The following is a 288,358-nucleotide window of genomic DNA, read 5'->3' as shown; positions in this document are numbered from 1 at the left end:
TCTTACATTAATACTTTTTGCTGTCATCTTGTATTTCTATTTTTAGCATTTGTAATGTTTCCAGATATTGTAAATATATGTCATAGTTTAACCCCAGCTGGCAGCTGAGCTGCACACAGTCGCAGCAGGACATGGAGGAGATTCAGAAGGGCAAATGTGAGAAAACTCGTGGGTTGAGATAATGACAGTTTAACAAGCAAAGCAAAAACTGCACATGCAAGCAAAGCAAAACACAGCATTCATTTACCACTTCCCACGGGCAGGAAGGTATTTAGCCATCTCCGGGACAGCCAGGCTCTGCCATGCGCAACAGTGACTTGAAAAGACAAATGCCATCACCTCGAATGTCCCCTCCATCATCCTTCTTTTGTCCAGCTTTTATTGCTCAGCATGGTGTTATACGATACGGGATATCCCTCAGGTCAGTTTGAAAATAAAAGCAGGTTCTTTAGAGTTTGTCTTGGTAATGGATCAAGAGTCTATTGCATAGTAGATTGAAACTGAAAAAGCAAGCCTGAGAAGGAGGTATGCCACCAGAAATTGCTATATTCTGTGGAAACTTATTATTTCATGAACAAGATGCTATGGTGTGTGTCCACCAAAGCTGCTTCTCAGCTGGACAGGGGAGAGAAAATATAGTGAAAGACTCAGGATGAGATAAGGACCAGGAGAGATCACTCACCAGTTACCACCATGGGGAAAATGGACTAAACTTGGGGAAATTAGTTTAATTTATCACCAATCAAATCCAAGTAGTATAATGACAAACAAAACCAAATCTTAAAACATACACTCCCCACCACTCCCTTCTGTCTGGGTTTTGTTCACATTTGCTTCAGTCCCAGTTTCTTTACCCTGCAGGGTCACAAGTACTGCCAGGAGCCCCATCTAGTGTGGGCTTCCCAATGGGGTTCCAGCCTCCTTCAGGCACCTACCTGCTCTAGTGTGGGGTCTTCTACGGGCTGGAGGCATATCTCTGCTCTGCTATGGACCTTCATGGGCTGCAGGGGAACATCCTGCCTCACCATGGTTTTCACCACAGGCGGCAGTGGAATCTCAGCTCCAGTACCAGGAGCACCTTCTCCCCCTAACTCTTCACTGACCTTGGTGTCTGTAGGGCTGTTTCTCTCACATATTTTCTCTCCTTGCTTCTCTGGCTACTGTTGTACAGCAGGTTTTCTTCCCCCGCTTCTTAATTCTGTTATCCCAAAGATGCTGCCACCGTTCTTGATGGGCTCACCCTTGGTCAGCAGTGGGTCCATTCTGGAGCCAACTGGCATTGTCTCCATCGGACATGGAGGAAACTTCCAGCAGCCCCTGACTACTAAAATCTTGCCACAGAAGCCCAGTACCTATAGTTATGAGTTTCTGTGTTAGCCATGCAAACATTTTTGATCTATGATCATAAGCTATCAGTAATAGTTTTATTTCTATATGTAGTTCTGCTTTCTGATGTATCTTGATATACCTCAACATTATCTAACATTGTAGGGTTTCTATTTTTTCTCCTTAACTGGCTATTTTAACATCCAGAGACAATTTTACTTACAGTTCCATTGTGTTGCCTTGAAAGAATTTTAAAAATTATGTCCCAAATTAAGTTTACACCAAAGAGAAGAGTTACACTTCATTTAAATTTGTACTTCCTTGAAGGCTATATGTTGATTTAATCTATCATGCTACAATCAAACAAAAGATCAAAGATGTTTATTGACAGAAAAGGAATTCCTTTTTTCCAAACTACCACTTGGAAATCTGTAAGTGGAAAAGTTATTGCATCTTGTTTTAATTTCAGTTTCCTTTAATCTTTCTGAACCCCTAAGATATGTCTTCATATACTAGAAGTCTATGTATACTGCATACCATATATTTAGGAAGCATATGGGAAGCACATTATGCAGGGAAAGTCTGAGTAAAGAAAGTGTACCTGAAGGGAAAGATGAAGGAAAAGGATAAAAGCAAATCATGTTAGCACCTCGTTTGCTCTTTTCACAGCTTTTGAATGTTTCCTTTATCAAATAATACGTAGACTGATACGGAATTTTAGGGTCTTTGATTTTTACACTACCTGGTGTTCAAAATCTTGACAATTAGAAAGTCTCTCCTAAAGCTTGAAGAAATAATAAGAACAGAAATCGTTTGGTCTTTTCCAGACAAGAGACAACAAATTGGAGATTAAGTTACTTTATTCATATAGTATGTTACATTCTTTTAAGCTCACAAAGCTTTTGTTTCTTTATTTGTTTGTTTAATTTAGTCTGGTTTTTTGTTTTTGTTTTTAAAATGTACTGTACCCTGTAGGCACTAAAAAAAATTAAATGTAATCATTTAGCCAAATGTAAACTTTTTTTCCTAAAATAGCTCCTTCCTAAGTTTATATTCCACCACAATCCACACCAAGTAGCTTTCTACTTGGTGTGTATCATACAGCTGCAATCATACTATTATGCAATAATTTAGATTGGAAGAACCCTCTGAGGTCTCTAGTGTAACCTATTGCTAAAAGCAGAGCTAACTTTGAAGTCAGATCTTCTTCCAGATAAGAGATTTCTGAGAAATTCTAAGAATTTTATGGAGCTCAAATATTCTCCTAAATTTTAGATTTCTGGATAATATGCCAAATAATGTCTTTTAACCTGAAACTTCCACAACATTCAATTTATAGAGTCTGAGCTTTAGCTTACAAGGACTAGTACGTGTATAGGGCTGGATTGGGCTTGATTTGATACAGCTTTGCTGCATAGAACAAGCTCTTTGGTAGGGCACAACTGAGGGGATTCCCAGGTGTCTGGGAAATACTTCTCTAGGATTTGAATGGAGATAATTAATTCTTCAGTTTTCAGAAAGCCACAGATTAACTCATTAAATGCCATTCATGTAGCATTAATAAACTGGGTAAAACTGAAATGTTTCGGAAAGTCTTGAGAAGATTGTAAGAAAGAATTGCTAAATAAATTAATATATAATTGAAAATAACAACTCAATGTTCTGTCCAAATTCAGCATTTCCATTCTATTTACCTTTGTGGCCAAGACCACTACTAGAAAAGCTATTAAATTTTAAACATTTGTATGTTATATGAAAAATAATAATATAATAAAAATTCTAGTCTTTGTCACAATTGGCCTTATTTCACACTTTGTTCTTTCAGGTTCTGTTCCAAATTGGGTCTACCAAATTCATAAGCACATTATATAAATTCTCTGTTTTCTGTCTGTTTATAAATAAAGCAATGCAAACAAACAATCAAACTTTCACATATGCTGCTGGCAAGTGAAGTTAGGTGGGTTTCTCTTCTCATTAGTCTGAGCGCAAATCACAGAATCACAGAATGTGGTGAGATGGAAGGGACCCACAAGAATCATCAAGTCCAACTCCTGGCCCTGCACTTCCCAAGAGTCACACCGCGTGCCTGAAAGTATTGCCCAAAGTATTGTCCAAATGCTTCTTGAACTCTGCCAGGATTGGTGCTGTGACCACTTCCCTTGGGAGCCTGTTCCAGCAACCAACCACCCTCCAGGTGAAGAACCTCTTTCTAATATCCAGCTTAAACCTTCCCTGAAACAACTTCAGACCATTCCCTTGGGTTCTGTCACTGGTCACCACAGAGGAGAGATCAGTGCCTGCCCCTCCTCTTCCCCTCATGAGGAGGTTGTAGACTGCAATGTTGCAGAAAGGGTCAACTCTGTTACGGAAGGATGTCTCAGGGAACCATGGGAGATGTAGTCTCCACAGCAAGCCCCCAGAGAGAGTACTCAATGGAGCATGCCCACTGGAAAGACTCGCTAAGAACTGTGGGAAATATGTGATGTCACGGGAGGTATATAAGGGCTTGTTTGCGCGGAATAAACCATTCGCCATATTGCACACAGTCTGGTTACTCCATGCTCCCACTGCCTTAAGGTCTCCCCTCAGTCTTCTCCAGGCTGAACTCACCAATTGACCTCAGCTGCTCCTCATACAGCCTAATCTCAAGGCCCCTCACCATATTCGTTGCCCTCCTTTGTACGCTCTCTGATTGCTTGATATCTTCCTTATATTGTCCCTGTAAAATAAGAGGTTCAAGATATTGCTGCAATAGCACTACTAAGTTCTGCAAAGCAATGCACAATCACAAAAAATAAGGACTAGCATCTCCATTTTTTTACTTCTACATCATCTGGGTGCAAACAATTCACTATAAAATAAAGGGGAGTTTTTATGCCCTTTGGAAAAGTAGATAGATTTTCAGTCATTTATCTGTTTTCTGGTATATGTGTTGTTCACGTTAAATTTTTGTTTTAATTTTTGTTTTAATAAATATATTAGTGCCAAAAGAGAAAGATAAAAGTATAAATTTAATTAGTAAATACAATCTGATGCTACACCTAACTTCAAGTACATGTTTTCCACTGTGTAGCTAATTTTACTGGGCATGACATGAAAAACTTCACCTGTAGGAACAGGCAGAGAGGTTAGGCGGGCTGGCAGCATTCACAATTTAGAAGGCCAGGCAAATATCAAGAAGAGAGCTGTGCAAAGAAGAATGTATCTTTCATGAAAACAGTCGCCTAAACTGATATTCGCAACAAAAAGTCTCAGCAAAAAGCAATGGGATGCATTGTAATGTTACAAATGTCAACAGATCTACTGTGAAGGAGCAATATGATACTCAGCCAGATATTTCTTTTTAATGTGCACACTTTTTTTGTAATTTCTTTTCATGGAAGTATTTTTCAGTAGTCTGATGGAGAAAAGTTTTGCATTTTGTCATCTTCTAAAGGGGCTGGAAATAAATACTAAGGAGGAAAATAGTTTTATCTAAATATGATTATGGATCTATAACAGTTTCAGGCAAACACAAGAATCAGTCAGATGGAATGAGTTATATGACCTGAGTTTGTAAAAGTTGAATGGCACTTGTGGACGAAGTGTCACAAAGGTTTTAAGCCCTTCAGTGCTTTAAACCCTCCTGTGCTCGAGATGTTTCTCCCCAGTAGGCTCTGAAATACTGATACAGAAATATTGCATGGTGGGAGAAGTACTTCCTATAATAGTTGATGCTGGACATTCATTTTAGAAATACAGTAGCAAAGGTAAAAGAAAATTGATCTGATTTCCCAAGGAAGTAAAACATAGAAATACAACACTGCTTGTCTGTTTATTCCTTGGATCCTGAAACTAACTTGCAAACATATTCCTTACTTTACATCAAATAAAATAGAGGGATGAAGGGACATACAACTGTTGAATAAGTAGAGAAATAGATCCAAATGACCACCATCAGAGAGAGACAAGTTGCAGTCTGAGCTGTTGCTCAGCTGTCTGAGTCTCAGCAGCTGTTGCTTCCATTTGGCCTGCTGGCTAGCACATTAACAAACTTGCCAGCCCATCATACGCTTAGTTCAAAGCCAGATACAGTGTGCTGCCACTTGTCTAGCTGGTGATGAAGGACATTGGACAGGGCTCTAAATCCTCCAAAGTCTGGTGTGACAGGGCAGAGGGCCAGGGTAGCTGAAAGATGGCAGGATTCACGATTCTGGCAGGAAAACTGTCTGTAGAAACAAGTCATGGATAACCCTGCTGTTCAGAGAACACCTACAGAAAGATTTTTCTTGTGGTGTGGATGCTGTATGTGTGAGAAGTATGAGTAACACTGGAACACAACAAATAATAGTGGCAAAATTGTGTAGAATGAAATAGTAGTGAGCTTCTAAATTTCATCACTTATGCCCCAAATTCCCACATCTGCAGTTCTGAGTTCTGGAAATTGGACTTGTTTGGGATGAAATTGATAACACTTCCTCACCTGCAGTTATGGGTGAGCAAAATTCACATCACGTGGGAGGAATATAAAGATATAGGGCCTGTTTTTGTGATGTAAGAGAAGCTGCACCAATAGAAAGCAAAATATTGTTCTTGTTTTGGCTATCTGACAGAATAACATAACTCAATAACAGTAGTAATAACTTAAAAGAAACATGGAACAAGAGATGGCCTGTCATCTTCCTTTTATATCTTCCTCCGACACAATACCTACGGAAATGCTGTGAGGTTTAAAACTTACTGTCTTAAAGTAAAATCTCTTGTAATAACAATAAAAAGTGTAGCAAACAAGCAAAGGAATGAATCTTCTAACTCCACATAAATAAGAAAAGCTTGAGTTCCTTTAATGTCTAAATATAGGTAAGACATCTTTCCAGTTTTGGTTCAACACAGTTTTCCCTTTTGCTCTTCTAAAACAAAATACCTCAGACAAATAGCTTGTTTGAATGAGTTTGTTATTTTTCAAGTAATATTCCTGTAAGAAGGAAGAGATCAGACTTTGTGTGAGAGAAAGTTTCTGGCTGCTCTAGAAAATTTGGATGAACAACTGAATTTGAGGCTTCTACAGTAATTTCCAGGAGTTTTATGCTAAAATTTTGGCATTTGAATGATTAACTTATGCTTCAGTAGTGGTTATTTGGATGTTATATTCCATTATTAAGGAATAAAAGAGTTTTATGCTCCCATTTAGTAGAGGCTTTGGATTTGAGGCATGTATGTATCTATTTTGCAAGCCTTAGAACAGGACATTTTCTTTACCTAGATGTTTTTCGTTAAATAGACTGGATCAGTCAGCAATGTAATATCTTCTAAGATGATGATATGCCATGACCTTCTCTTCAAAGAACATACAATATTACTCGATGCTTTATGATGGTAGTCTGTTTCCACATCAGAGTTTCACATGAGATCTATTTCTCTTCCATGACAGCAAGACATTTTTTTTTTCACATAAGAAGCACATGTTAACAGTTTCAGTCTCTCTTTTAAGGCCAATTGTGCTCTGTATAAATTTAAATGTTGTTGATTTATGAAGGTGTAGTGATCTGGCTCTTAGTAGGACAGTATAACAAGGAAAGTCTTCTGTGGACATCACAATTTTTTGAAAGGAAAACATGATCAAAGACTGCAGCTTCCATGCCAACCTGTTTTCTAATGAGCTCAGACAAAATATGATAAAGTTCTAAAAAGACTGCATTTAATGATATCTTGCTTTTGAGGCAGTATAATTCCTGTAATTTGGAAAGACTTCATTAAAACATCATATGTCTTTTAAGAGCAAAATGAAAAATTATTTATGTCTGACAATTAGTCTTGCTCTTTAATAGTCTGCAAGACTTTTTCAATCATTTGTTTTTAAAAGGCTTGTGGCTAAATTTGGAGTACTTGCACCATATGGAAAATAAGACTGTACCTCTCTAAGGATCCAAAACTAACCATGTGTTTAGAGATTTCAATTCCTACAGAACTTGATAAGAATAAGAATAGTTAGTTATACTTCAGATGGAATCATAACACCACAAGAAATAAGTTATTAAAAACCTGTAAACTAGCCTTTACTTAGGTTTGAGAAGCAGTGTTTTGCCCAAGAAAAAGAAGAAAAGTGCCTGCTGTGTATATGTTTTTGTATAAAGCTTGATGAAGGAATTTGAGAGAGGAAGTCTCTTCTACCTAGACTGAAGCATTTTTCCAACTAACTGCATTGCTGTTTTGGATACTGTATTTTTCTTGCAGTGACTGAGTTGACATTCTCAAACCAAGACTCACATTCTGACTACCGTGTATTGGTGTTACTTCTGTGCTGACAGTAGATGTCAACTACTGACTGGAAATTCATATTGCTTAAGATTGTGTCCCTGTGTATCACTGTATATCTACCTCATTCATTCCTATGGCTTACCATCTAGCATCTCCAGTGGCATTTTGGTGTCTTCTGTTTGAGGTACATGGTTGGCCTAGCACAGCTGTTCTGTGATGATTGTTTTGCTTTCTGAAAGATCAGTGTGTTCCAAAATTTTATTGTTATAAATGATATTCTGCTATATCATGCACAATATGGCACACAGATGGTGCAGATGAAACTCATTTGAAAGCTTTATTTACCAATAGTAAGGTGATGTTTCACACCCATATAGCAAACTAGATACTGCTACCATGATGTAGATATTTTATTTAACTTGAACTTTTCTGCTTTGCTTTTTCCAAACTCTGCTTGTTAATCAGCTGAAAGATGTGCTGTATCTGGTAGTTCATTTTGTCAGGCCTTTGTACAAATGGCTGTCATCTAATATATCACTAAAGTGACAAAATTTGATAGTCTCCCACCATATGTCTCTGTTTAAACTTTACCTGGTGGAAGCATATGTATCACTTCAGTGTTTTTCCACTGTTCACAATGACTCCCTACCTCTTTACAAAGGAGGTTTCTAAAGCCAAAAATCAGTAATTGTTTGAGTCTCAAGGGCAAGGTGTTTAATATACAACAACACCTCACAATTAACTAAAAACATATTTGAGGATTTCAACACTTATTTAGTAAGCAATTTCCACATTATAAAAAATGTATGTGATACGAGCGCATTGCTTTATCTGGGAGTAGCATGACTGGAGGATAGAATGATACCAAAGCTCTAATTTTGCTTGTTTGTTTCTTTGCTAAAGGCAGTGGGTTAAGAATTGGTTAAGACACTGACCTAACTGGCCTTATCAAACATGGGAATGGAGATTCCCTATGTTGGTGTTCTGTTAGGAGAATAGTATGAGAATTCAGCAGTGATTTTTCTTTAGAAATATGTTATTGAGCTAATTTCTTTTGGGGTTTAGTTGTTGATTGTTGTTTTTGTTTGTTTGCTTGCTTTTAATATGTATAAGGGGGTAGTTTTGAAGACTTTAGAGTGTTTACCATAAATGGTAAGACACTGATTAAATTTTTATGATGTTAGTCATAGGTTTGTTATTAATATTGGCCTCCTATAGCTTCTTCAGCTGAAGACCTGAGTTTGAGTTATTTGACTAGATTTAGTGGCTCATCAGAAAAGCTTTTGTCTCCATAACAGTGGTTTGTATAGATCAAAGACAGTGCTACCTCTGTTCCATCCATGTTCATGAGTCGTTTAGCTTATGTTGTTGAAGTACTACATGTTCAAGATGTCATCAAGTGAATCTGAGATGCATCTGATGTGTTTTTGTCTTAAGTTTCAAAGAATTAATTATTTAACAAGTTGATACTTTCAGTGCTTATTTAAAAACAGGCTATTTTGAATTTTTCTCCAGCTGAAGGGTACACAGTAACACCTGACCAGTTGCTGATCTTTCTTTTACTCAGATATTGAAGTTTCCCATTAAGTTAATCTGTTTGATATTTGTGTTGATCTAATGAGTTCATCCAGGTCTCAAAAAAAAATATCCTTCTTGTCTTCTGTGTTGGTGTACAGGGGAACGCTTAGTGCAGGAGAATGGCTACCTGTAGCATAGTCCCTATTTTCTGTACATGCTATAGAAAGGTCACATACACTGCAGGATAGACTTCTGAAATCATTGACATGGAGTTTCTAATTAAGGAATCAGGAGGTGGATGACATGTCTTTCATCTGGATAATGACACAGGAGGAAAAAAGCTTTCTGTGTCAGTGTCTGTCCCATATTCAACAATGTTAATTTCTTTATTGGGTTCATGTGGTCAGGTTTCGGTAGTGGGGAAGAGGCTGACAGGGTGGTTTCTGTGAGAAGATGCCAGAAGCTTCCCCTGTGTCCAGCAGAGCCAATACCAGCCAGCTCCAGGGCGGACCCACCGATGGCCAAGCCTGAGTCAATCAGGAATGATAGTAACACCTCTGTGACAACTTATTTAAGAAGGAAAAGTTATAGGGCAGATGTAACTGAGACCACACCAGAGCAGAGTGAGAATATGTGAGTGTCATAGGTTTACTTGTTCTAAAAATCCAAGCAGAAATTTCCTTTCTCCTGTCCCACTGTAAGAGAAGGAGGTTGAACAAGGAGGGGGAAGGGGTAATTACTATACAAAAGAATTAGCTGGCAGACCTGCATTCCTGGCTAATAGCCCTTCTAAAAAACTGCAGAGTGGGGGAGGAATTTTTCTCCTCTTCTCCTTACAAACATGGGACGCTTTACTTTCAGCCTTAACGGAGGCAAGGTGTGTATGTGAGCTGGAAAAGCTTTTAGGTTGTTCTGCTCTAGACTTGGTCATCTGGCTGCTCTCCAGCCTCGGCTTGCCTACGTCCTGCCCTGTCTCCAGCCCGAATCTGCTCAGAATTCATCAGAGAGTTTGTGCTCACCAATGAACAAGGGGGGAGTCCTGTCTGCAGCCAGCCACAGACAGTGTGAGTTTAGTGGGAAAGAAACCACCTTTCTTTCCCCTTTTTTCCTCCCTTCCCCTCCTCGGTGTGTGTGGGGAAATCTCCATTTTTCCGCTTCTCCCGCAATACGGGGCCCCCAAGCGGCAACCACCAGGTCCCAACAGTGCCCCTGCTGACCAACACTGAGCACTGCAGGCTCTGCTCCTCCAATGATCCAACAGCGCTCCTGCCGACTGGGATTAGAATGGCACTAGAGGACAGGGAAGTATCAAACTGTTTCCTTTTTTTGAAGGAGACTTTTGGGTACAGGATTATCATTTAGTTGGTTTTGTGTTCTGTTGCTGGTTTTGCCAATATACATATATCCTTTAATAAAGGGTTGTTATTTCTTCTTTTTTCCATACTTCCTCAGTTGGAACCTCTTAATTTCTGATTTACAATTGCTGAGAGAGAGGAGTTTGGTCTACCTCATAACTCATCCTCCTTAGCAAAACACTCCAGTCTCCTTAAACTGAGACAGTGAGAGGAACAAAAGGACACCAAGGTCAGTGGAGAGGGAGAGGGAGAAGGTGTTCCAGGCATCAGAGCAGAGGTTCCCCTGCAGCCTGTGGTGCAGACCATGGTGAGTTAGGCTGTCTCCTTGCAGTCCATGGAGCTCATGAAGCACAATGAGGAGACCTACACTGGGGTAGGTGAATGCCTGAAAGAAGTTGTGAACCCATGGGGTACCATGGTGGAGCAGGATCCTGGCAGGACCTGCAGACCTATGGAGAGAAGAGCCCATGCTGGAGCAGGTTTTGTGACCTTGTGGGAGACCCATGCTGGAGCAGCCTGTGCCTGAAGGACTGCATTCTGTGGAAAAGTGACCCACGCTGGAGCACTTTGTGAAAAACTGTCAGCTGTGGGTTGGACTCACATTGGAGAAGTTTGTGGAAGGACCCTTGGGGGAGCAAGGAAAGGACTCCTCTCCCTGAGCAGCAACAGGAACAACATGGGATGAAGTAACCATAACCCCATTCCCCATCTGCACCACTGGAGGGGAGAATGTAGAGGTGGGATGGAGGGAAGGGTAGGAGGAAGGTGTTTTTAAGATTTGGTTTACTTCTCATTAACCTGATTAATTTATTATTTTGTTAATAATAAATTAATATCCCCAAGTCTGTGTTGTCTGTGAAGGTATTTGATGAGTGATCTCTCACAGACCTTATCTCAGTTCATGAACTTTTGTTATATGTTCTCTCCCCTGTCTGTTTGTGGAGGGGAGTGATAGAGCAGCTTTGGTGGGTACCTGGCAACCAGCCAAAATGAATCTGGTACCTAGGTCAACCCACTACAAGTGGATCCCTGGCATAAGATCACATTTTACTGTTAAAAAATAATGGGTGTTCTTACCACAGAAATCTGACTCAGTCCCAATCGTCTCGTCTCAGCAGGTTCCACTAATCTGTGCAGAGTTTAGTGCACAGTTTTATTAGCTCTCTGGAGCAACAGCACAGTACAAAAACTACTCAGAGTGATTGTCTCTCCCTTGACATCTCCCTCTGATCAACCTTCAGAGTATGCCATCATTGTCATCTAATTATAGAAAGCATGATGGCTATGACAGCCCAAAACGCCATTGCAGTTTTTTACCACCAGCAATCCCTGAACCCATCATGTTTCTTCCCACTGCAGTCTTTCCATCTAGCTCATGCAGCCCAACACTGCAAATATGAATTATATGTATCTGACTTAGTCCTGTGGACTCTATCTTCATTTCATCTTTCTTGCCCTCAGGCTCTGTGCCTTTTTCTGCTTCATCTTCTCCTCTTTCCCTTCTTCTGGGGAAACCGAACTCAGAAGTTGAATTCCTTGAGCTCTGTGTCACCTTTTGAAGACACCATTCCCAGTTGTGGCAGGCAACAGGCCCTGCACAGGCATCGATTGTAATGCTTCCTTCACCCAGGCTTTGTTTCAACTTCAGTCACTTGCATTTACAGCACTGGGAATTGCATACCGTGTAACAGCTAGTTCCTATACAACTATTAATCAGAGATAATTCTACTCTTTGGAATCACAGCAGAAAGAGTGAAGACAAACAACATACATTCTAGCCAAATTATTCTCTAGAATTTTCTAAGCAAATTAGAGAAACAACGTCATTTTCTATAACAATTCTGCAAAACACGTACTTTGTGTTTTGTATATTCGTTACTGTTTCCAAATAATACTTATGCTTATGTGCCTCCAAATACCACAGATATCATAATAAATAGCATTTAATTATAACAAAACTAATAGTATACTTTTTATTTCCCCTAAGAACTGATTTGTTTAAGGCTATTATTAAAACTGATTAACATTTTCAGTTTCCAGAAATTGTGTGAATGTTCCCTCTTCTGTGTATCATTAATATGCTCCTTTAGTTGTATATTCTGCTTACATGAACAGTTTTCATCCTCCCATTTCTGTAGAGCTCTTATTTGTAGACAATGAACAACTTATAGTAATTATTTTTAAGATATCAGATAGCTCTCAGCTAATGGTTGAAATAGCTATGAAAGGTTCCTCCTTACCCTTGAAAGTCTCAGCAGTGGAAAGAAAGTCTTCAGAACTGCATCTTACATCTAATGGTTCGGTCTTGATATATGATAACAGTTTTAGAATCTTCGTCTGTTATAGAGAATGTCTGTGCTTGAGGATATAAATTCTGGGGTCGGTCTCTTTAGCTGCCTCAGTAGAGTATAGGGAAATAAAAAAGGCAGAAAGGAACAAAAAAGCAAAGAGTAAATTCAGCACTACTTGAAGTCTTTAAATCAGGATTGTCAATTTTCTGGAGGAGATGTTCCATTTTAATCATACAATTTTGACTCCACAAGGCTTTTTGGTTGTGTTTTTTTTTGGGTTTTTGTTTTGTTTTGTTTTGTTTTGGTTTTTTTGTTTTGTTTTGTTTTTTTTTTTTTGTTTTTTTTTTTTTTTTTTTGTTTTTTATTATTATTATTTTTTTTTCTTTTCTTTTGTGTAAGTGAGGGTAATATATTTCATGAAGAAATAAACCCTGAACCAACAACTGGATACAATAACGTGTGTTCTCCCCTACTGGCCTAGGAGTAAACACATGACTTCCAGATGTTCAGGGTTGTAAAATGCTGATGATTCTGTTTTTGTGGTAGTATTGATTCACTCTTTTTCCTCAGAGCCCCTTTTTTGGAGATTGAAAACTCAAATCATTTGCTAGAAACTTAATGTTGGCATATACATTTCAAGAAAAGACTAAGTTAGGTCTTTTCATTTTCCCCACGCAAATTAGGAAAAACAACACAGAAACATTAAACACTGAAGCTTTTCACAGCAGAAGCGTTCCTTTCTCTTTTTTTCCCCCCTGAAGTACACAGATGAGGTTATATGACAGCACCACTTTCATTTTGTTCCTCACCTGCATGAATCCAACTTCCTATCATTTTTAAAGCTATAAACTATATTTATTGAAATCAATGAAATTAGTTACTGCCAAAAAGCTGCATGTAAGTATGATGAAAAAAGGTATCCTGGAAAACATATGTATGTGCCTTTCATTCAACTAGCTCATGAAAGCCCACCCCAAGCACATGAATAAGTAAGACATTAGGAACTATTTGCCTGGCTTTATTTGTTTGTATCTTCTTCTTTGTCAGTATTACAACTGTGGTTATCTAGAAAAATCATGTAAAATTTCAACACTGATGTTTCCTATTTATGTGCACAGTGCTATTAGAAGGTCATGGGATCACAGATACATACTTATCTCAAAGCAGAAACACAATCATAAACTTGGTGTTTTTTTTCCTATCCTGTAATCCAATCCATTGATTTTCAAAATTTCTTAGAAAATTTAAAAGATGAGCAAACAAGAAGTTCTCAGAAATTTTCTCAAAATACACCATCAGCATAGAATGCTGTAGCTTTGTTCTAGATAACTTGCTTTGTTAATTAATTTCTTCAAGTGAATAGTTTCCTCCTCCTGATTCTGAGAGTACAATAGCAAGATGAGGCCAAATAGAAATACTGGGTTCAAACTTCAGAACAGATTACAATCTAGACTTTATATCTTTATCTCATGTCTACTATAATTAAGCACTTCAATCCTATGACAGAACTTTGGCAAGAAAACAGTTGAGAATATGCAAAGGGGGTCTTTAGATGTGGGGTTTTTCTGCTTTTAAATTGACATCTCTTTTAGCACCATCTCTATTGCATGTTAGGTTATTTGTTGAGGTTGTTTCTAGTTTACAGGTGGCTTCTAAGTGGCCATACCAATGATGTGGAGGAGTAATGTAGAGCAGCCTTAACAAAGACAATAATTCTTGCTCATATAATCTATCCCTTAGTGGAGTTTTCTTCTAAGATAATATTTACACTGAAATATTACTTACCTTTATGTCATATTTTTCTATATTATACAAGACAATCATACGATGCTGTTTTCAGTATTTAGAATTCCTAATGTTTACTACAAAATGAAAATTGTTTACTTAATTTATAAAATCTTCAAGTGATGTTGATGAGGATGGGTGATACTTGAGTACATCTGATATTTCTCATCTTATATTTAAGAGTTCAATGTTTGTAGCTAGACTGCGTTAGCATAATGAACATTGTTCACACAAAAAAGTTTGTAAATTATGTAGAACTCCTCATTGCTGTGATGTTTGACCATGTTTCTTTAATACTGGTTCTATTCTTTCTTAATAGAAGTCAAACCACTCCTATGTTCTAGTCTTAGATCTTGACAATTTTCACCAATAAACGTATGAGTTCCAGATGCTCACTAAAACTACAGAAAAAAACTGCTAATGCTGTTTGTGCCATTGTTGTGTGAGAGTTCTTTTTCTCCTTGGAGACCTCTTCTCTTCTAAGGATTTACAGTATGGTCATAAAATGTTGTTTCAAGCTAAATTTTGCCATATAAATGTCATCTCAAGAACACAATGTGTTTTTCACAAAATATATGACTATTTTTATTATGTTGCTATTCGTTTAAAAGCTTATCTTTGGGCTAGTTCTTTACTACTTTTTCTTTCCTGAAAGAGAGAATAATTTTCTAAGACATCTAAGTTACTCCTGAGTTTCAAGCATCAACTTCATTTCACTTAAACAGTTTGGATAGTCTCAAAGTGGGTATTTCAAAATTCCATTAATATTTGTACTTGAAATCAATACAGAGTATCTAGATTGCTGTCCATACACAAATAACAGACAGTACAGTTAGCTAGTAAGCAGACACCTTTAGTTAAACTCAAAAAATGGGAATTTTTCCATTTTACTTCAGCCATGGAAAGATATAAATATTTCAAACTAGTTGTCTGTATCTTTGCAAATTTAGCAGAGCCAATGGAAGAATGGAGAGAGCAAGAGGAGAGAAAAAGAGGGAGCAAGGGAGAGAAATCATCCCATCCAAACAGAAACAGAACGAATAGTATGAATCTCCTTTTGAAGGTGTCTACCTTTACACTATCTACAGAAGCAGTCTATTTGAATTGTTCAGAACAGATGTGTACCTTTCTAAGGTCTGATGGAATAGAATTTTCCCAACAACAAAATAAGAAATTATATGTTTTTAGAATTAATCAGTTGATGTAAAATGTCTCAGCTACTTTTTCTAAGTGGTAGAAATGAGCATTATTAAAAATAAGAGGGAGTTGACTGAATTGATTTTCATAAATTGTCATTTTTTGATTTATGAAATGTGAACTTTGTATCACTTTTTATAGGCTTTTTTTTTTTATAGGCTTTTTTTTTATAGGCTTTTTTTTTCTTTTTTTTCCTTTTTTAATCACAATATAGAAAATATTTGTTCCAGAAGATCAAATGTCCATTTAGAAACAGATTTCATTTAGGAAATTTAAGCATCCACAACTCATTTAGTTCCCATTTTCACAGCATTAGCAGTCAGATGGAAGAATTTTCCTTCAAGCCCCACTGGCTCAGACTGAGAATCCTTTAATCTGAAAATAACTGTCTCTGGTCATATAGGCATTCATGGGATGCAGTCACAATGAGCTGGATATGTGGGAATTTCTCATGATAAAGAATAGAAATGGAGATCTTAAATTAATCATGTGTGTTTGGTTGATCATGCAGCATTTTAAATACTTCGTATGCATCTGGCAAGCAGCTATTCACCCTGCAGACACATTTTAAAAATATATCTGATTCTCTCCTGTTAGGTAATGAAGTCAAACCTCTGCCTGTTTCCACATCCCTAGGTTTAAGCAGCTCACAGCATGATCTTGCATTATTAAACCATTTAAAGATCAAAAGAAAATTCTATTTCTTCTTCTCTGTAATTTTAGGGAAAACAAATTTTTGTGTCCAAACACCAACTAGTTCACTTCAAAAATGCACAGCAAAAGGAGTAAATTCTCTGATATTATTAACACTTACTAAAATAGGTATCTAGTATTAATACCTGTTTATAGTTTAAGGTGTATAAAACATAATTGACCCTTGTATGCGAAAATTCACCTATTGTGGAATTTCCACTTTTAGGCTACACAGCTGAATGGTTTGTCTTTGAACTCAAATGGCTTTTTCTTGCATTTCCATTGAGGAAACTATTGCAATTCATGAACAAAAAGAGCCCTCTTTTTCAGTTTATGCCATTTTTTAAGATGACATTTTCACTTCCTCTTAGAAAATGTTGGGTTTTAGCTATTTTAGCAGATGCAATAATTTCAGAGAGCTGTTGTTACATCAGCTTTTTATCACTGTAATACTGTTGGCCCTATTTTTATCCTTAGTACACAGAAGTTGATCAAGATGAGTCATCTCATTTATAATTAGTGCCCTGGTGGTCAAACATGTGAATAACAATCTAATTCTAGATGACGCAAGAGTGTCACAACTAGAAGATAGTCACTTAGTTGTGACTTCCAAGTGAAAGAAAATAGCAATATTGGAGCTGACCTCCTTCCTGTACCTATGGACAAAGTTCGGCATAGCGTTGAGCGGCTCTGGGCTACTGCATGCTGCACAATTACAGCATATTGATGAAAGTATCTAACTCACCCTATCCAAAGGAGAAATCATTAGGGATAGAAATAATTTATACCAGGCACATTCAATCTCCTGCAATCGTTAATAAGGAGAAATAAAGGCACCTTGCTTCTAGGCTACGGTGACTAAGATAGCAGCTCTCTCTTATTTGATCTGCATAAGTGGTTGAGTGATGCGTCTTTGGTTCATGCTAGAGGCATGATGAACCAAAGAAATCATAGAAGAAGACTAGAAGAAGAAGCATGACAAAAAAAAAAATCACTCAAATGTTCAGTTTAACAGCAAATCTGCCATTTTCTGTCACTTTTAATGTTTTTGCTTAGTCTTTTAAAATACCTTTATTGCTTTTGAAACATTAAACTTCTGAGGTTTATCCACAGAGATCTCGATTTATTTTCTATTATTTTCATATAGTCTTTCATCATGCCTAAGCTTTTTTATGACCTTTGCTGGTATTTTTCTGTGTGGTTTGTTTGTTTGTTTGTTTTTTGTTTGTTTTTGTTTTTGTTTGTTTGTTTATTTGTTTTCATTTGGTGGTTTTTTGGGTGGGTGGTTTTTATTTTGGTTTGTTGCTTGGTTTGGGGGGGTTTGGTTTGGTTTTGGTTTTGGGTTGGGTTGGGTTTTTTAACCTACCCTGCTGCTTTGAATATCAATATAAGCTATGTTGGGCCAGGATATAATTCAGGTTACATTTGTATTTTAATTACACATCAAATATATAATCATTTGAAAAAAAAAAAATCTTCCAATTCATGTATATCTCCTTGTTTTCATTTATTGCTTAGTTAACACAGGGTCCTCATACTTCTTGAGATTTGTATTCAGAATAAGTGGGAAATCATTTAATGGGTTATGCTAAACTTAAACAATACACTATTATTCTATGCTTTATCAACCAATTTTTTTAACACCTTCCCACACATGAAGGGCTGAGGCTCCTGGTGACTTGCCTAAATTCTAATTACTGTGTAGTATTCTAGTAGAGAGACTTAAATTTCAGTTGTAGTTCCTCCATTAATTAAGGTTCCTAGGCTTTTTTAGTTTCATAAGCTTTAAGCAATAATACAGAGTAATCAATGTGAATAATGAAATATTACTCAGATCAAAGAAAGAGATGGCATGAGAATATCTGAAAAGCTTACACTTAGACAACAGGATGCCACTACATCCCTGTAGCAGGGGATGCACAGGTATTTTGTACAAAATGGAAGAGTTAAAATGACAGCAGTTAAAAGGTGGAAGAAGTGGATTCAATGTTCTTCAGCAGGCAAAAGGCCTGTTTTTTTGGTCTTTCTCTTTCATCTTAAGCAGGTGCCCTTACCATGATGGGATTGGAAAAATAGGGGGACAACACTCTAGGTTTTAAATGGATGATATGATCTAGAGAGTATACTGCATTAATTAACTGAAGAAAAAGGTATAGAACATTGGATACTTTATCAAGATTATCTGGTCTTGGATACTTAACTGTGGTATCATCAGTCTGCAAGTTGATATGCAGGTGCTTAGGTAGCTTTACTAGCAGAACTTAGACATTTAGGACCTGTAAGTATCTGAAAAGAAAGAAAAGTAGCAATATTGTGGATTTGTCTACAGTTTTTTTAAAACCTGTTGTTTGTGCTCCTTGGTAGAAAAGAAACAGAAAAACCAGAACAACAAACAAAGAAACCACAACAAAGTCCAGACTTCTTTTCTGTGAACAAAAAAAAATATCTTAACTAGTTTATTCTTGTACAGTCTTTCACATTAGTACACTATTGTGAAAGGATCTGTTGCCAAGAAGCATAAAACTGTGGTTTGTTACCCAGACAACCATTATAAGAGAAGACTAGGTCAGCCTTCAATTTCTCATTAAATTGTCTAAAGAGATTAAAAGTGATTTGTCAAATACATATCTCTGAAATAATTTCCAAAGGAGATTTCAAAGTACGATAACTGCCTTTAATAACTCAAATTCTGCATAGAAATGTCTCTCTTTTTATTCAGTTTTCATACCAACAACAATAACAAGACATCCTACTGCTGCTGTAACATGTTTTACTAGATACTTTCTGAATCTCTTGCTCTCCAACAGAGGACACGTTAAAATCAGAGAACATGCTTGACAAACTTATGGATTTCATATAAAAATACCATTTTTTTTAGCCAGTTCATGGGCTACATACAACTCCCAATTTTATGTTTAAGTTCATTTGGCAAATTCTCTAGATTTTAAGAGTCATGATATACAGGACTTTTTCTTATCAGAGTGATTTGGTTGAGAATCTGTCTCAATGAGTCTTTTCCTCCTTTTGTTATGAGCATGCAACTGAGAATGCTATTTGTCCAACTAACAAAAAAATAAACAACCCACCAAAAAAGCCAAAAACGACCCCCGAAAGCCCCAATCATTCTAAAGAGATTTCATGAAGAGTGTCCTCCTTTTTGCTTTTTTCTAATGTTTCTTTTAATGTTTTCACACAATAGCCCTGACAGAGATGTTCCAGAAAATCCATATGTGCAAGAATGTATCTGCAGAATAAAAGACTAGAAATAGAAGGTTTAGAAGTTAAACAGGCCCAATGGAATTCTTTCCTTCATAATTTGTGAATTCTTGATTGGAAACCTGGTAGTTCATGTAAATTGCTTGATGGTACTACAGAAGTAGTAGTAACAGCAGTCCAGCTCTTACAGCTGTTGGTTTCACCATATTTACTGCTTTTGGTTATAAGAGGAAGGTTGTGTAAAGACGACAAGAGGACTTTCAAAATGTTCCTGAGGACTTTCAAGATGTTCAATACTTAGACCTTGAAGTATTTTTTTCTTTTTTCAACCAGGTTGGAACACAGGGGAAAAAATTACATTTCGTTATGTTCTACCCCACAAACTCCTACTACCTTCGTTTTAGATATCACTGACTGAATATTCAGTAACTGTTCTATACATGCTGATCAAAACTAGTAGCTAAGTCATTATTCTTCCTTTTTTTTAATTTTTATTTTGTTTCAATTCTCCCATAGCAGAGATTACTATGCCCATGAAACTGTTTGAGACTCTCATTGCCTACCATTCAATTTAAAATGAAAATGTTACCTTCTATTTTTCTAATTGATTAGTAAGAGATAAAAACTTGGAAGAACCGTAGTTTTGTAGCTTAACTGGTTGCAATGGAGCTCTAATTTTCTAGAAATTTATGAATATTTCTGTACAGCAGAACTACTTGATAAGTCTGGAGAAACTGTATAAAAAGCACCACAGTGTAAACTGATATGTTTATTTTTTGGGCTAGCTCTTTAGATTTCAGAATCACAGAATCAATTAGGTTGGAAAAGACCTCTGAGGTCAATGAATCCAACCTATGACCAAACACCACCCTGTCAACTAGACCATGGCACTCAGCGCCACATCCAGTCTTTCCTTAAACACCTCCTTGAACCGCCAATTCCACTATCTAATCACACCTCTTGTTAAGAAATTCTTCCTAACATCCAACTTAAATCTCCCCTGTTGTAGCTTAAGACTATATCCTCTTGTCCTATTGTTGGTTGGTTGGGAGAAGAGGTTGACCCTCACCTGGCTGCAGCCTCCTTTCAGGTAGTTGTGGTTAGTGACGAAGTCACCTCTGGGGACCCCATACCCCACAGGCTGTACTTTGGCCAGGACTATACTTTCTTGTACAATGAACATTACGGGGGCTGAAGGAGAAAATGAGGCTGCCCACACAGAATTCGATTTTGGAACTTGTCCACCGACAATTTTAACGTTATCCTTTTCTTCATATGCTCTTGTAAACAGCACCCAGTGTTTTTCTTTTAATCAACTGGAATTCCCAGGATCATCTCAAACCAGTGCCCTGATCCCAGACATTCACACTTGCATAATGTGGTGGCTGTGTTCAGCCACAAGAGAAAAACACATGCCTATCATGCAGGCCGTTTAAAGTAGTTTTCCGCTTTGAGAAACAACATTCTCTCTCTCAAAGCACTTAGCCAAGGTCCATCCTCCCTTTTGATTCCGATTAACTAAATGCAGGTGCAGAATAACTCAGCTTGTTCCCACATCTCCCTTTTATTTTGTTTTGATGCTCAGAGTTCACGGCAACAGGGCCAGGACACGGGCATCTTGTCTTCAGGTTTGTCCGATATGCTTGCAGGGGACCTGAAATATTAAAAACAGATTACTAAAGAAACCTGCTACTGATGCTAACGTATTACCCAATACACTGGCCACTGTATGTATGGCCTGCACTGAATGGGCCAATGCAGTGGTAGCCATGGCTGTGGTAGCTGCCACAATTACTGCAGAGATGATAAAAGCAATTAACCATCCAATGATGATTTCTTGTTTTAACAGTTTCATTGATTTACTGGATCCTGCATCATCGTCCCGGATTCTGGTTAGGTTCATTGGGAGCAATAGTTTGGCTCTTCTGCGCATGGAAATTAATAATGATAAATTGAGAATAGATACGTTTTGATTTTGATACAACTAAAATAACAAGGATTACTCACACTGATGTTAAAGGTATTGTTAGTCACACAAATCATAACGTCAGGTGCGGCCAAGAAGGTATATGACTGGCAGGTACACACCATGACTAAGTCATTATGCCAGTTAGTAAGAGTTAGCAAATACAATGAATTATCCCTAGAATATTTTCTTCGATGTGACGTCTGGGCAGGCCTCGCGCTGCTCAGCATTCACTGGTCTCCTAACAAGATTCTTGAGGGACAGCTTCTACCTCTGCAGAATTGGAATGTGTCTTGGGTCCACTCATGATAAGGTTTCACCAAACTTGCTGAAAGCCAGCAGGGTCCTGTGGGAGACAAAACACAAGTATACCCCTTCCCCATACTAACAACTCAACAGGACCTTGTCATTAGGTGTCTTCTTGTGGGTTTTTGTTCAATACTTACTGATCTAAAAAATTAAGAATAAATAGAGTTTTATCTACTTGGGGTGTTATATTCCCCCGTTTTTTGCTTGAAAAGTATGTTTTTTAATACAGAGTACACATTTCTTGCAGCCGGGATTAAGTTAAGGTTTGTGTTTTGGTTTGTTCTCTTTTTTCTTTTTTTCTTTTTTTCTCTTTTTTCCCTCCTCTTTTCTCTTTTGGTTTTTTTTTCCTCTTTTTTTTTTCTTTGTTACATTGTTTTCTATCACTTGTATTTCCAAGGAAGATTTAAACACATATCAAAACAATTTTCATGTACGTATCTTAAGACAAAAAATAATCTGGCATTGTACTGTGTTCATGAGGATTCACAAAATCACAAACATTGAGACACAAAGGGTGTAAGCAAAGCAACTTTATCCTATTACTTGCAATAGCATTCAATACACACTGAACTCTGAATTTCTGAAAAGCCACTGAGCAGGGGAAGGAGGTGGAGCCTGGTGTTTGGCAGGAGGGGCAGGCAGGCAATACACCTTTCAGGGTGTCCCCTGGATTGAAGCAGTGAGCATCTCGTCTTGCCCCCTGTTCAACCCAGAACCACCTCTTATATCCCCCTCACATGAGTGGAATTTTCTGATTGCGAGATTGGCTCATGCATGGCCAGCATGGGAACTGAGACCACAATGGCTTATGATACCAACTCCTTGCCAACAACAGCTCTCTTGTTTCTTTTCCAAAAGTCAAGTTTCCAACAGTAAAACTATACAATATTTTCCCATGCCACATCAACAAGCACAACCACGGATCCACTATGGCAGGGCCTCAGACACAACTCAGGTCCCTGACACAGGCATAATCAATCAATCAATCAAGCTGAAGTTTTACTTTTTTTTTTTTTTTTTTTACCCATCAATTTTAACATTTTTCTTAGCCTTTTTCTTTAAATCTTGACTATGGCATGTGTGTGAGGGCATCTAATCATACACATGTACCTAGGACTAGGTGTTGGTTTAAAGCACAAAACACACTGTATAAATTACTTCTCTTTTTAAAGTTACCAGGAACAAAGTTATAGGCACTTAAATTATCAAATAGATTCAATGGTTCCAATGCTGTGTGTCCATTCTTCAGATGACTCATGCATCCAAGCTCCTCCCTCTTATTTTTTCTTATTGTTTCTCCTTCCTTTCTTTCCCTCCTTCCTCCTCTTCTTTCGGTTTCGTGGCTGAAGTTTAGTCCCGACACACTGGCAAGTTGGAGGGCTCGGAGAGGGAGGCAGGGCTTCCACGGCGGTGCACAGCAAAGGAGGCGGGGGTGGAGGAGCCGGGTGCTGATTTTCTGCGGCTGCCCCCGCTGCCGCTCGGCTCCCACTGCCCCCCGGGCATCCCGGCGGCGGCCCGGCCCCGGCGCGGAGGGCCGCAGCCAAAACCAGCCACGTTTCCTGAAAAGCGCCATAATTAAGGACAGGACGGGGGAGGAGGGGGGGAACCGGCCCCGGGAGGTAAATTAGCATGATTAAGGGCAGGAGAGAGACCCCCACCGGAGGGAGATTACCATGAGTAAAGGCAGAAGACAGACCCCTCACCAGAGGTCCTAAAACCCCCCGTCAGAGGGGAATATAAATAGGCTGATCAACAGAACAAATAGAAACAGCAGGTAATACACCTTCCTTCTCGCCGAAGAGGTCTTCCAACAAGTCTAAATGAGTGTATTTTCAAGGTGTCCAAATTTAAATATGATATTGCCATCATTATCCCTTTGTGCCTATATCAGGCTCTGTTAGTCTCAACGGTTGCATAAAAATAAATGTTCATTGCTCATCCATAACTTTATCATGCTGCATTCAAGACCTGTTGCAAAATCTTGAAATAAAGTCTATGTCCTTAAGAAAATCGCTGCTCCATTGTTACTACATGACTCCGCAGATTCCTGTCCCTCAAGCTCTGCTGTCCCATTGTAACGGGATGAATGCTAGCACTTAACACCTCTGTTGAGTAGAGGGCGCTAAAAGAGTGTCCTGCAATGTAGGTCGCATATCAGGGTCGCCAAATATGGGGGCTGAAGGAGAAAATGAGGCTGCCCACACAGAATTTGATTTTGGAACTTGTCCACTGACACTTTCCAGCGTTATCCTTTTATTCATATGCTCTTGTAAACTGCACACAGTGTTTTATTTTTAATTAACTGGAATTCCAGGGATTGTCCCAAACCAGTGCCCCGATCCTAGACATTCACACTTGCATCATGTAGTGGCTGTGTTCAGCCACAAGAGAAAAACACATGCCTATCATGCAGGCCGTTTAAAGCGGTTTTCCGCTTTGAGAAACAACATTCTCTCTCTCAAAGCACTTAGCCAAGGTCCATCCTCCCTTTTGATTCCGATTAACTAAATGCAGGTGCAGAATAACTCAGCTTGTTCCCACAAACATGATAAATGATCAAATTAGTTGTCTAGAAACAAATTAGAGAGATAGTCCTAGGTCTGAATTCTGGGGCCAGAGATATGAGTCCCTAGCCAGTGGAGGAAAAGTATGAGAAAGATAAATACATATTGATTTTTTTCTTCTTGATATGGAAACCAGTTGTGAGTATTAATTTGTTTTATATAAATCAATTTTGTCATACAGTAGCAACAGCAGCTTTTGGATAATATCAAACTAAGTACAACTACATTTGTAACTTAGTGACATGCTTCTGATTTCCTCACCCATTCAGAAATTTGCAGATGTATATACAAAAAACTTTGGTGTTGAATCACTTGTGGATCAATTTTAGTTACTATATAGCTATATAGCCATTATAATTAGATGTACCTACTATCAATATAGCTATATCTACTATCATAAGTTGTGACAAGAAAAGAGCTTTCAATAATCTAAGAATACCATAGAAAAGAGGTGTCACACTGTTTTCTGTAGAAAGGAAAAATAAACATGTTTACACACTCCTATACAGTGCTTTGCTGAGAAAAAAGATCTTATTTTTTCTACATCTAAATACAAAATCAAAATCCATAAGTAATGCAATAATACCAATGCAGAAATCTGCCTAAGGTAATAATTCCAACTCCTTAGAAGAATCCTTCTGCTGACCTGGTTTATTCTGTTTCCAGTTACAGATAACTGTTCACAAAGCCCACTGCACCATGCAGACATCTTCTTAAGTTCATGTTTTCTGTGGGTAAAAGCAAATGCTTTGGTATGTCTATAAATAGGACTCCTTGACTGTGGGCTCTGCCTTCCTCTGTCACTGTGAAATATGCACAGGTGACAGTGCAACAGCTAAGATATTTCCTTTTGTTTTTTGAACTGCCTTCAGTGGAAGAATAGAGCATACCAAAAGCGTTCACCTAGAATGACAATGTAGAAGCTGTATGGCAAAGATCATGAAACTAGTGGAGCATTGTGCAGAGAATTCTTTAAAGACGCCACCAAACAATCTGCTCTTTGTATTTGGTCTGCACTGACTGAGAAGCCAATGTCTATGAAATGCAGAGAACAGACTTATTGACTATTTGTGACTTAATTCATACCTTACAGACCACTGTGCAGGCTCTGTGTCAGAATCCATTTAGAGTTTTAAGCATCCTTTTAATTTCACAGTTTAACATTTGACTAAAACACTAATATTTCTAGTGATTTTATCAAAGGAAATTAAATAATATTTATATATTCCATCTTGGAGCTGTGAACTGTATCTGCACATATATGTTCACAGTGTTGTTTTATACACCAAACATTAGCCTTGTAGATTGAGTAAAAATTGTGTCTCAGTCATCATGTCAAGTGCAGGATAATTATTTAGCAACAACTTGGTTGATTTTTTTTTTCCTTTGGATCAATATTTTTAGAAAACATCTTAAAACAGAAACTCTAGCTTTCTGTGGATTTGCATCGAGTCCTCCTCATCTGAAGTAAATAACCTTTTAGCTTCATTAGCTTCACATCACAATCCTTTTTCTTTTTTTTTTTTTTTTAACTGTCAATATGATAGATTTGTACACAACACCTTTCTCTGCTGAAGCCAATGGGTTTTCTGCCGACAGCAAGTATGGCCCACTACACGAGCAGCACGGGAGGGCTTATGCAGCTGTTTCTGGGTAGATTCAGCATATAACAACTTGAAAAGGCAGACTGTCCAAATGTAGACCCAATGGCCACCTCTCATTTGAGAATGCTTCTTTTACAAAGAGTCTGAAAAATACCACAACTGGGAATGCCATGAATGCAGGACAAAGCATTAAAGTCTGGCTTTATCTTCCCCTTCTCCTTATGGTATCTGGCATATCCTTCTTCTTTTGCCCTGCAGTCAGAGGAAGTTAATCATAGAATGGTAGAATTGTTCAGGTTGGACTAGACCTTTAAGATCAAGTCCAGCTGTCTACTTATGCACCCCCACCCTGGCTCACTATTAAACCAAGCCCTTAAGTGCCCTATCCAGAAGTTTTTTGAACACTTCCCAGGATGATGACTCTACCACCTCCCTGGACAGGGAATTCTAGTATTTTACAATCTTTTCTGTGAAGAACTTTTCCCAAGTATCTAATCTGAACCTACTGTGGCGCAAGTTGTAGCCATTTCCTCTTGTACTGTCACTTGTTGCTTGGGAGAAGAGATCGACCCTCACCTCACTACAAGCTCCTTCCAGGTAGTTGTAGAGAGTGATAAGGTCCCCAGTAACCTTTTTCAAGGCTAAATAGCCTCAGTTCCCTCAGCCACTGCTCATAAAACTTCAGACTCTTCAATGCTTCTTTGCCCTTCTCCAGGCACACTCCAGCACCTCTATGTCCTTTTTGAAGTGAGAGACCCAAAACGGAACACAGTATTTGGGATGCAACCTCACCAGTGCCCAGTACAGGGGAATGATCAGTGCTGTAGGCCTGCTGGCCACACTGTTTTCAACACAAGCCAGGATGTCTTTGGCTCTCTCGGCCACCTGGGCACAGTGCTGGATCATGTTCAGACGCTGACAATGAGCATCCACAGGTCTTTTCCTGTCAGGCAGCTTTCCAGCCCTTCTGCCCCAAGCCTGTAGCACTTCATGGGGGACTTGTTGGGACCCTAGGGCAGGAGCTGGTACTTGACCATGTTGATCCTTAGGCAATTGATCTCAGCCCTCCTCTTTGGAGTCTGGAATATATCTAGAACAAATCTTGGAATTTGATCTGGAGATGACAAAAAGAAAAACAAAATTTTTAAAGAATGCATGGTCTAATTTGATGAAATCCAGCAGAAAAGTACAGGCAGTGGCAAATTTAATCCTATGTTTATTAAGAGTTTTGTGGTAAAACATTTTCCAAAAAGAACACAGTAAAGTGTCAAATGATCCAAACTTTTTCAATGATATGAGCTTTCTATTTTTCTGTAATTTAGATACTCGAATTAAAACACCTTTGGAAAATAACAGTGCAGGCAAATTTAATATGCCCTCACAAGTTCCTGAAAATTGTTACTTGTGATTATTACATATCGATTTGTGGAAAAGACTGTTGGTGCCATAAAACCTAGAAACAAATTTGGAACACTGAAGTAGTAGTGATTTATTATTTTATATCAGCCAAAAAAGGGATTACATCTCCTTCTTGAAGAATTGATAGTTATGTTTCTATTACAACAATACAAGGGTTGTTGTACATCCCCCAATTGGCTTGTCTTTTCTGTATTTTTATTTGTATGTAATAAATTGCATAACAACACCCTTGGACAGAATGGCAGTACCTAAGTATTCCTGTCCTTAATCTTTTCTCGTTTGTTTATTTTACTTATTATTTTATTTATTTATTTATTAATAACATTATTTATTTTATTTATTTTACTTATTTTACTTTTATTCTTGAATCCGTAAAGCTAAATAAGTATCAGTGAACCTGTCATGGTAATACAGACTACAAAACTGGAGATTCATTTGTCTGAAATCTCCCACCTTGATAACATATAGGTTTTTTTTCATGTGTCATATATATGGTGTTGATTTCTCTTGGAATGCCTTGATGTCAATGCTTATGCTACTCTACATAAGTGACTTGAACATTTTTTTACCCTAGAGGGCCTGCATTATTAGTTTGCACATGAAGACAAGAATTTTTTGCATCTCCATAGTAGCATCCTTGCACACATAGGTGTACTAAGACCAAGATTTATAGGTGTAATAACAAAATTTCTAGAGAGTGATGAAAAATATTAAAACATATTAAGTCAAGTTTTAGAGATAGATAAATGCCTTTTTTTTTAATGGATGTGGCAGATGGTGAGAAATTCTGTTAGTTCAGTTAAAGGAAGGGATTAGATAACTTCACTCATTCTTACATCATGGAGCAATAATTACAGAAATCGATCAAAAAAAACAAACTAAGCAAATGCAAGACTGCTGGATTGAAGAAAACCCCTTAATCTGCTAAACTCAAGTGTCACAAACATTTCAGACAAGTAAGCCCTGGAAGAAACCTCAGCAGTGGTAAGGAAGGAGAGAAGACTCTGATAACCCCTTCATCTTTGACAAAGTTTCTTGAGCAAAGTCTAAAAACCAAACACATTTGCAAAAAAATCCTTATAAACTTTCAAAAGTTTATAAATCCACATTTCCACTTTGTGGATTCATTTTTCATAAATCTCTTATAAGATGCAAATGCTTTATTTCCGCAGTTAATAATAAATTTCCACTGTAGGTCACATTTCATCACAAGCTGTCGAAGTTGTAGATAAGGGTCAGGTTCTGGCCCATCCTTTGCAGATGCAGATGCAGAAACATAACTTTGGGTAGGAGCAAAAGTCAACACTTACACATTCACCATAAGGGGACAAAGAAACACGATTTTCTTTACAGTATTGTTTAGAATATATTGAAATTTCAGTTTTTCCTTCTTTCTTTTCAACAGAAGTACAGAATTGCCCTCTAAGGCAGACTACAAGAGACTTAGCAAAACATTATTTAGCCATTCAGAAGTGAAAAGTAGGTAGGACCTCTTGCCAATGGTAGAAAACATGCAAGTAAAGAAAATATTTAATTTTAATTAGCAATGTCAGATTTGTAACCCTGAAGTTGTTCCAACATGATTAATTCTGGGTCAGCTTTAAGCCTTCTAGAATCATCAGTTCAGTGCACCATAAAACAAGCCACTTACAAGGCAGATTCTCAATGTATTATCAGCTTAACAGACCACCAAATTATAAGAAAAACTTCCTCTCCAAAATTATTACTTTGTAATTATTAAGATAACACTGAATATAGCTGGAAATGAATTTTACCACCATTAAGTGAATATTCCCATGGAGTCTTTTTAAATTATTTTACAGTTCTTTCTGCTGATCCCTGACTCTGCATTGCCAATTAGTACAAACATCATAAAGGCACAAACAAGTTAGGATTAAATTTGGCCAACAGAGTATGAAAAAAAAAAGGCTGTTTGCCATGCACAGCCTGACCAAAAATGTTAATGAAAATAATGCTTTTGTACGGCATTTTTACTCCTATATATTAATCAAAAGAAATCCACAATAATACAGCCTACAAAGCTACAGGAAGAATCAGAATTAATTGATCTTTTTTTGTAATCGCTGTTACAAGACTAGTCTGTGGGTACAATGTTTTTGCAAGTCTGTTTCTGTCAAGAAAGCAATTAAGAAGTGAGAGGTATTGTCTGTTCTTGGTTTTTTTGGTATTTTGATAATTTCCAAAGCATTTTATCGCAGAACCACAACAGCAATATTAACCCTGAAGCTTAGAATCCCCATGGCAATTCCTCTCCTCATTAAAAAATGCAAAACACTCTGAATCATGAGATGCCTACTTGCTAATATACAAGACAGAACTAACTCATAACAGAAGCTTCTCTTATGAAATATTGAGATGATTTAACATGGTACAATATCTCATTCTTAGCAACTACTAAGGATTATCTTTCATTTCATGCCACATGAATCATCATAAACCTGGTTTCAACAGAAAAAAATGCCAAATCCTAATTTTTCTCCATTTATATGTTATCTGGAAATAGATAATCAAATTACATACTTTGGAATGTGGGTTAGTCAGTGCATAAATGCTAGCAACTGAAGATCATGAATTTTGGCGTGTGCTAATATTTCATCATTTATTATATTAGTGTTAGTACAACATTGTAGTAATTTCCATATTCACTTTTTATTACAAAATTGAGAACCTCTAAAGAAATAGATTAAAAAATCAGGCTAAATACAGTTTATGTTCCTTTTAATTATTTTTTTATTTTCAAAGGAAATTTGCTCAGCTTCTGGACACAGTACTAGTTCTAAGCATTATTGATGGGGCCTGGCAAAACCTAGAGTCTTTGTCACAACAAATAAAAGGATGTAAAAATCCTGTTCCTTTACTCGATTTGCTTTCATGTTAGTTTATAACAATTTCCTCCTCTGCTTTCACTGGCATATCATGCCAGTCAGTTCCAATGTGGAATTAGACATTTCTGAATGAAGATATATTCCACACATATCCTTGCATAGTTCTCTTCTGATATGCCAACAAAAGTCTGATTTTTGTCAGATATAATGTATTTACCTCTCTATCTTCCTCAGCATAAAGTTGCTTGTTAGAAAGTAATCTTCAAAGAAAACAAAGTATCACCAATTTCTCCCAGCCTGAAGACTAATAGCTCATGCTGAATGATGTGGGAAGATTTTTACTGCTTAATTATAAAGTAGTAAGGAGAAGCAGGCTAAGAAAGTACTTTTCTTTAGCTTGGTATTGTAAATTCCTCTGCTCAAGTTTTTTTCAGGATAATCCATACACACCTCCACATACAATATTAATGATGTATATTTAAATTTTTCATTTTTTGTAAACATGTGCTCATAGTACATTCAACTCCTCCTTTTCTTGGCACAGAGTCACAAAGGAGAACTTAGTACCTATAAGAATATCCTACTGAGTCCATTGAGAAAATGTTTGTAGTAAAAAAGCAATGAATTTTTTGAAGGTACAGCACTGTGCCCTTAACATCAACATGATGTTCAATCATTTACCTGGCTAGCTGTAGAAGTCCCAGCTGAAAAATAACCAGTGTAATGCACATTTACAAGAAGGACTGGAAAGACACTTTGGGGAGTACAGGGCTGTCACTTTGGCCTTGGTACCAGGAAAGGTTATGCAGCAGATCATCCTGGGTGCGATCACGCACCACGTACAGGACAACCGGGTGATCAGGCACAGCCAACATGGGTTTATGAAAGGCAGATCCTACTTGACTAATCTGGTCTTCTATGACAAAGTGACCCACTTAGTGGATGGGGGAAAGGCTGTGGATGCTGTCTACCTAGACTTCAGTAAAGCATCTGGTACCATTTTCAGTAGCATTTTCCTGCAGAAATTGGCTACCTATGGCATGTAAAAATCTGACTGGATGGCTGAGCCCAAAGAGTGGTGGTGGTGAATAGAACTAACACTAATTGGATGTCAGTTGCTAGTGTGGTTCCCTAGGGCTCAGAATTGGGGCCAGTCCTGTTTAACACCTTTATTGACAACGTGGACAAGGGAATCTCAGATGACACCAAGCTGGGTGGGAGTGTTGATCTGCTAGAGGGTAGTAAAGCTCTACAAAGGGATACGGACAGGCCAAGACCATGAGGTTCATGAGCTTTAACGAGGCCAAGTGCTGAGTCTCACACTTGGGTCACAACAATCCCATGTAGCACTGTAGGCTGGGGAATGAGGGGCTTGAGATCTGCTCATCAGAAAGGAAAATGGAGATGCTGGTGTACAGTCAGCTGGATATGAGGCAACAGTGTGCCCAGGTTGTCAAGAAAGCCAATGGTATCTTGTCTGTATTAAGAATAGGGTGCCCAACAGGACAATGGAAATCATTGTCCCTCTGTACTTGGCATTGGTGAAGCCACACCTCAAATCCGGTATCCAATTTTGGGCCTACCCCTTCACTTCAAAAAGGGCATTGAGGTTCTGGGGTGAGTACAGAGAAGGGCAGCAGAACAGCTGAAGGGTCTGAAGCACAGGAACAGCTTCAGATCAGCACAGGAACAGCTCAGGGAGCTGAGGTTGTTTAGCCTAGAGAAAAAAAAGCTCAGGGAGAACCTCATTGTTGTCTACAACTACCTGAAAGGAGGTAGTAGCAAGCTGGGAGTTGCCTGATTCTTCCACACCTCAAGTGAAAGGATGAGGGTAAAGTTACACGAGAGGATGTTCAGATTAGATACTAGAAAAGAACTTTTCACTGAAAGAGTGGTTGTGTGTTGAAATAAGTTGTCCAGGAAAGTGGTGGACTCACCATCTCTGAAAGTGACACCAGGAGGTATCCGGATATGGTAGTGGAGTATGGTGTTTAGGGGTGATTATGGTGGTGCTGCATTAACAGTTGGGATAGATGATCTTGAAGGTCTCTTCAACTTTGATGATTCTGAGACTTTAAGATAGTTACTGAAAATAACTGAAAATTATATATGAAATATGTCTATACATATGCATAATGCTTTTTGATATACAGCCTTTATGTTTGTATGAAGTTTGGTTATTTTAATGTTTATTAGTAAATTTTTACATTTTAAAGAAAGAAAAAAAAACATTTACTAGCATAAGAGCTTCTTTGTCAACTCCAAAGCCTTTAATTTTCTTCCCTGACTTATTAGACAAGCCCAAGTACATCCCTGATTAATCCATCTGGCCAGTGTCACTGGCTTTTGGAATGAATCTGGCCTGCTGCTCAAAGAAAGTGCCTGAAATGGTTTTATTCTGTTTACAGGAATACAAATAAAACCACTGAACAAAACCAACTGATTAAAAAATACTTGGTGTTTAAGAAGAGGTTAATTTTGCTTAAATTGTGATTTCACATAGGAAAGGAGAACTTCAAACCTTTTAAAAGATATAATCCTGACATTCCTATAACTCCTTGCATTTTAGATGCTAAAGGCCTTGCTTTCTATTCAGGATATGGCGTCCTGCTACTCTCTGAACCTAGTTTACATTATTTGTAATGTACTCTGAACTGAGTACCTTATTTGTCAGATTAAACCAACTGATTTAATTGCCAGGTGCACTATATAACACAACAGTGTAGAGAATCAGTGTAAGTCCAAACTTGCTTTTTGGAAAGAAAAAGATTCTAGTATTTTTTACTATCTTCTATGACTATTAAGTGATATGACAAGGGCTGGTGTTCATCAGACAGATATAATAAAAGTCGAGAAATATTTTGCCCCACACTTCAACGTATTTCTCTTACACTATCATGATGTTACTGTTAAGAAAAATGTACAAATGATGTGAACAGAAGTGCATAAGCTACAGATACATAAAAAAATTGCAGCATACATGCATAATTCTGTATATAGAGAGTTTTTATTCTGTTGTATTCTGAATGCATGTTCCTATTATTACTAACACTGAACTCTCAGCCTTTTTGACATTTTTGAGGACTGTCAGATGCTACAGATTTTAAAACGATCAAGTTTTCAAAACGTGTCACCTGATCTTTCTATTCTTTCTACTTACTCTGATTTGTAGCAACTGAAGTCCCTTCAGGTTTGAATTTTCAAGGAATGAAATGACCTCACAGAAGACTGGTTTTCCCCCTCTTAGATGATGGCCAAATAAAGAAAGGCAATTAATTTTTTCTTCTCTTTGGGGATAGAATACTACCTTTGCATCCTGCAGGAAAAAGTCATGACCTGAACTAGTGGTAATATTATTAAGAAAAAGAAAAAACAAAACCAGAAAACAATTACATCATTACAATAAATAAGGAGGTAAATTCTATATTTACTGTGTATGGAGCACTCTATGGATAAACATACACAGTAAATATACTAAAACTGACAATTTTTTTGAGGCTTGCTTGTATTACTGTAGCTGACAATAAAATTTAGCTCCCAGAAACAAAGGAAAAGTTGAGAATACTATTTGTGTGTGACTGTTTACTTTTGGCTTTGAATAACTATTAATTTATTGATATACTTTACAACCAAAAGAAGCTTTTAGAAAAAAAAAGCTACATATATTGAACATATATTTTCACAGCAGTCATAATTTGTAAATATTTAAACAAATGCAGGATAAAGCTGATTATTTTTCTCTTGAATTGGCCCCAAGGTTTTGATTTTAGTTTTGTTGTGTTTTGTTTTTTTTTTCCACCAGAACCCTGATCACTTTCAAATAGCTCATACCAATTGCTTTACAAATAAAGCAAAAATATGGCTGACTTTGGTTTGTAAAGGGTGCACACAGGAAAGCATTCAGCCTTACGATTTAATTCAGCATAGAATTTGATTCCACATCAGTGACAACAAGCTGGGTACAGTGCTTCATTCAAATTGAGCAATGAAAAATAAATTATAACAGTGCCTCATATCTGTTCTGGTACCAAGAAATGGTAAATGGAACTGTGAGTAAAAGGAAAACACTAATACGTATTCTTCCATTTTGATTCATACCAAAAATCTGCCTAGCCAAGCATCCATTGGACAGGTGTCCTCTTTACTGGGTTGAAAGCTGGGCCCAGAGAGTGCTGGTAAATTGAGTTACATACTCCTGACAGACAGGCACTAGTGGTGTTCCCCAGGGCTTACTGTTGGGGTCAGTCATCTTTAATATCTTTATCAATGGGCTGGATGAGGGGATCGAGTGCCCCCTCAGCCAGTTTGCAGATGACACCAAGTTGGGCAATAGTGTTGATCTGCTGCTGGGTGGGAAGGCTCTGCAGAGGGATCTGCATAGGCTGGATTGTTGGGCGGAGGTGAAAGGTATGAGGTCCAGTTAAGGTAAAGGGTTGGGTCCGAACTTTGGTCACAACAAGCCCAGGCAGTGCTACAGGCTGGGGGAAGAGTGACTGCAAAGCTGCCCAGCAGGAAAGGGCCTGGGGTTGTTGGTTGACAAATGACTGAACATGAGCCAGCAGTGTGCCCAGGTGGCCAAGAAGACCTGCCTTGTATCAGCAATATTGTGGCAAGCAGGACCAGGAAAGTGGTTGTCCCATTGTACTTGGCACTGGTGAGACTACACGTCAAATCCTGTGTCCAGTTTTGGGCCCCTCACTACAAGAACGACATTGAGCATGTCCAGAGAAGGGCAAAAAACTGGTAAGGGGTCTAGAGAGTAAGTCTTATGAGGAGCAGCTGAAGGAGGTGGGGTTGTTTAGCCTGGAGAAAAGTGGCTCGAGGGGGACCTCAGTGCTCTCTACAACTACCTGGAAGGACTGTGTAGCCAGGTGGGTGTCAGCCTCTTCTCCCAGGCAGTCAGCAACAGGACAAGAGGGAATGGCCTCAAGCTGTGCCAGAGGAGGTTCAGGTTGGACGTCAGGAGGAATTTCTTCACTGAATGGGTGGTTAAATATTGGAGTGGGCTGTCCAGGGAAGTGGTGGAGTCACCATCCCTGGAAGTGCTCAAGAAATGACTTGATGTGGCACTTGTGCTATGGCCTGTTTGATGTGGTGGTGTTTGGTCAAAGACTGAACTTGATAATCTTGGAAGTCTTTTCCAACCTTAATGATTCTATAATTCCATGATTTTTTTCTGTGCCCATCACTTTTGCCTCAGAACAGAACATAAAACTGGGAGTATGCAGTGTGATATTTCTCCTGTCATATGCTGTTAGTAATGAACAGTTTCAGGACTTCCAGAGCTATTCATACATTCCTGTCCTTGTGCTGAGACCTTTCAGAAATTCCTCCCTGAAAATATATATGTTCCTACTTCCTCCTTCAAACCAAACTGCTCCATTTCTCTCCTATACTCTCATTTTTTAGTAGAATTTATTCTTCTGATTTTCACTTTGATGACTGTGACTATGCAGCTACTGGCAGCACTGCTTCTGGGGACATAATCTTGTCTGTGCCAATTTTTGAGTTAGAGTGATAGTAACATGCAGTCAGCAAGATGCATTCTTGGAGGTTATCACTGTGGATGGCAGATATGATTTGGTTTCTTCTACACTGTAAAGGGAAATCTTGACCAATAATATAAGATGCAATGTGAATTAATAGTTTTTAGTTGCTGGAGCAACTTATTTAGATCCAAACAAGGATCTAAAGTCTCTGTATTTCTTAGATGTCAGATTTAACTAATGAACCAAGAATGTTACAGAAGCCCATCAATTGCAAAAGTCTTGGATTGTGTTTTGTACTTTTTTTCCATACTGGGAAATCAGATAGCATAGTTTTTTTCAAACAAATTTTGTAGTGAGTAGGACATTGGTTCAAAGGAAAGCAAGGTCATCCTGCAGCCTCCTCCAATCTTAATTTACTTTGTCATTGACAAATAATAAAGTCAGTGATTCTTTCTTTGTGAAATAGGAAATTTTAGCTCCTAGAAAGAGCAAATTCCTTACACAATGCTTGTGTAAGGAAAAAAAATGAATTCCTGGAAAAAGGCCACAGTGGGAAGCTGATTTATTCTGAATCTGTGTGGCTGGAATCAAGAGAATGTTGTCCAGATGCCCTTGTCCACATGTATTGGTAGTTCATGAAAATGAAATTTTTCTGCTATGTGGGGAAGAAGATATCCTGGCTGTTCTGTTCTTCATATAATGAAATGATACTCTGCAGGAAACTCTAAAAACACTGACATGACCAATGAATTCCTTATTATGCCTGGCTGATGCTCTGTATGGGATCAATATAATCCAGTTATGATTTGAGTAGTGCAACTTGTATTTAAGTCTTCATGGCCATTTGAAAACAATGGCCTGCCAAAGAATGTTTAATTCTTTCCTTTAGTTCTTATCTGTGTTTGTTTTTTCCTCTGATCTTGCAATCTTTTCAAACCACTTATTTTCCGTGGTGTTCAAGTTCTTTTCCGTCAAATATTAACATTCCTGATTGGTATATCAGAATGTAGATGAAAAGAATGTACTTTACTAAAAACTGAAGCTCACAGAAACTACATGATCTTCTCACTTAACTACATGAGGTCACCAATTGTATTTAAAACGGTAGTGTGATCTGTAAGATATTAGCTCTATTTTCTGTAGTGTAACAGGGTCAAATTTAAAAAAGACAAACTGACAAATTGAGAGTTCTTAATCACTTGGAAGCAGACCCTATCTCACAATTCCATAAAGAGAATAGGTGAAGGTAGGTAGTGGGATTGTCCCTGGAGTAGGGGAGTGCTGAGGCCGTTAACACTGGACCAGTCTCTTGTGTGATACTATTTCATACTACTGTTTCCACTGTTGAGAAATTTAATATATAACCCTTCTTGTTTAAAATAACCCTTCTTATTTCATAAAACACACACACAAAAGTTCAAGCAGTTTGAGTGTGGTTTTCCACATGAAGATAACACAAGAAAATTGGTAAATTATTACTGCACAGATATATGCAACTACACAGTGTTTCAAACCTCATTTACTTACAAGTAAAGTAGTAGAAGAACTTCCATGCATTTAATTGAACATGAGACTACAATGTTTACTGTAGAACATTACCCATTATGTAGAAAAAGTTAAAGAATCTATTGTAGTTTCTGTATAGGTTGAGGATTACATTGCAGTTATTTGACAAATCCACCAAGTCTTGGGAAATGATTGACATTGTTGACTCTTGACTGTTGTTCAGTCAGCCCATTTGTCCTTCAAACTTGCTATTGCTGTAGACTATATAACATCTTCCTATTTCACTGTGCTCCTTCTCTTTAAGAATTGTGATTTCTTTTGAGAGAAATACAGTGTTGGATATATTTTATGTTTTATGGAACAGTATTGCAAATTTATACTCTTGATCCCTCTTGTTCATGAGTGTGACATTATTATAACAACACGCTAATCATTAAAAATGGAATTGCCCAGTAGACAATGGAACATGCTGTCCAGGGAAGTGTCAGAGTCACCATACTCTTAAAAAATATATGGATGTGGCACTTGAGGATTCAATTTAGTGTTGAACACAGGGGTGCTGGCTTGACAATTGGCTCAATGATTTTAGAGGTCTTTTCCTGCCTTAATGATCCTGTTTTTTCTTGTTCCTTCTTGTACAAGGCTATGCAGTGACTATACCAATTCCCCTTTGACCAGTGCCATAATCTTCTTGTTCAGAAACTGGATCTGCATAGGCACTGAAATCAATTCCCTTCTGTTACTTCATAAAATCCTAGATGTGCAGGAAAAGTTATACAGTGGGGTAGCAGTGTGGATATAGTTCTTTTTAACCTAAACTGTCCATGGTGAGAGGGTAAATAAATAATATCAAACAAGCAGTTTCAGTGAGAATTCAGTGAGAATGTAGAAGTACAATATAGAAATAAGTACAAGTAAAAGTACAGAATAAAAATAAGTGGTAGCTAAATTACAGGAATTGGTGATTATCACTTCAAACTTTATACATAGCATGTATAATAATAATATAATGTATTAATTTTAAAGTTAGATGTCCCACTGAAGAAAAAGACCTACTGTAATCAAGGAACAGGAATATTACATATGAAAAAACCAACAAGTTTAACAAGATATGGAAACTTTCAGTCCTTTACTGTTGCTAAGTATCCTAGAAAATTAATGAACAAAAGCTGGTTTCAACAATTTGCCTCACACTGCTCTGTGTCATGATGAGTTTAATATTTCATCTCTGAAAGACATTCTGGTTTTTGAATTCTGCAACAATGTAATTATCTTTTTCTTTATTTTGTCCTCGTTGTTTGAAATGGTCTCAAATGCTACAGCAGAATGAAGGAATAAGGTGGGTTTTTTTAGTGCAAAACTCCCTGACACATGCAGGAAGAACCGTGTAGCAGAGTCTTGTGAGAGTGAAGAATACTAATGTGCTGACCTTCTCATGCAATAGAAATTGCATGATTAGAGTCCTAGTGAAATTAAGAGTTTCAGCTAGTTATTCATGACTAAAGCCTTCATATTGCCTCCCTCTATTGCAATCATTACTGTACAGCTTAGGAAGGTGGTCACATCTTTTTCAAAGGGCACTGCCCCTAATTACCAGCAAAAGAGTCTGAGTAAAACACTCTGATTTTACACCACAACAGATGCTGTTGTACTTGGAGGAATAATTAATGCAGCTGTGGGTTAACTGTCAGGTTTCTGTTATTGTTGTTTAGAATAATTGTGCAATCATTCAGAGTTTATAATAAATCTTGTTGTAGACCCAACTCGTGAACATGGTAGATCATGACTATCCTCAGAAGAATTCCTTGTCAAATGACTTATTGAAGGATGTGTAGCTCTTTTGCTCTCTGTAATGTGGCAGAAGAGTTTCCCTCTGCTGCTACCTGCAAATCAATGTTCTTGGCAAGGAGATGGACTTCAAATCATAGAATCATAGACTTGTTAAGGTTGCAAAAACCTTTAAGATCATCAAGTCCTACCACTGAGCTAACAACACCACCATGTTCACCATTAAACCATGTCCTCAAGTGCCATATCCACATTTTTTGAACATTTCCTAGGACAGTGACTCCACCACTTCCCTGGGCAGTCTGTTCCAATGGTTTACAACAGTTTCTGTAATGAAATTTTTCTTTATATCTATTTTAAACATTCTTTGGTGCAACTTGAGGACATTTTTTCTCAATTGTTATTTGGGAAAAATGACTGACACCCACCTTATTACGATCCCCTTGCAGGTATTTGTACAGAGTGATAAGATCCCCCCAAGCCTTGTTTTTCCAGGCTAAATAACCACAGCTCCCTTAGGCACTCCTCATAAGACTTGTGCTCCAGGCCCCTCATCAGCTTCATTGTCCTTCTCTGGACATGCTCCAGCACCTCAATGTCTTTGTTGCAGTCATGGGCCCAGAACCGGACACAGGACTTGAGGTGTGGCCTCATCTGTGCCGAGTACAGGGCAATGACTACTGACCTAATGCTGCTGGCCACAGCATTGCTGATACAAGCCAGGATGCCACTGGCTTTCTTGGTCACTTGGGCACACAGCTGGTTCATATCCAGCTGGCTGTCAACCAGTACCCCCAAGCCTTTCTCTATTGAGCAGCTCCCAAGCTGCTCATCCTCCACCCTGTAGAGCTGGATAGGGTTGTTGTGACCCAAGGGCAGGACTTGACACTTCACCATATTGAATCTCATGCAGCTGTCCTCAGCCCACAGATCCAATATGTCCAGAACCCTCCGTAGACCCTTCCTAACTTCCAGCAGATCAACACTCCCACCCAAGTTGGTGTTTTTTTGTCAGCTTACTGAGGATGCACTTGATCCCCTTGTCCAGGCTGGTGCTAAAGATATTAAACAGAGTTGGACCCAATACTGAGCCGTGGGAAAGCACAATCACCACAATCACCACTCTCTGGGCCTGGCCATCCAGCCTGTATTTTATCTAGCAAAGAGTGCACCCACTCATGCCATGGGCAGCCAGTTTTTCCCGGAGAATGCTGTTGAAAACAATGTCAAAGTCTTTACACAACATCCGCAACCTTTCCCTCATCTACTGAATGTGCTACTTGTCATAGAAGAAGTTCAGGTTGATCAAGCAGGACCTACCTTTTAGGACAATCCCCTGGTTGTCCTGTATGTGCTTCGTGATGTCACTCAAGGTGTTCTGCCCCACACTGATGTCAAACTGACAGGCCTGTAGTTCCCCAGATTGTCCTTCTTGTAGATGGGTGTCAGATTTGACAGCTTCCAGTCACATGGGACCACCCTGGTTGATGAGGACTGCTGGTAAATGATAGAAAGTGGCTTGAAGAGCTCCTCCACCAGGTCTCTCAGTACTCTTGGGTGAATCCCATGTACTTGTGTGGGTCTAAGTGGCATAGCAGGTCACTGACCTTTCCCTCATGGCTTATGGGGACTGTCTCTGTCTTTCAAATCAGGGCACTCAGTACCTTGATAACTACTAGTCTTACTAAGCTTAAGGCAAAGAAGGCATTAAGTACCTCAGCCTTTTCCTCATCCCTTGTCATTGCATTTCCCCTGACTGTAAGGATTAAAGAGCACAGTTGCCTGTCTCAAACACTTTTAAGATCACAGAAGGACTTTGCCATGAAATAGGCATAGAATGGCATGACAGAATGGCACAAAGTGCAGGCCTGGCAGAGGCAAGGTCTGGTTAGCACATCCTGAGTAACACACCTGAACAAAAATTCCCACAGTAGCAAAATGTGTGAAGAAACAACTGCTTGTACACATATCACTGGTCAAACAAAGATCCCCTCAAGTTATGGGACATATGCCATCTGCAACCACCAATGACCACCAAAGCCCCACCCCCCCCCCCCCTCAAATATTCCTCTGTGGATACCTGGAAGTTGGACAGTAGATAAGATAAAGGTGGTAGTATTGTCTCTGTATTATCTTGGACCTAGGAGGAGTTCAACAAATCTGGGGGAGAAGAATGTATTACTGTTAATAGGCACAAAGAATGCAGAATTTATAGGTTACGAGGAAAGCCAATTCAGCAACTGTGCTGAAATCCAACTAGGTAAAAGGTAATTCTGGCAAGAGGAGGTCATAACCGCTGACTCACAACCCACTACGCCAAGAAACCCACTGACTCAAAAAAAGAGAAAGACTGAATATATGGACTAATTGACATTAGCAGTGAGGGAATCACTCGACCAATAAAATAAAAGGACTGTGTAGCCAATGAACATTAATTCCTTTGTTTGCTAAAATGTGTAAACAGCAAAAAGTTTTGAATGATCAGGGGAGCCTCACCACTGAGAAATCTTTAGAATTTTCTTCATAAAACATGTTAAGCCTTTCAGGACTTCTTTAGCATTCAGGACTGCTGCCCACAGTACTCTCTCAACCAGTCTCCTAAACAGGCCAAAGTTTGTCCTCTGGAAGTCAGAGATGGCAGTTTTGCTGACGTCTTTCCTTACTTCTCTGAGAATTGAAAACTTGATCAGTTTGTGATCATTGTGCCCAGGACAGCCTCCAACCACCACATCACAAACAGCAGGTCCAGTGGGGCACCTTCCCTGATCGGCTCCTTCACCATCTGCATAGGAAATTATCTTCCACACACTTCAGGAACCTTCTTGATTGTTTTGTCTCAGCTGTACTGTATTCCCAGAAAGCACTTGGTAAGTTGAAGTCCCCCATGAGAATGAGGGCAAGTGATCAAGTGACTTCTCCCAGCTGCTTATAGAATATTTCATCTAACTCTTCATCCTGCTTGAGCAGTCGGTAACAGATTCCCACCAGAATATCTGCCTTATTGGCCTTCCCTGTGACTTAGCATTAATATAATTCAACATGGACAACATGAGCATTTCTGAGTTTACCAGAGACCATTATGATGAACATGGTCAAAGTTGGGCATATGTTTGAAAAAGTGGTATAAGTAAGCTATACAGCTTTGTAATTCAAGGCAGCACATTACCAATGGCCATATTTTCCTTTTTAAGTGGTCAGTACAGACATTCTTGTTTCATCTGCTCTTTGTGTTTGCATTTCTTTGTAGATCTTTCACCGAAGAGTTGCTTTAAGGTGTTCTTGTTTTCTTGCAAATTTCAACAGATGTTGTAATTCTTACCCGAAAGTTACTGAGGTTATTAGCATACATCTCACTGCCTTTTTTTCTGAGAGACCATAAGAGTAATTTCATATTTGATAGAAATCAACATAAATCACAACTAAATCTATTCTTCTAACAAAGCAGCTTGCTATCTTGTGGTTACATCCTGACTGTATGTCTTCAAGTTATCTAGGTATTCAAGGTTCTGAATCAAAGAATTAGATTCTTTTAAAATTGAGCAGTTTCTTTTTCTCTCTTTAAAAAAGGACAGGAAATATTCCTCTTTAGGCATGTTGTTTCTGTTGTCAGCCAGCAACCATCACTGGGACCACTTTAATGAAGAAATGTCCAATTGTGTGAAAGTCACTGATGAGCCAGTATAATTTACAATTCCATCTCATGACCAATTCTTTTAGTAAATTTTAAACCCAGTAAAGATTAAATATTACAGTCTGTCCTGGAAATTACTGTTCAGCATAAACCTGACATTATAATAGGAACAAATTAGAATCTACTTTCCTTATATGTGGAGATTAATGTAAATCCAACCAATCACAGTTACATTTAGTAAGTTCTGAATGACAGCAAACTATAGGTCATGATTTTTTACCTCTTATTAGGAACAATTAACACAGCAGGAAATTCTAATGTCTGACTGAAAAATTGCTACCAGTTGCACAGGTAAGTATTTTTACGGCAATATTCTACTGAAAGGGGAGGAGAAAACAAATAAAATTCATGTAAGTGTGTCTGATAGATCATAATTATATAATATATATTATATATATATATATATAATATATTATAGAAAGAGTTATTGAGTGCTTAAAAGTGTGGTAGAAGTCTGTTGGTGAAGGTTTGAAGTTAAACTGTGATGATGGATGTAGGAAAGAATTGTCATTTTACACAACCCCTTCTTCATTATAGTAAATCTAATTTCTTATAACAATTCATTATAATAAATGTAATAAAGTCCCCTCCCCTATCTTTTTTTCTTTAGCACATATACAGTATAAAACTGTTCTTTTCCTAAGGTACTTTTACATTATTCAGAATGCAACCTTGATGTAGTATTATTCTTCATTGGAAACAGTGTAACAAGAGGTCTTCACTGTATTCTTAAGGGCAAGAAAATCCCTGAACCACCTCTTGGTATTTCCAAGTCTTTGGGAATAAACATGTAGCATTTCTACAATAAATGACAAACAAGAAACTCAAACAAACAAAACCCAAAACAACAAAAGCAACAACAATTTAAAAACAGAGCTAATTATTTACAACAACAAACTGAACACAGCTAGTTATTTACAATAACAGATTACACATTTATTCAGGAAAAAAATATGAGAAAGTCAACCATGTTTCAGAATTTCTTAAAGCTAATCCACTGGTAGGATTTTGACATATATGACAGAATAAGATTTTTATAATTGCAAAATGGTTTTGGACCATAATTTTGATGTCAGTGTTTACTTTTTCTGGAAAACAGGAAGAAACCTGTGCATATATTGTAAATCCACCCAGGAACACAGAATTTTTGAGGCTAGAAGAGGCCTATTGAGATAATTTGTCCAGCACCACTGTTTAAATAGAGTCAGCTACAGCCAACTGCTCGGGGTCATGTCTAGTCACATTTTTAATATCTCCAAGGATAGAGACTCAGAGAGCTATCTTGTTAATTTGTTCAGTTTTCAACTACCATCACAGTAAAAAAGTTTTTCTTACTTTTGAAAATAATTTCTTACATGAACCTGTTTAAACGCTGTTGGCCCCAGTATCAACCCTTGGACTTCACCTCTTGAGACTGGCCTCCAACTGGGGTTACATTGCCACTAATCACAAGCCTTTGAATCTGGCAGTTCAGTCAGTTTTCAGTCCACCTTACTGTCCACCTATGGGACCGGTACTTTATCATTGTGTTCATGAGAGTGCTAGGCAAGGTAGCATAGAAAGACTTGCTGAAATCAAGGTAAAAAACCTCCACTGTCTTCCATTATTCCCTTAGCTGTTCATCTCAACATAGAAGCCTATCACATTGGTTAAGGAGGATTTCCCTTCAGAAGTCCCTGCTGACCATTCCCAGTAACTTCCTTGTCCATTGTGTATTTCAGGAGTGGCCTATGAAAACCACTTACTGGCTCACCCATCACTTGTGGGTGCATGCCATCAAGTCCCTTAAATCTAAGTATATCCTATTTCTTTAAATGTTCTCTAACCTGCTCCTCCTGTTATTCTTGTCTTTCTTGTTCCGGACTTTCCTTCTCATCTCAGAAACCCTGAATTCCCACTGATTGATCTTACAGGGAAAGATCTTATGGGCAAAGAGGCTTCAGGGACTTCTTTCATGTCCTTTGTCACCAAGAAGATGTAAAATTGCTGTTTTGCCACAGCTAATCAGCTAATCTTTTTAATAGTGGCACCTCTGGGAAGTATGTGAGGTGAAAAAAATACATAGGAAGGAAGAAGGGTATAGTTATAAGAGTAATCAAACAACTTTGTTGCAATCAAATGGAGATTTTTCCCTCTTTAAAACAGCATAGCGAGAATTACTATTTTAAATAAAGTTGTCCTTGGATTTCCAGTCTAAACCCTTTCTTAAATATTTCCTTCTGTTATTTGCTTTTTCCCTTTCACTGAATTTTAAAAGTGTAAGTATATTTAGAGTAATTCTGAGCTTAAGTGGGGGAGAATAATAAAATCCATCCTATATAAAAAACCGACCTATTTTTGAACAGTCCTCTGAAAATTGCTGACTCTTGCAAGAAGAAATCTACCATAAGAATGGAACTTTTCCAAAAAATCTTATGGTGGAAGTAATTTGTTTTGTTTTGAATGAACCATTTAAATCACCTGCTGAATTGTGAATGTCTCCCTCCACAGTAGGAAAGTGTTGCAGATTCACCCATGAATTATACGTGGAAATTTTGCCTGTTTTAGCAGTAACAGGAGCCTGTGAAGTCAGTTTGTGGCTTTGCTTGGAAGCAGGAGGAGCAGGTGGAGCTCACTGAGGGGGCAGGGAGGAGAGGGCCTGAGCAAGGCCAGCAGACCAGATCTGGAGGTGGTGACCAGGTGATGGATGGGATGTCCGTGTGCAGGTGAAGGTCAGGCTCAGGCTCTGAGAGGGGAACCAGACACAGCCCGTGATGGTTGAGCAGTGCCATAGGGACACAGCTGATGTGTCAGAACTGGCTTAGCAGGGCCTGAGGCTGGACAGGACTGGGCTTTGGGGGGATGGAGGTCAGCCCTGCAGTGGTGGCACTGGGACTAAGGGCTGAGAGAACTGGGAGCAGATGCTCAAGAGATGTTCTCTGGGGGGGCAGGTGGTGCCCCAGTGACACTAGTGGGCTTGGTGAATCCTGTTGGTGCTTTCCAAGTGCCAGTTTTCTTTTCTGTATTCTGTAGAACTTCTTATATGAAGTATCATTAATGACTTGGATGATGGGACAAAATGCACCCTAAGCAAATTCACAGACAATAAGAAATTTGACAGTCATCCTGATGTTGTGAGGAACCTCAGCAGGCTGGAGAAGGCATTAGACAGGAGTCTGAAAAAGTCCTCCCCCCAGGGAGAAATATCCTTGAGGACCAGAAAGAGGTTTTTACTGAGCTTCAGCACTCATGCTGCTGGGCAGTTGCTAAATGAAACTTCAGTAGACAGCTCCATTTTGTGTAAAGTCCTAAAGTGCACCACTGAGGCCCCCAGAAATCTCTAAACATGAGAGATATTGCTGCTGCTGCTCCTGCTTATAATCACAAGCTGTTCCAGGGAAGGTTTAGGCTGGACATTAGGAGGAATCTCTTCACAGAAAGGGTGATTAAACACTGGAATGGACTGCCCAGGGAGGTAGTGGAGTCACTTTCCCTGGAGGTGTTTAAGAAAAGACTAGACATAGCACTTAATACCATGGTCTAGTTGACACAGTGGTGTTCAGTCATAGGTGGGACTTGATCTCAGAGGTCCCTTCCAGCCTAATTCATTCTGTGATTCTATGAAATCATTTTAATTTTCAGTAAAAAAAAAGACTTCTTCCCCACAGGAAATGGGTAATGAAATGTGTTGTCAGTCAAAGTCTGCCCAGGTGCCTTTTCAAGTAATTTAGATTTTTAATGGAATTCACTCCTGTGAAATATGTTCTCTTCCACTTCACATGAGGTACCTTTTGCTTGTTTCATGTTAGCAAATAGCAGAGATTCATTCTTGGTATAAGAACTAACCAGCAAGAGTGTTTTCATCTGAATTATCCAGATTATTTTCCTGTTAAAAGAGTATTATTTTTCTTCTTTAGGTTACCACTGCATTTTATAAATCAGGAACAATTAAAACTGTTGGTGCAATAAGCAACATCTGAATATCCCCTAATAATTTTAATTTAAAAGTTTATTTGTGTTAAATAAAATGGATATTTGTGTTAAATAAAACGGATGAATGTATGTGGCATAATAAAATTGGATATTTTATTAGGTAATTTCCTGAACCATAGGAAAAATTTAGTACGGCCAGGATTGACAAGAGAAGCACATGTGAACTGCTGGAAGCATGGCATATTGCATTGTGCCCAAAACGAACAGATTGTGATAGGAAGAGTGCAGCTACTATTTAGTGCCCAGAAAATTTTGGCTTCATGCTTTTTTGGGGAAAGTTAGGCTGTAGGCTAACTGGTAAGGACAGTCCGTATAAAAGTGATATTTTAAAGAGATGGTAGCAACACCCAAGCAGATGCGATTAATAGCTGGTGCAATCCACAAAGCACCATGCACACTGACCTCTTCTCTCTGGCCGAAATCAGAAGACAAATGGACATGTTATATGTTTAAAGCTGGGACTTTATTTCCAGTGAGAAAATGTTTGGTACCACCTTAATCAAACATACTGTAACCTATTGAAGAGAATCTCCTAAAAATATTAGAGGGCTCCTAAGGCATACAAATTAGTGATAGGTCAATTGCTTTCATCTCTATAAGAATACTCCCTCTCAGATGTTTCCCTGTGTATTGAGCTGAACTGAAGCAGTGTTGCTGGATTCACAAATTAGTCCAGATGGCATTCAGAAAGCTGTGAATCTTTCCTCCTTTTAGTCCTGAATTTCTACAGGCCTCCACAGAGAATTGTCAGTCCTTCACAGACACAACACCAGAAGCAAACACAGAGTAATGTATACGATTTAACGCTTTCTGCGATTTCAAAGATTTAAACATATAAACTTAGTTTAAACAAGAACACTTCATATCACAGCATAATAGTTCCTTTAATTTCTTATTTTTGTATCTACAGTATTTTTTTAGAAAAACATTCAAATGAAGAAAGACTGACTATTAGGTTAGGTTGAGTGCAACCACCAATACCTGCATAGGAATTTTCAGGATCAAGTTGCAGGTATCAAGAGGGAATGTTTTCTTCTCAACAAAATTTTTAAAATAAAAATTACATGAATTTATATGTGGATGACCATAAAAATGTACAATATCAGTGCAGGTTTTGGCCTGATTAATGGCCTTGACCATAACAGTTTCTAAATCACTGAAAAAGAAGATTGTAAACGCTGATCTATTGAATCCTTGACAAAAATGATCAGCTATGAGATAAGGCAAAGTAAGTAGAAGAAGACTCCTTAAAACAAGTGTTAAAACTGTGCTCTGTTGTCAAGCTGGAAAAACAAAGAAGCCAAACTAAATCAGGTAGAATTACCTCATGAAAACAGAATTACAAAAACGCAGCAGAAAACAACCCCCATCTGAATATCATTGATGAAGATTCAAAATCTTTCAGGAATGGTTGATTCAATTTTTTTTTTCTAGGGGAATTCTATAGTAAAAGAATCAGAAATGATGAGGCAGTCAGTGATGAGGCAGGCACTGATGAGATCATCAGTGCAGATGATAATCTTTTTGTGTAGGAAGAGGTATGGAATGAGTTTGTAACAGAAGGTGAGCTTAGCAAAGGCCTATTCTGCTAATGCCATTTTGCATACTCTCATCGTAAACAAAAACAACTGAAATCAAGCCAAGGGGACGACTGAGAGAGTTCAGAAAACAGGAGTTAGATTATGCTAGTCTTAATCAGAAATGTGAAAAGATAGGTCTTTTTGCTATTCACCATGTCAGAAAGAAAGGACATTGGAGTTGCACAGAGAGCACAGCTAGAACGACAAAAATCTATCAGTTTGTAGATTTAGTGATACCATCTGTGTGTGTGTGTTGTGTTCTATTCAAAAATAAAAACACTGCAGACATGACCCTCTGGGTAAATACAGTGATTCAACCAGTCAGTTGCAGTAGGAGGTGCTCTCTCAGTCCAAGCCATTTTCTATGGTCCGTAGTACTTGCCTCTGCAATGTCTATAGCTGTTGCATTGTGGATGTGGGAAGCTACATCCCTGCCTAGCTTCTTTGGAGCAATTTTCCATGAGCTCGTCTAAAGTATACTTGAATCCGGTGATACCTCATCTACAACTTTATTCACACTAGAGAACTCAGGTGCTGTGTACTTTCTAGTAACTGTTTTTAATTGATTCCTTCTGGTTTCAATAATTAAACCTTAGTTATTGTAGAAGTCAGTGACTGTCACTCACCTTAGCTGCTTTCATGATTTTGTAAACTTTGATCATATACCGTATCATGTTTTGTCCTAAATGAAGAATTCAGGTATTTTCAGTGTCAACTCACAAGGCAGTTGTTTTATCATCTGACCATTTTAGTTTTGTCTCTGCAAATTTCTAACTGCTCTATGTTGTTCTTGAGATGCAGAGATCAGAACTGCGCAGAGCACTTAAAATGTTGGTGCAGTCAGGACCGAATGATCCTTATAGGGCAAAATGGTCTTCTCTGTCTTGTTCTCCATACTCTTCCCAGTGAAGCAAAATATTTTTGGGGCTTTTTTGTCTGCTGCTAAACAGGAAGCTGTGTGTTTCAGATGTATGTCAACATATAGTGACATGACAATTTCACATTTATTTTGGGTGGGTTATTAAGAAACCATTGGGAAGGCAATACTGCACGTTTTGTAATTGTCAGGTTTCTAAATTTGGAATCACTGTCAGAGACTTTAAGCTGGAGTATTAGAAAGTATTACATTACAATTATATTCTGACTCTTTCTATTACATTGCACCAGTTTTTCATGACCCTAAACTTGCTGGGTTTTTTTCTTATTGAATATATTGCTCTAAAAATGTTCAGAGATTATAATAGTCTACAAAAAAAGTTATATAATGCACATGTATATTTAGATTTTATGTTCTTACATATTTTTACTTAATCCATTAATTTCGCCTGGATAAAGTCATACTAAATGTTTTTACATCTGAGTGCTCAACCATGGTGGTGTATTTTAGTGATGATTGTTACTTGGTATGCTATGTGATACCTATATGTTTTAACTCCTCTGAAAGGGAACCTCGTAGCTAATATTATCAGTGTTGTATAAATAGAGTTGTACAGATACTATACAACTATAGCTTAATTACCTTACTTTCTTATTTTCGTCTACCAGCTGATTTAAAAGTCTTGTAGATATATTTGTCAGGTTTCCCATCTGCACCTTGAAACTTTTTCAGTTTAGCTCCCTGTGGCTTTTTTTCAGTTACTTGACTCAATTTTTATTAAAACTGTTCCTCTGTAACAAATTTCAGAACTATTGTTAATCTTCATCCAAAATTATTTATGCTCTTCCTTTTCTTTATTTGCTTACATTACTCTGTCATCAACTGATTCAGCTGCAGTATTTATCACTGTTCCTTGTACCTGTGCAGCATCAGAAGGAAATTTAATGGTTCTTCAGGCAATTCCTGTAACTTTTTACTTTAAATTTGATCTAATCTATAAACCTGAATTTAGTGACTATCTCTATGACAACAACTTGCAGATCAGCTTCTCTTCTCTGCTCCCTTCTTTTCTAATCAAAAACCTCTTTTTTTTTTTCTTTTTCCTTTTCTCTATTACTTGACTGGCACTAATAGTACTACCATCCAGCCTATCACTCAAATCTATAATGTGGTTGCAACATTATTCTTCAATTTCTAAATTTCAAACTTTCAAATCTGGAATCTGCTCAAAAACCTGATGCTTTTGTAAGTATAATAACTTAAGTTGTGGGCATTATGGGTATTTCTTTCCGAAGTAGCCATATGGCTAAAACTCTCCTCCAGACTTTTATCATATTATGTTTTGGGTTTTGCAGCACCCTCTTCTATGGCTCTGCTTATATGAGTCAGAATTTTGCTACAAGAAGTAAATTCTTCGCTTTCTTTTTTCACCCTGTAATCTATGCTAATCTAAGCATTACGTACTTCTTTTCACTTTTCAGCACCAAAATCTGTAATTCCCATTTTCCCTTTCCATTTTTCCATGAACTATCATTTTCGTGGACTCTCACTTTCACTTGACTCATATCAGTTCCTATCATCCTCTACTTCTAGCATACCTCTGCTTTCTCCCAGGTTTAAATGCAAAAGTTAAGTGCAAAAAGCTGTTCAATTAACCCATCCTAACACTGCTTTGTTACGAAAACCATAACATTGCTAGACAGCAGCTGAAACTTCTACAGCACTACCACAATACAAACAATATTTGTAACAACAGCATCGTTTGAAAGAATTTTTTGAAGACTGGTTTTGTAAAAATGAGTATTTTCCTCCTCTATAAATACATACATTAATATTCTTTTCTAATAATTACCTGTTTTTTCTCTTTAGTTGACTGTTATTTATGTAAATGCACCACTCCTGTTTCACTTGGCACATTAAGTCCCACTTGAAATTAATATGTTACACTGACATTGCTGAGGGAAAATCAAAGAGTTCAGGAATACCTGAATATTTATTAATTCAGGATTGCAACCCCTGTAATATGGTGCCTTGTTTGGCTTCCCATCCATCACTCAATTCCAAGAGCATGACACTATTGATACTTCTGTTTTGACTTTGAAGCATTTGCAAGGGGAAGAATGTGTTTAATTACACCACTTGGGCACTATGATGTAGCACAAAGAACCTAACTGTATACATACAGCCATGCAGTTAAAAATATGTATGAAGCAAGTAAAAAAACAAGAGCTCTAAAAAGAAATCTATGCAACTTAGAGGCAAGTGTCTGGAAACGTGATGGTACAGAATAAAATAGCCTTGCTCTATGTGCTAGTTCCCAGTCATTTGTATCTCAGCCTACAAGACCCCAGAAAAAGTCATGTGGTATTTTCCATATTTCAGGAAAATTTTTAGCTCATGATTTAGAAATATAAGATGATTCTTATGTTACTGAACACTAAGATTTATACACTGTCACATATATATTTGTGTAGTACAGGGGCAGGGGTGGTTTTCATTCTCAATTTATCCTGAGAATAGTTAAGAAAGGGCCTAATTACTTCTTTCATAAGTATACAAAACTTTTAAATGAAAACCTCACTTATATCTTCTAACTTTACTCTTGAGAGTATCATTTATCTCTCATTTATTTGGGAAACAAAGAATGTTGGGTTATGTTCAGTTCTGACCCTGCAGGGCTGGGTACCTGCTTGCCACTAGAGGTTCATGTCTCTTCTGGAAAATAGGATTGCAACATTCCTATCTAGCTAGGTGTTTCTAATCTGCTAAACAATTATGTCTGAGATTTGCTCTTGTAGAGAATATGGAATCCTTGCAGTGTACTGGCAAGCTGGTCAGAAACCTTTCCTTTCCCTTGAAAATTCACTTTAAGCATCCTGTACAGGACATTCCTTTGTAATCTTCAATCAACACAGAAGTCCAGTTTGCATGCATTTTCTTGAAAATGAGCAATTTATTCAAGTGTTGGGGTTTTTTGTTTGTTTGTTTGTTTTTGTTTGGGCTTTGGGCTGGCTTTTTTGTTTGTTTTTTTAAGGGACTCATTATTCTTTGTGTTACAGCACTGCAAACATGACCCAGTTTATCCGGATCTCAAATTAAGTTTTTGGTTTTGTTTCATGATGAGCCTTTTGTCTGGCATAAAAACAATTATGTTTCAGACTTGTGACTATCCCAGAAGTTAACCAATTAGCTTAAGACTAAAATCTCATAAAACAGCTTAAAGATGTGATATTTTGAGAATATTTTCAAAGACTGGAAAAGAATTCCTGCTCCTATATACCCTTTCTGGATGGCAGAGCAGGGTAGAAATTTCTAGGGCAAGGAGCCTAGAAATCTGATGTCTGGAGTATATAAAATCTGCAAAATTGCTTTGAATTAAGATTTAAGAGTGTTGGCAGTCTAACAGGAAAAGAAACAATTTACTTGGTCTTATACAATTACCCTATCAATTGGTGAGTTTTGCTCTAATGGAAATCCAATCTGATATGGAAGCTGTGAGATGATGTATCTGGCCTTGACTTATTTGCTCACATCTGTCTGTGGTAGTTCAGCCGTTGCTGGTTGTTTTTACTAAATCTTGGAATAAAATCCATTGGATGAATCCTTAGAGGGACCTACACTAACTGGTACTTAGAACTGGGATTTATTTATTTAGCCCTGATATAACATGTGTACAGAGTTTAGAGTTACAGGTTAGAGATTATGTAAGCATTCTTATCGACCCTTTTTGAAGACCTAGGATGAAAGAGGGAAATATTCTAATGTGTTCACATTTCTTCTGATGATAGCTTGAACTCTTGAAATGCTTCCACAGTTTTCCAAGCCCCAAATTTTCCACTTCTCAAGTGTTTTAAAAATACAAATTAATTACTAGAACTAACAATTTTCTGGGTGATTACTCAAAGAGTAATGCACAGTTCCCTTACAGCTAATCAAGCCTGGTCTTTGAAGTGCATAATACTGATACCCATGGGTTTTATTTTATATCTTCTTACTCTCCCAGATCCCTAGCATGGGATAAGACTGATACCACGGCTGTAGTGAGTTGTGATAAAGATTATATGGCTTTCCTTCTGAACTGCCTAGTGAGTGCTCTGACTATCTAAAGAGCAGGGTGATCAAGCACATTGAATAGAGAACAGAGAACAGCAGACCTCATGAAAGGTTAAATCTTTTAAGGAAAAGATTTCCAGGTCACTAATTTGATTCCACATTAAGACAATGAAAAAAATATTCTGAAAAAAATATTACAGTTGATTCTTTGTCTTTAACTTGTGATACATTGTTTTCATGAGAGAAGAAGGTATATGCAGCTTTTATAAACAAGAAGTTGTTATTTTCTTTTTTGTTCTCATACGGGTATTGAACATACATACATATTATGTTCATGACAGCATGGTAATTTACTCCAGAGCAAAATCTTATAAACTTCCTTGATAATAAGAAATGGAAGTAATATTGAGGAAAAATAGGAAAGTTGAAGGCTTCTTTTTTTTTTTTTTTTGTATTTGTTTGGTTTAGTCTAAAGCCTACTGCTGATAACACACACATTGACATATTCCTCTTAGTTTTTGCCCCCAACAACAGGAGGCCTACATAGCACAGCTTCACTGTCATTGAGCCGAGAGCAGAGGACTTTCATCTAGGTTACAAACAGCAGATGTTCATCAGACCTGGAGAATTTTGTCTCTCTTCATAATGACATGTTTTATAGCTGTAATTTTGGAGGGTAGAAATCTGGCCAACTATGTGGATGAGTTGGAGAGAACTAAAACACATTTTTGCAAATTAGGGATTATGGTAATTTCTGACAGCTCACTTAACAAAAAAGTAGAGGTTATTTAGAACCAAGTGAATTGCTGAGCTATTCAATCCTGACTAGTTTAATGAGACAGAGAGATGAGTTTTGATAAAGCTACCCCTAACTAAAAGGTTTTCTTCAGCCCCTCAGCTTTTTTGCCATGGGAGAGAATCATTCTCTGAGGAATAGTGTTTTACAAGACTTTTAATAAATGACCAAGAGATATCTTTTTCAAGCAGATGACATTTTAACCCTTGAATATATGCCAAAGCTATCTGAAAGGGAGTGTTTCAGTGCTGTCCCAACTAGCTGTTGATAACTAGGTATAACAAAGTCTGTTGTTATTGCACAAGAGTAGAGTTGAGTCCCTTATCTCTACAGGACTAGAGTCCACATGTTGCAAGTATTGTAGCTTTACTGATAATGATGCTAACCTGATGCTGTGGCATGATGAATCTGTGGCTTCAGTGCCATTCTCCAAGTACATGCAGACACTATTTGTAGAGAATGTACAGAATTATGTGTATTTCTTCCAAGATAATTTTCTCTCTGAAGATTTAGGACACTATAGTTAGGTAAGGATTGTCATTCTCCAGCTCTACTTCCTTGGCTTGTTTCTTTCCATGGCAGGATGGTGTCCTGGTTTCAGCCCAGATCAGTGGTAGGGGGCATGGCCAAGACCCTAATGTTTTTCAATACCACCTTATGTCATCACCAGGGGCGGGGGGGGAAGGGAATCTCTCATTTCCAAGAAGAAGGGTGGTTCCTTCTGGGGGGAGAAAGCATGGAAGGCAAAACAGTCAGTATTGTCGCAGACTTTCTGTGTAAATCTTTTACTTGTCTTATACCTTCTGTTACTAATATTGCCGCTGTTACTGTTCATTGAATTATCTCATTGCTGTTTCCAATAAATTGTTATTATTTCTACCAGTGATCTTTGTGTTTTGTGCTTTCAGGTGGAGGGGGAGGGGAAGCAAGTGCCAGAAGAGTTTCAGTGAGAGCATAAATTAGGGAATACCATTCCTAAACCACAACAACCTTAATTAGTGCTTAATGTGAGGCTTGAAACCACAACCCTGGGATTAAGAGTCCCATGCTCTACTGACTGAGCAGGCTGTTGGGTTGAGGTAAGAACAATTTATTGGGAAGAGCAATGAGATAAGAAAACAAAAAATATTACTATATTAATAACAGAACATATAAGACAAAGAAACAATTTACATGGAAAGTCAGCAACAATACTAACCATTTCGCCCACCACACCTTCTTCCCTTCTTCTTGGAAGTGAGATTCCCTTCTCCCATCCCTGACAATGATGTGAGGTGGTATTGAACAACGTTAGGGTACTGGCCATGCTCCCTCCTGCTGATCTGGGCCAAAACCAGGACCTGCTTTCTTAAATGGTCTCTATTTGCATTCCTTTTTTTCCTTTTTAAAATCAGAGCCCAGAATATAATCAATTTAATTTTCACAGTTGGCATCTTCAATTTACTATTTTTCAGAAAGGAAGGAAGGACTGATGGCACTGAATCATAGAATCATAGAGCAACAGAATTATCTAGTTGGAAGAGACCTTAAAGACCATCTAATTCCAGCCCCTAGAGAAGCACTGAACTACTTCTGAAATCCCAATTCCTTCTCATTTTAATCTGAATAATTTCATTCAGAAATAGGGATAAAGTTTTGCTTCTGGAACTGGCTGTATCCAGATGGCTGTTCAGGACACTCACAATAAACGTCATGTTTAAGTTATCATCCAAACATGCAGAACAAGTGCTTCTTACTTATCATGGAAAATTTAATACATAATTCTTTGGTTTTTTGACACTATTGCTCCAAACCAAAGAAACCATTGAAATTATTGCAGCTGTTATTTCAAACAAAGGAAATCAAATATATGCAGTAAAATTTGTGTCACTGTGCAATTAGAACAGGAGCATCTACTCATTAAAGACTCATCTTTTTTAATACAATAACTGAGGCTTTATCATGCAAATGCATCCATGTTACACAGAACTGCAGTATATCATATATGTAAATTTGTTTTTCCATCAAAGTTGCTTCTTATTATATTATTTCAGAATGTCTCAGAATTGTCATCTGATGGGTTGATTTTTATTTCCTACTGTTAATGATGTGTTTATGCAGGGAGGGTGAACTCACAGTGTTTCTGCCAAGACTCGTATTTTATGTCCCTGGTTTTCTGTTTTTGAGCTTTGAAAAGTGGCTGTGGAAAAGTATCTACACATATTTGCTCGGCTTTCTTAGCAAATACTGTAAAATAATCCTACTTGTGTTCACTTTCCCAAAACACCAATACAGGAATTCCAGCTTTTTGTAGAAGTGGTACACTGATGTGTACCAGCCTTCTCACATGAGTGATTTGACTATCCCTAGAATCACGTACTTTAGGGCAAGTTAGGGAAATCCTCTGTCCTAAATGATCAATTACTAAACATTTGACAGTGACTTCATACAATATTAGGGAAATAGTCATAACAGGGTTTTGGATTTTTTTTTTCTCCAAGATATGATTCAGTGTTGTTCTGTCAAAAATACTATTTTCAACCAAGACAGTATTTTGCACTACTAAAAATATCACTAATGGGAGATCTTCTGATGCTTTTTGGAAGGCAGTACCAGATGCTTTCTCGAACAGAATGTTGCAGCTTACATAAAAGCTTTATCAGCCTATTGGTGGGGATAACATTTTTTACCTCTTAAGAGTTTGTTAGTTTTATCCAATCCATCAAACAAACATTTGTATTCTACATTATGCTGCTTGCAATATCTCAGTCATGTAACTGAAATATATCATCCAAGTGATGAAAACAGGTGCTGGATCTGATTCGTAACCCTGATAAACGTTTTTTCAAACATTGCAGAGCTACAGTATTTCATATTTTCATAACACTTTCCATTCTGTGGGATCCGAAGGCTTAAATTTCCCATCCAGGAAGGCAGAAAACACAAGCTAAATGAAGAATAAGAGGTGAAATTTCCTTTAAAGCAGTTTCCTTTTAGTTTGGAGAAGGCTGATTACCTCTTTACATATGCGTGGAAAAAAAAAAAGGACACTGGATGATCGCCTAATTACCATTTTTATCACTTTTAAATGTAAAGTTTCACTAGTCGTGGTGTCAATGGAGTCTGGATCATTACACATGGAAAATTTCCTGCAAAATTTGGTCAATTTGGAAAGTGTCTAGAAGGAAATTTTTTTAAATTATCTTTCATAAGAAAACAAAATCTTGATTACTTTTACAGCTTTTTTTTTTTTTTTTTTTTTTTTTTTTTTTTTTTTTCTGTCTGTTAATATGTAGAAAGATATCAATAACCTCTGGAGTTTTAGAAAAAAATTTTTTAATTTCATTCTGCACCAAAAAAATGTGTCCTGTTGCAGTGTCTCCAGAAGATTTGATTCAGGGTAGCTGTAGCTGTGTGTAAAAAACTTCATTATTCTAAATCTGCCCTCTTCATTTTTCCCCCCTCTTCTCTCTAGAAACTAAATAGTTAACTAAAAGTATATATAAACAAGGACTAGTCCACTACCACATGTCAACTCTGAGGTCTTCATTCTTCTGCAGAATATTTATTGGAACTAAGATTAATTTACCACCTTAGGTCTTACTTTACTAAGATGCTAAGTTGCTTTTTAGCTCATCACAGATGATCATAATGAATTGAGCTTGTTCTGTTCCCACGCTCAGTCAGAAGTGATTTGCAACTTATCATCCATTTCAGCAACAGGTGCCTAAGCACTCTTTTAGAAAAGCAGAATTTCATGGCTAAAAGCCAATGGTAAATTCAATTATTAAAAAAAATAAAAACAAAACAACAACAAAAAAACAAACAACAAAAAACCAAACAAACCAACCAACCAAAAAACCCCCAAAAAAACCCCAAAAAACCAAACCAAAACAAAACAAAAAAAGAGGCTTCAGAGACAATTCTGAAGAGGTATAGAAACCCAGTCCATGGCCTATCTCTGCAATTTCAACACTTCAAAACCTTTCTTTTTTCCAAAGGAACCCAACTCAAAATGTTATAAGGAAAAGTCCATCACTGACTATTTAAATTACTATTATTCTGCTTTAAGATACGTTGCCTACTATATTACAAGTTTAATAGCATGTAATAATAAAAGGAACAGGATGTCTGATTACTCGTTCAACTTGTAATTGCATAATCACATAAAAATATTCCCTTGTATTTGAGGTGGATAATATCTATCTACAATTTTAAGCATTTTCATGTGAGATCTTTGTCAAAATTAGAAAAAGTTCTGTTTATTGATATTAATTTATTATTAATCTAGACAGACCTATGGAGTGCTAGTACCACATCATGTTTCATCTCCTTTTAACAACCCTGAATCTCCAAGACAGCATATTACACAAGGAGAAAGGACTAACATACTTCATATCAGTGAAGTATCCTCTCTGTTTAATGGACCTGGCATTTATTGCATGGCTGGAGCTTATCCAGCTTATATGCAATGACAGCATGCTAATATATTGTCTCTTAAGTCAGCATCAAGTTAAAAGTATCAGACTTAGAAAGATTAAAAATTTCCCAGCCCAGCCAATACGTGCTTATAATTCTGAGGGGATAGAATAGCCAGTTTATTCTCTAACTGTTCCTTATTACTGCAATTATTCACTAATTCTACCAGACTACCTGCTGAGTAATCATTATTGTCCTAAAGATTCACAAACTTGAAATGCACATTGAGCTGTGTATAAATACCTCCTCAAAAAAAGTTCACCTATTCAACTAACTCCACTTCTTGGAACACTGGCAGCAAAATGGGAAGGTCTTTTAAGAAAAGTAACAATAGGAAACAGATTATACAATGTGCTGATACACAACCTCCCTTATTTTTCTTTTTCATCTTATAAATTCCCTATTACTCAGGCTCAAGAATAAATAACCACTGATTTTCACTCGACATCATCTCTCCCCTAACAGACTGCTGCCGTTTGCCTTTTTCATACTCAGGAATTGAACAGGAGTTGTGTGTTTGCTACTTCAAAACAGAAATGAAGAAATAAATGCTTCATTTGGAGTCAGATAGAGTCCTTAAAGATAAAAAAAAATGGATATTCTCTTAAAAGGACAGCTGCTTTTGAGAACGTAAGAATTTGAACTTTATCTTGAAAATTGCTGTTGGTTTTGGGTTGTTTGGATTTTTTATTTTATGTTGTAAATATTTTTCTCCTGAGCTTTTTTCTTTTAGATCAGATTTAATTGTGCCAGTGCTCTCTATCACCTAAATTCTAATATAATTCCTTCTTTCTCCAGAGAGTATAAAACTAAAAGTAAAGTTCAGAAGATTTCCTAATGGAATTTAGACTAAAGGGAAGAAGAAAGGAAGGAAGAGTACAACAGTCTCTCCTTAGCACAGAAGCGTTTAATCTAAAGACTGTGCTGATGGGAAAAATGCCATACTACAGACATGATAACTGTAATTTCTGTTTGAGTAAAGACATATGTAATTAAGACAGAGACAAGAGTTCTCTATTTCACTCCATCTGTGATTCAAACTCACTACTGATACTGAGGACTATGCAAAAACCTTCACTTTTCAAATTCAATATCTACGGCAGACAGCTTCAGTTTCTGATTAAAAAAGGAGATGAAAGAGACTGATGAAGATATTGGCTGTACTATTCCAAATTTTTTCTTTTCCGTTTCATTTAAAGTATGTGAATTTTACTAATAACTCCCACCTATGTCTCCAGATTGTTGATTTTTGTATATTATTTTGTATTCTTACACTCCTGGGGAAAAACAAATCAAATCAAAATATGGATCACAATAAGGATTTTTATGATACAGAAAAGCTGCAAAATCTAAAGTTAAGAGGGTAAACTTAAGCTATACAAAGTTTCAAAACATAAATTCCCACCACTGAGGCACAAGGAAAACAAATTGTATTTGAATGGGAATTTTCTGTTAATTTTTACCCAGTCCCAAGAAAGCTTCCCCCCACCCCCCACCCCCCATTTACAGGGGAAGAAGAGAAAACGTGTCTGGCAGGAAAGCATGGAGATTTTCATTCTTATGATAACCAAGTGTTTGCTTTCTCCCAATTCTTGATCTGACTACCTGACTAATTAGTGTGACACTAAAGAGGTCTGAGGACAAATGGATTGTGAACTTACTTCAAAGACACTAAAATTGGAAGGGGGAAAGGGGACAGAATCTGCTTTTGATTTCTGGTACTAAAGGAAGAGTTTAAGAAAACAACAGAGAAACTCTTGGCTTTGAATTGTCTTGAGCTGCACAGTACTTTATAATAAAACTTCCAATGGGAAGAAATTTCCATTTCTTGTTAATCTCTAGCATTCAAGTACTTACTGAGTTTTTTCAGTGAATTTGAGTATCTCATGAGACTTAATATCTAAATATCTTTTAAAACTGCCCCAGTAATACACTCTATTTTGTATTATTCCTTGATGTTTAAAATGCTTTGAGGTACATCCATTATTTGTATGCATGTTCAGCATATGATTAAACTTCTATGTTATGTATATAGCATTATATTCATGAGCAATACAAAGCTCTGTGAAAACAAACACAATAATTTTGTATGTGATGCTGCTGATGTGACAGCATGTTTGAAGGGATTAGTCTTGACAGAAGACAATAATAATGATCTGGAAAGGTGGGAATTCTGTCTGCTGAAATATTAGCTACTGAAAGGTATCCACTCGGTCCGTGTAAGAGCAAGGCAAATACGAATGTATTTTTCTTGTTCATTAGTTGAATCAAGTTCTATTCTTACTCTAGAGTTACTTCAAAAGGGGAGTGAGAGATATAATGGAAAATGTAAATCACGGAATCACAGAATCATTTAGGTTGGAAAAGATTTCCAAGATCATCAAGTCCAACCTTTGACATATCACCACCTTGTCAACTAGACTATGGTACTAAGTGCCATATCCAGTTCTTTCTTGAACACCTCCAGAGACAGTAACTCCACCATCACCAACCTGGGCATGTCCATTTCAATGTTTAGCAACCCCTTCCATGAAGAAATTTCTCCTGATGTAAAACCTGAACCTCCCCTGACACAGTTTGAGGCTGTCTTCTCCTCCTATCACCAGTTGCCTAGGAGAAGAGGCCAACCCTCACCTTCCTACAATCTCCTTTCAGGTAGTTGCCTGCAAACTTACTGATGATACATTTCATAACCTTGTCAAGATCATAAATAAAGACCTCAAACTGGACTGGGCCAAATACTGATCCCTGGGGAACAGCACTTGTGACTGGCTGCCAAGTGGATGCAACACTGTTCACCATCACTCTCTGAGCCCGGCCATCCAGGCAGTTTTTTAGCCAGTGGAGAATGCATCTGTCCAAGCCATGGGCTGCCAGCTTTTTCAGGAGAATGCCATTCACAGGCTTTGCTGAAGTCTGGGTAACTATGTTCACAGCCTTTCCCTCATCCACTTGGTGGGTCACCAGGTCATAAAAGGAGACCAGGTTGGTCAGGCAGGACCCTCCTTTCCTAAATCTATTCTGGCTGTGTCTGATCTGTTGGTTGTTGCATATGTGCTGTGTGATCACACTCAAGATTGTCTGCTCCATAACCGTTCCAGGCATTGAAGTCAGGCTGACAGGCTTGTAGTTCCCCAGATCCTGCTTCTGGGCCTTCTTGTGGATGGACATCACATAGGTCAACCTCCAGTCATGGGAGGCTAACCTAGGACCTCTCCAGTTACACAGGACTGATGATAAATGATGGAGAGTGGCTTGGTGAGCTCTTCTGCCAGCTCTGTCAGCACCCTCTTATGAATCCCCTCTGGTGCCATAGACTTGTGAATATCTAAAATGGCTCAGCATGTCACTAACTACCTCCTCCTGGATTATAGAGGGTCTATTCTGTTGCCTGTCCCTGTTTACCAGCTGAAACTGGAACATATGAGATGATGCACTTGAAAAAAAGTTAGTGAGCTTGTGGTGATATAAAATTATGTCTGGCAAACTTTTAAAATTCCTTACTAGGTGAGCTGCTGGCTAGTGATGAATGTGAGTGCAGAGAACCCTCAGGTCAAAGCCTGGATTCAAATATGTCTGAAAGGAGAAACCTGCTCTGGGGGCATCAGCAGAATTCACAGCAAATGGGTTTCATTTGAATTCAGAGACTTTTGCTAAGCATCACTACTGATGGTGGTTATGTCGTGATGTTTCCATCAACCTTTCTTCCATAACGTTTTGGAAGGACTTCTGAGGAACACTGTTGGTAGCTAAAGCTCCAGGTGAAAAATCCCATGGAGGCAAGGCCATGGTAGTGGCTATATGTTTTCCTTTTGTCCTTCATGGTGCCACTGTGAGATGTGTAGCATAACTCAACTCAGTTTAAGTAACCAGAGTTTACTGAGAATGAAATACTATGAAAAAAACAAATTTGCAGTTCTTCCCTTAAGAAATTGTATATGTGTTCACACGCAGGGATATGTGACTGGAGTTAAGAATTGATTTTTCCAGAACTGTTAAACTCTTGGAATTTTAAAACACTTACTCTCTTCCTTCTACTCCCAGTCACTTCAACTTCTCTCTGACTTTTGCAGTTGCAACACTGACATTGTGCTAGTTTCCAGCAAGTATGACAAACTGTTCTAATTAAGTAATTTAAAAAAACATTTTGATTGCAAACATATGTGAAACTAAATGTGTTCTTAAATTAATTTTCCACTGCTCTTTCACGAAAATTAGATGGCTTCCATCATTGTAAGTATGATTTAGGAGAGTTGAAGTTGTTGGAACCCACTGTTTTGTGACAAAAGGACGGATTCTTGTTTATTGAAATATAGTGCTGGTAATAGCTGTTTATAAGAAATATATACAGTTTGTTGAAGTTAAATTCAACTGCCATAAATATTCTACATAGTACTGCTTAAAATATTTTACGCTAAGGAAGTCGATATCCTGTGACTTTCAAATGTAGAAGGCCTTGTCTTATTAATTCAAGAATTAAAAAGCTTTATTTAATTGGCATTTATGACATGACATAATTATTTAAGTATTACTATGAAGACCTACTAATGTTTTCAGTATTACTTTTTTTTTAACATGTTTTAAATTTAACTACTTAGATTTGAGATAACTCTTTAAATTTTCTTAATAAAATTTCTTTTAGTTAAGTAGAGTATTTGGTGGTACAGTTGTCAGAAACCAAGATTCTAGACATAGAATTTTGTTTTACCTGAACAAAAGCTTATGTAAATATGAAATGGAAGATCACGAATAGTGAATAGGTCTGCAAAAACAATTTAAGACTCCTTACTCTGCTGTAAAAATGTGTGGTTTAGGTTCAGTCTTCAAAGTCCCTATTCTATATTTAGGGACAGGTAGGCATTTCTGAGGCTGGTCCTCAGCAGTTCACTTCCTAAACTGGAAAATATCTAATCTTAATCTCTACTTCCTGCTATAAATTCAGTCATTTGCTCCAGGCTACACTTCTCTCAAATAGGAATTCAAAATTTGAACACCTTTAGAGGAGAAGCATACATGCAAGAAGTTTATCCCACTTTAATTCAAGCAGAGATATGAGAAGCCTATGTCACTAGAACTGCCCTTTGCCTGAGGATACTTAAACCCAGTCTCCTTCTGGGGCAGATCTTGGATACCAAGACTTTCAGTTTCTTCCTGGGTTTTAAAGGAGTTTACAGCAGCTATGTTCTCAAATCCATAGCTGAAATGGGTCTAATTTTGTAGGGTATAAACAGAACAGGTAGAGTTAATTTTTTAAAACCAGTATGGTAATGGACAGAGGACATTCATGATTGGTAAAAATGAGTGATTGTATCTGCTATGTATTCATACTTTAAAACGATTCACAGTCCTATCATTTGCTCCAGAAATGTCAGTACGTTTGTTTCTAAAGCTGCTCTATCAGAGAACATAACAGAGTTTTTTCCTTCCTCTTCTCAGCATTCACAAAGCCAGTGGCATACTCTCCAGCTTCAAGGCCTGAAGTGCCGAAGTGCCCTGACAGATCCCCCTTTGAAGCCCCCAGGGCTCACTTGCAGCCTTTGAGCTGCTCTTTTCAGAAACAGAGAATGAGGACCCAATATACACCCTCAGATCATCTCCTCTGGGTTGCAAGCTCACACCTCGATGGCTGGTACTTTATCCACGTTCACCGAGGTCAGCTAAGCCAGCTTTTCAAGCAGTGTCCTTACTAACCAAATCCTATCTTCTTTCCATGAAGAATTTAAAGCCCCACAGACACCAGCTTTACCTGACAAAAATTTGTCAGAGGGCGGACAGGAAGAATACTTCTAGAAAGATAAATGCATTTTTTTAAGAACAAATATATGTTCTTGCATTTGTTGAAAATAACAGTGTCTTTAGAAAGGTTGAGAACCAGTAGTAATTCAAGTGTATCTTCACTTCTATCTTTTTACAATGCACATCATTCTACTCAATGCCCATGCAGTATATGTAACACATTGATAAAATAACCTTTAATACATGATAACTTAATTTTCTTCGTTTTTCTGTCTTTAAATTCTGTGCATGGCTTAAATATACTTGCTTAAATCATGTGTGTGTAACTTCATGGCTAGGGCAACAGATTGTGTAAAAGATGAGGCCTTTCTTCAAATCCTGGATGGTTAAGAATAAAATTTCCAAGATAAAAAATGAGTGGTGTAGGCTTCTCTGCAAATAAATGCTTTTATCATAACACATGTGTGATTCTCAGTCCTAGATTTTCTCTCTGCATAACAAATATAATTATTCTAAGTGTTCAAACAGTTTTAACAGAAGAGACTGGAAGCACAGTGTGACTTTTATGAGTTTCAAATAGCAATGGTATGCAGGGTCCACCTGCACAATGGTACATAAATTTTGTTATGCCATACCTGTGTGGATAGGCACAAACTGCAGCTGGAAAACTCCTTTAGCAGCAGTAGCTCAGCAGCAGCTGCTTTCTCTCCTGGAGACTATGGGTCAGTTCCTCCACTCAGTGATGTAGCTCGCTGCTTGTGACTGTTGTGCCTTTCTGTAACATTCTTGGGTTTGCCTAACACATCAACCAGGTTTGATAACACATCACTGTGATTTGTAAATCTCTCACCAAAGAATAGGCCTGTGATGCTTAGAGGATGGTATAAGCTCTGAAGTCCTGACAAAAAGGGAGCAAGAAAGATAGGATTATTTTATACTTGCTATTAATGCTTGCTTGTAAGAGAGCGGCAGCATGTAAACATCCCTACCAGACTGCAGGTAAAATCTAACTGGCAATATTATAATCATTAATAGCACACATCCATAATTATTATGGGAAAGCATTCGTGAAACCTGAAAAAGATGGCACATGGGAATGAGACACCAGAAGCAGAACATTTTCTCTGTTTTGCAGCTCATATCTATGAGAGGAGACCTATCTGTGGACAGCTCTGTTTTTTCTATCTGTACCGGCCCATTATAGAGGATTTTTGCCATTTGCATGGATATACAGAAGGGAAGTAAATGCTTGTACCACATTGACTAAGAAGTGTTGAAAATCTTGCATATGCAATGCATCATGGATTCCTCGTGTGTACTACATTTGACCTGTATCCTCAAGGCATAAGGTCTGGTCTGTTTTCTGTTTGGCCCACAAACTTATCCATGAGAAATTCTGTGGCTTGACATGAAAGCTTGAGGATCACTGCCATTGAAACCCTTGATTACGGAATTCTCCACTAATATACAGATTCAAGTGTCCTGAGGCATGGGTATTATGTAAAAAATTTCCAGTATATCCAACTGATATGGTTTGAAGCTGGCTCCCTGCCAAGTCTCCAAACCTTACCACCAGAGTTCCCCCCCCAACTCCCCCCTCAAACCTCAGGGAGAAGAGGGAGAAAAAAACCGAAGAAAACCCGAAACGAGAGAGAGAACCAAAGTGAGATATATAAATATATTTACACTTATATACAATTAAAATATACAATTTCACAAGGGAAAGGGAAGGGGGAAGGGAAAAGGAACAAAACCAAAATATTATATATATATATATATATATATATCCCGATTAGCAGCCCAATATCTATCCACTAAAAGAGTTAGCAAAGAAATAGCTCACTACTCTCCTGGGACAACCGAGGGTCGCTCCGGAATGATCGCCGGCAACCTCCGCCTCCCAAGGTCGACAAGGCCCAACCAGGCCTCGCTCCCCAACACGGCAGACTCAACAGCAGGGAACCTGCACCTCCGAGCCGCCAGAAGGAAAGAGAACGAAGGCCTCTCCTCCTTTCTTCTTATAATCTGGCTTATGTAAAAATCGTAGGGAATACTGGGTAAATCTGGACCCTTCCTTGGTTACAAACTAGTCACAAAGGAAGGCCTAGCCCAAACCACCACACCAACAATAGAGTGTCTAATTAACTACAGCATTGGGAAATCAGGCAAATGTGTGAAACCAGTTCTCTGAAGGCCTTTTGAAAAATCTAACAGCAGAGGTGTTAGGTTATATATTTGAATATCTTGCTGGAGTTTCACCTCTATAGACTTTAAGGTAACTTTGCTTCCTCAGAACAGATTCCAAAGACATTCTTTGTCTCTTCTTACCTGAGTACCCTTTGTAATATGAACTCCCAGGAACATGAACTGTGGAAGGGAGACCAGGAGTCACTGTGCATTGTAGGGGGGCACTTTGGTGTTTCACAGAACAGCTTGTGAGCTGTTCCGAGCTTTTGTCTCACATAGAAATGCCATAAGGAATCAGAGAGGAAGGTATGACACTGAGCAAACAAAGAAAAAAAGTTGAATATTCACAAGGAGAAGATAGTAGTATGATTTTATAGCCTCAAGAGTAGGGCAATGACCTGCTCCTCATTGTTAAAAGACTGCTCTGTATACTATTCAATATTTGATTTAATACATTCATAGATAGTCAATAATTTTCATCTAAAGTATATGCTTTTGTTCAATAAAGTTGTTAAAGATTACTCTTTGTAGCTGAATGAATTCAATTTCTAGTGCAGATTAGAATTTGTATATATAATCAATCTTAATTTTTCTTCTTGATGTCTTACCTTATCTCAACAGAAGATAATGTACAAAAAAATCTCCAAAAAAATTATTACATTATGGACACACACGACCTCAAGGTTTATTATTCTCCCTAAGTATTTAAAATTGCATTTGAATGAGAATGGAGTAAAAAGGAACAAAACCCAACAAATGAAATAATTTTGGGAGACAGCAATACTGTCATAAGAGCTCAAAAAAGAGTGACTCTGTATCTCATGCAAGAAAACTGCATACACTTACTGAGTAAACCTTTTCAGGTCTTGTCTGTGGAAGGAGCATGTTACATGCCAGCTGGAATAAAATATGAGTACTTTATCTTCCAAAGAATTACCTGCCAGAATATTGAAAAATTTCAAGGATCCCATCTTGCCACACAACTGAGCCAATGCTTTTTCCCTCAAGTCACCATTTTGATTAATGCAAGCAGAAGTGTAAGAATGGAAGTGGGTGCCTTCTCAGACAAAAGTGAATGAGTGTTGTCTATTTGTTTAAGTCCTCATATGGTTCCTATCACTTAGTATTAAAAGTGTCAACCAAATATTTGAGAATACTGGTTGGGTTGACAGACTTCTCACTTTAGAGCTATTTCTCTCAACTTTTGAACCTATCAGGGTTTTGAAATAGTATCCAAATTATCTGACAACTGACAAAAATACAGACTATGTGTTTAATTCCATACAGTTCCATTTCTTATTTTAAAGTTCTAAGAAGAAAATAATTTATAAAGGATGCTTCCTCCTTGTATTAATTTAAAAATATCCAGGTCTTTAAAAGAAAAATTCTCCAGGCACTGGACTGTTCTCCTACTGACACGGAATGTGAGCTGGGTTAGTTACTGTACATTTTATACTCATCCTTTTTTCCTCAGATTGGTGAGTGCAAAGACTTAGCATCTATGACATGCAGAAAACATTTCTGCCATAGTAAACTCCTGCACCATAACAACAGACCTACCAGCTTCAAAAGGAATCATCATATAAAAGCACAGGTTTGATAAAAATTTCAACACTTCAGAATAAATGATCATTGGAGAGGATCATGGAAATGGAAATGCATTTTTTCCTCACTTCTTCAATAAACACCCACAATAATTACATCCTTCCTGTCAGAGAAAACAGAAGTGAATGTCAAAAATCTTAAACAAGGCAAAAGTTACGAGTCTCTGTTTCTCACTCTAGTGATTGAAATTGCATAGATGAATTATTCCCTTATGCAACCTACACAACAGTAAAAGGACTTATTTCTCAACTTGGGGGTGCCCTGGGAGAATAGAGCAGTATCTAAGCACACTCCTCCAATAAATCTGGAGAAAGGATGCTTCATATAATGGATTTTGACACCTTGGGTCACCCTTTGGTTCCTGTACCAATGGGATTGTGCTTATAAATGCAATTTTTTAAAAAGAAATCTTACTTGTTTTATGCAGTAGCAAATTACTAAGAAAACACTAAATATTTACATTCTGAAATCATAAATGCAAGTTGTCAGCCCATCAATTTCTGTAAAACTTGGATTCCTGTGTGAATTTAAGAGAAGGCATAAAGGCATGGAAATTTAGGAATGGGAATATATATTCCAGTGTCTGTCAAAGTAAGAAAAAAACTCCCTTGAACTTCACAGAGAAAGAAGAAATGGTTCCTGAAGTAGGTTAAAGGAGGCCAAACTAACTGTAAACTGGCTAAATTGTTGGTTTGATCATCCATTTTATAGGACTACACAGTTTTAGGATTGTATTTGCTTCCAGTGCCTCTAGTTTAAACAATTTCTGAAGCAGAAGGTCAGTGCTATAAAATATTCATGGAAACTTAAAACAACAACTTCAAACAATTTTCAAAATTGAACCGAGTTTTAAGAAGTTTCCTTTGTTGCTCTTCCTTTTTTGTTCATTTGATTGTTTTTTAATTCAAATAATGACAGGGGTGTTGAAGTCACAAATTTACAAAGGTAAATTAAATTAAATTAAATGGGTGTTATTGGGTTTGTCAGGCACACTACCGATGCATTATTTTTCAAGTTCAGAAAAATAATAGAAATTATCAGAGGCACAAATGAGCATATTTATATTAAGCTTTCTGATCTTTACCATTTTATCTCCAGATGAAATCTAAGTTGGTGTAAAAAACTTCAAAACATTTTCTTTAAATGTTAAGTGATTGAACAGTAGCAAGGGTGAAAGAAAATTCAGGTTGTTCTTCCCTTACAAAGATCTGGATACCAGAGCAGCCTAAGCTTGCTGTTCCTTTATAAAATAATGCATAAACCCAGGATTTTCACCACCTTTCAGATTGTAAATTATATGTGGAAATTTCTTTTCATACACTGCACTACACTTTTTATAGTTCTTTTCAAAATAAGGTTACTCTATGTAAGATCTTGTAAAGCAAGAATATTCAATGCTAATTAAATTTAACATTTTTCAGTGCTAAAAAAATCAATATAGGAGATTTATATGGCAAATTACTAAATATGGTACTTGACACCTGTACCAAAATTAATTTAGGTACGGTTATTGGTTAGATAGAAGTATTCAGCAATATAATTTTAGAGTGACTGTATCAGTTGAGACCTGGGGAACAGAAATGCATGTGTTTTGGGTAAGAGATAGGGCCCTAGTAACCTATGTCTGGTATTGAATTACCATAGAATCAAATGGCAGTAGCACAAAACCAGGGCACACTCTAGGGAAATTAAGGCTGTCCTCTTGTGATCTGACTTATCTTTCTGCTAAAAGATAAGATTGGACATACATAAGAACTGTCACAAAACAATTTTACACATGTTTAGACCAAATGGATTCCCTTTTTAAAGCAGACTTGTAGACTGTAGGTCGGACCTTCAGGTAATGTCAGTTAATAATTTAGTTATAAATTTAATTACTGATAGGTTTCTTAAAGTAGAACCGAAAGGCATCTTTCAGGAGTCAGCTTCATGATTAAAAACTCTATTGTTCCTAAACTTGAAAATCTGCCAACAGGTCACTCTGATTGCATTATCTCCCTACGCCTTCCACTTCACAACAAGCAATATGTTGTCCTCTTTAGCATATATGCCCCAACTCTCCAAGCTGACCCTGCCAAAAAAGATAAATTTTATCCTGACCTGTGCTACCTTAGCCAAAAGGTTCCTGCAAATGATAAGATCATTATCCTTGATGATTTCAATGCCAGAGTAGGAAAGAACTTTGGAGCCTGGAAAGGAGTATTAGGCAAGCATGGTGTTGGAAACTGCAACGATAATGGACACCTTCTGCTAGAGTTTTGTGTGGAGCAGCAGTTCACCATCACCAACACTATCTTTCAGCAGACAAATAGACTGAAGACAACCTGGATGCATCCTAGATCCAAGCACTGGCACATCATCGATTACATCTTGGTGCGAGAGAGTGATGTTCGCGATGTTCACCATACCTGCGTGATGCCCAGTGCAGAATGACAAACAGACTATCGCCTTGTGTGTTGTAAATTTAACTTCAACCTTAAGATCAAGCCTAAAAGGGGTGGTATTCCAAGGAGGAGACTCCAAGTTAACAGTCTTCAATCAGCTAAAGTGAGAGACAGCTTTCAGGCAAACCTCAAACTAGGCTCGAGGATCATTTCATAGATCCCTCTCCTGAATCACTTTGGCAGCATATTAAAAATAGCATCCTGCAGTCCTCTGAAGAATCCTTAGGGTTCTCCTTCAAGAAGAACAAGGACTGGTTTGATGAAAACAATCAAGAGATCCAGGAATTGTTGAGGAAAAAGAGAACTGCTCACCAAGCACACCTTGCTCAGCCATCTTGCCATGTAAGGAAAGCAGCCTTTCGTCTTGAATGGAGTAAGCTCCAACAGACACTTCGTGACATCCAGAACAAGTGGTGGATCAATCTAGATAAAACCTCCATTCTGAATCGATGGTCTGAACACTTTTCAGTCTCTTTTCAGTATCAACTGTATAGTTCAAGACTCAGCAATTCAGTCCATCACACAACAACCGGTGAAGAATGAATTGGATACTGCCCCTAGTACGGAAGAAACCCTTAAGGCCATACAGCAGGTGAAAACTGGCAAGGTAGCTGGGGTTGATGGAATTCCACCTGAAGTCTGGAAGTATGAGGGCCAAGCACTCCATGCTAAATTTCACGAGTTTGTAGTGTGCTGTTGGGAACTAGGTAAACTCCCATCAGACCTTTGTGATGCAGTCATCATCACCTTGTATAAGAAGAAGGGAGATAAATCAGACTGCTCAAACTACCGTGGTATTACTCTGCTCTCCATTGCTGACAAAATCCTGGCAAGAATACTCTTGAACAGACTAATACCCGCTATAGCAGAAGAACTTCTACCTGAAAGCCAATGTGGTTTCTGAGCCAACGGGAGGACCACAAACATGGTATTTGTTCTCAGACAGTTACAAGAGAAGTGTAGGGAACAGAACACAAGTCTCTATGTAACCTTTGTTGATCTTACAAAGGTCTTCTATATTGTGAGCAGAAAAGGTCTGTGGCAGATTTTGGAACATTTAGGTTGTCCCCCCAAATTCCTTAAAATGATCATCTCACTCCATGAGGATCAGCACAGCCAAGTCAGATATGCACTTTCTGAGCCCTTTCTAATTACCAATGGTGTGAAACAAGGCTGCGTTCTCGCACTAACTCTATTCACAATCTTTTTCAGCATGATGCTTTAAAGGGCCACAGCAGACCTCGATGATCAGGATGGTATCTACAGGATGGTATCTACATTCGATATTATACTGATGGAAGCCTATTCAACCTAAGGCAACTGAAGGCCCACACTAAGACATTAAATCATCTTGTCTGGGAGCTGCTTTATGCTGATGACGCTGCCCTTGTTGCCCACACAGAAGTAGCTCTGCAGCGTTTAACATCCTGCTTTGCTGAGGCTGCTGAGCTTTTTGGGTTGGAAGTCAGCCTGAAGAAGACAGAAGTTTTCTATCAGCCTGCATCTCAGGAAGTCTTCCATCATCCCCATATCACCATTGGCGAATCAGAGCTCAAATCAGTCCAGCAGTTTAATTACCTAGGTAGCCTCATCTCCTCGGATGGTAAGATTGACAGAGAGATAGACAACAGTTTAGCAAAGGCATATAGAGCTTGTGGAAGACTCCATAAAAGAGTTTGGCAAAATAAACACCTGAAGAAAAGTACAAAGATCAATGTTTACAAAGCCATAGTGCTGTCTACTCTCTTATATGGATCTGAATCATGGGTCATCTACCGCCACCACCTGCGACTCTTAGAACGCTTCCATCAACGCTGCCTCTGTACAATCCTAAACATCCACTGGTCAGATTATGTGACTAACACATCTGTTCTAGAACAGGCAGCAGTTACAAGTATTGAGGCCATGTTGCTGAGAACACAGCTGTGCTGGGCAGGACACATCTCCAGGATGAAGGACCACCGCCTCCCTAAGATCTTGCTTTATGGTGAACTTGCCACTGGCTGCCGCAAGAGAGGAGCCCTGAAGAGGAGATACAAGGATTCCCTGAAGCAACTTCTCAGCCTTGGCCACATTGATCTTCATCGTTGATCTACCCTGGCCTCCAACTGGGAGGCCTGGAGACACACAATCCATAATTCTACTGCTTCCTTTGAGAACACATGCAGGATCACCATCGAAGAGAAAAGACAAAGCAGAAAGAATCGTATCCTGCCGATACCATCCAAGGAGTCTTTCTGCTGTGCCTTTTGCGACTGATCTTGTCTATCTCACACTGGCCTCTTTAGCCACCAGCGTGCCTGTAGCAAATGTGGGTAGAGCTCTTCCCAAATCTTTGTTTGCAAAGCCTAGCCATGAATGACGTTACCTACTGATCAAGTGGTCACCATTAACTAGGCTACCAGGCTTTAATAGGCTTGGTTTGTCAAAAAAGCAACCTATATTTGAATGGAAAAATTCAGTCTGATCTGGTTTCTCTTTCTAAATTTTTCAACATTGCATCCTGTCCAAAAAAAAAAAGTAAGTACAAGATAGAGTTGCCTTTTTCTGTGATCTGAGTGCTACTGATTTTTTCCTGAAGCTTGTTAAAAAGAACAGAAACTGTTCCATTGTTTGAAAAAAAGTAGGTATTCAAATACATGAAAAAAGTTGTTCATGTGTTGGTTTTCATGTATTTTCAATGTGTTGTTTTTTCTGTACCTTTCAAATGAGATTATAATCCAGAGCTCCTTTTCCTGAAACACTATCTAATAACAGACTGGTGGCAATTTTTAAGAAAGCAAATGGCACACACTTAATTCTGGAAATTTCAATTGGCAGTAGTTCTTACCTTGGGAGAAGGGGAGCTGTGAATTTTCCCAGCACAGCTGCAGAGAATTGCAAATTCTCCAGAACAAATTCAAAGCTGAGGTAAACAAGAATAACCACTTTGTTTGAATGACTGATGGATCAGATATTTGGATACTCAGTGAAAACATTACTTTGAAAATACCTGGCATGACTTCTCAAAGAAACATTGGATAAAATGTACGTATTGGCATCCATCATGGTGCAACTGACATTTTGAAGACAGATCATAGGTCCTGAGAGACTACAAGAAATGATATAACTGATTCCAGGTAAATTGATTGTGGGAATTTTCAAAGAGATTGTTTCATAAAAAATATTGGTTTAAAAAACCCACACAAAACCAAACAAAACCAACCAACTAAACAAAATAATAATAAAAAAAACCACCTCAAAAAAACACCTCAAAAAAACCACCTCAAAAAACCACCACAAAACAAAACAAAACAAAAAAACCCAACAAAAACCCCCCAACCAAAACAACAAAAAATCCCCAAGTGTAGAGGAAAAGCATTAATGTCCAAATTAATAACAGATGACATTAGCATATTGAAAAGATCACATATTTAAATTTATAAGTGTCTGAATTGAGGAGCGAAATATGGGACCATTTTTCTATAATTTGGAAGTTTCTCACTAGTGCCTCTGGGTACTTGGGTCTGTAGTGTTACTGGTCCAGTTCAGTGAGGCATGGACAGAACCAATGCTTTCTCACGCCTTCACTTGGACAACAGTCAGTACCTCAAGGGATTACTTGGCACCCACACAATTCAGTACTGTGTTCATCAGTGAGTAACGGATCCTTCCCATTTAAGTTTTTGGCTTCTTTCTCTTCATTTGCACCATGGCTTTTAACATAATTTGAATCTGGGGAGTAGGGGATGAAGTGGCAGAGATTCATTGTCTGTCAATAGATAATTCATCAATCTAAAATGAAAGCCTTGAATGTGTGAATGTTCACCTTTGCTTTATGGTGACAGAAAAAATAGCTTTTTAATTGCAATAGCTGGAGTGGGCTTTGAGATAAAGGCTCTGTAAATCCACTGTAGGTCTGCAAGTTAAAGAGTTGCTTTTTTTAACCTTTGTATTCTTCCTGTTGTACTCTATTCCTTTTGGTTACTCATTTAAGCTGGCATTTCTCTTACTCAGATTATTCTTATGGAGGTACTTTAGGAAAGAATCCAGGCAGTGTTTTTCTTCTGTGCTCCAGATGTTTGCAATAATACACTACTGAAGTGAATGCCAGTGGTAAAAGAATATTCCTCCACAGGAAATACTTTGCATCTGACACCAACCAACAGCTCCTTGAGGAAAAAAAAGCAACAATTTGTTAGCTGACAGTTAACCAGTAAACAAAAGAGTAATCTTGGTAAAATTAGATTAAGTATATAACTTCCAATAACTGAGTTTGAGAAACCAGCTAATATGATGAAATAAAAAATGGCTTATATAAACTATGTTTTAGGATTACTGCAGAAACATATTCAGCCAACATTCTTCTTTCCGTTTTACCACCTTGTTTACCACCATACTTGTACATTTTGAAGAGGAAAAGAACTTCCATTCTTTCCAAGTAATGCAGAATGTATTCCACAGAGAAAAAAATTATTTTTTATCTTCTATTATTCCTACAGTTTAGAAGTATTTTGATAGACATTTGCAAGAGAGATGTAATAAGCATGGTATAACTGTGTTTTTCCTTCTGTGACTCATTTACTATTTTTTCCTATAATGTTCTATTGATTTGCAATAAGATAGCCATTTCTGTTAATTCTCTCCACCAAAGCAGTGGACATTGAACTGAGTACCTGTTTTTAGAATAAATACATTTTTGCACCTTTCAAGGCTGTGTATGCATATAGTTTGGTTTTCTTATTGTCCCACATTAAATTAATAGATTTTTTGTTTCTTGACTATCCAGGGGATCTTTGTTGAGTCAAAGCATTCCACAGACAATCATTCACACAATGTTAGAAGTCATTGTATAAAATGGATGGACAAAGATCACGTAATTTTGACAAAGTTCACAATACAACATCACTTCTAGGTACTTATATTCCAAATGAATTTGATTTTATTATCCTGTACTACTAAACTCATAGGCAGTATTCCATTGACTTTTACACTGAAAACTGTATCTTTGTTGAAGTAAAAGAAGTCACAGGTATAACTAATACTCATATTTTTAGTAAGATGCTCCATTTCTTTGCCTAGGTACTGAGGGACTAGCTTGAAGTAAATAAATAGTTTAAATGCTTTCTCTTGCACACTTTTCAGAGCTTTTGACATTTTTTGAGAAATATCACTAGTTAAAATTTTACAGGAGAAAAAGCCCACTGCAATTTAATGCCTGGGAATATCCCAGATGAAGAATGGGTTCGTATGCTATGGCTGTTTACAGCTTACCAAGGAAGCCTGATAGAGCACAAGTGGTTTAAAGAGGACTTAGTTTCAACATGTTTATCTTCCAGCACTTACTTCCCCATGAAGCTGCAGTAAATCTTGTGTGTTGGCATTCCAAGTCAGAGACATGATAAGGATCATACTTTGAACTGTATTTACAAATGTAACACTCCATCCTGAGCAGATTGAAGGAATTGAACATAAGTGATGCATGGGATAGAATTTATTAATATTTAATAGAGAAATGCTTAAATATGTATTTTTAAGTTAGAACAAAATAACTGTGATTTCTTTCCACAACAAAGGATTTGCCAGATAGGAAAAGTTTTATTTAAAAAAAGTTTGATTATCATCCTCATTATACACATTACAAACAACATGGAATAAAAATAGATTTAGATTCCATAAAACTCTGCTCTACTTTTACTTCTAAAGGAGAATAAGATATTTTAAGGTATGTGTTCAGTTTCTTAAAAGCTTGGTTCTATGCTTAGGATTCTGATCTACAAATAATAAATCATGTACCATTCTTATGAGAAATATGTGTGGATTGTGCATTTAACTAAAAGCATGATATGACTAGTTTCATGCCATACATATAGTATGTATGATTTCAAATCAATATCAAGAACAAAAAGGGTGGAGAAGTAGGAAAAGAAGTTGGTGCAAAGCATGACTTTGCCTTAATCCTGACTTCCATTATGTTTTCTATCTACTGTTTGGAAATGAGCCAGCTTAATTCAGAAGTACAAAGTTTATTTTGTGGGATCTTGAGTTTTGTTAAGGGCTCATTTTAAAAAATTTGTTGTTTTTAAAGAAGTGGAATTATATAATGACATTTAATCATGCCACCCACAGAAAGTGTTGTTTGTTTGTTTTTTTTCCTTTAACTGAAAAATATTTCAGCCTCTGTCCAAACGAACTACAACTCTACAGTCTGGAATGTGAGCAGCCAGTGTGCCTTTTTCATCATAAGTGTTTAAAATTTTTTAAGAATTAAGAAAGAACATAATATTCAGTTAAGTATGGAAGTACTTTGAAGAGATTAGCCCATTGTTCTTTTATAATGGAAAGTGCAAAAGACAATAAGGTATGTACAAGAAGTACCTGGAATGCAAGTTAGTGATTTTATTGCATCTTAACCCATTGTTTTACTTTAACTTATGATAAATTTTGAAGATTTTAATGAATATTTTAATTAGCACATGTCCAACATGCAAGCCTGTGGCAATCATTCTAAGCTTGCTTTTGCAATTTCACCTGGCAAGAAAGAGGTAGGTTTATTGTTTCAGTGCTTCCTAACTTGGATGTAGAATATTTCCTTTAAGGACAAATTTTAAAGAGCCATAGAAAATAAGTTAAGGTTTTATTTTATCATTCACCAAATTAGTAGTTTGGCTAGGGTATATTTTTGCTTTGTAAATTCTTTGACTCTTTGACATTCTTTGACAATGTTTAAAATAAATCAGAACATTCAGATTTAAAATGTTTTGTTTGACTTAAAGATTTTGTGTAACTTTTGCCTTTGGTAAATAGCCCAAACTCCAAACAAAATATCTTCCACAGGCAACAGCAAATTATTTTTTAATTAATCTATTTAAAATACTAACAACTTGAGAGAAGTGGGATGTATGTCTACATATATAATTTGTAAAGTGCTCATTTGGTTTCTCTTCTCATACAAGAAAATGTATAAAGGTTTTATGGTAGTAAACAGTCCCTCCCAAGTAGGCAAGCATCTGGGGCTTTTTGGTATTATTTTGGGCTTTTTTTTTTTTTTTAAATAAGATACAAGTGACTAAATTTAAAAGCAATTACATATCTGATATTACCAGTCTGGCTGATTTTCATGAAAAATTCTTTCTGTGATTCATGTACATTTTATGATTACTCATGATTTCCTGCATAGTTCCCAACTCTCTTTGTGACTCCACACATAAAATAAATAGCATAAATAAAACAGCACGATAAAATCACTGTTCTGTGTGCACAGTTCATTCTATTTGTAACACTTGGCTGAGGTATAGGATTTTTTTCCAAAAGGAAAAGTGCCATCTACTGAATCACCAAAACAAAACTTTGCAGCATCTTGAGCGATTTTCCTGAGAGATGTCTTTCCAAAATAACTGATCAGACCAAACCTCACTCGACTTGTAAATTTTAATGAGATCATTACTGGCCCTGATATGGTTGAGTGACACAGTACTTCGCTAAGTATTCATTTAACATGTGTATTGTCTTTGTTTGGGTTCTTTTTTCTGGATTAGATGTTTCTGGATTTCGAATGTTAGTGGAAAATCAGTGAACTGCACTTTGAATGTCTTATGCTTTTATTTTCAAAGTAACTTTCTCCCTCAAGATGTCTGTGGAGACCTCCTGCGCATCCCCTGCATCTCTTTCATGGCCTACAGAGGTCAGACTTCCAGAAAGGAGTTACTCCTATTTTCCTGATTAGCCAGTTTGGGTTTGGTAGAGGTATAGACAGAAAGACTATAAAAAGAACAAACTGATAGCACACTGATAAATAACACTTTATAAAGAGACAGCAGCAAAAAGAAATAAAACAATTGGTAGATAACTTCCATATGGGAAACCACCTGTGAGCTAACTGAGAAAGGGTTTGGCAAGGTATAGAATGTTTTTCAAAAGGCATAAAATTGCTTGAAAGACCAACAGGACAATGAACTTTACTCAGGACTTAGAAGTGCTGTCAGTTTTTTCAGAGCTAAGCAGTAGATACTTGAATGAATAAAAAATATCAGCCACTATATGATTCTGCACAGTTCTCAGAAGAATGTCACTACAGAAGTGGAGGGATTGGTAAAGTGAACATGATTTATCCTCAAAACTTTGGGAAGTCTCCAAGGGTGGTCACAAGATTAATGAAATGGGATAAACACAGGATTATGGGTAAAGTCTTGTCATGACTTAAAACTAACTGATGAGATAGAACAGGAGTCAATTCTCCTTTCTTAAAGAAAAAATATTTAGCAGTGAGCAAGAGATGGCAACACTTTTTACTGAGACAGTATATAAAATGTAAGCAATTGTGTATGAGAGGTATATTTAATAATGAATTCCCAATTGGACTGGACAGGGTCTGTAGCAAATCTGGTAGCAATTTGTGACAATGTTGATTATTTCTACAGTAATATGGTAGAAACCATCACTTACCCATGTAAGCCATGTTATGTGTAGGTATGTACAGTATACTGTTGTATAGTAACTAACTTTTCTCAGAAAATAGGCTTTTTTCTCTAAAAACTGGATATGTACAGGTGTCTACACAGATGATTTCACTAATAGCTTTCTGTAAATGTTTTATTTTTTTCTGTTCATACAATGCCCTTGAGGAATAATATTCAAACATATTTAAAACTTATTCAACAACTTGTGGGTTTCTTTCTTCCTAATTTAGTGGTGACTGCAGTTTGGAAATTCTGACTGTATTACTTAGCTAGCTTCAAAAATCATATGATGTTGTTGCTCATATAGAAACAGTTAAGTAAAAATAACCAAAAGGAATGCTTTTAAAAGTCAGTGTTGGAAGAACTTTTACTTTAGTGAGATGAAAAAGAAATCTTCCATTTTACTTGAAAATCAAGAGGAAAGACATGGGCTCTCCTTGAACACAGTCTCATTGAAATTGTTTGAAAGGTCTTTAAAACACCTGGGGAAAAAAATTGCACTATATGCCCACTAACAAATTATTTCAGCCAAACACCACAGATTTTATAGTGACAAAATGTGGAGAGACAATTACAGTTAATGCTAGACAGTAACAGGTGCTGTCAGGCCCTCTCTATTCATATCCCAGTCCCACAATCTTCCCAGAGACAAACTGGGAAGATTTTTACCACGTGCAGACACAACATTCTGGGCAAGGTTGCTTTTCCCTTCCTGCTTTAGCTAGGTTAAAACATTTCAGGCTGCCAAAACTCTCAGAAACACTTACAACATCAAAGTCAGCTGCAGCCATGCAGGGCAACCCTCAAAGCAGGGCTTGGCTGCATGCCTCCTTGCTGTTCATAGCTAGTGGGAGGTAGGAATACCTAAACCAACTCCTTTTACCTCTTTTGCAGCAAGATGAAAAACCACTAGAGGTGAGTGATATCTTGCAATCTCTTCATTTTGCCCCATAGATCACTCTGTGAATAGCGCCAGGGAAAGTGAGTGTTCTAAAGCTGCACTGGCCTGTAGTTCAGAGAAAGAGCCTGATAGCACATTCATGAAAGATAATCTGGCTCACGTGCATTTTTATTTCTATTGATGAGAGACACAACCTTTACTTCCCAACTAGAATAGGGTCTACCGACCCCTGCGTTTTTGCATGGCAGTATACAGGGGTGAGCAGACGCCTTTTACCAATTCTGTGGCTTTTACAGAACACTGTCCTTCCTCATAACTTCATTCCAGCAGCAAAGTTCAAACTAAGCAATGTACACTCCAGGCGAGCCAAAGTAGTCACTCTACAGTACAGGGGTATGTGAGTGTCTCTTCCCAATTATGACTTTTATCACCAGAAACAGGCACTGTTTTTGCCTCCTTCGACAGGAATTATTCAATGAGCCAGCCACGAAAAGTGTTTCCTTTTTGAGGGGCTATTTTGGGGGCTAAGTATTTTTCTCCGGAGAGCTTGTGCGACCCGTCCCCGCTCCCAAGGACCCCCGGTGCGTGCGCGCTGGGGGGGGTTCCAGGGGCGATACAGCACCGTGCACTCTCTGGGAGACACAGCGCAACCCACTCACCCCCGCGGGCCTTGAGGCGCGGAGGAGGCGGGAGAGACTCTCTTCCGCAGAAGCCGCCTTGCCTCCCCCGCCCCTCCGGAGCGCGGGCAGTGGGCGCTCCTCCCCCGGCCCCTCTCGCCGCCCGGGGCCGGTGCCGGGGCCGGTGGTGGCGCGGGCGGCGGCGCGGGCGGGGCGAGGCGCAGGCGCGGCGCACGGCGGGGCTGCAGCCGGGCCCCCGCGCCGCTCCGGGAGCCCATGGCAGCAGCTGCACAGCGCGGCCGCCCGGCGGAGCGCGGCGCGGCGCGGCGCCCCCGGCGCGGGATGCGCGGGCGGGCAGGCGGCGGCGGCGGCAGTGGCTGCGGCAGCTCCGGGAGCCGGAGGGACGGGGCCGGGCGGCCGGCGACCGCCGCGCTCCCCTGACCTGCGTGCCCCGCTGGCCGCGCCGGGCTGCCCCAAAGGATGTCCGCCCAGTCCAAGGGGACCGCATCCTCCTCCTCTTCGCCGTCCGAGGGGCCGCCGGCAGCCTCCAAAGCCAAGGTGAAGGAGCAGATCAAGATCATCGTGGAGGATTTGGAATTAGTCCTGGGGGACCTGAAGGATGTCGCCAAGGAACTTAAGGAGGTGAGAAACGAAGGGCTGCGCGGGCTGACCTCCGGTCTGCCCCGTATGGGGCGAGAGCCCCATCGCCCGCAGGCCGGGGTCCGGCTCCCGGCGCAGCTCCGCTGCCACCCCCGGGCTCCTTTCGCCGCTTCTTCACCGCGGGTCAAGCAACTGGTGTCCAGGCTGGGTAGCTCCCAGTCTCATCCAGGGGCGGGCGGCTGAGCCTCGGTGCGGCGCCCGGCGTTCTGGGATGGGACGAGGAGCGCGGTTGGAGCCCCGTGTCCCGAATGCCAGGCGCCCCGTCGCCGGGCGTGCTCCCCTCGGCTGCGAGGCGGCTCTGCCTGGGAACTTCCCACCTCGGCGAATCCCTCGGAGTTTTATTTTTAACCAGGAGGCCGGGGGTGCCTCTCCTGCGAGGTTCCTGCTGGGCAAGGAGGGTGTTCGGGGGAGCTGCGGGACTCGCAGCCCTGCCCTATTCCGGGCTGCGCCGGGCCGGCATCCCGACGGTGGGAGAGGAGTGAAGAACGACCGCACTCCCGCTGCAGCGGGTTTAACTTTCGGGTTGCACCGTGCAGCCCCACGCTCACCCCCAGGGAGCAGCCCGGCTCTCATTTCCCCCCCGGGCCGGGCTGAGTGGCTCCGGACCCGCGCACCCGCCGCCCTTGGCGAAGGGTCCGTGCCCGGCGCCGGCAGCACCGGCTTGGGGAAGTCTGCTTCCGCCTCTGCAGCCTGCTTCACTGGGAGCTGAGCGCCCTGTTTATCTTCTTTATCTGGCAAGATTGCCTTTGCAATCTCTCTTTTGCCGGTGGCGAGTGTCATCTTTCTCAGGTTAATCTGCAGGCAGAGTGCGATTACCGCGGGCATGTTCATAAGCAGGGAAATGCAGTAGCCGAAGGATGAGAATTTGGCTGTCCTTTTGGAGATTTCTACATTCTCTTGATTTTGCTACACAACTGGTCGACAGATGGTTGGATTATGCACCGAAATTCAAGTCTAGAATCTCTGTGCATTGCTTTATAATCCTGTATTTGACATTTATAACAGGCTGTGATTTTTTGCTATCAAATATTAGTTTTCTATTTTAACAACATTGTCAACAAGTTTCATTCAACAGTCTTGTGCCATCTGAGGCAGTCTGAAATTCACCCAGTGCTTTGTATAATGTTGAAAGATGTATAAACACATGGCTCACTAATCACAGCTGTTAGGCTCCTTTCTCACTCACGATTCCAGATTTCTCCTTTTTTTTTTTTTTAATATATCTATAATTTCTATTTTCCTTAATGTATTGCTGCCTATGCTTTGTAATTTTTGAGGTATTTTGAAGTGGGAGTAAACATTGTAGAGCAGCTCTTACACCAGTTTTTAAGACTGATGGTGCAAACTGGCTTCTGTTGCTGCAGAAGAACATTTTCAGGACCTGGAGAGGATGTAATGTGCTTTGTCCCATGAATGTAAATCGTTCGCCGCACTTAATCAGCCCTAGCTTTCTTCTAGTGAGCAAACAGGATTGCTGTAAGTGGAGATCATATATCATCATTTACTGTGGCATGTTTTATCTAAGCAAACTTGTCGGTTGTGGTTGACTGCATCTGTGATAGAGAAATGGATTTACCTCTGCTTGATGGAGAAATCTGTAGAGAAGTGGAGCTGTAACTCTCCTAAGTAGCGTGTACCTGTTGAAGGGTGGCAGGATTGCCAAAACCATCTGTTTTGAGAAAATAAAAGTGTTTTTATAAAAAGAATAGTTAAATCTTGATTGTAGCTACACGAGGTTTTGAGTAATGCTTTTCACCAAATAAGTCTTACAAAGATGATAGCTGTGATAGTTCAGTAAGCAAGAATTGAATACACATGCATCTCCTTGCTTGCAATATTATCATTATCTGTTAAATACACTGCGTATGATATTTATTTTGAAAAGTCTGCAAAAGTTTGACATCTGACTACCTTCAGTTGGCTACCTTTGTAGTATGGACTCAATCTGTTCAAAACCGTTAAGACATAACTGCAGTGTATACTTTTTAGGTGAAAGTAAGTTAATTGATGATATTATAAGCTAATCATCAGTCTCTTTCATAGATTGTAGATGTTAGAAAGCACTGACAGCTCATCCATTAAAGCTTATGTGAAGTTAGCCTATAGTCAGTTTTGGTGTATTACATACAGAAATATACCTGTCCTTTATTTAGGTTCCCTACTGTAGGATCAGTCAAAGGGATAAACTAGTGGATGTAAGTTTATACTTTCCATTTTCACTACAAATTGTGTTTTTCTGTTTTTCTGGAAATGTTATTGCTACCTTTCCCCCCTGCTGCAGTCTAGCTGTTGTGCTACAACGTTTTCTGTTTGGTGGTGGTTTTTTTTTATTTTATTTTTCTATTAGGAATATGGTATTCTGAAAAGAGCATTTCATTCTTTTTATTACTATTTCAGAAGTCTTCAATTCTGGTATAGCGGTAGGACATGAAGGTTTTTTTTTTGGTGCAGTTCCAGTAATAGTTCTGAGTAGAAAATTTGGTGTAATATTTATTTGTGATATACATAATTTGTAAAACAATTTTTTTTCTATTTATGCCTACATATTTGTTAACCTTAAATATAAATTATGATTATACTTAAAATAGCACTTTAGGTATTGTGATAAACTGGATGTCTTCTGGCATCCTTCAGTCTTCTTTTGTAAGATTTTATGGTCAAAACGCTGTCAAATTGAAATACGGTTTCATTACTTCAAAGTAAACTGTTCTATAACAGTAAAGAGCATGGCTGTACAGGACTTCTATGCCTTGTTACATTTAGCTTATGATGGTTTACTTACATTTGCATCTACCCTTTGTTCTGAAGCTTTTTCTAATTGGTTCTTTAGCTTTTTTTGTTTTGTTTTTAAAAAGGGGAAAAGGAGGAGTGGATAGAAGATGGGATGTTAAATCCAGATGCACAAACCATGAAGTTTATAAATATACTGTAGAAGCATGTGACTAAATCATGTGGATTAAAACTAGTACATTTTAAGAGTTACTGTGTCTCAGAAGTGCAACATCTGTCTCTTCCTTCCCACCTCCCTCACTCCCCTCCCCCTTTATTTATTGGTCTTGTCTGCTTAGGCTGAGGTAACCACAGAAGATTAAGGTTGCAGAATTGGGGTGACAGGGAGATATGATAGGATGGAGCGATGCTGAGTCCAGAGTCTCAGCTGGTGTATGGCAGTCTTCTCTAGGGTGCAGTTAATTTAGGGGAGGCTTGGCCCCTTTTGTCTCCTTGCTAAAGAGAAACATCTTGAGGCTGTGTAGCAACAACAGGATGTGTTTTTATGTTGAAATGGATTAAGTGGCTCTTATTTGATGAATATTCCAAAGAAAAATCAAAGGAGTGCCAGAGGATTGAGTAACACTTTCTATTCCTTTAGTCCAGATTATTTCAAAATCAGGTTGGCGGAGCCTTAAACTTTGGTTCTCCTCCAGAGTGTTGAATAAAAGACTTTTTTCACTGAAGTCTGTCTAGAAAGGTGATTATTATAAAGTCTTGTTTTGGAGTTGATACTTATCTGTCCGGTACCTAAATAATGTCCAGCTGGAAACCAGAAGATGTGTGCTAAATTATGTTGATTGTAAAATGCATGATGTAGCCCTAATTCTCTGATGACTTCAGAAGGGATTGTAGGAGATGTGCATTTGCAGCTGCAGACAACAGGGCACAGAGATTTATGTTATCTTAATACTGATATTGTAATTTTTAAGACTTCCCTGCTTTCACATTTTATGATAATGTTGCACATTTCTGTAGCCTTGCACTTGTTTTCATTAAGGAAATACTTAACTAAATAATTTGATAAATACTTTTTGTAGCAATAAAAATTCATCGTGCAGAACAAATTCCTGGAAGTTATGTGTGAGACATTTGCATAGCTTTTAATTGGCTAAATACTCTTCAACCTTTTATCAAAAGGAAGCAGCTGTGTAGCTATTGCCAATGTTTAGAATAATCCAAAATGGAGGTTCAGGAGAAACAGAAGCCCTCATAGGCGTTGCACATGGATCAGTAAATTTCCAGTCTTTTGAATCTACCTCCTCTGTTTTAAATCCTGTGAAAATGTCTTGCTGATGGAATGAGTGCATAATTCTCTATCATCTAACTGATGTGTTTATTATCCATAAAGATTTGATCTATAAAATTTAAGCATGACTTAACAAATAATATTTTCTAAGTGATGAAATTAACAGATACCAATCCCCCTCCCCCCAAACACCATAACAAAGTTTGTTAGGGGATAGACAACCTGATTTCATAACCAGGCCAGTCATCATTCTCTTAAGTGGAGAGTGGTCATGTATTTTGTAGTCTTAATTTCTGAATCAGGCCTGCAGAAGTGTTTTACAATTTCAACATCAGTGTTTTCCATTCCATTTTTGGTTTTGTGTTCTGATAACAATGAAGATGGTAGGAAGGTTCTTGCCTGTTAATCCAGAAAATAGGAGGCTCCAGTTTGTATCTACCAAATACAAATGATTGGAGCGGCAACAATCAGTCATGTATCAGTATCTCTGATGTGCAGGCAGCAATACAAACAACAATATAAAAAATCTTTTGGGTTCATGCTGCTGCATGGAGCTGAGGCAGGGAGTTATTACAGCATAGTTATAGGATATACTATATAGAAATCTAAGGGTAGGTAGAACAATACCAAAGCATTTTAATCTATTCCTTCTTCTCTTTCTGATTCTTGCCTCTTCTCCTCTTTGTATTCTCTCCAGGTGTCAAGGACCTGCCACTCTTTTTACTATGCAGTGGCAGTTGAAGGGAGAGGTTTTTGAGCATATTTGTTCCTACCATTAAAAATCCAATAAATGCAGATGCTCTACTTATATCTGGATCCTGGATGCAGGCCTGCTTAACAGTGTTCCTTCTGGAGTCTTACTTCAGTGGATACACTGTCTGTATATGCAGATCCTGGTCAGAAATGAGAAGGACAGAAGCTTCTTCGTAATTTTTATTGCTGTGGCTGGGATTGTGATCCAGTTCAGGCACCAGGACCAAGGTGTATGAGTGAAGGAATATGCCATTCCAAAACTTGCAAGACTTTTTTTTTTTTCTGATTTCTTATTATGTTCCTTAATGCCAAATGCAATCATGAACCGTACCTGGATGTTTGATTGCAGTGTATGATTCATTATGTAAGAGAAACACTGCACAGCAACTTTATTGTGATCTACCCAGGGATCCAAAGAAGGCCATAAATAGTCATTGCAGATAACTGAATTGTAATTTTTCTTTCCATTTATTTCTTGTGGCCTATGAAGCATTTATACAGTTATAGATAATAAAATGTGCAATATAATAAGATAAAACTCTTACACTAGTAGTGTCAATAAAGCTAATGGAGCTAAAAGGTAATGGTGAACCTTAAAAAAAACCCCATGTGTTAAGGTTGTCAGGAACGTTTATATGCCAATACATGACAAGGTGAAGATCCTCCACATATCATTTGTAACCAAAGCTACCAAGAGTTAGTAATTGCATTGTGTAACCAAAAGAAAATAATAAGTAGTGTACATATAGAGAATTGCTTGTCAGTATCAAGAGGCTTGACAGAGGGAAGCATACTGTCAATTTGTGCTAGCTGTTTTATGAACATCCATGTCAACTACTTCATTCCTTGTATGTACTACTGGGCTTCTGAGAGCAATGTATTATACAATGGGGAACTAACTAGAACATATATAAATTCAATTTTCAAATAAAAACAGTGCCACAGTGAAAATATATATTTTTTTTTTTTTTAAATTTGAATTTCACACAGTCTGTCCAGTACTGACCATGATAAAGAAAACAAAAATAGTAAGGTACAAACTTCTGTCTGTTGCAGTCAGATTTGTTCCATTGACTTTGGAAGGAACAAAACTTAAGTTTGAGTGATGTAAGTTAGTTTTGGGTTGCATAATTTTTATTAAAACTTCAGAATTTAGAGGAATCAGTTGCTGCCACATGTATATATGAATGCATTATGCAATACCAGTGACTTGGTTGAACACCATCATTGATGTTTGGAATATCTTTGGCAGTTTCCTCTGGAAATTATGCAAAGCTTCTGTTTCCATTATTCACACTGGACAAAGTTCTGGAATACCCTTCCCACTTCCAGTCAAAAATTCCAGCCAAATTGCTGCTCACATGTTGTACACGTGCTGTACACAAATAATTAGTACTCCTTGTGGTAGCTGTGGGAGAGATGCTAATGTTGTCCCTGAGTTTAAAGAGTACTTTCCCACAATACCTCTTTTGCAATACCTTTATGAATGAGTATCACTATTTTCTTCCAGTTTTCATTTCTTTTAGAGCTGCAAAACATTGACACCTCGTAGTCTTCTCTGTATATTATACTCGTTCTTTGAAAGGCCAGTGTTCTAAATGTTCAGTAACCTCACAGGGTAACTCAAGTATTTGCTGTGCAGGCTTTGTTTTCCTTTGCTAGTAGTCGGCATTTTTGTTTGTTTGTTTTTTAATAGAAGCAGTAAATAGCAGTTGATGTACATTGTGTTTTTAATGAGTAAAATGTTACCTCTTCTTGAGGTACGAATGTATGATAAGGGCTGCAGCTGATACCATGCCTCCTCCATAGAGTTCCTGTCCAGCTCTATGCAATATTGACTGGTCATTCTTGCTGTAGCTGCCTTCAAAATGCCATTTATTATTGTACCCAGCGGAAGAATCAAAGCAGACCCTGCTTTCATTGTGGAAGGACTGAGAAAATCCTCTCTCTCTCTCCAACCTCCCTCTGTCAGGTCGTGTGTGTGTAGAATGACGCATGAGAGGTCTTACTGGCTTAGCTGCTGGCATTCTGGTTTAGTTTAAAATTGTTGCACTACAGCTGATGGAAGGTAGTGAGGAATAATTGCCTCCAAACAGTAGTAATACCATCAGTTGTTGCTTTTGTAAAAACTATAGTATATGTTTTTAAAGGTTAACAGACTCATCTGTTGTTTCATGCAGCATGTGCCACATTGCGTTATGAAGACTGAGAGCACTGATGTTGAATCATTTCCAGATTTCGTTGTAGATTATTTCTCAGTAATGTGAAAAATCCTGTAATTTTAAAACTTTTCAGTTTTTTCTCCTTGATTTTTTTTTTTTAATAATCCAAGTCATTGTTTCAGTCCTTCACCCCTGATGATATTATGTTTTTCTCTTTTTTGTTGTCTATTTACAGTTCTTTGAATGAAGAGCTTCAAGGTAAAAGTAGAGTATGACATCCTTATTTGCACTATAATCATTTGCCTTGTAAGCAGAAGAAGATTAGGAAAATCTTAGGAAAATAAGTGTGAGAAGTTTGCTATGTATTTAAAGCTAGACCAGCTGCAGGGTGCTCCAGGACTACCAAAAACTAGATTTGAGCTTTTCACCCAACTGCAGAAAATTAGATAAGTATTTAAAATATGCAAAATTTTGGTATCTAATAACGATTCATACTTTACTGGAAATGTCACTGTGTTAAAGCAGGCAGTTTACGTGGCTTGAAGGATGCAGATTCTAAAAGCTAACAAACTGAAAACAAGAAAGAAGAAGAAATTAATTCTCTATTGTATTTTTTTGGTTTATACCCATGTAACTGTCCTTTCTGTATAAAATTATTTGTGAAGATGCGAAAAATCAAGGTCAGTATGTTTTTTCTTTACTGCGGTGTAATAAAACAAAGTGTAATTCTTTCTTTGTATGGTTTGTCACTGAGATTTTCAGCTAAATTAACTACTGAAAGTTCAGCAGTTATTGGGCAAATAATTGGAGCAGATATATTTATTTTTTAATATAGAATCACAGACTGGTTGAAGTTCAAAAGGACTCCTGGAAATTGTCCAACCCATTCAAGGGTCAACTAGAGCAGGTTTCTTAGGATCACCATCTTGAATATCTTCAAGGGTGGTGACTCCATGACCTTTTTGGATTACCTATTTCAGTGTTGAATCACCCTTATGGTAAAAATGTTTTGTCTTGTGTTTAAGTAGAATTTCATGTATTTCTAATTGTGCCCTCTGTTGTCTCATTTATTCCTTCTAATCAAGTCTATAACAGATGCTCCAACCCCCTAGTTATCTTCCAACCCCTTTCCTGAACTAGGTCCTTTTGTTCATATCTGTCTTGTACTGGGGAACCCGGACTTGCACACTCAAACTCAAAAAATCAGGTATATATTCATTAAAAATGGTATGTCACAAACATTAATTTCCCTCAATAGATATTTCTTTATCTGAAATTTTTAAATTAGCTGAAAAACCTAATTTCTTGAAATCAAAGTGCAGATGGTAAGACTTACAGGAAACTGATGTTCGATCAGGGTGGGATGTTTATGTTCAAGCAAAAAAATGAAGAGGTTATGATTATTATTTTTTGTTGTTTCCTGTTGACGGTTGGTTTGCATGTGCTTGTTTTCCTGTTGGTGGTGATTTGATTCTGTGTATTAAATAAAATTCATAGAAAGTGAGAAATTATTTATTGAATTGTAAGCACTTTAAATGGTATGCAAACACCTTAATTAATTATTTTGATTAGATGTTCTTAAATCTTAGCAAGCTGATGTGATACAGCTTTGACTTTGCTAGAGCTGTGCCATCTTGTATTGACTGCACTGTTGTCTGTAAGCAGTGCCAGTCATTCTGGAGATTTGGTGTGTGCGAAACTGGTGTCTTGGATTCACATATCTAACTTCAGGAGAAATTAGAAACCCAGTACTTCTATAGACAGTAATATGTATAAACTGCAATGATGAGGTTCCAATTCTTTTATCTAAGCCTCAAGTTCATTGCATACCAAGGAATTGTAGACTGAGATTGAATAAAGCTAGACATACATAGAAATTTTACATTTGGTATCATGTAACTGATGAAAATGTCCTTTAAAAATCTCTAAAAATATCTTCTAAATTTTGAAAGTCCTTAAAGGTAGTTTAAAACCTTCTATTCAATAATTAATCTTTTCTATTTAGTGACAGATTGTAAGTATGACAGGTAGCATCCCAGTAGAAAAAACTGACTGTATTTTGATGAATGACTGCTGTATACTATTTCTAAGAGATGAGCACTTGGCCGGCATCATGAATATCTAATTGAAGTTTCTTACGAATAAAAAAAAAAATAAATTAGTTCTATCAAAGTCAAAGTCTACTTAGCGGATGTCATCTTAAAAACAGGAGCTACTTTTATGATACCTTCAACAGAATATTAAATATAACTAGTCAGTTATTGTTTCAATAATTTGGTAGTCTGCTATAAACTTATATCTGTCTTAGAATATAAATTATTTTTGAGTTTGTATGTTTAACAAGTATTAGTCAATCCAGGGCATAAAATAAAACACTGAAATTTAAAGTTAATAAATAACCCTTTGGACTCATACTTTCTTTGAAAAAATGTAAGTGACCTTGACTTGATGCCTCGTATTATGCAATCAGCTGTAGTTAATAACAATCTATTCTGAAAAGAAGGAAGATCTTGTGGATCATGTACTAAATGTGAAGTGTGCTTTTGTTTAGTTTTCACCACTTCTTAGAGTGACATCTCATAACATCCTGGTGTAATGTGACAGTTTTTCAAATTACTTTTGGTTTTTTATCACTATCTTTTGAAAGAGTGGCAAGGCCCAGAGGGAATTTGAAACATTATTGAGCCTTAATTTTCTAAAAATCAAGGCAGAGTGCTTGTGCCATGTTCATCTGTTATTTCTCAGTTTAATTTACTAATCAAGAATGAGGCATCAGTTTTGTCACTGTGAATTACAGATATGATATATCTTCCTTGTTTGCATGGTTTCTTGTACATAATGAAACATAGTTATCTGCTACATAAATGTTAATACACTGCAATTAAATCTTGAACAAGTAGATTTTTTTGATAATTAAATGTCTATTTTGAACAGATTAAATTGTTTCCTTGCTTTTTGTATGGTAACTATAGACTTGTAGAATGCTGTGGAATTTTTCCTTGAAGAACTTAGTGTTAGACTTTGGTAGCCTGTATGGCTAGAGGACAAGATGTCAGCATCTTACTTTCTTCTGATGTAGCACCCTAGCAGATGGATATGTCTTTAAGATTTTCTTCTGGTGAAGGAGATATTCTTGGAGTCTTCACATGCTTTCTGTTGCAGACTGCCAGTTGATACAGACAGGGGACATAGTACAGTGCTTTTGTGGCTGGAAACTCTTTAATCTAGGTCAAAAAACTTCAGTGGGCAAACAATTAATGACAAATTAATAACAACACCTAGGTTGTTGTGGTTTCTTTGTGCTAGTGTTGACACTCAGCTCTGGTAGCTCTTTAATATTTCTTCATCTGGCTGTACATCTATGTTGGTACACTAGTAAAGAATATATTTTTTTATTTATTTTGGTAGACTCTCCGTTTGGTGAAACAGATCTTTTCTATCTCTATTTTGGTTGACTTGGTCTTCATAGAAATGTGTTCAATCCTGTAGGTGAGGTCTAGTCAGAGCTTTGCACAGTGTTGCTTATCTTTGCTGGAACTATCTGTTTTCCTGCATCCTGAGGTTGCATTGAAGTTGCCTGGTGGTAGCCGTTCCGTGATGACCCTCTGTGCAGAGCTCTGTGAACTAGTGGATTTCCAGTCAGTAGAACAAAGGGATAGGTCCCCCCTGAGCCTCCTTTTCTCCAGGTGAGACACCATCTCAATTCTTCAGCGTCTTCTTCTGTGACCAAGTGACTGGTTTAGTGGATGAGGGAGAGGCTGTATATATGTTGTCACCCACAGTGTCCTCCTGGAGAAACTGGCTTCTTCAGGAACATAGCAGGTGTACTCTTTTCTGAGTGAAAAACTGGCCGGGCCTAGAGGGTGATGGTGAATGGAGTTACTGGTGGCTAGTCATGTTGTGTTCCCCAGGGCTCAGTGTTGGGACCAGTGCTGTTTAATATCTTCACTGATGTCCTGCATGAGGGGATTGAGGGCTCACTCAGGCAATTTGCAGACAACACCAAGTTGTTGATCTTTTGGAGGATAGGAAGACTATGCAGAAGGATCTGGACAGGCTGGGTAGATGGGCCAAGACCAATGGTATGAGGCTCAACAAGGTGAAATGCTGAGTTCTGCCCTTGGGTGACAACACCGCATGCAGCACTACAGGCTGGGGGGAGTTTGGCTGGAAAGCTGCCAAGCCGAAAAGGAGCTGGAGGTGCTGGCTAACAGTGGCTTAACATAAACAAATATTGTGCCCAGGTGGCCAAGAAGATGAATAGCATCCTGGCCTTTATCAGAAATAGTATGGCCAGCAGGACCAGGGAAAATATTGTCTCCCTGTACATGGCACTGGTGAGACCACACCTTCAGTCCTGTGTCCAGTTTTGGTCCTCACACTTAAAAAAAGACCTTATGATGGTGATGTGAGTCCAGAGAAGGAGAACAAAGCTAGGGAAGGGTCTGGAGCACAGGTCTTGTAAGGAGCAGCTGAGAGAGCTAGGGTTATTTAGCGTGAAGAAAAGGACGTTCAAGAGACCTTATCACTCTGTACAACTGCCTGAAAGGAGGTGGTAGCCAGGTGGATGTCAGTTTCTTCTCCCAGGTAACAAATGACAAGACAAGATTTGCACCAGGGAAGGTTCAGATTAGATATTAGGAAAATTTTTTCATGACATAGTTGTAAAGCATTGGAACAAACAACCCAGGGAGGGACTGAAGTCACCATCCCTGGAAGTGCTCAGAAACCATGTGGATATGGTACTTGAGGACATAGCTTGCCAGCAGAAATTGATCTTAAAAGTATTTTCCAGCCTTAAGGATTCTGTGATTCTATGGAACCTTTCACTACTTAATATCAGTTGCAAAATCTAATTCAAGTTGTTAATTATCTCTTTAACAGCATATTCTTCTTTATTGTGCAGTCTTTATTTTCATGAAGTCACAGCAGACTTTTTAGTTCTGTGTGCTCTCTGAGGTAGTTTCAAACCAAGTTAGTTCTGGAAGTGAAGGGCTATGATATTTCTGATTGATGTTGTACTTTTACTTGAAAATTCTTCTCTGTATTTAGATTCATGAGCATCTCAGTTAACCCTGTTAGTTCCTTATAGTCTGTCAACATCTAAGTTTTTTAAATGCAAAACCTCTTTATGTTTGGGTTTTTAAAATTATTTATTAGAGTCTAATTATGTTGATCTACTGTCATTATATGCCAGAGTAATTTCTATTATTGCCCTTTTTACAGGGTCTGAAATGGTCTGCAAGTATAATTTTTACTGAAACAGTGGCTGGTTGAGAAGGATATGTCTACTTTCACCCTCAGGAGTACTTGTGTATTACCATCAGTAATAACAATGTTGCAGGTGTTAATGGACATATTTGGATTTGGGAAGTGCCAATGCCAGCAAATGAGCACTGGACAACAAAGTAGATTCTGCAGGTTTAGTTGGTCGGATAAGTTCAAAGACTAATTGTTATTAAGGATTTTTATGAAACATTGGTTACAACACTCTGGTGTTAAATTATTGCTACAGTAATTTATATTGCAGAAGTTGAACCTACAAAGAGATGAACTGAGAAAGGCAAGACACAAAGTAAAGGAAACTGATATTGATCTTCAGAGTCTGAGTAATGTCTGTGTGATCTGGCAAGGAAATCTGAAATGTCAGGAATACAACTTCAGAAAGATTTTCACTGAAATTTATCCTTGTTATTCTTTGTCCTTGCTATTCTTAGTTTTATTTTTTCCCCACCTCCTGAAAAAACTTCCTCTTAGTCACCTTAAATTGCCACTCTTATTTTCGTGAGGGAATATGTCCACTTTGACTTTTCCACAGTAGTAGTCACTTATTGTTATTTGTACTTACGCATGTTTCTATTTCTTTGGGGATTCTTTTGTTAATATTTTGTTGTTTGGATATTTGAACATCAGATTATTCTTGCATTGTACATGATTAAGAAAGCATATATGGTAGTTCTGAATTTTCTCTGACTGTTTTCTCAGACCATGATTATTCTCCAAAAGCATATTTCAAAATACCTTTTTCTTTTCTCCTCTTATTACATCTTAGAGTAAACAAAGGCTGTTTACATCACTTAAATTTCATGCTTGTTCTAAGACAAAGTAATGCTTCTAATTAACTACCGTTAGGTGTCCTAGCCTGCTTTGTCTTGTGGCAATGCCTTAATTCTCTCATCAGGGCAGTAAACTTCCTCAGTGTTTCCTGTCTTCCTTGAGGGTTAGGTTTCATCTGTTGTGAAACCATGGCTAGAGAGTGAAATCATGACCAGTTCTCTGTTGGAACTGGAATCTCCTCTCTACCAATTTCACCCCCCCTCCTCTTTCCCAAGTCAGCAGACTTCTGGTAAGGTTTTTCAGGCTCTGGGAAATGTTATATCAGCATACCCAATTAGAAGTAAGAGTAATAGTAGCTGAAGTCAGCAATTTAAGTGGTTTTCTTCTATGAGGGAGTGACATTAATCATTTGTCTTTGCATGTTGGTACAAACCTATTCTATCAGTGAAGTAAAATAATGTATGAAGGACCAATTTGCTATGGGATGCTGTATGTTCATGCCAAAGGATCACTGTCCAAAATGGCTGGGTATATTTACAAAAGCATAAAATGCCATTCTGAAGAATTAACTTGGTTTTGTTAATTTCATTTTGTTTTATAGACAAACATAATGTTGCAGAAAGTGTAACACATCACTAGATTGCCAGGTGCTTCCCAGTATAAAATCTGACCTTCAGTTATTTTGTAAAGGTCAGGTAGTTCAGATAGAATTTTTCAATTCTGAATTCCATATCATACTGGTATTATTTTTTAGAAAAACCTTTCTTTTAGACTAAGTAGCTGCTCTACTTCAGAGCAATAAGCATGGGAAAATGTTATGGGTTTGATCATACTTGTCATCTTCATGCTTGAAAGCTTCCCTCCCCCAGCCCTCCCCTTGACATCCTTTCTGTACTGTAGCAAAGAAGTCTAGCCTTTGCTAGAGTATTGGTTTTTGATCACGGAAGCCTGTCTGACAGGACCGCGGGATGTAAATGTTCCATCTGAGCTGCTATAACAAGTTTGATTCTTTTTCTCCTCCTCCCCTGAGTAGGCCATGCCACTATCCTGAGCTAACTTGGTGGAGAGATGTGTAGCTCCAATGAAAGGAGAAGGTTCAGGACAAACTGGGGTTAAGATGCTGTGATGTACCTAAATTGCATGTACAAGTTACCTTTGCATAAAGGTTGTTAGAAGAGTGTGGAAAAATGACCGTAAGTGAAAAACTAATACAATGACAAAGCTGTGTCCTGAGATGTGCATGTTAGAGGGCTCTGGAAAGAAGATGCCAAGTTTAAGAGTTTTGAGCTGAATCTATGTATTAAAGACCTTTTCTTCGGAGGGCTGAATAAAAAGGCTCCCAGGATCCTGGACTCTCATCTCTAAGTGGGTGAAACCCTCTAGTGAAAGGTACATCAGTCTTTCATATCCTTCATATCATGAGTGTCAGTTGTCTTGTTTCTTTGCGTGCCAGAGGTCTGTCATGGTTTGAGAGCCCTAAAAATCCAATTCCCTAGTCCAAGCCCCCTCCCACATCTCAACTCAGTGTGAGATGGATTTTCCAAACACCACACGAGACTCAGAATGGGGGAAAGGGAATATATATTACAATGACTGTACAAATAAATACTACAATACATTATATACAATCTTAGCTATCTCTACCATGACATAAAAGTATTTACAGTGGATCAAATCTCTTCTCCCCTCCAAATAAAAGTCCAAGAGGGAAGAAGGAATCCTTTCCACTTTCAGAGCAGCAGTCTCTAAGGCAGCAGGCTCTCTTCCTGTCATGCAGCATCTGTATCTGGATCTCTGCCAGTACACACCAGGGGTATCCAAGCCCCTCGTCCTGTCGTCTCCAAGTGAGGGTCTTCTCTTCTGTGGATTGTGTAGCAGGGACAAAACTCACGTCACCATGTCATATCATGAGGTGTAAGACCCCTATGAAGGTCCCTTCCTCAGGGGATTCACCCCTGAGTCAGAACATCTGGGGCAGCTTTCAGTTGAAGGCCTTTGCCTCAGGAGTTCTACCAGAGCTCCTGTACTCTGTCTCAGGCTGCTAGCTTAGCTCGGCAGCAGCGGTGAGGTGGGGCCAAGGTCACCCCCTCTGCATTCCTTCTCCGTCCCGGCACAGCTTTCCAGGACGCTTTGAGCTTCTCAGCTCTTCTCTGCACTGCATGTTGCGCTTCACCCTTCCCTTCCAGGAGGTGAGGGGTCTCCAAGGAGTTTGGGGGGTTTTTGGTTTCAGTTCTTACCCAAACTTTCTCTGTAGAACTCAGTTCTCTCTCTGCTGCTGGCTCTCTCTCTCGGCTCTCTCAGACAACTCTGTGTCTTCCTTGGCTGCATGCTGTTTGCTGCTTCTTCAGTTCTTATCTGTTGGCTCTTTGCCACTGCTCTCTGTCCACTGCTGCCTCTGCCGCTGCTCCGTCTGCCCACTCATGGTGGAGAAAACTTCTTTAGTTTTCAACCACAGGTACTTAGCCCAGCATTATGCTGTTCCAAGTCCCTGCAGCCCCCCCAGCTGCCGGCTGGGGGGGGCCAGAGCCCCCCAGGGTGCTTCTGCCCTCACTCCTTGTGGCTTTTACAACATGGCTACTTCTCTAACAACTAACTACAACTACCTTCTCTTCCGTTCTGCTTGTGATATGTTTATATTTTGCAGAAGCGCTCATTGGGTAAAACCTCAAAACTTCAAGGGTCACCACCCCCTGGGGTTTTACCATTTTATAACTTCAGGGGGAAAACTGTTTCCCCCCACCACAAGGTCTTAAAATGATCTACATGTCTCAACTATCAGCATGGTGCCAAATGATGGAGTTGGTCTTTTCTCCTGTTTTGGTTCACTTTAAACTAGGAGATGCAACATAAGCTCATGGTTTGTATTCTTAAAATGGTTTCTTAGTTGGTTTTGATGGAGTTTTCAGTTGCATTCCCATAGCTGTTTTATATAAGACTCTGCCTTGGTGTATTTTGTGATGGTTCATACTTACTATGTAATTAGCTGTGTGGTACTATGTTGTTATAATTATTTGGTGTAATAGCCCATGCCTTATACATAGCATGATGTTTAGGGCTTTTCTGAATGAAGAATTAATTTCCTGTTGACCTTTTCTGTGATGTGTCATTATGATGCTGGAAAGTCTTATAGATGTTTAATGAATTCATTTTCGTAATACTGCTATGAGGTGAGGGGTTAGTATCTCCAGTTCACAGACACGAGACTGGGGGATGCCAAATGTGAAACAGTAAAGCCCTCATTTTCAGTGTATTAAGGACTTTATGGATCTCCTTACTTCAACTGAAATAGGTTTATCTTTGACAAATCAGATATGACTATTTCAGGTCAGAAAATAAGAAACACACATCTGCAACGTAGGTACAATTTTGGTGGCAATGACTTCCTGTGGTATCACCAAGCTAGGTAACAGAGGCAGGGGGAAGATCAGGGTACGTTCAAAATTAATTTTTTGAATTGGTTACTGGATCTTCCCCCTGCCACCCTTTAGGGCTTTTTAAAGTCTCTATTGCTTTGGTATCTTCCAACACAATGATCCAAGACTCTGTTAAGAGAAGATATTGTTCTAGTCTCGGGCCAGCTTGACCTTTTCTGTTCAGTCAGGTGGGTCTTATGTTGAAAATGCTGTGCAGTCCTAGTCTGGACCACAAATATATGCGCCAGGGGCTCCAACTAAAATTCTAATTTTGACCCATTTATCCTAACTTTTGCCCTAATTTTTAGGCTTTAGAATTCAGTAGAAAGGGCACTAAAGGCACGTAAAGTTTGCATTAATTTAAGTGGATTAGGAAAACTGAAACATATATTGAAACCAACATCTAGAAACAAATCCTTAACTGAAATGAGGTACTGATATTCATAATTTCTGAGGTGGTTTACGCAAAATGAATCTGCAGCTAGCTGAAATTAGTTAACTCAATTATGAAGAAGTGTAATAGTTTGCCTATTCGTTAATTGTTTTCAGTTGAAGTACTGTCAAAATCAGGAGAAAATACCAGCAAAAAGCTGACTGTATTTTGGGGAAGAGATTTCAGCCTTCTGTTTGAACAATGTGGTATAGTGGAAGGTGCCCCAGTGTATGGCAGGGGGTTGGAACTAAATGACCTTTAAAGTCCCTTCCAAACCAAACCATTCTATGATTCAGTGATTCTATTATCATTATTCTGAGTTCTCGGAAACGCTTTTGCAGAAGGATCTTGTAGTGCTCATGTAATGCTCACTGATCACAAAAGCATCAGGTATAAGCAACTAGCTATTTTAAAAGTATATCAGGATCTGAGGAGTCTAATCAGGCTATGGAAATATTTTTACTTATGACTGAATAAAGTAACTGTAAACAATAATTTTAAATGATCTGAATTGCATAGTGTTATTAAATCAACATTTTGTACTACCATTATATTATTTTTTCTCCTACAGTCTAAACTATATAAATCTCCTTGTTTAAATTTCAGTCCTGTTCTATCTTATTTCTCGAAGATGATCTAAATTATTTTCATTAAAAATTCATCATACCTTGAGAGAGTGTGTACTTGTTTTACTATGTTAACTTGATCAATAATCACCTTTCATTATACTATGACACTCAAAGAGAATCTTTTATTCTATAATTATGAATGATCTTTCAGAAGAGAGTTAAAAAAAAAAGAAAAAATAAGGAAGTGCAATTTGCTTGCGCTTCACATGTACTGTGAAAAGAGACTAATTACACTTTTTTACTGGAATTTTCATTAAGCAAAGGCATCAGGGAACTCAGGTAGATGCTTTTTAAAATTGTAAATTGAAATTTATAAAAAACATAAGCCTATTGCAAAAAAGGGAGTTCTTCCCATAGATGAACTGTGTAAGACACTCTACTTTGTTTCCATGATGCATTTAGTTTTCTTGCAGTGTACTTTTTATGCAGTAAAAGGACACTAAAAATGAAGATATGAATCTTTTCCTCTTTTTATCTTTTTATGGTAATTCCTTATTTCTTTCACTGGATATTATCAATGTTTTATTTCTTTTTATAAAGGCAATGCAACTTGTGGTATAATATACTATTAGGGAAGACACTGTTTAGCTACTGCTCCAAGATGTTTTTCAGTCCTGAATTGTGTTGCAGCATAAACCAGAATGCAGTGATGTATTTTGTTTTGCGTATGTTGCAAGGCTCTTCACAGCTTGGAAAGATGGGAAGGGGAGGGTTTTTTTTAAGTTTTTGTTAGATTTAGAAGTGACAAATTGCTAGGTTACATATAGCTAAAATTATGAATAAGTCAGCAGTTGAAACTGAAAAACAGATTAAATTGGTCTTTTGTTGATTTTTAGTTTCTGTGTTTTTAGGTTAGAGTTTTTAAGCAAAACAGAGTTTAAGCACAGTTTTGATACGTGTATACTGTTGGCTGTTCTTTATGTGCACACATGCACAAGTACACTCTCTGTCTTACTTGGTTGGTTTGTTTTAAATGTGGTTTCTTTTGGATCTTTTAGTCACCTCTCTAGATGATCACTGTGACAGTTTTGAAGGTCTATCATGTTCACAGCACATTTTTCAACTGTCTTGCTCAACTGTTGATGTCCTTCCATTGCATGTGCATCTGTTCAGCTGCTAGGAAGACCATCTTTCCAGTTTCATTAGCTGAATAAGAATTAGTTTTAAATTCAGTTGGAAGTGGGGATTGTTGCTACAGTGAACTTCCAAAATGACTCCTGTCTATGGCTTTAAACTTCGGCTTCAGCAAATTCTTTTCTTGAAAACCATTTTAATATCTGAATTAGATTTTAAATTTGAAATTAAACTCTGAAGTTAATAATTTTTCCTTTGTTGACTTAGTTTTATGTTTTATGTCAAGTATAGTGCACGTGGAAATATCTCCTGACAAAGGATTTTGTAAATGAAATTCTGTGTAACTTTATAGCCTAAACTCGGCTTCACATCTGTGCACTTGGTTTGACTGTATTTCATGACCTCAATAGGGTGTTGTAAAAATAACTGCACTAAAGATTGTTAAATGCCTATATATTATAGTAATAGGACCCATGTAAGTGCATAAGACAGATAGATAGACAGATAGCATTAGTGCATTAGAGAGTTCCTTGAGAACACTAACCAGATTAAGTGCCAGTGTTCTCCTATGTAGTAATGTTAATTGCTAATTTTTGGCAGTTGCACAGGCACTAATTACTTTTTAATAGAACCAATGGAAGAAATTTTTCCACTAAGCTTTTATGGGTAATTATTGCAATTTTTTTCCTTCCAGGAGCTTGAAAGTTTGCTTTTGTAGCATCCATCAGATCTGTCTTCCAGATAAATGGAAGCATTACAGTACATGCAAGATCTGTAGTTTATACCAGCCCTATCTGCTTTTTAAATTATGCCATTTAGAACCTACTCCTTCACTGAACAGAGAGCTTGTACAAATAACACATCAACACATTGCTTTGTCTTGTTCAAATGCATCATGTTTCTTCACAGTGCATTACCCAATAGCCACATCTGCAGGGACTGTCCACTGTACTCAAGCTTTTGAAGTGAAGCCTCACGACTATGCTGAATAAATACAGAGGAGTGCTAGGATTTAATGCACTAAATTTGCCAGGGTCTGTTTCCTTTCTATGGCTCACTCTCTCATTATGTATTCATGTGTGCTCAAAATAAAAAGAAGAAATTGCTGCATGAATTGTCTCAGAAATACAAGTCCCACGGAAGATGATAAGCATTAAACTATGTCAAAAGGTGAGTGTGTCAAAAAGTCACTGCAGTTGGACTGAAACAGTATTGTCATTATCTTATGTCACCCTTCTGTCAAGGGTTTCTTAGAGTAATTGGGATTTTGACGTAGCGCTGATCTTTCCTAATTCTTCATAAACCAATGTCATGCCTTTTTTGTCTTAATGGGTTAGGCTAAACATTTGTGGGTTTGTCTTCAAACCCCACTGTGGTATTCCACATGGGTAAAGCATCAGATCTTCGACTCTAGGAGACTTCTTGAAGGACAAGACCTACAATTTTAAAAGAAAATTAGGGTCTGTGTTGGTCAAATTCTGATAGTTTGTAAGAAGGTCAATAAGATAATAGATACATGTGAAAATGGGGCCCCCTGGTGGTCTAGTGGTTAGGATGTGGCGCTCTCACCGCCGCGGCCCGGGTTCGATTCCCGGTCAGGGAACTCCCCTGGGCAGATGGAGCTCGTCAGCCCTGTAAGGCCATCCATCTAAGAGAAGGTCACTCTAAACAAACCTACGTCCTGAGGACCTCACTGCCACTGTCCAAGCTCGCTCGGCCCCGGCAGATGAACCTCAGGATTAAAGGGTGGGCTCAGTTCAGCGCACACTGTGTCTCACCTAAAAAATCCACTGCGCAGGCTCAAAGGGTAAAGACCCTTCCCCAATCTTTGTTCGCAAAGACTGGCCATACACACACACACACACACACACACACACACACACATGTGAAAACGAGACTGTTTTGGTGGTCTGTGGGCAGGTAGGGACAGTGTGCCCCAAAACCGTGCCCTCAGTGGTGATTGATGCAGGGTTCACTCAGGTGTGTGTGTGTGTCCTACATTCACTCTTGTCCTGTGTTCGGCTCTACAATACCTCTCTGACAAGTTTGGCCCTCTTTGAAAGATTACCAGAATTTGGAGAAAAATTTTTGTAGCTTTTTTTTTCTTTTTATTCTGACCAGAATAATTGTCTAACCAGAAAGATTAGAGGGGAGCCAATGTTTATATTTCAAGTAATATTCATAAAGATTTTGTTCTTAATGTTGTTATATGCAGAAATTCCAACCTATACATCTTAAATTTTAAATTACATCATGATATGAAATCCTCACCACAAAGTAAGAAACCTAAGTTTTAATTTAAAAAATAATTTAGATGTTAGCAATTGCTAAACCTGGTTGAAGCAATGTTTGCTGAGAAATCCATTAAAGAGATCTCTTAGTGTTTGTGCATATATAAGGATGATGTGTTTATAATGTAGCGTATACTCATTCTCTTCTCTAGAGCCAGTTGATTTGCCTTAATTGTTCCTCACTGCTTCTTTCTCCCTTTCTTTATGCTTATAATTACAAAAAAAACCCCAAACAAACAAACAAAAAGAAAATCAGTTCTCGTTCTATTAAAATCATCTTTCCAGACAATCTCTTTTCACTGTCCTTGGAACTCAGTGATTGAATAGTCAGTATCACAAACTTGCTTACAGTACTTCACAGGGTATTCATTTGCACATTTCAGGTGTTCTCCAACTGCAGTTCCTTTTGGTTTTGATCAAGATGAAAATTATTTTTGTTCTCCTGAAACTTAAATAAAATAAACTGCAATTTATGAAGTTTGTTGCACTTTCTGAACTCTTCCATAGAATAACAATATTTTAATCAGTTTGTATTGAAGTATTTTTTAGTTTTTGTAAGTTAGTAATTTATGCAGGCAGAGTCAAATCAATAGGTGAGAGGGAACAGGAGCAGAAAAGAGAGAAAAGGCTTCCAGGGAAAGGAGAGCACTCTTAACAGTTGAAATAGATGGAAGATGGCTGAAATATCTGTGTGAAGTTACTGTCAGTATTGGGTGGAACTAAGTTGTCTGGTTCTCTGACCTCCCAGTGGTAAAAGCAATTACGTGATGTGAATAAACTGTGCAGGACTGTTGGGAAGGTGATTAAATCTAAGAAGTTCTATTTTCTAAGATCATCCAGACATGGAACATGGAGCAGGAAAGCATCAACACCTATTAAAACAAAGAGAAATCAAGAAATCTCTGTAATACTGAGGATAAGGAATAACATTCCATATAAGTCACTAGATCTTATAGCAGCTTAATCCAGAATTCTCATTAACATCTGAATGTTGGGCTAAATGGCTAGCACAGGGACAAGGAATGGTATTGTCCTCAGCAGCTGTTTTCTCATAACTAGTAATTCCTTAACAGAGTGTTGCAGAATGCTGATACATGTAGAAGTTTATTAATCAGAACAAAATTCTGACTGTGTGATCATTGTCTACAGTTGTATGTAGTCCAAGGAACTCCTTTTAGTCCCAAGCACTCAATTCATGGACCTCATTAATTGTTAGAGCTGTCCTCCTGTACATTATCAGAACTGCTGATGCCAGTGTTCTGCCACTTCTCCTGCAGTGTGTGTAGGGAAAAGAAGTACACCAGGAAATTGGCTATACTTCCTATTTAAAACTTCAGATGTTAATTTGTCATTAGTATACAAAGGATTTTGTGATGGGTAGTTGGAACTAGGATTCCCTTCTACTGTAAGAAACTCTGGACATTCAGAAGGCTCTTAATTCTCTACCGTAGATGTTACTGTTTCAGACATGAATTTGTCATTAATTTGAAACTGAATTAAAAGGTAGTTCATTCTTAATTTCAATAAAAATATGAAAAAGCTTATGGTTCTTAGCAGGAATTATTTCTTATAGTAGCAAAATGCTGCAGTTTGTCACACATGGAATTTTGAAGCCTATAGGTAGAATCAAGGTAAGGACATGTTTCGATAATTGATACAGTTTCCTAATTCTATATCTAGTTTATTAGAACCTACCATCGAAGGAAAATCTAAACAGTTGGTGCTAAGTCTAAGGAAATTCTAATGGCAGTGCTAGAATTGAAAGGTTTTCTTTTAATAGAGACTACATTCTCCTTTTCTTTATTAGTGTAAATGTATTAGGTATAAATCTGCTATTTTTAAAAATTATAATTTTGGGAGAAAGGAATTAAAAATGTAATTTTTTTTTGTGGTCAGAAGTCATCTTTGATGGTTCAAAATCTGTGCTTCTCTGATTTTGATGATAACCAGAAATTTTGTGAAGAAGTAGTTATTTGTGGACTGTTCTTTAAAAGACACTTAGACTGATTTACTCTTCCTAATTTTATCTCATTAGATGCTGAATAAGTTTGTCTCCAGTGACCACTTAGCTGCCTGGATGATTTAGGTTGTATTCTTACTCTTTTTTTGGCCCTTGATTGAGATAAGAGAATTGCAATGACTTTAGAGGTTTCTGGATTTTTAATGGCAGTTCAGTTTTAAAAATACTAAAATTACTTTAGTCCATGCTTTATAAAATATTTTCCATTTGAAAACTCAACAACTTATTCTATAAAAGTTAAAATGCTAAGATTTCTATTAAAGTGATTCTGTTGTTCTGATGATGGCAAATCTACTTGGCTGAGATAGAAAACAAGCTTTGGTGGGTTGACCTTGGGTGGCTGCCAGCTGCTCTATCACTCTCCCTCCTTGCCAGGACCGGGGAGACAATAGGATGAAGAAGCTCAAGATGAGGACAGGGAGATCACCCAGCAATTACCATCACAGGCAAAACAGTCTTGAGGAAATTAATTTAATTTATTTCCAATTAAAAATAGAGTAGGATAATGAGAAACAAAGGCAAAACCTAAAACACCTTTCCCTTAACTCTCTCCTCTTCCCAAGCTCAACTTCACTCCCTGCTGTTCTCATCCTTCTCCCTAGGGGTGCAGAGGAATGGGTAATGGGGTTTGCAGGCAATTCCTAATACATGATCTCTTGTCCTGTCTCCCCACAGTCTTTCCCTGACTGTTTCAGCTTGGGTACTCACCATGGGATGCGTATTTCCTTCAGAAACAGACTGCTTCAGCATGGGTCCCCTATGGGTCACAAGTCCTGCCAGAAAACCTGCTGCTGTGTGGCATCCAGGCTGCAGCTCCTGCCAGGAGCCAGCTCTGGCGTGGGCCTGCTAGGGGCTGCAGCTTCCTTCAGGACTCAACCACCTGCTGTGGCATGGGGTCCTCCACATGCTGCATGTGGACCTCTGCTCCACCCTGGACTTCCAGGGTGACAACCTGTCTCACCATGGTTTGCACCACAGGCTTCAGGGGAATCTCTGCTGCAGTAACTGGAACATCTCCTTTTAGCAGGACCTGTAGCAGTAGGCTGACCCTGAGATAAGCTCAGTTGGTTAGAGCACAGTGCTAATAATGCCAAGGTTGTGGGTTTGATCCTCTGTAGGGGCCATTCACTTATGAGTTGGACTTCATGATCCTTGTAGGACCCTTCCAACTCAGAATACACTGTGATTCTGTGATAGATCAAGGGGTAATGGTTTTAAACTAAAAGAAGGTCAATTTAGATTAGCTATAAGGAAGAAGTTTTTTACAATGAGGATAGGTAAACACTGGAACACATTTTTCAGAAAGGTGGTAGATGCTCTATCACTAGAAACATTCAAGGTCAGGTTGATAAGGCTCTGAACAACTTGATCTAATTGAAGATGTGTCTGATCGTTGCAGGGAAGTTGGACTAGCTGACCTTTAAAGGTCTCTTTCAACCCAAACAGTTGATGATTTTATGATCTTAGCTGATGGGCGCAGCTGTGTTCTGTGGTGGAGCCATTGGAGCTGGCTGGAACAGCTGTGCTAGCACAGAGTAGCCCTGGTCTCTCACAAAGGCCACCCTACAGCTGACCTGACAGTGCCTAGGCATCTGCTCCCACCACAGAGTGTAAATAGAGTGTACAACAGATTGGAGTGTTCAATTAATAGGTGACTTTTTTTTCTAGGAAACCCAGATTCTGAAAGCAAGGTGTGGTACAACTTCTTTTCATAATTCAGAAAACATGAAACTGTTCTAAAATATAAGTTCCACTGATGAATGGAATAAGTAAAGCTGCTTTTTTCCTCTGTGTGTGTGTGTTTGTTTGTTTGGTTTGGTTTTTAATGTAAGAATTCCCTGTTTATTTTCAAAAAAAAAAGAAATTGGAATCATGTCTTATCAATGAGATGCTGTTTAGAACATTATAGTATATTTTTTACCTAATTCAAAACAATATGGAGGCAGTAGCATCTTTCCTTTGTTTTTACTGTCTGATAGAAACCCTGCTAGGTGAGTAGCTGAATAGCACAAATTTGATATGTGCTCAGCCTGCTGGACTGATACATGGCTGCTTTCTTTTTTGGCGTGATTCAAGTTTTTTCCCTCTATCCCCTTCAATGGTATTAGTGTCATAGAAAACTTTATAATTAATCCATAAATATTTTCTTTCTTGCAATTGGATAAATGATTGGTTGGTTTAAATGTTAACGATGCTTTAACTTTTTAATTTGCAGTGAGACATTTTAAGTGTTTGAATGTCCAGGGGGGCATTTAATTTTAGGTTGTCATACATAAGGAGCAGGTTTTGGGTGAATGCTTTGTTGCAGCTTCAGAGGGACATTTCAAATTTCCTTGCAGAAGGAATTTGGACTCTGACACTCAGTAAGACCACTGAATTTGGACTCTGACACTCAGTAAGACCACTGAACAGTCAGTGCATTATGATGGTATTTATGCTGAGAGCTAAGAGACTTTCTTAGGGCATGAAGCTTACTCTGACTTGCCTAAAATATAATCTAGTCTCCAGAGATGGAAGATTGTGGTTATTAGTACAAAACTACTATTTTAATAGGTCTGATAGTAATCAGCTGTTAAAAGTGAGCATCCACAGTAATATTGTATTCAGAGTCTTTGTAAGAAAAACATTGACACCTGAGAGGAAAGAGAAGACAATGTTAAATCTATCATGTCACACTTTTTTCCAAAAAAGTGATTTTTAAATTATTTGGGTGATCCAAAGTGAATTCTATTGATATTTGACTGACTTGAAAGCCCCCTAATATCAGCATGGTAAGGCACAAGTATCTGGAACAGTAGAGGTGAGGAGAACCTACAGCTAAAATGAAAGCCAAAAGAGTACAATGCATAAATTTCAGAAATGGACAAGAAATGGCAATTATAAAATTTTATGTGAGATTCCTTGGGTCCCTTCCCTTGAGAAGTTGTGGTGGTTTGAAACTCCCAAGAATCCAATTTCTAAGTTCAAGCCCCCTCCCACAGTTTGCCCCTGTGAGAGGGTTTAGTGATGGCATGGACTTGATATCTTCCTCACTTCATGTGGAGAGCTTTCAGACAAAACACAACTATTCGGTATTGGGGGAAGGGGAAAATATTTACAAAGGTTTATTTACATACATATATATATTTACATTAAATTAAATTCTTCTTTTCCTTCAATAAAAGTCTAAGAAGAAAAGAGTCTTTCTGTCACTCCTCAGGCCACAGTTCCTTCATTTCAGTTTTTTGTGGCACTGGTTAGTGTCCTTCATTTTTCTAAGGCAGCAGATTTAAGTATGGCAGTCAGGATTTTTGTTCTTACTTTGTGGAAATTCCAACCCTGAGCCCGAGCCTTCGGAGGATTTTCCTTGGAGACCTTCACTTCTCTTGGGTTAGAGCATTTAAGGCAGCTTTCAGTTCAGTCTTATCAGAGCTCCTCTGCTCTGTCTCAGCTTGCCAGCATGGTAGCAGCAGCAGCAGCAGCAGCAGAGGACAAGGTCATCTCCTCTGCATTCTGTCCTGGTTCAGCTCTCAGGAGGACTCTTGAGTTTTTCAGCTCCTTTCTCTCTCTCTCTCTCTCTCTCTCTCTCTCTCTCTCTCTCTCTCTCTCTCTCTCTCTCTCTTTCTCTCTAGCTGCTGCTGCATTTTGGGACTCTCTAAGGGTCCTCCTCTTCAGGAGGTCTCTGGGTTTTGGGAAAGTGACACAGTCTTACCCCCAAAACAGCCCCGTTGAGTTTTCCTCTGTTTTGTTGCCAGCTCTCCCTGCTGCAGGAACATCTCTGTGTCTCTCAGCTGGCTTCACGTTATCTCGCTGCTACTGGCTATCTTTTGGCTTTCAGCCATCTCTGTCTCTGTTCAGGACTGCTCCGCTGCCGCTTTCAATGTCTTCTGCTGCTGCTGACAGTAAGGGAACTCTTCCAGCTCTTGATTACGGGACCCGGTCCAGCTTTGACACTATAGTGGGTCTCCCGTAGCCTCAGTTGGGGGCTGGGGGGCCCTTGGCCCCCAGAGGGGCTCACTGGCCCCCTGCTTCCTCCTGGCTCAGATCATGGCTACCTACCTTCTACACTATCTTCACCACCTTCTCTTCTGTGGGTATGTAATTTTCGTAGGGCACATGTGGACTTTTGATTGGTCCAGTATTATCAGTGGGGCAAACCATTACTACCCCAGAGAAAAGGTTTTTCAAACCACCACAGAAGTGTTTTATATTGAACTACTCCACTATTTTTTATTCATTGAATATGTTTCTCTTGTGAGCAAGTGGATGCTATGCTATATGGGAAGCAGATCTGAAGTATTGAAGTGTTGCATGCCCTGTGTGGAATGAGGACAGTAAAGTGAATTGGACTTGGCCTTTTTAAGTTCTAGAAGTGAAATATTTTAGTTCAGGAGGAAAAGGCAAAATGGAAAACAGCAACTGAGAGGGTCTGTACACAACTGTTTAATTTTGCTTCATGGTCAACCAGAGCTTACGACCAGGCCTCCAAGGTTTTGTATGTGTGGACTCAGAACCCTGCAGGGTAATTAGTCCAAGGACTGTTAGTCAAGAATCTGTTAAAAATGAAGGCTGGATATGGGTCACTGCATGTATCAGAAGGAAGGTCCCTCCTCCTCCTCCAAATTTGACAGGTAGGACTGTACCTTCTACAACAGGTATGAGGCTCTGGAACTAGAAGGCCAGACAACTAATGAGGTGGACAATGGTCCTTCTGGGGTAGTGGGGCCTCATAAAGCAACACCACATGTACCCCGCTTCAAGACCTCCTCTGTTAACAGGAAAAGAAGGGTAGTTTTGTTAGGAGACGCCCTTCCAAGGGAAACAGAGGGCCTGATATGCAGACTGGACCCAACTCACATGGAAGTCTGCTGTCTCCCAGGGGATTGGGTTAACGACATTATTGGAAAACTTTCCAGTCTAATAAGGCCCCCTGATTACTATATGCTATTGGTTGTTTGAATTGGCAGTGATGAAATAACAAAGGGAAGTCTGAGGGCAATCAAAAGACACTTCAGGGCCCTGCAACGATTGGTAGAAGGATAAGGAGCACAGGTAGTAATCTCCTCGATCCTTCTTGTAACTAGAAATAATATCGACAAGAACAGGCAGATTCATCAGGTCAATGAGTGGCACCAAGGTTGGTGTAATCAGAAAAATTTTGGGGTTTTTGACCATGGGGTAATCTATTCAACACCTGGTCTGCTGACATCTGATGGGGTGCACCAATCTCTAGGTGGTTTTACCTGGAGTTCTAAAACAGGGGCTTGTTGATAGAGCTTCAAACTATCTTGGAAGAGGGAAAGGGACAAAATCAGGCTCGACAGTGATGAGCAATGGGATGGTGTGCCAAAACCTGAAGAAATGAGCACTAATGGGATCCCTCAATCTGTTTCATGAGATATTGGATACAATGTACCATACCTGAAATGCTTCTACACCAATGCATACAGCATGAGGAACAGACAAGAGCAGCTTGTAGCTTTCGCTCAGTCCTGGAGGTTTGACATCACTGGCATAAGTGAAGCCTGGTGGGATGATTCCTGTGACTGGAATGCTCTGTTAGACAGTTTCAGGCTCTTCAGGAGGGATAGGCAGGGCAGAAGAGGTGAGTGGTGGCACTGTATATAATAAAGGAGTGAGAATGTACAGAGCTCACAGTTGGCAATGGCACAGTTGGGAGCCTCTGGGCAAGAATAAAGGAGCAAGCAAATAATGCAGATGTTGTCATGGGAGTCTGCTATAGACCTCCCAGACAGGACATGGACAAATTATTCTTGGAGGAACTAAAAGACACTTCCAAACCAACTACCCTTGTCCTTAAGGGGGACTTCAATGTGCCAGAAATTAACTGAGAGCATCACACAGCTGGTACAAGCTGGGCCAGAAGATTCCTAAAAAACCTGGATGTCAACTTTATGGAACAAGTCCTAAGGGAACTGACTCGGAAAGATGCTCTCCTTGATCTGCTGCTTGTCAACAGAGAGGATCTCATGAGCGAAGTGGAGGTTGGTGGCCATCTTGGCCACAGCGGCCATGAAGTGATTGAGTTTAACATCTCCGTTGACAGGAGGAAAAGTGCCAGCAAAACCTCAACTCTGCAGATGATGAGAGCAGACTTCAGACTGCTCAAGGAATTAGTAAGTAATTTCTAATTAGTAAGTAATTTCCCCTGGGAAAATGTTTGTATAGCTCCTTGTGTCCATCGGTTCTGGTCACTTTTCAAAACATCCCCTCCTAAGGGCACAGGAGCAGCAATTCCCAAATGTTGGAAGTCAAGCAGGTGAGGCAGAAGGCCAACTTGGCTAAGCAGGGACTTTCTCTTGGAAATAAGGCAAAACAGGAGGGTATATACCCAGTGGAAGCAAGGTCAAGTGTCATGGAAAGAATTCAGAGATGCTACTTGCTGCTGTAGGGAGAAAATTCATGAGACCAAAGCTCAGCTGGAGTTGAAGCTGAAATGTGGAGGACAATAAAAAGAGATTTTTTGAATACCAAGCCTGACAGAGTTCAAAAGGTGTTTGGACAATACTCTCAGATACGTGGTTGATTCTTGGGAATGGTCCTGTGCAGGGCTAAGAGTTGGACTCGATGATCCTTATGGGTCCCTTCCAACTCAGCATATTCTGTGATTCTGTGAAAATTCCCGAGGCTAGAAGGTGAAATGGACTCAGTAAGTAACTGATTGATGAAGGGAAACAAATCCACAGGTTGCTCCTACAAGTACTTTGTGATGCAAAATTATTTATATTACTTGGTTATGTATCAGGACCATATTTTGCACCAGATGCAAGAGAATAATATTCTTAACGTTTTGTGGTGTAAGAGTAAGAAAAAAAATCAATGGTGCAAGGATAAGTGAGAGCACACAGTGGAGGATTGGGAAGGGAAAATAAAGCAGGTAATGTTTGAAAAGGTTATCCAGCAGGGAGGAACCTTTTTCAAAAAGATGTTTTAGGTTATCCGTCTTCACAGCAATGCTGGGATTAGTTCTGGCTGAGGCAAGTTTATCTCTCTCAAGGCCCAGGAAAAGGATGTTGCAATAAGCTTTACGGTTGCTGGTGACTAACCTCTTCCTCAGCAGTCATTGATGTTTTTCATAATATTTCTACCGTCAGATCATAACAGTATTTTTTGGCCTGTAATGATTACGAAAACTGTTCAGCAGGGTGTATGAGTAAGAGTGCCCAGCAAAATACACAAATGATCTGTAGATTGTACAGCTGCCTTTTCTCCATCAGTAATCACTGTGTCTTGGGGAATGGAAGCCTATATTTGTTCATGGCTGTAGAACCTGTCTCTGAGAACAAGTAATTGCAGCACAGCAAGAAGTGGATGCTAGAAGTGATATTGATGGCTCACCTGCTTCCAATTATTTATTGGCTTCTCTAGTGAAGCCAGAAATTGTAGTGGACAGATGACATCATTGACTCTTTCTTTTTTCCCTGCTATTTACCCACCACAAGACTATAAACTACAGAAGCTTGTTCTAAGTAGTTTCTTCTCTCTCAAAACTCATCCAGCTCTGTTTTTGCAAAAGAGTGTGTCATGGTTTGAGATAGCCCCAAAATCCAATTCCCTAGCTCCATTCCCCCCTCCCACATCTCAACCTAATGTGAGATGGGTTTTTCCAGACAAAACACACACCAGACTCAAAGTGGGGGAAAGGGAATATATTACAATGACTATACAAATAAATACCACATCACATTATACACACGATCACAACTATCTCTACCACGACATATAGTATTTACAGTGGACCAGATCTCTTCTCCCCTCCAAATAAAAGTCCAGGAGGGAAAGAAGGACAGATCCCTTCCAGTCTCTGAACAGCAGCATCTTCTGAGGCAGCAGTCTGTCTTCTTCACATTGATGCAGCAGCTGATAGCTGGCTTTCTGCCAGCATCCACGAGGGAGGTATCCAAGCCTCTCTCGGCCCCATCGCCTCCAACCGAGGGGTCTTCCGTGGGCTTCGTAACCCCAGACAAGGTCGTATCACCACGTCATATCACGAAGACACAGGGGGGTCTTCGTGACGGTCTGGTATCTCCAGGAGACTCAGCTCCTTGCAGGGCCCTCTGTTCCCTGTCTCTCAGGCTGCCACCGTGGCAGCAGTGCGAGGGGGGAGCCAAGGTCAACTCCCCCCGCATTCCTCTGGCCGTCCCGGTCCAGCTACGGGACGCTCTGAGCTTCTCAGCTCCTCTCTCACTCTGGTGCTGCATGTCTAAAACTCTTCTCCTAAATAGGAGTCCATGTCCCTCTTCTCCAAGAGGGGTCTCAAGGGAGTTTTAGGGGATCTGGTACAGTCTTACCCCCAGAACTCTGTCTCTCAGACTGCTGGCTCTCTTTCTCTTCGGCTCTCTTTCCAGGAGTCTTCTCTCTGTGGTGCCGCATGTTGTTTCTGCTGCTCCTTCAGTTCAGGTGTTATCTATCCTGGCTCTCTGCCACCGTTTCTCTGGTCAGAGCCGGCTGCTGCTCTGCGCCCATGGAGAAAACATCTCCCGGCATAACCACAGGCACCTAGCCCAGCTTTATGCTGTTCCAGGTCCCTGCAGCCCCCCAGCCAGGGGCTGGGAGGCCCCAGAGGGCCCAAGGGGCTCTGAGCCCCTTCCTCGTGGCTCTACAACATGGCCACCTCTCCAACAACAACCAAACTACAACTCTTCTTTTCCGGTGAGCTTGTGGGATGTTGACATTTTTGCAGGAGCGCCCATTGGACAGAACTCCAAAACTTCCAGGGGTTTCCACCCCTTGGGGTCTACCACTTTTCTAGCCTCTGGGGGAAAACAAGATTCAAACCATGACACAGTGTCATCCCCAAACACTCCAGCTCCTTTTTAGTATTGTTGCACCGTCAGATTCCCGAAGTTTACAAGCTTCCATTGCAGTACCATGTCTTGTGATTCTTGTTTGTCTGGTTTTCTTAAAATCTCTAACCCACAATCACAGAGTCAAATGTCCTGGCACTGCTTTCATGGTGTGTAAATGTGAACAATTTCAAGATCTCCAGCTGTCATCATTGCATTAGTGCCTTCGCTGCAAAAACCTGAAGGATGTGAAGAGCTGGAAGTAAATATATGCAAATACACTGTTCAAAACCCCTACTTTTTAAGCAACTGATGTGAATTTTGGAGGCTTTTTGAATTTTAATAGTTGGTTGGTTGGTTTTTTTTCAGTTCCTTATTCTGACATAAAAATATCCCATATGTTAGGGCAAGTAGCACATGTTTGCACTAATCTAATCACTTCATCTTTTAATGTAGTACCACACTTTGGTTTTTTTGGTCACTAATCTCAGAAGTCGCCTTGCCTTGCCAATAATAACTCCAACAGGCTGTGAAGAGTTTTTCTGAAGGAAGAGAAACTGAACAGCTTCTGTCAGGATTGTTTCTGTTAGAAGTTTCAAAGCCTTTTGATGAAGTTGTCAGAGTGGACCCGGTAAGATGGGGCAAAAGAACATGCAGCTCTGATCATGTTACCTGTCATGGGAATGAGTTCTGCATCACCTATGGTTTCTGGAGGTGCAAGTCCCCTAAATTCCTCTGCTTTCTTCCTTTTCAGACATGTGTCAGGTTGTATGTGGTATCTGTTTCAGGAACAATGTGTTTTACTGATCCTAATTTTATAAAACTCTTCTAACATATCATTGCTGTCTTGCCTATATGAAGCATGAAGACTGTTGTTTTTTGATCTTTGTTCTCCAAGTTTAAAAGCATCTTGTATGTTAATTGCATGCTTGATTTTTTTTTTTTTCATTTTTCCAGGTAGTGGAAGAGATATTTAAAGTATGTGAGGTACTGTACATCTTCTAGATTTCCTTTTGTGTATGCACAAATCTGTTGCTCAAATCTCTTGGTTTTGCCTTATGCAGATCAGTTTTGAGGCATCTCCTCATTACCCAATGGCTTTAAAATAAGAAAACAAAACCAAAAAGACAGACTAAAAATTTGTTCTTGGACAAGCATAAGAAATTAATTATACTCAGCTCCAGTGAATAACCAGAATTAGTAGAGATTAAATTGGCTGTTACTGCTATACATTTTTTTCTAGACCATGCAGGCGTGATTTTTTTCTATGAAACTCCTTTTAAATTCTTTACTGCTGTAAATATGCTTTGAGGAGAAAGTGTTTTTCAGCATTTCAGTGTATTTGCTGCATGACTGATGTGGCCTGATATGACTTATCACAACATGACTTGTCATCAGAAAAGAGCTGAGAAAACAGAAGTGAGTTCCTTGAAGCTAAGGGCAGAGCAAGTAAAATGCATGCTTTTAAGAATGGCTTCTCCCTTCTCATCTTGTTCTCTTTCCACTTAAAGAAAAAAAGCCTAGCTTATAGAAAATTGGCAAATAGTAAATTTTAAATTTGCTCCTGGATTTGGAGGCTGTTTTCTAGTGATCAGGTAAAGGGGACATTCCGTGTTTTTTTTTTTTTTTTTTTTTGAGAGGTGTTAAACTCTTAATAAAGAAGGAATGCTAATAATTAGCAAAATAACTATAAAGGTTGTACATTCCAAATGCTGTTGCAGTTTCAGTGGTCACTTTTAGTAGTTTGAAGGTGGGAAACATTAATTTTCAATGATCTAGCCTATCTAGATTGTTTATTAGCATTCAATTTTTATATTTTTTTAGTAATATGTTTTGTTAGTTTCTGTTTTTATGGATGTTCTTCTTTGACTAATAAACTTAGTGGCAGTCAAAAATAAAGCACAAATAAGAATATGTTCTCTATAGTCAAATAAAAGTATTTAGTAATTTTATACATATTTAACAGTGTGAATACACAGAGGAATATAATTAGTTTACTGGAATTGTACTGCTAAGCTTTTGTAGGGCAAGGTGAGAAGACTGATTAAATAATTGTTAACTACTGTTTTAATGAATGAATTCTGTATTTGGTAAGAGTGAGTTTATCTGAATGCTAGTTATATTGAAAACAAATTTGAAGCATGTTTGAAGTTATTTCAAGGCCTCAAAGTGTTTAAGGAGAGATGCTTTAGTGCAGTCACAAACATATCACGTTGTTTTTATGTTTCAAAACACAGTCTGTGCCCTAGTCCTAAGTACTCAATATAATTTTTGCTGGCTTTCTGCTATTAATGTGACAAACAAAAGTGGGAACTAAGGTAGGATTCTAGTACAAGGGACCACTAATGGTAGACCTATATGTAACAACATAACTTCAAAGTGAGTGCTGTATTATTTTAGAAAGCTACTTTCACTTCAGGATGGGAAAGAGAGGATGAGTAGCGACACAATGAGTCCAAGTCTACCATGATGAAAAAAGCAAACGACTGAAAAGGAAGCCTAAAGAGATGTAGCATGAGTTCCGTAACCAACACTTCTATATGTTTACCATATTTTGTGGATCATACAGTGTGAATACATAAAATTTCTCTTCCTTCCAAGAAGCAGTGGGCACAGTGGACAAATGAGGAGATTTGGTCCAGATGACTTCTAGAGGTTCCCTTCCAGACTCAACCATTGAGTCATTCTGTGTTTGCATTAACTTTTGTTGTCAGTGGATCCTGAGAAATTTGAATATTTGAAATGAAATTTTCTGTTTGTTTTTTTTTTTTTTTGTATTTTTAAAAATTCATGTCCTTCAACTTTACTAGCATGAATCTAAAGACAAAAATTATTTTTATTATGTATCACTCAGCAGCATTTTCTAATATATATGTTATTGTAAGGATTATATAATCATAGAATAATTTTTAGTTGTTATTCAATTACAGATGAAGAATAGCAGGAAAAATGGTTTACCACAAGACATAGTTTACCAAAAGAGCCTATATTAGAAATATTTTTCAGTTCAGCTTCGTTTCGGTGCTGGAATTGAAATACTTTATTTGCTAGTTAAGGGAATTAAAAGAAATTGGCTTAATACTATTTTATAATCTTTTCTCAATTAATTCAGTGACTTAATATGCTAAAAAGCATGTGAGTTGTCAGGAAAAATTTAAGAATTACCTCTTTCAATGGATGTGCTTGTGAGTATATCTTTTGTTACTGAAATCTGCCAGCTGCCTGCTATTTTTTAAGGAGTTCTAGTGTGTCATTGGCTAATAGTTGCCTTGAAACTTTAAACAGATTCAGAGTTAATAAGGATAAATCTTGGTCTGATCCTACAGATGTGTCCTTTTGCTTGCATAGTGCAAATGCTGAATATCAGCTGTAGAAATCTTATTAAACTGTGTAAATAAAAGAGAATACATTTAGACTAATGTTTAGTCAGTCTTCCTTAAATGAAATGGAAAAGGTACCTAACTCAAATTTAGTATTAGGTGTTATTGAATTTGCATTGGGAAGATGAAACAAATTGTGTTTTGATTTAATGTGGGTTAATTTTTTCATTGAGTCTGCTGGTATGGCTGAATTAGTGAAGATTAAATTGGCCATTACTGCTATACAGTAATGATAAGAGCATGCAAAAAAATTCCCACTCATTTGTTTGTATTTCCAGTGTTATAGTAGAGATTTGGGCTTTGAGTTTTTTATTTTGCAGCTGGAAGATATTTTCTTTTGGCTGTGTTGCTGCTTGTTTTGTATCTGGCAGCTCAGAAAGTTCAGGCAGTTACTCTTCACCCTAATGAACATGTTCTTTTCTGAGCTCTCTGTGACTTCTCAGCATGGTTATAGCCAACCTAATTTGGTTCTATGAAATAAGCATCAGCAACATGTCAAACCGATGACTCTTGAAAAAAATACCACTAAGAACCCTATTAAAAAACATAAAAATGTGTCACCTGAAAATATTTTTTCAAGTATTTTGAAGTGTGATTGTTCTTTTTCAGGTTTTATTTTGTCTTGGTGCAGAATATATGTGTGGAAAATGTTTGGGTTTTTTTTTCCCCAAAGGTTTCATCTAGCTTGAGGCAGGGATAGAAAAAGAAAGGAAAAATGAAAGAACATGACTAAAATACAAACACAGCTTTGAAAACAACTGTAATAGTTTTACTTGTCCCAGTGTTTTTGCAGAGTTAAGCCTCCCTTTCCTTGTCTATACTTTATATGTCTTATTACATGAGTGGCATCTCTTGTTTCTTCAATACTCTTCCTCCATTTTCCTTGAAGTGGAGAAGAAACATTTGTTCATGAAATACTTTTCAGCTTGCTGGAGTGGTTTGACAATTTTTATGTTGTAATAAGTAGGAAAGCTTGGTTTAGGAACCATCTGCAAGTATATGTTTTATTTTCAGACGCTGCAGATAAATACTCATAGAAGTATGAGTATTCTACAGAATAAGACTATAATAAGTAAATGTCTAATAAGAGACTAGTAAGTAAATGTCTTACTCATTTAAACAACCATCTTAGGCTCATCAGTTCCTTATTTCATCATGTCTGCATATCAATTAGGCAATTTGGAAAAAGTAAGATCTCTTGGAAGAGATTGCTTAAGCAATTTATTGGCTGCAACTTTCTTTTTGAATATAACTGACAGTGCTGAGTAGCTATGATTCTATGATTTTTTTTATGGGATTGGTGAATTTACCTCTGGTGTGTTGAAATGGTTGACTCCTATCGGTTACATGTTCCTCTAACAAGATTATGGGAACATATTGATGATCACTGAATTCCCTTTTCCTGTTAAAATGTCATTATTTTTTTCTGTGCTAAATTTCACTTAAACACATTAAAAAATGGAAGTCTGAAAAATACTCTACTTCTCCAATACTTAAAAAAAAAGGTTAAATTCTTGTGATAATTAAAAATATTTATCTTGAAGAAGAGATCTGTGTGAGAATGTCTTTGGCACTCCAGAAGCAAGATTTCCAAATGTGCAGTATACAGGCTGAGTAATTAGGCCTATAGAAACAGAGCATTATTTGAGAGGAGGAGAAAAAGGAACCAGTTTGGAATACTTAGTGTAATCCACAAAGACAAAGCTGCTATCTTCCAGAGAGCATTGACCATGAGTCCTGGCTATGCTTTACTGCACTCCTTGTGGGACTTGCTGAGGTAGGCAGCTGTACAGTGTACTTTTGCATCCCATCTGTGTGGTCTAAGCTTAACTGGTGAACAGAATGACCTGATGTTCATAAAATCTTAAGTTGTTTTCCAGGAACTTAGTTGTTCTATGCTAGGGTTGGTCCACTGTTAGAGACAATGGTGCTGGGTCAGGGTGATGTTCCTGAGGCTGACCGCTGCCTCTTACTTGCCTGGCTTGGCAGTGCCCTTCAATAGTCCTACTGGAATTGGTTCATCTGGAAAGGGGTGTGATGACACACACCATCTGGAGGGAGTTGCAATTGGGGGCTTTCTCTGTGGAATTTCTGACTTGAAAGTCAAAGAGCAGACAGACCTTGCACAATATATGTCCAGGTAGGTTTTCAGGTCGCCTGAATTGCATCCTCTATTCTCAATGCCACTGGAAGCATGATAGTTTTGCATCTTCGTAGTGTAAGTGGTTTTGGCAGGAATACTCCAGACATTACAAAACATTCACAGAAGTAGGCTCTGCTCTGCATTTAGTTAGCTCCCTGGGCCAGCCAGGGCACTTCTGAGAGAGTTTACCAAAGCTGCTACTCTTCACAAAGCTTGTGATTTGCCTGAAAGTCCGAGTTTTCTGCTCAGCAACAACTAGCATACTGTTTTACCATTCACTGAGTGCTGTTTTAGGTGGTGTAGTTTGTTGGATTTTTTCAGATTCTTTTAGTAAATGAAGTAGAATAATATGATCTGTAATCTTTGTAATTGTCACTGATTCCTTAGTTTATATGCTATAGAGTATGTGTGAGCAAGATAGTGGTGAAGGAAAATGTTTACAGATATACACATCTATTTCTCTTCCAGAAGTATGACTAGAGGTAGGTTAGCAGATACAAACTGAAGGACTTCTGTCTGTGCTACCAATGTGTGTTTTACTATTTAATCTCTTTGCAGAGTATTGCAGATGTTCAGTGCTTGATTTAGAAGGTTAGAGATGAAAAGGATGGCAGCTGTAATTAAAAAGGATTTATTTTATGAACACAGTTTTTGTTTCTTCATTCCTTCCCTTGACCTTATGTCAGGGATGCTGAATACCTTCAATTTCCTCTTAAGTAAAATGGATTCATCTTCCAGATGCTCAGTATTTCTCAAACTTACTGTGATTTCCCTTCTTTTTTTTTTTTTTAAATCATGTATGATGGTGGTTGAGATAGAAATGTTAATAGTAATTTTGGAGAAGAAACTACTTCTTTTTAGGCTAATAAGCATTTTAGAGAAAGTGCCCTGGCCTGTTTGACCAAAGATATTGAGTTAAAACAAGGTATTTTAATGCCTGAATGCCTGGCTTTGTTTTGTTTTTTTTTTTTTAAGGTTTGGGAAATTTGACATGACTTTCAGTAAATTGCCTTTACATCATTGTCATTTTCGTCTTATTTAATAAAACCTGTTTATTCTTAAAATAAACAAAGTAAACTCGCTTATCTCACTTCAGAGAATCATCTTTTCTTTAATTAGACTTCAAAAAGCATAAAACTGTGGAACCTATATAAAATAATCTTTAACTCGTTCCCTTTGCTATTCTCTTCTTTGACCATGAAAAATAAAAAGACTTATATACCTTAATCTTTTAAGTTTGCAGGACTTCACCTGTGCAGTGAACACCTAAACTCTTCAATTATGAGTCAATATAATTTAAATTTCACAGATATTTAGAATTCAGAAGTGTTCTGAAGTCTGCATAGTCTGTGAGCAAGTCCTTATTTTTATAGATTTCATGCTAGAGGGAAGAACTGAGGGGCTCCATTGGTCCCAAAAGCTGTTCGTGGGCTTGGATGAGGAGAGCAGCTTAATGTAAGGACTAATTTCTCGTTTGCCTGGTGGCTGGATGATGAAGAAGCATCTCAAAACAGGAGTTTCCTAAATGGAAAAGGCATTTTTAATCCCTGACTGTGCTGGCTTGACTGTAGTGGTCTGTTAGGCAAGTGCCCACCAAGCAGTTCTATGACTCCCGTGGGAATAATCTTAACTGTGTTATTGCAGAGGCATTATCAAGATTGCTGAGGTTAGTTTTGGTCAGTGACAGGTCTGTCTTGAAGCTGGCTGGAACTGCCTGTTTCAAATATGGGGGACACTTCTGGTGTCTTCTCACAGAAGCCCCTTTTGCAGCCACCTTGTTACCAAAACCATACATGTTAACCAATACACTTACTAAATGCATCACAAAAGGAAAGAAGGTTCCTTTTTGGTAGCAAGCTAGTTGTTCTAGAGGTTCCTTTACACTGTGACTCAGTAGGGAAATAAACAGAATCAGAGAATCATAGAACATACCGAGTTGGAAGAGACCCATAAGGATCATTGAGTTCAACTCTGACATTTTGATTTATGGAAGAGCAAAATTCTGGTTTTGAAAATGCTATTATACATGGCAATTAGATACTAAAATTTTCAATTATCATTATTTGTACCTTATTTTAAAAGCTTGTTCTAAAAGACTATTTCATTAAAAATGCCCCACAATTTCAATTTTCTGTCTTGTAAATGAAATAAATGAGGTGAAATTTGGTAGATTTTTATTATTTGGCAAGCAAGATACTAGGGCTGGCCAACCTAGGAATTTATTAAATCATTATGTATAACAGTTTCAGCACTGAGAAATTAACTTTTGGTGGAGAAAAAGTCTTCTGCATATTAGTAAACTGTCAGCATATATGTTAATGCAGTTTTAAAGCCATGACAATACATGTGAATTCTAATACAGAAGAGGCAGCTTCCTTCCACAGTTTGTGCATGGACTGGATCTGCTGTATGTTAGTGTGAATTGTCTGGGTATGTGTAAGAATGGTCAGTGTCATATAAAGTATTTTTTGGGGAAACCCTGGGACTTGTTTGTGGTGACAGTGTCATTCATTCTGCATGACCTGTTGCAAGCAGTGCAGTATCTCCCCTTCCGTTTTTCTGCATTTCAGGAGAAGGCAGAAGAGAGAAGGTTAAAATTTGAACTGCAGATTATTAACAAATATTTTTAGCGAGTGACAGGGCTTGCTTTGGTTTTTGTTTTTTTTCTTTTTTTTTTTTTTGTTTGTTTGGTTTTTTGTTTTGTTTTGTTTTGTTTTTGTTTTTGTTTTTGTTTTTTGGTATATCGCCATTAGGGTGGTAACCCTGCTCCACTGCTCAGCCTTAGTGGGGCTCCATCTGGAGTGCTGTGTCCAGTTCTGGGCTCCTCAGCACAAGGGAGACCCAGAGCAGGTCCAGTGAAGGGGGCAACAAAGATGATTAAGGGTCTGGGGCATCTCTCCTATGAGGAAAGGTTGAGGGACCTGGGCCTGTTCTGACCTGAGAAGAAACAGCTGAGAGGGGACCTCAGTAAGTATCTGAAGGGAGGATATTCAGAGAATGGATCCAAACTCTTAGTGATGATGAGAGCTGACAGGCAGGAGCTGATGCACAGGGAGTTCCACCTGAATATGAGGAAGAACTTCTTTGCTGTTTGAGTGACCATGCACTGGAATAGATTTCCCAGAGAAGCTGTGGAATCCCCCTCACTAGAGGAATTCAAGAACTGTCTGGAATCAATCCTGTGCCATGTGCTCTAGGATGACCCAACATGTGCAGAGAATTTGGACCATATGACCCATGTGGTCCTTTCCAACCTGACTGATTCTGTGATTTGCAAAATATTTTCAGTTCTTGGGGTTTGTTTGATACCCATAATGCAGATCCAATTTTGCAGCTAGATTCAGTACTTACTACTCATCTTGCTCAGCAGATGTATTTGTGAATTAATTTCATTACTATTTCTTACTCTTTGTATCTTGGCATGTAATATTCTTTAAAAAAATGTCTCTAAAAAAATCAGTATTTGTGTGAAAAAATGAAGTATTGAGCCTTTTTGGTGAAGTATTCAGTCCCATTTGTTTTTTATAGGGCAAGACAGTGGGAAGCTTGGCAAACAAGCATAACTTAATTTGCTTTCAAAGATGTGAATGCCTCTTGAAGTGAAAAGATCCACTCTGTTGCAAATCTAAAATTAGATTATGTATAATGTATTCAAATCTGACAAAACAGAATGGCTCCATGATGAGTGTCATTTTGTTGATATGAAAATTATTTTAAAATCCTTTTTATGTGGGCTTTTTTATTTAAGTTTAAGCTCAGGTTGAATACCTCAGACAGTGTAGCTCTGTTCTCTGATGGATTTATATAATTTTTATCTTAAAATAAAATAAAAAGGAAGGGAAGTGAGGACGTTATTCCAATATGTGCAAACTGCTGAATTCTTGACACAGCTTCCACAGCTTTAACCCATGAAGATTTTCTAACTCTGCAATGAATGACAGAAATTAGAGGCAGACGAGCTTTCTGCCTGACCAGGCATTTCTGCAATGAGTCTGCTCCTTGTCAGACCACTTGGAAAATTTTTACTTGTATTTTATTTTTACCTTTATTTTTGTCTTTGTTTCAGGTTGTTTCATGTGGCTTGGAAAAGCTCACTCTCTTAGGCCATGTTAACCGCAATACAGGTGCCACAGGAACAGACTCAAACCAAGTCCAGGCCAAAGCAGGCATAGTTATGGGACGCTGCACCACTTAGCACATCTTGTTGGCTTGCTTCTGAGTCTTCTGGGAATTTTCCAAACAAAATATAGCAGATCTGTGACACTGCAGATTTAAGTAAAATATTACTGTCTTTGGTACAAGATAACCATATCTTCATTCTCTCTATTGCAGTACAGCATAGTTTACTGAGGCTGAAAGCACTCCTCCCACTATTTTAGGTAGAAATTGAGAAAATGATGCATCTAGTGGGAGTGCCCCCTAATTCAGACATGGTTATTCAAATCTGATGCTTAGTCCAGGCTTACTGTTAATGGCAAAAGAAATTTAAATACAAACATGTCATGTGGGCAATTCCACACCTGCTAATGATCTTGTTTATAATCTCTTTTCCTTTAACCCTCACCTCACTTCTCAAATGCAAATTTAAACTAAGATAGTTTGTTTTCCCCAAGATGGTTCCCTTTATACCTTTTTTTTTGGTATGGTAAGGCAGATATCTGAATGGATTACCCATGCCACAGCTTGAACATGAGATTGATTGAGGGACAGAAAGTGGGTCATGTCAGTCTAGCCTGAAAAATATAGTAAGGATTTAGATGACCTGCTTTACCCAGTGCTTCAATTGTGATTTACTAAAAAAATTCTTAAAATAGATACTACTTAATTTTAACTTTGCTCTAAACAATATGTTTGCCAAGACAAGTATCAATGTAGATGGATATTAATATGTCCCCTCCTCCCCTGTTTATTAAAGAAGTGAATCAGGTATCACATCTTAGAGTAATTCTATTAATTTAATGGCTTGTATTCAATGTATGTATTAAAAGGTGGACTTTGAGTGGGAAAAAAAAGTTCCCGTCCACTTGCAAATATGTGTGTTTGTATCTGGGGCATCTGTGGTGGCATACATGGTAGTACAGCAGCTACACAATCTAGCATGGCAGATAGATTTACAGCTGTAGGTTGCAGAGAAAACAGTCCTAATTTTTGTATTACAGTTCCTAAATTCTATCATTAATTGCTTTTCCATATTTAATCTGAATACAGCAAAGTATGGATTGTAATTATTACTGGAAAATAATCATAAACCAAGCCTAGGTGAACAAAATATAGTGTGTATGGAATATATAGTTAGTATAATTACTCCATATATGTAGACATGATATTAACTTATAAATCAATTAGTACAGTTCTACAAGACTTTGTCTCAGAGACTTTATTTAAAAACACTCCAACTTGATAAATTAAATAAAGGCTGTGTTATTCATTGATACATTTTAGATTTGTATGAAATTATCTACATAAACCTTTATTTTAATAAAATCTTTATGTCATGTCGCTTGACCATAGGTCCGTGCATATACATAAGGCACTAAGTCCTACCTGAAGTAATTGTATTTCCATAGCTTGTTAGTTTTCTTGATTTGTCAGAAAGGAACTCCTGCAAATAATTTATTAGTATTTATAGTAAGGTATAAAACTAAGTTGACTGTGCACTAAAACCCACCTGGGAAAAGAAGATTATGTTTATATACATTATGGGCTATATACCAGAGTGTGAGGTTCAAAATAATAACACAAAGCAATTATAATAGGAAAAAGATAGTGATGCTGAAGTGTATGAGAATGCATTGCATGACTATAAACCTTCAGCTTCTCAAAGTTGGATTAGTCATAGAATTTCTTTCATGCAAGTTCATGCAAACATCCCAGAAAAATGAATGAAGTGCTTGCTCTGTCACTTGCTTTGCATTTCCTTGAAAAAAAACAAACAACCAAACAAAAAAACCTGGTTAACAAGGACAGAATTTTTAAAATACTGGTTTTGTTTTAAGTGAAAGGCAGAAGGTCACTGTCAACCTGTCTGGGCTTCACTTGGATATAAAAGAATGTATTTGAAACTCAAATGTTTTGAGAATCAAGAGTACACCAATGCTAATTCCCTTACTTTTTCTGCTCTGAAAGTCTACCATACTATTTTTATTTGATAATAGAGAGTTGTGACCTTTAGAAAACCTGATTTCAAGAAGGATAAAAAGTGGTATTAAAAGTGAAAGGTTTACTGCAAATACTGGAAGAAAGGCATACACTTTGGAAGCTAATGTTTACATAAAACCCCAAAATGTTACACTGGTATTTCTATGATAATTAATTAACGTCATGCCGGGGGAATCATAATTCGAATGACTTGTATGTTTCCTTTCTAACTACTGAATTCTGCTCTTTTTAATACTTGATGACTTTCATCTAGCCAACAGCCCTTCTGAAGATATTTTTGGTGCAGTACTTGATGAAAATAGATCAATCTTTTTTTTTTTTTTGTAGAACCCCCCCTTAGATTTGTATGACTTTTTTCCTTTTTCACACCTCTACAAAGACTTTCTATAAATTGTCTCAAGTCCAAGTCAATGGCATTGTAAGACTTTTATTTTTTTTTGAAGCATGTTATGACATACTAGATGTGATCTGAAGTAAAACTGATCTGAGGAGAGCAATGGCATAGAGTCAGGTCCTTCTTGACATTGGCCCAATGTTGTATTGCAGAACAGAGTGTAGTGCAGAGATTTCTGAAGCAATGGAAACTCTAGTTAGTTGCAAACCTAATTTAAGTAAAACAAAAGAAACCTTCAGCCTAGACAAATCCCTTCATGTAATCATAAAATTAATTGGATTTTATTTTTTTTAAATTTAAAACAAAGGGATCGTGGTTTCAGAGGTGGCATACTATTTTTAAACTGGAATCATGCTTTGGTGTCACAGTGATAAGTTTTTACTAAGTGAGTAAAACAGAAAAGGTCCAGGTGTTATGGTATACAGCAGAAATCCACTGTTTGTAGGGGTAGTCATTTGTACGGTGGTTCCTCCTATTGCTCAAGGCATGAGAAGATGTCAAGGAAACTTCTCCTTGCCAGCACTGAAATGGTAATCAGAAATACAGGACAGCTTCATCAGGAAAGGAAACTGGGGGGTGTCTGGTGCCAGGAGCTGCTCGCAGCAGAGTCAGCCAGAGAGTCACACCACACTGCTTGGGGCTTCATCCCACTGGGGCCTGAGACCCTCTGATGATCCACAGCCCCTGGACAGTCTGCGCCAACACTTACATGTCCTCCCAAGGAAAGGTTTCTGTACAACCAGTCCTAACTTGTCATGTCCCAGTCCTTGACAGTTGTTTGTGTGGCCTACGTTGTTAATGAAAAATATAGTCTGGCAACAATAATGAAAATCCAGTATTTATGTCACCAAAACCAGGCTATTATTAAATGGACCTAATGAATTTAATGTATTCAGCAAGAGCGTTTCTTTGTGCATTAACATCCACTTATATGCATGCATCATTCCCTGTGATGATACTCATTAGTAATAATTGCAGTACTTACAGGGTTACTCTTTCCTGCAATGAAAACATCACAGCTTGATCTAAGCATTAACTACATCTAGCAATAGGAGTAGGATTCTTAGATGTGTTAAGAGTAGGTTTGAAACTAAAAGAAGTGAAAGTGATATGTTAGAAATTATTCATTTGGAACACAGAATCCAGTTTTAGGCTGATTTTCAAAGGGGAAAAAACCAAGACACCTCAGAGGATCAGATAAAATAGAGAAACCTGGTGAAATTTGTTGCATATGAAAGTGGAGATTACAAATAAAGAAAACATCTGTCAGGATTAGGGTGAAACTTTCAAATTGCAAATACTTATAAATGGCTCCTTTTTCTTCTGTTGTATAAAGTAGTGAAATTATTATGGAATAGAATTACTTATCTGTAGTTCTGGTTGGTAACAGCCTCTGCCCCAGTGGATCACTGAGAAGTAGTTTACAGATAGGTATTTTAGTTTCAGTATTTTATTTATTTAATTGATTTATTTGTTTGATCTTCCCATGTGATTAGTTGCTGAAGTTTAAAACAAGTAGGTTTATCTGTTTCTATGATCTATGTCATAAATGGAAGACTGTGTGGTATTCTGAAAACTGGAGTAGCTCTAAAGAGGAATTTCCTCTTTTATTTTATATTCTTAAAAACCTGTGTCTGAGAACAGAGTATTAGTACAATCAAGTGTGGCAAGCAATGCACTGCAGAAGGTTACTGTTACAAACATTAAACCTTTCTTGTACATTTTAACAACACTGAGAACACAACTGAAGGTTTTAACCATTATGCCAGCGTTGATCTATGCAACTCACATCAGCCACTTGCTAGACTTGTCACTTCTGGGCTCTTGCTTGTTTTTAGAACCTGTGAAGTCTGTGAAGCCTCTCCCTCCTGCAACTGTGCCCAAGTGTCTCTGTCTCTCCGCAGCAGACCCATCTGGCTGCCTCTGGCTGCAGGGTCCTGGGATACCCTGTGGGCAGGGAGCTCAGAAGGGGCTGGCTGCAAGGTGTCCACAACACTTGAGTACATGTTCTGACTTCTGATAAACCAGTGGTTCCCTACCAGGAGATAAACTGTCATCTAAAGTAACATGATTCACTATTAGTGAAGGGATCGTAGTTGTTCCATAGTACAAAGGGATGCCTTTTGCTGAGATCTTGGATGTTGAGAACTGGTTTTTTCACCTTTTTTATCATGAGAATACTTACAACTTAAATCCCTTTATGTAAAAAAGAAAATGCCTTTTCACTGATGCTGTGAAAATGTGATTGAATTGGAGTAGTTAATGAATTTGGCTTCTTACAGAATTTGTTATCTAGTCAAACAGCTAGGCTTAAACAAAAAAACAAATAAAAGAACTGAATAACTGCTCCAAACTTGAGAAATCTGTGGCTTTTACTGACTGGGGGCATTTTTAGTCTGATAATCTCAATTTTAGTTCTCATTCTAGAAAATGTCAGATAAATAGTGTGAAAATCAGTCATTTGTGCAACTTCTATTCAATTTTCCACCATTGGGAGTATTCAAACTCCGCTTTCTGTAGCTGGAGGTTTTGTTTGTTTGTTTGTTTTTAAAGCAGGAGCTTGTGATTTCTGCTTTGAGTGCTCGGGTTTACATCTGGTTGGTCAGAAAGGTGCAGTACTAGTGTCAGAGAGCTTATTGATAAAAAAAAGATTAGAAGAAGCATGTGGAGTTGCTATAGCAAAGATCTGATACAGAGTCAGACTTGCCAATTGACCAAACTAACTTTTTTTTTTTCAATTCTGTCTTGGTGTCAAAAGTTGATGAATAAAATATCTTGGTCAACCATGAAGCCTATAACAGCAAGTTAAGAAGTTAATATTTCATAGAGTCATGGAATCATAGAATCATAAAGGTTGGGAAAGACCTCCAAGATCTTGGAGTCCAACCTTTGACAGAATACTGCCATGCCAACTAAACCATAGCACTAAGTGCCCCATCCAGTCATTTCTCGAACACCACCTACCTGGGAAGCCTGTTCCATTGGTTGAACCATAATTTCTTTGCTTCAAAAGCTATCAATAAAAATGCTAATATATCTTTTGCTCTCCTTGTTGTTCATTTGAATCTTTAACACTTTTTGCTTGCTTTGGTATTTCTTCTGAATATTAAGATCTTTCCTCTGAATATTGAATAATAATATATTTAAATTATTGAGGTGTTTGTTCTGATAGAAACTGACTACCTTTTCTCTATTTCTAACAGGATGATAATACTCAGTACTTATATTAGATTTTCCATATTCTAAGTTTTGTAGTCATCAATTAAACAGGTAACAGAACACTTGGTGGAGTTGGATTCACAGGATAACTTAAATGAAAGACATAAAAAATTGGAAGTAGTACTGTCAAATTCTAATGTTTTCATTTTAGTTCTGTTGAATAGAGTCTTTGGAGTCATGACTAATTCTCTAGTTTTGATTTAGTTTCTAAGGGTAAAATTTAAATTTTGAATAATGTAGCATGCAAAGGATCTTTCTAAATTTTGGCTGCCATAGCCACCATCTCAAATGACTTTTTTTATTTCTTTTATTAAGATCAAAGTGGCACATTATTCAGAATTTTACTGTAATTCACTTTAAAGTCAAATGTGTATTTTAATATAATTTTCTTTTGTATTTTGTATATAACAGTCACTTATCTCATCTTGTGTTAGCATTTCCAGATATTGTTGCAAATGCAATATTTAAATGTGGATTGGTATGTCTGATCTGCTTGTTATTTGTTCAAAGGCAACGCACAACTGACTTAGATGTTAATAAACTAGTTATAGTATTTCCATGTTCCATTGTTGTATTCAATTCCATGTCAGTATTTCCATAATTTTAAGCTTAATTGCAAAGTTTAAACCAGGAAGTGAAGTGTTATTATTTTTTATATAGCAAAAGATAGCTATAAAAGATAGCTATAGCAAAAAAATTCTTCTTTGTAAACTGGAGAGGGCTGCCCTTGAATAATTTTCAGGTAATTTTCATGTTTGTGACTGTTGTAAGTAAAAAACCCCACCATATTGTGGTTTAAATTATTTAACATGCGTATTTATAACAGAAGTTTCACATGGATCATTTATACTCAGTTTGGAGAGGGACAGTGATGCATAAAATGTGTTCATATTATAGTATTAGCATTTATGAAAATGTTTCATTTACAGAATACAGCATAATAGGCATTTTGAAGGTCTGATGCTTTTCCTGTGTTGGTAATCCTGATTAAAGTAACATAAGTAGGAATTGACACAAGCTGATGTAGTCTATTATGCCACTAATCCGTGGTTTAAGGGTTCCTAAGATCTTGTGCACATTGGTATGAAGGTACTTAGTTAAACCACCATGTAAGTGGTCTACAGATAGATTTCATTTTGTCAGTTTTTGCTAAGTGTATCCTTTGTGTCCATGGGAGAAAAAGTTTTACAGGATGATTGAAAAAATATTGTCTCTAAGCAAAGACTCTGTAAGTAACCTGAAAAAACCTGCAGATAAATTATCTCTAGGGTATTTTGAAACATTAAATAGGTGTACATGGTCTATTAAGAGGTGTATTTTATTTTTCAAGAAATAAAGCTTTCATATTGATTAATAGACTAACAAAAATAATTGACAAACACCTGTTAAGATTATCTCAAACTGTTGCAGTACTTAAGCACAACAAACCAAAGGGAGGACTTTCTGAAAGTTAATTAAATTTCTGTTAGTATTTGTAATCTCTGTAGCTTTAGAGAAACCGGGTGTTGGAGGTACGTGGTTTAAATATAAGTCATGGCATTTACTTCTATAATTAGGCGGTTCCCCTTTTAACTTAGGTCAATGTATCAACATCTATAAAACTGATTATATGTGCTGTTTGGGAAAAAAACCCCAAGTTCTACCATTGGAACTCATCAATCGATGCTCATTGTTTCTTGCCGATACAAATTTCAAAAGATGTTTAAAGTCTTGATAACACTAAGTGATACTATTAGAGGTAGTTGCTGGGTTGTTTGAAAATGTCAGGTTTGTAATAGCATACCTGGCTTTTTTAAGGTAATGCTGTGACAATTTAAATTTTAGCACTTGAGTTTCTTGGACAGTTTAAAAGAAAAAAAAACAACTCAAATTAGAATCAGATGGATTGATTAAGTTTATGGGGTTATCTTTATCACATACTTCAAATAAAGTTTTGAGATCCTTATAAAACAAGAAACTTCTTCACTGAAATCTGAAGAACATCTGTTACAGGCAACAAAGCCTGAGAACTACTTGGTTATAGCAGACACAAAGATCTAGTAGAAGGTTTTGGCTAAACTTCTGTGATACATTTCCCACTAGTTTGGGAAAGTAGGGAGCTGTTTGATATAAATGATGAGTTGGAGGCAGACATTTTTCTGTGGGAACTTGCTGACAATGGCAGTCAGTTCAGCTACTCCAGCACACGTGGACAGAGGGACAGATCTTCCCAGCTTCAGGGAGGGCTGATTGAAAGTCAGTATAAGTGGTATAAGTGATATATAAGACTATAATACTTGAAGGGAACAATTCCTATTGAGAGGCACCTAAAGGGAACATAGGTGGGTAATGTTATTTTGTATTTATTGAGGACAAATACAGCAGTGGAATGAAATTATCACTCTGATTTCTGAAGAAAGGGCCATTTTCTTTTGAGAGATGACTGACTTTCTTGATAGCATTTACAATTAATGATGTAGATGTTCTAAAAACCTAACCAAACAAAACCTCTGGATTTGTTTTTGCAAGCTTGAATTCCTATAAAATGTGTAAAATTGTTATTTTAGAATGGCTAGAGCATGAAGTACTGTTTTAAAAAAATTACCAAAGTGAGAGAGAGTATTTTGCACTTGTCAGTGAACAAATGGAAGGAACATTTAAAGAAATGTCACCATATTGTGTCTTTGCACCTTTAACTGATTTCCATGAGTTTAATATAGATTTTTTTAATTGCTACTTTCTCAAAGCAATTCTGGGTTTTAGTACAAGTACGGAAGGCATTAAAGTAAAACCAATCAATTTATTTAGTTCTACCAATCTATTATTCCTGTTCCTAAGGGCCTGCAAAGCCTTTAAAAATCGGGGTTTTTTTAAAGTAATATTGTGGAAATAAGGAGTAACTTTACACATTTTCTAGTTGAAAGTAATTTGGAATTTTAAAAATGATACACTGACATCACAACCAGGCCATATGCTTTCTATATTTAAAGAACTGTATTTCATTTGGGAGACAACTAATAGGAATTCAGCTGCTGTACCAAGGCATTCATTGCAATTAGCTGAGATCATTTCTTCTGAGCTATAGATATATCTGTATGGAAGATTAAGTGTTTTTTGGAAAGAAATTAATGTATTTTATTTTACTAATGAATTATGAATGTTGAACTGTGGTTAGCAGTGTAGTCTGATTCTTCAGCTAGTTAGAAACTCAAAGATGGATACATCTTCTAATCTTAACTGAAATATACAGTGATTTGATCTGTTTCATATAATTTTAGAGCTCTTTAAGATCACTCCTATGAAAAATTCAGTTGAAATTATAGTAAATTCCAATGCATTTGTAGAAACACGATCAGATTTTTCTAAGCGACCTAACTAGGAACTGAGGATCTGGTACCAAGTGAAAAACTTAATACGAAATTGGAAAAGAGTATGTGGGAGAAATCTGACAATGTGGTAAGTTCTTATTTTTCCTGCAAGTATAAAATGCAGTTTTCTGTTAAAATGGAGAACTGCCCTATCTAAAGCAGAACAAGGTGTGCTGTATAGCAGCATTGAAAAGATCTTATGAAATTATGGCAGTGCTCACTCACTTCAGGTCTCTTTCCCCATACAGGATGGAAATATGGATAAATTCAACATGGGAGTTGCTGGCCAAACCCAGGCCAGTCCTGCATCCCAACAGAGAATCAGCTGAACTGCAGCTCCATCAGGTGGTCACAGGCAACTGACAAGGGTTTTAGAACTGGGGCAAAATACAGTTCTGTGAACAGACACCAAAACAGAACACCAACAAAGGGCAGTCAGAAATAGTTATGATATGGAGGAGGTGATACTAGTGTAAATCAGAAGTTGGATGAGCAAGTTAGAAATACATTTTGTTGAGGTTTTTTGGTAGTGTGAGTTTTTTTTGTTGTTTTGTTGTGGTTTTTTTCCTGTTTCTTTTATTTTTTTACATTTTTGCTAGAGTATCCTGTTTAGTTTTGATTTTGTCCTTAGAGATGTCACTGGCATGAAAAGTAGTGTGGCCAGCAGGTTGAGGGGGGTGATTCTGCCTCTCTACCCTGCTCTGGTGAAATCCGGTTTGGATTGATGCATCCAGCCCTGGGGTCTCCAGCACAGAAGGGACATTGACCTGCTGCAGCGAGTCAAGAGGTGGGACACCAAGATGATTAGAGGGATGGAGCACCTCTCCCATGAGGAAGGGCTGAGAGAATTGGAATTTTTAAGCCTGGAAAAGACAAGGCTTCAGGGTCACCTAATTGCAGCCTTCCAATACCTGAAGGGATCCTACAAGAAAGATGGAGAGGGACTTGTTAAAGAGCATGTGGTGACAGGAGAAGAGGGAGTGGTTTTAAAATGAAAGAGAGTAGATTTAGATTAGATATTAGAAAGAAATTCTTTACAGTGATGGTGTTGAGACACTGGGACAGGTTCCCCAGAGAAGTTGTGGCTGCCTCATCCCTGGCAGTGTTCAAGTTTGGATGAGGCTCTGAGTAACCTGGACTAGTGAAAGAAGTTGCTGTCCATGGCAGGTGGGTTGAAACTAGATGATCTGTGAGATCCCTTCCAACCCAACCCATTCTGTGATTCTACCAGTGAATGGCTGATATATATTGGTAAATCAAGTCTGTGCTGTAAATTCAGACCATCTGCTTCATGTTTGAAATTCTAACTTTGCAACAAGTGAAACAAAAGTGTTTTCATCATTTGTTTGACGCTATCTATGAAGGCCAGGGCCCCCTGGTGGTCTAGTGGTTAGGATGCGGCGCTCTCACCGCCGCGGCCCGGGTTCGATTCCCGGTCAGGGAATTCCTCCAGGCAGATGGAGCTCGTCAGCCCTGTAAGGCCATCCATCTAAGAGAAGGGCACTCTAAACAAACCTACGTCCTGAGGACCTCGCTGCCACTGTCCAAGCTCGCTCGGCCCCGGCAGATGAACCTCAGGATTAAAGGGTGGGCTCAGTTCAGCGCACACTGTGTCTCACCTAAAAAATCCACTGCGCAGGCTCAAAGGGTAATGACCTTTCCCAAATCTTCGTTCGCGAAGACTGACCATGAATCTATGAAGGCCTCTTATGCTTTCCTACCTGTTTTCTCTGAGACACTCACTTTCTCATGGAAACCTTAACTTTCCTTTAAATATTAAAGGAAAGGGAGAATGTCACTGTGAAGGTATTTGCTGGCCTTTCCTAGTTCCAAAAAAGGAACACCTAGGGAAAAAAAAGATGCATATAGTGCATGTATATATATATACCCGGGTTAGTTATCTACATCAGAGACATATTTACTCTTCCTGCTACACCCAGTAATGTATATTGAAACAGCTGAAGGAAGCTTGTCTGGAAAGGAAAGTAAGCTGAGAGGAAAAGCTTCTAGCTAGAGCTCTGAGGGGTTTGTCTCTTTATTTTTAGCATAAGATGGAAAACTACTCTCTGTCACTGTCTCACTTCAACATGATTGAGTAAATTGTCTCTGATCAGTAAAACCCTAAACAACCATGGGCATTCTAGTGGTTTGTATTGAATAAAATTTAAAGATGATCAATTAAAAATGTTCCATCTCTCAAATTAACATAAATAATCAAGATGAGTCAAATTCTATTACACTAAAACTTACAGGGAAAAAATTATTTGTAATTTAGGCTTCTGGTTTTTTGTAGATAGAAAATGCTTATTATTTGGAAGACGGAAGATACTTAATATTTGATTTCTACATTTTAAAAGAAATTGGGAATATCCATTTCAGAGAAGAGAAGGAAGAGAGAGATTAATGTGCACTGATTTGCATTTTTCTCTGTATGCATGATATCATGGTTTGTTTTTATTTTTCCTTGGTGCTTTTGATTAACCTTTTGATAACAGAAACTGGTTCTGTTCAAAGAGAATTAGTATTATCTCCCATTTAACTGAGGATGGAAGGGGAAAAATGGCTTACAGGCTACAGTTTTAAAAGACAGCTCAGTAATTTCGACAATGAATTTGATGCTGGCCATCCATAAACTTCTTAATTTTTCTTGAGAAAATTGTCTGATTGATTTTGTATTTGGTAGTATATCCATCAAAACACATTCCACTGTTTGTGACTTTTGAAGTGAAAATTTAAAATTGTTTTCTCATGGTCCCTCAAAGTGTTCTGCCTATGTCTGCAAGCACTGTGAGCATATCTTTGCAAATGCGGTATAGATGTAATTTCAATGGATAAAGGTACAGCCACTAAATATATCACAGATGTAGAGACCCTCATCTACCATGGATGCTGTCTGAAGTCTTGAAACAATTTATTTGTGCTAATCTGACAGTTCCTGAAGTGTAAGCCTTGGCCTCAGCCTTTGTCAAGTCATATGAAGTAGAGTTGGTGTGTGTGCAAGGAGCTTCAGGACCTCTGTGCTTTGCACTGCTACATGGTGTAGATAGGAAGAAGAAAAAAAGAAGAAACACAGACCTGAGTACCTAAGCTCCTTGTGTGACAATTCAGGAAATATAGGTACATTTAACTAGGGATTGCAACAACCGGCAGATGGGACGTGGATGAACTGGTCAGGAGAAAATGCTTTTGGTGCTGTGTGGGTTTTAATCTTGCCTTCAGATTGCAGGTTGGATGTCCAGCTCTTCCTAGTGTGAGTGCTTTCTTTCATAAACAGCAGAGGCATCACTTTGTTATAGAAAATGTCAGGAAGTGTATGAGAGGTGGTATCTAAAAATAACAGTGATAATTGCTTTCTGCTGGTGGGAGGATTTATTTTGGAACACAGTGAAAAAAGGAAAGAGTCGAAAGGCTGCAGCCAAGGGAAACTGCAGCAGGCTTTAGCCTCCATTTTGGCGTTGTCTCTCGGTTATTGCAGATATTTTCAATGCTGATTGCTTATGTTCATACTTGATGTAAAATTTCTCAGCACAGATACCTGATCAGCCTCTGATGAGATGTTTTTGCTGTTATTTGGTTACCACTCTCCCTCAGCCATGGAGCTGGAAGCCATCGGTTGGTCGGGAAGCAGGTTGCTGTTAGGGACTGAGCAACATTCTGTGCAAAAAACCCAGATGGGGTTGGTTCATCAGAAGTGTTGGGATGGCGGGAAAGTAGATGGAAGATTGGTAGATTGGGAGATACATGTCCTGTTCTAGTTTGCAGGATTACAGAACAAATTATTGAGACTAATCTGCACTACTCCAGTGCTACGAATAGACAAGATTACAGATATCTGCCTAACCCATTGCATCTTTTATGCATTAGTGCCTGAAAGAATAAAACTGGAGAAAGCTTGAGAATTTTGGCTCAAGTGGAGATGTGTGGTAGTAAAATATAGTTTTATATTGAGTTGCATGTCTGTTGATGTTTAGGGATTACGTAAACGGCAAAGCATTTCTTTTTTATTGTTACAGGAAAAGCATCTGTTAGCATCCTTCTTAGTCCTTAGTTTTAGTACCTTTAAGGTGATGCAAATCTGCATATTTATCAATATCAAGCTATGTTTACCAAAACTAGATGTGTTCAAGTTTGAGATATACTTGCTACAGCATTTGCAGTACATACACATATTTGCAAAATGTTAAAATGCATAGCTCAGATAGTAAGATGCAAAATTGTAGGCCTTTTCAATTAAAAAAAAAAAAGAATTTAGTCATCCAATTCTGAAATCAAAAGGGAAATTTATAGATGATCCTTTCCCCTTTCTGTGCTCTAAGGTTGGATCAAAATCATGTCTTCTATGAATTTCTGAAATTATACAGACTAAACAAAATTCCCAGTTGATCTAGTTCACTGTTCTACTGTCCTTACTCTTACAAAGGTTTTCCTGATGGAGTCCTCTTTGCTGCATTTTTAAGATGATTACTTTTTCACTACGTATTTGGTGTATAGGGAACTTATTCACTTCAGTTTTCTTTGCAGGGACATCTTGCAGCAAATTTGGAAAACTGTTCTCAAATGTTTTGATCCATTTTACTATTTTTTGGTGTACTGTGCTGGGCATATGGAAGACTGGTAGGGAAGAGAGTTGTAGAAAAGAAAAGAAGAAAAGTATGCAGCAGAAAAGCGTAGAGAAGATGATGAGACAGATTACAATTTTACTGGGTATTGTGACTGATCATTCAGCATAAAGGATTGGTGGTTTGCATGACATCTAGATTTATACTGATTGGAAATTATTATATGGTGGTTTGGTGAAATAGCCTAATGATTTTTGTTTGAATTATTGTGGACAGGTGACTGTATCTGAGAATTTCCTCATTTTTGGAGCACATTTGTTCCCCTTTTGACAATTTTAATGAAGATAACAAAGAATTTAAGATTCAAGACTGAATTGGCCTCTCTGTGAATAAGGAGTGAAGTACATATGCAGTGAAATTTCTGGGGCACATCTTCTGTCTGTGTCAAACTTGTACTGGGCAGAAATACAGTATTATTTCTGGATATGTCAGTCATGCACTTTCAGAACTAATGAAATGCAAGAGACCTTCTTTTGAATGAGTTTCCTATTCTGACAGTGATATTACTTTTGAATTTTGTCTGCTGGGACAGAAGTGCCATATTTCTTTGCTAAGATAGAATACAAAATTTTCCTTATTTGTTGCCATGTTAGACTACTGTTAGCTGTAGATGTTCTTAAATCTTTTAACATAGTATGTAGTATGCAGACAACCATGTAGTATGCAGATAGCCACACCAGAAAGATGTGTCTCCTGTAGATGCTTCATTTTGACCCTTTTCAACCTGTGCCTGTTAGATTTTTTAGTGATTTTTAAAATAATTTTCTTTAGCAGATTTATGTAGCAAAATGATGGGAGCTGATTGCAGTCTGTGAAAGATTCAAGACTCTTTTCATTGTGTCCACGTGTTTTCCCCATTTAGTTAATTAAGAAAGGTCACAAATTAAGATAATACACAAATGAAGAATAATACTCCACATGAAATACAGTTATTTGAGACAATATGTACTTTATTGATTGCCTAAGAGTTAAAAAAATCATCTAGAAATTTAATTTTGTTTAATAAATATGATTTTAGTTTTTAAGTTTGATAGCTGTGCCTCTGTTCTGGGAATAATTCTTACTCTCTCTTAACACTTTCAGAGATTATCTGGATTTATTTTTTTAAGGATCTCAGTCTTTCCTAGCTTCGAAAATGTAGTATTCTGCTAATGTCATTGTGAAGGTTGTGTATTTCATGCTAGGAAATTGTTCTGTTTGTGAGATGCTGACACAATTATGAGCTTGTCCATCCATTCACCCCTTTTATTAATACAAAATTATAGTTTATGCAAATGGATAAATAAAACTGATGTCTTATCTACAAAAGCTCAAGCTCTCTCTTTTCCTGTTCTGGATTTGGGACAGAGATGGAGAGAAGTAGCAGCTTCTAAAGCATTCTGCTCTGCTACCTGAAGAAATAATAAGCACAGTGCCAGCATCAAGAACAGAAAGCTGAGTTTCAGGTGTGTACTCTGAAGTTCAGTTTGATATCTGGAAGGAGGAATCCACAACACAGATCTGCTGCTGGTATGTATTAATATTGGCAAACCCCTTCCTTATCGATGTGCACAGGAGGGTTGGACAAAGCGTGGTTGTTGTGCTCTGTATGAGGATACTCAATGACAAAAATTCTTTGCTATGTTTGCTAAACTGTTGCCTGAACTGAACATAATATGACTCAGGAAGTGGTTTTTGACACTGTGGGAGTATGCCAGCTATGCAGCAGCTCGTGGCATTTCATACTCGAAGGGAGACTCCTGTCCCCTTCTGTTTCAAATTAAAACAAAGTCAGTGAAATGAAGAGGTTTTATTTTACTGTTTTAGTCAATGCAGCACACGTATGTCTTTTCACTGTGAACTCTTTCAGCTGTCTTGCTGTGATCCTGTACATCCTGTGACCCTCTGAGTAAACTCTTCTGCCCATCAGCTCTGTCTCACATCTGGTGATCTATCTCTTACAGTCTCTGCACTTAACCAAGAGCCTCCTGAATAGTTTTTAAGGGTTTTTTTTCTGTGAATCTTCTAAGCCCTCTGCATATAGACAATGTAAATCTTCACTTAACCAAGTAAGATAAGACAAAATGTTAATATTTCTCTTGGCTTGAAATTTGCCACAGGATTCAAATGACTGTGAGGTGTTTTCAGGAAACAAGAGTTTCCGAGGATTTATAAGAGATTGTCTTAACTCTTTAATCTGTCTGCCTGGGTAGGGTAATCTCAGCAAAAGACAGAATATCATAGTATCCTAGGATAATATTTTAGTTAGTATGGCTTATTACGTATCAGAAATAGTGAATATAGAATGGAGAAAAATCTTTCTCTGATATAGCGTATGTAAAAAACCTTCTTATTTAATACTGTAGTATCTTTAGGTATTGATGGAAGCTCATTGTACCTAAAAGTTGATTAGGCTCTGAGATAACTGAAGTTGCTGTTCTTGTAAATGTTCTCTATCATTTTGTGGAAATAGAAATTAAAAAAAAAATTACATACTTACCATAGATAAGGAAGCCCCGTATTCCTGCATCATTTTTCTAGCAGCTCTTGCACGACATTTAGTCCTGTTTTTTGTCTGACAACACCTCCTGTGAAATATAAGTATTTATCCCTTTGCTAAATCTCCTGTCTACTTCAATGTAATTTCTGAAATAATTTTTTTTTTAGAGAGGGGAGTGCCTGTGAGGGATGTGCTATGAAGGTGGAGCTTCCGTAGTTCAGGAACTGGTGACCAGTAGCTTATAGGCATTGTTGAATCCATGGAGTTGCTAAAGTTTTGAGGTCTTTTGCATTTTTAGTGGAGATACTTTTTTTTTTTATAGCCTCTTTCTTATATGTTGGAGATTTTGGAGAGGTTTCGGTTTTCTTGGTTGTGGGTTGTTTGTTTTTTGTTTTTGGTAAAAATCTGCTTTGATGACTAATAAACGATGAACTGTGGATCCAAAGTCCATTCTTTGGATTTAGCTGGTTCTTCTTCATCTTGGGTTTGTCTAGCTGATTATATTCTTATTGAGAGGCAACACATAGTTGGCTTGCATCTTATCTATTTCAGAACACATCTCAAGCTCCTGATTTGAATTCCAATCCTCTTCTACAAAACAACTAGTTTGTCAGTGCCTGTGGATTTAAAAGGATAGTCTCCTTTTCTTTACCTTGTTAGTAAAAATGAAGAATGGCAGCAGACCTAAGCCACATACCTGAACTGTCTCATTTGGTCAGTTTTTTCCAGTGTTACAATGACCCATTTGCAGATGAGGTGTTTTCAGGAAACTGAGTGCTTGTGATTGAGTGCTGGTGGTGGAGTGGGATTCCTGTATGAGGTGGTTTGAAGTCTGCAATTACCTGCAGGCAAGTTTTTCTTTGTCAGCATGCTTTAGAAGTGATGGCATGGTGCAAGGATCATTTTCTCAGATTTATCTGGTATTCAGGGTTATCTTACACTTCAGCTCGTGGGGCAACAGGGGTGACTGAGAAGGATTTTGTAAGGTGCTAATTTTGGTGGTATTTATGACACAGAGAAGCCTTCACATCTTATACCTCTTACTTTGGGCTCCAGACTCTGAAATTGGAGGCCTGCATTGAAAATCTCCTCGAAAATGGGGAGAAGTGCATAGGCATAACTCAGGGGCTTAGAGGATCAATATCAAGTGGAAATTTCTGACCTTGATGAACTGTCCAGGAAAAAGTCATGTGCAAATTCTGTACCATGATGTATTTGCAAGACATCTGGCAATGTCATGCAATAGATGTTATCTGAATTTTTCTTTTTTTCTGAGATATCCTAGTCTCCCTCTTCCTTGGTTAATGAAAAGTGTATTGTTTTGTTTCTTTATTGGTCTAATCTCAAGTAGACACAAAGGGGAGAAAAGGTAATAAAACTTAGCTGTATCTGTTGCAGACTGTGTTTTTGTAACAAACAGAGGATAACACATGAGGAGAAAGCCACAAGTCTTTCCATCTTTATGTCTTTCCCATCCATTATATCTGGTACCCTGTCACAGAAGCAAATGAGATTTGTTTTGACATGATTTGTTCTTGACAAGCCAGTGTTGGCTATTACTCATCTCCCTCGTTGCTTTGTCTGTTTACAAGTAGTTGATTTGACTGTTCCTTCCAGTAGTTTTTAGGAATTAAAGGGGTTTCAGTAGTACCTTGGGGTTTTCAATAGTTCCTTGAATTGCTACTCTGTAAATTTTAAACGGCATGTATTCTTTTTACCCTTTTCTAGTCATCTTGCATCACAGCTTTTCAAAACAGTTATTAAAGGGTTATTCTGTTAGTGCATACCTGCTTACCTTTGGTGATTTGGGATTCACATACTTCTACTAGGGAATACAGTTCTCCATTCTTTCATGTTCCTTGTCTTCCCATTTACTAGCACTGCTTTGCTTTTACCAGCATGTTTCCAGTTGCAGCGTTACAGAAGGGTAACAAAAGAAAATACCTCAAAGTGCAGTAGACAACTGTATGCTGCTATATTATTTTATTTCTAGTCAAGAAAGATTAAGTTAAAATTCATGAGAAGCAGGACACTGGGCTCAGACTTTTCTCAGCAGAAATAAATTGCGCATTATATATTGTTGTCCACCGTTTTTGTCAGTAACTGCTACTTACCAAGCCAACTGTTATGTTCTTTATTTTGTCACTTCAGTTCGTGAGGAGAATTTTTTTGAAGGTGAAATTCCTGATGTTTTGTATCAAGAATGTACAAAAAACCCCCAACACACTAAAACCCAAATTAATATAAGAAATTGTAGGCCAGGCATCAAGCATCTCAGAGTCCTTACACCCTAGAGAAATCAGGAATGCAACTGCATGATTACATGTATATTCAGCTGCACAAGTCTGATATTTCATGGCTAATCAATCTTCTTAAGGATTCAGTTGGTTGTTAAAATCCTTTGCAATAGTATGCAACTATTTCACCCACAGGTTAAGAACTAACGGTAGAGGTAGACTTAGGTTTTCCAGATGGAAAATTGTTTTCTGTGCCACTCGTATGCTTGCATCAAAATTGATATATAGTGCTTAAGAAGTTATTTTAACAAAAAGTGGAAACTGGCACTAGCATGTTTAGCAACTTGATATTGATGGTAAGAGTGATGAGTAAGAAGTAGAAGATAACTTCTACTGTAGCAGTTTGCATTGTTAACCTGTGAAATGTTAGGGTCAGACCAAAATATCTATAATTAAGCGAAAGACTCTCAGCGAGGTAGTTAAGAAGTCTGGCTCCAATTTCACGGTTTCATGCCTTTCGAAGAAACTAGAAGAAACTATAGCTTTTCTGAGGTGGATTGTAAAATTTTCACAATTTTAATTTCAGAAAAAAGGAAAATTCCAAATTTCATTCAGCTCTGAAATCAAATACTATTGTTGACAGAAAACCTTCTGGATTAATTAATAAGTTCTGCTTATAATATAAAAAATAGGCAAACCAGATTGTTGCAAAAAAAAAAAGATGAGTACATTTGACTAGGCAGACAGTTCAATTTTGAACATTGTTTTCATCCTCTTTTTTATGTTCTCAGAAGTTCCATTAGAGAGATTTATTTGATATTTAACTTGTACTTATCTGCAGTGCAGTCACCTTGTCATGCGTTATATAACTGATATCTTTTTTTCTCCCCAAAATTCATAGTCGTCCATGTAAAGGTATAATGTGAGTGTTAAAATAATTTCAGATTAATGATTTTCTGAAGACCAACTAACTGCAAGCTGTGACTGTACTGATCGCTCTCAAATCTCAGTTCTTTCGTTGTAGGTTTCCTTGTATTACCTTAAAAAAAAATAGCCATAACCGAAAGAAGGCATGAGAGGTAATAATTCTTAAAGTAAATTTCCTTAAGAAGTTATGGAAGACAGAAATAATCTCATGTTTGTTTGAAGCAAATTGTACAGCTTTTGCTAGGTAAGAAATGTAGCTCTTCTGTGTTAAAAAAAAAAAACAAAAAAAAGAAAAAAATAAGAAATCTCACAAGTAGATTCTCCTTATAAAGTTATATTTGTTCTCTGTGACTCTCTAGTCAATCAGGTACGTACCATCTTTAAAGTGAGAGATGTTTCTGAGAATCTTCAATGTGCACACTATTCTGAGGGTAACTAAACGAGTCTTTTTCAAGTGATATTTCTATTATAGCTGTTACATTTCTTGTTTGTAAAATACTATGTCCTAAAGTGGTTTTGGAATGATGATTAAAATGCTTGTTGCATACAACTTATATAGTTTTTTTTACAAGAGGGTCTGTAACTGTATAAAATATCATAAAACATTACTATTTATTAATAATAGATTTAGATGACAATCCAAGGTACAGCATTCCCTCTTTTTCCACTTGAGACAGGAGACTGATGTGGTGGCTCATGTGAGAAGCATGTGTGTTAAGCAAATGACACAATGAGAGAGGAATCACAGTTGCAACATGTCTGTATCTGGAAAAATACATCTTTAGTCCTGAGTGCCGCAAAGCTTCCAGGGCAGTGAAGCATTGTTTTTTCTTGTTTTTCCTATGCCCTTATTCTCCACATGAAGCTGAAGCTCCCTGCTGAGGCATGGCAGTAGCTTCTGATGTGAGAGGTCTTAGTGCAAGACAAAGGTTAGGAGAGCTTGCAAATGCCCAAAATGTGGGAGGTGCAACGGGGAACTGGATGGTCTGGTAGCATGTGAGGCTGCCATATTGGCAGCATCTGGTCACTGCTTTTATCATACAGAGGAAAGAAGTTTTAGCTGGAAATGTTAGTTTGAATTACTTGGAGGCATAAACCAATCTTGAATTGACTTCTGATACAATCTGCAAGCAGTGGGAAAACACACAGCAGGGCAAGACTTCAGTTCTCTCCCACAACTCGTATCTACAATGTCACCAGTTTCACAGGACTGCAGAGCATCACCAAAAAAACCCCAACAAAGACACACAAAAATACATTGACAAGTTGTTTCCTTATGGTTTTAAGTGTGATCATTGTCTAAATTCTCCTGGTTTTATTCTAATAAGTTTCTAAAAGCTTCTTGGCTTGCACTAGCTTCGTCAAGCAGCATCACCATACCAACGCAGAGAGCATGCCAGGTGCAAAACCCACCCAAGCTTTATATAACCAATTTATTATCCATGGAGATGATTCGCAAAGGCTGAGCTGTGTGTTACTGTGGAGACCTTATTAGCAATTTTAAGCTGGATTTGGTATATCCATGTGAGCTGCAGCTGCAGCAGTAACTGCAAGGAAGAATACCCTGAGGGAGAGATGATGGGATTTTTCATTTTCCTTAATCTTAAGTGCAATTTTTCCAAGCTTCTTAGTGAACATTTAGCTTCAATTTTCCCTGATACTGAGGAGGAGTGTATTTTGTAACAGTGTTTGTGTCCTCACGAATTCTGGAATTTCACATGAACAGGTTGTTCTGCTTTTGGTGACAAGATGCTGCTGCTGCCTCACCTCTGTGTCTCTCTATTGTAACAAGAATTCCTGCACCTACTTTTTCTCCTGCAGCTGTGCTGATGAAGAATAATGCATATTTCATCACATTTTAACCCCTGCCCAGTTTCATATGCCTTATTTCAAGACTGGCAGCAGTCATACTGACTCATGTTCAAAGACATTATTCCTAGTTGCAAAAGCCTGGCCAAGAACCTCTCTGAATTACAATCTAAGATGTACATAGGGAGGAAGGTGACCTATTTTGACTCTCCAGAGGATACTCACAGCCTTTTCACTAGGACTATTCTTTGCTTCTTAAAGGGAAAGTTGCCTTTGACTGCCTGTAGTAGTATACTGGAGGTAAGTTTACTTGCTTTGTATGTAGGCAGGTATTATCTGCAAACTCTTGACCACCTTTTATGCACAGATGGAAAACGATGTTCAGAATGTGCAATGGCTGCCAGATTTGTATGGAGAGGGAGGCAGACCTTACTTAAATCATTACTGTTTTTCTGTGTTTCCAAACAGCTTTAGATTCAGCTTTGGTGGGGTCTGTGTCCTAGATAGTCCCTTGGAATTACTGTTGCCATTATCTAATCTAGTGATGGCACTGAATAGGTGGTTGATCATGAGAATACTCATTTTATAGGGTCATATAGACTTTGGCTGGCTAGTAGCCATTCTGGGTGAGTCCCTTAATTGTTAGTGATTCCTGCTATGTTTTGTGGAGTAATAGAAGCATAAATCTTGATATTTTTTCTGGCAAGGATTTGCTCTACCATCTTTTAAATGTATTTTGAATAGGAAAATATCCTAGTCCCAGTATACCTGACCATGCTTTTTTGCATATTCTTTTCCTTTCTGAAGGATCACACTTGCATTTAGGTTGTAAGAGCAGAGTAGTTCTTATCTGGCAAAGATAAGAACAGCCTCTTCCTTAGCTGTGTAGCTGACAGATGATTAGTGAAAACCTTTTACGAAATATAGCCTTAAACTTGGCATTGACAAGCTAGCATTTAGTATTGTGACTGACAGTATCAAAATTAATTTTCAGCAAGGTCCTCTTCCATACACAGTGCAATATTTTGAGGAGAGTTTAGCAAGATTATCTAAGAGCAATGACCTGTCTGCTTCAGCCTTTGCTGAAGACAGCGACTGAGAACCTGAATTTTGGTTACATTTAAGAGCTACCTTACCAGTCCACCTGCCAGTTTTGTTTTAATGCCTAACAAATTTACATCTTTCAGAGACAGTTCTTCCCTGGTTTAAAGATTTTGGAACCAGATATCAAGAGACTGACTGCACACAAACCCTGCAAAAGCAGTTTTCTTTCAGTCAATTCATTCAAAATCAACAAAACTGAGTCTGCAGAAATGAACTTTGAGATCTGTAGCAGCACAATTGACATGTATTATTTTTAACAATACTGTTAAAATTCTTATAGACATCCTTCCTCCTGTCTGCCCTTTCCTTGGTGCGGAGTTCAACTTCTGTCACCACAGGGTGAGTGGTCCCTAAGTGGTTGACTATAGTTTTGGGTGGGTGGTGTTGGTATAAGCAAGCTTTCAGTATGTGTATACAGTCCAGGACAGTTGCAGTGCATGTTTCTTCCTCTTCTTTGCTGAGGAACACATGATATTGCTGGCATCTCCTTCTTCCTGCTGAAGTCTGAGGTGGGCTTGCACCCCACTTTACACCAGGCTAATTTTTTTTGGTCTGTCACTTTACATCAGAATTTTTTATATGCAGTGTGTTTTCTCAATGAAACCGAGCAAGAGTTCTGAGATGCTGGAATTCTATTCTGAGGGGATGTTACAGACCCTCTCTCTGAGAGGAATACAACATTAATGTTAAGGGACAAGTGGTACCCTGTTCCAAAGCTCTGCCTGTGTATGTTCTGTACTAATGAAAAGATAACAGAAAGGACAACTTAGTAGTCATGAAATAGATAGAATGGACATCCAGGGAGATAAGCAAGCTGAATCAGGGGGGGTTTCGCAAGCTCCCAGTGCATAGTCAGGAAAAGTTCATGACAAAGAGGACCCTCTTGAGGCTGGAGGACCAAAAAGACTACAAGAAGACTCCCTAAAAGGACAGCTCCATCTCAAGCTCTGCCTAAAATTCGCCTATTATGAATATGATAATTAGATTTTGAAATTAAATGAATATGCATGTATAGATGTTGTAATCACTCATAGAAACTGTATAAATTACCTGGCTTTTCACTGAGACTAACTTTGCAGCTAGTTTGTCCAGCACGAGCTGGCTGGTTCCCCAACGTTGCTCAAAATAAATACCTTTGCTGCTTAAAGACTCAAAACTGTCTCTGAGCAGTCTCATTTCTGCCAATTTTGGCATCATCAAGTTGGATAGTTGGTCTTAGTTGGCTGTAGCTCTTACTGTGTCTAAAGAAATGTTTTTCCTAGATCCCGGGTTTCAATGCCTTCAACTGATGGCAAGAAAGTTGTTTGTGGCCACAGGATCTCCACTGTAATCCTCTACCCAATTATTGTATGGTGCTCATACTCCTTTGCCCTTCATCCTGTGTCCTCATTTTTTTTTTTTTTAATGCATCCAGGCTAAAACAGCAAAACCAAATCTTTGTGCAAGCCAAGGCAGACTTAGAAAAAGCCTTACAAGTCCCTAGGCCTTTCAGAGTCATTGCAACATATATTACTAGCAATGGTGATACTGTAGTCACAAGGCTGCAAAGTGACAATACAAAGCGTATGCAATGCATATTCCGTATGATGAGTAATTTGTTGTGTAACAGTCTTAAAGAATTCTTAGCAGTCAGGAGATCTTTTAAATATATGAAAGCCAGCTGTGAAGCAATTAAAGGCCTGATGGAGGTATCATAATAAAGAGAAGGGCTCAAAAACTCTGCCACTTTCCAGCTTGTAACACAGCTTCAAAGGCAACACACAGAAGAGATATGCATCATCAAAGTTATGTTTTTATTAAACAGGAAGCATCACCCCCCACATTTCATATAAAAAGAAGTAGATCTAAAAAGTGGTTTTAATATTGGGTCTAAAGCAGTGTACGAAGGCAAAAGAGTAGACCATGTAACACAGGTTACAAATGCTCAAAGGCAGGTCAGCAGAGCATCGGGAGTACATCACTAGCATTCAACCTTGCTTTAGGACAAAATTCAGAAAAAAGCTGGTAGCAGCTAGGCAGACAAAAGCATAGATCTGTTGATCAGTCCATGTCCACTGGACCTTAGATGGGCAAAACCTGGGAGTCTTAATGCTACGAAAATGCAGGCGATGTTTGTATTTGCATATTGTTTTGTTATGCTGTTTCCATTCTTGTAATTGAAGTTTAATGTTAGGACTTCATGGAATTTCTTTGTTTTTACTCTTTAGTTTGTCTGAAACTGCAAATGAGTTCAAATGTAATCATTTTGGGCACTATTCTTTGGAGAAAATGCATCCAGACCAGAAGTGTATTGTTCTCTGTTGCAGAGTTTAATATGTGATCAGTGTTTCTAGGATTTTGATAAAAGTTTTGTCCTGCAGTATGAGTCTGTTTTACTGTGATCAGATTGAATAGAGAAAGCTTTACAGTTGTAAATGAACTCTGAAGTGTCATACTCACATTAGGCCTACATTTTCTAATTCTAAGTAGCTCTATCTTTTTAATACCCTAGAGGGACTAAAAGTATTGTTGATGGTTTTATGTGTATATCTTCCTTTATTGTGATTTGCAGCATCTTAATCTTCCTTATATTTTTTGTAACTTATTTTCAGCTCCAGTCTTTTCACAAGCGTGTTAACCTAAAACTGAATTACTAGGTGTCCAGTGAAAGTAATTTTGAGCGTGCCCTGTGTAATTGTAGGCCTAATTTCTCTGTATATACTGAAATGTATATGGAAGCTGTTATGACTCTGTGGGGAAGAAGAGCCAGAGGCCATGGAATGAAGAGATTAGAGGTAGTGTAGGAATGAGCAGGAAATTTCTGTTAAGCAGATGAGAATTCTTATATGCTTCTTAATACTAAGCTTCTTTGGTAAAAAATAGCAAAAGCACTTTTGTTGTATGGATCCTTGAACTTAAGAGTACATAGTGGTATCACAGGAGCAAAACCAGTACTCCATAGAGTACCACTTCCCATTTTTTATATGCATGTGTACTCTTGAAGTTGCAGCTTTCTCAAGCAATAGATTTGTTTTCGCTATGCTGATTACAGACTCTCAGGATGCTGTGTTTCTTCCTGCCTAACCTTAATAACACCTACATATCTTCTTTCACTATCCACAACATAGAGAAGTTGGGAATTGTTTTCCTCCTACTGTATCTCTAGCCCTATCTTACATTCCTCTTTTTTTGTTTGGTTGGTTGGTTTTTTGTTATCAAGAATCTTCTTTCTCAAATGAATACAGCTATTTAAAGATAGTGTCCCAGAGCAGATAAGGCATATTGTTAAAATTTTCATTCTCAGAAAGCCTTCAAGTGAAACCATGCTTTTGGTAAAATAGGGCATGTCTGAGCTGGGGGAAGCTCTGTTATTATAGGACAATTGTGTGTTCAATACTATATTAAACCTGCATTTACTGTGTTACAGTAGATCAACTAAAAGATATTGTGGGGAAGAGTTTATCACCATGAGCTAGGGTGATAAAGGCAGAGTGAGCCATGTGTTTCTTCTGTACCTACAGATGAGAATCAGCTAGCCAGAGTGCTCTAAAGAAGTCATATTTTAGCCCAAGTGTAAATGGGGCAGACATACTTATACAAGACATTTGGTACCACTTAAAATAAAAATCACACGTCTTGTATCTGAAAAAGCCTAACCCAGTACCTGGAGTTTTGCTGTGCTTGTATTCTTTAGGTCAGATGATGGCCTGTGAATTGACTCTTGATTTGTCTCCCCTGAAAAACTGGACAATTATACATGAAAATTATCTAATTGTCTTCTTTTTCCCAAAAATATGGATTCTTTTGTATGGGCACAGGACCTTGAATATGAGTTGGAATAAGTTAATATAGAAAATAAATCGCAATAGTGAAATTTGGTAATATGGTTCTCCATAGCTGTTCAGGTGGTTGAGAGTCTCTTGACTCTCTTGTACCAATAAGATTAATTGTGAAAGTCTTGCAGGTGATTCATCATGAGCTTCTACTTCTTAGTGCTCCTGAAACACCAGTGTAAAGTGTTTTTCTGTTCTGACTCATGGTTTTCTTCAGTAAAAACAGGAAATATAATGCAGCCTATTTATTTTAAAAGGATTTATTTTATTTATAAACACTTTCTTAAAATATTAATATGGGGACAATATTGGAGAATGTTTTTAATGTTTTTTCAAAAGCAGAACTATACTGAAGCTAACATTTTCTGCATGATTAGATAAATTATATTTAGGTTTCTCAGGTGCTGATCATAAATATGCAAATTGTTTCAAGGAAAGCAGACAGTAATAGCTTTTATTGTTCCTTTTCTAGGTTCAGGTAATAAAGAAACCTTGCTGTAAGACCAAATGCTTGTTCTAATGTTAAAGACTGATAGCTCATAGCCTTCCTCAGGAATTCCTATGTATTCTCCTATAATTTTCTGTCATTGTTAATTATCCAAAGTGTAAGATAAATGTGACAGAACTTGCTTGTAAAGCTTTGGACACCAGATGTTACAAAAAATGTCTATTTAAATGCTGTGAGTTCTGGAATATGTGTAGCAATATTCCCAAGTATCTTTAAACATAGCTAAAACTCAAGTACCATTGTGTGCAGACTGCTCTGAGTGGTAGGGTTAACTGTGAGAGTTCTCCAGATTAAGGATTGCTGGGTTAGAGGTTTAAGAGAATTCAGTGGAAATACCAGATCCCTCAATATTGCTGGAATAAATTTTAAGAGTCTGTCTTGCAGGTTTTATATGTGTATGGCACAAGTCTTTTTTCTTGAGTATCTCAATATCAGTAAATTGGGCATGACAGAAAATGATAAATCAGAAGTGACAAATCCTGAAGTTGCCAAGGCAGTCATAAACTTCCTGCTTAAAAATCAACATCTACTGAGGGATGTTGTCAAAGTCTAAAATGGGATAATACTCTAGTTGCCATGAAAAACCAAAGAGTTTTGAAGGCTAATTAATTTGAAAACTCTCTTTTTCACATTTTGACTGAAAATGAAGTTTGTGCTTCTCAGGACAGAAGACACTGAATCGGAGAATCACGTTGCTGTGGGAGAACTTGACCCTTTAAAAAAGACTTTTACAGCAGAACTGGTAGAGCATATTTCTGGTGGAAACTAAGGGTAGAAGTATATCTTTGTTCAGAACTCAGAACTGTGTATCCCACACCACTGGTAGTCATTTTATACTGCAGTATTTGCTTGAGTTGTATATTAAAAATTCTTATTTTGAACACAGAAATTTTTTGTTGCTGACCTACTGCATTCTTTTTCATGCTGAAATTCCCCAATTGTGTGCTGTGTACCAGCATCCTGTGAAGCTGTATTAATAGAATCTGTCTGAGAACCATATGCTGTGTTTCAAACTGTCTTTTTTTTTCTCGGAATAAAGATGGCTAGAGATTTTATAAAATATGTCTGACAGTCAGGAAAAATAAATTCAGACTATCTGTCAGGGAGCATAATGAAGTGTATTTATTCAAAACTATGTTTTATTTGAACCATGAACACTAATTTTTTTTTAAATATGTAAATATTAGATGTATAAAAGTGAAAGGCAGTAAAATGGGAAGGAGAAATATATCCCTTTTATTTTTTTTGAAAAATCATCAAAGTCAGAAACAGAGGAGTTGACAGTGACTTTCATGCATTCATATCTGAAGTGTAAGAAAAATACTTTTTCACTGACACTTTTTTTTTTGTATGTCAACAGCACTAATTGCTTAAGATTATAAATGAAGCACTAAATATGTAAAAACTTTTCAACACTTAATACACTTAACAAGCTTTAAATAAAATATTTATTACTGTCCTCAAGAACTTTTTTTATGTGCAAAAAGAAGAGCAGATGGATATTGCCATGCTGTTAGAAATGCTTTGTCTATAAGAGTACAAAACTGTTTTTTGAAATTCCAGTAATAAGTATCAACTTCTCAGGCAAAGAAATTTTACTGTAAATTGCAGAACATGAACCAGTGTATCAGGTAGCCTTTTTTAAAAATACTCAGTACATTATTGATGTGAATCATTAATAGTTTATTTTCTGAAAATCTCAAGAATATACTGAACCAAGAAAATCATACTGTTGTAAAAAAAAAACCAAAACCAAAAAAACCCCCAAACCAAACCACACTAAAAATAAACAAACAAAACCAAATAAACACTTCTGAAAAGTGAAACATAATCGAATAAGATTATTAAAAAATTATGATCAGTGTATTAATGTGTCATTGCTATCCAGGAATTTCTCTTTGTGAAATACTTCTGCGACTGTGGTGCCCTTAGATAACTGCTTTGGGTTGTTGTACCTTGTGGTGTAGGTGAACTGTATGTCTTTGCAATCTGCAATATTTCTTACATCATCACCTAAACTGCACCTGTTGTTTTGGTATTGTGCTCAAAGGTTCTGAGTATGTAACCATTAAGGACTGTTACTTAGTTGTGCAGCATGCGAATTGTATATCCTAAATGCTGGCCAGACATGTTACAAACAATATCTAGTAAACCCATGAAAGCTGCTGAGCATCTGAAATGCTTTTTGGCTTCATAATACGCCTAAAGGTCTTCTGTTCAGTCAGCAGCAGTCTCTGAGGTCTCTGCTTCCGAAAGCAATTTGAAGCTGAAGGAATTCTACTCTTGCAATCATGTCTCTTGTACCTGAGGGAGGCTAAAGCTGACTGCCTCTGTAAATCACATTGGTTCTCCTGCACTCGATGTTTGCTGTTGTTCTGCTGTTTTTTCTTGACAAATGTTACTTTGATAAATTCAGTTTGGCAGGCTTGCTTGAGGAAGAGTCTTTGTGGTTATCGCTCCTTTATATACATGATTTATTTTTCTCAAAATCAACTGCTGGCGTCATTCCCAGTTTCCTCTCTAACTCTGTCAAATTACTCCTGGTAATATACATTAGTTTGAACTGTTTTTTAAACTTAATGCTGGGTTCCAATCATAACTAGCTAACTGAGGGGAAACTGGGTTTTCAAAAGCTATTGAAAGTAGAAGAACTTAGTAGTGCTGCAGTGTGTTTGTGTTGGAGCACAACTGGGCTGTTTGTGTCTAGTTTTGATGCTGTGACAAGAGAAAGACATCGACAAACTGCAATGAGCCCAAAAGGCTTTCCAGGTGATTGCCTGGAGCGTGAGGAGGGACTGGGAGAACTGCACTCCTTCATCCCGCAGAGGAGGATAAGAGAGATCAGAGGATGCCCAGTGAGCATTGTCGGCAGCCTAATGGGACATTTTGATGGAATTGGAACTGGACTAACCAGATGTGCATAATAAAAATATGAGGGACAACAAGCAAATTGCAAGGAGAGCAATTCCAATCAAAAGTTAGGACAAGAAATTTCTCATCAAAAGTGATGAGACACTGGAGTGGGGCCCCAGAAAGCAGGGCATAGTTACGCACTTATAAAAAGTCATTTGTCAGAGTGAAAAAAAAATCAGAGAATTACTGTAATCAACTTAAAACAAGTAGTGACTTTATGTTAAAATTTAGTTTTCTTAGAATTTATTTTTAATTGATCCTTTGAATTATCTGTAAGGATCTTTAACAAAGGCAGGTCGACAACTTCCAGTTGCCATACTTACTGTGTACTTAGTGACTAAAAGTGCTTATCAATCCTGTGATTTGTAGGCCCTTCTCGATTTTCTTCCTGAACAAATAACCTTGGAGAGGGTTTTTTAATTCAACTATAGAATCGATTTTCCTCTTCTTCTGTTTTAAGAAAAAAGTTAACTTTTTTTTGTGTTAAAATGCTCTAGTAGCTCTAAAGTTGATTAATTTCTATTGCTCTTTGTTTTCAGTTAGGGTTTTTAAGATAGTCTTTAAAAATAAAAGTACCATAGGAATCCAATTGATCGCTTTCTTACAAAGGCAAAAGTAGATCATACTCAAAAGAAGAGTTTGTCTGAAAATATTTTTATATTTTCTACTAATAGGGATGTCGGTCGTGTTAAAAATTTGTGAATAAATTCCAGACATGTAGGAGTTCCGATGTTGAGGAAAGAAAAAAGTAAAGAATTAATTTTCAAAATTGAGCAAATGTGATCTATTGAAGAATAGCAGTACAAGAGCACAGTTGAAGGAAATGTGTTAATCATCTTAAAATGTGAGTCTACAATTGTATCCCCAGACATCTTTTCTTTTTAATCTGGAACACATAATCTTTCAATCCAGAGGACTGAGAAATGATTTATGGCCTTCATATTAGTGCTTCATTTTCCTTAGAGTTTACATGATGTTTTTGTGCCATAAGACTACATAAGATAAATAAGTAAAATTAAAAAAAAGAGAAATCAAGTCTCATCTCCACTTGATGTTTACAGTATCTTGTCATTAAGTTAAATGAAACAGCATTAATGTCAGAAATGATTGTTGCTTTTTTTACTTCATTCATCAGGTGGAAAGGAATCTTGGAGTGAGATTTGTGTCCATGAGAGAATATGGACCCCTTCTAGCATTTCTTACTCTCTCTTGGGTTATGCATAGTGGTTAAAATGAAACTAGGTTTTTGTAGGTTTTTTTTTAATGAAGACGAATTCTGCAATCCTTTTTTTTTAAAAAAAAAAAAGGGGGAAAAAAATTTAGGAATAAGGTTAGGTCCAGGAAATGCATAGTCCAAGGAAATGTATAGACTTACAAGGCAATGTAAGTCTGCAAAAACAAAAAGCTTATTCCAATCCATCAGAGTAACTTTTGGTTGGTTAAATAATGGTTAGGTTTCTGACTGCCTTTACATGCCAAATTCTTCAACGCTCTAAAGATGCCTTTGAGATTAACTTCAACCACCTTTTGAATCTACAGGATGTGAGTAGGGAAGGAGGTGGGCTCTTGTTACAGTGATCTGGCAATAAGCATTCTTGTCCAAGTTAGTAGCCCACATTTTATCCAAATTTGATGCCTTATACATTGATATGTGACTGCTGTTCTGGTTAAGGCTTTATCCCACAGGCAGCCAGCAGTGAATGTTGCGAAAAATTACATTTGCATAAAATTAGGTGAGATTTATCCATTTTTTTATAAGATCAAAGGTCCTCCAGATATTTTCTATTTGTATAAAATGTTGTCAGTGTTTTCCTCTTAGTTGTTCAGAGAGGAAGCTACTACCGTAATATCATATTTGTCTGATTTATTTCTGCACAAGACTCAGTCATTCATGCCTTAACCTCTCCAACCTCTCTACTGGTCATTCAATCTCTTCTCACTATTGTATAAATGAAAACTAGTCTTGTCCCCTGCTGTCTTTACTGACCTCTCCTCTTGTGAGTATCAGAGCTGGTTAGAATCATGTGTGAAATGGTGCACTGGTTCTAGGTCACTTCCACCCTACTGCAGTGGGGGTGAAGGAAGGATGTACATATAATGCCGTGGGACATAGTGCTTTGAGCAGTATTACAGCACCAGTACCCTAAGTCGGAACTTATGTGGAACCCCAAGACCTACCAGGACTGCTTCTCAAGTATTTACTGTTAATTGTAATATTAAAACTTGATTTAGAACAATCAAACATATAACAGAATTTATTTTTAACAATCTTCTCTTCTTACAGCTGAAACAGTATTTCAACATTTGTCAAGTTGCTGTTCAACAAGGCAGCCTCTCCTGCTGTATTGATGTGAATTCTTTACAAATCCTTTACAGTTAAACAAAACAAAGCAAAACCCCACAGCAAGACCCACTGCCTTGTACTGGGAGGCCAGCACTGGACCTTGGACTCTAGATGTATCTAATCAGTGCTGAGTATGAATGATATTCATTGATGAATGATCAACTACCAGGAGGCTACTGACTGTCTTTGCTGTAAGGGCACACTGCTTGATCATGTCAGCTTGGCGCCCAACAAGACCTCCAAGTCTTTCTCTGCAAAGTTTCTTTCCAGTCACTTAAGCACCTGGTGCCTGAAGTCGTGTGCTTCCAGCCTCTTTCTAATATGGGACTCCCACTTTGATAATCTCAAACTTTGCCTGCTCCATCTTTGCTACCTCCAGAGGCTGAGGCCTGTGAAGCCACAAAGGGCTTGGAGGAGATACAGTCCATGTCTTTCTTCTTGCCTCTGATGCTTTCCAGGCTGTTGAGTTCCTCTGTGGCACAAGTGATCCACCAGCACACTCATCCTGCAAGTTCCCTGTTGTCCTCACCCCCTAAAAGGCTGGGACTGATACTGGTATTTCATGTGAGTTTGAAGAAAGGTTAAGGATGTGTTCCTGGTCAGGGAACTCCCCTGGGCAGATGGAGCTCGTCAGCCCTGTAAGGCCATCCATCTAAGAAAGGTCACTCTAAACAAACCTACGTCCTGAGGACCTCGCTGCCACTGTCCAAGCTCGCTCGGCCCCGGCAGACGAACCTCAGGATTAAAGGGTGGGCTCAGTTCAGCACACGCTGTGTCTCACCTAAAAAATCCACTGCGCAGGCTGGAAGGGTAATGACCGTTCCCAAATCTTCGTTCGCGAAGACTGGCCATGATAAGGATGTGTTTAAGACCCTGTATGTGAAGTTTCTGGTGTTCTCCAATCCTCTCTTACACTTACTTTTTGACTGCATGTTTAACCTTGTGCTTTTTCATAAGCAATAATTGTGAATGCATCTTTGTAAAATTTGACAACTTTTTTCATTTCAGGACTTTCTCCAGTTGTCAGTCCGTAAAATTTTTTAGGTGCATTTGTTCTTTATTTTCTGACTTCAACTGGATTTTCACAGATGTTGCGAAAAAGCCCTACTAAATTTTATTCATTTTCTGTGCAACTAGAAACACTGTTGGCCACAATGTTGGCTACTGTGCAAGCTGAGGAGGTTTCTGAATTTAAAGACTCCATTCTCAGGAGAAGTAGGAGGCTGCTGAATGAGAGGAAATGTCACTTATTCCACCATGGTACAGAATTCCAGTGGCTATAAGCTCAGGGGAGATCTACTATGGCTTGAAAATAAGCTTCCACATTCATGTAGAATTAAACATCAGCAAATAGTGAATAAACAATATATATTAAAGTCTGTTTTCCTGTTGCATCTGACTGAAATTAGGTTCTACTCTTCTGAATCCATTTGCTATGGTAGCCTGCAGCTATAAGGAGAAATTAAAGTTCTTTAATGTTATTTGATGAGAAATTCATGCCTTTAATTCCAGAAACTGGAATAGCTGACCTCACTGTAGAGGTCAACAAATACATAATGCCAAATAATAAATCATATCAAGGATGATAATTGCCATCAACTCCTATTTATAAATATATGTGCTCCCTAACATAATTAGAATTAGAAATACCTTTTCAATAAAAAGATTCATGGGGCATTTTATTTCCATGCATGAGAAATTAATTGGGTAATTTTACAATGGCATATGAAGATTGTTGATTGTAACGTTGGCTAAGAAATCATGGCTTTTGTAGCTCAGTTGTGGTGGTTTTTATGCTCACACTACTGATTTTTGCACTCCTGTTAAGTCTGATAGTCCTTTATGTGGATATCCACATTTTTGAATGCACAGCCAGCTTCTGAGAAGATTCTGCACTCCTAAGAGACTCTTTAGCCTATTTTCCAGTCAGTATGATTTTGGAAACCTGAGTCCAAGTACATTATTTTAAAAATATTTTAAAAAAAATAAGAAATCTTGCCTTTTTATACAATGACATTAGGAAAGTAATGCTTCAGGCAAACTAGGACAATAGGGAAAGACCAGCTCTTTCTTGGGAGGTTTGAGCCATGCAGACATCACATTTGTTATCTTACAATCAACATGATGTGAATAAAAAGTAAGATGCTCATTAATTCAGTCAGTCCATCTAAGCAAAGCTTATACTGCTTGAAGTTATCTGTTCCATTTGTTTGAATACTTTAGTGCTCTTCATATTACTGAACATGTCACGTTTTTCCTATGAGAGACCATAATGGTCAAAATATCAGCCTTCAAATATATTAAATGCTGTGTTTCTTTCCATCAAGCTATTGAAGTATTTGCTTTCAGGCTTAGTTAGGATAGCTGTGATACTCATTGTATGTTTCCCAAATGTGAAGGAAAGGACATGTTCAAGACACATCAAAATGCAGTATTTTAAAGTTCGTCCAATATAAGAGGCAGAGAGTCTTCGTACATAAAATCTGAATTATTTTTATATGATTGCCTTTAATCTGAATCATCTGTAGGGATAACTCCTGTACATTAGGGCCAAGGAATCCTGGTCTTTCTTTCATGAAGAAATTTCACAGAAGATAGTATTCCTCAATTATGGCATTTAAAATAGAGATGGGTAAGCTAGATTGCAAAGCATTTAATAATTCAGAAAAAGTTAGGCAAGAAAAGGCATAATACACAATTGGAAGAAGAATCTTCAGGCTTAGCAGATGTGAATTCAGAGTAAAATGAAATGGCAATCAAGATCACTAATTTTCATTTTTTACTCCATGCCAAAGGTACATAAATAAAGTTTCCAGAGGAACACAATTCTTCCCCTCTACTGCATAAAGTGGAAGTGGAAGCACTACAGAAATTGTGTTTATATAACCGTTGTTCTGTGGAAAGGGCAGTTTGAAACCACTAGCTCTAAGATGAAGTCTAAAGATGAAAGAAATCACTGCTCTTTCAGCAAATGTGTAGAAGAAATGTGGGACAGAAAATGAAATGTACTTGATGGTTACAGTGTCTTTAGCTCTCCATGTTATCAAGTTTTGTTTCATCAAGTTTATGTTTGTTGAGTTTTTTAATTATTATTTTATTATTTCCGTTTCCTCCTTTCCATTAAAGTTAAAAAAGACATACAAGAAAATTAGTATGTTTTGTGCTAGGAAGAAACTTATTCTGAAGGCAGACAATGAAAAGTGTGTGAAAAATAAAAGCATGTGTTCATCTCTCTATGTTAACCCAGAATAATTGTATTCCCTTAAGATGTGACTTAATTTACATGAGTGAATGTTACAATAAATAAAGCAAATGTACTATAAGTGGTGCTCTTCTTGTACGTGAATGCCTTTTTTTGTTTGGTTGGGGTTTTTATGTATTTATGAAAGTGCTGAGATTGCAGATGAACTGAGCTGGCACATAACTTTATCACAATGATTGTATCAATTCTAATATTGAAATGTATAGTCAAACGTTTTTCCATTTATCCTGATGGCCATCTGTCTCTAGGCTGCATGTACTCAAGGGGACTTGTTGATAGGGGCTGCTGCTGGACACATCAGTTAAATCAGTAAGCACCATAACATCATCTTATGTCTTTGCAATGCAATTACCTGCAGCTGTGTTCACTCTTATCTTTCATTAATCTCTCCTGTTTCGTGTTCTCAACATTTATTCACATAGTAGAACAGGATGACTCTCAATTACCCCAAATACTCAGCTTTCTTTAGTAACTCATGGTTCTGCCTTTTTGGGGGACAGAGTCAGGATGGTGCATGGGTGGAAACCTAAGATTTACTTGAAATCGTGACACTACCTGCCCTTCCCCCCCCACTCCCTGCTTTCCCTAAAAAACATTTACTGGAGGAGAATGTATAATCTATTGAAAACATTCCAAGTTATAGTTCAACTTTCTTGAAGGATTTTCTGAAATGAGGAAGAGTGTAGGAAAGATAAAAGAATGACTGACTTTAGCTAAAACTGAAATTCTAATGATGCTGTGCCTTGAAATTACATCTTGATAGTTTAATTTAATTTTTCTTATGTTCTGCATTATGAGAGCAAGTGACTAATCTTTACCTAGTGGTGAATAGGAAAAAGATTAGTCACTAATACTAAGGTGTTGGTGAATAGCAGTTCATGATTCGATTAAACCTTCCTTCAGCTATCACTTTTCCCAGCTGAAGAAACTCAGTCTATTTACGGTATTTTATTTCTTTTCCATACAAAAGTAATTTCCTTCTGTTAGTTGCCCTTCTAGCTACCTTTTCTGGTTCTACTGTGTCATCTTTGGAATGAGAGGCCAGAACTAAGGACATTGGTCCAAACAGCACATTTTTGATTTATTCACTGGCCTTCTGCTGCCAGCAACTAAATTCTTGTTGCAGCTAAACTTCTGTACCTTGTTAGCTCACATAGTTTGTGGATTTGATTGTACTGTGCTGGGAGATTTGCTACTGAATTTCTAACATCTCTTTGGTGACACAGGAGGGAGAAGAAAGGAAAGGAGAAAAGAAGTAAACGTATACACTTCAGTTTGGTGCAGTTGTACTGAAGCATTCAGGGAGTTTCATGCTCTCTATAGCATGTAAAGTTAAAGTTTATTTGGAAAATAACAGCTGTGATTGTGAACCTTTTCATCTCAAAACAAAAAGGAGTTGGGGGTGTTCCTCTGATTCTGATTTTTAAATGTTACTGAAAATAGAAGCAGCATGGTGCCTTTTACCACATAACAACTGTTGAAGTTTTAGTTATCTTTTTCTTTATCTGTTCCACAAAGATTCCTGGCATTGTTGAATGTTTCCAGGGGGTAAAAAAAAAAAAAAAAGAAAAGAAAAGTTGTTATGAGAGAAGGTGCCCCCTCAGCAAGTTTCTGCCAGGGAGAAAGACCTACCACACCATGCTAAGCAGTTTTGTGCACAGGTCTGTCTTTGTGTAAATACCTTAGCTATTTCCTAAATTGGTATTGTAGGCTGTCATTTTAGCTGGAAAGTGGCAATAAGGAACACCAAGAGTTAGTAAAAGGTTAGTATGATTGTCTTACTCGTGGTGGACAATAATCTATCAGTGATTTTGAGCAGGAAAGGAATTTTTTTCTGAATTTCTAGGATGGGTGTTTAAAAGAAAATTTATGTACTGATATTCCTAGTATTTCTAGGGATGAACTCATTGGACTTTCTTTTCATAAACTTTTACTGGTAAATGGGTCATTTATAGTCACAAGTATTTATGAATTAATAAGTGCCTGTTTGTGAATTCAATGTACTGATCGAAGCATGGAATTGCAGTAATTTATGCTGTTACCGTAAAAGTAGTCATATAATAATCAACACTGAGCTCTGACCTCAACCTATGGAAATCAGGCTTACTAAGTCCTTTGTGATGTTCTGAATAAATTTTTACTGCATAAGTTCTTGGTAATACTTTGTCAGGCTTATTTCTTAAATGTCCCTAAATGCTGTGCTTCCTACAAGCATAACTGATGTCACTGCTTACACTTTTAATATTTTTTGTATGATAAGGTACACATAGAGAAAAAAACCAAACAATTTTAAGTTTTGTTGGTTCATCTCCAGAGTGGAGTACTTTCATTCTGATTTTCCTCTTTCCTGGGTTGGGACTGTCTACGTTACTCTCATTGATTCTCAGTACCTAATTCATTCCACTTTGCTCCCTCCCTTCCTGTTAAAAAATTTAAAGGCACAATGGCATTTTTTTTTTTATTTTCTGGTGATTATTTAGGTTTGTGGTGGTGTCTACCTCAGTGCATGTTTGGGGAACCTCTTCAGTGGGTACAGGTAGTGCATGTGAAAGCCTAGATGTTCTCCCTGAAGCAGCTGTTGCTCCCACTACCAACTTCAGTATGTCCCTCACCACCTTGCTCTGTTCAAGTCTGAAGATTATTTCCTTAGGCTTATCCAGATACCCAGATCCTTACAGATGAGATCTGGGAATCAGACTTGGGGTGCCTTATACAAGGAGTTTCTTAGATCTATTTGGTGCCTTAATAATTTAAAGACTTCTCAGAAGCTATTAATTTCTAATTTAGGTGATCTCATATGTTTTAATATACTGCCACATTGAGCAATTATATGTGTATGATACTCCAGAAAGAATGTGCATCTTTAAAAGAGGGATTTTATTTTATTTTTCGTTAGTGGAAAACTAATTTCTGGAAGACTGTATGTTCCCCACCACTACCTTTTCCTTATATTTCCATTCTTTTTTTAATTCTCCAGTTAGGCATTTTATGTTTCTATAGATTATTATTTTACAAGTACTTACCTGAAATTAGCTGAATACTTGATATGTTTGTATGTCTGTCTGTGTGAGTGTTCATAATAAACTATATATAATATGCATCTAAATTTAAAAAAAATAGTCCTATTTTAAGACAAAGTACATTTGTCATACATAGAAGAAATAATGTACAGGTTAGTGTCTTTGAGATGAGGCAGTGCATTCAGTAAGAATGAAATACTCTAAATGGCTCATTCCCACTTTTGTTTGAATTTTGAAGCAGTTAAAATTCCCAGCATTTGACCATATCCTTGGACATGCACAACCAGTCAACACTTCTTCAAACATGTGGCCTTTATGATATGGGCTTTGAGCCTTGAACCAGCACCTTAATGCTCCTGTGAATTGCCTGTATAATCATTTTCCTTTTCAGTCACCTCACAAATGCCATTTGACCAATGAAATATATTAAAAAGTTACTTTGTATTTGTCTATATCTTCTTCTCAAAGGAAATAGTAACTACTGCTCTGTGTACTCTTCAGTCTTTTTTACATAGATCATCTCTGGCACATAATAAGCTTTGCAGAGAAATAACCCAGATCAAATTTTCTAATATAGTACTAGGCCAACATTTCTAGGAGTAGAAGTAAAATATTCTGTTGTTCATTTTTCACTCATGCTCTAGGAAAAACACTTAGCCAAACACTTGGACAGTAACATTTTCACTGGTGTGCAAACTTGCATAATTCTGTGTCTTCTGCATGGGCAGTTACTCATCTCTTAAAGGTGAGTAAAAATAGGCCAAGTAATGTGTTACATAAAATCTTTTCCATAGCCCAGCCAACTTCCTAGAGCCATCTTGTTTATCTGAAAACAACTTCACTGAAAAAATGTATTTACTAGCTTGCTTTCTAGTAACCTAGTATCACTCCTAACACACCATATTCTCATTAAACTTGGTGTAAAATTAAAAAACAATGTTACACAGCGACAGGCAGAACTACAAGCAACTAAAAGCAAGAAGATACATTTGGGTGAAGGGGAGGGGGTTGTTTATGAAGTTCATTTAGTCAGTAAAAAAAACCAAACAACAAACAAACAAAAAACCCAGCATCTTATCGTAAGTAGCATTTGGCGCAAATTTTTCTGACTGAGAGAAATCAGAAACGATGTTGAATTTGAACCTGGTAAGCCAAAATAATGGAAGTAGATCTACTCTATTCTGTAGAAGAAAGAAAAGTTGTTTTTTATGTAAAGACAATAGAAAAGGCAGGATGGTGGCCAGAGTTCAGACTTCCAGGATCAGGGAGAAAAGTCTGATCCAGCATGTACCCTGGAGACTGGAGATTTTGCCTACTTACTCTTCATTTCATGCAACTGACTTTTTGATATCTGAAGTTGCTTCAAAGCTACAGTGAAATCTTCTGCCTTCTTGATGCCAGCAGAGACTCTTCTAGTGCACTCAGAGCGCAGGCCGACAGAGAAGGATGTTTTGCAGGCACACTTATGCACCTTGCACAGCAGAGACTATGAGGCAATAAGAGCTCCCTTTCCTTGGCATGGTGCTGCTTGACCCACGGCTTTGCTGGCAGAAGAGTGTTATATGTGTTCTCAAGGTCTACCTAATGTGATTAGGCCAGCAAAACTGTAGAACTGCTCTGAAACATGATGCCTAATGATACGACATGAGCCGCAGGGCAGGCAGCACAGGGGCAGTGCTCAGGCAGGGCTGTTGCAAAGGTTGTTGTGTTACCTGGCAGATGTAAGTAGTGTCGATTAAGGTAAGGTGGAGGTTTTATTCTGTGAGGACTGCACAGTATGTTTCACAGCCACTTTACATTCAGATGATGAACAGTTTTTTCCATTTCTAACAGTAATCGATTCCGAACATCCTCGGGAGAGCTTTTGTTAAGTTAAATTTAAAGATTAACATCTCTTGTAGAAGTTTTGCTCTTCAAAGTCTTCCTTCTGTCACCTTGTTAGTATTGTACTGGCGAAAATGAGAAAAATTCTATATATATCGTTGACTGTCTGATTTGTATATGGTTTTTTTTCATATGGCTGTAATCACTGTACGATAGTTTCCTCCCTTCAATCAATCTACATATTTCAATCTTTCTAGGCATCAGACATCCAAGAGAAGCAGGTATGCTGCACTCTTTCATGCAAAGATGCATTCTTGCATATTTTTCTTATTGTCTATTAGAAAGCAAGAATATTATGTATCACTCAGTGATACACTTACTACTTTGGAGATTGTGATTTGTGCGGCTTTGAAACATGAAACAGTATGAAGACAGCATGTTTCTTCTTTGAGTTGGGTACTAACAATGATTGCTAAGGCTTGAGGAATCTGAATTATTCTTACATTTTTTTTCTTGCTATGTGGATCTTGAGCATGTCTGGTACTACTGTGTACGAAAATTTTAATGGGTATTTTAATATTGTTGGTGCAGTTATTGCAATACCACACACTGATGCAGTCTAGAATATTGATTTCTTGGCAACAACAACAATTAGCAAATCTCCATGTTCAGATTTTATGAACATGAAGGTAGTAGCTTGTGCTAATGACCAGAGCAGGAGCATAATAGAAAAAAATTAATTTTCTTCTACTACTGTGTATTAATGACATGGTTTTTATTCAGTACATCTATAGGTGCTTCAAAAGTTGGCAAATGTAAATGTCAGGATGCTTTGAACTAACATGGTTTTGCTTTTGCTTTGGCTCAAATGTTAAATATTTTTTACTGAACCCATGACTGCAGGAAAGTTGCTTGGCAAAAGATAATAGTGAAAGATTTGAAAAGCAAATAGGTGTCTGAAATGTCAGATACTGAAATTGTGAAAACTGTGTTTAATTTTGTTCACATGTTTAATCAAAACAAGGTGGAGGACTAATAATAACGTGATAGAAGTGGACAGTGTAATGAGTAGTTGCAATATGTGCAAATAATAGATTTCAAAAGATTTGACAAGGCAATGTGAGTCAACAGAAAATAGAATTTAATTTGATTTTCTTTGAATGTTGCTTCTTTGATCAAAACATTTCATAGCTCATGGATTAAAGACAGCTATGTCTTCATTTTTCATGATGAAAGAAATGATTTCTCCCCTGACATCTGAGATCACAAGAATTAATTTTCACCTCCTTTTTTTGGTAGAATGTACAAAATGAAAACTTGGAGCATAGCATCTGGTTTTAGTAAGGAGATGGGATGAGCCAATCTGGTTTTTTTTCCTCTTTCTTTTTCGAAGTTTTCATTTGATTGAGAGAAGGAAGTAGATATATAAAGGAGTTGAACGGGGCAGAAGGTTGGAAAGAAGTAAAGCCTAAAATCCTTTTTTTCTCACTTAGTAAAGATGTGGTGTGTTTGAAAGCCAGAGTGCTTTGTTCCAGCTGTCAGCTGGGCTTAGAAAGATACTACTGCTTGCTTCTTTTTGTAAATGAACACATTAATGAGAAAGTGAGATGCACTTGGGTGTCTAGCTGAGCTTTTTTTTTCAGTTAAAAGTCTAATGTGTAGTTTTCAGTAAGCTGTCCTGGTTTATCATGAATACAACAAATAATTGCAGTCTATTAAATATGTATTCTTTGGAAGATTAATTTCTGTAGCCTGGAATTATTTATTTCTATGTTCACGAATTCTCTTACTTAAAATCTGTCTTTGCAGAGAAGGATTAAAGGTAACTCTATGGCTGTTAATAGCAATAAAGAAAAGAACTGTACTACTGATTTTTTTCTTAATTAGGGTTCACCCTTTACTAGATCTCAGTGAGAAAAAATACATATTCTTATGCTCTGCAGTTCTCTCATTCATTCCATCAGTAAAAACTGTCAGCATGAATGAACATTTTCTGTGTCTCCAAAACATCTTGGCTCATGGATTCCCCTTGTTATTGCCTCCTTTATATCATCGTGATGTGCTCTTTATTCTTTTTCTCTTTTGTTAGATAACAGTGCTACCCTTTCAAATTATACCTACTGGTAGTAAGGAACCTAGTTTCATCTGTGGCATCAGAATCTGATGCCAATGAATAGAAACACATTAATTTAATTAAGAAGAGAACTAAAACTTTATTTCATTATCTCTAACGTGGGTGTACTTTTTAAAACAAATTATACTACAGTTGTAGTGCTTTAAAGATTCAGTCTTTTAGATGTCACGACTCTGTTCTCCCTATTAATTAAATTTATTCTAATAATTCTTGGAAGCCTATAAACTGCAACTACATAGTCTGAACATAATGGTGTTTTTTCCTTCCTAAGCTTCTAAAAGACTTGAATATTTTCTGCCTCAGTAGAGAAGGAAAAATCTATTACATATCACAGTCACCCTTATTATTTAATGATCATTAAAAAGAAGAAAAACTAACCTAAGCCTTCTGTCTTACACTCACTGCTTATTTGATGCTGCCATGCCTACCTGTGTGTAGTACATTAAATTATCCTGGTTCTGGGATTTATAACTTTGTATGTCAGAGGTGCTGGAAATTTTGAATTCTTTATTACCTGTGCGTACGGCAGCTCAGACAGTGCAATGTCATGAATAAGCTGAGCAATTTTAATACTTTATTTGCTTCATCACCTTTCTGCTGTGACTGTTTGTATATATGGATTCAACATATGTGTATTTTTTTATAATCTTTGATTTAATATCCACTTTGAAATGACTTCATGTTTGTGTAGCATGTAATTGTTTCTGCTAGTCATTGAGACACCATAAGGGTGTTTATTTTTGTTCATTGGAAAAAATGCTCAGTACAAATTCTGATAGTCCTGTGTGGGAAAAGGTACTATTTTCTATAATGCATTAAAACCAGATAGTTAAATTAGACCTGCATCATCTGTGTGATCTGTAACCAATGAATGTATGAGTCTCTGCACATCTTGGAACTCTGAGAAGATCTGTGCATACTGAGACGGGTGAGACTGTTGGTTAACATGGTAAGGGAAAGCTTATTTCGTGCAGAATTTGTAAATGATTTTATGTCAATAGGTATTTTTGTTTTCATTACTCTTACTTTATTAACAATTACGGATACCAGAGAGTATCATATCACAGTTTTCTAAATTCTAGAAACAAGCAGGGGCAGAGAATTCCTAGTGTATAATTTAGGTAACCCTGCAAATGGACAGTGAATTGGGTATATATGATAGCTTCAGAAAGTCTGAGTGACTTTGGCACAAATTTTGTATCTCTTCATTAACTTACTGTGTTACTGGCGTGTGCGGCATGGAAATTGGAAGCACGAAGCCAGACGTGAATGAAGCAGAAGAAACCTGGAAGATCAACAGAAAATAAGTGTGGTAATGGAGACTTCTGTGCTATGCTACTTGGCTGTCTTCTTCCCTCAAAGTATGGTGATTTTGATGTGGGTAATCCTGTAAAAGCTGAAGCCTGAAATTTTTCTGAAAACTGATCAGAAATCTTTATCTTTCAATACCAAAAATAACATAGCTCAACTGCTGAGACAGGTTGCTCTACTGCTTTGCTGTTACTTCATGTAGCTTCTTCTCACCCTTATCCTTGTTCATCTTCTGTAAAAGGTTTTATAGGCTCAGTTCCTGTGTGAACTACAACTTTTATGCAGGGGAGTATTTAATCTTTCATTTAATGTGTATATTTACTTTGGATTTATTTTAAAAAAAGGAAAGTGATATTGCTTTCTTGAAGTTTGGATTCTGGGACAAGCAGTTTAAATCACTGCTTAGGCAGATATGACTAATGTTTGAGTAAGATCTAAGACCCCAAGTAGTGCTATGAGTGTACTGGTCAGCGTCTGTGAGAACATGACAGAGGTAGTTTGACATATTCACAACTACCGTGGGGACATTGTAGCCTAATATGTCATATACTTATACCTGGCTCTTGAAAACATGTAATTTCCACAATAGCTTATAATAGCTGTTATCTAAAACATAACTCCACAGTATGTACTTAGATGTAGTGAATTTTGAGTGTTGTTTTTTGTTGTTGGTTGTTTGGTGGTTTTTGTTTGTTTTGTATTGTTTCATTTTTATAAATGTTCAAGTGCATATGTTGCAAGGAGATGTTAATGAAATGGATATTGAATTTTGAAACATCTATACTTGATACTTGACTGTAAGTGTTTTATTTATCCTGCTGCAGAGAGAACCTATTAGACAACAAAATTAGCCAACAAGATTAGCCAAAAACATTCTACTCTGCAGTAGTGTAGGAGAATAGTAGTAATAAATAGCACATATTTTGCAAGGAGGGTTGCATGTTTACAAGAAATGTAACTCTTGTTCCAGAGCATGCAAAGTAAATGGATGAGAAATAAAGAGTACGGAGAAAAATGGTGGCACATAAAGATGGAGCTTCTTTCTTGAGTTAACCCAGCAGTTATGTCAGTAGCAGAGCTGGAAATTAGAAACCACTGGGCAGGCTTCTATTTCCTGTGATCTCCTTGAAGATAATCTGTAGAGTACGGGAATAGGGAACAACTACATTCAAAGTAATTGTGATTTTATTTTTCTCTTAAAACAAAACTTTAAAATATATTATGAATTATTTCTACTGCTGTGAATGGATAGAAGCATGTTTAATGACTTAATGACATTGGTTTTGCAGCAACAATATGTTGGGTTTACCCTTCTTAATCTGGAGGAGAGGGAAACTTTTGATCTTAAAAATACTTTAGGAAGTAAAACTAAGAACAACAGAACTGCCTACTGTAATGGTGGGGAGAGGAATCATCGGTGGACCCATTTTTTTATACATTTTATACAGCAATATTAGATGAGATTTATGGTATACTTTCATTGCATACACCAAACTGTACTGTTTGTTACTGTGCTGTACTGAAGTCTGTTGTACTTCATGTGTCTTCTCACCAACTATGTTCTTTTGAATGGTAGAGCTGCATTTTTCTTTGAAACAAAGCAAACTAAGATGACCTCCATAGGATAACAGCAGAAGCAGGCACTTGATCTGTCTTTCTAGTGCTTCTCTGTGCATCCTGCCAGCTGCACTGGAAAAATTCCACTCTTTACATCTTTACATCTAAGGACCACTTCAAAATAATAGGTACAAAACATTTCATTCCTGCTGCCAGAAGTACTGCAGTTACAAGAAGGGGATTGGGAATTATAAGGACTAGATGTGAGGACTCTTCAAAGTGGATTAGTAATGTGGGTGGCAATCAAAGAAATGATTTAGTACGTGCGTTATTAACCTGAACGGAACTTTTGCTGCTTGTATACGGTAAGGGGGGAAACAGGGGGGTGGGTGGGGAATGAGAGAGAGAGAGAATAAGAGTGAGAGTGAGACTGAGAGAGAGAGAGAGAGAGAAGTAGTAGTATTCATGTCTTATGAACTTCAGAAGACACTGTGAAAGGAAGCTCCAGCAGATGTAGAAAACTTTTGTTTCTCTTCCCTTAAGGTTTGAATCAGATTTTCCTTATATTGTCAAAATCACTATAGAAATAATGATTAATATACCATAATTTAAAATAAATATTCCATAGCTTTTTTATTAACATGCTAGCTCAAATAAAAATGCTTTGTAGGGAAGCCAAAAGCAAAACAGATCTTCAAAGGCTAAGTATCAACAATTCATTTAAGGAAGTGAATCATTTTTACTTTATCTTTGGTTGGAAATTTGTGGTAGCTGTACTGAATCTTGACTGCAGTTTGTTACCCTGCATGATTGAGACAGGGAGTTTCTCCCCCACCCTGCTCATCACTATGTTTTGCAAGTCTGTTTGGAAATAATTTTCTACTCCCTGCATCAATGTATTCTACTACTGCAGTTTACTGCTGTAATGCAACTATTCACTTACTGAAGAAAACAGACCTCTTCAGAATTTCACGTTCAGCCTATAGTTAATACTTTGGATAAGTCATCCCTCTTTTTTGCATTGAAAATAGCAAAGTTAGCTATACCCAAGGGAAACCTATGTCACAAATGCAGAAAGATCTGAAGTGAGTACACAGCAGAGTGACTGGACTACAAGTGGTAAAAATACATATTCATGGTACTGAGTACAACACCATATACCGTGCGAGATGGCCAAACTCTCTTTGATAGTTCAGTAGTGTTGAGAGTGCAAATACATTACAGGCATAACAGGCTCAGCTGCTCTGCAGATTGTGCAAAAGCAAATAAAAACATTTTCTTACGTTATTAGAGAGCTGGTGTGCAACCAGAAATAGAATTGGAACAGCAGCTACTAGTGCCAAAAGCATGAGCTAATGGTCTTATAAGGACAAAAATCTAATATTCATTGCTTGAAAAAACATCTATGGGTATTGTATTTTGGCACACTGAAATAATTATCTTCTTCAAAAGTGCTGGAAATATCTGATTTTTTTTCCTGATTTTTTTTTTTGAGGGAGGGGGAATTAATAGTACAAATACTAGATTTCAAAACAGAAGGCTTCCTAAATCTGAAAAATATCTTAAACATGTTAGATAAACATCTTTAATGCTCAGCATATAGAGTGTGTATCTCATTGCAAACATTAGCTGTAAACTCTATTCTTTGCTTCTCATGCATCCTCAGTTTATGGTATTCGTTAATTTTTTTTTTTTTACTGAAAGATAGATAGAACACTTTCTTTGATCTCCAGAATAAGTGATTTTGATTAAATTCAGCTTTAACTGTAAAATAAGTGCCCATGTAACATTATATTACATTGTTTAATTTGAATTTAAAACATTTTAAACAGCTGTCTTGGCAGTGATCATGTTATGCTAATGTGAATACTGTAGTTATTGTTAAATCATTTAATTATATTATTTATGAAAAAAATCCTTAGCTACAGTTTGCTTTTTATTCACAGCTTGAAATACATAAACAGCTCTACTAATTACTTGAAGGGCTCAGATTTAGATCTAAGAGGCAGACAAAAGTTTTGCATATAGAACCTAAAATGAGATAAAACTCTATTTTTATATATATTTCTCTTGTCCACATGTAGCATTTTATTGAAAGGAACCTGAAAAAATTATATCCATAAATATTAAGATAAAATATTCTGTGCCTTTTAATTAAATTCCTCGAATATGTTCTGCAGTGTGAGCAGAAGTCATTTATCTTGAAGCAACAAATAATTAAAATGCAACCATGTATTCATGTCAAACCTACATGGTTCATAGCAAGTACTTTCTCTGCTTTGGCTGATTCATTACTTTTTATTAGTGGTGCAAACTCACTGTGGGCTCTTTTCTGTGATGTATTCTGCCCAGTACATCCAGATGGAAAAGATCAAATTGAGTCCCAAGAAGCCTTCAATAGGATCACTATTACAAAATATTCTGCACTCTCTTGTTCTTGGAACACACTTACTTCCAGGTGTTACATGCAGTTCACCAGGAGGGCAAGGGGGGGAAGGGAGTTTATGCATTTGAGACCTTTCAGCTGGAAAAGTTACAAAAGTCTTTAGTAATTATCATCATTATCTATAACATTATTTTTATCCAGGCAGATAGTTCAACCTAGTGCGTAAAGAGAAGCTCTTTCAAAGACGGAACATATCAACAGAAAGAGTATTGTAGGTATGTCTGAAGAAAAGAAGTCTATTGCTTTAGTAGGCTATGCATTTTTTGAACATAAAAGGCAGACGATGCTGTCACTTCATCTAACATTTGCTTTAAACATTGGATTTGTTCAATATTTAAAATAGAATAAAACTTAATGGATTGTGCAATTTGGGGTAATATTTTGAAGCCAAAAGGACTGGTTAGAAAATGTGTCTATTAAGCTAAATCCTCCAGTATTGTTCAGCTCTGTTGAAACTACATTTTAATAAGTGTCCAACATGCTCAGAATTGGTACTTCCAGATTAATGTAAATGTGCTGCACATTTCGGTTGGGCTTAGATGTGGCTTTGGTGCTGTAACATAAATGGTGCTGAAATACTAAAATATGGTGACCATCTAGACTCAAAACAGTATTTTACTAATATAATCTTTTAAATCAAAAATCCAACAGAACATGTGTTCTTCAAAAAGATATATTGGCTGTTCTTGGAGAATTTTTTTTTTTGTTTTAGTACAAAAGAATGTTAAACATTTAGTTTAGGAGTCTCTTTTTAGACTGCCAGAGGAAAAGGAAGGATGCTGATTAATACTCTGCCTAGTGAGGTGGTTTACTTAAAATCAGAGAAATATACTCAGTGCTTAGACTGGAGTTAACATAAAAGAATTGCAATAGAGTTGTTTACCAGCTTCTTAGAAAATTCTTTTGGGTATGCTCAATATTTCAAATTATTTTTCAGAGCTATAATGTTACAAGGTTGGTTTCTTGGTTTTCTTCCCCCCCCCCCCCAGCCATTATTAATGTATCTGAAGAGGGTATTTGAGAAAATATGTATGCGAATACGTGAGATTTCTAATCCTACAAAGGAACTTTCAGTCTCCATGATAAGCATTAACTGTTTGGGCATGCACATACTTTAAGGAACTTCTACATTCTGTTAACCTTAATAGTTTAGAGTTTAGACAAATATTTAGCGTTCATTTAAAGTAATATGCTCTCTAATTAGGCAAATCACTGTATTTGTAGTCATCATGAACCAATTTTTATATCAAAGATTGTTATGTGGGGACTGAAATCTCTTAGATTTTATAGTACTGCATTCTCAGCTCTTTTACAACATATTTATTCAGAAAACATTGGCAACAATGAAAATGCACAAGTTTATCACTGCTTAGTTTTTTTCAGCATCCAGCCACTTTCAATTTTGTTACCTGTTTTGAGAAAGAAAAGCAGTAGTAAGCTGCAAGGAGTATTACTGGAATATGTAAATAAGGATTGTATATTAATTCTCAAGTTTTTTACAGGGAAGATGTTTTACTTTTATTTACATGTGGGTTTAAGCATTGAATACTGATTAGCAATCTTTCTTTAAATTTCCTTCTTTGGACCAATGAATTAAAATAAATGTATGCAGAAATACTTATCAACTGCATATTTGATATACCCAGCTTCATCCTTTTCAATGTTTATTTTTCTTTTCTTATGTAATAGCACAAAAATAGAGGTTCACAATCTTTGTTTTAAAAAAAATAAAATTCTACAAATTTAGAATAAAGTGTGCAAATAATAAAAAAATTACATTCTTTTTAAATGGTCACACAGGCTTCATCTACACTGTAAAACTTAAATTTGAAGAGTAAGAAAAAAGAGTATAATTTACATCAGTGTAACAACAAATGAAAAATTCCAGTTTTCTTTGTAAGTTGTATGAAATCAAATTTTCTTTATATTTTATTGTGTAGTCCTCATACATTTCTGTAATACTTAAAAGCCCTTTATTTTTTTCTAGTTGTGAGTCTTTTTTCAGTGTTCAGAACAAGCTGTGCCAGATTTTCTTGCTGCTCTTAGAATCTGTTTTTGAACAGATTCCAGGTTAACACTGGGTTAACTAGGTTAGGTAGGTTAACTCTGCTGCCCATGGAGATATGCATCATATTTGCTATTTCAAATACATGGACTGACCTGCTCTGCTTACAGTATTGAGTCTGAGTTGCAGATTGTCTTTCAACCTGAGTAACAAGCTACATGTGAAATCATTGCACTACTTGCCAGAGTTAAGACAAGTGTCATCATTCTGTGTCTCTAGATGTGAAAAAACAGATTTAATCTGCTTTATTTTTTTGTGAAATTACTTACTTTCTTATATTGCCAAATAGAGTTGATGTGAGGATTTCACTGGAAGTGTGAGATTCTGTTGCCATTAATAAAGAAGGCTGTCTTGTTTCAACTAGTATTTTAGAACAGCTTTTTTTTTTTCTTACAAATATTATTTAAACTTACTTTTCTCAGAAGGACTTTTTTGCTTGTTTTTTTTTTTACTTTATTTTCTCAGGGTTTCTGTTTGTTTATCATAGTCTTATCGGGATTTGTTTGTGTGTGACAAGAACTGTAATTGTACTATTCATCATGCTATGAATACATGCCACATACCTGCCTTCATGTTTCTCTTTGATCTTCCAAACAGCATTTGTCTCAGACTTCATCCAAAAGGGTTCACAGATGAATTACTATGGCTATATTAAATTCTTAAAGGGGAACTTGAGGAGCAGCTTACTGTAATTTCTATTTCTTTTTTTATTCCTTCATGGAAAATAAGTGTTTTTCTTTTAAGATTTTGAATGTGAGTTTCCCAGTTTACTTTCCCTGAAACACTAAGAATGATGATACTGAGCTTTCATGGCCTTTTTAAATTCTCAAGAGCCCAACATGGTCTTAAATTTTCATTTAAATGTTTCAGTCCAGCCTAACTTGGTGTTCTATGTACTTGAAAATGTCAGAGAACAGTTGAATAAAGCCTGTCATTGAAAATTAGGTATTTTTTTATTTCATTTATGTACAGAGGCTAAAATTGAATGTATTGTATCCAGCTCTGGAATGCCACAGCACAGGGAGGACACTGACCTGCTGAAGTGAGTCCAGAGGAAGGACACCAAGGTGCCTAGAGGGATGGAGCACCTCTCCCATGAGGAAAGTCTGAAAGAATTGAAATTTTTCAGCCTGGAAAAGAGCAGGCTTAGGGGTGACCTAATTTCAGCCTTCCACTACCTGAAGGGAGCCTACAAGAAGGATGAAGAGCGTCTTTTTACAGGGATATGTAGTGACAAGACAAGGGAGAATGATTAGATTGAATCTTAGGAAGAAAGAGGTGTAGGTGGCATCTCCATATAACGAGGGTGGGAAACTGCAGGATATTGCAGATGCTAAAAACTTATACAGGTTCAAGCAGAAATAGACATGTTCATGGTAGATAAATATGTCAAGATCTGCTTAATACTGCTGAGTTCTAGAGTTAGAAATTGCTTGACACTGGGATAAGGTTCTGCAGAAATATTTCTGTGTGACTTTTCTGTTCTTGTGTTCTTGCCTGAGCACCTGCTTTTTGTAATTTTTCACAATACTGTACTAAGTAGACCACTTGTCTCTCCTACTACAGCTCTTGTTTTGGGTTCTTTTTGCAATTTTTTTGCTTACACCACTTTATAAACTTGTTTCAATCTAATTTTGGTTTCTCCTTGACCTGGTAGCTGTATTCTTTTGGGGTTGGAGGAAAGGGAGAGGACAGGAAGCAGTGTAGAGAAGTTGACTGTGGCAAAATACAAAAGATATGAGCATGGATGACTGATGCTGGAATATAACCACTGGAGAAAAAGGTCTTATTTGGATGCTATACAGGTTAAACTTTAAAGGGTGATAATGGCTCTATCACTGTTAACAGGGACCTCCGTCTTGTTTTTTGTTAGCTGTGTAGTAATTCAGGATTTACAGGCACTTGGTAGGGGAAAAAAGCTTCTTTTGTGTCCTTGGATTGCTCATTTTTGTCAACAAAGGACTAATAACTATACAAGAAATAGTTAGCTAAGGTGATAGGAATGTAAATAGTTTGACAGCTTGTCCTTTAGCAATTATAGCAAGTGAAAGATTTCTTGTTGGATTAGAGGTGCAATCACAAGATATTAGAGCTACTGATATAGCATAACCAATTCCTTACTTAAAGGCAAGAATAGCCTCTTTGTGCTAGAGCTGATTACTCTTTTATTCTTAATTACATATTTATTCTTGTGGCATGTTCGTTAATTAATTTTAGCACATACAGTGCAAAATTTATCTATGTCAAACTTTGCAAGGTTTCAGAATTACTTAAAAGATAATGTAATTAAGACATTTCAATTGCACTTATTTGTAATTAAAGGATACCACCTAATTTTGTTCATTTCCCTGCTACTTTTTTTAGTTCAAACTAATAACTTGTCTCATGACCTGATTTGATTGTGGTTGATTTAAAATCAAATTCAGTATCTGTCCATAACTATATATTTTCTAGTAAACTTCCAGCAAAGTGTTAAGTCAAATCACATACCTGCACACTGCTGTGGTGTAGTACTAAAAAGTAATTTATGGATTGTACCTATTCCATCTCAGAAGTAATATCAGCTAAGTGCTGCTCCCATTTTCCTTATGCAGCTTTTGCGAGAGCTACCAGCCTGTGCAGAGGCAAGTAATTAAAAAAACCCAAAAACCAGAATCTAAGTCATAAATCCATGTGAAACTTTGAAGAACAAAAAACCCAGTGCAAATACCTGAACATCATAGGGAATATTATAATTTTTCACTTCTGTGAACTTAAAAATTTTTATATCTTTAGGAGTATATTAGGTTTTTTTCTGAAACAAAGTTTACTTCTTTATTCAATAGTTGCCAAAAAAGTAGTTATCTGTGGTGGAATTGAGTGAAGCTTGTGGATTATATATTCACTGAACATTGGCACCCTATTGCCTTATTTCACCCTGCCTTAAAATAGGAGGAAAAACAAACCTCGTGAAGCATTTATTGGAAGGAGATAATAAAACTCTTAATATTTTTGTATGTGTATTAAATAATCGCAGAAAGAGAAACACTGATGTCAGTGTTTATGATTAACGTAGATATTCCTTTTCAGAGAAGTTTAGAGGTACAATTAAGGAGTACGAGAAACTGTTACTTTCTCTGTCATGTTTTAGTCCTATGGTTACAAAGTAAGAATGAGATCTGTCATCCAGTGAGTTTTGAGTCTTATCAGAGGAAGTAAAAACCATTCAAAATGTACAGCTCAAATAACTGAAATATTAGGGCAGCATAGACTACTTTTGATAATCACAAGACTTCTTCTTGGACGAGATTCTGAAGTTACTTTAAGCAGAGACTGCAGTGGAAAAGCAGTACTTTGTGCCGGGCCTATGATTTTAAACAGTTTAATATAAGAGTTTGATAACACTGAGAGATGGGTTAACTGCATGATATCTTTGCTTTTCAAACTGTTTGCAACTTCAATTTTTTCCTTTTTTTTTTTTTTTAATTGGGTTTGAGTATTATATATGTCATTTTCTGCTGAACATGTAGTATTGATTCATTCTCCATATACTGGTAGTTTAAGAACAGAATTTCTGAGTCCAAATCCATGTTGATAAGAGTATAGTTTTTTGTTGTTTGTTTGTTTGTTTTTTTTAGCTGCACATAACTTTCTCTTACCCCTGGCTATAATTAGGAGCTTTATGTTTTCTCTAATGATGTAATATGCTGTGCATATTGTGAGAGAAAACAGGAAAGTTGTCTCCAAATAGTGATCTTTAGTCTCAATTCACTTAATGGTTCTATCTCACAAATGCCACGCACTTCATATTCCTGCTTAATCTTTGTGAAGTGAGAATAAAATCTCATGTGACGTTACTATAGATCTTATGTAAGCCTTGAACTAAAATGTTTTGTCTACTGCTTCTGAAATGTGCTCTGACATAGCTACCTTTCCTTTCTCAGCTTTCTTTACACTATTCTTTTGCTCTCAGGTATCATGTTTACGACACACATCCATTGATTCACTTTGACTTCTTCAGCCTCTGTGCTGTATTGCTCTAATTATTCCAGAGTGCAATCACTGTTTCATTTCACACTACTGTCTTAAAATCTAGTGATCTTGCCTCATTGCCTACTCTTAGTAACTACTACCTGGCAAGTTGTCATTTTCCTTTTGGCTTCATTTTATTCTCATTCTGTAATTTCTATAATTTTCTGTGCCTAATCGAATCCTGAAAGCTCTTGAAGCGGATAGAAATACGATATTTTGCTTGTCCCTAAAATGTCTCAAGCACCTATGGCATTCTCTATAAAGATTTGGATTTTGCTGGTAAAGAGCCCTCTGATTACTTCCTACCATCTATTCAATTATATGCTTCTACACTCTTTCAATATTCAAGTTATTAGTTCAGATACCTTGAGAAAACCTTCTGACTATAAAAACATTTCAGAAAGGTATCTAAAAGTATTAAAAATCAGTGCATTCACAACCAAGAGCTCAACAGCCATAATGTTCATTTGCTTTAGCAAACATCTGTGATACAGTCACACAACACCGATTTTTTGCCTAGTACTTGTTCTTGCAGCTAGGTGCTCAATGTAGAGACACCTAACAAGATAACTCACTTGGTTGGAACGTGGTGCTAGTAATGCCAAGGTTGCAGGTTCAATCCCAGTATGGGCTATCTGCTTAAGATTTTGACTTGATGATCCTTATGGGTCTCTTCCAACTCAAAATACTCTGTGATTCAAGATTCTGTGATAAGTTAGCCTCTCTGTATTGAGTGATTTAGGAGCACTAGTTCATTTGAGTTCTTGACTGTTTCCTAATTGGAATGTTCATAATTAACACTTTTTTCCCCAAATGTACTGAAAGGCTAGTGTGTCTACAAAAAAAATTAAAAGAACAAGAAAAAGCAAAATAATTAGGAATCATAACTAATTCCACTTTTTTCGATTTCTCTTGTTTGCTGAGGTGAGGTTTTGTGTTCGTTTGTTTTAATTAGTTTTTTGGTAAATTGCTGTTAGTGATGTTTTTTAAACATACGCCTGATGTTTTGGGTTTAGATAAAAATAACATTTGATTCATATCAACTGATCACTGATTCTAAATGATGATTATAAATTCTTATGTTCTACAGATGTTGTTGTTGCTGATCATGTCTGTAGTTTGAGCATTAGTGAAGAAAATGGCCTGAGTCTACATTTAAAAAACCCTAAAAGGACAAGAGATTACAAGATAATTTTCAATCAGTAAACTGGAGGTGAAGGATAAACATATCTACATTAAATTTGCTTTATTCAAAATTTTTTTCTGCTTATTGTGCAACTATTGTCAAAATAAATAAAAAAAAAATAAAAAACAAACCATCCAAAAGCTCCATCCACACATATTTATAAGATGTAAGCATAGATTTGATTTATCGAATTACTTAGATTTCAGGATAAAATATTTTGAGTCTGTCCATGTGCTAACAGACTGATCAATTCTTGAATTCTGCTAGAAAAATCCAACTCCATCCCCACTGGGCACCTAATATTGTTAACCAGTACCAACCCAGAAAGAGGATAAGAATAAACTGACATCCTGGTTCATTCAGGGGTGTCATACTGGATTCCACAGAGCTTGAAGCCTCAGGATATAGCTATCAGGGGAGAAGTAGGCATCTCAGCAGAGCTCACATCTGGTTAATGACTAAGGAGCTCCTCAGGCTATGAAATGGTGTATCCCCAATGCTTGTACATGTGTTTTATTCTAGAACTGAAAAAATGGAAAAATTCACTGGACAGATTCACTAGAACAGCACTTTTTGTTTGTGTGTTTGTTTGGTTTTTTATATTCTCTCACCTCCTTAGAATTTGCATTGTGAAACAACCTATGTTTTTCTTAACATTCATTTTTCTTTTTAACTATGTCAGTTTCACTGTGTTAGTTAGGTGTTTTCTTGTTAGTTTTTCAACTTCTTTGAATTTTACCTTCTGGGATAAAAAAGCAAAATAAAATAACAGTACACAGAATCACAACTTGTGGTGGGAATGAATCTGGACAGATAAACTATATTGTTATGTCAGAACCATTTCATGCTGGGTTTATGTTTTACAAATGGATAAATGACAAAAAAAATTCTGATGTGCACTGAACATTTGCCCAGAAGACAAAAGATAAACTCTATAGTCATTAACTTGAAGGGCAGCTAATAACAGACTTTCTTGTTACTCTTGAGAAAGGTTTTGCACTGCCAAAAGGACAATCTGAATGGATGCAAATTTTCTCACCAGGGTCTGCCATTTCATGACATTTGTGCTGCATAATTTTTCTCCTTCTTTTCTTGCCAAGAAATTTCTTTGGTTCATGCTGCATCACTCCATTCTGTAACTGTTATAGTTTATTAAAAAAAATTAGAATGCAATATTATATTTAGCCAGACCCTAATATTTACAAAATCCGTACTACGCTTGTAGACGGATGCCTAAATTTCAGGATTACTATCCAGAAAATGACTGTCTTTTCCTTGTTCTTGTTTCCTTTTGAGAGGATCTCTCTGCCTTGGTTTGCTTATGTAATGGAAGGTGATAAGGCAAGTTCTTTCACCGGTAAACTCATTCTTCCTATGAATTTTGATACTGGTGTGATTTGTCTACCTTAATTCTGAAATTTCCAAGAGTAGTCGTATGCTGTACCCTGGAGGGGATGTTTGGGATCTGACAGTTACTAGAGTTCAACTGTACATTTCAACTTCTAGAATAATATTTTGAATTCTCATTATTTGGGGGATTTAATGTCTGTCTTTTAAGGGTATACTTTTTCTTTATTCATTTTTTTGAGAAAAATCAAAGTGCCAAAATAGAAACTGAAATGCAACATAATACTGGGCTTTGAATAGTGATTAAATGAGCAGTTCTTTTGGTCTTTTAGAGTAAAAATATTGTAAATTTTTTTCAAAGATGTTTGAAAGCTCTCTTTCTGAATCATGCTTATTTGCATGTTTGCTGATTTTAGGAGAAGGAAGACAGTGAACTGAATTGCTGCATATGAATTTTCATGAATTTTGTATTATGCAACTCTGAGCTTCCAGTATGAGCGGTGAAAGCTGAAGTGCTTTTTCATTTTATGGTGGTTTTGCTTTTATTATTTACTGTTTACTACTGAACACATAAGTGAGTGACTGGTTTGGCTGAAAAAAGAGTCACTGCCTTCAGTAATGACTGTCAATTCTTTTGCAATATGTGGCTCATATGCCTAAAAATAGTGTTGGTTTGAAAGAGTAATATTACAGTCAAGTTACTGAAAGCAGGAAGTAGAAATGAAAGTTTCTGTGGCACAATGACAGCATCTAGTTTTATTTCAGATGTACTGGGCTACCCCCTCCAGAACATCACAGATCAACCACAAGAACGCCAGGCAATGGCTCAAGCTTTTTGTTCATGCACCAAAGTTAGCTAGCAACATTTCAGTTACTGATTATTTGTTGTATATATTGTGAGGATGTAAAGGACAGAGATCAGTTTTTAAATGTGTTCTTACTTCCTGTAGTATCTGTTGTAATTACATTTAATTTGTAGTTAAGAGTTGTTCAAATAGGTACTGAGTGAAATGCAGTTTTCAGGAAGGGCTTTTAATTGTCACAGACAAACTTTCTCTACTAAGTAAAGGTGACATGGGTTGCATACCCTATGAAAAATCAGTAGAAAAAGAGGGCTTTGAAGACTAGAAAAGATCTAACATTGTAGAATCTACAAACAGAAATATGGGAGGTGGAGGAAAACTGGTTTGTTTCAGAAGATTGTTTGAGGGGATTTCAGATCTTACAGAAAATATTCATGAAGGTGGATAATGCAAGAGGGAAGTTGTTTCTCAGACCCTGTTTTATGTTAAAAAATTGTCAGGAAAATGTGTACCACTTTTATAGGAGTATAATATCACCTATATAGCACATCTACTGTTTGAAAGGTCAGAGCTAAGAGATACTGTGCAGAAGTTTAAGGCTTAGAAGCTGTCATGTAGAAGCTAAAGTTGAACAATTCTGTCTCCTCCTACACTGGAAGGAAAAGCATAATATTGAAGGATTACACTTCACTTACTATGATATTACCAAGTAAACCCTGGAGGGAAAGAAAGGGAATTTCATTCTAGACTGTTTCAAGTTATATTTCTCTTGTATTTAGGTGATAAGCTAGCAAACTAGCCATCCTTATCATTATTGTTGCTGTCACTTTTATTATTATTATTTTATTATGTTGATAGGAAAAAAGAAATAATGTTCAAAAAAATTGGATGCTTCAGTTCTGGGGAGGACAAACTGATAGTGGAGAGGGCTTTTGTTTTTCCCTGCCTTCTCTGAGTCAAGGTTTTTCTCACCATTTTCAATCTGGCTGTTGTGCAGGTGGTTGACCAAATTGACACACTGACGTCTGATCTGCAGCTGGAGGATGAGATGACAGACAGTTCCAAAACAGACACACTTAACAGCAGCTCTAGCAGCACAACAGCTTCCAGCTTGGAGAAAGTCAAGGTGCGCGGCAACCCCCCTCTCATCAAGCCGCCCGCGCACCCCTCTGCCATTCTCACCGTGCTGCGGAAGCCAAACCCACCTCCGCCTCCACCGCGACTGACGCCTGTCAAGTGTGATGAACCTCCCAGGCTGCCTCCTTTGGCCAACCCAGTCAAGACGAATGGCACCCTGCTGCGAAATGGGGGCTTGCCAGTCGGGCCCAGCCGCATCCCAAATGGAGATGTGTGCTGTATACCGAACAATAATCTGGAGAAAGTCGTGGTGCAGCCTCTGATGCACAGGCCTGAGAAAGAACGGTGTCCTCAGCCGGGAGCAAGGGAACGGGTACGATTTAGTGAAAAAGTGCAGTACCACGGCTATTGCCCTGACTGTGATGTTCGGTATAACATTAAAAACAGGGAGGTGCACTTGCACAGTGACTCGACCCGTGTTGCTGGAAAGCTGCCACACCAGTGCCCTCCTCTGCCACCTCCACCACCTCCACTGCCTCCATTTCCTCTGGAAAATGGAGGGTTGGGGATAAGTCCCAGTAATAGCTTTCCTCCTCCAAGACCTGCAACTGTGCCTCCACAAACTGCACCAAAACCCCAGAAGACCATCTTGAGGAAATCAACCACTACAACAGTGTGAAGTATGCCACTTGTAATAACTCTTTATTTTTTCCTATATATAAACATAAATAGGTAATGAGCACTTTCTACTTGAGCAATAAAAAGACCCAATGTATTACTCCCTGTGTCCAGTGGAGTGGCATAAAAATCACATGGTAAGTACAAAGAGGAATGCTGTTGATCTTATTTGTACCCACCAAAAATTCCATTAAGCCAAAGGATGCTGAAAAAATATTCATTATTTAGCAGTTTCTTAATTGTAGCATGGTTTAAAAAACAATGAAAAGAAAGTTCAGTACAAAAATACTGAATAGTGATCTGTGACAGATTTCAGTCTATCTGACATGAGACAATAAATATTGCTCCTGGGTTTTAGGGCTTTTAAAATGTCTTTTGATGAGGCAAAGTGTAGTACCAGCTAACAGGGTTTGACTGCAAATGCATTTTTCTCTGCATGACTGCTTGAACGAATGCATTGTGTGTGGAGTGCTGCAGTAGGAATTAATCATTGGACTTTCAGGCAGCTTGCTTTTTGGTGGGGAAGTAAAGAAATAATTGAAACATATGTTGGCATGGCTCTGGAAAACTGAGTTATCTTGTGTTTTGTTTCTCACTTGCTCAGTGTGTCACAGCCAATGTAAAGTACAGAGTTTTAAGATGAGCAGGGAGAGCCCCATTCAGTTCCCCTGTATTTCCACTGCTCCATCCTCAAAATTGTAGTGGTATTTTATCTCATGTGCAATGGCAATAGATTTTAAAAACAAAGCCCAGTTCTATGTTTTTCCCAAAGCTTTTGTCTGGTGCAAATCTCTTTTGAAGGCAATGAACATGTTGCCTAAGGCCTTCAGGGACATCCACTTAATTCATGTAAAGAGCTTTGAAGTTGAAAAGCTCTGTGCAATTATGGAGCATTAACATTGCAAAACAAGATATTTTACATGTTATCACATTTTGATGGTGAACCCAATTAATATTCTTACTAGTTGAAAAAAAGTCCTTAGTGTTTTTAATTATTTTATGAAAGAACATCCTTTTATTCTCACAAAGAGAATTACAGGGACTTACAGTTTAAAAAACATCCAGTCAGTGAAGGAAATCTGATAATAAACCTGTTATTTACAAAACTTGTTCCAAATTAATCTCAAATGGCCTACAGCAAATACTATACAAAAAAAGTATTCTTATTTCAGCTGAAATGTAAAAGGTACTTTGTGATGAAACAGATTTTTAATTTTAATTTCTCTTTACATGCAGTAATAGGTAAACTGAAAACCAATCCTCAAGCTATTTCCCTGTATACATATTCCAATACATTTGTAGTATTTAAAATTAAACAATAAGAATAATCATGACAAAAATTCTAGCAAAGTACTACCATTTGGAAAACTTTACGGTAAACAAATATTGTATTTTGTGTAAATATACATTTAGGGTCTAAAGCTTCATGCTTTATTCCCTGCATAAAAGGCTAAGAAAGGGAATAATCTTAAATGCTTAATCATTCTTTCCCCTCATCTTCCCATGTGTTTTTCATGATGCACTTTACATTTTGTATTGTTTGACTGTACTTAATCCCATGACAGCTGTTGCCAAGTGAAGTGAGTCCTGGCACTTGACAGCAAGAGGCAGTAACTCATTCTACATGTGTGTGAGATATTTGCTACCTAAATGAGTTTTTTGTCACGTAGATTCCGCTCACATGCTGGAACTTCACATTACCTCCTTTGCTCATATGTTTAAAATTACATTTAAAGTCATTGGAATTATGTGTGGACATATCCACATTGCATATGTACAGGTTTTCCTTTTAAAAAGAGAATTCCTGCTGTCTTGACTTTATCACTACTGTAGACATCATATACCTGTTATAAGTTAGTTTAGTATTTTTTTCATTCTGAAAAGAGCTACCGTGTAGAAGAAATTATAAGAAAATGCAAATCAAATATTACATATTTTATATAAAATGTTTGTTTCATCTTAAATTAGGGAAAATAACACTGGATCATTTTAGGGGAGTAGGATCTGCTGCACGTATCTTTCCCCACTTGGCTTAATTTTTCCAGTATGAACTCACTTCTGATAGCAGAGCATAGTATTTCTCCTTTTGGCTTCTAAGAACATCTTAGTACCTCCAAATTGGATGCTGTACTTAGTAGATGTGCACTGATATACATGTAAATGTCACTTTTGTTTCAGTGTTAAGTTTAAAGTTCTCAGCTCTGGAAAGTTTAAGTAGCATCTGAATTTCAGCAGTTCATGTTCAGTTTTGGTATCCAGAATTTCCATCTTGTACGTTGTTCTCACTTGAAGAAATGCTTTCTTTTCTCTTTCCCCATGCTTCCCAAGTATCTTTTCACAAACTACTGCCCTTCATGAATTTTCACACAGGTGCAAATGCTGTGCTATAAAAAGAAAAGATTCATCTCTTTGAATGCAATGCTGTCTTTGACCAGAAATGCCGGAGTTTCCAAATGTGACAGAAATACATTGTTTTTCAGAAAAGTTTTCTAACTCAGGCTTTTTTTAGTGCAACATGTTCCAAAGTCTCTGTTAAATCATAGTACAAAAGTGGAATCAATTCTGTTTTAATAAGAATGTCTCTGGCCTGTGTCCTATTGTAAGGTATTTTTATCAATGTAACAATTTCACATTATTGGCAGGACAGGATAAAATTAAGGTTAAAACAGGTAAACTTACAAAGCACAGGAAACAATTAACTCTAAGTTTTACAGCACTGTCTGATAGAAATGGCATAACAACAAATGCAATACTGTATTCAACTAGGAGTGGTTTTTACATTTGTATTAGGGATGTAAGCTCTGTGAAGCATTTTTGAACACCTACAATGTAGCATGCTTCACACTTTACTGAGGAAAACCCAGTAAGCTAACCAGAATTGGTCAAATTGTCTGCCTTTGAAATGTAAGTGTAATATCTATGAGATTATATTTAGTGTTTTGCAAAAATATTCATACTTGAAAAAAATGGAAGTCCAGTTACAGTACTCAGAGCTTTAATTCAATGTTTGCCATTCAGTTTGCCATTCAGTTTTGATTCCCCAAAGGTATTTTAAAGTCTGAATTGTCCAGATCTAGTCTTGTCAAATGCAAATAGAAGGAGAAGGTGGTTTCCATCAATATAATGAAAAAATAATTTAGGAAAATTAAGATAAGCAATCAAAATTGCTTAATTTGTAATAATGGCACTTATTAATAAAGGCTAACATGTGAATGCATTGTAAGAAAGAAACACTAGGAGAGTGGAATCCAATAAGAATACTTTTTAAGGACATAAGATGGGAATCTTCGAAAAGATCATGGATTTTTCTATAACCTAGCAGAAGTCATTGTTCTTCCTTCTCACTTCTGAAGTTGTTACACTTTTTATCACATCATCCATTGTTCTTGAAAACAAAAAAAATTCCAAATATTCATCTAAATTTTTTAAATCAATATTTTATTTAAAATATGACATGAAGTAAGTGAAATAGACTACAGCTCTTGCTATTAACTTCTTTCAGAAAACTTTATTTTTGGTTTTGAAGAAGAGAACAGTGTAAATCTTTTAATTACCAGATGGATTTGCCTGTGCCCTCTGGACTTTCTCAGATCTCTTTGTTTCCATGTTCTAATTATGACTTTCCTTTCAGTGATACCATGAACAGTAATTTTACATGTGGAGATAAAATCATGCTATGGTTGCTATGTCACTTGTCTGATTTACTGTTACAGTAGGCACATGTAATGAGCATATATTTTTGCAGAGGCAGCATTTCTCATATTCTGTATATATACTGTGATCCATGCTTTTTCAGAGGCTATGTGTGTGTGTAGAAGCAAAATGCCTATCCACTGTCCAAACTAGTAATAGTAATAAAACATAAGGCTCAGAACTGCAGCAAGGTTTTGCAAGCGAGGTAAGTGCAAAAGCATGTGGTAGAATAAATATCTATGGTAAACCATGGTAAGCACAATGTCTTGAGTACTTAATCTGAAAAATAATTGGCGCCTGTTAAATAACTACACGGTATTTTGTGGGGAAGTTTGTGGTATACCACATGCAATGGTTACATGCTGCAGCCTAACATTTCCTTATCTATTAACACAGACCAAGAAGTCCATAACTGAAGCAGCAGCAACAGCGCTGGTGTTACTGGCTCGGTGGTGCATGCAAACTGCAGTACAGCCTCATCTTTGGTAGCAGTTACACGTTGATGGCTCTTAACTGGGAAAAATTAGGAGGGATTTTGTCTCACTAGCCTGTTTTACGGTGGCAAATAGTCCCAGAGAGCAAGTTCCTCTATCAAAATTTTGTCAAGATATTTTGTCCATCTTGGGTTAGCTCTGGGGAGCACGTGCAAGCTAATTCCTGGTGCTTAATGATTTAAGGTCTGTCTAGCTCATGTTGGTAAAAGAGCTCTCTTGTAACTGTGACTGGAGCTGCTGGGAAAAATGGACTTGACCGGGTATCCTGCTGCAGGAGAGGGACCCATGCTCTTGACAAGCTGTGCAAGTCTGCTCCTGTTCTCTGTTTCTTCACATTTTTTCATAAATGGCAATATTATATTACTACATGGTTGGAGCGTTTTGTTAAAAAATTGCAGTTGCACTGTGTTCATCAACTGGGCTATATTGTTTCTGGGGTGTAAGCAGGTGGGACTATGACTGTGTTTGGGTTGCCCACTCCTTTGTAGTGCTGAATCTTTGCAAATTTTGAGGCAGAGTTTTCTTGCTTTTGAGGTAATCAGTCTCCTGTCAGGTTATAAAAACCAGATGAGAATCTCTCATGCAGATGTGATGAAGAGGGACTAGAACCTTCCATGTCTTGAGGGACTGTTTTTGTTATTGCAGGACTGTGTATCTTTTTTCATGTGAAAATGTTTTTTATAGACAGATGAGAAAAATGTCAGGTCTAATCCAGGAAAAGAAGTAGAACATAAATTGCACCTGATAGCCAACAGCAATGCTTCGTACAATGAGTAAGACCAGAAACGTCCTACTGCCTTACTTGGGGAAGAGAGAGAGTGGAACTCCAGGAATTGCTGCATCTTTCTTCTCAGGAGTTTTTTTCTTTCATCCTGAAACACTAGATGTATACTAGATTGCTAAGCAAATTAGTCTACCTCACTGTTGGCTGTAAATTATGTTCATAATAAGTAATTATGTGTTCATGAGAGTTTTCTGATACCAGATCTGTCCCTCTGTGTTTTCTGTTTGATCTTTTGACTAACTTCTTATCCTATCTTGCAAGCAATAATGGGGTAAAAGCTACACAAGAAGGGAAAATAATAGGTAAATTTTGAAAAAAAGAGAACTTTAAACAGATCTATTTAAGTATATTCCTCAACAGTGCTTACATGATAATGACAACATCAATCTAAGAGCTTGTTTTTCTTTAAATAGGGTTCTTATCATTACTTTAAACTTAATCTTGAGTCACCTTAAGCTTAAGAGAGCACGTAAAAAGCCAGTCAGTGACAGAATTTCTCATAGAAGTGTTTATTTCCTTTCCAGTTCAACATTGATTTTGCTAAGTAAAAGTTAGTAATACATGTCAGTCTCCTTCTTGGATAAAAGAAGGTGAAAACCAAAACATTATCATATTGTTTATACACAATGCTACAGAATATTTTTGGTTTTTGCATACTGGAGCTAATGTTCTAATTGGACTCCTGATACTGAAGCTAATTGGCTTTGTACCTGCTTCAAATCTAGGATGCAACTTGTACTCCAGATCCCTTGACCAGTTGTCCCAAGGCCTTGAGGTTTGTCTTGATTCTCTGCAGCATCCTTGATGGGTTATTGCAGGGAGATTTAACTAGATGACCTTTAAAGGTCTGTGAAAGAAGGAGAGGCAGAGACAATGTGTGGTGAACTGACAGTAACCAACATTCCCTGTCCTTCTGCACCACTGGCAGGGAGGAGGTAGAGAAATCGCGAGTGAAGCTGAGCCCAGGAAGAAAGAAGAAGTTGGGAGAAGGTAGTTTTAAGATTTAGTTTTTATTTGTTATTTTTCTACTCTCACTTGATTGGTAATATACTAAATTAATTTCCCTAAATCCAGTCTGTTTTGCTCATGATGGTAGTTGGTGAGTGTTTTTTCCCTGTCCCTAATTTGACTCATGAGCCTTTTGTTATGTTTTCTCTCCCCTGTCCAGCTGAGGAGAGGAAGAGATAGAGCAGCTGTCTTGGGTACCTGCCATCCAGGCAGGCTCCCCCACACACAGTGTCCAAGAGTGCCAAGATCTAGTGGGCTGTTACTGGAAAATGTCCTTTCCTTATAATCGATCTTCAGAAAGAGATAGTGCAAATTAAAAGTCAGGAAAAATAAAGTGACTTTATTTCATACTCTCAAAACTTTTCTGCAAGTTTGAATTTTCCGTCTGTGATTTGCTTTACCTAATTAAATGTTTAGAAGGAACCTTATTCATTAATTCTGGGGAAATAAGGTTTCTGACATGAGAGGATCCATTAACATAGTAAAATAAAAAAAATACTGTTCTCTGAGTTAATAAAATCAGACTAGAAATGAGATTAAGATTCTTCACAGTGTGCTGTGTAAGAACTCACTTGGAAAAGTAATCAGTAATCCACAATATGAAGTCTTTGAATTAATATTGTATTTCTCTTAAAAAGGAGGTGCACTAGGTCTAAGGAAAATACTTCGAAGGTCTACAGTGGTAAGCAGGAAGGCAAAGTAATTTACTCTAATGCTTCCTGTTAGCCATTAAAAGAACTTATACACCTTTCCTTATAAGACAGATGAAAAATATACTTTTATGATGTTGCCAGCAGGTGCAATTTTGTACTTGACAAAGAAGAGAGATGAAAAAAAAGAATCAGTTAAGCATGCCAGAAGCAATAGAAAATTAAAGTGTCAAACTTTGTTTTTTATAAACAGGCACAACTTGGTACAAATTGTTCAGGCTGTTAATGAATTGCTTGTACTTGGTGACTTGAAATGAATGGGTTGGAAGCCTTTTATGGGTATATATGGAAGTGCTTCTTTACCCACTAGAATCATGATTTTAGAATAAGCCATCTTCATGTACCTGTGTGTAAAATCTGCAGCAGAACAGAATACTGCAGAAGAGCTGTATGGGCAAATACTTTGGCAGCCAAATTTTTTGTCATCTGTGCAGGAATCAGCCTCAATATCAGTCAGTTTATGCAGCCATAGACAAATACTCTTCAAATTCCAGTGCTGATGTGACTTATTATACATTTAACCCTGCACTGTTTTTGGGAAAACCATCCTATGGTACCTTTGCTGATCATTCCTATGTCATCTCTACAATAAGTGAACTACAGGCACTTTGTCAGTGCAGCAGTGAACCGACTGAGTGGTCCAAGCTGTCTGAAAAAATTTTTATTCCCAAAATCGTTGAGTCAGTCAGTGAGACAGACTATGAAAGAGGAGAGTGGAAAAAGAATCAACCTTGTCACAGAGATGTGAATTTTTGCCTTGACTTGACTTGTTTCTAAAAAACATGATAAGAATACACGCAAAATGTTTTCATGTATCACCAAAATAACTGAGGATAAAATATAATCAAAATAAGATTTTGAGTTGTGTTATGTTGTGATTTAAGTAATCCTTCTAGTAAAATAGATCTTTTCATAAGAATTAAGGTAATCATAATACCCATAAAGTAATGAATCCACAAGGAAGAGCTTTTCATGGGTGTTTATTTTCTAAAACGTAATCACTGCAGATACAAATGAAACACAAATGGATTTTTAGCAACAGAAATAGCACCACTCTAATTTGCATTAGTAAGATAGTAGTTAAGCGTTTTTTCTGCTAAGGACTTGTTGGGAAATTATTTTTATTTCTATCCTAGCAAGTATAAGGAAGAAACTGTGTATTTTTCTTTCTCTTTTTGAACTTCAATTTTGAGTTGTTTAAAAAAAAACAGAAACCAAACCAAACCAAACAAACCAACACCAAACAAACAAAAGCACAACAAAATCCTGGAAACAAAGAAACAAACAAACAAAAATGGGGGGAAAAAAAGGAAGAAAAGAGAGGAAAAATGTATTTGATTCCTTTGTGCTATATAACACATTTGGCATTTTGAAGTGCATTAGTAATGCTCACATTTTCAACTTCTGAGAAACTCTGATAGTTGAAATACTAGTTAGTGAAAAACTGATCTACAAAAAAATGAAAGTAACAATCAATAGAACAATAAATTCAATGGAATTTTGATAAACATGTATAATATAAATAATTACTGAACAGGCTGGGAAAGAGACTCATCTGATGAAGATTTACTGTTCCCATGAGTTTTGACAAAAAACTTAGTAGTTCACTAAAAGGAATTCTAAGACTCTTCCAACAGCTTGTGTAGAACGTGTTCTGCACGTACGTGCAATGACATAGTAACTGATTCATGACATTGGTTATGAGTCTTTACAAGAAAGCCTGTGTCAACCAATAGGCCAAATTTTGATGATGCATTTATTTTCATAATCCATCATAATTTTTTTCATATTAAGTCTCTATTTGTTATAAATTTATTTAAAATATTTTTACAAGCTCGTAATGTATTACTGATAAAGTATATCACTTTGTGATAGATTTGTTTAAAACTTTTTAGTAGTCACACCTCTGAAGAAATGTAGAAATACAGCTATGATCACTCATAATTTGTAATTTATGTGTTTGAAATCTCTGTAAACAACTTTATATGACCCTGAATACTTTACAGACTGATTTTTTTCCCTGTCATGACCTGATTTTTAAATACAAGACTAGTATCTTAAGAACATGTCTAACTTGCAGACTTTTAAGTAGACACTACTTGGAGAGCAGTTGTACTATTTGAGAGCTATTTCAACTTGGATTTTGCCAAAACTTGGAAAAGACTCATAGATACTGGAATAATCCTCAGTTTATGATAATTCTAAGCATTGTTCCAATTAGTAAATATTTTGTTACAATATGTTGAGTAGATTGTTATTAATGTGCATGAAAAAGATATCATATCCTAGGGGCAGGAAGAGATGAGAAAATTATTTTAGAAAAATGTGTCTGAAAGCCAACAGCTAACATTGGCTTTGTCCTTTGTTTTGTTAGAGATCTTAAAATGCATATATTTACATTTTGGTTTATTGTCATTTAGATTTGAGCATGTCACTGCGATATACAGGCCGATTATGCCAATGTTCAGTGCAAAAGTGCAGAAAATGAAAGAATTTGTTCCAAGTAGTTTGTAATTTGGTGTACTTTCAGGTCATTTCTGATCACACACACATCAGAGTAAATCTAAAACTGTTTTCCATTATTCCATGTGGGAAACAGCTTTTAGAGACTGAATTCTATTGCTTAGGCTGAAGAAGCATTAAACAAGGGAAATGCTGAAGCAGAACAGTAAATACATATGAACTTAAGGCTCAATATTTAAATTTTGTAGCATTAATGCTTTTTTTGCATACATTGTTCATTTTCAGCCTCTTCTTTTTTCTGATATTTAGCTCCAGCTGTACAAAGACATGGTGTTCAGTCTCTTCTTTTAAGGTTAGAAGAACAAGAAATAAGGTTGTAAATACATTATAACTGACTCATTGATTTCTAGAAATTTGGCCTTATTGATGTATCTTACTGAAGGGAAACCTTGCTCTAACAAGCTCCACTGTTGATCTTTAGTCTGAATTCACAGGCTGAGACAAGCATTTGTATATACTAGTATCTCTTTTAACGAGTTTGTTTCACTACTACTCATTAACCATACATGCAGGAGATTAATTATTTGTCTCTCAGACATGAAATGAATCTTTTAAATCATATTTAAGTGAATATTTCATCAGCTTTCAAGCACCGGTGTTTTGTATGGTGTGTTTTCAAGAAAAATTTGATCTATGAATGGAAACTTTAAATGCTGGAAATACAAAGCAGAGAGCTTTGTCAAAGTGCTGTAAGATTTTAGGAAAAAAGATACATATTAGAAATTACTAAGAGTTGGTATTGGCTTTCTGTTTAGCAGGAAATTTTGTGTGAGGGCCTGCCCACTGTTCTTGAAGCACAAAGACACATTGGTGCCCTGAATCCCACCAGAACTGCCGCTTTTCAGCTGTAGGGGCAGCTCAATAAAGCACTCAATAAAGGTGCAGTTTTGTCCCTGATCTGTTGTTTGTGTCACGTGTGTGCTGGTCTGGGCCTGGGAACCTTGTCCTGCAGCTGTGCTGTCAGCAGTGCATGTTCATGGTACTGGGCTGTTGTGGCAAGTTTGTGGGGGGAACAGGGGAGAGGCTGCAGAGGTGGCTTCTGTGGCTTCTGTGGGAAGGTATCCCCCATGTTACAAAGAGTTGCAGCTGTCTCCAACACAGACTCATTGCTGACCAAGGCTGAGCCTGTCTGCTATGTTGGTAGGACCTCTGGGATAACATAGTTCAGAAAGTGTAAAAAAAGCTGCACAACAGCAGCTGGGAGAGGAAAGTGAGAATATGTGAGAGAATCAACCCTGTGGACACCAAGGTCAGTGAAGGAGGGAGAGAAGGTGTTCCAAGTAGCTTGGAGTATTGTACCTCTGCAGGGAAACCTCACAAGTTGCTCTGAATATAAGCAAAAAACCACATGATTTTTGGTTACAAGGTAGTTGGTATTTAATAGAGCAGATACTACAGTACAAATTAGGTTTATAAACAGTGTTATATTGTTGATGTAGCTAAGCACTGTAGACTCAATCTTCCTCACAGCTCTGTTTTTCTGAAGACTGAGAGTAAATTACAGCATGAGCCCTGGACAACTAATTCCTGGGCAAATTGGACCCACCTAAAGGCAGGCAGCTGTGATGTGCAAAGGGATGATGAAGAAAAGTGAAGGGAAAGGGTGATGAGAAGACATTTTCCTTGCCTTATTTCTCAAGGAGGAACTGCGAAGGAGAGAAATGCAGCTATTGGGTGAACAGAGTAACTGTAACTCAGAGTAACTCATGGGATTTACTGGTTCCCTTGGGTCCCTAGTTTCTTGCTATGGATACAATTTATTGTTGTAACTTGTTTATCACTTACCATGTGTTTCATGTGATGTACAACAGAGAAAAGTTTGTTTTGCCTCTTTTCTTTGGAGAACTTTTTGGTCATTTCTAATTTTTTATTAATTCCTTCCTAAACCCAAGAGCTTAAAGTGACTTGATATTTCAAAACCCAAGAAATTTTGCATACTCATTTTCATCATTTTTACTTACTGTCAGAGAGTTTTTTGGCTGTCCAAACTGTGCAGGTTCATTTTGCATTAGAAGCTTTTTCAGCATGTTCAGTAGCAAGTATTTTGGGATAGTGTTAAAATTTTAAAAATATTTTCTTTCCCCCAACTATTATGGCATGCCCATGTTTATATGCAAGAATATATTTAAATGTAGCTAACAGAAAATTTGAAAAACTAGAAAAAAAAAGCTCCTTTGGTCAAACTTTCAAAATATGAGACTTCTTTCTGGGCATATAATTTTAGAATGATACTTTAATAATTTATTTTAAAAAGACAGAGCTCCAACTTGAGTGGAGGAGCTTGCTACTCTTTCAAACATGAAAAATTTAAAAACATTTATAAGCATTTCTGTGAGTGCATGTCTGTACATAACAGTGTTATAGCAAACAACTGCAAGCTTGTGCTGTTAATTCTTGCCTTTTTTAAGACATAAAAGTTTATTGGGCACTAATGGTTTCAGTCTCTTTAATATCTGTCAAAGGTTAGTAAGCATCAGATGCTGGGCCCTGGGGTGTTGCTGAGGGTTATGTTTGTTGGAGGCTGCTGATTGCAGCAAGTATGGCAGAGAGCAACAGGAAGTTATTACCTATTACCCCCTCCAAAGGTCCAAATCTTAATTTACAGCATGGAAACAGTGTGGAAGAAACATTGTCAAAGTTATGCCATTAAATTGCAGGGCTGAAAAGCGGAGAGCTTTGGAGAGGGTGAATAGGCAATGAAAGGAAGGACCACACTGAAGTGGAAAGCAGCGGGTGAAGTAGAGGTGAAGAAGAAAGGATGAAAGAAGAACACAAGAATATCAAGCCCACCTGGAAAGTATTCTGAACTGCATCACCACTGTCTGATATCCCAGCTTAGTAGTTTTATAGGTAATCTCTAAGTGGTGTCTTCACAAAATTTTTTTCCTGAAAGCCACATGACACAAAATGATAAAACATATAACATTTGTTACTTTTCTATTGAATATGCAAGGAATGGACAAGGAACGTTTGCTTTTGTTCCACATCTTTTTGTATTTTCATCTTTTTTTTCTTTTTTTTTTCTTTTTTTTTTTTTTAAATTCTCATAATGCCTGGAAGTTCTTTGGCTGAACAGGAAGTTTTTCTTTTGAACTCTTATGACTAACATAACCACAGGAAGCCTAAGAGCATTTCTGGGATTTTGAATAAAAGAAGTGCAGCATGAAATAGGTGACATTTCATAAAAACCATAGAATTGGTCCTGGGAGTAAATGGAAATTATACAAGTACAGATGCATCTTATAGAACATGACAGTTAAAAGGGAATTGCATTGAAATATCATTTTAAATAGCTTAGGCAAAAATTAACCCTCTGAATAGGCAAGACCAAAAACATTACTAGAGCCAGTGCCTAGATTATTGCATCAGGGTGAATTGGACCCACTGTAATAATGAAAGCATATGCAGCTTGAAAAGGGCATGGACAAAGATAAATTAGAAACAGCTGTCAGAAAGAATTTTTAGAATCATGCATTTATGAAGTAGATACTGGCCAAGGCAGTTGATGGAAATCACAAAGGGACAAGAAGAGGGGAGAGAGAGAAAGAGATTGACATCTCTTACTAGCAGCTTCAACTAAAAAAGATCTATACAGGAGATGTCTAATGTCCCTAATACTTGGTTTTACTCACTGCCACAGTAAGCTATAAAATGGCAATATTGAAATATGTTTAATCTGCCTCTTAAAATCTGTCTGTGTTTATGAGTCAAATTATCAAATAATAGAATGGTTTGGGCTGGAAGGGACCTTTAAAGATCATCTATTCCAACCCCCTGCAATGAACAGGGGAGCATTCAGCTACATCTGGTTGTTCAAAGTCCTGTCCAAACTGACCCTGGTTGTTTCCAGGGATAGGGAATCTATAAGCTCTTGTAGAAACCTGTTCCAGTGTTCTACTACCCTCATCATTAAAAAAACTAATTTCCTTATATCTAGTCTGAATGCTGCAATAAGGTCTCCTTTGAGTCTTTTGTCCCAGCTGAACAATATGAGAACATTCTATTCTCTCAGCCTTTCTTCATGGGAGATGTGCTCCAGCCCTCTAACCACTTTTGTGGCCTTTCTCTGAATTTGCTCCAACAGGATGATGTCCTTCCTATGCTGGGGACCCCGGAGCTGGACACAGCACTCCAAGTGGGGTCTCACAAAAGCAAAGTAGAGGGCAGAATCACATCCCTTGGCCTGCTGACCACACTGCCTTTGATGCAGCCCAGGACAAAGTTGCATTCCTGGGCTGCAAGCACACATTCCCACTTCGTGTCCAGCCTCTCATCCCCCAGCATTTCCAAGTCCTTCTCGGCAGGGATGCTCTCGATTTGTTCATCCCCCAGATTATATTGATACTGGAGGTTACCCCAGCGCAATGCAGAATGACCTTGGTGGTGTTGAAGCTCATGAGGCTCACAGGGGCCCACTTCACAGCACTTACATGCCACATCCAACATGTGCCAGGTTATTAAGGTTATGGAAATAATTTCATAGCCACTTTTTGTAAATCCGGTTTGATAAAGACTGTGCTCAAGGAATTTGAGAGAAACTGACTGCTTACATAGTATGCTGAGACAAAGCAAGCCTCCAGTGCTTTGAGACTTGCTAGAGGATTACTTCTAAGGAGTATTTACCAATCGCTAAAATAAATAATGTATCTAATATTGATACTTACTAAGAGACATCAGATGGGCACCAGATATATTTGAGGCTGTGTACCCAACTGCCTATGGTGAGAACGTGTGAAATGTTTCTTTCCAGATAATATTTCTGATTAGACTTAAAACAATTTGGATACAAATGCTATATCCAAATCTTTTGCCATTTAAACCACTTTGTAATAATCTAGCACAAGGATGAGCACTCAAAAAAATGTCAGATATCTGCTGTAGAGACAGAAGCTTCAGCTTGAGGTATCAATTCAAGGATTCTTTGCAGTGGCCATGACGAGTTATATAGTGTCATATGGATTCTGAGGTTCATACATAGTGACAGTGACAGATCTGTCTGTGTATAAGTTAGGAGTGAAAATACCTGGTAAATTAAAACCTGAAAAATTCCATGGTAGTTCAAATAACTCTTCAGTAGAAGGAGAACATTGTATGAACTTAACAAGAGCTGCTTACCAGCTTAGCTATTCAGACTTGAACTGTTTGAAATCACTTGCAGGACGGATATTAACTGCTGAACCACACATACCAGATAATAAAAAATGTAACTTAGCTGAACTGATATTTCTGATTTTCATTAGACAAGGAAAATGGCATTTTTGGTCATTAAAACATTCAGTGAAAAAGGATGTATGATTTCAATTTTTCAAATCTATGAGTATGCTGGAAGTAAAATTCTGTTGCTTTTCCCCCTTTCAGATGAAATAAAGCCAAAAATGCCTGATGTGTGTTCATCAACTATGTCCTATCCTGTTCTGGTGATACTGAAGGAAACAGTTCCCACTAACCTTGGAGAGGTGGTCCTCAGCTGGTCCTTCTCACCTATGAAACTTCTGAAGGCCCCAAAATCTTTGTTCATTTTCCCTTGTTATTCCATTCCTTTATGGTTTAATTACTCTAAAATGTATATCCATTAATTTTATCTCTGAAATTAGGACTTCTAAAAAGTCAGAGCATTTTTTAAATTATATATAATATAATAAAATTATTTATTATAGATTTTGACTGTATATATCAAATTTCATTTAATATAGGCATGTCCTGTTACAATTATTTGGTTCAAAGATAATAAAAGTAGCATTCTGGTTTTCCAGAAAGAGAAACTTTTATTCTCGAAATTTAATCTTGGGTATCCATTCATCGTTTTGTTTTCCCCAAAATTACCTCTTGAAGAAAGGAATATGAAATATTAATATCTCCTTTTGTACTTTAGATTTATGGTTGCATAGTGCAAATACTCTTGAGGAGTGATGACTTCTATATTTTAGATATAGTTGAAACGTGATGACAAAACAGCTGAAAATATTACAAACACAATATTGTTATTTGGGTTTGTGTTTTGTTTTTTTGTTGTTGTTGTTGTTGTCTTTGTTGCTTTTAATTCAGTTAATTGAAGGGGAGTTGTTTTGTTTTGAGCTTTTTACTAGAATTTTTTATGTAGCAATGCATAAAAGGAGAGGGCCAAGTTGGAGGCTGATAAATGAATCTATAGCTGCACGTGTTTTTACCAAAATATTGCATGCTTCATTTAAGTGTCCAAAAAAGTGGAATTGCAATTGGTCCACCACTAATCATGTAAAAATATAATTTAATTTTATAGTATTTGCACCTTGAAATCCATGTGCTAATCTGTTACACAATAATATTTCATATTCACTGCTCTGCTGTAAATGTTGCTCAAGGTTTAAAACCACACACAGCTGTCTCTCTGTTCTGTAATCACACACTGCACTTTGAAAATAGAGGTTAATAGCCCTCTTTCAAAGTGAAAACCCTGTAGTGTCTGCAGTAAGTTTCAGCCTGTTGGCCTTTCTGTGTTAAATACTCCATGACTGTAGATCAAGGTTGATTATAAACCTGTAGGCAAATTCAGCACCAGCAGAAGTAGACAAATTTCACAAGTGCAAACATAATAATTTTTTCAAATAGTGGGTTTGGTCCATTAAAACCATGAAACTGATACTCATGTTTCCCAGAATTTAAATGTTCCTTAACCATCTTGCACTACAATGAAAAAGTTTATTTGAGCTCTTGAACATCAATTACTGCAGTTTACATCAGGTACCTCACATCAGTTATTCACCTAGAATGGTTTAAAAGGGAATTGCTTTTAAGGATGTTTTTAATACCTGCTTTTTCTGAAATTTTAAGGGCTCAACATAAAACTGCCATCTCTAGAGAAACAATGATTTTTGTTTGAAATGTTGCTGTTAAGCAAAATTTCACATTCAGTTGGGCAAAATAATACAAAATTGCATTTATAAAGTTAAGGTGAAGATGAATGACATAATTAGGTGTACACTAATAAAAACTAAAAAAAGAAACCTGCTTCTTTATTAGAAAATCAAAATGTTAATTTCTTTAAAAACGTAAATTCACCAGAGGAAGAAAAGCAGTTTTTTTACTCTATTTGTGACAGAAATCTTAGCTCTTATGCACATTTATACAACATTGCTTCTTAAGAACTGTTATTTGGTTACCTTTTGAAAAGGGGGATGTTCATATTGTAGGCTCTATGTGGAAAGCTTAATTAATAATTGTGAAAAGTGGATCTAATTGTGTAGTAGAGGAGTGGGGTGGTAAGGTTCTAAAAGACTTAGGTAATAAGTATTTATTGAAACTAGCTACATTCAAGTGACAACATATTTCAAAATACTTGAGACAACACATTTGAAATCTGCATAATAAAATTTCAACTATTTGTCTTTTTAAAGAGAGAGACTTCCTAAAAGATCTGGCAGAGCAAATCAGATTTTCCACTTCAAAGAAAACTCTACAAGCCTGCAGCATAGTTCCTATGCTGCAAAATGGTTGGGAAGTGGTCGAGAGCTCCTCCTATGGTCTGGCCTCTGACAGCAGTTGCCTAAATGCCTTGCTGCCCTTTCCTGACCAAATATGCACTGTAAAGTCTGTAACAGATTCTTCTCCAGAATTAAACCAGATCTTCAGGTGTCACTTTTCAGGAGTACACACAGATTTGTGGTTATCAGGTAGACAGAGTTACGCTACAGAAGTTTCTAGGATTAATCCCAAGGATAAACGAATAAAATGTCGTGTTCATTCCAACTCACCTGGGAAAGTTAAGTAATTTTTTATAAATCCGTAAATTTTATTCTACTTCTTTATAAAAATAGCCTTCCTTCTGAACTAGATTTGCAGTTATTCACATATCCTGTTCTGGACCATACTGATTTTTGTCAGATATGCAATTCTCCAGGTTTGTGAGTAATGTAGCGCTCATCTAAACCCCATGCAGATTTGTAAATTAACAAGACTTGTACTATTTTAAATAGAAAAAATTCACTTTCATCAGTGGAATTCGTATCCATAGTTTCTGTGTATATTTTATTATGGTAATTATTATACTTATTTTGTTAGAGGGATTTGTTTGTTTTTGTTTTTTAAATATATTTTTCTGTCATATAAAAAGAAACAACTCTTGCTTCATAATACAGACTGGTAGATATTTCTTAGATATTTTCATTTTATATATGAAATTAGTATATAGCTGAAAAATTTTAGGGATACAGACATGTTTTGAAAGATCCACTGAATTTGTCTAATCTCAGAGTACAGGTCTGTTTACTAATGCACATAGCAAAACTGAAAGTTATGTTCAGAATTACAGAACTGTATGCATTTCAGGGCTGTAGCACCACTTGTTACCTTTGTTTTGCAGAGCCTGAAGTTGGATTTGCTACAGTATTTAGAATTCTTTCTGTTCCAAATGCCCGTTTTTAAAAGACCCAGAAATAATTTTAGATTTCACAGAGTTATTGTAATTTTCTTTCTATGATTTACTAACATCTCTAAAGGAATGTTGCTATAAAAAAGTTTTTCCGTGTACTCTTAAGTGAATTCTGCAGAGATCTATTTCTAATGAAAATCATTTAATTTTCTATAAAATAAAACTGTAAAGAACATGTTAGGTGTTCGTGTTTGTAAAGATTGCTTCTGCTTGAGTTTTTTCTTTTGTTGTCTGTTTGGTTTTTTTCATGAGCCCGAAATATGTTGAAATTCATAATCGAGGAAGGAGAGAATTTAAGTAAAGGGGAAAGAACATTAAAATAGGGTAGTGAACTATGGGTAGGGAAACATGGAGGCTGAGTGGAAACCACGCATTGCTAAAAGGAAAGGCTAAAATCTTGTCTCATTTAGCTATGAGTACTCACAGATACAATATAAATTCAAGCAAGAGTCAGGCAAACTTTTTAATACAGCTATTGAAGGAACTGTACCATCATAGTCAATTTTTCTTGAGAGTGGAGGAAAATCAGCATGTCGTAAGAGCCTTTAGCATTTTTTCATAGCAATAAATGAAGAGTTCTGTTGTGAAGAATAATGATATATGTTATAGATTAGGAAATCAGGGGAATTTTCCTTCCCCCTGCCCCACTCCAAGGGAGAAGAAACGGAGTGAGTGGGGGGAGGGAGGTTATTAGCATTACCAAAGATGTAGCCGGGTTGGGTTAACGACCGATCTTGGAGAAAGATAAGGAAGAGGCACGGAGGCGGGGCGGGTGGAGACTCTGGCTGGGAGGGGAGAGGCAGTGTGGGTGTGTGGCTGGCTCTCTGGGGTGCAGACAGGCATTTTCGTTGGGGAGGGGGACCGGAGGTCTAGCTTGTTTTGGCTGTTAATCCTGGGGGGGCTCGCCCTCCCATCCTGCTGGCTTCAACCTGTCTGACTGTCCCGCCCGCCGGAGCCGCTGTGTTTCATCGGAGAGTTTTTGCTTGCCCGCGGGGGAGGAGGAGGAGTTTTTGGAGACACTACCACCTGAGACTGCAGTGAGTCTTCGCCACTTGAGACAGCGGTGAGTTCCCGTGGGAGTGTGCTGCCTGCCTTCCTTGTCGCCCCCACGGAGGCGAGGACCCCCCTCATCTCCTTCTCGGCTTCCCCTCGTGGTCCGGGACCTCTCTCTCCGGTCCCCTCTTCCCGCGGGTGACTGACGGAGCCCACAGCGCCCCCTGCCGACCGTGACCAGGTACTGCAGGTCCTACAGCTCCATCAGTCCTACAGCGCCCCCTGCCGACCGTGACCAGGTACTGCAGGTCCTACAGCTCCATCAGTCCTACAGCGCCCCCTGCCGACCGTGACCAGGTACTGCAGGCCCTGCAGCTCCAGCGGCCCAACAGCGCCCCCTGCAGACCGCAATTAGGACTGTGTTAAAGGACAGAGGAGTATTCTTTTAGACTTGTTGTTGTGGTTGTTGTTGCTGGTGTTGTTTTGTTTGGTGTTACTGTTTTTTTTTTTTTTTTTTTTTTTTTTTTTTTTTTTTTGCCAACATTCATATATTTCTTAATAAAGGGTTGTTATTTCTTCTGTTTTTCCACATTTTCCTCGAGTAAAGCCCCTTAATTTGACATTACAATTGCAGAGAGAGAGGAGTTTGGTCTACCTCACAACTCACCCTCTTTAGCAAACAGTCTAGTCTCTCCAGACTGAGACATTTTTGGCGCCCAACGTGGGGCTCGAAAGAGGAAAGGTGGAAAAAGAATAACTACCCTTTGTGTGATTGACACGCGTTTTTGAATTTGTAGGCACCATGATGTTAGGGGTTGTTGCTCTCCTCTGGCATATGACCATGCCAAGATACCTGTCCCACCTGTCAACGTGTTTCAGTTCGCATACTAGTACTTACATTGCAATAAGTACTTTTGAGTTTGTGCATTGGGTATATGACACGGCAAATTCAGCACCTGTGATTTTCATCCGGAACATATCCTCAAGGATACACTACTGCTCTAGCCTAAGCTGCTTCCTCTGGGGTTTTAAGGATAATAGTACCCATTCTTATGGAGACACACAGGGGAATGCACGCGCCCAACCTTTTATTCAGTTCCCTTTTGGATACGATACAATGGCCTCTGGGAAGTTTAAATCATTTTTAGATGTCCGAGACATTTCAATTGTTGGGCTTTTCATCCTAAATTGTGCCACTATAGCATACCTGATATACCAAGCCAAGGCCAAGAATTACCGAGAAGGCGTTCAGGAGCCTGACCCAGGGGTGGAAAACCTCGAGTGGCGTGGGTTATGGGAGGACATGGGTAAATTCCTAGAAAGTTGCTCAGCTCCCATGACATGGAAACTTACCCTTGAACAACTCCTGAACCCTATAAAAATAATGAAAGCTGTGAGGGAGAGGGGTCGTGATGGATCCATGGAGAAGCAGGTGACAGCTGCATGCGGGGTCTTGGCCATTGCCTACAGGAAGTTGCTTGGTATGGTGCAGCATTCCCAGGGGAAAGGAAAAGACGAGGACAAGATGCCTAATATCAAGGTGACTCAGGATAAGGAAAAAACTAAGGGGCAGACTAAACCAACGGAGGTTGCCACTATCCACAGGAAGAAATGTAAAGCCAAATCAGTTCGCCTAGTTGACGATGATGGAGAGGCAGGGTCCTCACAAGCAGCTGCTCCAGAGACAGAAATCATCACTGAGTCTTTATCGTATAATAACCTCCGGAATCTACGGGCAGATGTTGCTCGTCGTCCGAGTGAGCCCGTTCTGGCCTGGATGATCCGAGTTTGGGACTCTACAGGTGATGCAGTAAACCTTGATGGTGGTGAAGCGAGGTTCCTGAGGTCCATTGCCCAAGATGTGGGTATTGAGGAGGTGTTTGTGAGGGAATCGAAGCCCCTGTCTCTCTGGGCACGGCTCGTGGATGGTGTGAGAGAGAGGTTCATTTACAGAGATTCCTTGCAGGCAGATCATTACACCAAGAGCTGGAAGACCATCGAAGAAGGAATCCTACGGCTGAGAGAAATGGCATTGCTAGAAGTACTGTTTGGGGGGGATGGGCAACCTACCAACGATCCTGACAAGGTTAAGTGTACACCACAGATGTGGTGGAGCTTTACACGTATGGGGCCGTCCATACATAAAGGTTACCTGACATCACTGGAGGCTGGGGAGAAGCGGGAGCCAGTGATGTCTGTAATAAATAAACTTCGGTTGTACGACAGTATGATCGGAGGACCGATACAGGCCCGTATCTCCTCTGTAGAGACAATAGTTAATGAGCTCAAGGAATTAACTACAGGGTTGAAAGAGAAGATTGAGAGAAACAATCTCCATACGGCCCCAGTGAGAACCAGACGCCCCTCAGCTAGAGAGAACAGACAGACTTCACGAACTGAGTTGTGGTACTTCCTAAGTGACCATGGAGAAGACATGAGACGATGGGACAGGAAACCTACCCGGGCCCTAGCAGCCCGAGTACAAGAGTTGAAAGAGAAAGAAAAGGGGAAGTCTGCGAAAGTGAGTGCCGTACCAGTATCCTGCGGGCAGGGATCTGACTCGGTAGAGGGCACCTCCCGTCAACGTTCACAAGAGGAAAACGATGACTGGCAGAATGAAGACGAGTGTTAGAGGGGCCCTGCCTCTAGCCAGGTAGAGGCACGGGACAACCGTGTCTATTGGACTGTGTGGATCAGATGGCCTGGCACGTCAGACCCACAGAAATATCAGGCTTTGGTTGATACTGGCGCTCAATGTACGTTAATGCCCTCAGGACATGTGGGACCAGAGACTATTTCCATTTCGGGGGTGACTGGAGGATCTCAAGAGTTGACCATAGTTGAAGCTGAAGTGAGCTTGACCGGGAAAGACTGGCAGAAACACCCCATTGTGACTGGTCCAGATGCCCCATGTATCCTGGGCATTGACTATCTCAAGAACGGGTACTTCAAGGACCCCAAGGGACATAGATGGGCTTTTGGAATAGCTGCTGTGGAGACCGAGGAGGCTAAACAGTTGAACTCGCTGCCCGGCCTCTCGGAGAGCCCTTCGGCCGTAGGGTTGCTGAAAGTCGAGGAACAGCAAGTGCCAATCGCCACTACAATAGTGCATCGCCGGCAGTACCGGACAAACCGAGACTCTGTGATCCCCATCCATAAGATGATCCGTGAGCTGGAGAGCCAAGGGGTGATCAGCAAGACCCATTCACCTTTCAACAGTCCTATCTGGCCTGTGCGTAAGTCTAACGGAGAATGGAGACTGACTGTGGACTACCGTGGCCTGAATGAAGTCACCCCACCGCTGAGTGCTGCTGTTCCAGACATGTTGGAACTCCAGTATGAACTGGAGTCCAAGACAGCGAAGTGGTATGCTACTATTGACATCGCAAACGCATTCTTCTCCATTCCCTTAGCAGCAGAGTGTAGGCCGCAGTTCGCTTTCACCTGGAGGGGCGTGCAGTACACTTGGAACCGACTGCCCCAGGGGTGGAAACACAGCCCCACCATCTGCCATGGGCTGATCCAAGCCACATTAGAGAAGGGTGAGGCTCCAGAACACCTGCAATACATTGACGACATCATCATATGGGGGGACACAGCAGAGGAGGTTTCCGAGAAAGGGAAGAAAATCATCCAGATCCTCCTGGGAGCTGGTTTTGCCATAAAGAAGAGTAAAGTTAAGGGACCTACCCGAGAAATCCAGTTCCTGGGGGTGAAATGGCAAGATGGGCGTCGTCAGATCCCGACGGAAGTCATCGATAAGATCACAGCCATGGCCCCACCAACCAGCAAGAAAGAAACGCAAGCTTTTCTGGGTGCCATAGGTTTCTGGAGGATGCATATCCCGGAGTACAGTCAAATCGTAAGCCCTCTCTATCTGGTTACCCGAAAAAAGAATGATTTCCAGTGGGGCCCTGAACAGCAACAGGCATTCGAACAGATTAAACGAGAGATTGCACATGCTGTAGCCCTTGGGCCAGTCAGGACGGGGACAGATGTGAAAAATGTACTCTATTCTGCAGCTGGGAATAAAGGTCTCTCCTGGAGCCTCTGGCAAAAGGTGTCTGGTGAGACTCGAGGTCGCCCACTTGGGTTCTGGAGCCGAAGCTACAGGGGATCTGAAGCCAATTACACCCCAACAGAGAAGGAGATCCTAGCGGCTTATGAAGGAGTACAAGCTGCCTCTGAGGTGATTGGCACAGAAGAACAGCTGCTCTTGGCACCTCGACTACCAGTGCTGAACTGGATGTTTAAAGGAAAGGCCCCCACCACACATCATGCCACTGATGCTACATGGAGTAAGTGGATCGCTCTGCTCACACAGCGTGCCCGTATTGGAAATCTGAATCGCCCTGGGATCCTAGAAGTCATCACAAATTGGCCGGAAGGCGAGAGTTTTGGTCTAGCAGATGAGGAAGCAGAAGAGCAGGCGGTACGGGCTGAAGAAGCTCCAGAATTTGATAAACTACCGAAAGAAGAAGCACGCTACGCCCTCTTCACTGACGGTTCCTGTCGCCTTGTAGGAACGAAGCGCAAATGGAAAGCAGCTGTATGGAGCCCCGCCCGACAAGTTTCAGAAGCTACTGAAGGAGAAGGAGAATCGAGTCAATTCGCAGAGCTCAAAGCAGTCCAGCTGGCATTGGACATTGCAGAACGGGAGAAGTGGCCAAAGCTGTACATCTACACTGACTCGTGGATGGTAGCCAATGCTCTGTGGGGATGGCTGGACAGATGGAAGAAGGCCAATTGGAAACGCGGGGGAAAACACATCTGGGCTGCTGATACGTGGCAAGACATCGCTACCCGAACAGAGAAGCTCACTGTGAGGGTCCGCCACGTAGATGCCCATGTGCGCAAAGGCCGAGCCAATGAGGAGCATCGCAACAATGAACAGGCAGACCGAGCCGCACGAGTCAAGGTGTCACAGGTGGACTTGGACTGGCAGCACAAAGGAGAGTTGTTCCTAGCACGGTGGGCTCATGATGCCTCAGGCCATCAGGGCAGAGATGCCACCCATATATGGGCACGAGACCGAGGGGTGGACTTAACCAAGGACATTATTTCCCAGGTTATCCATGACTGTGAGACCTGTGCTGCCATTAAACAGGCTAAGAGACTCAAGCCCCTATGGTATGGTGGACGTTGGAGTAAGTACAGGTATGGGGAGGCCTGGCAAGTCGATTACATCACACTGTCACGAACCCGCCAAGGTAAGCGCTATGTGCTTACTATGGTGGAAGCCACCACTGGATGGCTGGAGACGTACCCGGTGCCTCACGCTACTGCCCGAAATACCATCCTGGGCCTTGAAAAGCAAGTCCTGTGGCGACATGGTACCCCAGAGCGCATTGAATCAGATAACGGAACTCATTTTAAAAACAGCTTAGTTGCCACCTGGGCAGGGGAGCATGGCATCAAGTGGGTGTACCACATCCCATACCACGCAGCAGCCGCAGGGAAAGTTGAACGACATAATGGACTGTTGAAAACCACCCTGAAGGCGTTGGGTGGAGGGACAGACAAGAACTGGGACCAGCATCTAGCAAAGGCTACATGGCTAGTTAACACCAGAGGTTCCATCAACCGAGCCGGCCCTGCCCAGTCAGAGTCCCTCCACACCGTGGATGGAGATAAGGTCCCCGTGATTCACGCGAGGGGTGTGTTAGGAAAAAAGGTTTGGGTTGACCCTACCTCGAGCAAAGACAAACCCATTCGTGGGATTGTTTTTGCCCAAGGGCCCGGCTGCACCTGGTGGGTGATGCAGGAAGATGGAGAAACTCGGTGCATACCTCAGGGAAACCTTACTCTGGGGTGAGCTGGCTGTAACTGTATCTGTATGTAACCCTGCACCTGTATCTGTATGTGTATCTACCTACTAGTGGATGAGTATATAGTTGGAATACTGCATGTACGTATGAGGATCAAAGATTTAACCTAATAAGTGTGGCAGCATGGGGAAGAAAAATTAGGGGTGGATAATGTTATAGATTAGGAAATCAGGGGAATTTTCCTTCCCCCTGCCCCACTCCAAGGGAGAAGAAACGGAGTGAGTGGGGGGAGGGAGGTTATTAGCATTACCAAAGATGTAGCCGGGTTGGGTTAACGACCGATCTTGGAGAAAGATAAGGAAGAGGCACGGAGGCGGGGCGGGTGGAGACTCTGGCTGGGAGGGGAGAGGCAGTGTGGGTGTGTGGCTGGCTCTCTGGGGTGCAGACAGGCATTTTCGTTGGGGAGGGGGACCGGAGGTCTAGCTTGTTTTGGCTGTTAATCCTGGGGGGGCTCGCCCTCCCATCCTGCTGGCTTCAACCTGTCTGACTGTCCCGCCCGCCGGAGCCGCTGTGTTTCATCGGAGAGTTTTTGCTTGCCCGCGGGGGAGGAGGAGGAGTTTTTGGAGACACTACCACCTGAGACTGCAGTGAGTCTTCGCCACTTGAGACAGCGGTGAGTTCCCGTGGGAGTGTGCTGCCTGCCTTCCTTGTCGCCCCCACGGAGGCGAGGACCCCCCTCATCTCCTTCTCGGCTTCCCCTCGTGGTCCGGGACCTCTCTCTCCGGTCCCCTCTTCCCGCGGGTGACTGACGGAGCCCACAGCGCCCCCTGCCGACCGTGACCAGGTACTGCAGGTCCTACAGCTCCATCAGTCCTACAGCGCCCCCTGCCGACCGTGACCAGGTACTGCAGGTCCTACAGCTCCATCAGTCCTACAGCGCCCCCTGCCGACCGTGACCAGGTACTGCAGGCCCTGCAGCTCCAGCGGCCCAACAGCGCCCCCTGCAGACCGCAATTAGGACTGTGTTAAAGGACAGAGGAGTATTCTTTTAGACTTGTTGTTGTGGTTGTTGTTGCTGGTGTTGTTTTGTTTGGTGTTACTGTTTTTTTTTTTTTTGTTTTTTTTTTTTTTTTTTTTTTTGCCAACATTCATATATTTCTTAATAAAGGGTTGTTATTTCTTCTGTTTTTCCACATTTTCCTCGAGTAAAGCCCCTTAATTTGACATTACAATTGCAGAGAGAGAGGAGTTTGGTCTACCTCACAACTCACCCTCTTTAGCAAACAGTCTAGTCTCTCCAGACTGAGACAATATACAACTCTGAAAACCACTTTGTTGACTGAGGCTTATGTACTGTGGAGGCCTTCAAAAGACCACAAATGGTAAATGTGTATTCCCTGTCATGCTATGTTCAAAATCCCCTTTCAGAAGATAGTGGATTTATAAAGTCTTAATTTCAGGTTCCTTTAAAATTAATTCTATTATTTTATAATTACTGACTTAAAGATATCCAAATATCATAGATTCATAGAATGGTTTGGATTAGAAGGAACCCTAAAGATCATCTAGTTACAAACTTCCTGCCTCTGGCAGTGACACCTTCCATTAGAAGCCCCATTCTCAAAGGCCCATTTAACCTGACCTTGAACATTTGTAGAATTTGAGAATATTTGAACAGTTATGCATTCAAACATGAGAAAACAGAGGTATTTATAAATATTTCTTATGTTGAAAGAAGGTAAGCACTGAAGACACATGCTCAGAGTGTGATGATGTGTCCATCCCTGGAAACATTCAAATTTCTTTGGGACAAGACTCAAAGCAAAGTGGTCTAACTCTAAAGACTGCTCTGACATGGATTGTACTCCATCCTTTCAGTTTCAGGTTTGCTCTGACTTGTTATCTCAATGAGTGGTTGGAGGTAACTCAAATTATCTAATAAAAATCATCTTAGAAAGTTGCTGCATGGCACTTCATTAATGGACAGATACTAATAATGTTTAGTTTAATTGCGAAATTCAGTCCAGAAGATATGTTTGGGATTGTTAATATATATTTTCTAAACCATGTGTTAAACCTGGTTTTGCTCAGAAATTAGTGTACTGTGAAAGGTAGGTATTAATGCATGTGTATGCCGTGAGCTATTTCAGATTTAGCAAGCTAGAGAAAGCTATATTAGAATTCTCTCATGTGTGCCGTGGTTCTGGATGGATTGGTCTTAATTTTCTTGAATTAGTTGAAAATTGGCAAGAACATGAAACGTGTGTTTCTGTGAGTCTTAATTTTGCTCATAAATTTGCAAACTGTGTTTCAATCTTTCTGTGTTAACACTGAGTATTGTCTGAAGTCATGTTTAGCACCGTTCTTTTTCCTGCTCTAAGGATATCTGCTCTAAGTATATGAGTCTGTCCCTTCAGGCTGTTCACTGAATGCTTTCCACAGTTGATTCAGTCTTTCCACCACCACAGACATTCTTAATTGTGTCGCTTTCTGAACTGAAATGAAAACACTATGTTGCTGTATCATTTGTACCATATGTCGCTGTTGTTTGTATCTGCAACTGAGAATACAACCATCAGAATTTTCATTGGTTTTAGTTAATGACTCTATCAATGGTATTACGGTTTAACTTTCCCTTCCTTCACGGTGTTTTCACATAGTAATATCTTCGAGCACAATCATGCCTGTCTTTCCATTCCTTAACACACAAGACTATGCTTTCTGTTGCTCCAATATTGATTGATATTGCCAGTGTACTGTCTGTAGATGCTCTGGCCTATTGAATTCGTTTAGTAGTATGCTGAGTTAGTGACTGGGTGTGGTGATCTTTGAGAGACAAGTACCATGTAGAAAATAACTTGATAAAAAAAAAACAGCTTTGTTCTGGGTTATTTTTTGCCTAAAAAATACATTTCCTTTTTCAAATGTAGCTTTGTCATGTCAGTATAAAAGATCTGAGAAAGATATTGTGTTCATTAAAAAAAAAAAACACAAAGAAGATAAAAACCCAAGTCTGAGCTTTGCCTCTGCCTAATTTGGAAACATGTGGAACATGTAAAGTTACATGTTACACCTCTGAGTCCATTTTTTCCAAGAGCAACTCACCATTTTTCAAACGTGTTTCACACTTAGAATTACTTCACAAATATTACCCTTATATTCCGGTAGCACCATCAGGCATTGTTGTCTTGAATATCATAGGCGATAAAGCAACCCAGTGATTTAGTGTGTTCTTTTGACAGATGAAAATTGTTACAATTACTGAAACAACAGCAGATATTGTAGAATAATTTTTCATGGAGGTATTCGTTTACTTTGCACTCTCATTTGCCTTGCAGATAGAGAAAATCACAACTGCATAAAATAATCCCATAGTTAGCTCATAAAATGTTCAGGCTAGATGAAAGGTTAGGAATGGTAGTGATTAAATAACTATAGACAGCAGCTCAGGCACTGTACATGTAGAGATGAATGCAAATAGGTGGAAATTATGTGGAATATGAGCACTCAATTGCTTCCCAAGTCTTGTACTGCAGTAACTTGATTGACATGAAACCTAATCTAGATTTCTTCCCTAATCTAGACTATCTTTTTAGAAGTTACCTGGAAAATTTATCCAGAGAAGCACCTGAGGAAAACATTATCTTGCATTTTCTGTTGCTCTCATCTAGCTGGATAGCTATCTAGTTATATATAATAATTATTATAATAAATTAGTTTATTAATATAATAGTTATAATAGTTATATTAAATATAATAGTAGTTATATTGACTAGTTACCTAACTAGTTATTTATTAGTTGTCAGTAGATTCTGGGAAATAGTACTTGCTTTCTTATATTGCTGTATAACAAAAAGGCATTTACAAGAAATACTACTCTTCCTTGTGTCTCGCAAATATTCAAGAAATTACCAGTTGAAGCAGTCAAGAAGAGTAAAAAATATGGAGTCAATGATATGGATGATTTGGGCTTGACTCTATAATGAGACTACTGTTTTTGCTATTTATTTTCATGGGGTAAATTGTGGTGACTGTGTTAAGATGTGTCTTTGTGACAGCTGGCATAACTGCTCATAAATCCTCTGTCTTTTCTTTGATTGATTTTAGATTTTAGGCACTGTGTGGGTACTGCAGGTACAGCAGGTAATGAGGACAGATTATGCATCCTGAAAGAAGAGCAAAGGGTACTGCAGAGCAAGATATTTGGGCATGTGAATGGAACTTTTGGAACAGATGGTGAACATTAAGCACTGTTGTACTGACAGACTCAAAGAAAAAGACACCTACATTAAAAAAAAGAAAAAGAGAGAGAGAAAAAAATGATATTTTGAGTATTGTGGACTTGTAGGAATCTACCTAAAACTGTTGAGTATAGAGGAAGCCTGGGGGTACATTCTGACCAAGGAGAATCTTCTTCAAAATAATTTTTATTTTGATCCAGCAGAACCAAATTGCCTTTTTTCAAACGTTACCTTATTCCAAGGCCTCTACTGAAACCTAACGTTAAAAATTGAAAGACCTTTTGGTGTTTAATGCATATTCTGTTTAAGGAAGATGCTGACAAATCCACCTGAAAACTGCATACTATTTCAGGTCCTGAGAAAGCATTTTTGCTTATAATTTCTCTGCTTAGTGACCTAAGGTAGCTGTCAAAATAATTTTGGATAGTGCAGTATTAGCATAGAAAGCAGGAGGGAACAAGTCTATTTTGGTATAAAATGTGTTTCTTTGTTTATAATAATTTTTTCATCTCCCATCACCTGTAGTGAGTCTGCAGTCATGCTGTCTCTTGCTCACTGGCTCGTGTATCGTTTTCTGCAAAAGTTGCGTAGTTTCAGCAAAAGCAATGGGAGAAGATCTCATATTCAGCATAATTTGTAATTTGAACTCATGGTTCACTTCTAAATAGAAGACCAGGGTTAAACTCTAGTCACAGGAGGGAAATGAACACTGCTTTGCTCACTACTAGAAGGATATTTGAACGTTTAAAAGCTACTTTCATCTCTCACCTCTCTCCCTTCCCTCTCTCTTCTATGTGCCTTCTCTGAATACATTACAAAAGGGGAAAAAAAAAGGGCAATCACTTCAAGTGGATCTGATCGGGTCAGTTTTTACTATGAAAATCTATGTTCACAGAGAAATTATTCACAAGAATGCTTGTTTCGAAACCCCAGTAAACCATGAATGTCAGCAGGGCAAAGTGGTTCAGCCTTGCAAACGTCTTTTGCATATCTACAAAACCCAAAATACGTAAGGTTGCAAGCTGCAGCTTTTATTAAGTAAAGGCACCTCCAGTATTCAGTAGCCACTAAAAATAGACACTTCAAGATAATAAATTATAATTTGTACTTGTGTTTTCTTCTGGACATCTCTGTAATCAGTTTTAATTTGTGGCACGTTAGATAGGACTAGATGAACTTCAAATAATCCTTCAATGGTAAATAAGTGGTTTTGTACCACTACCTGAAATCCTAATAACTTTTGGAAAACTTCAGATATGTCTAGGAACAAAACCAAAATTAATTGTTTCCTTTTTCATTTTACTGTTCTTCACTTTGACAGTGCAATGTTCTTTGCTGTTCAATTTTACTAGAAGTGATTGCTTTTCTTGAATATTTGGCATAGTACAGCTGAAATTGTTTTGCATGGAACATACATTGCAGAGATTACACTTTCAATTGGCTGATGCCTTATACTTACCTATAAAAGCAAAACTGAAGTCATGATGCATATTTTCTTTTCATTACTGTCTTGTGTGTTAGGAATTTTAGTTTGGAATATGTAAAAAGTTTTTCTTTAGAAGTATTCAGCAATGAGAATTCTTGATCTGGATGTTAATTTTATGTTCCTTGAAAATTGTTTTGGTTGGTTTACACCTACATTTTTATGTCTACAATCAGATTAAATTCTATCCTAAATACTTATGATGCAAATCAAAATACAGATTGACCTAAGCAGCCATTTTTCCCATCTTCCAATATATTTTAGTTTCTCAACAGTTACGAATTCTCTCGCCTCCACCACATACAGCTTTGCGGCTTGCTTTTGAATATTTAAACTTTTCACTTTGCTGTGGACAGCATTCTATTTATACCTTGATAATAATATTCATAGTAATATTATATGCTACAGTTCTTATACCATGCATATGACTTAATGATAGTAGTTCTATTCTGGTCACCTCATTGTTCCCTTTCCTGTCCTGGCTCATTGGAACTGAATGCTGAGTTTTGGGAAAGACAATGCTCAGATGAGCATCACTACAATCATTTGATGTCATAGCTAAATCTTTACAAATCCAGTCTGCTCCCAGAAGGTGTTCTGGCAAAGGTGTCCACTCAGTGCTGTTTATATGGTACCACCACAAGCAGATCGGATAAATGGATGCTGCTGGGGCTAGTTCTGCAGCTCATCCCTGCTGGTGAATGCTCCTAAAATCCAAGATTTCTCTCCACAGGCAATGTGTGGGCAAGTTCAACAGACAATTTTTTTCGGAAATACTTTGTATTAGAAATTGCTGTGAAAATATTGTGCAACATTTATAGGGCTGTGGCATTCAACTCTGTGGGGCTCAGAAACCTCTCAGTGCTGAACAAGAAGCTTATCTTGCAGTTTCCTTCAGAAAAAGTTGTAGAATGTATTTTTTGCCTTTCTGAGATTTGGGGCATTGTTGGAAAAACAGCAGATAGCTGTTAGGACATAAATGACTTAGCAGTTTTTTCATTGAAGGATCACTGGTAGAGATGGGAATAACACACAGGCTTTCCTTTAGGAACCAGCTGGGTCAGGTAGAAAACTATTAACAGTAGTTTAGGCTTTTAATGATGACGAATTTAAGAGCAAGTCAGGTAACAGGAGTGAATTAATTGTGAAGCAGAGATGAACTTCAGATAGTCCACATTTCGAAGTTCTTATGGATAAGGCCGTGAGAGGAAAAACTTACAGAATTTTAATTACTAAGAAAATGGTTTAAAATAAGGTATTTGTTTTCAGATGAGAGCTAGTTACAAGTGACATGTTACCTGTCCTCTATGTGTCTAATGCAGACAGAGAAGTGTGTGGTTTGTAGCCCAGAACATCATTCAGAGTCGTGGTGTATTGTGCCACCAAAATGTAGGCGCTTGGGGTAAGTACAAACCAATTTCAGCCCTATGGCCATGATCAGAATTGCATACTAAGTAAATTACTAAATAAATAATATTATCTGTTAAAATTCATTATGAATATGTAAACGATTGAAAGTCAAATATGAAAAAAGTAGGGTTTTTTTTTTGCTATTGGTATACTGATTGTCACAAATAATAACGTTTAAAGATGACTACAGACGTTAGTATGCCCATATATTCTTTCTGATAGTGCAAATCTTGTGTGATCTCCAAATTCTTATCTTTAAACATGTTGGTGACACTTCAGCTTGTTGAAATATATATTTTACAGAAATCTCATCAATAAAGTAAAAAACATAGTGTGTAAACAGAAGCACACTTACCAGAAAGTTTCAAGGTGTCTAGTGCTTTTTTTGGTACTTAATCCAGGTAAGGGCTTAAGCAAATATAATCATTTTACTAATTTTTTTGAAAAGTGAAACATTATTTTCATATTATCTTTAACATGCATCAATATAAATAGTTAGCTGTGCATTCAGCAGGTTTTAATTAAATTAAATAAGAAAACATACCTCTTGAAAGTACTGTGAAATGTTTCAATTAATCTCTGCAGTTTAGTTGAAGCTGTAAAAGGTAAGTTTAAGACACTGAAATTTTAAGTAGTGTAAGCATTTCTTAAACAAACCCTGAGTTAGATATCAACCTTTTTCAATCCTTCGCAGATATTTACATTTAGATGTTCTATAAAGAAATTATTAAATACATTATTTAGAAAGTTCTGACCCACTATTTGATTTGTGCAGTGGGTACAAAATATGATGGCATTATGAGTTTGAAATACACCTTAAAGTAGTTAATAATGTACATTAACGTCTCATCTTAGTTTTTATGTTCAACCTAGAATTCCTTGCTAAAACCATCTTAAAATTAAAGGATAATTCTCTTGTGCATTAGGATGTGAGTATCACTGTTTTATTTATTTTCTGTAGTAATTAATGCTGTACCACCTGACACCAAGGCCAAATTGTGTTGTTACTGCTAAAGAACTTTGTATTTTAGAAAAGAAACAGGGGAAAAAACAAAACACAAAAACATGGGAAAACTATTTTCAGATATTGTAAGTGTGAAATATATATAAATTCCATATTCTGTAGAAATGTTACTTGGCCATAACAATATCTTCTTTTGTTTTCATTATTTAAATTGAAGCATGGCATGTATTTTGTAAAAGAGGAAAACAAACTATTTAACTAATTTTCTTCCACAAATTTATTATTGCTTCAAAATAGGACTGAGCCATGAGAATTGCTCATAAATCCATTGTACTGTAAGGTGTCTGCTATAGAAAACTGTAGTTATCTGTAATAGATCTTACATGCTTAAATAAAACAAGATTCTCAGTGAAAATCAGCTGCTGGGCCCACATAGGGTAAGGATTGACTGCAGAATTCTTCAGGAGCTGCAGAGGGAAGCTCATTGAGATTCTCACTGGTCTTTCAAAAGATCCACAAGAATCCATAAGAAAGAGGAAAACTATAAGAGAAAATAGAGGTGAATTATTTGCTATGTAACTGGTGAACGTTTTAATTTTATAAGTCATTAGTGAGTAAACCTGTAGGAAGAAGGTCCATGTGTGTAATAGACAGGGAGCATGCTCTACTATTTGGAACTTTGTTGGAACAGTCAACAGGCATTGAACAGCGCAAGAGCAGAAGACTGAGCAGCCATGCAGAAAGCACAATTAGTATGATTAAGAAATTGATGAGGGCACAGTTAAGTGCTAGCAACCTGGATAGCTGTGAAAATGAAAAGGAAAATTTCCATTTGTTTAGAGAAATTTAGTAAATTTTTAGCATTACTTAGATTTACAGTTTGCATAACTGGACCAGCTCATTCTGAAGTTATCACCTCACTTATGTGTGGCAAGTTCATATATATTATAAGTCAATGAAGAGAAAGGTACCTAAGTTTAGACTAAGTCATAATCCTAATATTAAAGTGTTAGAATCATAAATGCCTATGGAAGTATTAAAGTCCAGAGAGATTAAAAGAATAGGCTCGTTTGACCCTGGATGTTTTATAACAGTGTTACTCTCTAGGAAAAGGTCAGAAATTTTGGAGTGTCTTCTAGTCACTCAAAATAGTCATGGAACATTAGCAGTAGGGATCAACATGTTGACAAGGTTTCAAGAGTATCGATGTACATTTCAATGGAGAGAACATTTGCATTTTTCAAAAAGCAAATTAGGAAGCATCATGTGGCAACAATACATTCCACTTCTCTTAAACAATGCCTTGACAGAAGTATTTAAGTAAATACCAGAAGAAATAAAATGACAAATCATTACTCATTGTTAATGCTATGAATTTTTCAGATGATCATTTTCCCAAGTAAAAGCATTTACTATACTAAAATGATCCACCCTAGCTCTGAGGTGCAGCGGCCTTGTTGCTGTATTACAGGGCTTGTTTGAAAGGTGCAAGTCAACCTGAAATACCCAACATGGAACAGAACTGACTCAGAGTAAGAAAGATTAACTGATATGGTTAGTACATATTTTACTTCTGTATCTTCCATTAAAACCCATCAATTTATCACTCATAAGGTATGACAGAAACAAGAGAAAAAGAAAAATCTGTTGTAAGAGCATTAAATCAAGTGGCGATTACTTCAGCTGATTTTTTTAATTAGTTCTTTTTAAGTACCAGGTATTTTAGTAAGTAGTGAAAGGTACCTAATATTTTTATGAATAAGTTATTTCTGAATAAAAGCTAGATTTTAAGTTTACTAAGAATATAACACCTTAGGGACTTTTAAACATAGTTTTTGTAATTACTGGAAGATAAAATGAGAAATTCAGATTTTTATTAATCATGATTTTTCTTTTAACTCCATCTTGGTTAACAGGCCCTTATTTCAAAATTCTTTTAAACAAAGGGGGTTTATCTTTTTAATTTTGTAATTTTCTGAGACAGAGCTTTGTAGTACTGTCTTAATCAAGATCAAGAGCATATTGATTCTTCTGCAAAAGATTTTATGTTACTTTTTTCTGGTTACCTATTTTTTTAAGGGAAAAAAATATCTGAGATACCATCATCCAACTTAGTTTTGTAGTGCTACTATCGGACAGTTGCAATAAAAATAAAAATATTAGTAATTGCTTCTACATTTAGATTTAATAAAGAATTACTATCTGAACAGCAAAAGACTTGTATTTCAATTAAACCAATTAAAACTTCTAAAACACAGAACACATTTTAATTGCATCCTTTTCAGAGTGTTCAGCTAACACTTAATCAGTTGTGGGTTTTGAACTTTCCTATTTATGGGAGCTTATCATGGGGTAAAGGAAGGAGGATAATACATGGAAAGAATTATTCACCTCTAATCTGTACTGTAGGAAATCCTTGCATACCAGATAATTCCCTTTTTTAACAAGTGTATAATTTGACTTCAGCCCACAGGCAAGATAGAAGGTTTGTGTTTTGGTTGCTATCTGTAGCTCTACTGCTGTATTTCTATTAAAATCAGAAACATGTGAAATGTAGCTAAGACCACAGTACTGGTCTTAGAGTCCAAGTCATCAAAAAGAAAAAGAAAGGTGATAGTTTTACTTTTCCTCTATTATCACCATCTGAGGTGGCATTGTTTCAAGTAATGGAAGCCAGCATGGCCAAAGGGTCCATTTGTATCCATTCTTTTAATCACAACTCTGTAAGGAAACCCAGTGTATTTTCACTCAAGTGAAAGTAAAACATGGACAGTGTATTTGTATGGCCAAAATGAAAACCTGAAATCTGTCATTCCTTTCAGTATTTAGATATTCTATCTGACACAAATCCAATTATTTTTCATTCACTCAAAAATAAAGCATGGGACAGATGTGCGAGATTTACAGGTTATTGGAGAAGGAGATGGTGTTTATAGACTGCCTTTCTTTTACCTTCTGTTGCTAGAGATAAGAGAAATCCAAATTGACTTACTTCCTCTGCCTGAGGCGTTTTGAACTCACAGCTTCCCTATGCCTGAAGCACGCTCTGTGTTTTTCTTTGTAGCAATATGGCTTCAGCTGCTCATGGCTTCTTTGAGAGTTTGGTAGAGGAAGGTACTGCTAGAGCGGAAGGAGTGAGTGCTGGAATGGGGGTTGGATTTTGGAAAAGCAGTAAGCAAGAGGACAGAGTACCCTTTTTTCATCTACTGTATCCTATGCCTGAAGGATGGAGTGAACTTCTCTTTTGCAACCTCCACAAATACAGTTTGTCCAGCAGTTTTATATGTGCTGCCAAGGGCTCTCCCCATTTTGGGACATCTCATCTGAAGTCTCCCCATTACCCACAGTCCTCCAGATCCTGAGCTGCTGTTTCTACAAACAGGATTACCAGCCAGATCATTCTTTGTGCCAGCTTTCCTACTTTCTCAGCGGTCACAAACAGCAAACGAAACCTCACAGAATTCTGTCTTCCTGTCCTTTCTTCACAGGTCCCACATCACAAGCTGACTTCTCACAGGCTACAAAGAGGATGTGAAATCTTCTCTTTAACTTCTCTCCCCAGTCCTTTAAGCAAAGCCATATTCTCTTGATAAGTGTAGTTACCTGACACTCATTGCAGCAACAAAGGCAGCTAAGTGTTTTTTCACCTGCTCTCTCCTGGAATAAGTTTAGACAATGCCTAAAATAGCCTAGAATTTGGTTCTCAAAGTAAAATACTTTCACAGTTATCCTGAGATTTTTAATAGAAGATTGCAGAAGGATGTAGCTAGCAATTTACTGTTCAGCACACACTCTGTGTTGGTGGGAGGAGTGGTAAGACTTCACTCAAAATGGAAGATGGTGTTGTGGAAAAAGCCTTTTCAGAATTGAGCTGTCAGCTTGTCATTTGTCCATTATATATTTTGCAGTTTTGATATGGTACATGAAGATTTTGTTACATCGTCACTGAGCTTTCTGATTGCTGACTTACAGTTGTGATTTGTGCAGTGATTTTATATTTATATGGAAGAGCTCCCTATGTTTTTTCCTGTTTTTCTGTTTCCTTTTTTCCCGTTTTCTGGTTGGAAAATCACTATGGTACAGGTAAAACAGTTTACAAAAGTAAATGAAACATCTTTACTTTGAATGATGCTTCCACATTGATGCCCTTTTTTTATCTAGGGAATGAATTTTGAAACTTCAGTATTTCTTTGTAAGCAGTAAGTATGTACTTTTAATTATTGATTCAGATGATTCAGTTTATTACTCTAGTTTCATTATACCAGGAGGTATTTGTGGCTATAAAATACAAGGATTTGTGGCTACAAAATAAAACCAACCTTTTCCAGTTTTATTCACTTAAAAGTTTGTGTACTGTTCATGCTTAGAGGCTCTTTTAGGCATTAAGAGGCTCTTAGATAACTTTAAAAATGGGAAGTGATACTAAGGAATAATATATTTTTCAATATTACCTGTAGAAGAAAATTTCATCAGGACGAAGTTAGACCTTCTCTTGTTGAGTTTACAGGAGAAAACAAAGCATTTTATTGGTCATTACTTTAATCAGGTAAGAATTTCTAGTAAATACTTCACCTCTCCATTATGCTGTCCAAAACACAATTATTTGCACACACAAAAAAACCCAAAACACCCTCACCCACCAGTCTTTACCAGACTCTGCTCACTAAGGTCTAAAATCCTGTCTTAACTCTACAAAGAAAATCAGGAAAGTTGATTGATAAAAGAATTTAATTTTCTTTAATTTTACAGTATTGCATTCTTTTTTTTTCTTTTATCTGGCTTACTGCACCATCAGGGCAACTGAACATCTGCTGTGTAAATTCCTTTATCTGCATTTGTTTTAGCTGCTTTTCATCAAGTACATTTCATTTGTCCCATTGTTGTATATGGTACAGTGTGCAACTTTCCTTTTCCTGAAAGTTGCCCTGACTTAAGTAAATTGGTCTTTTGAATTCCTCATGTGTGTTCAGTGCCTTAGAGGGTCACTGTTGTCTGTCTTTCGCTTCTTTTTGCACGTTTTAATATTAAAAGGAAAGAGGGAACACAGTGATGGAGTTCAATAATGAGAAGTCAAAGATAATCTACTTGTCAGGGCTATTTTTTTTCCTTTTTCTGGTAGACAGGTGGCAGTTTATGACCCTCTAGATTATTCTAGGCTCTGACAGATATGGTGCATAGAGCTTCTTCAGCCTCCTGTCTTTTTGGATTTTATTTCTTGTATTGCTACTCACTCTTACATACTCTATTCCATGGAACCATAGAATTGATTAAGTTTAAAAAGACCAAGGAAAGAGATATTTGAGAATATGTGTTCTGCTAATTTTGGCTAGTTCAACAAGAGCATAGAATTTCTGGATGCACTGGTTATAGAAAACAAAGCCAAGTGTCTTTTCTGTATATCACAATAAAGTCCATCCAACTTGAAAAAGAATTAACAGTTATTTTGTCCTTCTGTCTCATGCTGAGGGGAAAATGCTTGAAGAGATATTCAAATATACACTGGAGATATTCAAATATACACTGGAGCATCTGTGGCTTATCTGCAGATGTGCAAACTCTCAGATTTTGAACTGTGACTTGGAAGACAACACTGGAGAGGATCTTAGCCAACTCAGTCAGCACACAGTAGCTTCAGAACTTCAAACGTAATTCCAACCCACACATAATCATGGATTTTTACAGTAGGCTGTCTTATATATCTGACTAACTGATTTAGATAAACAGATCCAGGGATTTTATTCTTTTTTTCAACTCAGGGGCAGTCCACCAAAATGACTAATCTCTTTGCTGAACATCTCAGAGACTGCTGGGCAACAGATTGAGGCCAGACAAACAGTGTATTTGAGGCCTGTGCTTGATGGGCAAAGCGCTGAATTGCACACTTTGCTAGTAACCTTTTCCCGAATGCATTAGCAGGAGAGTTTAGTGGGCTGCATTTGATTTCTGAGCTGCTTTTGTTAGGCGAAATACCTTTTTTGTTAAGCAAATGTCAGATGAGCATGGATACTTGTATTGGAGCAAGGGCAGCCAATGATTTTCAATTAGCAAGACAGTCTACACTGGCAAAGGTCTTAAAGTTTGCAAATGTTGGTATTAAAAACAAAGAAAAACCCCAAAATTACACACACACACACAAGAAGTTCATTATGAGCCAAGCCTTTAAGTGTATTTGATGGACATTATAAAGGGTCTAAGCCAGAGATGCTTTATGGCTTTCAATTTCTCTTATAATGAGGAAATCATTATTTTCTTACAATGATCTGAAACTGAGATAGATCATTGCCTGTGTAACTGGCCCCTTTTCCTGCTGGAGATCATCATATCCTTCTCCCTACCCTCTTGAAGTAGTTCTTTACTATATTTGTCTCGTGTATGTTTTGATAGGGATGTCTGTGCTGATAATTACGAGAAATTAAGTTCCTTAAAGGCTAAGTGGAGGTATGATTTGTTGCTGAGCTTATGTCTTAAGCAACTGGACTGTCCCATCCAGTTGTATATAACTTTATACATCATTAAACCTGGATGGAAAAAAAATCCTATTTCATTCCAGTCTAGACTTCTGCATATTCAGCTTAAAATGGTTAAACAGCCTACAAAAAGAGACTCATGGCAGATTTGCAAAATCTGAAGCTGAAATGTTGATCTTCATTTTCTTTCCTTTTTCCAAAGATAACCCAAAATTTCAGGGTTTTTTTCAAACATAGTGTTATATTACAAAAACATTACAGCGTTCTGGAAGCTCATTTCTAGGATTGCTCAAAATAAATTAAAAGGCATAATTCTGAGTGTCTAGAAAGAATATTAACACTGATATTTTTGATAACTTGATATTTCTGCCTTTTTGACATCAGTTGCATATGACTTGCATATAGTCATTTGGAGTGGTGGGTAGGAAAGCTAATAAGTAGGTTTTAGGGTTTTTTGTATACAGGTATTTGCAAAAACTCTTGAAACAAAAGTTGACCCCTTGAAGAGAAAGTGCTTTGAATCATTATATATTTGCAAAAGTTATAAATTCCTGTATTTATTTTTATAATTTTGTAAGAACATATATTCTAGTAGAGTAATCAAAAGTCAAAACTCTTACCAAGGTTAACCCCAGAAAGTATGTAGTGCTTTCCATAAGAAGATTCTTTCATACATCTTCAATGTAAATGTCATACCAGGTTGATCTCTTTCATGCTGAAAGTACAAGACATGTGAAGATACCAAGTAATTTCCTGATTTTTTTTTTCATCTTCCAATCTAAGAATATATTCAGCTGCATTTTTACAGTATTGATTGTGGTTTCTATTCAGTTTCTTCCTGATACCATAATTTCCTTGGGAGCTCAAGAAAGTAGCTGGTTAAGTCTTGGTAAATTAATGTGTAGAAGCTTCAGTATTTTTCTTTCACAATGGAAGAAGTCTCAAGCAGTTGATGCAAGCCTTTCTAGTCTGCCTTGTGATGGAAAAGAGCTGCAGTTGGTGGCTGGGAAATCTTCCAATAAGCTTTTGAAGCATGGAGACTTGTCATAAACACTGTCCCATTGGTACATGGTCTCAAGGCCTCTCTTGCACTTACGGGTTTCTGCCCAAGATAAAGCTGCGAGCTACTAAAAAATTTCTAGTAGCTAAAAATTCCTATCAACAAAGTCCAGCAACATCATAGAGTCCCCTTTTCTTTTGTAAAGAAAAGAATGGAATTTGAATATGTTGATTAACCAGAATAATAATGAATAGTAATAGTAATGAATCATTGCATTGTTAGCCTTTAGTTGCATTGGCATGTTTAGGGAGTCCAGGATACTGTAGTTTCAGTGATCTCCATGTATCTAGTGTCATTGAAATTAATATTTTTTCTCATGTGACAAAATATTTGTGCCAAATGATAAAAGAAAAAGTAAAGCACATGTTAATGAACATCATGTTGTTATCTAGAATTACAAACTATTTCATCCTTCAATAGGCAAACTGTAGAAAAGCTGCACTAAAGAATTTACAGATATTTTCTGATGACTTTTAAGTCCTTTTGGCTTGCAAAGTAGGCCTAATCCTACAAGGCTGCTCCATTGCTTGAGTAATTTGAAATAAATGAAAGATCAGCAAATGTCAAAAAAAAACCCAAAAGGGTGGAAGTATTGATAGTTACATTGTCTTCTACATAGCTCCTCTCACCCATATAGTTTTTGGGTTTTTTTAAATCAGCAGGTGGAGGGCTGCCAGCTCACTTTTCATCTATCCTTCTTAGCTTCAGGCTGAATGAGAAAAGGTTACATCCGTCAGCTGCAAGATATACTCTGGGGAGAATGATTTTCAAACCATTCACACATCACTTTAAGATATGTAATTATACAAAACCTTCTAAACTCTAAAAATTGAAACATAAAATTTTTTAAATAATAGCAGATGCAAGTCCTTTAAGGCATTTAACTATTCTATGTGAACTTTCAGTTGTCCTCAGACTAGTGTCCCTTCAACTGACTGATAAAAGCTTTTTCCCTTTGTCATGTAGATTATGCCATATACCAAAGTAAATTATTATTATTCATTGAGTGTTGGTCACATGGATTTGTATCCTGTTTTCTGTTAGATAGTCAGCTTCAGGAATTGACTGTTGTTAAAGTAAGACACAGGAAATCTGAATTCTTGCATAAAAAATACTGACATATATGGGGCATGGAGTGTTGGTTTCTTTTCTAACCTGTCCATCTCTTTTACTTTCTGCCGAGAACTAGAGTGTAAGAAGGCAATGATGGCAAAGTCCTGAGATTAAACAAAGAGGCAATACCATTGATAAAGAATTTCCCAGCACTAGATACTGGATGTGACTTTCTTTGGCAACTCATTGCAAATGCAAACCTACTTCACCCTTAATATTTTTGTTTCATTATTTACTTCCTATGGTGTTGCCTGGGTTCAAATAGATAAATAAACTTTGTAACCAACTCCCCAACTGTATTACCAGTTAATATTTCACTAATCATTAGAAATAAACAGTTAGTTACATTAGGGGCTTAGCTGTCGTTTGCATCTCTGTCTTTTACTAATCTTTGTTCTACCTCTATTTGACACAGATGTACATTCAAACTAATTAAGGAAATTTGCTTTGACTCACCATGAAAAGGAGGGCAAAAATAAGGGCAGAAAGATGAAAATAGTATCATATATTAGCTAGCTCTTTTGTTTAAAAAAATGCAGTAAGAATGAATAGGTTGGTTCCCTAGACAGTATTACCATAAAAGATTCTCTTTGAGCATCTCAGATACACAGCCCCATTTGGGAAAGTGGCAGTAGGCCTCAGGTCTAGCTAGCCATCCACATTCCTCTGATACTCAGAGAAGGATGCTGCAAGAAACAAGTTTTAGTTTACCACTAGCAGTGTAGAGTTTATTTGTTTCAAGAGTATAGAGAGCATTAAAACTATTTTTTTGCTGTTTGGGCTTGTAGATTCAGTGTTTCAGAGTATTTATTTCTGAAAATAAGAAGCAGAAATAAGTAGATCGTCAAAAGGACAGTGAAATTAAATGTTGTTAGCTTGTAACATGTCAATTAAAATTATTGCCTGTAATCTCAAAAGAAATCTGCAGCCAAACCAAAAATGGACCCAAAATTTCTTTTACATATTCAAGTGCCTCAAATTCAAGACTGGCTTTATGGTTTCATTATTGTCCTCTGAATATATGGCATAAATTATTTCAGTAACCCCCTCATAAAGTAGTGCTCTAGTACTTTATATGTTAAATGAACATCAAATTCATTTCCATAGTATTATTAGCATATATCTCCTAGGGGTGTAACTAAACTGAAGTGTGACTACTTCTATATAGAGGGACCCACCCAGTCTAGTCCTCGCATTGGTTGCTGAGCTACTGCTGTTGGTACAACTGTAGTGGCCACTTGATCTCTGGCTTTGGATGTGACCTTGCCAACCACAGTCTAACTGGTTGCAGCCTTCTGGATATTGTCCGTATTACAAAAATTGATAGTCCAGCATTTATGTATACTTGGATTTGCTTTTTAAGCAAGTCTGAATCAGAAACCTATCTGTAAATGAATATTAGAACAAGTTATGACTTGTTATTTTGAACTTAAATATAGAGCTAAAATTTTACACTTTAGTGCAAAGAAAAATAAAGAAACAAAACATAAAAACAAACCTGATTTCTTGATAATTTCTTGCTTTTTCTGTGTGTTAGACACGTACAAGATAAAATGTAGTTGAAAGCTAGTAAACATGTATCCCAGAGACAAAATGAATCCAAAGCAACATCTCAGAAATATTTGTGAGTATTCATCTCATGAAGGATACAGTGTAACTTATCCAAAAAATTATAAGAAAAGAAACAGGCTTCCTAGGAAGGTATTAACACTTGACATAACCAATTCTACCTTAAAATATGCATAACGCCAAAACAGTTTTCCAGCACCTAAGGGACCGAAAGGGCAAATGAAAAGAAAGTCATGTTAAGAAAAATGACCTGATAAAAATGCTTCTAAAATTTGAAAATGGTAAACAGAAATGTATTGTTTCAGCCAAGAATATGCCTGAGGGATTTTAAAAATGCTAATTTATATGTGCTTTCTGTACATGCTGAGAAATAAGTTCTTACTTCTGATGCCTTAAGCCCCTAATGGCTTCTTTATTTTTCTAATATTTGTAAGACTTGTAAGTTTTATAAGTAGTGGAAGTAGATTTTAAAAGCAGCAACCCCCCCCTCCTTTGTCCCTTGTCCCTTTCCCTTTCTCTAGCACCCTTGTTTACACATTCCTTAACCCTCTTACCCCATTCTATGCTCCCTGTATCAATCCTACTCCTGAATACAGCAGAGATGTTTATAGTCTTTTGTCAAGGCAAGGCCTAGATTGTTGGCAGAACAGCATATCAGGGCCTAAACCACAGAATACGGTCAAGAATTAGGTAACTATGTACCCTTTGTGCTCTGATGAAGATGAAGATGGGATGAACAGGGGGTCCCAAAACCCCCAGACCCATTTCTCAGGGGGTGGACCCGGGGCGGACCAGAGTAAAGGCCACAGGGTGGACACATCTGGGATTGGATGGATGGTGATATAAAATGTAACCTCTCAGGCATGGTCTGGGCGCATCTGGTAACATCTTAGCCTTGGCAAAATAAACACTTTCTTATCTCACCCCTAATTAACTGCTCTGGAGATTTTTTTCAGCACCAAAATTCCACGGCAACACTTCTCTAGTTAAAATTTATGTATAGTTCTCTTAAGAGATGAGGTGCCTGTGACCAGTGAACAAGACTGCCAGAATTTCCCATGATACATCATCAGAACTTTTTCCAGTGCCATTCTTTCCCCTTTTAGCATTTTGTAGTTGGAACTTTGACATTTTTGACATTTTGACATTCGTCACGGCAACCCCTAATGTAAACTATTGACTCCCATGATGTCAAGATACCTGGTACCTGTCAGCTAGTAACTTTGGTTGCCTAGATATTCCCGATGTTGAAAACTAGTGTAATCAACAAACAGAAAGATGTGATTTTGCATTGTAGGTCCCACAAATTACTTCTCTCAAATCTAAACTGTTTGGGACTTGATTGAGACAAGCACCAACCACATCAATTTGGCCAGCAGTTTATAAGTAAGAAGCAGGAGATTTTATGAGTTCATATGTTGATAAGCATGATGCTCCTGACATTCATTGCATGCTTCTGTTAAAATTGATTTCTCACTATAAAAAAATTATTCTACAGTAACTCTCAGAGCCAATATTCTGACAATCTTCATGTTATTGCGCAAACATATAAAGACAGTAAATATCTACAAAGACACTATTTAAGCAGTATGAGTTCAGTTGGAAAATTATATTTAATGAATATTTTCATCATGCACTTTCAGACATAATTTACAGATTTCTATCCAGGATTGACTCTATAGAACTATATATAGGGAGAGCTCTGGAGATATCAAACCTGGCGTGACAAAGAACTTTATAACCGTGTTGAGGAAGGGTTATTAGGAGAGGTTAGCAAGAATTTAATGCATACTGCCAATGTATAAATGAATAATAGTGTGTAAAAAAAAAAGAAAACTTGTAACTTTAGATATTTTTCATGCCATTTACAATCTCTTTCAAAACTTTGAAGGGAAAATTTCCAATAAGCAGTTGGGAATTCTTTTTTGCTCACTGACAAATAAATTATTTATGAATTGAAACAGTAGGATGGGGCAATCACACATAAATAAGTTTTCTGGAGCTTCTGAAGAAAAAAATAGGAATCATTAAAAAGTGTGGTGGTGGATTTGTTAACATTCTGTGTTGCTTAGATTTAGGTGGTTTAGTTTTTTCAGAGAAAGATGTCTCAGCAGGACTATATAACTGAACACAAAAATCAGAGATCATGGTGGGGATTTCTTGGACAAAAGAAACTAACAAAAAAAACTTTACAAAAACATTCCCTTTGTGTTTAGTAATTCTTACTTCTATTGAGGGGATTAACATTGTGTAATTACTCTTATCTGAAAGGAGTAGAAAGCTTAGGTTAATATAAATAAAATAGTCTATGTCTGAATCTAAAGATTTGTGTATCTTTCAGGTATAAGTAACTGAAACAATGTCATTACTATTTAAACAATATTTAGAAAATATGGGCACTATGTTTAAGTAGACTTATTACTATGTGATTTTGTGTATTTTTTTTCCTTGAGAACTTTTGTTATACTCCTAAATATGTGAGAACTGCGCTCTGACTTCTGGTATGCTTATGACAGATAACAACATGTGTCCAAATTATACTGTCTGGGCGAAAATAGCCCAAATAATGGAGCTTTTATTTAGGCTAATCTTTCAGTGGCTCTTATCAGGCTCTTAAAATGATGTGGAAATTATAGAGCTTAGTATAAATCAAGTAAATCTCATTTTCTCAATTGAATGTAAAGTGCATTTCCTGGTTGTTTTCTCCTTTTTCTTGATAAAAGACACTAGACCTAGCATAGAAAGCTGCATTAAAAGTATTCCTTTCTGTGATCATTGGTAGTCATCACTGCACTCAGCTCATCAGTTCAAAGTTGATAATGTCTTCTGTATAATTTTCTTCGTTTCTTCCAATCATGCCACTGCATATTTTGTTCTTTAAATACTGTAAATTGAAGCTGAGTTTCTCTGTATCTGACAATGGTGTAACCATTCTGTAGCTCTGAGGTGAGAAGATGCTTCCCTTTAGTAGACTTTTCCCTTAATATTTTCCACGCACAGAGTTCTGAATAGCAATTTGTCCAGCGACAGTATGGTCATGGCCATGATGAGAAGGAGGATGTAATTGTAGAGGGGACTAGACTCATTTTCAGTTTTTAAGAAGACAAACAGAACAAAGCAGAAGGGCATAGGTTTTTTTCAGGTAATACATGCAGAGCAGTAAAATAGATTTTTTATTATAGAAGAGTAGTTATCTGGATTTGAATGGGGAAAACAGTAACATTGGTTTCTCTGATTCTCTGATTCTTGGGGCTAAACACTGACGTGGCTGAAGGAAGAAAATGAATAAATGATGCTGCCAAAGTAATGAAAGGGAGAAGGGATGAGTGAACAAAATGGTCTCCTATAAATTGCTAAGGTCAGGGTTTTTTTCACTGTGAGATTATTGACAAGGTATGTTATGTGGTAATGAAGGTATTTTATAATGATGAATTAAGTATAGCAATCTGAATGTATTGACTCTCTATCAAAATAGTACAGACCATAGACTTAAGAACTAGACAGTTCAGGATAGGAATCTGAGATTTTTATTTTTTTTTCAGTGACTGGACTAATTCCTCTTTCTACCTCACTTCTTCATGTGTAAATAATGACTGGCAATTATGGATTTTGGGGGGAAGTAGCAAGAGGAACTGCTTCTGTTTTTAATACAGGCTTTGCAACCTTATGAACTTTTCACCAAGCAAGTCTAATCATAATCTTTTAATTTGAACAAATTCTTTATTAATGTGGAAAGGTGCAAAACATTTTCACAATTTGTACTCTTTAGCACAGACATCATAAACAAAAAAGGATCATCTTTTCTTCTTTGGTAGAACGTTGATGAAATGAGGGAATGAATCAAATTGTGTGGGTTTATGACTTAATGAAAGAAATGCTAGAGAAACTCAGGTATACTTGCTGGTTTTGTGGGGAATCATCCTGATTTTGTTTGAGATAAGAGTTCATTTTCTTCCGAGTAGCTGGTACAGTGCTGTGTTTTTGATTTAGTATGAGAATAATGTTTATTAGCACACTGATGTTCCAGTTGCTGCTTAGTAGTACTTACTCTAAACTCAGGATTTTCAGTTTCCTATACTTTGCTGGTGAGGAGCTGCACAAGAAGATAGAAGGGAGCATGACCAGGATAGCTGATCTGAACTGACCAAAGGGATATTCCATACCACTGAACATCATGTCCAATATATAAACTGGAGGGAGTTGGGTGGGAGTTGCTGGTCACAGCTTGAGGACAGGCTGGACGTTGGTAAGCAGATGGTGAGCAACTGAATTGCACATCACTTGTCTTTCTTGGGTGTTATTTCTCTCTCTTTTTAATAGGCTCACTTTTTTTGCAGTCGTTGTTTTTGTTATTTTTATTATTATAATAATTATAATATTTTCATTTTATTGGAGTTTATCTTTTTTTCCCCAGTTCTCCTCCCCATCCCACCACAGATTGGGGAGTGAGAGAGCAACTGGTGGTACTTAGTTGCTGATTGGGGTTAAAACACAACAGCATGATATTGAATATGATTATAAATTGCAACCCAGAGGAAAAGAAAAATCATACTGCTTTTCATGTCTACAGCTGCTCAGCATTGTATTGTGCTGTATTCAGAATAAGTTTGAGGAACAATTGTTTTCTGACAAAGACAAAATACTATTTGCATTACCTCTTTTGTCAGTATTGCTATTATTATTTTTACTGTCACATATATGTTTGTTGTACCTTATTCATTCTACTTCTGAGAATTAAGCTGCAGTCAAGGGCAATATTAACTTTTTTTTTTGGAATTTTTCTGAGCTAATAACATACATGAATCATTAGCCCGAATATAGCTGAAGCCTGAAACTGTGAAAGCTGAAAAAGGGTTTTGTGTTTCTAGTGATATGAAGACTGTCCTCAGTTAAAAAGTAAGCTGCTAGCAGATGTTTAGAATATTCATTTTTTTCATTAACAATACAAGTCAAACTCTAAATAGTTGATTAGGAAAAAATTTCCTACCAAGCCAGTGTTATCACTAATTCATTATACTGTGTTTGCTAGACTGTTGGGTTACACTGGGCCACACTAACAATTCTGAGTGTTAACTAAGTTTCCCTTAATATTTGATATTTTGCTTAAGTGGTTGGGAAAAAAAATAAAAAGGATTCACAGCACATCAACTTTAGATTCCTTTTTTTTCTCTGACAGAGTGAAATTCTGTCTTACCCCTTGACAGTCTTTATCAGCTTAAAGCATTTGAGTCAATATGAGATAAGAGGAAATGCAAATGAAGATCTAGATTCACAAACTAAAATCTTATGGCAAATAAGTGATTTTCCCTCTCCTCACAGATTTACACCTGTGAGTGTAAATCACCAACAGTGGAAGAGGAAGTTCTCACTTTTTTCCTCAGGAGATGTGAATTTAATCATTTTACCCAAATTAGTGCCCTAGCTACCAACAGGTAAGTATTCTAAGGTCTCTGCTTTTGATGCTGCTACTTTGTCTTGCCTAATAAATACAGTTAAGAAAACTCAGCCAGCCAGGGAACCTCAGCATTAGATTGCAGCATTATTCTCCTTCACTGACTCTAAGACTACTTTAGTGTTTACAAATTAAAGCTGTTTCACAGAACTGAATGTGAAAGACCCAAATCAGAATTTTATATAGTATCTTAGTGATTAGGAAATTTACTTGTCAGGTAAGAAACTTGTGCTGAGTTTCACTTTCTATTTAATTTGTGAACAAGTATTAAAGTCCAGATTTCACATGTGGTATAAATAATGTGATTCCAAAGACACCATTGAAGTTAAACCCATTTACCCCAGCAGAGAACCAAGGCTTGTACCTATAATAAAGTACAACTATAAAAGATCAAGTTCAAAATATCATAATTTTTTTTAACTCCTGCTTTCAGTAAAAATGGAATGATCATTCAAAATTATGTTTTCTTTTCTGTTAACTTTGTCTATTTAAAATAACATTTTTATAACTTTTCCCTTGTCTTCTTTTCTTTTTGACAGCACCTTCAGGCATGAAGGAACACCTATATTTGGAGGCACGTCAGTTAATTTGTTGCATATCAGATTCATCATTGTGACTTCTTGCAGGCCAGATCTGAGAAGTAACCAGGAACCTGATCCTTAGTGGAGAATGGAAGAGCCCTTCAAGTGAGAGCACAACTGGTCACTAATGTAATCTGCATTGAGTCATCTTTCTCAGATCTGACAGCTACAAGCTGAGCCCTGGCAAAAGCCACAGCCTTAAATTCCATTCAGCGGGAAAGAAGGATGAGAGAACTAAATGTCTTGCCCCATTGCAGAGACTGCTGTCTCCAAGCCTGACACCTGAGTTTTGTGCTGAGCAACCGGGGTAACAAACAGTGAGGTCTTTTATGAGTACAGCCAGCATCCACAAATATTTCAATATGTAGCCAAAAGGAGAAATGAAGCACTTGTGATATCAGAAAATGAATACATTTACTATAACAGAGGAGTGTTGCTGTCTGTGGGGAAAGAAGACCTCTGTCATCCCTTGTACATATTCAAAGCCATACAGGAACAGGGCATCAGTGAAGTTAAATCACTTAGAAGGATGCTGTTTCCTGTCCTCCACCCAACTTTGAGGAAGTTCCGCTGTTATAGATTGCATCGCAATGCACTTCTAGTATTTGCACTGTCACTTCCATTCAGGGTAACGATGTGTGCCACCATTTGCACAGATGGCCCCAGGAGATTTTTGACCACAAACTATACTTTGCCGGGGCTCCAAAAGGAATTAAAAAGTTAGAACTGAAGAAAGACATTTATGCTCTCTTTCACTATGGGGATCTCTTCACAGAAAGGACTATGGTCCTTTCTTGGGATTAAATAAATACATGCATATACATACATATATATATATGTATATATATGAAGCATCAACATGATAAGGTGTATTTAAAAAGGGGATATAATCTTTTTTAATAGTATCCATTTTTTTTTATCATATTAGCAACCAAGAAATTTAGTCTATTGAATTATACATCCAAAATGTTCCTATCGAACATTGACATTTTAGTCCCAGTTACTGTTAAAGAAGTCATTTGTAATACGTACTTGACATTAAATTTTTCTAGCCATTTGTCTATACTTCATGGAGAAATCTAACAGACAAGCAGCGTTTTCAGTTTATTTTTCTAAATAAATATGTTGTTTGTATTATTTGCAGTCACTCATTTTGGCTGGTTTTCATTATCTCCAAAAGTGATTTAAAGACAGAACCAAAACACAGAAATTGTTTGTTCTTGTTAAGCTGTAATGATTTGCTGAATGAAAGCTTTAATATAAATACTGTAATTTGTAAAATGATGAAGTATATTTATATAGGCAAGTATGTATGGAAAAAAAAGGAGGTATTTTAACTCTTAATTTCAGAACATAGTTTATTTTAATAACCACAGGAAGAAATTAAATATATAATGGTTAGGGGGTTTTTTATAATCAGTGGATTTTAGTAAGTGAAGATTTGGATGTTTAAGAATGACATGAATGTAGTCTAATAATGGTGGTTTCCCAAATTATACAGAGACCTTTTGTCAGCTGTCTCATTTTATTCAAAAACTGGTTTAGTTTTGGGGGGAGTTGGCGGTTTTTTAGGGTGTGTGTGTGTTAGCATTTTTGTTTGGTTTTTTGTTTGTATTAGCATACTGACAAGACCATGAAGTCAATACTATTTGATAGTAATTTGAAAAGCTACAGAATAAGAGGTTGTTCCTTAGGATGATCTACACTTTACAGTTAAGAACAGTCATTGTTATCCATCTAATGCTGTGGTTTGTTGTACAGTTATTGAACATTTCAATGCTAGAGCTGTTTTGAATAAAACCCTTTTTTTTTCATTTTTTTTCTTAGTCCATTAGCCTGTGTGTAATTTTAAGAGAAAAGTAATGCATTTGGTTCCCAGTTCACTCAAATCGTTCATCTTAAATCCAGTCATATGTATCTGATTTATAAAGCTGAATAGGTTTTTCTTTTATTGCTTCATGGAATCTATTAAGTGCTCACTAACAGAAAAAAATATCTTTCAAAAAAAATTAAATCTGTGGTTAACTTTGTAAAGGGCAAATATCTTAAAAATGTGTTGCTCTGCTCTAATGTACTAACCAGTGTATGCGTGTATGTTTGTGTGTGTGTGCACGCATGCGCACCCTTACCTGCTCATGAATGAAATGCCAGCTCTGCTGAAGTAAGTGCCACAAGTCCTGTTTCTGCAAAAGATGCTCATATTACTGTATTTTTTGGTGAAAGACCTGAGCTCTGTCTTTGCTTGTGACTCTGAAGCCATAAACAGCTTTTGAAGTTTGTCAGGAAATCAGAAAATGAAATAATAAGTTTATATTAGACTCCGTCATTTGGCAAAACTTGGGATGATCTAATGATATGACTCTTTTCTTTTAAAGAAAGTTAGTGGTCAATTTCCATTGGTGCAATGGATAAATGAAACCTTTTTTGTATTTGTTAAAAGAATGATGGTTGTGTTTTGTTCACACACAATTTAGCTTTCCAGTTGACTTACAATCTTGTTACTATGATGTCATTTCTGTGTCATTAGAATACCTTGTTTGGACACACAACTTGCATGGGCTTGGTTTTGCTCCCTCTTCTGATAACCTATACTTTAAAATTGGAAAGTTCGTTCTTTGAAACTAGTATTCAGAGCTGTTTAAGAAAGGGGCAACATTACTGAAGCAGTAAGAAAATTTCAGAATGCTAATTTGAAGACTTCCATTATTACCTAATGATAAAACTTGGAAAGCTCTTATTTTTGTGAACAAAATGCATTCATTTATATCTGAAAATCGCCCAATAAAAATCTAGTGAAATAATTTGTTACTACTTGCAAATATTTTTGTGCTATTCTGAGTTCTAGATCAGCTTGTTTGTAAAATTTTTATTGCACAAAACCCACCTGATACAATGTACAGTTTTCTTCAGAAAAATACATGAGATATGAAAAATAATGACCTGGTCCCAGGTATGATTTTATATAATCTCTGTAATGCAAAAATAATGCACATATACCAGCACGTAGGCCTAATTTAAGTGACAAATGTAGTTGGAAGATAACACTGCAAACCATAGTTCTGATCAGTCACACGTTGTTTGGAGCTCTGCTTAACTGGGACTTCATGCTGGAAGTGTGTGCACATGTATGTGCACACACATGCACTGTTATGTATCATGTTTTATTCTACTACTAGTGACACTGGGATAAATCCAGATTGCGTGATTTTTGTAGATTTAAATTAAATCTTTAGGTGAGTATTTAATATTGGATATAAATTGAGCTGATGTCTGTATACTATGCAGATACTCACCTGAGATAACACCTCGACACAAGATTTCAGAAATTGTTGACAAATAATTAGCACTGAAATGCTTTTTCATAAAGTTTAAAACCAGAGCAGACAATTAGATTATCTCATTAAACAATAAAAAATTTGTTTTGTTTCCCTCGTCTTAGTCTAAGCATATTGACAAGACCAGCAGAACTTTTTCAACTAATATGATGTTATGATGACTGGTTGGTCCTTTTGTAGGTTTATGTGTGTTTTGTGTATAAGAAGCACATGAAGGTGTGGTTCTAGAGTAATAGTGCATTGTTTCATCACCTGGCATCTGAAAAGGCACCTGAAGCAGCCAATAGGCTTGAAATGCTCAGATGCGCAAAGAAAAATGCTGACAGTTCTGGATGTGTCTACAAGACATACTTTCAGCACTTGAATTTTTTTAAAAGACAAGGACCACCATCATTCATGAAAAGAATACAGACGTGTTAAAATAGCTATTTTGTAAAATGGAAGCAAAAGATTACAAAAATCTGGTGATCCCCAGAATGTTATAAAAGTGTCCCTTTCCCGACTCAAACGATCACCCCAAGTGTCACATGGCATGAATATTCCCAAGGGACAGATTTTTTTTCTGCGATCTGTGGTGTGCTGGGTCCACAGCAAGGCAATGATGCTGTAAATTATACCTGACCACGGGATAAGTGGTAGGCTGCTGTCTGAGGAGGGGTGGAAGAAGGACAGCCATTACTCTGCTCTGGAGCTCCCACTGAAGGTAGGAGGCTGTTACTGAGGCTGGATCTTACAGAGAAAATTAGTTGAACAGAGTGACTCATACATTATGGTAAAATTCCTTAGAGGACTGCTGAGACTAAATTAATGATTTTCATGGGCTGGATAGTTGAAGATCCCATAAGAGAAGAAGTAAAAACCAGGTGGATGTGGTTCAAATTACTTCAGCTGAATCTCTCTCTAGATTCAATATCCTTGCAGGGCTGTAAAGAAGCCAAAAAATCTCCCAACAGTTGGGCTCAACTTGAGAAAGGACAATTATAAGCAGGGACTCCTGTCAGGGAAAACCTGGAAGGAATACTAAGAGAGTTAAGTCATAGCAGATGGCACAGAGACTATTTAAGGTGTTGTATTGAAGGCAGAGAGCAAATACATCCTGCTTAGCAAGAAATGATTGAGAAAGGGTGAAAGGGAAATGCATGGCTAAGTAGCAGGGTGTCAGAGGCTGCTTAGGGCAAGAAGACATCCTTCAGATAGCTGAAGATTTTTAAAGAAAATGTAAGGACTGTAAGATTATTAAGACGATAAATAAGTAAATAAATAAATAAATACCACAGCATGGTTAATCAAAGCAATTGCAGGATACATAAAAGATTTGTTGACTAAAATAGTTGCAAGAAACATAAGAGTTAAGAAGTTCTGTTTCTACAATAGAGCAGAGGGAAGTCTGGCAAAAAGTCTGTAATGCCGAAAGATAATAAAGGAAAACAGAAGCACTTGGAAGAAGTTATAGGGAAAAAATTGTCTTAAGTTTTTAATTCTGCTTGTTCCCTAGAAGGGCTTTGGCAGATTCTTACACATAAACTTTTCCCTGTGGAGGAACTCATATGGCTTTGTCAGTGTGAGATGTTACAAAACAAAATAAGATTTTTAAAGGCACTCAGGGACGGAATAGTCAAAATGATAACTGTGGTGTGAAATTAATTTTATAAAATTAATATATAAGCTATTATTTTGATAGCTTTTGAGATGTGAGATCGCAACTATATTCCAATTTTAAAATAAATTTCAGAAAGGTTGAAAGAAGAGTATGGACAATTAGATCAGTACTGGGCAAAACAGCTGAAACTATAGTAATATTTCTTTGAAAAGAACTAGAAGGTGTTTAACAGTGTCAATTTTACCAAACACTGCAGGAAATTGCACAGCTAGCTAAGAGAAAACACAGAAAAAACATGCAGCTGCCTAAGAGGAAAGGGCTGCATTCATTAAAAAAAAAAAAAAGTAAAATATGGGAGAAAATGGAGATTTGCTCAGTTTTTGCAGTGGACAGAGGCCATGAGTGAAGTTTCATGGGGCATGTACTGGGATCCATGCATCTCTAAATATATTTGAACATGTGAATATGCTGGAAAAGTAGTGTATAGTTATTTGGTAAATTTGCTGACCATACTAAATTATTAAAAGTATTAAATATGAGTGGCCTGAATGACTGGTTATTAAAATGTAAAATGGAATTCAGTGAAGATAAATGTAAACTGATATGTATGAAAACAATTTTGTATTTTGCATATTTCACTTAGCTTGATATCTAGCAGTTTAATGTTTCTATGAAAATGTAAGTCTTGCTCTCAGGATGTCAAAAAAAATGCACATATGCAGTTAAAAATTGAAAAGGAAAGTAAAAGAGAAAATAAGTGAATATCATTATATTCAATCACTTCACTGCATTTCAATCAACAGAAGTGCAGTAGACCATGAAAGTTAACTTTTTAAACACTATGTCCAGTTCCTCATCTGAAAAAAAAATGTATTTAAATTAAAAACTTCAGAGAATGAATTACAAAGGTAGTGAAATGGTAGAATTAGATTCTGAGAAGTGACAGCAGGTAATGATTCTTCTGCTCAACAGAAACATGAAAGAGAAGTAGAGCAGTAAGATCGTGAATGGCTTCAAGTGTTCAGTGGTGGTGGACATCAAACTAGCCACTCAAGCTCAAAAACAGCACCACAGTGGTTATTTAAGCAAAAACTGTGGAACTCCTTCACTCAGGGTACTGCATGTGCCAAAAGTTTATGGGACTTTGCAGAGTCTGTGAGGAGCACAGCAAATATAGAGAGCAAATTGAGAGCTGCCAAATTAAGTGATCCTGCTTTTGCCTCAACCACAAACCACTGGTGTCAGAGAGAGTGTCATGAAGACGAATTTCTATATACACATTATTGATCACTGTCAAGTCCTTTGTGGCCCAGATACCCCATTTACATAAGCTGAAACCCTGAGTAAGAAAATTCACTTATGTGTTAGTTCATTACCCTGTTACATTGAGGTTTAGGTACTGAGATTTGAACACACACATGGAGTAATTAAGCAGACTAATACCAGGCAGAGAGATACATGTTTCAGGAAGTAAAACATCCCCAAGTAACAAAACCTACTTAGGGCTGATTTTATATTTCTTTTAAGTAAATGTGTATGTGTGTTCATTTGCTTACTTAACTTTGTCACTGAAATAAATATACCAATTAATAGAGTTGCATTGTGAGTTGTGAATGGAAGCCATCTGGATCATCAGAATGAACAGCTTAGAATTTATTTATGAGACCCACATTGATATGGTCCCTGTGAATTACCTACATTTAAATAACTAGAGAGTTTTTACACACTTCCACCAAACTGACAGCAATTGGGCATATGAGAAACCCATTATTTATAGTGAAAACTTTACTTTGACACTTTATTAGAGATATTAATACTTAAAATGTATCTTACTAGAAGACTTAGTCAATAGAATTTAGATCTTTTGAAAATTGAATTGCTAGACCATATAAGATTATAAATGAACCAAAATCTAAATGTAACGTGGAATGTAACAGAATTTATTTGATTTAACCTATTATTTTTTCCATTTAAACAGATTTTGCAACAGCGATGAATAGGTCATGCAAAAATGATTGTATAATAAGGTCTTTTTCATAGAGAAAAAATATTTTAAGATGTAGCTGGAAAAGTGAGTATATTTCTATTTGCTATAATTCAGTAAGCAAAATATTGATTATTATTGTATGTATCACTGTTACAGTTATGGTACTACTGATGAAACAGGACAATACATTTGGCTTTAAAACTGTCTTATCCATCTATTTTTAGAACAAATGTTTGCTTTTTTTTCCGGTTTCTCTATAAGTTTCTCCTTTCATATTGTTAAAAAAGACCCCTGGTTTGTTCATTCCTCTGTTTTCCAACTACAATTGTCACTGTGACATTATATAACTAACTTAATTCGTCTGTTGGGAATTTTTTGTCTGTTGATCATATGCCCTGTCCTTTTCTCTGAGAACAGATATTGCAGAATGGTCTTGTGTTAGCAGACTTAGTTTAATGTAAGCTGCACTGATTTTATCTTATGGAAAAGTAAATACTTGGTGTTTGTATGCAGAAGCTAACTAAAGACACTATCTTTGCTATAGGCTATTTAAACTAAGTTTTTCAAGAAAAAGTTAATTTCAAATCTCTTGAAAATGGATGGAAAGTATTTCCATTTGCCTGGTTATGGCTTTGTTCCTTTTGAAATAATAATGTGATGTTTTGAACAGAATGAATTGAACTGAATGAAATCACCACTACATAAGTAATCTGTTTCTACTTGCAAAATTTTTACTTTTCTGACATTGTAGAGGATCCTGGCTGACACTTAAACATGTTTTTGATTAGGATTTAAAGTTTCTTTATTTTTTATTGTATGTAAAGAGAAAAATAAACAAGGAATGATAAAATGCAGTGTCAAAAGGGAGATCTTTATAAAAGTAAAAATAAAATAAAAAAGCAAAAAATTCAATTTGTTTTGGAAAGATGCAGTCACAAGTTAGCTGAATTATAAGACCTAGTATAAGACCCATAGCTAAAACACCTAAATTGTGACATGGAGAAAATTAATAGGAAAGGTCACACTGAACATTGGTTTCCTGGAACTGAAGCCTTCAAAATATGAATTAATAAATGATAAAACATAAATCATAATTTTGCCTTCAAACTATCAAGCTTTTGCGGTTAGGGCTGCTAAATCTAAGCAATGATGAAAGTGCTGGTTAGAAGGGATTCCTGGTTAAAATCTATTCTGATTTCCCTTTGGAGGTGAGAACGAAGCTTTGTCTTCATAACCTTTACTGGTGGTGCACCCCCGTATTCTGTGGGTATTCTGGTGTAGTGCTTCATCATGAAAAATTTTTCTGTACATGCAACCTGCTTTGTCCAACTTACACTGTACCTTGTATAGTCCCGTTTATATTGTTTGCTACTGCTGCAAAAAGTTTAACTCTGCTTCTTCAAATATGACCCTTAGCTTTAACTTTGCCAGACTGAAAGCATCTCATCTCCCTCAACCTCTCCATGTCGGTCATATTCTTTAGGTTTCCTGCTGTGTGTTCAGCAAAGTTCACCTAGGTCAGGGCAAGAGCATATTGTTGGCTTTGTGGCCAAGTCTTTTCAGCCCGTTTGCTGCTCATCCAGTCAGTCTTCACCGACCACAGCTCTTCTACCCTGGGTACAAAGCTTGGCCCTTCTGCCTGTTAAACTTATTGTGACTCCTCTGGGAAAAATCTGTGAATTTTCCCCAGATTCTACTGACTTGAATTTTTGTCATTCATTGTGTCAGGTACTTCTCTTAATATCATCCAGAAATTTGTCAAGTTTGCATTCTGTGTCATCATCCAGGTCCTTAATGAAGGGACACCAGTCCTGATCCCATGTGTCGGCATGGAAGTCGTTAAGAGTGGTTGAGCATGATTTGCCATTGATAAGTCTGTGTGTATTGCTCCTGATTGTCTTGTCTTCCATGTGTTTGGAAATTAATTCCAATTGAATACTATTTGTGAACTTTCCAATGTAAAAAGTGACGTTACCTGTTTCAGAGTTCCCTTATCTCCCTTCCTTCTTAAGATGAATATAATATTTGCCTTTTTCCAGTTGTTGAGGACCTTTCTTGATTACCATATTTTTAATAGATGTTAGTAACCTTGAGCTTACTCTAGCCAGCCCCAGGTGTTGACTTTGTGGTCAATTTGATCTGGTATCCTGTACTTCAATCCTTCTTTAAATTGTCCCAGGATTCTTGGTCTCCTATATGCCTGCTGCCAAAACAAGACTGATACATGCAGAAGTTAAAAAGTTTGCTTTGCCTGCAAAGACTGAGGTGAAAAGGTCATTAAATCAATCAACTTTTCCCATAAAATCTGTCAGTCAATTGGCTCTCCCATTCAGCAGCATATATATTTTTTGAATGTCTTTCTGTTATTAGCTTACTTGTAAGAATTCTTCTTGTTACCTTTTATGTTGCTAACTAGCTTTAGCTCTAATCGGGTTTTGGTCTTTATGATTTTTATCCTTAACAGCATGAGCAATACTTTCATATTCTCCCTTTGTTTTCCCTTCCTGTATGATTTCTAGCGTTTAAGTTCTCTTCCTGGTGAGAAATTTTCTTTTGGTTAAATTCCCTGATCTACCTGCATGAAGGGGTACTTTTATTCTGAGATCTAACTAATTTTTCTCTAAAAGTCAGCTAGGTATTCTGGGTGCCCCTTGTAGGAGACTCCAAGGGAATTACTCCAGCAATATTGTAAATAGATCAAAATCCGCTGGCTTGAAGTCTGGAGTCCAAGTCCACAGCTTATCTTCAGTGCCTGTCTCCAGATCTTGATCACAGTCTTTTCTTGGTCACTGCAACCCAAACTGGCATCAGTGGTCCCACTCACAATTTTTTCTACCTTTTTGAGCACCTGGTCAAATAGAGTATTCCCCTGGTTGGGCTCTTTAGAGTTCACATGAGGCATTTGTAAACAGGGCCCTCTAGACACTTCCACAATGATAAAGAATTGTATTGCCTGTTCTGCAGGTGTCCATGTCGTCAAAATCCCTCATGTGGATGAATGGCTCTCATCAGGGGATTCCGCTTAACTGTCTGTAGACAGCCTCAGAGATGTCATCAAGTCAGGCAGAGATCTCTATCGCAGTATCATCCCTGTTGCATGCTCTTTGACCTAGACCTGGAGAGTCTTCACAGACACCTCCTTGGTTTCACACCAGATTTCTCCTCAGACAGGGATTTCCTTCACATAACACATACCTCTGCTTTGTCTTTACTGCCTACCTTCCCCAAGCAGTCTTGTGGAAAGGTCTTATGAAGACAATCAATTCACTCTACTGGAAGCATTAGTGCTGTGGAACTGAAGAGGACAAGAAGTAAATGCCATATGTCTTACAGTCTTCAGCTTTAGAGGTTTTGATGCATACAGTAATCTGACAGAAAAGATTTATACATGGCTGGTCAAGCACAGAGGCAGGAGACTAACCTAGATAACCTTTCTATAAATGCAAGAGAGGTTGTCAAATGGAATGTGAAGTTGGGAATTTGAATATTACTACCTTAGTAATCAACCTGGAGCAATCAACGTGGCAAAAGAAGGTGGGTGAGTTCCCAAGGGTAAATGTGAAAGTTACACTTTAGATGTACTAGTCACAGAGAGCTGTGTCCTGCTCATTGTGATGCATATTGATCAAAGGGGCTACCTGGCACAGCCAGATTAAATACTTGGTTGCCGGAGTTTTCAAATGTAAAAATTATGATCAAAACACTGTAGAAAGGCCCAAAAGAGTGTGAAATTTGCCTGTTATGCTGACTGAAGCTTTGATACCAAAATAGTCTCTCAGGCAGGCAAACATAGAAATTCTTTGAATACATTATTTGAATTTGCTTTTATTTTAATAATTTTTGCTTAACCCATATGCATATGAAAATGCATGATTATCTGCGTAGACAAAATCAACATGAAGGGCAGAAAAAAATTAAATTGCTTAGGGCTTGACTTCCACTTAATTTGGATATGTAGCAGGGTGAAAATATGTATGTCCTGCCACAGGTATAAAGATGATTTATTCTCATTTTAATTCTACTTTCTCTTGACAGCATAATGCTAAAGGATTTACTTAAATTAAAATAAGATCTTCTCTCCAATAAACAACAATAAAACTATTGTTTTATCCTAATCAACAGCAAATTGAGTCACTAATGTGTATTTGGCTACTTGAAGGATAGATCTTGAATTAAAAAAGAATCAGGATCATTTTTTCCTGGGAGAATCTTGGTAAGATGTGAGTGGGAAAAGAGCTGAGAACAAATTATGTTTCTTTTTCATTGTTTGAGATCTATTATGTGACAATTAGAGTTATCTTCTGGATATACATCTTTCCACTGGCATGCAGCATGAGCAGATGGGAAGCTGATTTAGATTAGACACTTTAAATTAAATAAAGCTACTTAAAATGAGTCCTTCTTTGTTTAAGATCACTGAGATAAATTTTGACCAATGATTCATGGTCATGTTTAAAAGAATTTAGTAATTTAGGGCTAGATTCATGGAGCATAAACATTAAAAGTAACAGATATGCTGCTTTTTACCAAGACTTTTCTAAGCCATAGAAAAACTTCCAATTTTTTGGTCTGCTTAATCAGAAACCATGCTGATACTAGAAAGGAAAAGTTTACTTTACTCAGATAAATAGAAGATAACTTCATAGCTTTTCATATTCATTAGATTCAAACAAATATTACTAGATTATCATCTGTACTTGCCTGCATTAATATTTAATAAGTCTTCTTTTTAAAACGTACCCTAGCAACTAGTATATTTTTCTTTTGGAGGAGATAATATTAATAAAGCAGAGGCATGTATTTACTCAGAATATGTAATTTAAATGTGAACATTTCTAAGAAAAAATGCGTCTTCAAAATCTTTTCAGACTCCCATTAGTGTGAGATGGGCATTGGTATAATCCTCGAGGGATGATATTTTAGTTGTGATTGCAACAGAAAATGCAATTTAATGATGTCTCTAAGGACTGAAAGATTAGGGCTGCAGGCAAACAAATATAAAGAACATAGGGATTTTCAAATGCATGAACTGCAGTGGTAATACATTCTGTTCTTCTACCCTCTGGACTCATGTCTCTGATAAAAGCATACTTATTACACAGATATAGAAGGATAAAGACTATAGACATCACCTGCTGTTTCTCCTGCTGTGTTTTCATGGACTACTTTGTCTTCATAGAAACAATCAGTTTACCGGGGTATGTCTTGTGGGTTTTACTATTATTATCAGTTTTGAAATTTTACATGTTAGGAATTTAAATATTATGATTTCTTTTAAACTACTATTTATTCTGTCTGAAATCCCTGTTAATTTGATGGTACAAATATTTCCATGATGTTTGATTTTTGCTGAAATCTGAAGAACACTTACAACAGCTAATGTGAGTGGCCAGCTTTAACTGTTTAAATTCTTGTCTGTCATTTTTGGTTTGGTATTAATCAAATCTCAGATCATTTTTTTGCATTTATCCATTTTTTAATACAATTTTCCCTTTTCAAACCAAAATAAGCTTTGTTTGCTCAACTAAGATAGCATATGACAAGTTTTTGTTACACTGATATAAATCTTTTTATATAGATACGTAGATACAAACATATTTTGTGTTGAAATCAAAGTTGCACAAAAATACCATTCTAATGTTTGAAATTCTTAGGTATTATATTACTTAACACCACAAAGATTGAGTACACTGAACTTACATGTTTAGATGCTTTTTTTTTAGTTTTGGATGAAGCAGTTTTGACATTTATCTTCTTTGTCATTGTGCCAAGGGCAATTCATTTTGTTTAATATCTTGCTGAAGAGTGGAATGACAGCAAGTATTGGAATCAAGTATTAGACATGATCATACTGTAGTAAAGAGTATTCCTGAGGCAATATTAATGAATCAATAATATTGTTGAGTACAGAAATTAGGATAACTTTCCTTTAGAATATACATGACAAATTTTTGTCTATTTCCAATATCCAATCTAGAAATGATGCTAAGGGTTTTTCTTGAGTGTTCATGAGACTGCAGTTCCAGAAATAAATACTTCTCATAGAGTGCTTATATAAGTCATGATCATCTGAAGGCAGAATATGTTTACTGACAGTTAGAATTGAGCATGTCAGTCTAACTGTGAAATGCTGAATCCATGAATATTTACTCCTTGGAATAATAGTTATTTGTTTGATTAGGCTGCTTTTTGGATAAATATGGTTAGTGAGCTAATAATATAAGCAAACCACTAAGAAGGAGGCTGTCTTCAGTACTGCTAAAGCACTGCTGGAATGCTGTAAATGGCAAGTGAAATAAATATAAAGATTTTGAATACAAAAAAAATTTACTTTCACTGTAAATGGCAACATGCTTTTTTCATGTAAGTACAGTGTCATCCTTTAAAGCATGCACAGGGACTAACAATTTATTTACTTGACTGACTTTTACTTAACTCTATTTTTTTCCCCTCAACTGAGTGTTATGTTGTTATGTTGCTTTGAAGCCTGTGCTGTTATATACTAATGAATAGCTATGGTAACAAGACCTTGTTTTACTGAACGCTGTAGGATCCCACAGAAAAAAGTGTGTGCTGAACTGGATTACAATTCCTTAGAAGATCATCTCTCCCCACCTACCCCACCACTCACTTCCATATTTTCAGAGTCCTAGTTTGTTAATTGTGTCCAAAAGTCTCATCTGAGCCTTCAAAGAGCCCAGAAGTATAATGGCAATTCAGTCTCAAACTACCAGCACTGTTTCTTAGGTCCTTCATTAAAACTGTCATTGTGTCTTCCCAAAAGAAAAGTTCTATTGGAGCTTCTGAGAAGTAACTGCAAAACATGTCATTTAAGTCCACAGTAAGTGTAGTGGTATTCGTCTAACTTTTTGTAAAGATTGATCCATTGAAGTACATGCCTTATACAATAGGTATCACTACAGACATATTGCTACTACTCAGTTCATCTTCTGCAGAGGCAATATGGATGATTCTGACCACATATTCACGGAATGTTCTTATGAGAAAAAAGAGTAATAAAAGAAATAAAAAGAAAGAAAGAAAGAAAAGGAAAGAAAGAAAGGAAGGAAGGAAGAAAGGAAGAAAGGAAGGAAGGAAGAAAGAAAAAAAAAGAAAGAAAGGAAGAGAAAGAAAGAAAGGAAGAAAGGAAAAAAGAAAGAAAGAGAAAGAAAAAAGGAAGAAAGAAAGAAAGAAAAAGAAATTAAGAAAAGAAAGAAAGAAAGAAAGAAGAAAAGAAAGAAAGAAAAGAAAGAAAGAAAGAAAGGAAAGATTTTGCTCTTGACAATTAAATGTAACTCTAGCATAATTACTACAACAGCTGGACTAAGACTGAAGATTGAATGTGTTGCCAAAAATTGTAGTTTCATGCACCTTCAGGTTAAAGAATCAGTCGAGAAAGTGAAACTAGACAGCTAGGAATTACACATACAGAAAGAGCTTCTTAAATAGCACTTTTGGTAACTTTTCAGAGTCTAATAAAGTTCAAATATACAAATAGGCCTCATATTCCATATGAAAAGAATTCCTATGCCTCTAGGTCCACATCCACTTTGTCCAGAGCATATTTTCTTATGTCTCATATACTGGAATCCAAGAACCTCAGAGAAACCCATAAATCATTTGGGAGAAACAAAGCTCTAGGCAAAGGCAAATTATTTAACAGTATTTCAGAATGATAAATATGAGAACATTATTGAAAGTGACATACATAGTAACTAGAGTCTTCCATAGGCATAGAAAGAAACCTCTCTGGTTGAGTCTGAGAAATAATGTATAACTTAATGGATGAATGCAGAGTAAAATGAAGCCAAAAATTTAAAAGTTTGTGGCTTCAAATACTGTGAATATAAAGGTTTTGACTCAGTGCACAGAGGTGTGTTTATAAAAGAAACTAAAGGGAAGAGTGATAACAGTATACAGAAACAGAACAGGAAGACTGTCTTTGGCAGCATTAATGTATGAATAAGTGGGAAAAGTAATTAAGTTAATAAATTTCTATTAGAATGCTCATGAAAAGACAAGGAGGGCAAGCCTGTTTGCACAAACAGAGCTTTTCTTGAATCTCACTCCCACCAGAAAAAAACCCTGATGGCACCACCACATTTGTTTCTGATTGAAAACCTCTTTGAAACCCCAGTGTTTATTGACAAATTTGAGTTCTTTCCCTATGTTAATAGTTTTTGCTCAATTTATTTTGATATTGGATCTAAATATGTACATCTGATTTCACACTGCATGTAGCGTATAGGAAGTAGACTGTTGGTTTAAACCCAGTATGGCTACATATATACTGAAAGCAAAATATATTGAAGTTTATTTATGGAGATGGCTGTGCCATTATTGTATGGAAATAAATTAGTACTTATTACTTTCTCATATCCAGCTTTCCTACAAAGACAAATACCAGATTTTATTTTCTCGTGACTTGCTATTCTTGTAATATAACTCTAAAGCTGTTGTTTTACATGCCAAATGAGGATGGATTGTCAGGGGAATAGCAAGCAGCATCACAGGTTTTGTGAGACAGTTACAATGATCACTACTGCTTTCTTAACCTGCAAAATATAGCAACATCAACCACCACCAAAACTAAACCAAACCAAACCAAACCAACCAAACAACCCCAACAAAAAAACCACAATCAAGTGAAAAAAAACAACCCAACAGCATTTTAAACCATCCTACAACACAAAAGATTGCTATTCAGGAAGTACTCACTCCATCTGTCTTAATTATAGAAGCTTAAATAAGATAAACTCTGCATCTTGGGTACGTAAATATAAAAGGAGAATAAGGAAGTACTGGGCCAAAGAAAAATCCTTTTTATTTAACTCAGTTGTATTTATACCACTGAATCTTACTTTACTTTATTCTTTTAGAAGTGACCAATATTTTATCAGAGTTGTAAAAGTAATTTAACTTCAGCTGTTCCAAATGTGCACAAAAGCCTTTCAGCAATATAGCACCACTAAGTAGTGCATCACTCTATGTGTATCCACTGCAAGAAACCATGTATATTTGGGTTTACAGGTAGCAGTTTCAAATTGACAGAATGCTGTACTCTGGTTTGTTGAGCATCAGACCTTTTACGTAAATGAGAACATATCTTACTGTTCCAGAGCTTGTGGGTTTACCATCAAAATAAAATCATTCTTTTCTGGTGTAGGTTTTGACAAATGTAATAGTTGCTATCAATTATTTTACAAGTTTACTCTATTTTTAGAATTTAGACTTTTTTGCATATTTACAAATTGCTGACCAAGATAATAATTATTTTCCTTCATTCTCTTTGATTCTATCTAATAACTTCTTTGTAAAGAAGATATTTTTTTTTTTACAAATTTTGTTGGGTAAAAAATGTTTTCAAAGTAATAATATTTAAGTCCTGGGTTATTTTTGAAGTTTAATCAAAAATGCATTTTACTCAGCTTCATCAAGATAGCAGCTACATACTATCTGCAATGTTACAGCATGTACTATGCCTACTACTCATTTGGGCATATGAATCAGGCTGGGAATTTAATTTATAGCCTATGTAGAAATGAGTTCTTGTCTGTTCTTGAATGAACGCTGGCTGTCTTGAAGCTCTGTTTTTGTCTCTGTAAGATTTTCAAAGTCACTCTGATTTTACCTTTTTTTTAAAAACCTAATGTGTCCTGTCAGTAAGGAAGAGCTAGAAAACCATGTATAGATAGAATGTGAGAGAAAAGAACCTTTACTCTTTTGGGTCAGTGACAATTCTAAAGTCACTGGGAGATTTGGAAGCAGGAGTCACTCCACCTGAGCCCCAAATAATCCACCATCTTGGTGATTGAAGGCATGTGTATTTTATTTTGTCCAATTGTTACAAGTGCCTTCAACAATTCTCAGTAGCATAAGTCTCAGAAAGCAAAAAGACTTTCTGGCTACAGAAAGCAAAAAGACTTAAATCAAAATGTCTTCATTGAACTGAATGTCAGTGATATTTTGATGACAGAGGGTACTAAAACATCTTGCTCCTGTACTGAATAAAGTAAGTAAGAAAAGACTTATTTCGACAAGGATCTGTACTGACTACCTGCAAGTTGCAGATAGCTATTGACAGAGAGCTCTAAAAGTCTCATGAAACTCTGGTTTCAGTCAAATGCGTACGTTAAAGATTCTTTAAAGGGTGTTTTCTTTTTCTTTTTTTAACAAAGTGTTTTTGAGCAGTCTGGCATTGACATTTATAATGAAATTATATTGCATGCAGTTGCAAGGTATTTTTTGAAAGCCCTACCACATGAACCTAGGACATCATCATCTTTTTGTTAAAAAGTGTATATTTCATGCTAAAAACCCATTATGTTTTTATGTTAATCTTCTGGTGTAATAACAATGGTTATCTTTTCTTTGGATTTGAGCCCTTAATTTCACTAACAGATTATTAGTAGAACCACACTATCAATTCCCCCTACAGAGAACAAAATTGAAAGCGTAATGTATAGGTGACTTTGCAATAAGTGTACAATAGAACTATAATAAAATCCGTCATCTCAGTCTGCAGCTGAGTTACCAGTCTGCAGTTGTATTACCACTGTAAGAAGAAAAAAGGCAGAGACAGTTGCTGAGGTGTGAGAGCATGGAAGTCGTCTGTCTTGTTCAAGAACAGTGTACTGTTTTTCAAATATCGTCTCAAAGATGTGATCCATAGAGTATTTTCTAGTGGTTTATGCAATGTTATCTCATTATAAGATGCTGGCATGCTTTCTGGATTTCAGCTGCTGAACTGCATTTTGAGATAGCTTAAACAATTTAGCAAACTTGCCTAATAATCTCTTTCATGCTAAAAATTGCATAGTCATTTTGAAGGTGTAAATAGGAAAAGGAGAGTCCATCAAACAGTCTCCTTTTTGGACTGTGTACTATCAAAAAAACCCCTATGTAGTTCAACACTACCATTTTTACAGTAGACAAACTTTGACTTTCTAATTAAAAAAGAAAATCAGCACATTAATTTTGGTGTTTTCTTTATGAAATGGTCTATTCCATCAAAATTAAAATGTTTAAAATTCTTCAATTCTTCTTTTCTCCCTGAGTACAGATGGTTCAGAAGAGGTTATTGAAAAAATGCTTAAAGAAATAAATCACCTGAGTCACTATATAATAGCCATCAGACTTGCAAAAAAGGATGAATGATTCATTCCAATACACACCATTTTGGTCAGATTAGGAGCATGCTTTGGAAAGAGTTCTCATTGACTTTTATTTCTCTAGTTGTTAAAGGTTTACCCAGATATACCCTCAGCTATTATCCTTGGGAGCAAGGAAGTTCTGTACCCCAATTTTAGTTCTGCTTGTGGCTATGGTCTTTATTTTTAAACTCAACATGCAGGAGTTTAGCTGGCAATATGCAATATTACTGCAGTTTTTCAGCCGCAGAACACTAATCACAGCATATTTTCAGTCTAAGTTTTTTCTTCTTTGGATTCTGTATGGTCACTATGTCTCCTGGAGCAATGTTATCCCAAAATTCAAGTATCTGTAAAATGCAATTTTTTCTTATGGCAAGAAGTTGGAATGCAGCACCTAAATTCAGTTTTCCCCTGTGTTCTGGTGCTTTCAGGCCAGGATGAAGTACAACTTCATCCATCTACGAGAAAATGGAACCAAAATGTTGGAAGTTAGCTGTTTCAGATCTTTCCATTAAAATAGAGAGTAAAACTTACAATAATACCATGGGTTTAAAATAATGATGAGGACTAGAAAGAAGAGTGTTTTTCCTTTCCTTATTTATTACCAAGTGTATTTCAATAAAGAATATTAATTTTGAGACCATTCTACATCTTAATACAACTTAAAACATATTATTCTGGAATTAAATGTTTAGCAGGGACAAAGTAAAAGCAATGCAGTTGTATCTGTTGTGACTTAGCTCCAAGCACATTGCCTATAAATCAATTAAATGAGGATAGAGTTCTGAATAGCTCTCTTATTGTACTAGATGAGATACTAGATGCCAGGAGGGAAGCATATGTGGCATAGTAAGGGAGAGGGCATAGAAAAAAGTTTGGTATTCAGATGTTGTCGCAGTGAATCTGTTAGCTAGTCCTGACTTAGTAACCAAAGGTTCTTCATTCCCATAATTTTTATGCTTTTCAGCATATTTTCAGTGTATTTTCAGAATATTTTACTTTATGTTTGATCTTTTAATCCAGATGTTTTTATTCCAGGTTTTGGGTTGTTTTCAATGTAGCAACCAACCGTGATAGTTTAGGTAAAAGCCAAACCATCTGTTTAATCTCTGCCTAAAACACCATAGATTAAAGAGCAACTAGCAACTAGTAATTTAGAAAAACACAGGTCTGGCACTGACATGCTAATCTGTGTAGATTTATATGAGTATGGGTTTTAGGTTTTTTTTTAAACCTTGAGAAAAAGACACACATACTGTTCATATCCTTCATCTATTGTTTAAAGTCTACCTCTACTGAGTCAGCTTACACATATAGATACTAAGGTTCCGCAGGTTATTTTATTTTCATTTAACTTCGTGCTCTTCATTTGGTTTCCTGCCTAGTTCCCTGGGAAAACAAGGCCTGTGAAATTGTGTTGTCTGCCTCTTTTGCAATTTTTGGCCATCACCAGGCAAATCTGACATAAGGCAAGGGGCTCAATGATGTGAGGTTTCCAAGGTCCGTAGTGGGGGAAATGCAACATTTTTGTCACTGCCCAAAGGTGTAGCTTGGCTCAGTCTTGGAACGCGGCTGAGATTCAGTACATGCTGCAGACACCTTGACAGGCAGGTAGGGAAGGAGGTGGGAGTAAGGAGAAAAGAGACAGGCATCCCTTGGAAATTACTCTTTGCTGGTTGTGGTGTGACTGTGGTTCATATGCAACATCCCAAAGGAAATTAAACTGGAAGAATATTGCTATGTTTTTGTCAATACAAATTAACCTATGCCACATTATTGATTAATTACATTATCCATCCTCTTTTTATTCACTGAAGTCACTAGGATTTCCACATTAAGAGTAAACAGAGAAAATCCTGGCATGCAAGTCAAATTCTTTTGTCTCATAAGCAAAAAAACCATTTGTAAAAATTATGTAAAAACCATGTAAAAATTACACTTCTTAAACTTCCATCTCAAAACACTGCAGTCCTCTGATGGAAATGAAGGCATGCTTGATGCTTCAGTGAGAATGTCTTTACCAGCCTATTTCACTACCTATTTCTATTGGCCAAGTTTCATATTATCAGTTCACATAAAAATAATAAAATGTATTTAAGTTTCATGTGATTTCTTCTATGAAAATGTCATAAGAAAAAGCTTATGTGGGTAGGAAACGAAGCTGAATGATGACTGGTAGCTATTTATATGGTAATTTTGCTTTATCTCAAATATATTTTAATGTAATGAGCATTTGTAAGTAGTGACTTGAGAACAGTACAGAGATACTGAATTGTACAAAGGAGCATGCTCCAAATTATCCTAAATTATACTTGGAGTAGCACTGAGGACCACAGAGATAAACCAATAGGTGTTTGTGTAACTTAGGGCACAATTTAATCTATTTTTCTCTAGCAGGACTATTCATTATGAACACAATTTTCCATAAATCATTTTGAACTTGCGGGCTACATCTATCTGATAGATAGATACATAATCCCTAAGAAAATAGGCTATATTCTCTGAATCACAACTAAGCTACAGTGGTGCAGCAAAATCAAATACACATTCTGCAAAAGCTTTTCACATAAGTGACAGAAATGTATGAGGCATGAAAACATTCCGGCCAAACAAACAGGATCATATAGCCTCTAGACTTCAAGTTGCAACCAGTGCAAGATTTCAGTTTACAGTTTGCTCCAAGGGTGGAGAGAAAAAAAAAAAAAGATGACAAATGCTGTCTTGTCACATCTTTATGTGGCATTGAATATTTGAAGGCGTTTAATCACAGTGTTGCAATACTAATGTATCGAAGAACTTCTTCCCACCTCAAAGTCTTTGCAGCCCTAGGAAACTGCATCAGATATTGGAAATGTTTCCCAGGTGTTGGATTCAGAGTGACACTGGTTTGTATCAAATTCAATGCCAACAGTGTTCTAAAGGAAACTTGTACCTGAGTTAATTTGCTGTCAAAAGTAAGTTTAACTTCAATCAATGTTATTGAAATAACTCAGCATCTGAAATGAATGTTTTATATGTTTCAGTGGATTGCGAGAAAATAAAATTTTGCAGCATGAAATAGAAGTGCCAGAAGAAAACTGTACGTTGTAAAGTGTCATTATGAGCAGTACAAGTAGTACAATATAAATTCAGAAGTGCATTTCACCATGGTGTTAAGCAAAGAACCTGAGCTCACAAAATGCAGCTGAGATTCAGCTTACTAAGAATTGCTTGTCCTGTACAGTCACAACTGGCAAGTCTATATGTACCAGAACCCACAAGCAATGCTGTTGCCTTAAGAGGACAACATGATGCTGTTTTTCAGATGAGTGACACATTCTGTTACATGGTACTTAGTGACAATTTCTGTCATGACTGACATCTACAGGAGCTTCCCTCATTGGGAAAGTGAGAAAATGGAAAAAAAAAGAAAGCCTCTGGGTCCTTAAAATTTGAGGGCTTTTTACCATAAATGAGAATGAATTTAATCAGTGGGAAGGCATCATGATGACAATGATGAATTTGTATGATGACAGTCAGCCTGCTTCTGGGTGTGTATTTATTTTGGTGGGTTATTTCCTACTCAGATGGTCTTTAAAGGAGATATACAGGCAAGGGATAATAAAAGAAAAAAGAGATTAAGCTTAACTGAACAGAAATGGTCCTCTAACCTAAAATAGAGGGAGATTTATGAAGCCTAGAGAAGCTGACCCTAGCCTGAAAAGTACAGAGCAAAAAAAAGGCAGAAGCACTGAGCTGTCAGGTGTAATCTAGGTTAATTTCAGACATGGTGCAGAGATGTTACAGTTCTGAAGCCCTGTTGGAACTTGGGGATTATTAGTTCCGATGTAATTCTTGAGTTAATGTGCATTTCCTGAGTCAAGATCTGATCTTACATGGCATTGCTTTGATCAGTGTGGATTTGCTGTTATGGTATTCTGCAAGATGAAGCACTGAACACTGGGCAAGTGTTCCTTTACTTGGCTTTCAAAAGAGTCAAGTGCATAAATACCAATGCATATTTGCATGAAAAATGGACTAAAACAGCAAGCATAGGTACGATGGTCTACATATAAAATTCACTTATTTTAAATCTTTTCCCAGAGGAGTGTGCACATTTTGGCCAACACTCACACTTTTTATTTTACTGTACCTCCACATTCCAGCCATCATCCACAGCATTTTCAGGGAGAACTTTTCTAAAAGTCTAAATGTTTTGCTGGAGACTGCAATGTATTACACCTAAAATTCAGGTAAAAAATAATCCAGATACACCAATGAAGACACTCCCAGAGAAGGGCCATGGATCTTTTTCTCCAGGATAAACTGAAAAGCAGATCTGTCATTTCACAGGTGTATGCTCTGGAGTCTGGAAGGAACATTCTCAAAAAGATCATCCTACATTTTAGGCAGAGACTTGCCCAGGATCTGATTGGGTTTTGGTTTATTAAGAGAGATAATATTTAGTAACACATGTCAGTTTTATTTACTAACACCATTACAAGCAGAAAAAAGTACTTGGGGAAAAAAATGAATTAGGGAAGAGGCACAACATTCCAAAACATAAAGCTAAGTTTTTTCAGTAGCTGCATCTGAAATGTGCATGGTCATTTTTTATTATGAAGACATGCATTTATTATTTCTGAGTAGAAATCTCATTTTGTGGAGTATTTACATCTATTAATGCAACTGTGCAGCTCTTAAGAAATTACCAAGATTACAATTGTGACAGAAATTAACAAAGACAAAGCTTTATCTGCTTAGAAAGGTTAGGAAAAGAAGTTCAGAATTTACAAGGTCTTATTTTTATAAATTGTTTAAAAATGGTTACCGTCTAAAAAAGCGTTTAAGAAATATTATTTTAATAGAGGCTGTTTCATACTTTAAACTAATAATTTAGTTCATTTAAACAGGTACCTTTAAATTCTATTTCAATACCTACAAACTTACAAAAAGAAAACTAAGATATACCTGAGGGGTTGCCTCACTGAAATGGAACTACTATCGCATGACAAGTATTATTGTAATTTAACATTGAAAAATAGTGGTCTACATTTAGAAAAAAATACTATCCTTCTTTTACAGCATATTTTAAATGTTATTTTATAGTATTATAAATATAGATATTAATATTAATAATATAAGAAAAATGTATTTAAGATATATAAATCTATATACAAAATAAAAATATACGTAATATAAGGAAAGGTAGCTAAAAATAATCTCTTGTTTGGCTCTCACTTTTTCCATACTTTACATACTTTCCACTTTTCCAGCAATGAGGGTTTTGCTCTTGTCCTGTTAACAGCTTGGCCTCTGTTCACTGCAGTCAGCAGAAGCTCTCTTACCTCTCTGACCCAGATCTGTGCTCCAGTCAACCAAAGATGTTGTATTTGACTGGGTTTTTTGTTAAACACAAACAGTTTGACTTACTAGCTAAGATTAACGTAAGACTAATACCTCAAGTAGAGCTGGTCCAGGAAGAGCTTTAGGGTTTGTAAAGAGTGGTAGAAGAAGATGCCTCTTTAGGGATCAGTGCATATATCCAGCTATTCTGGCTTCAAGTTTGAACCTGTTATTAAAATATTCTGAATCAGTTTGCCTAGCTCCTAGTAAGTACTATACTAATGTATGAAAGAAGTAATAATATTTGTTTTTAAAATTAACAGAAATGTTTTTCATTTGTGACAGTCTTTGACAGTAAATACAAACACAATACAAATGTCTGTGTTCCACTTAAAGGACAAAAATGTTCATAGAAAACCGTGCAGTAGCTAGTTCTCTATTGTCACAGTCAGAAAACTGTTTTACCACTATCAAAAAAAAAAAAAAAGCTGCAAAATATAAAATTCCATAACTTTTGTAATTCAAGCCCACAAAAGTTTGTGCAAATCCTACCCTAGGATTAGTCTAAGCCTGTCAGAAGTAGCTTGGTTCTTCTGTGAAGAGGTTTTGTGTGTAGATTCCCAAGGGTATATTTCCATATTTACTTTGCTAAATTAACAGCTCTTCTCCAGTGAGAGATGCATAACCTGTTTCCCTCTCTCCTTCCAGCCCACCTTACTTTACCTTCCCTGCAGCACTTACCTGATCACATAATAACTTGACTCAGCTCCCCAAAAGAGCAGAAAACTGACTTGGCAAGCAAGAAAAAAATGTAACATTCTCTATTGGGCTGGTAGTTCTAGTTCACTGTGTGATCACAAGAGCAACAGAGGCATTCTCCTCCCATGACCCCCCTACTCACTGGAGACCCCATCAGCTTTCTTCTGGTGAAGACTAGCTGCATTCTCATATTTGTCATTGCATACATCATCAGTTCTTGTCCTTCACTTATATCAGCACTGAATGCATCTTCCCTTCTTTCTCAGCTGATATTGTGGCACATAATTCTTCTCTCACACGCTTTGCTCTTTATTTATTTAACATACTGCTGTCCCAGCAAATCCTTGTCAGTGCTTTCCGTATGTTTGGTTTCCAACCGTTTTATACCTTGATATTATTTAAAACATTAATATTTAGTCTGAAGTGATGGCAAAATGTGTCTGAGCATATATTATGAATAAATCCATTGAAGGTTTACACAATTTCTGGCTACAACACAGGTTTAGATTAATATTAAATAAATCAAAGGCTGATTCATTTTTAAAGAAGATAACTGCTGAACTGACAGAAGAGCTTGTGTTAGAAGTTTTGCAGAGCTTTCGGGGGAAAAAAAAGAGTAAAATATGATACAAGTTGCTTTTATGATACTAAGCAGACTTTTTTTTAAAAAAAAAAAGCAACAGCTGCTCAGTGATGGATTTTCAAAGACTCCAGCTTTGGTTTCCTCATTGAAGTAACCACTATCTTCACTGTCTAGAAAATAACATCCAATTTATTCTTAAACTCTTAAAATATATTTTTTTTAACTTTTGATACTGGAGAAGTTTCTTTTTGAAAAGCAGGCATCACTTGTTTGTGCCAGACAGAGGTGAACAGGAATTGCCAAGTACATGATGAGCAGTGCTGTGGGCAGTGCAGCCCAGCAAGCATCAGTGAGATAACACCAGCTTGGACCCAGCACATTCTCAGTTTTCTGTTTGCCAGGATGCTGGTCAAACAGCAGTCCACCATCCCATCCCCACAGGGCCATGTCAGCCCTGGAGGGGTGGCACACAGCCAGGACCTATCATGGTGGAGAGAATAAAGCTTTCCTCAACTGAGTGAGAGCAGATACATTTTTGGGGCCCTGTAATATACAGCTGATTGACTTTCCTCATGTTGCCTGGATTGAAGGCACAGACAGATTTGCCTTTCTTCATGTCTTACCTTCCATAAGCTGTGACCCTCAAAACACAGTGTTTAGGAGAGTTGACTTCAAGAGGATAACACTTGCAGATCTCCTAACTGTTGGGATTTTTGGTACATAATCTTTCTCGGAAGCATGCCTCTGTCTTCATTTTTGAGGTGAGAGGGGAAGCACAATCCAGCATTGTAAGTGATTAAAGAACCTTATGTAAATAAAACCCAGGAAACCACACACCCCTGTAAATTTTTATGTCCTTATTAATTGGTATGTGATACTACAGAGTAACCAAGGCTTTAAAATATAGCAGGGTTCATTTTTTTAAAATCCCACATGTGAAAAAAATCTCATATATTATTTTTAGGAGCAACATTTCTATTTCTTTTAAGAAACACTTTATATCTTGAAATTCATATCCTCAAGAAACACAGGAATGGACAATTTGGTTTTTCAACCTAAAAAAACAATACTTGGACCCCAAGCTGGGTCTTGCAGCAATACCTCCAGTTTGAACATTTTGGGGAACATACCTAGTTTTGCCTTAGCTGCTTAAATATGCAAGAATTTTTAACAGAGTTGCACTGATGTGTTGTGCTTGTGGGTGAAAAAACAGAGGTATAAGAAGTTTTTTGTTAGGGTTAAAAATCCTGAAGAAAACTGTGCATTCAGTTTTCCTAGAAACAAATATAACTTCTCATCACACACGGGGAATGTAGAAAACTACATTGTGACAAACTAAGAGCAATTCTTTGAGTTCAGTCACTGACTGAATGCGTTTCTTGGAGCTTTGTGAATAACTAAGCTTGCAGCTTATTAGCCAAATCAAGCCCAGCAATAATTCTGAAATACATTTCTGATTGACTTAAATTTGTTCAATATATATTTTTGAGATCAAGAAAAGCATTTACAGATAATCAGTTGTTTTTTTAAAAAAAGCTTAATTGCAAAGATTGTTGCAGTGTGTGTTATAGGTTTCATATATATATACATATATTCTCTCAAAGCTAAATGAAAATTGAACTTGCTGTTTAAACTTTTGCATATTTTAACTCTGGAATATTATCATACTAATCTTAGTTATAGGAGTTGGGTTTTGTGGAAAAACTTCTTATGTCTCTGGCGGGTTATTCTTGAACTATGTTTCATTATCAAACTATCTAGTTCCAAGCATGTTGGCACTCTCTTGCTTTCACGCTGAGAGATTAGTATCCTAAATATATTTTTTTTAAGCGAGCTTCTCTCAAACTTTTCAATTTGGCAATAAAGTTCTATGCAACAAACCATTTCCATTTTCACATTAAAGCAGATTAAACCATGGCAATTACTTATTAAAAGAGAACTGTATGGATGAATATTAATTTGGTATTTAAGTATTTTGGTATTTGAGCTCCTTTGGTTTCATGTTTCTTAAAAAATCTAATTTTCTGTCTACCACTGCCTTCTGAGAATCCATGTTCCTCTTATTGACTATATGCTATAAGAAGTCAGAATAAAAGAAAATTATGTATAAAAGCTGGAACAGCCTGAGACAGTGTGCTAGTATAGTAAGATAATGGATAACATTTATTAAGTAGATTATATGTAGCAGCTCAATAACAGGAGAGTGATTCTGATAGTTCAGAAAGCTGTCTTCCCTTTTTTATGCTAAAACTTTTCTGAACTTCTGCCTGTGCTTCTCCTTCCTACAATTTCTTTGTTGGTTATGTTGGTTATGTTGGTTATGTTATTTGGTTTCATTTTCTTTTTGTCATTCTCCTTTATACTTACAGGTCTTCTCAGGTCAAAATCATCTACAGATTTCGTTGAAACAGCTTTCTGCACCCAGGTTTCTTTAATCAATCAAATCTGTGACACTCAGCATTCCAACTTTAGTCTTTATCCTCGTTTATTATTTTTTCCTGGCCATCCCAAATGTTGTAAGGGAACAAACATTTTGGGCAGTCAGAATAATAGATTAGAAAACAAAACCCATTTCTCTCATGACTGAATAAATTATATGAAAATTAAAATAAAATCATAACTAAAATTACTTTCAAACAAGTAAGGAGGATCAGCTTTCAGAAAGGAATAGACCAAAAACACATCATGGAGAAAACAAATAAACAAAGAGCCCTGAATAGTGAAGTTATTTCTAGAAAAATGTCTCTTCCATCTCATATGGAGACATTGTAGCCCCTGAAATGTTTATTTTTTGGCCATCTTAGGGTAAATATCACTGTAGAAGATCATGATATCTAAGCAAAAATATCATTAATCTCAGCACTGATTAATCTCACTCATATCATATCATATCATATCATATCATATCATATCATATCATATCATATCATATATCATATCATATCATTGCTTCGTAGAGCTACAATCACTATGCGCCCCATTATTCACGACAGTCTACTGAACTTGAATCTAAAATGCTTTTAATGGAGTAATTTACACGTATATGATGTCTGTAGTAATTTCGTCTTTGCTCACACTGAGCTCTTTTTGTGCCAGGTAAGTGAACAAGTTAAAAGACATTCAACAAAAGGTTTCCAGTTACTTAAACAAAATAATAGTACCAATGTTGAACTTTACACAGAAGAGCTATCCAGGTGAATCTCAAGTATATGAGTGGCTTGTGTCATATCTCATCTTCTTTAGATGCACTAAACAATCAGAAAGCAATAGATTAAGTTTTATATGTGTGTACTTTAATTCAGTTGTAAGAAGATGTCATTGGCTTTAAACAACAGAAATCTGAAAGAAATCAGATCATTAGGAGTGTTTTCTGAGTTTGTCAAGAAGAGAAGCATTCTCTTAAAATTCTGTCTTAACAACAGCTGGAGGTAAATTAATTTTTGTTTAGTATATCTTTTGAAGCCAAACACACGCCTAATAATGCATAAACTCCCTTTTCTTTCCCCTCATATCTAACTATAGTAACATCAGCAAGATAAAGATAAATTCAAATCCTGGAGTGCAACTAAGCTGAGCTGAAAAACTAACCTTGGTATTTGGCCATACTATTTACTCTGCATGCAAAGCATTTGACCCAAGGATATTGACATTGAAAACTAGTAAATAGGAGAGAGAAAAAAACAAACCCAAATAAAAATGAGGTGCTGTTCTAGTTCTACCAAATATAGAGCAGGAACTGAATTGCTGAATTACCTGGTTTTAAAGATTTAGGTTGTGAAGGGAAAGAATAGCCCAGCCCTCTTCTTTGTCCTGTTGCCCTTCTTTTTCAGACACACATATACACACACACACGCAAACACACACACAAAGAAAGACATGCACACACACATCTTGGATGTGACACATTAAAACTCCTCTACACACATTTGGTTTGCATTCCTTGCAAGGACATATGCTCAGTTTGCCTGTTCCATTATCTGATTATCTGTGAAGACCTGAACTGTACTAATTTCACAGTCTGATGGCCTCTTCATGACCTTGTATGACAGAAAAGCATTTAATTTTAGGTGTATGTTTCCAAAAGAAAGAAAAATAGAAAAGGGGGAAGTAAGTATGAAGGCTCATATTCTCATATGTTAGGTTGTGCCTAGTTTTCACTGAAATAACTAAAGTTTATAGTACAACTTTAAAAAAGAAATCAAACAACACATCTCCAAAAGCATCACACTGTCAAATTCTAGTTTCTGTATGTTGTAATGAATACTTACCTTGAAGATTGAACATGGACTTGAGAGAGGTTGGGAGACAGCAGGCTAAACATTGCCAGTTATTTTGTCCTGTATCTTGTTTTTTCCATTTATCTTTGGTTTTGTGTGTGTGTTTTGTTGGGGTTTTGTTTGTTTTGGTTTTATTGTCTACTTTATGGCTTGGTATACGGAAACAAGTTTTCAAGTTACTTATCCTGACAATTTCCATGTGTATAGAATCTTTTGACAGAATTAGAACCTTTCTCCTTCCCTTTTCCCCTTTCCCTACCCTCTTCTTCCCCTTAACCTTCCTCTTCCCCTTCATTTCTTTCTGTTTTTTTTTTTCCTCTGAAAGAGAGATAACTGCAGTTTGGGTGAAAAAAAGTGCTTCCCTTTGCAAGAAAAGGTACCTAAAGTCCATATGACATATCTTCTATGGATACCAAATGGGTTAGTTTAATCATAATGTTTAATTAGTTTAATCAAAATATCTAAATCTCAGTCTGCCACTGCATGTATGTCTTTAGATTTTTTTTCATCATACTTGATACATGCACTACACCTTCAGCCTGCAGAGGCTGAAATTCTCTTCTCAAGGAGTTGCTTAACAGAAGCACGAGAGTTGAAAACATCCATTCATGGTACTAACATTTGTGTAACTGAATTGATTTGTACAAGAGAAAATACTAAAACCTCAAATCTGTATTCTTTCCAGTTCTTTTGTTCTTGGAATTGGTTAGAGTTATGTGAAAGGTTTAAATGGATCCCCTGTCCTGTTTATAGTGACTTGGGAAACTCATTTATTAGCCAAAAGCTGTTAATTCTGGAAGTTTACCTGGAAGACTGTAACTTGGAGAGAAGGAAAGGAAACTACTGAAACCTCAAAAATCATGCAGAAAATTCTAATACACATAGCCATCCCTTATTGTGAACTTGCAAAACTACTTTGGGTGTGAAGTTCTCTTTTCCAAAAATAACTCAAGCAATTGGAATATTTTATGTGTTGTTCATCAATAAGAGACATAAACTGAGTCTACTGAAGAGTCGAACAGCCTGCTTTCTTCCCTTTGGTCTTCTTGTCCGCTCATACAAGCCAGAAACTCACATAAATAAACTGGCAAAGACTTGACTCAAAATATAACATAGCTGTATGTATTTTTACATATCCTGTTTTAGGGAAATATTTCAGGGTCAGTTAAGAAGTAGAGCTTCCTAAGAGAAAATAGAGTGTATTCCAGTCCATTTACTGAGATTCAGCTTTTCATATAAGGGAAGAGAACAAAATATTTTCAATAAATTTAGCACATTAATTCAGAATCTTTGCTTAACCTCCTGAAATGTGGCCTACCCTTTTCTGGACATTTGCCTTTTTTGATAAGAATAAAAGAGCAATTTCTCAGACTGCGGAACAGACAGAAGAAATCTCCCTTGTTTCTGGGTGATATTGGATGTTATAATGTATGTTATAATAACAATGAGAGAAAGTTTGTGAACTAGGGTTGTGAAACGGTCAGCTCTCCACAGTACTATTTATCTAGCAGAATAATGATTAGCACATCACAGTTCACTCCCCAGAGTAGACACACTAAAATTCAGAACAGAGTTTCATAAGGTTCATAGCAGACAGGAAAAACTCTTATGTTAATAGAAGTAAAATAAAAATAAAAAAAAAAAAGTGAAAATAACTTCATAGGGTGCAGTTTGTGTTGATTAGCCTCATAGTAATGAAGTTACAGGGGAAATGAGGCTGAAGAGGAAAACCTCAGTAAAAAAGTACAATGGAAAAAAATATTAATTTTCTTCTTATTAGTATGTGATTTCACTGGGTCTGAGGTATCTTGCTGGAAAAAGGCAATTGTAATGCAGTCCAGTGCATATAGCTCGGGAAAGCTTGAGCACAGGAGGGAAAAAGGCATGGTTCTTACAGTTAAGTCTCAGGACTGTGCAGACATCTCAGCGTGGGTGAGAAGAGAGCCCAGGTGATATCCATTGTCTGATTAATCTGGGCATGTTTATCCTCTTGGAGGACACAGGTTGAATGCACCCATCATAAGATGCTTAACATAAAAACATAGTAAGTGAATTACACAGGGGAAATCAAGATTCACAATGTCAATTCGTTCAACTAAATTAGTGTCTGCAAACTGAAGTGGGCAGATTCTGTTCACATTTCAGTAAAACACCTATTCCATTCCACTATCCAAAGGCTGAATAAAAGCTGTTTATTCAGAGAGGCCCTGAGGCTGACTCTAGTCTTTTACACTTGCAGAGTAACATGGAAAAGGCCAGTGGTTCCTTAGAGGAACATTTCAAAGAAATTCAGGACTTATGCACACAAACCTTAATATTTAAAGTACAAGTTCTGATCTAAAAGTCATTGCATAAGTAGAACACAGAGTAAGAGGACTTAATATTTACTATTTCAAGGCACGCTGTATGTTGAGTATCACCTGTGTCTAAGCATTCAAAACACCTTCCTTGAATAAGAACCTGAAAAAGCAACATCTTTCTATTTCTCCTCACCAAGATAAAAAACAAATGTGAACCTACATATTTATCAATAACAAACCAATGGAACATTTCAAGATTTTTTTTATATATATATCTTATTTGATTGATGTGCATTTTCTCCCTTTTGCATACAGAGCTATGCTCAATGAGCTGATCAACAGTTCATGGACTCAATATCTCTAGGGAGTTAACACAGAGCAAAATGAGTGCAAACTTTGGTTTAGGGTATTGAACTCCTCAAAATGCTTCATAATCTGTGGATATTAAACTTAAGGTAGCAGCCCGTCAGTTATAAAACTGTACTGGATGTTCAAGATGCCTATTAAGGACCTGGCTGTTGACTCTGTGTTGCAGTGATGATTGGTTAAAAAAGTACTTTCACAGTTGGGTGTTAAGTACTGATTATGCTATAGAAACCTTATGCCTGCAGCTTCTTGAGAGAAGATATCTAAAAAGCAGAAGCGACATAATTTGACCTTATTGTGCTTCGGGCACACATGGACCACACTGAAATGTTAAATCTGTGGCTGAAATTTGCACTGACATAGATCTTTCTGTACAGAACACTTGTTTGTAGAGAGAAGATAAGATTTTTGTTTTTTGGGGGGGTTTTTTTGGGTTTTTTTGTCAGAGATGTACCAAAAAAAGTGTGAGGCACAAACACTCATGTATCAACATATCTTTGGGATTCAAAGAAAATGAAAAAAGGAATCTGGGATAGCAGTTAAAATATGGATGTAGCTGTTAACTTATTTTATCTCCTCTGTAAAAAACTGATGATGAGACTAGCTTAATTTGCATGACCATTACAATGCAACATGATCTCTCATGAGATTTGCACTAATAAACAGTATAAAGACTTCTCTGCCTGGAGACATTATTTCCCTTGGCTTATTCTGCTCTGAGACTATATTATATAAAAAGAATTATGAAGAGTAATTTTGCAGTTTAAAAACTCACAAAGTTGTTGTGTGAAAATGCAGCTACTCCATGCTGTCTATCGTCTTTGGTCAGCTTGCATCAATTACAAGCATCTTTTTCCATTAAAAAAAAAAATGAAAAATTAAATCTGTGCTGGTAAATACAGAAGTGGCTGATGGAAGGGATGACAAGTTCAAGGCAATTTATTACAATGAACAAAAAATGGTGCTGGCATTTTAGAAAAGGTGACAAAATCTGTATTAGACAGGTTCTTATCGCATTTTGCCATGGCTGATGCAGAGCAGCAATAGACAACACTGTCTGCCAATTTTTGTTTCATTGGTTTTCTCAAAAAAAAAATCTCAGTAGCATAATTCTATATCTCCTCAAAACAATAAAAAAAATTCCCATATTTAATTTCTGACTTTATTTATTTATTTATTTGCTTACTTGTGTGTTTTCTGGTACCATCATGGTTTGCAAAGTTAACAATTTGTCTGTAGAAGTAGGTTTGTATATTTGCTTAAATATGGCAGGGGTGAAACTTGTAATTCATTAGTTTTATGTGAAACAAATACGTCCTTCACTCTCTAGCTGTGTCCTGTGCCACATCAAAGACTAAGTAGTGGACAATATGAATCGTCCGTGTTCTTTTGATATTAGGTAGATGCTTTGTATATAAAATGGTCCATGTGTAAATAAAACTTAATCCAAACCCAACTAAGCTGACTGAAACATTTTTACAGAATCCATTGAACTTCATCTGATGCATTACAGTTTCGTGTGGTGGTGGGAAAACAATTTTCCCCCTGTAGTTATAAAATGGTAAAGCCCCAGGGGGTGGTGACCCTGGAAGTTTGGAAGTTTTATCCAATGAGCGCTTCTGCAAAATATAAACATACCACAATCAAACGGAAGAGAAAGTTAGTTGTAGTTTGGTAGAAGAAGTGGCCATGTTGTAGGAGCCACGAGGAGAGACAGCAGCAGTCCCACTGGGGGCTGGGCCCCCCCAGCCCCCAGCGAGGGGCTACAGGGACTTGGAACAGCGTAATGCTGAGCTAAGTACCTGTGGCTCAAAACCACAGGTTTTCTCCACCGTGAGTGAGCAGAGACAGAGCAGCAGCAGAAGCAGCATCCAGAAATGGTGGCAGGGAGCCAGAAAAGATAAGAAGCGGCAGAGGCATTACAACCAAGTAGGAGAGACATGGAGATGTCTAATGAAGAGAGAGAGAGAGAGAGAGCAGGACTAAACTCTACACAGAGTTTTGGGGGTAAGAACTGAACCAGACCCCCCAAAACTCCTTCGAGACCTGTCTTAAGTTGAGGTGGTGGACTCCTACTGGATGGAAGTCCTAAAATGCAACATGCAGCACCGGAGAGAGAGGAGCTAAAAAGCTCTGAGAAGAATGCGGAGGGGGGTGACCTTGGCCCCCCTGCTGCTTGCGGCAGAGCACAGGAGCTCTGTGAAGGGGCTTAAATCCCCTGAAGATAAGGACTGTCACGGAGACCCTGGAGCTTCCTGACATGACGTAGTGAAGTGACCCTTGTCCTGGTGAACACAGCCTATGGAAGACCCTCACTTGAAACGAGTGGCCGAGGGGGGTTTCGATTCCCCCTCGTGTGTGCTGGCAGAGATCCAGCCACGGCTGCTGCTGCATGGGAAGAAGATAAGCTGCTGCCCTAGAGAGAAACTGCTGCTCTGAGACTGGAAAGCATCTTTCCTTCTTCCCTCCTGGACTTTTATTTGGAGGGAAGAAGAGATCTGGTCCATTGTAAATACTGATTTGTCATGGTAGAGATAGTTGAGATCGTGTGCATAATGTATTATAATATTTATATGTACAGTCATTGTAGTATATTCCCTTTCCCCACTTTAAATCTCGTGTGGTTGTCTGGAAAAAACACATCTTATACTAGGTTGAGGTGTGGGAGAGAGCTTTGGCTAGAGAATTAAATTTTTAGGAGGTCTCAAACCATGACACTTCCGAATAACTTTTTTTTGTGTGTGCTTACCAGTGGTCAGGAAGAGCTACTGAACCACCTTTGTGAACCCAGCAAAAGTGCAAGTGCAGGAAAAAAAGGAGGCAAGATTATCTTGAATTTCACAACTACTGCATATGTGGTAATGAATGTACTATGAAATTTGCCTGGAGTGAATAGCATGTATTTTTCTGAGTTAGTATATAATATATATCTTCATAAATATCTAAAACAAATTCTGAAATTAAGCAGTATGAATAAGCTATTCATTTAAGCAACTAAAAGATATCTATTTTTGGTACAACTATGGTTATTTATCATAAATACATAATGGTATATAAAATAAGATTTTATTTTAGTGATGTAAATAAAACCATAACATGGAAATCAGAATTAGTATGAGATGGCTTTTCTTTATTTATTTATTTCTTCTTCTTATACAAAAAAAAATCTTTGGAAGGCAAAAACTATCATTATTTAGTGAGACTACCTATAATTACACATATCAAAAAATTATTTCTTACTAGAGTGGCACAGTTTAGCAATTCTACTTTGCAATCTTTTTGAAACTGAACTTGTTTATAATAGCTGTGAAGCAGTTTCATGCAGAAGATATTTCAGAATTTTGCCCTACGAGCCATGCCTTGTTTCTTTAACAGCTAGAGCTGCTGCTGGAGTTTAGATGTGCCTTGGTCACAGTCCTGATCCCTCAGGAGTGGGGGAACCCTTGAATAAAAAGTTCAGTGGGTTAGTCATGTTCAAGTTCAGGTAGGAATGTCCAGGTACCTTCCCTGGCATGTGAGGGGACAGTTTTACACTGTCAGATGGAGCCCTGTGGATCATGCACAGTCCTCTGGTGAAAGACTTGAGTCTGGGGGTGCTTGGGGAGTCTTCGATGGTTTATGACACCTTCTAAGACAGGATCACTCTTTCTCATGCCTGCATAGTTGAGCCAGCTGTGCCTTTTTAGAAGGGATAAATGCCTTCAGGCCTACCTGTGAATGTTCCAATACTTTCTCCTAGTCCGTGGGGCAACTCAGCTTTGTACAGCAGGGCTTCAGAATAAATTGCCATAGGATGGTCAGAGATTTATTTTCAAAATATTTTTACCTGTTGAATAGTCTCTAAATATTAAAATGAACATAGGAGTCAGCACTGGCATTCACAAGCATGTTTTTTGCAGTTGGCGTAATTTCAGTGTTTTGGATTTAAATAGAAAAAAATCCTTAAAGTTATTCTATAATGAGTGATAAGGAGAAATCAATCTCTGTGGACTAGAAATTCTATTTTTTTCCTTTGTTCAAATCATCTTTCTTTCTCTTATACACTGTCTGATTCAATATCCTCTGTAATCTGCTTTCAAAATGCCATTGTTCTGAGACTTCTCTTTAAAAAAAATAACTTTGAACACAGTTAAGACAATGACAGGCAACCAAAACAGGAATCAAGCTGTGGTCTGTGACCTTCTCAGTCAGACCCCAGGAGGATCACAGGGTACAATCTCTTGTAATTTTTTTTTCAGACGCACAAAGACAACAGCGTAATCAGGAACAGTCACTGAGGCTTTAAGAAGACCATGTTTGACTAGCCTGATTGTCTTCTGTGACTGCTTATATAGCCAGGAGGGCAGTAGATGACCTAATTTTAGTCAAGGTTTTGACACATCTTCCACAGAATTCTCATTGGAAAACTGTTAGTCTCCTTCATGTGGGAGATTGGTGTGGATGACATCCAAAAGTACCAAGGAGCCTTTATATGATCTTACAGTTTATTATCTATGGATACTACATGGTATATTTTCAGTATTATGGGTCAGATCCTCTATTAGTCCATTAATATAGTCAATATAAAGTACAATCTCAAAATCCTCACCTAGAAACAGCAGAATGCTGCTTGTGAAATACGAAAAACACATTTCATTTCTTTGTGAAAATAAGTCAACTAATTAATAAATCAACTTCATTCATCCTAAACCCCCAAATCTAACATATACTATTTTCTTTATTAGGAGGTCACTTTTTAGCCACTTCATCTCTAACTAGTTTTAAAAGATAACAGATATAAAGACCTATCTGTCAAACCAAGGAACACCACCCCCACCTGTCCACTCCCCACACACATCTCGTATTAAGTAGCAACAGACTGTCTGATAAGAAGCAGAATGAAGGAGTAATACAGGCTAAATCACTAGAGGGTTTCTTAGCCACACTGCGTAATAACTTGTGACTGAGATGACGTTCAAATGAGAATCCTTCCAAAATTAAATACTGCTTATAATGACAAAGTCTTATATGGAGTTTGTAGAGAGTTTCCTATGGTCTTGTGGGTTTTTTAGGTTTTTTGTTTGTTGCTGTTGTTGGCTTTTTGTCTTGGTTTTGTATTGCTGCCTTTTTTCTCAATCAACGAAAATATTAACTATATGGCTTGGTAACCCAGTATATTATTTCAAGTAAAACAATTCTTACCAGTAGGCTCAAACCAACTGTCCCTTATTCTTCAATTTGGCTCTGCTACTGAATAAATAGCAGAAAGATCTATCCTTCACTCTAGCTATAAAATGGTGCTTTGCATTGTCCCTTAGGTATTTGCATTTATGAAGAAGAGTAAAAGATATCTAAAAAGAAAACCTTCAACAGCTTGAAGATTAAACTGAGATTTGCTATTCAAGTTACCAATAAAGAATATTACAGAAAGGAAAAAGTATGCATTAAACATAGGACATCCTCTGTCCTCATAGAAATCTTACCTGCTTCAGCAGTGGGTAATCTAACTATTATTCACGTCTCATACGCTTATAAAAGAAAAAAACAATGAAAAAAATGACAATGCTTTCACAAAAGTATGTAATTCTGCTTATTAAGGAGAAGATGTCTGTAACTAATTTGTGTTTATCAGAACAAACAGTTGCAGGTGTTGACATAGGCACCCTGAATTTCACAATTATTCCATAATTGTGTTTTGAAGCAGTATTTTTTTACATTCATTTATTTTTTCATTATTTTTTGACACAATAAGGTCACCGATGTATTTTATAGTTTTCTATTATTTTCTACTTGTCTTACTGCCTCTATGTTAAGACAAATCAGTTTACCTTAAGAGCGCAAGTGTGCTGTCTAGAATACATTAGCTGAGCATTAGGTTGTATTTCAGTGGTTGAAATAGAGGGAAGTTGTCTATATCTGTGTCATATTTATGCTTTTTTGCCTCTTATTTTCATTATTATATTGTTTGTTTATTTAACCTGGACAGTGATCAGATTGGAAAAGACAAATTATAGTGGAAATCAGGATTTTTTTGGTACATGGACTTTGTTACAAGAATGACACTGTAATAATTGAAACTTTGAAGCAATATATTAAGATGAAGGATCTTCTAAGTGTAGATCAGTATTAAATGGAAATAACATTTGTTTTAACCATTTGATTAGCAGTTGATTTTGTCAGGCTTTAGATTTAAAACCAGTGAGCAAGAAATAAAGCAAGAAGTGGCAGACCTGAAGTGTTAGTTTCAGCCCTGCAGCACTATTGACATTCAGCAGCCTCTTTCTCTAAAGCATAATAATACTGCTAGAACCCGTCCTAAATCTCGCTCAGCTGACCTCTGACTTACTACCTCCTGTGAAAATCACAGTTACAGAATACTTCAGCACTTACTTGTTATACTATAAAAATTTATAGTCTTGAATTATTTCAACTTTAAAATAATACAGGTTGGGATCTTTTTTTGGTTTTGGTGGGGTCTTTTTTATTTGTTTGAGGGTTGTGGGGTTTTAGGTTTGTTTGGATGATGGGGATTGTTTTGGAGTTTTTGTTTGGGGTGTGTTTTTATTTGTTTGGGGGTTTGGTGTGGTTTCTTTCTCTTTTTTCCTTCTTTTCTTCCTTCTTTTTTTTTTTTTTTCCAAAAGGCACAAAATAGCAGACCTGTGTGATTTGACTCAGTACTACCCTTACCATAATGCACTGTGGTAAGAATAAGACTGACAATCTCCTCCAATCTGTACTATAAAGTACTTCATACTTGATTCTACCATTATGGTTGCAATTATTACTACTGCTGCTACTGACTTGCTGGTATTGAAAATCATTAAGAGGTGAATAATAGTTCCTATCTCCTTCAGATAGCATTTTGAATTGAAAAAACTGAAATGATAGACCAAGATCAACTTGAAGCCTTTGTTTTTCTACCACTATTAAAATATATGCAGAGCATATGTTTTGGGGAAAAGATAATGTAGGTTCAATGTTTTTATTCCTTTTAATTACATATAGGTATTAATGCCAACAAGTAAATACAGGTAATATTAATTGAAAACTGTTGTGTTGGCTATTTCTTTTCTTCACCCATATTAATAAGATTGTTAAGTGTCAGTCATTACTATGTGATCAGAAAAAACATCTTCAGAATTTGGCAGCATATACTTAAAAAAATAATGGTGTGTTGTCTCCTCACAATAAGAACTTCGAACTCGAGCTATCTGAGAAGTCTACATTGGTAACAGTAAACATCATAAAATGCACACATTGTGGGACATTTAAAAAAGTTAATATATAAGGGCATAGAAGAAGTTAAAAGTCTACATGATTTTATCAAAGCTGTTTTTGTCAGCAAAAAAGAATAAAGCATTAAATATGGGAAAGAATTTATGGCACAGATTGAGTCAAAATGAGAATTTGGCTTTATTGAACATTAGAATTAGTTACGATATGAGAATTGGCATCCTCATAGGTGGAGGGAGGAAGGGACTTAACACTAATATTAAAGAAGGAGTTAAATCAGCAAATCACAGCAGATGTGTGTATATGGGTGTACCTAGAAGTATAAAAATGCATACACTACTTAAGTGTAAAACCTTAAATGGTATATAATGTATAAATAGCTTATGTTGTTGCAAACCTACCAAGCTAATGTGGTAAGGAAGTTTAAGAGAAAAACTTTCTTGTTTCTGTCCAATGTTTAGCATTTCAGTAAAACAACAAGTGGCATCAGGAATTCTTATAGTTGAGAATAAATATGCTATACAGCTGACAAGGATGTTAAGAATTATCTACAAACATAAAACCTGAATAAATAACCCCTGAAAAAGATGGCTGACAAAGTCTATGATTAATTTCTCTACTCCTGGAACACTGAGGAAATCCTTGAAATTTAAGTAAAAATTAATGCTGTATTATCATTTAAAAGGTGTAAGCTGATCAGCATAACTCCCAGCCAACTTTTGTCCTAAAAACTGGTGGGAAAATTACATATTTGGAAAGACTGTGTATTGTATTGTATGGCGAGTCTTCACGAGCGAAGATTTGGGAAAGGTCATTACCCCTCGAGCCTGCGCAGTGGATTTTTTAGGTGAGACACAGTGTGCGCTGAACTGAGCCCACCCTTTAATACTGAGGTTCATCTACCGGGGCCGAGTAAGCTTAGACAGTGGCAGTGAGGTCCTCAGGACGTAGGTTTGTTTAGAGTGACCTTCTCTTAGATGGATGGCCTTACAGGGCTGACGAGCTCCATCTGCCCGGGGGAGTTTTTCCCTGACTGGGAATCGAACCCGGGTCGCAGCGGTGAGAGTGCTGCATCCTAACCACTAAAGACTAAACGGTTGCTAAACTACTAGAGATTAAAATCTTCCAATTGATTAATAGGTATATAGGAGAACAATTGAAAGGCAGTGTTTTTTCTATATTTTTTATTGTAACAATATGTGAAAATAGAGATAATAGCTGTTGAAAATGACACTAGATTCAGAAGAGGTAGTGAAACAATTAAAATGGAAGAAATTAACCTCTTACAGATACCATGTGCAGTTTTGTACCTCCACTATAGGAAGGACATTAATAACTGAAGCATTTGCCACCGATGTGGTTGGGTCTAGAGATTCTACAAGTAGATCAGGATGTAAACTTGATCTGAAAAACTGTCAACCTATAGGAGCCTTGAGTTTTAAGAGTTTATTGGGTCTGGTGGGATGGAGTTAACTTTCCCCATAACAGAATTTGTAGTACTGCCATCTGTATTTGTAACAAGAATTGTGTTGATAACATATCAATGTTTTGACAACTACTGAGCCATGCTTGCAGAGGATCAATTCTGTCTGTTGAAACCCTGCAAAGGTCAGTAGGCTGGGGAGGCTAGAGACTTGGAGAGGACTTAGCCAGGACAGCTTACCTGAGGGGACCAAATGTATATTCCATACCATATGGTGTCAAGGTCAGAAAGAAACAGCTAAGAGACAAGGAGAGAGGAAGACATTTCTTATTAAGGTGATTCACAGAATTACAGAATATGCCAAGTTGGAAGGGACCCACAAGGATCATCAAGTCCAACTCCTCGTCCTGCAGAGGACCATTGCCAAGAGACACATGTGCCTGAGAGTATCATTCAAAGGCTTCTTGAACTCTGTCAGGCTTGGTGCTGTGACCACTTCCCTGGGGAGCCTCTTCCAGTACCTTCTGGATGAAGAACCTCTTTCTAATATCCAGCCTAAACCTTCCCTAACGCAACTTCAGGCCACTCCCTTGGGTCCTGTCACTGGTCACCACAGAGAAGAGATCAGTGCCTGTTCGTCCTCTTCCCCTCACAAGGAAATTGTAGGCTGCAGTGAGGTCTTCCCTCAGTCTCCTCTTCTCTAGGCTGAACAAGTCAAGTGACCTCAGCCCCTACTCATACAGCCTCCCCTCAAGGCCCTTCACCATCTTCGTTGCCCTCCTTTGGATACTCTCTAATAGCTTAATATCTTTCTTATATTGTGGTGCCCAAAACTGCCACAATATTCAAGTTGAGGCTGCCCCACTGCAGAGCAGAGTGGGACAATCTCCTCCCTCGACCAGCTGGCGATGCTTTGCCTGATGCCCCCCAGAACACAGTTGGTCCTCCTGACTGCCAGGGCACTGCTGACAGATTCAGCTGGCCACTGACCAGGACCACCACGTCCCTTTCCATGGAACTGCTTTCCAGCATCTCATCCCCCTGTCTGTACAAACATCCAGGGTTGCCCCATCCCAGATGCAGAATCCAGCAACCTTTCCTTATTGAACTTCATATGGTTGGTGATTGCCTAGTCCTCTAATTTGTCGAGGTCTCTCTGCAGGGCCTCCCTGCCTTTGAGGGATTCAACAGCTTCTCCCAGTTTTGTATCATCTACAAACTGCCTAATATCCCTTCCAATCCTGAGTCCAAGTGATTTATGAACGTGTTGAAGAGCAGCAAGCCCAAGATGGAGGCCTGTGGAACCACACTAGTGACAGGTCACCAATCTGATGTCACCTCATTCATTGTTACCCTCTGTGCTTGACCCATGAGCCAATTGCTCACCCACCACATGATGTGTGTATCCAGCTCTGTGCTGGATATTTTGTCCAGAAGGATCCTGTGAGAGATAGTATCGAAAGTTTTACTGAAATCCAAAAGGATTACATCAACTGGCTTCCCTTGATCAACTAGGTTCGTTACCTTGTCATAAAAGGAAATCAGGTTTGATAAACAAGACTGTCCTCTCATGAAACCATGCTGATGACAGCACTGTCTTTCAGGTTTTTATGGGTACAAGCCAGGGAAAGGAGTTATAGTGAGGAACATTCATACTATTGCATCACCTGAAGGGGACCCCTCCACCCTCCTGGCACAGGGATTTGGAGGGGGGTTACGGGGTTTGCAGCAGGTAAAAGTTGTTCCTGGGTCCCAGCCATGGTCAGGAGCCATCCCTGCCTGCAGACAGCAGAAAAGCCATGCCGGGAACCGTAAGTGCACCATTAAATTGTTATTTTTCCTCACATTCTTTTTTTTATCCCTGTATAAAAGGGAACAGAGTTCATCTTATTGGAATTCCCGCCTCCAAATATTTGTCTTTAAACCAAGACACAGGTGTTTTCCACTACCTCCCAGAATAAACTTCTCCATAACTTTACCAGGCACTGAAATGAGACTGATTGTCTTCTGAAGCAACTGCTACATGTATTGGAGCCCTGTTTCCCAGGAAGTGGCTGGACATCACCAGCTGACAGGAATTAGAGAATAAATCTTGCAGCTTTGCTTCACTTCAATTCAAAGCCTTTTCCTGTTCTCATTAAACTGCCCTTATTGTTTTTTATCTTGTTTTCTCCCCTCTGTTCTGCTTAGGAGGCAGAGTTAGAGATCAGGTTAATGGACACCTGGTGGCCTGCCAAGGACAGCCTACCACAGTCCTTTTTTGGCACCCAATGTGAGGCTTGAGAAAACAGCAGTTTTTAATTCAGTGTGCTGTAACTATGATAGTTATTAATTGGCAGGCTTGTGTAGGGGCCACAGAATTTAATTGTTGCACTGCTCAGCTCTTTATTTTGCTGAGCTTAGAAACATATTAATAGAAACAATGGCTATGTGCTTTGTCCTGGTATTGATGCCCTAACTGTGCTGGAGTAGCTATATTGTGGACAGGCTGAGAAAACATAGGTCCTTCTCCTATGTGCCCTGAGGGAGCCGGTTCCTGTGTGGCAGGCTGTGGAAGTATTTGAGTGGGCATTTCGAGCAGTTATCACCTCCCATAGACTGGGATTTTATATCTGAACAGGCAAATAACCACTCTGAATTTATGTGCCTCCTGATAGAAAGGTATCTTTCCTACCCCAATAACATCCAGCAGCTTCTAGCACCATTTTGAGGCTTAGCCTATATCTAGTGAGGCACAGTTCAGTACTATTTGAGCATATGATTAAGACAGAAACCCAGAACATCTCTGAGGATGCCATGACAGAGACAGTGATCCAAGCTACAACCAAGAACACATCAGCTGAGACAAGAATCCAAACTCCAACAATGGTAGTCATGAAAGTAGTGAAAAGAAGTGGACAAGAAGGTCAATGGGTCCATATAATTTATGTCCCTTCCTAGAGACCGTGGAATTGACAATGAAAATAAAAAACAGGCAAATATTTGCTGTCTCTGGAGGCTGCTCCTCTTGAACGTGATGGCAAGATATGCATTCAAGGAAGACATTCTGAATTGCCAAGGGAAGTGGACTACCACTGAGAAAGACATCTAGTATCTGAAAGTGGTACTGAAAGTCTTCTACAATGATCTAGATAACAACAAGGTCTCCAAAGATCCATCTGACAGCCTGTGTGCACTGGCCATATGGAGGAAGATGGTCCAAAACGTGCTGGGCACCAAATGGTTTAATGTATTGCCCAGATTTAGGTACATCATCTAGGGAAAAGGTATCTTCCTGGCTCTGAAACTTTGAAGAAAATCTTTCTCCTTTCTTTTCCCCTGGGAGAGCATCTTGACTGTCAGGGCTGCCCCATGGAGCCCCAGTGAGAGAGAAAGCAAGTCCTATGCACAGTCCACATTGCAGTCTCTGATTCTTTATGTATGACCAGCTGGAGAGTTTGAGGAAGTAGGATGGCAGCATACCTTTAAGCTGGAAGCCCATGTACATCCATTTGAGGGGAAAATACATCCAAGAAGAGGCCACCCAAGAAGACTGTGGGTTTAATTGCTGTTGAGATGTAAAAATGTTGAGTTTTTGATACCCCTGATGCAGGAAAAGAATCACCATGATTACCTGCCTTGCTTCTGGTGAAGAGATCTCTGGTCTGGCAGTGCAAGGGTCAGACAGTAAATGCTATGAACAGGAATAGAGGGTTTCTGTCTTTGAGCAGGAGGAGTGTTAAGTTATGTGGGTTCAGTGGCATGGCATATGAGATCCACAGAAATAACAGGCTTTGATAGGCACAAATGCATATTGTACACTCATACCATAAGGGTCCCATGTATCCTTGGCATAGACAACTTTAGAAAGGGTACTTCAAGGACCCAAGTATATCAATGATCTTTTGGTATAGCCACCAAAAATACAGAGAAAAACTGAACAGCTGTCTATTTTGCCTGACTTCTTGGTCATGTGCAAATTGCTACCATGATGGTGCACCAGTGGCAATACACACCAGCCAAGAGTTTCTGATTCCCATCCATGACCTGATTCATCAGCTGGAGAGCCAAAATGATCTACAAGAGTTGTTCACCCTTTGGTAATCCCATATGGCATGTGAAGAGGTCTGATGGAGTGTGGAATTTAACAGTGAACTATTGTTACCTGCATGAAGTCATGTCATGACTGAGTGCTGCTGCACCAGACCTGCCAGAGCTCCAACATGAAATCTGCCAAATGGTATGCTGCAATTGATGATATGTGTTTTTCCAAATTCCTTTGGCATCTGAGCGCAGGCCACTGTTTGCTTTTATGTGGAGAAATGTCCAATACACCAGGAATTGGCTGTCTGAGGGTTGTAAGCACAATCCTACCATTTGTCATGGAATAATTCAACCTGCATTGGAATAGAAGAGTCTAAAAAGATAAAAAAAAAAAAGAAAAACCCCACCTATGTTAATCACTTTATAAATATGCTGTTACTTCTTTGTGATCTGGCTTCAAAAATGTCATAACCTTCAAGCTTTTGGCAGGATCTTAAAATTTACTATCCATTTATTCAAAAAGGATCTTAGGATATTGTGGTGGTTTTATATGGAATAGACTTGATTTTCTTCACACTGTCTTGTATGGGGCTGTGTTTTGAATTTTTACTGGAATCACAGAATCACAGAATTGACCAGGTTGGAAAAGACGTCCAAGATCATCAAGTCCAACCCTTGATCCAACACCACCGTTATTACTAGACCATGGCACTAAGTGCCACATCCAGTCTCTTCTTATAAACCTCCAGGGACAGAGAATCCACCACCTCCTTGGGCAGCCCATTCTAATGTCTGATTAGTCTCTCTGTAAAAAATTTTTTCCTAATATTCAACCTAAACCTCCCCTGGCACAACTTAAAACCATGCCCTCTTGTCCTACTGCTGGTTGCCTGGGAGAAGAGACCGATGCCTACCTGACTACAACTTCCTTTCAGGTAGTTATAGAGAGTGATGAGGTCTCCCCTGAGCCTCCTCTTCTCCAGGCTGAACAGCCCCAGCTCCCTCAGCCTCTCCTCATAGGACTTGGGCTTGAGCCCCTTCACCAGCCTTGTTGCTCTTCTCTGGACCTGCTCCAGCACCTCAATATCCTTCCTGAACTGAGGGGCCCAGAACTGGACACAGTACTCCAGGTGTGGTCTCACCAGTGCTGAGTACAGGGGAAGAATCACTTCCCTGGTCCTGTTTACCACACTGTTCCTGATCCAGACCAGGATGCCATTGGCCCTCTTGGCCACCTGGGCACACCGCTGGCTCATGTTCAACTTCCTGTCAATCCAAACTCCCAGGTCCCTCTCTGCCTGGCTGCTCTCCAGCCACTCTGTGCCCAGCCTGTAGCGCTGCCGGGGGTTGTTGTGACCAAAGTGCAGGACCCAGCACTTGGCCTTGTTGAACCTCATCCCGTTGGAATTGGCCCAACTCACCAGCCTGTCCAGGTCCCTCTGCAGAGCCCTCCTGCCTTCCAGCTGATCGACACTCCACCCCAACTTGGAGTGCAAGTTTGCTAATGGTACACTCAATCCCCTCATCCAGGTCATCAATAAAGATACTAAACAGGGCTTGGCCCAACACTGATCCCTGGGGGACACCACTAGTGATTGGTGCCAACTGGATGCAGCCCCGTTCACCACCACTCTCTGGGCCCGGCCCTCCAGCCAGTTCCTAACCCAGCACAGAGTGCCCCTGTCCAAGCCATGGGCTGCCAGCTTTTTCAGGAGTATGCTGTGGGAGACAGTGTAAAAGGCTTTCCTGAAGTCCAGATGGACCACAACCACAGCCTTCCCGTCATCCACCAGGCGGGTCACCTGATCATAAAAGGAGATCAGGTTGGTCAGACAGGGCCTGCTCTTCCTAAATCTGTGTAGGCTGAGTCTGATCCCTTGTCCATCCTGTAGGTGCTGTGTGATTGCACTTAGGATGATCTGCTCCATAACCTTGCCAGGCACTGAGGTCGGGCTGACGGGCCTGTAGTTTCCTGGGTCCTCCTTGCAGACCTTTATGTGGATTGGCGTGACATTTGCCAGCTTCCAATCATCTGGAACCTCCCCAGTGAGCCAGGACTGTTGGTAAATGATGGAGAGTGGCTTGGCAAGCTCTTCCGCCAGCTCCATCATCACCCTAAGATGGATCCCATCTGGTCCCATAGACTTGTGAGGATCCAAGTGGCTCTACAGGTTTCCTCCTGAATTACAGGGGGGCTATTTGGCTTCCTGCCTCTGTCTACCAGCTCCAAAGGCCAGTTGTCCCGAGGACAACCTGTTGCAGTCTGAAATTCGAATACCAACAGAAAAAGAACTGCTCAGATTAAACAGGAAACCTTGGGCCACAGGGGCTGGGGGAAAACCCACCATCTAAAAGACCAGACAAGATCCATTGACATGTCTCCTCCAGCAGGGTGTAGAGAGACTTTGCATGATACTATCAGATATCCCATTGTTTGGTCCCTTCATGTGTAAATCCTTCTTTCGGGTAAAGCTGATCAGCCTTCCCCAATGTAACCCTGCTTACTGGAAATATCAAAACTTTTTCTCCAAAATGTAAATACTGTGTTGGAGAAATGTAAAATCATTTTTCCCCTTATGTCACCCCTGTTACTGGAAAGGCTAATAGGTTGTTGAAACCTCTATTTGGCATAACGCTGCCTCCTTATTGGTAGGTTAAACTCCCAAGACCCTTAAATAGCGGTTCATGTGTTCAATAAAGGTATTCCAGTTTTTACCCCCATATCTGGGATCGTGTTAGCTTTATTGGACTGTTACAACAATCTGTCTTACTGTTGAAAACTGAGGCGAAGAAGATATTAAGTACCTCAGCCTTTTCCTCATCTTTGGTGACTATGTTCCCCCCCATGTCCAACAAAGAATGGAGGTTTTCCTTGTCCCTCCTTTTTCTATTGATGTATTTGTAGAAACACTTCTTGTTACCCCTAACAGAAGTGACTATCTTGAGTTCAAATTGTACCTTTGTCTCTCTAATTTTCTTTCTACGTGACCTAACTATATTCCTAAACACTTCATGAGTAGCCAGACCTTTTTTCAATAGTCGGTAAGCTCTTTTTTCCCCCCCTAATTTTCTTTAAAACTTCCCTATTCAGCTACGCTGGTTGTCTCACCTTTCAGCACACTGGGACAACCTGTTCCTGTATGTTCAAGACTTGCTTCTTGAAACATGTCCATCCCTCCTGGACCCCTTTGTTTTCAAGGGTTGTTTCCCAGGGTACACTCTGAGTGTATCTACCAGTCTTCTGAGTAGGCTGAAATCTGCCGTGCAGAAGTCCTGGGTAGAAATTTTATTGATGGCCCCCTTTGCATCCCTGAGTATTGAAAACTCTATTATTTCTTGGTCACTGTGCCCCAGATGGCCTCTGGCCACCACATCTCCCACCAGTCCCTCTCTGTGAACAGCAGGTCTAGCAGGGCCCCATACCCGGTAGGCTCATTTATCAGCTAGAGCAGGAAATTATCCGCTATACGCTCTAGGAATCTCCTAGAGTGCCTCTTCTCTGCTGTGTTGAGTTCCCAGCAGACATCTGGCAGGTTAAAGTCACCCAAAAGAACAGGGGTTGGCGATTTTGAGACATCCACCAGCTGCTTGTAGAATAATTAATCACCCTCATCACCCTGATTGGGTGGTCTGTAACAGACTCCCACCAGGATACCAGCCTTGTTGGCCTTCCCCCTGGTTCTGATCCACAGGAACTCAACCTTATCATTAGTGATTTCAAGTTCTACAGATTGAACAGACACTCTAATACATAGAGCCACCCCTCCACCTCTCCTACCTTGCCCAACCCTTCTGAAGAGCTTGTAGCCACCCATGGCAGCATTCCAGTCATGAGAGTCATCCCACCATGTTTCTGTGATGGCAACTACATCATAGCTTTCCTGCTGCACGATGACTTCTAGCTCCTCTTGTTTGTTACCCATACTGTGTGCGCTGGTGTACATGCATTTCAACTGGGCTGCTGATTTCATCTCTAATTCAGGCTTTCTACCCTTAGACTCATCTTGAAAGCAGTGTTGATAACTCAGGGTTGTTTTCATTATTGCTGAGCAGTGCTTACACTACAACCCATGACTTTTCTCTCTTTTACTCTCCTGATTCTCTTCCCCATTCTCCTGGGGGTGAATGAGTGAGCAGCTGTGTGGGGCCTGATTGCTGGCCTGAAGCACGGTGTCACATGGAGAAGCAGCCACAAATCTGGGCAAGGTGGTTATGCTGCCTTCATAGCCTGAGATAGCACAATTGTTTTTTCACAGCACTGCTTCACAAAGAAGATATAGCTATAATGGATGATCCAATAGTGTGGGTTTCAGTTATGCCTGTTTTTTCCTTTATTCTCAGTAATGTTAGCTGTTATAATATTTTGACACATGTTGACGCTGATTATACAAAGACATGACAGATGCAAGAATAAGAGGTGAGGAGAAATTCTGTGTATATAAACAATACATCAGACGAAATCATGTAGTTTGAAGTAAGAATTGGACACATAAGAACATACTAGAAATGTATGTGTAAAAGTAAATATTTATTTACTTACTATGTTATGTTTCCTAGACCTAAGTTTTGATATTTTATAGAGCAGATACTTCCAGCTACTCTGAAACAATTCTATTTTAAGTCTTTAGGCAAGGAATAGGATTTATTTCAAAATGGACTGTTTTAAGATTCCAGTGTTCACTTACGTCTGGAGCTCAAGAAGCCCAGGAGAGCATCTATTAGGAATTCTTTACAGGGTAAACAGAAACCTGTTGTCCTTTTTGTTGTACTTATCTGGAATGTACTATCTGGAATGTACTGGAGGAGTATCTTGCCACTCCTGTAGGGGTTTCCTCTTTATTGGAACATGAAGCTATTCCAGAGATATACAGGAGTGTATATCAGAACTCAGTACAGGACTGCATTGAGTTTGTGTGGTAAGGTTTTGGTAGAGGGGGATCTAGAGAGTTGACTTCTCTGGGAAGCTGCTGGAAGCTTCTCTCACATCTAATGGAGCCAGTGATAGCTGACTCCAAGATGGACCAACTGCTGGCCAAGGCTGAGCCCATCAGCAATAGTGGCAGTGCCTCTGGGAAAACAGAAGTGGAAAAAAATGTTGCATAGGAGTACTTGCAGCCAGAGAATAGAGGAGTGAGAAGACAAGACAAACAGCCCTGCAAGGCTGGCGAAGATGGAGGCTGAGGAGATGCTCCAGGCACCAGAGCAGAGTCCATGGAAAAGACCATGGTGAGGCAGGCTGTATCTCCCTTCAGCCCATGAAGGTCCGTGGTGGAGCAGAGATCTGCACTGTACTCCATGGAAGGGATCCACGCTGGAGCAGTTCTTGAGGACCTGCAGTCTATGGGGAGGACTCACGTTGGAGAAGTTTGTAGAGGACAGTCTCCTATGAGACGAATCTGGCACCGGAACAGGGGAAGAGTGTGAGGAGTCTTACACATGAGAAGGCAGGAATGGTAGAGACAACACGTGATGAACTGAGTGCATCTCCCATTTCCCATCTCTCTGTACCACCGGGAGAAGGAAGTAGAAAACTGGGAACAAAGTTAAGCCTGGGAAGGAGGGAGAGATTGAGAGAAGATCCTTTTAAGATTTGTTTTACTTCTCATTATACTACTCTGATTTGATTGGTGATAAATTCAATTAATTTCCACAAGTCGTGTCTCTTTTGCTGATGACATTAATTGCTTAGCGATCTCTCACTGTCTTTATCTCAGCCCATAAGCCTTTTGTTATGTTTCCTCTCACATGTTTCCTGACGAGGAGAGTGATAGGGTGCTTTCGGTGGGCACCAGGCATCTGGCCAAGGTTAAACCAGCACATGTTACAGAAGACTAATGCATACTAACAGTCAACTAAATGAAAAAAAATATTTTCCTGACATCAGTCATCTAGTCAACCACATATTTTTGTATCCAGAAAATCCACAAAAAATTGTGGCTATTAATATATCTGGCCACCAGCTCTTTATTATGGTTGTAGGGGTGATATTAAGCTGAAGTGAAAGAGATTCTGCCTTGGATTATTTATTCAACATTTTAGTATTCTTTATCTATTTTGACATTTGCTCCAAATTTGGAATCAACTCATATGCTTCAAAATGTAAATATTGATCTGAGTCTCTCATTGTATGACTAAAATAAGAAAGTTTGATATGTTACGGCTTTGGAAAGGATTAAATTTTTATTTATCCTCTCTTGAAGTAGTGTTTTAGGAGTTCTTTGATAAGCATGTATTTAGCAATTTTGTTCTTGTGTATTTGGAAGTATATGCATATTCTTTGCAGTCCTAGCACCTTTGGCACATGGGAGGTGATGGAAATCCCATGTAACTGCTTTCTGGAAAAGCAATTCATGCATTACTAAGACTGAGACCTGAGAAGCCAGCTCAGCATGTTAGTGAGGGTTTGGTGAGACTTAGAGTTAAATTTGGAGGGTTTTCTTGGAGAGGAAAAGTATCTTGGATGATGGATTGATGGAACAAAGAAGGGGCTTGGGACATAATACAAAGTTGCAACTAGACTTGCAGTCACAGTTGCCACCATTATAATGCAACATTTGCATGATATGTTTTTTCTTATTATAACAAAAGAGATAATTTATATCACCTTCATAAACTTTGAAAGAAGAAAAGAATTCTTCCATTTTTTCTCTGGAATTCTAGCTCATTAGCATTACAATTATATCTTTTAAAATGGTGACCCAAAGATATGCTAATAATATCAATCTTAGTTTTGAAACAAGGGAGTGAAGGAGTTCTTTCTGTGAACTGATTTAATTCAATGTCTATGTTTTTTCTTGGGAAGTTCTCCTTTTAATTAAGCATTCTATTACTACAAACTGCTGTGGCCTTGAGAGGGAATAAGCATGCAATTTAAACACATGCAAGCAGTAACTAATAAAAACACTTACCATCCATGAAATAATGCAACTTGAAAGTATAATGAATCAACACATATAGAAATTACTGGACAAAATTGTTTAAAAAGTTTTATAGAACAAAATAAGTGAATAGTATGCCATGAAATACTGGATAATTTCCCCAGACATGTATAAACACATTATTCCTGGTCACAGCCAAGTATGATTCAGAAAAAGGGATGATCAGAGAGAGAAGAAAAAAAATTTAAAAATTCAGACTTAATGTAACTACATCTTCTATAATTTCGATTAAAAAATTCAGATGTCTTAGGTGGTAAAGTGATGAATATTTAAAATAAAATATATATGCCTTCAAAATAATTATTTCATAATTAAAATCTTTGAGAAGCAAATTCATAAACAGAAGTTTCTCCTAGTGAAAAGGTTTAATCTTACAATGCTATTTACGGAGCTTCTATATCTTAGTCTGATTGATAATACCTGTGTTAATTATTCTCCTAGAGGATTTCCCAGCAAATTAAGAAATAGCAAAATTAGCAAGTTTTGGATACTTGAGTTTGTTCTCACAATTTTGAGTATCTACTCTTTTCTCATTGGAAAAAATACTGTGGATTTTTTTCTCAAGTACAAATAAGTTTCCTGGAGCATTACATAGAATACAGAACACTCAAAGTGGATTTCTTTTGCAGTTTCTGAAGAGAATTACAAATGTCAGAAGTATTAGTTTACTGATGTATTCCCTGCTAAGGCTGTTTTCCAAACTTAAGCATAGGACATAATAAACAACTCTTCACCAACATAAAAAGGAAATTTCTGTAAGTATGCAGCTTTTCTAGAGAAGACTCATATGGATCCATAGTGCTTGAAACATTAATAAGGACTAATTTGCAAATAGTTCTGTGTTTAAAATTATGAGTGGAAAAGAGCTAAAAATCCCTAAATTGATACATTTAGTAATATTAATAAGGAAAGATGATCTAAGTGGAAAATTAAAAAGAAAGCCTCTTAAAAGGCGTGGGTATATGAGATCTAGGAATTCAAAATTACTGAAAGAGTGCATAACATTGAAGGATTGCAATTTACATTGCACATTAATTAGATTATGCAACATGTTTGTTCTGTCTGGAGCAGTGAGATATATTTATCTTTAAAATAAAATGAAATTGGAAAAGCCAGGTTTGCCAGACTTCCCAAGCAAAAAGAGGCCTCTTCTTCAATCTTTCTCATACATCCTGAAAGGAGTAATTGCTCTGAAGACCTCTAGGTCAACATCTGAAGATATTATTCGTGTCTTTTAGAAGGCTGAAGAGGAACAAGCCACGTGGGAGAATAAATTTGAAAAAAAAATTGTAATACAGAAAGAAAGGTTTTTTACCCCTGTATAAGAACTTCATGGCTTTGGGGAGATGTTGGTTTTAACATTAAAAAACCAACCCAAACATAAACTTCTACACAAACATAAAAGGAACAACCCACTGAAGGAGTCAGAAATGCAGTTGTGAAGTTCTTGTGAATCTGTAGCATGGCATCAGAATTGAATCTCAAAGCTGAAAAAGGAAGATTTTGAGAATTCTGGGAGCACAAGGCATGTGGCTCTGGAACAAAAACTGGACATACTTAAAACTATACAAGAGAAGTAAGACAGTAATAAGGCAAGCTGGTTTACCCAACAACAAATCCACAAAAATCTAAGGCAAGCTGGTTTACCCAACAACAAATCCACAAAAATCTACCAAGTAAAAAAATTAAAAAACTCAGATTGAGACTGCATGGAGAAATCCACAGAATTAATTGTTTTAAAGATGTGGTATAAAACACTTTATTGTCACAGAAGAAAACACAAACCAAACCCAAGTGCAGTACTAAGACAGATCTACTATTTTGCAGAAATCAAAATTAAAGACTTGTTTATAAAAAAAGCTACCTGACTTCAATTAGCTAAACTAATTCCGACCTATTCACCTTAAAACTCCCCTGTAGTAAATACAAAGAAAAAGCTACTTTTAGCCATAGTTCATGTGATTTTAGACTTCTGTCTTATGATGAGATATACAAAATCTCTTCACTTTACATTAATGACAGCAGGAGACCATAGGTAGCTTGGAGAAAGTGTCTTCAGATGTAGGCAAGGTTTGCAGATAGACAGAGAAATGAATCAGATGGACAAATGTGCAGATAGACAAATGAATCCAACAGCTAATAACTGAAATATCACATCGAACATAGTACCTGTCTTACAAACCATTAGTGTTATTCTGGTGCAAAGATGAATGAGATATCTGAAAACAAAATACAGTATTAAAAAAAAAATCCAATCCTCTTGAATATTCTCAGATAGAAAGTATAGCATTCTGCTGAGCAATGGTGAACTATTCTGCCAGTAATTCTAAAGGGAATCCTAAAAAATAAAAAGTCTCAGAAAAGGAAACATGGACTAAAGGAATCCAATCCAAAATTAAATTATTTTGTAGGAATAGCAAAGGAAAATAAAAAATGGTAATGACAGATAGAAACAAGGGTAATTTGATTTTACAAATATTAAATATCACTAGTGTAGCACACTTCTAAATGCATTGCTTCATTGACAATGCTGCAGTCAATATTACTTTAAGAAAGACAGAGAGAGGTATGCATAAATGGCTTAAGAAAACATTCTAGTGTGAGCTAGAAGCTATTAGCATCAGCTAGTGTTAATAATATGATATACATCTCTTCCTCATAAATATTTTTACCACTATATTCTTATGATTTGCCTCTTTAAAACAGACCCCAGATTCTATGTTCTGTCTTAGAATCCTTCTTTATAAACAGTGAAGTTATGATCTAATATCTGCCACAAAATACTCCACCATTTCACATAACAAATGAAAATTTCTATGAAGGTTTATCTGAAAGAGCATCCTAGAAAGATGCATTCTTTCACACCCACCTTTTTTTTTCCATTTGTGCTGGAAAATCCTAAGGGAGGATGGAAATATTTATGATTAAGAAAAAGGCAGTATTGGGTAAACTGGGACAATCAGTAATCTTTTGGTTTTCAAGCTGCTATGCTTATGAAAAAGTTTGCCCTATAATTTCTTTTTTTTTGAACCTGTACATAAACTTTGCTCTGGCCAATCAGCTCTTTAATTGAACTCTATTCTGTTTGTCCTTTATGATTTTTGCAAAGAAAGTTTTATATCATATAGTAGGAGAATTTTTTGGTTGTAAATAAGTCTTTTTAGCTTTTTTTTCTTTTTATAAATGTATTTTTCTATATTTTCAGCTCCACTGATAATTTGAGATAAAAAGCTTTTTTTAGGCAGTAGAAACTTACTATAAAAAGTAAACCATAAAAACTTTTGTGGTTTTTGGTTTTAGTTTTTTTTTTTACTTTGAGATATGTTTTCAAAGTGTCTTGCTTGTGTGAAACAAACTATCACCTTTTGTACGCCAGCACAATCTCCACACTCACTCCATTTTGGGATACAGGTAAATTAAAGACGACAAGACTTTTCATTCTAACAAAGTGCAAGCTGTTATGGTATTATGACAGTGATTGCAGTTAGTGATATCTAACTTGTTACTTATTCTGCTAATGATCCATTTATCATTTTATACTTGATCTTTAGCTTATCTCCAGGAAATTACTGAGGACTTGAGGTTTTCTTTGATAAAACATGGGGGAGGGAAAAGAAGATAATTCTTATTCTTCAAAATTTATGATTTGAAATCATATTGTAAATAGCAGTTCTTTAAATTCATTAAGTAATAAGTCTTATTCTGTCAGGTTTTGTCCATGTGTAAAATATGTCATAGCATATGTACTATGTTCAAGGTATTTTTCTTAAAGTTCAATTCTTCCATTCATGTCATAGTTCTTTATCCACTGGAATCCTTCTACGCATGTGATTATTCCTTGTAGATATATTTGCTTGTTATTCTCTTGAAAACTTATGTAACAATCAAATTCTCTGTGATAATCTTGCAAATAAAAATCATTGTGTTTTGTTACTAACTTTGCACGACTGTTGACAGATGTGTCAGACTCGATGATCTTTGTGGGTCCTTTCCAACTCAGAATATACTGTGTATTTACTGTTAAATTTTTTTTCATGATTACAAGCATATAAGTTCATATATTCAGGCTATCATCATTGTCATTACTCTTCCTTATTCTCATTTTTTCTAACAAAAATGTTATTCTGAACAAATTTTACCTGCAAGGCCATGACATTTTTCACTTTCTTTTTAGTTCTCTTTAGTCTTTTTTTCTCCTTATTGCTCCGGTCAGTTCAACTTTTATATTTTAAAATGTTAGGTTTTCTCAAAAGAAGCAGGTAAATTATAGTAGCTATAAATGTCATTACAAAACATGAACAAGTTGAGACCCTAATCAAGCCTTTTTCTTTTCATTTTTATGCATCACTGCTTCAAGTAAGGAGGAGAAGAAAGGTCAAAATAATGGTACATTTTAAGAGCAGCAAGGTAAAAAGACATAGGGCAGCATTACCATTTGTGATGTTAATGTAACAGACAGGTAAGAGAATTTATATTCTATATTAATATTCTACAAATGGATGTTCTGACTGGAGGATTCGTCAGTTTTTTGGACTCACTTGCTACACAGTTCCTTCACTGTACTTAGGTTAATGTTTTTATCCATTCATTTATCCTCCTTTTTCATCTAGACCGTCTTATGTAGAAAGTGTTTAATGACTCGAACAGGGATGAACCAAAAAATTGAGGATGGAGGGAAGTTTCTTTTCATCCAAACTCTCATCAATTCATCTCCATTTCTCTTTAAGAAAAAAAAATAATTAAGAATTCCTCCTTGATGAAAGTGTAATTTCCAATTATTCTGAATAAAATGCTTCTAGTTAGAAAATTTTAACAAATGAAAAACCAGAAAAAAAACCAAAAAAAAAGTAAACACAAAAGGGGAATGACAGGCCAGGTTTTGGTATTAGTCAGAAAAATGTTCAAGAAGGATTTGCCTATGGATTAAGACAGCTGTTCAGTGTACCAGAGACCTGTGTTTACCCCAGGTCTATGTCCACACACAAAAAAAATGACTGTAGTCCTCAGATTAAATGGTATTTTGGGTTGAATTACTTAGTCAATTTTGTTAACATTGTTCTATTCTGGATACTATTCTACTTTGTATACAGTAGTTTAATATTATTTGGACCACAGACTTGCACATAAATGTCTTGTCTCTGAAGGGACATTGCCAGAAAAGATAGAGACTTTCTTGTTTGCGGTTTTGTGCTTGCTTTGTATTCCATCATATTTATAAATCAAATTCAATATCTTAAAAACGAAGAAGCAGAAGGGACAGCAGGTCACAAGCTGTAAGCTACTGTCTCAATGTCGTCGAAGCATACTAATCCCAGCAACCTGTTGGAATACCAACACCTCCAAACACATTTTGATGTAAGGGAGTTGATTTGATTCTGGAAGCTGCTAAAGAAAACCTCAAAAGCTCACATGATCTGAGAGACACTTAACAGAAAACCCAGGATCATGCATACTGTCAAAAGCATTACACAGAAGAAAGACAGAATACCACATAAACAGAATCTTAGTACATTCCATCTTCCCACCCTGCCTTCCACTGCCCACCCCCCCCCCCCCCCATCTTTAGTGACTTCCAATGACCAATTTTAAGTTCTGATTTTTTTAAGTCAGTAACTCACTCTTATTTTGCCAGGACAGAGAAATATCTGTCTAGGTGAAACCAAGAAGTCTGCAAGTATATGATTACTGCTGCTAGGCCCTACAGTCCATATTAAGTTCAATCCTTTCCAAATCACTGGAACTTTCCAGCTGGTTCCTGATCTTGGTTGTTTCTTCTATCTTCCCTATGGGAAGGGCAAGTATTGAACATCTACTACAACTGTGTGGTTTAACTTTCTTCTGCTAAATAAGAATATTTAGTCTTAATTCAATACCAACATCATTAGTTTTTCTCTTCACTTGCAGAGTCTCAACTCCCAGAGAGAAGGAGGCAGTAAGGGGTGAATAGTATCAGTGTGGTTGGTCGTTCACCAAGGTTTCTCCATTATTTTCTTTTTTTAGCTGTATGCTGTTATTCCATGTTAGTAAGAAACATTCTCAGGTCTGTCAATAGATGGGGCTACAGATTCTACTTTTTAATGGCATTTTCAGCTTTGCTTTTATTTTTTTTCCCAAGGTTGATAAAAATTATTATTATTTACCCTTATTTCTATCAGATATATTTTTTTCTAATTAGTGAGCATTAGTTCAAGGACTTAATTTGTCTGGCACTTTTTTTTTTTAATAATAAGACATTCTGATAACATATTAAATTCTATTTTTTGTATTTAATCTTCTTCACCAGATTTGCACCTTAAAAAAAATTGATTGCTGAAACACCCACAATAATCCTCTTTAACTTGTTGTACTCATATCTTTCTTCTATTAACTCTATGCATCCCAGACTGTTTTTGTGTTATTTTGTAATTATATCCCATCAGACATATGATACAGAAGGAAAAATAATTTTTCTATCTGCTAAATCAGCATTTAAAATAAATGTATTCTCTTGTGCAAAGTATTTCAGACTTTCTTTGCTTTCTCTAATCAGCACAGAAGTCTACTTTTTTTTAATGATTAAATTTAAAAAGTTCATGGTCTCTCTTTGTGTCTTCAACATGAACCTTTCACTTCATGTCATTTTTATTAAAAATAAATAAATTACTGTAAAATGTAACCTGTAGTTATGTATCACCTGTAGTAAATAATTGCAAATGTTGTTCCTCTCTTAAAGGGATAGAATTAGATAACTAAAGGTTGCATATTGTATCTACGCAAAGTAATTTTTATTTTTTTCTTTAAACATTTCATTTGCTTACTTCTAATAGGAATTTATGTATCTGAAATTTTCAGTCTTGGAATTCTGTGTACTGGAGAGTTCTCTGAGTTAATATGAAGAAACAATGGTATGCAGTTTCCAGAACAGAATTTGAAGATGTTGTAATATTTAAGTAACTACAAACTTAGATCTCTTTTCAGGTCAAAATTTTTCTTTTATAAAAATATTAATTTCTGTTTAATCCTATTTCAGCTTTTTTTTTAACTGTTCTCTACGTTTTCAGGTATTTAATAAAAGGGTTAATCTCTAATTTGGATTTTATTCTTCTTTTATCCTTCTGTTAATTTTCCTGGAGATTGTTGGATCACGTCTTTAACTTTACTGTTCTATGTTTTACTGCTCTTTACAGGACTGAAATTGAATAGTGGATTTGAAAATAATTTATAAGTATCAAAAAACATAGACTTAGACAGCTGCAGATACACACTGTGCATATAGGCCCCTACTTCTTAGAAATACTCTATGAAATAGAGTTATAAGTAAGACTACTCAGCTGAATAAAAAATTCCAAAATATGTACTAAATAAATGTTACCCAATCAAGTAACAGAAGAATGCAAGTCAAGTTGTTTAATCAAATACTGGTTACTGAAAAAATTGCAAATAAATTCAACATGAGAAATAGTTTTGAGAACAAACTAATTTACGGCATTTTGTTGTAAAAAG

General features: G+C 37.5%; 1 protein-coding gene and 1 non-coding gene across 4 annotated transcripts; both read left to right on the top strand.

Moving 5' to 3' along the window:
- Positions 1-80,860: 80,860 nt before the first annotated feature.
- Positions 80,861-234,374, top strand: PRR16 (proline rich 16). 3 transcript variants are annotated; one of them, XR_007904792.1, is made up of 4 exons: positions 80,995-81,106; positions 137,369-137,530; positions 180,118-181,012; positions 229,554-234,374. XR_007904792.1 is itself a non-coding variant. In XM_051789462.1 (3 exons), exons 1-2 carry the CDS (start codon positions 80,945-80,947, stop codon positions 180,874-180,876), a joined length of 921 nt encoding a protein of 306 aa, XP_051645422.1. In that variant the 5' UTR covers positions 80,861-80,944; the 3' UTR covers position 180,877; positions 229,554-234,374. The 3 variants fall into 3 exon arrangements, 1 of the variants encoding a protein (XP_051645422.1); XR_007904791.1 differs by lacking the exon at positions 137,369-137,530 and having other exon boundaries at positions 80,861-81,106; XM_051789462.1 differs by lacking the exon at positions 137,369-137,530 and having other exon boundaries at positions 80,861-81,106; positions 180,118-180,877.
- TRNAE-CUC (transfer RNA glutamic acid (anticodon CUC)) lies at positions 132,775-132,846 on the top strand. Its single transcript has one exon. It is a non-coding gene; the product is annotated as a tRNA-Glu (tRNA).
- Positions 234,375-288,358: the final 53,984 nt, after the last annotated feature.

Source organism: Manacus candei, unplaced genomic scaffold (genome assembly GCF_025592945.1).
Source record: "Manacus candei isolate 608988 ecotype Guabito, Panama unplaced genomic scaffold, ASM2559294v1 h1tg000027l, whole genome shotgun sequence".
In the NCBI taxonomy this organism is placed as follows: Eukaryota; Metazoa; Chordata; class Aves; order Passeriformes; family Pipridae; genus Manacus; species Manacus candei.
This window is presented reverse-complemented; position numbering and strand designations above follow the sequence as displayed.

Coding starts and splice junctions, on each gene's coding strand:
- PRR16 (XM_051789462.1), top strand. CDS start 80,945: ATGTCCGCCCAGTCCAAGGGGACCGCATCCTCCTCCTCTTCGCCGTCC. Junction 81,107..180,117: donor TCGCCAAGGAACTTAAGGAG/GTGAGAAACGAA, acceptor GCTGTTGTGCAG/GTGGTTGACCAAATTGACAC.